This window comes from Strongylocentrotus purpuratus, unplaced genomic scaffold, assembly GCF_000002235.5.
Source record: "Strongylocentrotus purpuratus isolate Spur 01 unplaced genomic scaffold, Spur_5.0 spur5_scaffold_2, whole genome shotgun sequence".
Taxonomy (NCBI): Eukaryota; Metazoa; Echinodermata; class Echinoidea; order Camarodonta; family Strongylocentrotidae; genus Strongylocentrotus; species Strongylocentrotus purpuratus.
Genome location: NW_022145605.1, coordinates 26,051,938 through 26,340,295, shown reverse-complemented (window position 1 = coordinate 26,340,295; position 288,358 = coordinate 26,051,938). Strand labels below are relative to the sequence as shown.

General features: G+C 37.3%; 14 protein-coding genes across 19 annotated transcripts in view; 7 read left to right on the top strand and 7 right to left on the bottom strand.

Moving 5' to 3' along the window:
* LOC578071 (solute carrier family 15 member 4) overlaps positions 1-2,478 on the top strand; it is a 13,546-nt gene extending 11,068 nt beyond the window's left edge. For both annotated transcript variants that reach the window (XM_030992104.1, XM_030992105.1), the window contains 2 exons: positions 188-533; positions 1,270-2,478. In XM_030992104.1, coding sequence (XP_030847964.1) covers positions 188-533; positions 1,270-1,634 — 711 coding nt within the window. In that variant the 3' untranslated portion in view covers positions 1,635-2,478. The remainder of the gene's footprint in view (positions 1-187; positions 534-1,269) is intronic.
* Positions 2,479-11,480: 9,002 nt separating this feature from the next.
* On the top strand, positions 11,481-30,118 carry LOC593847 (aromatic-L-amino-acid decarboxylase). Its single transcript, XM_030992103.1, is given in 15 exon segments — positions 11,481-11,850; positions 14,611-14,853; positions 18,275-18,293; positions 18,296-18,375; positions 18,377-18,388; positions 19,545-19,664; positions 20,796-20,880; positions 20,883-20,929; positions 22,255-22,398; positions 23,033-23,099; positions 24,068-24,162; positions 26,324-26,482; positions 27,051-27,149; positions 28,022-28,123; positions 29,751-30,118. Coding segments are annotated over 14 exon segments (1,455 nt in total). The 5' UTR covers positions 11,481-11,850; positions 14,611-14,649; the 3' UTR covers positions 29,973-30,118.
* A 5,842-nt stretch (positions 30,119-35,960) lies between these two features.
* LOC757080 (aromatic-L-amino-acid decarboxylase) lies at positions 35,961-52,382 on the top strand. 2 transcript variants are annotated; one of them, XM_030992102.1, is made up of 12 exons: positions 35,961-36,199; positions 39,510-39,748; positions 43,437-43,550; positions 44,776-44,895; positions 46,197-46,331; positions 46,775-46,918; positions 47,158-47,224; positions 47,675-47,769; positions 48,489-48,647; positions 50,196-50,294; positions 51,028-51,129; positions 51,793-52,382. In XM_030992102.1, exons 2-12 carry the CDS (start codon positions 39,545-39,547, stop codon positions 51,991-51,993), a joined length of 1,440 nt encoding a protein of 479 aa, XP_030847962.1. In that variant the 5' UTR covers positions 35,961-36,199; positions 39,510-39,544; the 3' UTR covers positions 51,994-52,382. The 2 variants fall into 2 exon arrangements, with proteins under 2 accessions (XP_030847962.1, XP_030847961.1); XM_030992101.1 differs by having other exon boundaries at positions 39,506-39,748.
* Positions 52,383-54,563: 2,181 nt separating this feature from the next.
* Positions 54,564-67,198, bottom strand: LOC590906 (probable thiopurine S-methyltransferase). Its single transcript, XM_030992099.1, has 9 exons — positions 67,048-67,198; positions 65,822-65,915; positions 65,053-65,145; positions 61,302-61,434; positions 60,604-60,656; positions 58,918-58,992; positions 56,431-56,522; positions 55,780-55,827; positions 54,564-54,769 (listed from the first exon to the last, which is right to left on the bottom strand). Exons 2-9 carry the CDS (start codon positions 65,902-65,904, stop codon positions 54,657-54,659), a joined length of 690 nt encoding a protein of 229 aa, XP_030847959.1. The 5' UTR covers positions 65,905-65,915; positions 67,048-67,198; the 3' UTR covers positions 54,564-54,656.
* A 3,961-nt stretch (positions 67,199-71,159) lies between these two features.
* On the bottom strand, positions 71,160-82,099 carry LOC578832 (coiled-coil domain-containing protein 42 homolog). Its single transcript, XM_778978.5, has 9 exons — positions 81,916-82,099; positions 80,049-80,154; positions 79,231-79,335; positions 78,316-78,401; positions 77,298-77,469; positions 75,529-75,692; positions 74,295-74,363; positions 73,068-73,152; positions 71,160-72,363 (listed from the first exon to the last, which is right to left on the bottom strand). The coding sequence occupies exons 1-9, from the start codon at positions 81,969-81,971 to the stop codon at positions 72,268-72,270; spliced, it is 939 nt and encodes a 312-aa protein (XP_784071.3). The 5' UTR covers positions 81,972-82,099; the 3' UTR covers positions 71,160-72,267.
* An 8,023-nt stretch (positions 82,100-90,122) lies between these two features.
* LOC581752 (aromatic-L-amino-acid decarboxylase-like) lies at positions 90,123-106,773 on the top strand. The gene is made up of 11 exons (XM_030992098.1): positions 90,123-90,463; positions 94,158-94,271; positions 99,284-99,406; positions 101,458-101,592; positions 102,106-102,249; positions 102,865-102,931; positions 103,752-103,846; positions 104,600-104,758; positions 105,610-105,708; positions 106,024-106,125; positions 106,275-106,773. The coding sequence occupies exons 1-11, from the start codon at positions 90,260-90,262 to the stop codon at positions 106,470-106,472; spliced, it is 1,440 nt and encodes a 479-aa protein (XP_030847958.1). The 5' UTR covers positions 90,123-90,259; the 3' UTR covers positions 106,473-106,773.
* A 10,431-nt stretch (positions 106,774-117,204) lies between these two features.
* On the bottom strand, positions 117,205-150,974 carry LOC581811 (ubiquitin-protein ligase E3B). The gene is made up of 28 exons (XM_030992097.1): positions 150,782-150,974; positions 149,084-149,210; positions 147,820-147,884; positions 146,617-146,676; positions 145,837-145,941; positions 143,458-143,557; positions 142,529-142,697; positions 141,500-141,605; positions 140,634-140,754; positions 138,099-138,133; positions 137,513-137,542; positions 136,500-136,612; positions 135,198-135,343; positions 133,380-133,544; positions 132,617-132,788; positions 131,515-131,633; positions 131,053-131,164; positions 130,462-130,561; positions 129,361-129,480; positions 128,381-128,458; positions 127,801-127,899; positions 125,984-126,091; positions 124,861-124,998; positions 123,727-123,851; positions 122,803-122,985; positions 121,630-121,741; positions 119,749-119,841; positions 117,205-117,615 (listed from the first exon to the last, which is right to left on the bottom strand). Exons 1-28 carry the CDS (start codon positions 150,893-150,895, stop codon positions 117,424-117,426), a joined length of 3,207 nt encoding a protein of 1,068 aa, XP_030847957.1. The 5' UTR covers positions 150,896-150,974; the 3' UTR covers positions 117,205-117,423.
* Positions 150,975-156,817: 5,843 nt separating this feature from the next.
* LOC583491 (oligosaccharyltransferase complex subunit ostc-B) lies at positions 156,818-160,641 on the bottom strand. Its single transcript, XM_783397.5, has 4 exons — positions 160,428-160,641; positions 158,888-158,961; positions 157,951-158,168; positions 156,818-157,189 (listed from the first exon to the last, which is right to left on the bottom strand). Exons 1-4 carry the CDS (start codon positions 160,564-160,566, stop codon positions 157,171-157,173), a joined length of 450 nt encoding a protein of 149 aa, XP_788490.1. The 5' UTR covers positions 160,567-160,641; the 3' UTR covers positions 156,818-157,170.
* Positions 160,642-166,196: 5,555 nt separating this feature from the next.
* LOC577474 (splicing factor, suppressor of white-apricot homolog) lies at positions 166,197-221,090 on the top strand. Its single transcript, XM_030992096.1, has 16 exons — positions 166,197-166,701; positions 175,455-175,618; positions 188,810-188,932; positions 190,356-190,486; positions 196,433-196,667; positions 202,756-202,895; positions 203,596-203,827; positions 204,297-204,513; positions 207,813-208,084; positions 209,244-209,621; positions 211,476-211,649; positions 212,040-212,226; positions 212,598-212,711; positions 214,010-214,099; positions 214,721-214,781; positions 216,690-221,090. The coding sequence occupies exons 1-16, from the start codon at positions 166,487-166,489 to the stop codon at positions 216,756-216,758; spliced, it is 2,802 nt and encodes a 933-aa protein (XP_030847956.1). The 5' UTR covers positions 166,197-166,486; the 3' UTR covers positions 216,759-221,090.
* Positions 221,091-225,029: 3,939 nt separating this feature from the next.
* LOC105447613 (solute carrier family 35 member E4) lies at positions 225,030-227,813 on the bottom strand. Its single transcript, XM_030992095.1, has 3 exons — positions 227,152-227,813; positions 226,365-226,603; positions 225,030-225,556 (listed from the first exon to the last, which is right to left on the bottom strand). Exons 1-3 carry the CDS (start codon positions 227,711-227,713, stop codon positions 225,392-225,394), a joined length of 966 nt encoding a protein of 321 aa, XP_030847955.1. The 5' UTR covers positions 227,714-227,813; the 3' UTR covers positions 225,030-225,391.
* Positions 227,814-232,595: 4,782 nt separating this feature from the next.
* LOC577347 (prostaglandin reductase 2) lies at positions 232,596-240,730 on the bottom strand. The gene is made up of 7 exons (XM_030992094.1): positions 240,626-240,730; positions 239,582-239,700; positions 238,657-238,851; positions 237,337-237,507; positions 236,704-236,913; positions 235,204-235,416; positions 232,596-234,373 (listed from the first exon to the last, which is right to left on the bottom strand). The coding sequence occupies exons 1-7, from the start codon at positions 240,672-240,674 to the stop codon at positions 234,266-234,268; spliced, it is 1,065 nt and encodes a 354-aa protein (XP_030847954.1). The 5' UTR covers positions 240,675-240,730; the 3' UTR covers positions 232,596-234,265.
* A 50-nt stretch (positions 240,731-240,780) lies between these two features.
* LOC105446953 lies at positions 240,781-247,274 on the top strand. Of its 4 annotated transcripts, XM_030992093.1 has the most exons (7): positions 240,781-240,969; positions 241,686-241,782; positions 242,091-242,204; positions 244,162-244,232; positions 245,069-245,204; positions 246,355-246,634; positions 246,794-247,274. In XM_030992093.1, the coding sequence occupies exons 1-7, from the start codon at positions 240,873-240,875 to the stop codon at positions 246,989-246,991; spliced, it is 993 nt and encodes a 330-aa protein (XP_030847953.1). In that variant the 5' UTR covers positions 240,781-240,872; the 3' UTR covers positions 246,992-247,274. The 4 variants fall into 4 exon arrangements, with proteins under 4 accessions (XP_030847953.1, XP_030847952.1, XP_030847951.1 ...); XM_030992092.1 differs by having other exon boundaries at positions 241,692-241,782; positions 246,355-247,274; XM_030992091.1 differs by having other exon boundaries at positions 246,358-247,274.
* A 6,388-nt stretch (positions 247,275-253,662) lies between these two features.
* Positions 253,663-262,205, bottom strand: LOC115926781. Its single transcript, XM_030992088.1, has 2 exons — positions 262,135-262,205; positions 253,663-256,861 (listed from the first exon to the last, which is right to left on the bottom strand). The coding sequence occupies exon 2, from the start codon at positions 256,432-256,434 to the stop codon at positions 253,819-253,821; it is 2,616 nt and encodes an 871-aa protein (XP_030847948.1). The 5' UTR covers positions 256,435-256,861; positions 262,135-262,205; the 3' UTR covers positions 253,663-253,818.
* Positions 262,206-265,252: 3,047 nt separating this feature from the next.
* On the top strand, positions 265,253-274,536 carry LOC585654 (MAP kinase-activated protein kinase 5). The gene is made up of 5 exons (XM_030992087.1): positions 265,253-265,473; positions 270,308-270,502; positions 271,351-271,512; positions 272,811-272,900; positions 274,018-274,536. The coding sequence occupies exons 1-5, from the start codon at positions 265,447-265,449 to the stop codon at positions 274,165-274,167; spliced, it is 624 nt and encodes a 207-aa protein (XP_030847947.1). The 5' UTR covers positions 265,253-265,446; the 3' UTR covers positions 274,168-274,536.
* The last annotated feature ends 13,822 nt before the right edge of the window (positions 274,537-288,358 follow it).

Genomic DNA, 288,358 nt, shown 5'->3' with positions numbered 1-288,358 from the left:
CAACCCAGGTGATGTAAATGGGTACCTGGCAGGAATTAATTCCTTGAAATGCTAGAGCGCCGCAATGGCATCACAGCTAAAGCCTGGGTAATAATTTCCAAGTTTGGAAGCGCTTAGTGATTTTAATAAGCACCATATAAAAAACTTAGTATTATTATTATTAAAGTACATTTTCTCTTTCCTACAGTTTCCCGTTGCCTGGCTGAGCCTCTTCGATGTGGTCGTCGTCATCATCCTCTTACCCATCCTGGACAGATGCATCTATCCATGTCTGATCCGCAGGGGATACAACGTCTCCCTCTTCTATCGCATCTTCTTCGGAATGCTCTTCAGTATGCTGTCCGTGCTGACAGCGGGAGGCTTGGAGCTGGCCCGCAAGGACTGCTACTATAACACCCCAAACTGCACCCTGAATGAGACTGTTGGGAACGAGGGAAACGTTGCCACGTATACGGCAGCGAATATGTGGATTTTCTACCAGATTCCTCAGTATGTACTGATTGGGATCAGTGAGGTGCTAGCCAGTGTGGCAGGTAGGTCTCTGAGCTAGGTGGTAATAGTTATATTGATGATGATGATGATGATGATTTTGCTCTCCCCATGCTTATGCTGAACGTGCACAAAATCAGCGTAGCCTGGAAGTGGCCTTCAAAATTTGTAGTGGGAACGCCATTGTCGTACAAGTAGCGTGCCGTGGTAGCATTGTGGTGAGATATTTGTGGTTTTCATAAAAACGCAGCACCGTCAGAAACTATTTTGAGCATCACGTCCGTTCATCCTCAAAGTTAGGAAAGAACTAAAGAAATACTTAAACACCCCTGATTTATATAGACATCCCCACAAATCGTACTAGAAGCGTAATATGGTCAGCAACAGCGGAGCGACATTGTCCTACAGGCTTGTAGGTCTGTGAAACAGAGTAGTATGGTCCTCAAGTCGTAGTGAAAACGACCGCTTGGTTGGCAGCGTAGTAGCAGCGAGCCTGCAGCGCTTTTGACGTAGAGGCATCGCAGCCAGTCCAGTCGTGACAGTCTTGAATTTGCCAAATAGATGGATTTTGACGGCGATAATGGCCCAAATTGATATCTTTTTCAGATTGGGGTGATGGGCATGGTCTTCGTAGGGTCGCAGAGCTGTGTAAATGGGGTATTACTGATCATTTCAATGTGACCACAATTCACCTAACATTCCTTTTTTTTGTTCCTCATGTTAAACACTTTCTGGTTAAAATATATGTCTGATTTTTGTTTTAAATACTTTTTCGTATAGGTTTGGAGTTTGCCTATACCCACGCACCTAAATCCATGCAGGGTCTGATCATGGGTCTGTTCTGTCTCTCCAATGGCATTGGTTCTCTGTGTGGGAGTGCTCTAGTGGCTCTGTTATCCATCGATTCAATTGGATGGTTCGTCTCCAAGGACCAGGGCAACATCAACGACGGGAAGCTCGCCTACTATTTCTTCCTGCTTGCCGGAATTCAACTCGTAGCGACGGTGATCTTCTTCATGTACAACCGTGGAAACGTGATGAACAGTCATCCCGGGTCGCAGTCGGGGCCGAGCAGCCTCAAATCCTCGGCAAGAACTGTTCACGTGCAGCGGAAAAACTCCACATCTGCTGGTTCAGGGGACTGACCAAAGCTGTCAAGGTGAAGAGTTACACCTATATTTGGATGAAAACAGTGAGAATATTCTGTTCCTGCATAGCCCAGATGCCATTATGATACAACGTCCCTGCGCACTTCCAAAGAAATTTCAAAGAGAAATAATAATAGAGGCTTTAGCTCTGGCAGCCATTCAGAGTCCATTTTTGATACACATGTTTACATCTGGGTCGAGAGTGGCAATTATAGATTAATGCCTCGCCAAAGGACGTACCTTGCCACGGTTGAAACCTAATCTGTGAAGCAGGATTGTAATCACATTTGGATATAGCACTTGCAGCATGTATGGCTGTTTGCCATGGTTGTGAAAGAGGCTCATGCGATTTATCGAGTTCATAAGAGTAGATTTCTGGTTACCAAACCAAATTTATCAACTTTATGAGACCTTTATGATTGCAGACTTTATCACACAAAAAACTTTTGAGTCCTGTGGCTGCTAATTTAAATGTCAGACATTGGAAACATTCCTGAAATATTACACAGGATTTATGCACAACAACGCAAACAAGTTTAGACATTGAGGTGCATTTTCTTATGTTTTTGTACGTTTTGTTTATAAAAGCAATCTGCGGTACATATTCTACTATCTTTTTAATTTGTTTTGTTCATATTGTTTAGTAGAAAAAAAATCTCTGAAATAAGATTGTGAAAAACTGTGAAGCTCCCAAATGTGGAATCTTCATGGGTGCTGTGGTCATAGTGGTATAACACTCTTAAAGTGACTTGGTAACATTGTTGGAAGATTGAGGAAAAAAACTGAGTAATTTTTGTATGAAATATTACTTATTATATTCCTTCTGCTGTACTAACCCTCTTACATGCAAAATATCCTGAAAAAATACGAAGATATTTATGGTTTTCTTTGAAGGCGTCACTGTGCGACACCTCTAACAGTAAATTCTCCCAACCATTTTTTGAAAAAAAGACATAAGACAGGCTTTTAAAAACCTTTCAACACTTAGATGTCTGGAATGGTATATAGAGCCAATTCATTGCTTTGTGACGATTTACATTCACCTAACATGTAATTAGATTGTTTTGATATACATGTAGTTGGGAGAATTAAGGAATCGATCAGACCAGTTTTCCCTATTTTTATCATTAATAATGGTCCGTTCTCACTCAAACTCTCAGATAATCTTTAATTGTACATCTAGCATTGAATTCACTACCTTAATACTATCTTCTCTCATCTGAGCAATGTTACCAAGACCCTTTAAAGGTAGAAAATTGTAAATTTCAACTGTATTGAATGAGTTGGTGACTCTTTTTTGTATAAATAATGTATATTTGGTAAATAATACTATAAGCAAGAACCAAAGCATTTCCTTAGTCTTATATATATATATATATGTGTATATATATTGGTGCTCAAATTATTATTCAGCAATGGATAAAGAAATTTAACATATATTATAGACTTTTTTCTAATTTTTTCTATGCAGTTATTCTTTTGTTGACATACATGAATTTTATTGGTGCATCATGGTTATACAAAGAAACTTGAATTTGTAATTGAATCATTTTTTAGGTACTGGTATATATGATTAACAATTCTGTATTTGATCTCAGAATGGGTTGGATATCTATTTCTTTCATTTTCTCAATATCGTACAAGTAGTTTTGTTCGATTGGATTTTTGTGTCAAAATTTAAAGTTGAGTTCTGGTCATGTGAGTGCTTTGTAAAAGAAACTGTCGAGAACTTAACAGGAAACTATCAGCGTGTTTCTACTAGAAGCCATTATCTGGTTAATGGCGGATAAGGGATAAATTTTGCCTAATAGAAACTGACCTTCTCCGCTATTATCCGGATAATGGCCGTGAGAGCTGTGACGCGTTCACGGGCAAAATTATTCTTCTTTTAGAAGGATAATTCAGGGGAAGCTAACCGGATAACGTAAGTAGAAACTCACGCCGTTCCGATGGAGTGCACATAACGGAGAGAAACAGGAAATGGGGAGTGATCACTAGATCAGAATATTTCACCCGACACTAAAATCCCAGGTTGACCTAGCAGTCCCACAATACTTTGCGGTGACCTTAGCCAAAGTCCGATGAACTTTTATCCACGGCATTTTAACCCACTATTTAAAATAGGAGCAGTGTATTTATCCGGATAATACACATAGATAGAAACTGTTCATTCCCTTGTATTATACGCTATTTTCCAAAAACAAATTAACCAGATAATTACAGTATAACTATTAGAAACTCGCCGTATGATTATGAAGTATATTGAAAAAATTATGTGTATTGTGAGGTTTTTGAATCACTAAAATGATAACGGATTAACCCCAAATTTGCTGAAAATCCCCACCCGTAAGAGCAATGCACACAAGTATATATACTCTTCGGTTGGAGACTGTATTTAGTGTATTACAGTATATGATATTATCATAGGGCCTCAAATAAAGAAGAGAACCTCTCGAGTACTACATATTGAACAAAAATTATGTTTTAGTAACTTTGTGTGTTGGAACAAGGAGAGAGAGAGAGAGGCCCTATATCATAGTGACATCACAGTGGCATCACAATGACATCATAGTGACATCACAGTGACATTACCAAGTCAGCCAGTTTGACATTCCCATGTGTGTACTTATTGCATTGTAAAGAAATTCTTAGGTTTCTATTCGTTTATCTTGTTTTGTTCAAACTTTCATGGACTTGGTTCTCCGATATTGCACTTTCTATTTAGAGCACTTTGCTGTTAAGTTTGGAATTTTCCCTTTAAACTTGGAGTCCCTTTGGTTATAAATTTAGTCAAGGCATATAAGTGGGTCTCTATGATAAACTTTTCCACTTTTCTTCAGAAATCCATGTTTCTTTTTCTTTCAGGTCAATGTACCTGTCATTAGCTAGTTTTATATTCAGTGCTCAGACATTCTCTCCAGCAACAATTGCTCAGGCTTTTATCTCGTCAAAGGTGTATAATTAGAGTCGGCGTTGTAATTGGGTTGTAGGTTAGGTGTAGTGTTTGATCTAGGATTGCAGTTAAGAAATTGGTTTAGTGTAGGAAATTGACACAGAGCAATTGTCAGTCACAGGAACATGTGTTCTCGTAAAACTGTATATTCTTGTAGATAGTTTGTTTATTTTTCAGTACAAAAACTTCTTGGGGACTATGCACATCTGTTTGTTTATTTTTGTTCATAGCCAAGACTATTTCTAATTGCACATGTCACATAAACCAGTACATGTATCTTACATTCTTCAAGTGATGTATTAATGTAACTTGGCAAAAATATCTTCCTCTTAGCTTTAGTATGAACTGAAAAGAAGAACATATTGCAAGTTGACTACTAGCTACATATCACTAATCTCAGATGTCTTCGTCTCAAATTTCAATATCTTAAAACTGTTATGAACATATCTTTAGAATGCTTTATTTTTTGTTGAAGCAAGATATTTTCAGAAATCTTGCAGATTCACTTGAAATCATATTTTTCGTAAGCTAAAAAAATGCAGGACATTATATTTTCTGGCACAAGGAAGATATTATATTTGTATTATGAATAACTCAAGGTAATGTGTGAATTATTGCAAAGTGCTATATTGTGGTTCTTCTTTATCACGATTTGGCATTGTTTTTGTCATTTATTGTATTGATATATGAATATGTCAACAGTGTAATCTTCGTGTTTTGATTTATTACATAAAGTATTATTTGTTGTTTATGAGATAAATCTTTATTATAATGGTTATTAGTTTCATCTGTATCAATGATCATGTATTTTTTGCCATTTCCTTTCAAATTATTTAAGATCAAAATATTACTATTTCTGTTGATTTATTATCATTTCACTGTTACATAACAAAAAGATAACATTCTTGTGGTGGGCAGAATTATATTGAATCATGATAAAGAGAGAATTATATTTTCAATAATTTTAGTAAAATAAAAAAAAAAATATATATATATATACATATTTTATTATCTTGTATCATTAATCTAAAAGCCACTTCGGGGATACTGTCTGCGCATGGGCAGATAAAGGGCATTTGTACAAAACTAAAAACTAATAAAAATGACTGCTGGATACGTGTTCATGAAAGTTATGTAATCATTCATTTATGCACAATTGTCCAGTGGTACATTATAATGCACAGGTGGAAAAATCCTTTTTGTCAAGAGTGCAAGCAAAATGTATTTATAAAGCACCTCCATTTAATATCTGGCAGTGTTTATTCTAAAATGCACAAAGTGGGACGTCTCCATGTTCATAAGGATCTGTGGATATTTGGGGGTCGTTTGTACAAATGCTATCTCCGTAGTGGCTTATTGTTGAGTAACACTGAATCGGGTGCTCTGGAAGGCATGCCGGGAAAAAGGGGGTAGATATTATGAAAGAGAGGGAGATAAATGTGGGGGGGGGGGGGCTAAGGATGGAAAGAAAGTGAAGGATAGAAAAAGAATGAGAAAAAGTATAATATAGAGAGGGAGAGAAAAGTGGGGAGGGGAGGGTTGAGAGAGACATGATCCTTATGATAACGTGCTCTATTTTATAAAAGAGCACAACTTCGGCCTTTGCCCGAAGTTGAAGACTTTATACTTCCCAGTGCGAAAGCATTTCAAAGAACATGATAATGGAAATAAAACGCACGTTATGATCCCAGGTCGAAAAACCAGTTGAAACCAGTAGGCAACTGGTCAACTGGTACCAGTTAAAACCAGTAGTCGACTGATATTGTGATAGTCAATAATCAATATTGGCATGATCTGGCCACCAACGAGACCATAATTAATGAACTCTTGCAATTACCCCATAACAAAGATAATTTGAAGTGGATTACAGATAAGTATCATACTAAATGAGTACTGTAGAACTCGTACGTATATATATACAAATTATACATGTTGTTTTCTGGTTAGTAATTACATATATCAGTATATCTATTTTTACGTCTTAAATTAGATGAAAAACATGATCAAACAATATATATATATAAATATATATATACATATATATATATATATATATATATATATATATATATATATATATAATTATATAGATTATATATTTGGCAATAATTGACTAAAAAAATGTAAATCACAAAATTGATGTACATTGCCACATTTGCTTGACAGATCATGATAATTATATTTTCTATGAAAACATGCAAATTAATCATGAATATGCATGAGATACATTGAACTGGTTTTCAACTGGTAAATCTACTGGTCTTCAACTGGTAAATCAACTGGTATTCTACTGGTTTTCAACTGGTAAATCAACTGGTAGTCATCTACTGGTTTTCAACTGGTAAATCAACTGGTAATCATCTAGTGGTTTTCAACTGGTAATCATCTACTGGTAAATCAACTGGTAATCATCTACTGGTTTTCAATTGGTAAATCAACTGGTAATATCAACTGGTCTCAGATGTCAACTGGCATTTCTACTGGTTTACAAATTGTATCAACTGGCATCAACTGATACCAGTTGAGACCCGTTCAAACCAGTAGATACCAGTTGGAAATCCTCACTGGTTTCAACTGGTATCAACTGGAATTTCGACCTGGGACATGCAATCTCTGCAGCCTTAATTTAATAAACATCCTACGTAAAGCTTGCAACTGGTAATCAGCTCCTGGTTTTCAACTGGTAAATCAACTCGTAATGATCTACTGGTTTTCAACTGGTAAATCAACTGGTAATCATCTACTGGTTTTCAACTGGTAAATCAACTGGTAATATCAACTGGTCTCAGATGTTAACTGGCATTTCTACTGGGTTACAAATTGTATCAACTGGCATCAACTGATACCAGTTGAGACCCGTTCAAACCAGTAGATACCAGTTGGAAATCCTCACTGGTTTCAACTGGTATCGACTGGAATTTCGACCTGGGACATGCAATCTCTGCAGCCTTAATTTAATAAACATCCTACGTAAAGCTTGCAACTGGTAATCAGCTCCTGGTTTTCAACTGGTAAATCAACTGGTAATCATCTACTGGGTTTCAACTGGTAAATCAACTGGTAATCATCTACTGGGTTTCAACTGGTAAATCAACTGGTAATCATCTACTGGTTTCAACTGGTAAATCAACTAGTAATATCAACTGGTCTCAGATGTCAACTGATATTTCTACTGTTTACAAATTGTATCAACTGGTACCAGTTGAGACCAGTTCAAACCAGTAAATACCAGTTGGGAATCCTTACTGGTTTCAACTAGTATCAACTGGAATTTCGACCTGGGATGCAATCTCTGCAGCCTTAATTACATAAGAGAAAATGAGGAGGAAAGGTCGGAAACGTCCTACGTACAGCTGGTGAAACACTTTCTTTTCCTCTACACAATCATACAGTTCAAAACGTTTGTTATTTAGATACTAGTGAATAAAGACATTTTTGTTCTATTTGTCATCACAGTTTTACATTTTGACCACCGTAATAATCCCTGGTTAATCTTGTGGTATTCGACTTGAAGTCGCATTTGATGCAAAAGAAATAATACCCCCTCTCGCGGTTATGCCATATTGTTAACGGATTTTCTGTTTTGTTCGCTCACAACGGCACTAATACAATGACCTCACTCTTCTATCTGAGCGAAATTCTAAAACGATATTTCAGTGCTCTCCTATACAGGGGGGGGGGGGGGGGGGGGGGAGGTGGGGACAGAGAAGTCTGACAAATCACTAATTAATAAATAATTCATGTCAGCAGCAATACAATATATGCACAAAAGAAAGTTTAGCACTTTTCCTGGCCTATTTGAAGAAGTCATGATTATCGACTAGGCAAGCATGGCAATAAGCAAATATATTTCAATTGAAGCACATTTTTCTTCAACACGATAATTTTGTGCAGATTTTTTCCCTCTGTGAATATGTGCAATTGCTAGTTTGATGTTATCTTCAACTTTCATGGCAGATTGGTAAGTGGTAACACCTTAAAAGTAGTGGGGATGGGATCATAACGTTTGTTAAATCACACATTAATTACCAGGAAGTTATCATGACAATACTTTGGCATGCTGGATTAAAAGATGTTGCTAAGTTGGCCCATACAAATGACTTTCCAGAGTTTAGCAACATGTTTATCTTTCAAAAGAACTCACAGATTTATAATGCAGAGTTACGAGGCTGTTTTCATGCGCTTAATTCATTCCTTTCTAGGACACATGCAGACACGGTAAAGAAGTTACAGTTACCAATACAATGAACATTTTATGCAACATATAACAAAATAGTTTCTTGTATCAAGTTTGATGAAGGGAAACATACAGACCTGGGGGTGTTTCACAAAGATCCCAAGTCAAACTTAACTCTAAGTCGGACTTAAATATTATGGAGAGCCATGTGTAGCCTTAAAATAAAATATATTCCAAAGCAAAATTTCAAGTATTTTAGACTTTTTATAAATTCCACATTAAGAACATGAAATCTCCCGAGATAATAGAAAATATGAATAACTGGAATCAACATTTTATGCCTTTTAAAATAATTTTTACAAAATATTTTCAATGATGCTAACGGCATTCCATAATATCTAAGTCCAACTTAGAGATAAGTTCAACTTAGGATCTTTGTGAAACACCCCCCTGGATAAGTTGAGAGTTGCAGAACGACAACTTTCTATGTCACTTTGTATCTGTTTCACGAGCAATGTGTGCATCAAATGGGTTGCCATAATGAGGGAGCCAAATCTGTAATATATAACTATTTTGATAAAAGATATAGTTCACAATATGAAATAATTAAGTCTACCTTCCATGTGCAACCTAATTCATGTATCACAATTGAATGCATGAATATTATATATACATCACCATTGAAACATTTCCAGGTGTTCATGGAATATGACAATATTGTCATGTTATTGTCATGAGATGGGTTTCATCGAACTTTATAACGGTGTTTAAAGAAAGACGTATTTTGCTCGATCAGGCAAATACCCAAGGGTTATCGCTAAACGGTATGGAGCGATCCCGTAGAGATGAAGCATATGTGAGGAAGAAGAAGAGTTTGAGGATGTAGATGATGATGTCCCCCTTCCAAAAAAAACTGGATGAAATTCTTTAAAAGGCGTTCACAGAAGTATACGTTGTGCACATGGGTGTCGATCCTTACGTAATACCTATTCATCAGGGGGGGGGGGTGAATGAATAGATCATCCCCCTGATGAATAGGTATCAGTTACGTATCGACACCCATGGTTGTGCATGGTATTTATTCATAAATGTCTTTATGTTGTTCCATCTCATTTCAGGAATTCAGAGCAAGTATTTATAACCTCTGGTGGATTCCATGTTGAATTGCAAATTTGCAATCATCTCATGATTGATCTGGAAAATTAGTTACTATTGATGAAAGGCAAAATCATCATCTAGTACATAACCACGAAGACTCAAATACCCAGATTGGCTTCATGCCTTAGAGTCTCAGTGCAGCAATATGAAGTTTTGAAGTTTATTAACAACAACAAAATGAATGTACTGTACATCATAAAACAAAGTATGCAAGGCAAAACTATAAAATACAAACTGTACATAGTGTACAAACCAATGAATTACTGCAAAAACTTAATTAATGCTTAATCATAAAACACATTTATACAAGAGTTCAAGTTGTTGCTAAAAGAAAAAAAAGTTAGCACAAATGCTAGTCGACATCGGTTTTCTCTATAGGTATCTCTTCATTACTATATCATCATACTAGTTCTTACAAGTATATTGTATACTTTCAAAATACAAAACATTACTAACTACTAACATAACAGACAATTTATTTGTTCATCAAATAAATTGTGAGGGTATTATAAAATGAGTATCTTGTTTTTTGTTCTCTAATCTTCTGAGGTAAGCTATTCCAAAGCTTCGGTCCAACAAAAGAAATAATGAGTGTACCTTGTGTCGTACTACAAATTGGCAAGGGTAGCGTTGCATTTTCTTTTCCTCTTGTTTCATAAGTATGGTGTACAATCCTACAATAATCTAATTAATGTGTGTGGCAAATTTATGTTATACAAATCATATACTCATGTTAAAAACTGCCAGTTCATGGAAACCAAAAACATCCAATATTCAAGATTCAATTGTTTAAACAGTGGTCCAGAGGATATTCTCAATAATGAAAACGTAATAGCTTGCACCGCCATCTTCTGAGCTAAATGAATAATTCAAGCGAGATTTATAACCGCTTCCCAATACCTCGATTCCATAGAGTATGTGGGGCTGTATAAACGATTTATACAAGAGCACAAGGGTATACTGAGGAACGAAATATCTCAATTTGAATAGCAAACCCACTTTTCTACGAACGCACTTATTAACACAATCAATGTGATTGTGATGCTTCCAAGACAATGTACTATAAATTTTGAACTCCTACAAAAGATGCCACGCTCACATCATTAATGTCCGTATTAGACAGTCTAAGGACACCATTTACATCAATTGCCCGTCGTTTGCTATCAATAAACATATTATTAGTTTTCTTAAATTGATAGTGAGTTTATTAGCATCGCACCAGTTTTTAATTGCAACTAGTTGCTCTTTACCCTCATTTACATCACTTTCAATTTGATTATCATCAAAAGTGTGAAAAATATTTGAATCGTCTGCAAACAATCTAAAATTAAAATATTTAGTACAACAAGGTAAAGAATTAATATAAACTAAAAATAATGTAGGTCCCAGAACTGACCCCTGCGACACGTCGCACGTTATATTGTCTTTCCGGTAGATGTGATCCTTGGTGATATCCGTACCTTTTCTATTGACCGAGTTATAGCTATGACTGAACTTCCCGTACTACAGTGGTCACCCAGTTTGATGCCAAAGTAGGTCAGGAGAAGGTCTGATTTTCCACTTGTTATCATAAACAGGATCAAGTCGTATATAGTGTCTCCTGTTTGACTTGTAATTCTGTGTTTGTCGACATTTTCCAGCGTCTTTGAACATTTTTCCTCGCATGCATTGACCATGTATGTTGGAAGAAATAATTGGTGACAAAAATCTCCTGCGAGGATTGAGGAAAGAAGGATAATATCTACACTGGACATTTAAAGCAAAAATCATGGGCCATTCCTTGTTTTCTCACGCACTGGATCAAAGTAGACTACATTGATTATCATTCTCACACTGTTGCTTTGCTCTATACCAAACCGAATTGTGGATATCAGTCAGCTGTTCTTCTAAAAGCATCATTAGTATAGGATTTCTCGGTCAATTTCGTAAGTTGGCCACACAAATTAATTTTATGTTCATTCAATTTCGCCGATTCTGTCACCGCAGCTGTTATTTTTCGTTCAAATTCGTTTTTTAGCATTTAAATTCATAAAACGATCATTCAAAAACATTTTATTTTCGTTTGAATTAAAACGTGTTTCTTTTTCGTAAAATGTTCATTCAATTTAAAGCGAGACGATTCGCGATTACGTTATAGCGTCTTCCGTGAATTCAAATTCGTTTCTTTGCATACAATTTCAGTACACGTTTTGCAGACAAATCAAACATGTAAAGCTTGCAGTAAGCTTAGTTCCATGCTAAATCCATTTCAAATTGTATGGGGTAAGCAACAAATTTAGCAACTGAACGATCATGTGCTAAGTAGATATAACCTAGCCACATCAATATAGAATTAGCATGGAACTAAGCAAGAGTGTCTTTTTATGAATATGCAATGATATAAGTGCATGCAAAGTGTGTGTTTTACAGACTACAGTTCTATTTATTGGAGTGGCGGACCATAATGGTGGGGGGGGGGGGTATCGATACTCTATACATTGATTTATTTTTTTATGTTTTGTTTTGTTTTGTTTTTGATAATTTATTCGATGTTCATAATCTCTTTGAAGCGATTTATATTTGCGTAAATTATATTTAGTCTGTATTGAACATGTTAAGAACAATCTATGAGTATCATCAGTTTAATCACAATCATAATCACATCAAAATCTGAATCACCATCACACCATCACACTGACTATATCTATACGTATATTCGCTGTGTGTATGTTATACACCGCGTGTCGCTTTCTTGATGACATTACGTAATATCGTTAATTAAGTCTAAGATACGAAAGCGACGTTCTTGTTTGATCAACCTAACTATAGATGTCAAGGTTTACTTTATTCAGGTTGTAAGTAAGTATAGGCGTCCGGGCGCATCTTTGCTAGGGAGCTGATATGCCACTTTAATAAAATACGACATTATTTTGATATATTATTAAGGTTCGCATGAAACTTACATTTGGTCATCTCGCTGCCCCAATTTGAACATATTTTTTCAGCGACGATGATCGTGCTCCCTCTCCATGAATTTCTGTATACGCCAGTTAACGCCATGCCATTGTAGCAAAACTCTTGGTATAATTATAAATCGGAGTAATAATGATAACAATTACAATGCGAAGTGCGTGAATAGCAGTGCAAAGTTTGCGTTAAAAATCTTGAAGAAAGAAAAAAATCAAGTAATTTGAAATCTAAAAAATTCGTAATGATGATGATGATGAATCATTATTATTATCATTATCATTCTTACTTTAATATAGGATTTCTCGGTCACTTTCGTAAGTTGGCCACACAAATTCATTTTATGTTCATTCAATTTCGCCGATTCTGTCACCGCAGCTGTTATTTTTCGTTCAAATTCGTTTTTTTAGCATTTAAATTCCTAAAACGATCATTCAAAAACATTTCATTTTCATTCGAATTAAACGTGTTTCTTTTTCGTAAAATTGTCATTCAATTTAAAGCGAGACGATTCGCGATTACGTAATAGCGTCTTCCGTGAATTCAAATTCGTTTCTTTGCATACATTTTCATACGTTTTGCAGACAAATTAAACATGTAAATCTTACCCAGTATGATCATATATAGAACCCCGCAAGCTTAGTTCCATGCTAAATCCATTTCAAATTGTATGGGTTGGTAAGCAACAAACATGTTATTTGTCCTCACAATGGTGTATAAGTATACCTACTAAATCATCACTATTTAGCAACTGAACGAACGAAACCTAGCCAAATCAATATAGAATTAGCATGGAACTAAGCAAGAGTGTCTTTTTATGAATATGCAATGATATAAGTGCATGCAAAGTGTGTGTTTACAGACTACGGTTGTCTTTATTGGAGTGGCGTACCATAATGTGGGGGGGGGGGGGGGGGGGGGTTATCAATACTCTATACATTGATTTATTATTAATGTTTGGTTTTGTTTTGTTTTTGATAATTTGTTCGATGTTCGTAATCTCTTTGAAGCCATTTATATTTTGGGTAAATTATATTTAGTCTGTATTGAACATGTTAAGAACAATCTATGAGTACCAGTTCAATCACAATCACATCAAAATCTGAATCACCATCACACGGAATCACAATCACGATCGTGATCACAGTCACAATTACCATCTCAGTCACATCGTAATCACCATCTCAATTACAATCACGATCACGATCACATACAGTAACAAGCACAATCACGCTACACAATCATTAATGAGTTTGATACATTGTTTTCTCACTGCGCGCACATCTCAATAACTCATGCATGTGGACATAACCTAAAGAATGACATGTTATATAACTCATTTGTTTAATTAAGATGAGAAACATGTGCATATACCATGTATACCATAGGTTTGTAAAGATAGGCGAATATGAATGAAAACTTTGTTATTTAGAATGACCCAAAGTGAAATTGAATGGTACGGACGTCCGATTTGCCATTGTTGACGAAAATGAATGCAAACTGCGCATTTGTAAGGGATTGTTAAAATGAATGAAACAAGTGCTCAATCCATTGACCGAATAAGTAAATCAAATGAAAAAGTGTTATTTTGAATGAAATTTACACGCCGGCAGCATTATTTTGCGAATTTGAATAAACTTTGTATCAAAAAGAATGAAAAGCTTACGAAAGTGACCGAGAAATCCTATATTATTACTATTATTATAAGTTCTATAATACTGTGTTTTTCGTTCCTGCAGAAAGAGAAATAAGCAACCTCCTCTTATACGACCGTTACCATGACAACCTCCGATGATTTCCGTGTCTGGGGCAAGGAGATGGTGGACTACATCTCACGTTACCAGGACGGTATCGAGGACCGACCAGCCCTTGCCCAAGTAGCCCCGGGCTACCTGCTGGATCAGATGCCCGCCGATGCCCCTCAGAAGCCCGATGAGTGGAATGACGTGATGGCTGATGTGGAGAGGCTGATTATGCCAGGGGTAAGGAAAAGCCCTTGTACAAAGTTTTGACCCCCCCCCCCCCCGAAAAAAAAGAAGGCTCAGATCGAAGTGATTACTGAGTTGTTGGGAAAATGCGTGAGCTGTTGTGAAAAGGCTTATTTTGTAGGGGGTAAGGAATAGCGTTTTGCAATCATGTTCTGCCCTTCATAGGAAAAAATAAGGACCCCCCCCTCCCCTTTACTATTCAAACGTGTTTGAAAAGATGTGTTAGCTGATTAGGAATGCCAGAGGTAAGGAACTATCGTTTCCACGTTTTAACCCACCCCCCCCCCCAAAAAAACAACAACAACAACAACAAACAAACAAACAACAACAACAACAACAACAACAACACAAAAACAACAAAAACAAATTATTAGATAAGGAAATAAAAGAACCAAGGCCCGTATTCATTAAACTTCTAGGACATTTTAACACCTTTTGCTAACTTCACATCTCTGCTTTAAAATAAGATGAGAAAAGACATTGCCAAATATACTTATAAATAAAAAAACTAAAACTTTTTTTGAGTCGCAGAAGAAGACGATTACTGATAATTTGACCGAAACGCGAACCCATATTCGGGGTCCGATAATTTAGCCTCCAGGGGGGCTATTATTAGTCGAAAGGTGTCGGGTATTTAATTCAGCGCGCGCCAAAATTAGGGTCGTCTGATCTGCACGCGTTCACACATAGAAGTATAATTTACATCATTCATCGTCTGATTGTAGCCAGAAGGGCATTTACTGGGCATATAATTTAACACACAGTTGATAGTACATCTATCTGCAAACAAAAGATATGTTTTTCTTTTTTGTATAGGGTAGGTGTGGGGAATCGGAGACCCTTAAGCACATTTGCATAATTCACATAAACATGAAAAGTGTTACACATACAGAAAGTTTCGTATTCTCTTCAGTAACTTCTTCTCTTTATTTGGTAACAAAATTGTGGTCATGACGTAACTGATTAATAAGATAACAATGATCAATGATGTCATCACCAAATGTCTCTCATTACCTACATGTGTATGTAATATGCGACAGTTACAAATCAAGACATTTTAAATACAATTTGAATGAAAATGGGATTTTTATAGTTAGTTCACACGCAAGAGATACATGCAGCCAATGAACTTACTGTAATTTTGAAACGATTTCAAAACATAGGGCCTAAAATATTTCTGTAGTTTTTTTTTTACAGTAATAAAGGTGCTTTAAATTATGTTGAAATACTTTCAGAATAATGTTCTGGCAATGTGACTTTTACATTGATCAAACTCACAGCATAAAAACAACTTTTTAAAATGAAATGCATTCAAATTAGAATGGTGACACGAACAACCAAATATGTTTCATGATAGGGCCTTTCAACATGAAATGAACAACCGGGGAAAGTAGGCCCCCATCTTGGACCTGGTGTCCCCCTTTGCCTACACACATTTCTGATCAGACACCATTCATAATGTGCATTGCAACACCCATTCACAACACACAATGGCCATACGTTTTCTGCGATGGTTGGCACACTTCATAAACTTCCTTTTAAAACTACTTTTTAAGAGCCACCCCGGCCTAAATATCTGCATACACCACAACATTCAGTGAAAATTGTGTTTTATATCAGAGCACAAGTTTAACATCAAATTGCTTATCTTGGTCAATTTTGCCAATTTTCTCGGAGAAAAACGCATTGTAGTCTTCGAAATGAATTGGATTTATGTAGTAGTGTTGTTAAAGGCCACATTTAGCGCTATAGCAATATTAGAGCCAACATGGACAGACAGTGATGGGTTCAAGCTTGGTGGTCTCCAATTCCCTACGGTCTCCAATTCCCTACACCTACCCTAGATTTAAAAAAATCTGTTTACATAGTTGTATTACGAATTCATTCATGAATAAAGAATTTAACAACATTTTCTTTTTGTTTCAGACCGCACCGTATATTTTAGATAATTAAAGAGAAGGTTGAGTTCTGGGAAGAGGTGAAAAATAATGTGTGAGCATTACTCATTCTTATTATGCAAGTGTGGAAGAACATCAGTTAAGACATGTTCCCTGTAAAGCTTGGCTCTTCAATGCCTTCATATTTTAATATGCATGTAACATCGTAAAAATCGGGCCGGCTTTTTACGCCACGTGTTCGTGTAGTCCCATATACATCTTTCTGTGCAAGTGTTTGTAACTTAACCAAGACTTGGCCAAATTTCTTATCATTTTGATGATTCCAGAACCTTGCAATACACACAAATTCTTATATGCTAGATGATCAACCTTTTCTGTCGGTCCACACCGTTTCTTTCACAATGCAATCGCATGACCAGAACTCAACTTCATCGTTAAGTTGTTTAACAATGAGATTTATATCATCAAGTGTAATCAGTCCATGCATAATAATGATCTAATTGAGGTTATATCCAGTACAAATCGGAATTCCTCGGATTTTAAAACTATGACGTAAAAGTAAATTTGGCGAGCGACATCACTAAAAAAAAACCAGAATAAAGAAATTACCATCTCGTTGTGTTGCCCCAATATGAGATGACGGTTGCCCGAAAGTTCCTCTTTATTGATTTTACCCCTCTTTCTGAAAAAATAAGATATGGAATCAATATAATCGCTCCAGATACCTTTCATTCAATCGTCCAGAGGCTCTTTTTGACCATATCATCCATGGATAAGGCGCCATGAGGTACAACTCTTGATAATATAATTCTTCAAGATGAATTGCATGTGCACCCTGTTGATTCTACTCGCATTAATTACTAAGAACCTGATCACGGGGGCAGCTGTTGGCATAATTAATTAGCTCGTTAAAAATATGATGTTACTGAAACATACTGGTACCTTAGTTAGCTTGTACTGTAGCGATGTAAATATTACGTAATCCCGATACACACACAATGCCGACACTGAGCGAATTTGTTTGTGTGGACAAGTCGGTAATAATGATTTGACGAGGGCGCCGTGCATCAATTATCATAAGAGAATCAATAAATGTGATGTATGATAGCAAACGTGTGACAATCGTCGACTCGTCGTTCCTAAATATAAGATCCTCACATCTTCTTCATTTATCTACAATATTATATAGGCCCCATTGTAATTGACAATTTTTTCGTAATTTCAGTTCCATATCTTAAATTCTTTCTATTTGCATTGTTAGGACCCTGTACTTTCAAGAGTCAAAGAGTAGTTTATTGATATAATTCTCATTAAAAAAAAAGTGTGCAATATTATTCTGTCAGGACAACCATAATCTATGAACATATTGAGAATTATTATTGTCGAGAAGGATATTAATTACAATTGTTGATTAAAAAATTATAATAAATTGTAACCATCATTATGAAATTCCATTCCGTATGTATTTGTTTGAATAATATCTGTTTTATCATCATCATCATCACTCTCGTTGCTAGGTAACGCAGTGGAATCATCCCATTTCCACGCCTACTTCCCCACAGCAAACTCCTTCGCTTCTCTATTAGGTGATATGTTATCAGGTGCTATCGCCTGTGTCGGGTTTTTCATGGGTGAGTACACATTACTTTTATATATCTACACAATCTTTCTTTTGTTTGGGGGGATACGAATATTATTCTATGTACATTTATTTTTTCATTTTTTTCTTCTCCGATTTGGAGGGGTGGGCACATGCCCCCTTGACCCAGTCACCAATCCACCATTGCATATCAAAATTGCTATTCACTTCTTTTTTTCTTTTTTTTTTGGGGGGGGGGGGACAGGACATCTAGAAAGCAATATTGATGATAGGACAGGTGCTGTTTAATCTACACTGTCGCTCATATAGTTGGAATTTTTTTTTTTACCCCAATTTATGGAATTATTTTGACAATAATTTATTCCTAATAGATCTAGATAATAGTATACATTCTAAAATGTTTTTGAATAATAATAAGCCAGTGTTGTTTTGCGTGACTGCTAAAGCATGTGTGTGCTACTATGTTTGTCAACTAGGGTAACTACGCCCTTAAGTCATAAATGACAGTAAAGGCCGTAAGTCATAAATGACAGTAATGAGGATTAATGCCTCACAAAAGGACACTAATATGGCACTAATATGGCACATCGACACGGTTTTGACACTGGGGCTTCACAGTTACGAGGCCATTGTTTTGCCACTGAACCATGACTGTACGTAGCGGGGCTAGGGTAGGGGGGCAGTTCCCACAAATAAAAAAAAAACAAAGAAAATGCAATAAATTATCAATAATTCATTGAATTCCCCCCCCCCGGTCCCCAACATTAAAAAATCCTCTGTACTTCCATGCATTATGGCTCAAGGCATGGGCACACAGAAGATTTTTTTTTTTTGTAACTGTGAGGCCCCAGGACCAAAACTGCGTCGATGTGCTATGTTAGTGCCCTTTTGTGGGGCATTTATCTTCATTACTGTCATTTATGACTTAAGGGCGTAAGTCCCCTAGCTGATAAGCATAGTAGCATACACATGCTTTAGCAGTCACGCAAAACAAACACTGGCAAATTATTATTCAATAAAATCTGAGAATGTATACTATTATCTAGATCTATTAGAATTAAATCATTGTCAAAATAATTCCATAAATTGGGTCAAAAAAAGAAATTCCAACTATATGAACGACAATGTATATGAATGAGTTACATAAATTATTTTCTCGTGTTTTTTATTGTTGTTGTCTTCATTAGATAACCAGTCCAGCATGTACGGAGCTCGAGATGGCTATGATGAATTGGTTGGGAAGGATGTTGAATCTTCCTGAATCATTTTTATTCAATGAAACAAGGCAGGGAGGAGGAGTCATTCAGGTAGGAAGTCTCAGAATAAAAGTTAAATAGAGAAAAGGAAGTGGTGAGGAAAATTGTGAATAGATGGTGAAGAAAGTGCTATTAAGTACATGTAGTTAAAGTAGAAGAAAGGGAGAAAAGAAGTTAAAGGTAAAGACCAGTTATGGTCATGCGATTGCATTGTGAAAGAAACGTTGTGGATCGATCAGAAAAGGTTGATCATCTAGCATCAAGCATCTGCAAGGTTCTGGAATCATCAAAATGATAAGAAATTTGGCCCATTCTTCGTAAAGTTACAAGCACTATACACAGAAAGATGTATATGGGACTACCCTATATCTCTCACAGACCATGAGAGAAAACAAATTTACCAAATATATGAATTAGTAGGCGGTTTCCCAGCAAATTTTTTATCAATTGGGGCGTTTCCAATACTGGTCTTTACCTTTAAGAAAGAAGAAATCAAGGATATAATGAAGAGGAATCAGAAGTAGAACGAGAATAAAATATATAACCCTACATGTTGTGTTAACAAGACATCTATATATTACCCTAATATACATTAACAGGACATTAAACAACTGGCATATTACCCTATCCGTAACCCTAACCCTCAATTCAAACAATATACCTATTAAACTGATGACTTTTTATTAATTATATTGTTTCTTGGGAGGCCTTTAATTTTCCTCTGCCTGCAAACGTACGCAAAGGACAGTAATTATATTGTTCAATCGTTAACAGGACACGAAATGTGCTGCTTAATGACTCATTTCGTCACTACATGTCCGTCTAATGACGCTGTAAGATGTATAAATGAGTGATACAAGAAGATAAGGTATAAAACATGCCGAAAATGAATAAGTAGAAATAAGAAGTAGAATGGAGAAAATAGATAAGAAGAATGTGGAGAAGGTTATGCGTAGAGAGAGAGAGAGAGAGAGAAAAGATGAATTATAGATGTATAAAGAAAAGTATCCTTGGAAAATGATTAGGTAGAGTTTTAGTAAACGGAGATCTACCAAACAACAATAACAACAAAATAATGAAAGGGATAGAAAATATAAAGGCATTGAGGCAGGAAGCAATATTCGTAGCGTTATCCATAATAATTAAAGATACACTCATATGAATATTGCTTTCTTCAAACAGGGTTCAGCAAGTGAAGCAACTCTAGTAGCCTTGCTGGCAGCTAAGATGAAGACAATAAGACAGAAGATAGAGAGGATCCGAGTCTTGATCAGTATGACGTCATGTCAAAACTAGTCGTTTACACATCAGACCAGGTATATCTCCATCCCAGTATAGCTTCCTAAGAAAGCTGCTAAAGGGATTACTCCATCAAGTATCGAGCATCCAGATTTTTAGTCTGTTTTAAGGGTGTCGATGTTGTGAGGGGGGGGGGGGGGGGGAAAGGGCAATAGCCTTTAGATTTCTCATGATAATATTGTGTTATTTTGGAGTATATGCCTTACGAAAATTCAAGCATAAATCTACCAAAAAAGCAACTCTTTACTATTTCCATATCTGTGACGTCAGAGGATATTAGAGATATCGACTGCTTCGAGAGGCCTGCCTGTTTTATATGGTCAAGAGAATGCACGCACATCTTGACATGACCCAGAGGCGCGCCTGGGTGGGCGGCGCGCGTCATTTTTTAACCTAACCTTGCCATCCTATCGCTGCATTTGATTGGCTCAACAGGAACCATACGTCATGCGCTAGTCATAAATATTCACGATACGCACGCATGTACAGAATCTGATGCGATAATTTATCAAATAATGAGATTTCATACAAAACTTACAAGTGCAAAGCTATGTTTACTTAAAATGATGACATTGTGAGAAAATTGGGTGGCTTACCATTAACGAATGACTGCCCAGGTCATAAGTTGTCCATAATCATTGCGACATACTGGTTAAGTCCAGAATATGGCCGATTTATTTTTTTATCTCAATCACAATTGCAAGATGGCAAGTTCTCGAGAGCCTATAAATCAACCAGACATGAATATTAAAGCAGTCTATATGTCTTTTATATTCCGAATTCAAACAGAAATCTACCAAGAGTTCTTACCTTATATCCTTTTATTGAGAATATGGCTGTTTATCTTTGCTGGAAAAAGACTGAAATTTTCGATCAGTTGGGAATCGCAGACAAAAAGCACTGTATGGTGTCCGCGCTCGCTCAAAGAACATTTTAACACGCAAACCAATGGGTATCGCAGCAAAATGGAACTATTTGCATGAACCAGAATTTTGAGGGATCTCACTCTTGGACTATTAACCGGTTTTGGCACTTTTCGTTTCTTTACGGGAATGGTTAAAATCACGACTTCAATTTCGACCAATCAGATGGCTGGATTTCTTAAGTAAGGTGTATCGTTTCTATTATTTCCCGCTCTAGTTGCAGAGATCATCGATTCTTGGTTATTATACTGAATGGAACCGTGCCCCCGTAACAATGCCCAAAGTTGAAAAGGAGTAAAGGAATTCACTATTTAAATTATTCCATTCAGACACGGTGATTTTGATCATGATGATCTTGAATTAAGTTTCATATATATATATATATATATCCCTCTCTCTCTCTCTCTCTCCCTCCAAAGAGCCATTCATCAGTCGAACGAGCAGCTTTGATTGCTAGTCTTCGCATCAGACAGCTGGCCACCGATGACAAAGGTTCTCTGAGAGGGGATGTACTCCAGAAAGCCATAGAAGAAGACAAAGCCAAAGGGAGAATCCCTGTTTACGTAAGATACGATGTTACGTTGCGGTGATTCAAAAATTAGGAATATTGAGGTTATTCTAAGTAGTCTAGGATTGTTTGAACGAACAAATACGCAACATAATTATAAATAGACAACAAACGAACAAAATATAAAGAAGAAGGAGAGGAGGAGGAGGGGGAGGATCGAGGAAGAGAAGAACAAGAACAAGAACAAGTAGAAGGAGGATGATGAGAAGGAGGAGGAGGAGAAGAAGAAAAGCAAAACTAGAACTATGTACCGAAATTGTTATTTCCACCTTTTTTTTTTGAGGGGTAGGGGGTAACACAATGAATTTTAGTTTAGTTTAAGCTTGCGAAATGATTTTTTTTTTAGAACCGATCAGCTTTTTGCGTGATAGATTTCTTCAATTGAGTAGAACTTGAAGCTTATAAATGTCACGGTTATACATGTTATGTTAAGATTCAATGACAGATAAGAAAAGTAATTCATGCCAAATTTCCTATAACAAAAAAAAAAAAAAAATTTATCTTTTGAAAGAGGACAGTTGTTTGTTTGTTTGGTAACTTGATGGTATCACATATACTTGCTAGCTATTCTTCCATTTTTTTTATTTTTATTCATCTTTAGTTATCTTTTACACTCTTTTTTTGTTTAGCTCTGTGCTACACTCGGGACAATCACGTCATGTGCGTTCGATAATCTCAAGGAGCTGGGTCCAATATGTGAGTATCACTGAGGGGGGGGGGGCACAATAATTAAAGGCATCGTTTAACAATGTTAAATCGGAGATGCACGGCCCTACGTGTAATCAGTGTCTGTGATATGATGTAATATTGAAGCCCTAAAACAAAACGCGCTTCAAAATGATCAAGAAGTGCCTCAAAAAAGTAAAAATCGTTGAGTGACCGGTTTTACCATACTCATATTCCCCAGTAGACTGTAGTGTTATGAAAACCGTTAGGCAAACGCAAAATTTGGTTTTGATTTCCAATCTTTAATATCTTGATAATCAGACAGGCGATCGGCTTGTAAAAATCATGGGGTTCCTGACTGACCTAAAGGTTTATACTTATCATTGCAGCATGAGCTAAATCCAGGATTTTGTTTCAGAATCTGAGAGCAAGTTACCGGATCCCTTTAAGAGACGCGCCATCAACTCCCTTTGTATTTTCCAATGCTATTGGCATGCATGCCAGACATGTTTTAAACATGAAAAGTGTTAAATTTATGCCACTCTTTAAAATAAAAAAAATATTTTTTAAACAAATTAAAGAAGAAAAACGGCTATAAGGATAAAAAATATCGGTCCTGCCACTGAATGGGCATGGCAGGTCCTATTATAAATTGATAAATGCTTATAAAAATTAAATCGTTAAGCCAGAGTGTACAGTAGGGGCAACTATCATTAAAGTAGGAATAATTTTGTTTTCCTCCGCCCCCTTCAACTCCCCTTTCTTTCACTATTCGATTAGGAAAGGGGGAGTCTGCCCTTCCTGGTAGCTATACGCAACTGGTCGTCATATTAATTTTTTCAGCCTGTGATCATTATTTTTTTTTGTTTAAAATCCATATTTACAGAGTTTGATTATTGTCCATTCTTACAATGACACGAATTAGAGCCTATATTTGAACGAGAAGTAATAAGCCTTATTACGCTTTTTCATTTTTTTAAATATTTCTACATGGGCAGGTAGAGAAGAGGGCTTGTGGTTTCACATTGATGCTGCATACGCCGGTAGTGCTTTTATATGCCCAGAATACAGACATCTATTAGACGGTGTCGAGGTAAGTTTCTAATTTATATTGGTCATCCCCTTATACAGGGTGAGTCAGAAAAATGTCCCACTTTTAAAAAGTTGTATTGTTTAAAGTTTGACTATTTAATCAGGGGTTTCATGATATGTCTTGATAGAGTTTATCCTCCCAGTACATGTACATTTAGGTACCATTTTCATTTGAGTCCCTTCACGCATGACTGAACATCAGACAATCTTTTCAAGACTGCCAGATTTCACTTGCGCTAACTTACTGGGTGAGGAAAAAACAGTGCATTGAACAAAGACGTCAGGCAGACAGACAGACACACACACACACGCACACACAAAAAAAAACAGGCGCACATACTCACACACACACACGTACGCGCACGCACCCACACACACACACCACACACACACACACACAACACAGACAACACACACGGTTACAATTGTCTGATTATTTTCCCTTTTCTGATTAAGCATTGATTTTTTTCAAGATCCCTTAATGTTTAAGTGGCATTTCCCTGACAATGTCTCTTTAGTACACATTCACTACCACCATCATATCATCATCATTGTCATCATCTTAATCTTAATTATCATCATCATCATGAAGTGCACATGAATCCTCTCGACTTCTTCTTGTGGGGCCACTTGAAGTCAAGGATCTTCAGCAGCCCACCATGTGAACATCGAGGAGCTTCGGAGAGAATCATGGACGAGACAGACGTGGTACACCAAGATGGGGACATAATCCGGCGAGCTTTTCAAGAATGCTTCACCATGCACAACTGTGCTCGAGAGGAATGGCGGCCATGTCGAGGATTGAGTACGGAGGATGGAGAACTTTGGGGAACAGATTCAATGTTGTACCACAATAAGATCCTGTAAAGATTGTCTGATGTTCAGTCATGCATGAAGATTCAAATGAAAATGGTACCTAAATGTACTGGGAGGATAACTCTATCAAGACATATCATGAAACCCATAATTAAATATTCATACTTCAAACAATACAACTTTTAAAAAGTGGACATTTTATCTGACTCACCCTGTACAACGATGCTTTTCTGCCCTTTCTGATGCTTTCTAAAAACTAACTGTTGAATTCAAATGAAAGAAATGGGGAGTGACAGAGTTTTGAAAAGGGTAGATGTACACATTACACTTTAATCTAGAATTTGCTTAGTGTTCACCCATAATAATACGCAATTCATGCAGAAATGACAAACACCGTCACATTTTGGCAGTTTTAAATTTTAATGACAGTTCAGGTTTCAGACTGTGCTGTAGATGATCGATATTTTGTTTCTACCCATTATAGGTGGTGGTAATTTACTGACTGCTAGGAAAGCATAAATGCTTGTAAGTAAGCAACCAGACGGCCGACGGCTTTAGGTCCTCTCCGAGGACCTGGTAATGAGGATTAATGCCTTACCAAGGGCACTAGCGCATCGACTTGGTTTCGAACCCGGGTCACCGGGCGGGAGTGGAAGTTGATGTGGGCCTACAATCAGGCGCGTACACAGAGGGGGGGGGGGTTGGGGGTTAACCCCCCCCCTTTGGTAATTTTGTGTGTGTAAACCCCCCCTAAACCCCCCCCCCCCCCCCACTGAGCGACTTTTTCGGTTGGCTGAGTCGTTGCGATTTTTTTTGGACTACCAAAAAAAAAAAAAAAAGTGTCCGCTTACCCCCCCCCCCCCCCCCCCCCCCCCCCCCCCCCCCCCCCCCTTTGAAAAATCCTGCGTACGCCCCTGCCTACAATTCTAGTCACCGATCACGAGACCACTGCTCTACCGACTGAGCTATCGCGCCTCCTCCTAGTCCAGAATCTGGCCTATTTAATTTGATATCCACCACACCAACGCTTACCTCTCCCTACTTACTTGCTACCAGCCGATGATGGCGTAATCATTAAATTAAGACGCCCGGCAAAAAAAAAGGCTGGGCTGGTGAGCATAATTATAAGTTTGTTGATAACGCCATCTTCGACGGCTTGAATCAAGTGTAGTGAAATTATAAAGGACCGTTGAGAAAGGTGTAATTGTAGGCCGTTTTAGGGCGGGAGTGGAAGTTGATGTGGGCCTACAAGTTCAATATTGCTATTATTATTTACTGGTGTGTTTCAATAACATGGATCCTTAGATATGATTCGAAAAGTTTACGTTCATCTTTTTCATCTTTAGCTTGCAGATTCATTCAACTTCAACCCTCCCAAGTTTCTGCGAGTGACCTTTGACTGCTCTGCCCTGTGGGTCAAAGACAGGTCAGCGTTAATAGGCGCATTCCATCTTGATCGAGCCTACTTCAAGCACCACCATCAAGACACGGTCATCGACTACAGGTTAATGTAATTTGTCATAATTATATACATCTCTAATAAGGGGGGTAAGGGGCACTATTTTTTTTTTTGTGCTCCCGAAAATTTGAAAATCGCGCCGGCTGATATTTCGCTAAGTGTGTGTGTGTGGCGGGGGGGGGGGTTAGTGAGCACTAATGTTTTTATTTTTTTGTTGGCTCTCGAAAATTTGAAAAATCGCAATTGGCCCACATCCCCAGTAATTCAACGGAGATTTTGAACTGCTAATTGTGAATTCACTTTGTGTACCATGTCACTCTCATATCACCGCATCAAAGGCGGCGCTAGGTGCCAAGACAGCCCTATATAATTATCAGAAAAAGACGCGAAGTATTTAATTGACCAATATAGTGATTTTAGGAGCAGTTAGAAGCAATTGGTTGTTTCGACCAAAGTACATCATTGGAATAGATCAATTAATTAAGTTGTATTTAACATCACAACTAAACTAATGTTCTAGCAGGCGTCACTTCATATTCAGATTGACGGATCAGTATCATACTCATTCGTATTCAGTCCCATCTTACTTTCCCTCAATCTTCCATTTTCTACAGCACTGGCAAATCCCAGTAGGTCGTCGATTCAGATCTCTCAAACTTTGGTTCGTGTTCCGACTGTTTGGAGTTGAGAAACTTCAAGAATTCATCAGAAAGGTAAAAGGAAAAGACTCTTCGAGCATCTATCACTCCCGAGGCGAAGAACTGGTGTTCTTACTGTCAGCAAGAACTAATCAAGTCTTGCAATTGATCATCATCGAGAAGTTGAAATCTAGGAAGATTTTCTTCAGCCATTTTTGCCTTGTTTGGAAACTATCAGTAGAATCTAGGCCGATTTAGTACTACGGTCGACATTTAAAATATATAAAAAAAATAAGCTAGCGACCAATTCGCACGCACGCAATGTAAAGTATCCGCGCTCGCTCAAACCAGATTTAACATGTAACCAATGGGTATTTCAGCAAGACTGAACTATTTTCCCCGTAAGGAATTTTGCCGGGCTTTTACCGATTTACTCTGGAACTATTACATGGGTTTGGCATTTTTCGTTTATTTACGGGAATGGCTAAAACCACGACTGCAATTTTGACCAATCAAATGGCTGGATTTCTTAAGTGAGGTATATAAAACCAATCATTACCTCTCATATATTCATATGTTTCATGATATGTGTTCTAAAAGTTAACTTTCTCTACTTTCTATATAAGTTGTCCAATAAATCTGTTGTGAAGCAAATTATAATCACACAAACAATTAAATAGAATTAATGGATATAATTGTTGTGTTTAAGGCAAGATACATTTTAAACACTATGCATTTTTATGCAATTTGCTTCTTAAACAGAAAAAAAACATCTTCCTAGAAGTCTTCTAACGAAATAATTCAATACAAATTGGTATTAACAATAAAAATCAGTAGTCACAGAACCAAAAATATTTCTCATGAAAGAACGATGAATATGATTAGGTATTTTAAATCATTTCCTTCAATTCTGGTTTATCTATTTGTTTTCACACATCTTCTAATAGCAAGTGTCTCTTGCAAAGGAATTCGAAGCCCTCGTGGTCGATGACAACCGATTCGAAATCGTTGCCGAGGTTGTGCTAGGTCTGGTATGCTTCAGATTGAAGGTAGGACAAACAAATACAAGTTTTTCAATTAATTTTGATCGTACACTTTTCTTAAAGAAAAGAGAGAGAGAGAGAGAGAGGGAGACACAAAATAGATATTTTATGTGTACTTTCGTTTCGTTTCCCATTACTGTTGTCAAAATGGACCAAATATCCAAAATAATGTACAGCTAAAATTTGAAATGTTTTTCTGGGTTCTAGGACAATTACTTCCCTGGGCAATCACCCCCTCTCGGAAAATTACCCCCTAGGATAACCATGCACCCCCAAGGACAATAACCCCCGAAAATTACCCTCTAGGACAATTACCCCCCGTGGACAACCCCCCCCCCCCTCCCCCGAGGACAATTACCCCTCGAAAAAAAATCTTCTTTTATTAAACCAACTTATTATCAGGGTGGACTCCCCCTTAATGACAAGGGGGGGCTAATTCTTTTTTTTGGGGGGGGGATAATTTTCCTCGGGATATTGTCCTTGGTTGTTCTGGAGGGGGTGTTGTCCTTGGGGGTAATTTCCCGGGGGTTATTGTCCTCGGGAGGTAGTTTTCCGTGGGATTATTTTCCGGGGTAGCGGGTAATTGTCCTGATACGGGTGTCTGATTTAATTCCGCAACACTTTTTTATGGATTTCTCTATTCCTTCACCTATTTCCATTTGCGATTTTAATTCAAGGCGATTAAGTGATTCACCAGGGTTATCTCAGGACGGTTTTTGTGTAATCATGCCTGTAGTCAGGATATGATCTGAAGTCACCAAACTTTTATCCATCTCATTTCTGCCCATGATATCCAATCTATGCCATAATGCATGGCCGTCCAGAGGATTTTTTTTATGTTGGGGACCGGGGTAAAACGCAATAAATTATTGACAAATAAATCGTCCCTATTTTCACGAAGTGACGGTAGTGAGAAAATCGTAACGCAAAGTGAATGCAATTTTTTTCACTACCGTCACTTCGTGAAAACAGCGACGAATTATTGAATTTTCTTTGTTGTTTTTTTTTTATTTATGGAAACTGCCCCTACCCTAGCCCCCGCTGCGTACAGTCATGGTTCAGTGACAAAGAAATGGCCTCGTAACTGTGAGGCCCCAGGATCATAACCGTTTTGATGTGCTATATTAGTGCCCTTTTTGTGGGCATTAATCCTAATTACTGTCATTTATGACTTAAGGGCGAAGGTTCCCTAGTTGATAAGCATAGTAGCATACAAATGCTTAAGCAGTCACGCAAAACACACATTGTCCAATTATTATTCAATAAAATCTGAGAATGTATACTATTGTCTAGATCTATTATTTTGAAATTATTTTTTTAATAATTCCATAAATTGGGGTAAAACAAAAATATTCCAACTATATGAGCGACAGTTTAGGTCCTACACATTTCTCCGCCTTACACTATTTCTTGACTGTTCCTATACTTGTAATAATTTTACTGTTCCTATTATTGTAATAATTGTAATAATTTGATTATGTGCAAAGTTTATTTGTATAGTTTCCTGAAAAATGAATTATGTATGAAAACAAATGTTATATCTTTGTTTACCTTTCTGTCGGAAATGAAATAAATATGAATATGGATGTGATTATGAATATGAATACTCATATGCTATCCTTTTCTTATTCAGGGTTCGGACGATTTGAATAGAACTTTGCTGGATCGCATCAACGCCAATGGTAAGATATACATGATCGGGTCGGTGCTAAAAGGTCGATACATCCTTAGAATGGTCGTGTGCAGTTCCCAAACCGAGTCAAGACACATGACGTATGCCTGGGAGGTCATCTCAGAACTCGCCACTAAACTCCTGGCCGATGAGACTAATAGACATGCTGCAGACACGGCCTAACTCTAGTTCAAGATCAAGTTCATTTATCCTTCTTTACTGACATGAATGTATACAATTTAACAAATTTATAACATGTAGAGTATATAAAAGGAACAATTATAAGGAACAAGTTCATATAACGCATTTAAGTGGGGAAAAGGGGGAGGAGACCAGTGGCGGATCCAGGGGGGGGGCCCCCCCCCCCCCTTGAGAAAAAATCATGTAAAATCACGTGATTTTTACCTTTTTTGGGGGTTGGGCCCCCCCCCCCCTGGCGCTCAAGGGGGGGGGGGGGTGCAAATTGAATTTTTTTTGAGGATCAAAAAAAAAAAATGTGGCTCACTACCACCCCCCCCCCCCCCCCCCCCCCCCCCCCCCACTGAGCGAATTTTTGGCCGGCGCGTTTTTCAAATTTTCGGGAGCAAAAAAAAAAAAAAAAAAAAAAAAAAAAAAAAAATTATGCTCTGCTCTGTACCCCCCCCCCCCCCCCCACTGAGCGACTTTTCGGCCGGCGCGATTTTCAAATTTTCGGGAGCAAAAAAAAAAAAAAGTTGGGCCCCCTCCCCTAAGAAATCCTGGATCCGCGCCTGGAGGAGACCTTAGGAAGCTTAGCTTGTCGAGGTCATGGCCCCGTCTTACAAAGACTTGATATATCAATCGCAACTTATTTGCAATTAAATATTTCCAAAAGCAAAGATTTAAGTATTTTTAGACTTTTTATTAAAGTCCACATCAAAAACATGAAAATCTTCTTGATAAAAGAAAATATGAATGATTTGAATCAACATTTTATGCCTTTTCAAATAACTTTTACAAAATGTTTTCAAAGATGCTAATGGCACCCCTGACCCCGTTATGGGATAATGTACATAACAAAATGTAATGATCTACCGTATCAATACATACATACATACATATTGATATTTTTATAGCGCCTTTACATAAACATGCTCAAAGCGCTTTACATTAGTTAATAAACAGAATAATTATTTTGCTCTCGAAGTGCATGAACTGTAACAATTTGTAGTGTAAAGCTGTGTAAGGTTATTCAAAAAGCTGTGCACCACATGAACCAAGCCTTTTTATACAGTACACAGCCTCGTTCGCATCCCACACAACTCCACACAACGCCTCGTCAAAAAACAATCTCAGAGAAACAGATTAGTTAATTTAATTACTCATTATTCCTAAGTTTCATTTGAGGTGTTCACACTTGTATAAGCATTGCTTTTTAGTGGACCCCTCTGTTTCCAACATGTATTTCTTAAATTTTGTTTTAAATGCTTATAATTGATTTGTAATGTTTTGTTGGAAACATGAATAAATTTTAAATTTGAATTTGAATTTGAAACAAGTCTTGATATTTCTCTTACATGATTCGACTGAGGTGCAGGAACACATGTTTAATGGGAGACTATTGCAAATAGTGGACCAGAAAAAGTTATATTTTGTTGACCCTTCTTCGAATAGATGCGGAGAATTTGCAGAAGAAGAGGATCTGACCTTGAGCGTAATGAATATCTTGATTGCTGGATGGGACAAACAGACTAGAAATATAGGATGGGATAAGGTTATACATGGATTTATAAACAATTAGTGCAACTTATACATTATACATTTTGCCTTAGAGTAATCCAAGAATATTCCAAGTATGTGCATGTGATTGTCCATAGCATTTGAAACTTTATTGATAAAGTGCAGTATGGCATGGGTGGTGGTATGTTTCTCACGGAAGCCAAATTGAAAGTTGGAAACCAATTTACTTGTTTTGAGAAAGTTTACAGTTCTCACGTAGATGACTTTTTCAAGAATTTTAAAGAAAGATGTTAATAGGGAAATGGGTCGGTAGTTCGTCAATAGTTATGGGTCACCTTTCTTAAAAGTTGGGACAACCTTTGCAAGTTTAATATTCCTGGGTACAATGCCATTTTGTCATTGACTAATGGCTGTACAATTCCTGCTGCTTTGACTAGCTACATAACACTAATCTGAGATTTCTTAGTTTCAAATTTCAATGTCTTTGGTATTTTCTAAAAATATCTTTAGAGTGCTATACTTATTGTTGGAGTAAGATATTTTCAGAAATCTTGCAGACGGCCATGCATTATGGCTCAAGGCAAATGCACACAGAGGATTTTTTTATGTTGGGGACCGGGGTAAAATGCAATAAATTATTGAACATTTTTTGTGTTTTTTATATTTATGGAAACTGCCCCTACCCTAGCCCCCGCTGCGTACAGTCATGGTTCAGTGACAAAGCAATGGCCTCGTAACTGTGAGGCCCCCTGATCAAAACCGTTTCGATGTGCTATATTATAGTGCTATTTTGTGGGGCATTAATCCTCATTACTGTCATTTATGACTTAAGGGCGTAGGTCCCCTAGTTGATAAGCATAGTAGCATACACATGCTTTAGCAGTCACGCAAAACACGCATTGTCAAATTATTATTCAATAAAATCTGAGAATGTATACTATTATCTAGATCTATTATTTTTAAATTATTTTAAAAATAATTCCATAAATATTGGGGTAAAACAAAAATATTCCACCTATATGAGCGACAGTGTAACTGTATAGAGAGAGATACGTGGGGGTGAGGGTAGAGAGAGAAATGACCCTTATAATAAGCATGAGAGAGAGAGAGAGAGAGAGAGAGAGGGGGGGAGAGAGAGAGAGAGAGAGAGAGAGGGGGGGAGAGAGAGAGAGAGAGAGAGAGAGAGGGTGAAAAACTCTAATTGATATATAGATTTTACAAGGCTTGAAAGTCTGAGTTGCAGTCCTAGTACCGAAGAAAAACAATGTTATGGGTCTTGACGTACGTCCCTGTCCTCAATAACGTATATTATTGGCTGATTCGGGGGAGTGGGCAAAACCTGCCCAAATCACAATGACATACGTTAATTAAACGAGACAAAAGATGTACCCCTATAAAATATGTTATTTTGTCCCCCCCCCCCCCCCCCGATATTTTTGTTTATTTATTTATAATCTTTTGTCAGTGTAGCCCATTCACCAATAAGTAGTGTTCTTCCATGGGACCCTGATTAAAATGAACATCAAATTCAAGATTCAAGATAATTTATTGTCTGATTTAAAAAAAACAGAAATTCGTCCTCCACTGGCGAGTGACGTACATATACAAACAACATAAACAATATGTAAATACATTCGAGGATACAAAGAAAATACAACAATAATAATTACAATAATAATAATAGCAAAATAGCAGTAACAAAACTAACACGTAAACTTGAAAACTGGCATTAAAAATTGAATGCACAGAATGCATGATATAAATGAATTAAAAGTGCTCTGAAACATTCACCCCTTCTCTCCCAGAAAAGGGGTATGAGGAAAGAACAGAGAAAAGAACAAATGAGAGAGAGAGAGAGAGAGAGAGAGAGATAATAATAATAATAGTCATTTTTATATAGCGCATAATAGTAAATTCTCTATGCGCTTTACAACAATCAATTATACAATGAATTACATGATTAATCTAAAGAGAGATAGAGAGAGAGAGAGAGAGAGAGAGAGAGAAAGGGGGAGTCGCATGGAGTAGAACAGAAAGGAAATGTGAGGGAGAAGAGAAGGTGACAGAAAACGAGGAGTTTTGGGAGGGAAGAGATGAGGTAGAGGTAGAGTATAGGATATCAAGAACAGTGACTGCCCGTGGTTAAAAAGACAAATGAGTCGTCAACATTCGAAATTCAAAATTGCAAGCTAGATGTTGAAGTTAAAATAAAAATGTGTCCAGTAAGGAACCTAGCCTTAGCCATTTCACATTTACATATTCATATACATATACATGTGTCATGGGACAGCGGCCATAACATACTAAAAATGTAAGAGGGCATGCATGAAGTCTGGTACATGTATACAATAGAGATACAGTGTAGAAGAGAGGGGAGAAATAAGAAAAAGTGGTAGAAAAGGGAGAGATGCACACCTAAAACAAAGCTTCAAGTGAAAGGAGGGAAGAGGGAAGGAGAAAGAACATAGCAGCTGACATTCATGCATGCACTCAAAATACATTATTCATCGATTAAAAGATTACTGTTTTCATCATTATGGACAGAGTGAAAGGCATTTAAACACTATAAAGAGAGTTCTTCTCAAATATACATATTTACATAAAAAAGCATAACGTTTATCAGAACAGTTAAAATAAAATTCCATAGTGCATTTAGAAAGATATTATGACACAGCAATAATAGACGTACGTGGCACAAACGAATACTCGTTTCCAAAATAATCACATGTCAGTAACCTAGTTCGACTGTAATGCCAATAGGAAAATATTGATTAAGTCAATATTTATTGATTCAAATTTGGAACCACAGGGGACCTGATTATCTAATTTTTCTAAAGTTTTTTTTTAAATAATTCGTTTGTGGTTTATAATGTTTCGTTTTGTTTGTATTTTATCTGAAAGTATGCTCTGGAAATAATTGTGTTAACAGTTAAATAATCGCTTACGTGTTAAAGATTTCTCGGAATCGTTAACCCCCCCCCCCCCGCCGTTTACAGACTCCTTGATCTACCCCTGCAGCACTACACGATGACGTCATCCATGCGTCGGGCATCCCACATGACACTCATCTATTCCCTGTTTTGTTCTTAACAATGCTAATGAGTTGTAAGCTAGGCTCATTTGATATGTAGTGTATTGATTGAGGGTCGCTGGAGACGTTTCTTGTATGGGTTCAATTCAGAGCGAGTGTTTTGGCCTACCGAGGAAACCATATACAGCAAGGGATTTAACTGTGGAGATCTCTTGCACATGTATATAGGCAGAGGCGTAGCCTTGCGGGGCACAAGTGGCACACCCCCCCCCCCCCCTCATCGAATGAAGAGGGAAATAAGAAAGAAAGGGAGCAATTAGAAGAGAGAATCAGAGACAGAGATAGGGATAAAGAATAAAAGGAAGTGGACGGGATGAGAGAAAGACATGATAATAGAATCCCTTTATGCACCTCCCTATCAATTAGCATTTCATTAAACCCAGGAAAATCAGTGCCCCCCCCCCCCCCATGATGCCAATCAATGCACCCTCAATGTCTGAACTCCCGCTACACCGGTGCTTGTTATAGGTTAAGTCCATCATTATCATGATCTTGTGTGGTAATATCTAGTCGACATTGCGGTTTCAATTCGTCATCCCTCCCACATTCTGTTTCATCTTCGCTAATCTTCTTTTTTGTTTTCTTCTCTTTCTTCTTAAATCTCCCAACCTCCATTTCTTGGTATCTGCCATAACCGATGAAGATGTTTCATTTCCGGAACACTGTGAAGATTAGCCCTTTACTTTCCTTTCTCAGTTTCTTTATTTCTGTCTGTCTTTCTTTATTTATTTCTTTATTTCTAATAGAGAAAATTTGTGTTTCTTTATTCTTGTGTCGTCGTTGTTGTCGTTCATGTTGAATATTATTATCCCTCCCTTTTCTATTCAAAATCAAGTAGACATACGCTCACATTCTATTTCCCAATTTTGATTTCACTTCAAAAGCAAAGGAACAATATATGTATTCCTCCTCGACTATCACCACCTTACTCCTTTAATTAAGATACAAGCAATGTTGTTATAAATGACCTTTAAGACTTAAATGCTTCATTAAGAGAAAAAACGGTTATGAAGTGTATGATTATCAGAGTTATTGCTTGGTTTACAAAATTGAAGCCATGACGTCATCTTGCCGATTAAAAACATTTTCAACTATATATTATGCAATAATTCAAGATCTAAACATTCTTGTTTAAAAAAACAATGATTTTAATGCTTCATAAAGCGAAAAGCAGTTAGCCCCATGACGCAGATCATTTCCCCCTCTAATGATGACTATTACTGACGAAACATCAATTCCTCAGAGCCGATTTTCCTTCTATTATTCCTTCCAAAATCCCTTTGTGTATTTTTGTTCCAGAATCAATTCAGACTTACCAATTCAGACTTACGATCTGAACGCGCCCAACCGAGGTTAATCAAATGTCTTTGAGAAGCAAGACGGATTGGGCCCTCGTATTGACACAAGTAGATGGGTGCAACCGTAGCACGCGCGCTCTCATACCACGCACTCGTGTGGAAGGCAATACATAATAAGCAGCATCTTATCTTCTGGCGTTCAACAGGTTGGTTGTCCATTCCGGTGTATAGGTAAAAGCGAAGCACGGACTCGGATTTCTTATTTGTTTCAAAGATAAAGGTAGATAGAAAACACTGGAATCACCGGACTCATAGTGCATAAGGTAAGTTTATTCAGTTTCGTGATTGTATTTTCTTGATGTTTATTATTTTCTCTGTCACTCTCAGGCTCTCTCCCTCTCTCCTCATTTCTCCCTCGTCCTTATTAGTATTTCTAAAGCATCTCATTTCAGGAAGAAAAAACTTGAATCTTTTATTTTAAAACAAATTATTGATCTACATGTATCTCGGAGGGGGAAGTCATAAATTGAGATAATTTTTTGAGCTGCATGTGGTCGTTTCAAAGAGTTTAACCCCCCCCCCCCCCCCTCCCACGAGAAATAAGAAAAGGAAACTAATGATAACGAAAAAATAAGAAAAGAGAACAATTCCTTATTTGTATTATTCTTTCAGTGTTTTATCTCTATATGGGTCGGAAATTGATATACTAAATGTGTGATCATAATCATATAAGGTGATTTTATTAATTTCGGAAGTTTACATATCATTTTTATTCAAACTAATATGATGATGAAAGAATTGATGGTGATGGTGATTATGATGATGCTGTTGATGATGACGATAATGACGATGATAATGATGATAATGATGATGATGATGATAATGATGATGATGATGATGATGATGATGATGATGATAATGATGATGATGATGATGATGATGATTATACTACTGATGATAATGATGATAACAATTATGATGAGATGATGAGGATGAAAATGATAATATTGGTATGAATGAGAGGGATTGTGATGATGATGAAATACAGATGCATTGTATACTAAAGTATCGTAGTTAATTTTACCCTGGCTTAGTCGAGCTACCGTGATGGGCCCCACAACATTTTGCTATCTGGGTACTTATGTTTTCGTACGTTGTAGAAATTCTACAAATTCATCATTATTTTCCTCTTCTTCCTCCTCCTCTTTTTCTTCTTCTCCTTCTTCTTTTTCTTCTTGTACTTAATATCATTTCTATCATCAGTTTAATGTTGTTATTATTATTATTATTATTATCTTTAATAAGTAGTTCTTTTAATTTTCTTATCTGTCTGTAAATATTACTATTTTAACTTATTAATTTTATACATGTCTGTAAGGGACCCCACTGGAAATAAGCTCGAGAGCTTTCGTGGGTTATCCTGTTCAAGCTGACTTATTTTTGATCTGTTATTATTGTATATTGTTGTATGTTGGAAGCTTGTCGAATAAAATCAGTCAATAAAATCAATCAATCAATCAATATGCACGATAGGCCTACACGAGTATTCAGGAAATGTCTTTCCATCGAGTAACCATTCACCTCTCCTGGGAGGGGAGAGGCAGATTGAGATGAATGCCTTATCACTGGAATGGCAGTGCCGTGACATGGATTCGAACCTCGTACCGTGTGGCCCTCTGACATACACACGATTGCCTATATCATATACATGTTATCATTATATGTAATTAATATCATATTCATTGCAACTTTTTAGGCCTGAACGAACCTGATGAACAATTTGCAGTCGTTGTAGTCTCACGTGATCAAATTCATGTTACCTTGGCCACATAATAGCTTGGCAAATGACCAATTGAAAGATTTAATTACTGAATACTAGGAGTCTGAATCAATACTATTTAGAATTGCAGCGCATGATTTATCTATTTGCCTATTTGATTATCAGACATTTTGAAAACGTGTAAAGATGCAAAAGGAAAATATAACTTTGTTTATGCATATCACAGATATTTAGCGGTTTGAAAATTATCAAGCTGACAGACAAAAAAAAATAGTTTTCATATTTCCCTGAATAAACCCATAATTATTCTGGTATCACCACCTGATTCATTCCTCATTAATATGCCAATCTTCCAAATATTTGAGCAATATTGTAGGCTATGGCAGGCGCGGATCCAGGGGGCGAGGGGGAAACGGGAACGGGAAAGGGGAGAGAAAGGAAAGAAAGAAAAGGAAGAAGAAAAGAAGGAGATGGGGGCGAAAGGGCCTTGCCTCCCCCTCCCCAAAAATAAAATATAGAAGAGAGGAAAGGGAAAAGAAAAAGGAAAATAGGAGATTAAGTTAAGGAAAATAAAATGAAGAAGAAAAGTAAAGAAGGGGGGTATCATTTGCGATTTTCCCACCAAAAATTTGTTGATCGGGCGGGGGTATATGGGGATTGCCGTAGGGTTTGTACACGATTTTTTCGTACTTATACTATTTCTAATTGGCTCGTGTACAAAAGTTTTGACGTTTCGTTATAGAGTTTCGGGATAAATTCTTTTATGTGTGGACACGCTGCATGTTTGGCGGGAGGTTTTTTTTCATAAACCGGGAGATTCTACATCGAAGCGGGAGGAAGGGCATGGTGGCGTGGGGCTCCCTCCAAATGCGGGGGGTTGACAGCCCTGTTTACTGTCCCATCCTATTTTCTACACAAATTTATTCCATGTCTGATGTATGTGTTCATCAAACCATGGACCTACTGTTAGGTCAAAGCCCGATCCAGGCCATGCTCCGAGATTCGGGTCATTTTCCAGGTCAGAACTAGCCCTATAAATTCGTGTTTTAGGCCCATATGATCATTTAACAACAATTACATTTTCAGACGCCCCCTGTCCGCTCATGCGCGGAACGCGCCATTAAATATTTTCTCACAAATGGCACCCCCCCCCCCCCCCACTCGCCACTTGCTTGATCCGCACTTGGTCTATGGTATTGTTTTTCTCCGTGCATATGCAAAAAGAGTGACTATATATATACGCATATTGTTGTGCATATGTTATACTCCGCGTGTCGCTTTCTTGATGGCATTACGTAATATCGTTAATTAAGTCTATACGAAAGCGACGTTCTTGTTTGATCAACCTAACTATAGATGTCAAGGTTTACTTTATTCAGGTTGTAAGTAAGTATAGGCTTCCGGGCGCATTTTTGCCAGGGAGCTGAAATGCCACTTTAATAAAATACGACATTATTTTAATATATTATTAAGGTTTACTACATTTGATAATCTCGCTGCCCAAATTTGAACATATTTATTCAGAGATGATGATCGTGCTCCCTCTCCATGAATTTCTGTATACGCCAGTTAATGCCATGCCATTGTAGCAAAACTCTTGGTAAAATTAAAAATCGGAGTAATAATGATAAAAATGACAATGGGATGTGCGTGGAGAGCAGGGCAAAGTTTGCGTTACAAATCTTGAAGAAAAAAAGATAAAATCCAGTAATTTGACATCTAAAAATTTCGAAATGATGATGATGATGATGATGATGAATCATCATTATTATTATCATTTTAATTCTTACTTTTAATATTATTACTCTTTATAATCATTTCTCTAATACTTTGATTTTCGTTCCTGCAGAAAGAGAAATAAGCAACCTCCTCTCATACGACCGTTACCATGACTACCTCCGATGATTTCCGTGTCTGGGGCAAGGAGATGGTGGACTACATCTCACGTTACCAGGACGGTATCGAGGACCGGCCAGCCCTTGCCCAAGTAGCCCCGGGCTACCTGCTGGATCAGATGCCCGCCGATGCCCCGCAGAAGCCCGATGAGTGGAATGACGTGCTGGCTGATGTGGAGAGGCTGATTATGCCAGGGGTAAGGATAAGGCTTTTTACAAGGTTTTTGACCCCCATCCCAAGATTTAAAAAAGGCTTATTTTGTAGGGGGTAAAGAATAGCGTTTGTAATCCCCCCCCCCCCCCCCCGCATAGGAAAGAATATACCCGCCCCCCACCCACCGCCCGCCCCCTCCCAAACATATGTCTCAGAATTTACTATTCAAACGCGTTTGAACAGATGTGTTAGCTGATTAGGAATTCCAGAGGTATAGAACTGTCGTTTTCATGTTTTAACCGTCCCCCCCCCCCCCAACTGAAAAAAGTCAAATTATTAAATAAATAATAAAAGAACTAAGGCCCGTATTCAATCAAGTTATAATATATTTTGATACATCTTGTTATTTTTATATCTCTACTTTAAAATAAGATGAGAATAGACATTGCCAAAAGAAAATTAAAGCCCGTCTGTACTACTAGTTTGGTCATGGGGATTATACCTCCCTGCAAGGTCACTGACAGGTGGTTATCTCATCAAATCAGCTCTTAATTAACATATGAAAACGAGGATCATGGGGACCAACAGGCACCGATAAAGCATTGTTTGCTATATAGAGGGCGCAAGTAGTGCAGTGGGCATTCAACATAATTCCATCTTTGTGTACGTTGAATATCCCCACTTTAAATAAATAAATAAATAAATAAACAAATAGATAAATAAATAAATTTAAAACTAATTGATAAATACATACATAAATAAATAAATGATTCATAGGACCCCCCTCCCATCCTTTTTTCAAATTATATTTAATTTCTCCTTTCGTATGAACCGGCAAAAATCACTATGTGGGGCACACTACCGTCAGACGACCACTCAAGTATTGTGTCCACAGCGTTCGCGCGCTAATTTCCTGTCGGCTGATGGAAGAAAATGTATGGTCATAAAGTTGAAGGCAGTGTCAACGAAAAGGGAGATTTGACAAATATTTGGTTAGGACAACAGCCGAAGAAGAAATAGTAATATAACCCCGTATGTCTGTCTCTCTCTACCGGTGATGTCACTGGAATATGACGGGATGGAGTGACTGCTGGACCTAACAGTAATTATAATAGTGATAAAGTTCAAACAATAACGCAGGCCTTCATCCAAAGGTGAAAAAACAGACTACAATATGATTGATATCACATATTGTTGTGTTGTTATATCGGTCATAATGTCCCCAAAAGTGGATAATTATTACAAGAACATAGTGCATTTCGGAAACTGTTGATTATCATAAATGACCCTTTAAACTATGATGCAGCAGGATTTATTGCTTACTTTTTTCTTCGACGGTTATCACTTCAGACAGGTCGATTCGTCTTTAACCCGCTGAATACTGAATTATCTAATTCCCATAGACTTAACACAGGGACCACCAGCTCCCGGTAAGCAATGGGTTAAAGTGTAACATATTGATGCATTATACGAAATACGAGATAGTAAAATTATAGATGTTTGTTAAACAATTGACTATAAAATAATTCTCTCATTCCCATAGATTTAAGACAGGAACTACCGTGTTCCAGTGGTGCATTTCGGAAACTGTTGATTATCATAAATGACCCTTTAAACTATGATACAGCAGGGTTTTCGCTTACTTATCGTTTTATTTGTGTCGACGTTTGTCGCTTCTTCAAACAGGTCGATTCGTTTTTGAATTTACAATACTCTTGGGTAGCAATCGGTGCATTAGTATTACTAGAAAACGGTTAAGAATCATCTAAGAGAGGTTCATTGTATAACGAATTGAAAATACACTAATTTGGCAGGATATCTTGGTTACTAGAGAAACACTTTAAAAGAAATGGTGACGGACTAATGTTTATCTACAGGGAATTCATTGCATAATGAGTTGGAATAGATGTGTTTCAATTGGGATTAATCAGTCATATACAAGAGTAGCGGGTTAAGTACATGTCACGGGGGAATGAAAGAGAGAAAGAAAAAAGTGTTTCAATTATACGTAATTGCTCCTAGATAAGCGATCCAACATGCTCGTCAAATCCATGCTTCGCTCGCAGAAGAAGACGATTACTAATAATTTGACCGAAACGCGAGCCCATATTCGGGGTCCTGATCGATAATTTAGCCTCCAGGGGGCTATTATTAGTCGAAAGGTGTCGGGTACTTAATTCAGCGCGCGCCAAAATTAGGGTCGTCCGATCTGCACGCGTTCACACATAGAAGTATATTGTAATGTACATCATTCATCGTCTGTTTGGGCATTAACTCACACAATTTAACACAGTCATATTTAATAACGCTCTTCTATCTCTAAAAAAACGATATAATTAATATTTTATTTTTCAAAATATATAGTTTAAGTGCAAATTCCATTTTTTATCAAGACTTTAACAGTATTCCTTATATTGTTTCAGACTGCGCCGTATGTTCTAGAATCTAGATGCTTGTCATCATGATAAAGCTTAGCCAATGTTGTGTAACAATAAGCTTTATATCATTTGTTATAATGAGTATACTATACTAATTGATTTTTTTTCTTCAGGTTATATCCATAACAAATCGAAAGTCCTAGACCCAAAAGGCGTATGGGACTATGACATAATCTTAAATCAAACATCCACTTTTAAGTTTCTAAATTTGGCGAGCGACATCAAACGACAACAACTCTCAATCATAAAAACGTTTTAAGGCCATCTAGTGATGTTGCCCAATACGAGTTGACGGTTGCCCGAACGGATATTAACAGTTTCTCTCCATTGATTTTACCCCTCTTTCTGAAAAAAATACAATATTGAATCAATATAATCGCGCCAGATACATTTCATGAAATCGCCTAGAGGCTGTTTCTTGAAGATGTAAACCGTGGATAAGGCGCTTGATAATGTCTTCCAGATGCATGTGCACCCTGTTGATTCTACTCGCATTGATTACTATAAGAAGCTGCTTACGGGCAGCTGTTGGCATAATTAATTAGCTCGTTAATAAAATGTGATGTAACCGAAACATAATTGTACCTATGCAGTTAGACAATGTAGCGATGTAAATATTACGTAACCCCGCTAAACACACAGGGCAGCGGTCACTGAGCGAATTTGTTAATTATTCGGTAATAGGGACTTTTAGATTTACACGACGAGAGCGTAGACTGCCGCGTGTGCCGCGTGTGACTGCCGTGTGTTAAGGCACTGGGCCGTGCCCGGCAGTGCCTTAAAAGGACGTCGCATTACCTTAAAAGAATGTCACACGTGGCGGTCCACGTTCTCGTCGTGTAAATCTAAAAGTCCCTAATAATGATTTGACGAGGGCGCCTAGCATTAATTATCATAAGGAATCAATAGATGCGATGTATGATAGCAAACATGTGGCCGTCGTCGACTCGATCGTCGTTCCAAGTATAAGATCTTCACATCTTCTTCATTAAATTTCCTCTTTACAATTTAACAAAGGCCTCCTTGTACTTGACGATTTTGTTCACAATTTCAGTTCCTTATCATAGTACATTCCACCTGTTTGCATCGTTAGGGCCATGTAAATTAAAGTAGTTTATTGGTATTATTCTCATTGTAAGAACGTGCAATTCTGTGAGGGTAATCATAATATACGAATATTGAAAAATATAAATTGTAACCCTCAATATGAAATTCCATGCCGTATTTATTTTGTATGAATAACATCTCTGTCCTCCTCCTCCTCCTCATCATCATCACTACTCCCGTTGCTAGGTCACGAACTGGAATCATCCCAACTTCCACGCCTACTTCCCGACTGCAAACTCCTTCGCTGCTGTATTAGGTGACATGCTATCAGATGCTATCGCCTGTGTCGGATTTTCTTGGGTGAGTACCCTTTATTTCTACACAATCGCAAAGATTTAGGAGAAATCAACTCAAGTGCAGTTTCAATACCCTATTGTATGCCCCATAAAAAATAATTGACATAATATTTAAGAATAAAAAATAAAAAAATCAATCAATTTCTGTATTACGCAATACACCGCTGTAATAGTAACATATTTTAATAGGGGATGGACAAGGCTATTAAAAATTCCGAAGGTTTATTTTTTTCGAAATCTTCTGCGATCGGGTTTCAGCTTAATATATCATGTTAGATTATGATATTGATACTGTTCTCACATTTCTCATGTGTGTAATTTTCATCCAAATACCTATATCAAGCTCAAATAAGACTATCATATTTTCAGTTTCCTGTGTAGTCTAAACAAATATATGGAAAGAAAAAGAAAAGCACATATCTATCATAATTTTCGGGAGCCTCCCCCCCCCCCCCCCCCACATTTTGTTTTGGGGTGGAGGTGAATAAGGGAGTTTACAGATAGCACATGGTACAAAATGACCCTAAATATCCACAGATCTTTTACACATGGAGAAGTTCCACTTTGAGCATCTATGAATAATAACTGCCAAAGTCCTAGATGTGCCTCATGAATACCTTTTGTTTGCCCTCTTGAAAAGAATACTTCCACCTGCGTATCTTAGAATGTACCGTTGGTGCATAAATGAATAATGTTACATAACTTTCATGAGCGCATATTCAGTATTCATCTCTGATGTGTATTACCTTTTTGGTACAAATGACTTTTATCTGCCCATGCGCAGATTGTATCTGTAAACTCCCTTATAATTATGAACACTATGCACATTTTATTTTTCATGTTGTGTACTTGACATTATTTTCCCCGATTGAGATGGTAGGGCGCATGTGCCCACGTGACTCAGTCCTCAATCCACCATTCATTGCATATCAAAATTGCTGTACACTTTTCTTTTGGTAACAGAGCATCTAGGACATTAGGGACTTTTAGATTTACACGACGAGAACGTGGACCGCCACGTGTGACATCCTTTTAAGGTAATGTGACGTCCTTTTAAGGCACTGCCGGGCACGGCCCAGTGCCTTAACACAATGTCACACGCGGCAGTCCCCGCTCTCGTCGTGTAAATCTAAAAGTCCCTAATATTGCTGATAGGACAGGTTGTGCTTAGTCTATATGAATGAGATAAAAAGAAATCACTTATTTGTGTTGTTGTTTTTCTTCATAAGATGGCCAGTCCAGCATGTACGGAGCTTGAGATGGCTATGATGAATTGGTTGGGAAGGATGTTGAATCTTCCTGAATCATTTTTATTCAATGAAACAAGGCAGGGAGGAGGAGTCATTCAGGTAGGAAGTCTAAGAAAGAAAGTAAAATAAAGAAAAGGTAAGTGGTGAGGAAAACTGTGAATAGATGAAGAAAAAAGTGCATGTTAAGTAGTTAAAGTAAAAGAAGGAGAAAAGAGGTAAGGAAGGAAGAATCAGAAGAACAAGGAGGAAAAATACAAAAAATACAAAAAATAAATAAAGAAGAAATAGAAGATGGGGCGCGATGGCTCAGTGGTGGAGGAGTGGTCTCGTGACCGGGAGTTCCCGGGTTCGAAACCAAGTCAATGCGCTAGTTCCCTTTGGTAAGGCATTAATCCTCATTATCAAGTCTTTCATAGAGGACAAGCCGTGGGTCCATTGGTTGCTTACTTAAAAACATACACATGCTTTCTTTTATGGCAGTCACGGAAAGAAAAAAAATCAATCGATAAAGATAAAATATATCAACATGTCGAAATTGAAAAAGTAGAAGAAAAGTAAAAAAGGAGAAGTAGAATGGAGAAAATTTAATAAGAAGATGGAAAAGGGGCAACGGAGAGAAAGAACGAGAGGAAGAATTGTACGTGTATAAAGAAAAGTCTCCTTGTAAAAAGATTAGGTAGAGTTTTAATAAACGGAGATATATCAAACAACAACAACAACAACAACAACACCACCAACAACAACAAAATGAAAGGGATAGAAAATATAGGCATTGAGGCAGGAAACAATATTCGTAGCATTATCCATATCGTTTAAAGATACTATGTCCCTTTTGCAGCCAACATCAAATTCTGTAGAACTTTGCAGGAATTACAAATATGTCATGTATATCCTATCTGTAAAATTTAAACGTTAGCAGTGTCCTAATATTCAAATTATGTAAGGAAACCCGTTTACTTGCTAGACCTCACTGTCAGACACTATTGAGTGACTGACTGGCTTTTTTTTTCTTTGATAAGAAGATACATAAAATGAGCTGTAAAGGGTACATGAGCATTTGTCTACATCAATAACCCACTTCTTGCAATGGCCAAAATTAAACTGATTGAATCTTTGCGCAGCATAAAACGTAAGACCATTGATTCGGTACAATGGTCTGAAAATCAGACTATTCCTTATTGGCTCTATAGCTCCTAAGTCTATTCGACAACTAAAAGTCATTACTTTCCCACTTAAAGACATTTTGAAGCCCCCTTTTTCAGGGGTTCTAAATTTCTAAAGTTCTAAATTGGTATTATCTTTCAAATGCCGTTGGAATTTAACCTTTTAATTTTTTGGGCCTGGAAATGGGACATTATAGTACCTTATACACTCATATTAATATTGCTTTCTTCAAACAGGGTACAGCAAGTGAAGCAACTCTAGTAGCCTTGCTGGCAGCTAAGATGAAGACAATAAGACAGAAGATAGAAGAGGATCCGAGTCTTGATCAGTATGACGTCATGTCAAAACTAGTCGTTTACACATCAGACCAGGTAAATCTCAATCAGGATATTAAGTCTCTTTTTAAGGGTGTCGATGTTGGGGGAGGGGGAGAGGGGCTAGGGCAATAGCCCTTAGATTTATCATCATTGTGTTGTGTTGGATTATATCCCTCACTGAAATTTCAAGCATTATTCTCCCAGAAGAGCAGCCTTTTACTATTAATACATCTGTTACGTCAGAGGATATTAATTTCTATTATTTCCCGCTCTATTTGCAGAGATCATCGATCCTTGGTTATTAATATATTGAATGGAACCGTGTCCCTCGTAACAATGCCCAAAGTTGAAAAGGAGTAAAGGAATCCACTCTTTAAATTAATCCATTCACAATGATTATGATCATGCTTATCTTGAATTGAGTTTCATATTTAATCAATTTTTCCTCCCCCCCCCCCCCCCTCTCTCTCTCTCTCTCTCTCTCTCTCTCTCCAAAGAGCCATTCATCAGTCGAACGAGCAGCTTTAATTGCTAGTCTTCGCATCAGACAGCTGGCCACCGATGACAAAGGTTCTCTGAGAGGGGATGTACTCCAGAAAGCCATAGAAGAAGACAAAGCCAAAGGGAGAATCCCTGTTTACGTAAGATATGATGTTACTTGGTAACACAATTAAACGAACAAAATATAAAGAAGAAGAAGAAGAAGAAGAAGGAGAAGGAGAAGGAGAAGGAGAAGGAGAAGGAGAAGGAGAAGGAGAAGAAGAAGAAGAAGAAGAAAAGAAGAAGAAAAAGAAGAAGAAGAAGAAGAAGAAGAAGAAGAAGAAGATGGTGATATGGTCTTTTGATTTATCTTCAGTTATCTTTTTAATTCCCTTTTCAGCTGTGTGCTACGCTTGGAACAACCACGTCATGTGCGTTCGATAATGTCAAGGAGCTGGGTCCAATATGTGAGTATTACTGGGGGCGAAACCAGAACAGTGAAGGTCGGGGGCGCAGGACACGCGCCCCTCCCCCTCCCATGTTATTTGCAAACATTATGGGGGGTTAGACACCTGCCTTATTCAATTAATAAAATGGAAATTAGAAATGCCATCGGTCGGCCAGAGTGTACAGGATAATGTTCTTTTCTCCTTCTTTTCTCCCGCCACCTTTAAAACCACCCTTTATCTCACCCTTCGATCGGGAGGGGTGTATTCTCCGGTAGCTACGCAACTGGTCGTCATGTTTTTTTTTGTTCAGCCTGTGATCAAGAGATTCGTTTTAAAATCCGTATTTACATATTTTAATAATTGTCCATTCTTGCAATAAATACGAATTCGAGCCTATCTTTTTGGACGAGAAGTTATTTAGGCTAACAATGCTTTTTCTTTCTTTTTTCTTTCTACGTGCCTGGACAGGTAAAGAAGAGGGCTTGTGGTTTCACATTGATGCTGCATATGCCGGTAGTGCATTTATATGCCCAGAATACAGACATCTATTAGACGGTGTCGAGGTAAGTTTTTAAGTTCTAGTGCCCCTTACACAACGATGCTTTCTAAAAACTAAACCGTTGAATTGAGAGAAACGGGGAGTGACAGAGTTTTGAAAACGGTAGATGTACACGTATACACCTTGATCTAGAATTCGTTTACTGTTCAATCCAGTATTACAAACAATTTTTAATATTAAAACAACAAAAATAGTGTATAAAATAATTGATTTACATAAAATTTGACAACTGAATTTCAAAATAAATGCATAGATATTATTGAAAACTTGAAAGTATGGAGTTAAATTAAATAATCAAGTTAAATGCAGAGGCCAACCATCATAAGCATGAATGCTTAGAAGGGGGTACATGACCTGTTATACTAGAAGGTAGGAGAATGGAGTGTCACGTATAAAGATTTAGTGTCCTCATAAAGTTTCTAAATAAAAAGTTGGAAGAAAGAAAAGAAAATCGCAAGTGTGTGAATATGTGTGTGTGTGTGTGTGTGCACGTGAGGTAGGTGTTTCATCCATGCAGATATGACAAACACTGTTACGCCTCTGTTTATTGAACAGTTATATTTTTCAGACTGGGATAAAGATAATCGACATTTTGAGGGAGATGATCTAAGCCTACAAGTACAATATTGGTATTATTTTCCACTGGCCTGTTTTAGCCTTCTAACAATCTTTTTTTTTCGCGGCACTGTTTAATTTATATCTCTTTTTTTCTTTCAACATTAGCTTGCAGATTCATTCAACTTCAACCCTCACAAGTTTCTCCGAGTGACCTTTGACTGCTCTGCCCTGTGGGTCAAAGACAGGTCAGCGCTAGAGGGCGCATTCCATGTTGATCCAGCCTACCTCAAGCACAACCATCAAGACACAGTCATCGATTACAGGGTAATGTAATTTGTAAAAATTATATACATCCCTTTTGTGTCTTTAAAAAAAAATTGCCCCAGCATCCTCATCGACTGTATCTGACTTTGGCTTCCGATCTCCCCTCCCCCCCCCCCCCCCCCCCCCAATCCCACCTTCCAGGGTCTGTCCTATTTCTCACACTCTTTCCTTGCATCTCATACTCCTTTCTATACTATATTTGTATCTCTCTCCTTCCTCTCTCTCTCTCTCTCTCTCTCTCTCCCCCTTCCCATCCTTTATCTCTCGATCTCTCCTACCCACCCCTCACCCCTCCACTCCTTCCTTCCCCTAGCTCCCCTATTATCATGGTCCTAAAAAGACCAGCTGCTTATCAATGCTCACAAAAAAGTCTTATACAACTTCGCTAGTTAAAAATTCTAATAATGAACATCCATATATACTAATGTTTCATATTCTCTTCTATTCAAAGTTGTGAAACCATATAGTTGATGACGCATATCAGAGATTATGTGTGAAAATCTTCGTGTTACAAATACCCCAAATTAGTATCATTTTCTGAATTTAGCATTAAAACAGTGATTCACAAGTTCATACCGAGTTCAGACCCACGTCATCACTTTTATATGAATTCATAATAAAATAAATTGGAAGAATTAATCATAAATCGTGTACGGCTTCTAACATAAAGAAGAGATTATTTTTGTAATCAATCGTGATGACGTATTTATAATGAGTATAATATCCGTCACGTAAAACACGAGGCGTTATCAAAATTGCGTCAATACTTGCGCTAATACTTGCGCTAATACTTGCTGTCACTTTCATGTCGCAGCGTCAAAGGAGGCGCTTAGGTGCCGACGCAGTCCGTCATAATATCAGTAAAGGACGCCTCTAGTGTAATGAGCATATTACGTTTGAAGATGTGTTTAAGCCCCTCTTAAAGTGTTGGGAGTCTCAAATATTTGATGGTAAAATTTCATTTAAATTGTATAAAGATGTGAAAGAGGACGTCATTTAACACACACATCCGAAAGGATTTTCAAAATATATACATTTTAAGGCCAATATTTGATGAACGACTACAAACTTTTAGTTTTCTGTTATATACGCAGAAAACCCAAATACTGTCTTGTATTCTTTCATCAATATATTCGTCTTCAGACACATTTATTTCAAAAAATCCTTGCAGATGTGTGTATTAAATGACATCCTTTTCGCATTATTATATAATTTGTCGTTGACGAAACTGTTCATGATGATCATGGCCCGATTGCATTATTGAGGCTCCCTACACTTAGAGGGGCTATAAGCAAAGACAACAGAGTTTGTATACGAGAAGTATATAATTGATCAATAGTCATTGTAGGCCGGAGCGATTAGGAGCAATTGTTGTTTTGTAACCGATGACATCGTTGGAATAGATTAATCATTTAAGTTGTATTTTACATCACAAATAAACTATTACTCTAACAGGCGTCACCTCATATTCCGATTGACAGATTATTATCCTGCTTCATTCGTATTCAGTCCCATCTTACGTTTCCCTCAATCTTCCATTTTCTACAGCACTGGCAAATCCCATTAGGTCGTCGGTTCAGATCTCTCAAACTTTGGTTCGTGTTTCGACTGTTTGGAGTTGAGAAACTTCAAGAATACATCAGAAAGGTAAAGGGGAAAAGAACCTTCAAACACTATCATATCTTTGATTCTTTAGATAATTATGATGAACTCTGTCAATGGAAGACTGAACTGAACAAACAAAACTGTACTGAAGCTTCGATCGTCTTGGAACTTTTCATCATATTTAACCACAAGAGTAAACAGTAAACCTAAATCGACCATTCTAAAGGTTTTTTTAAAATAGTTTTCAAGAGCGATTATAAATTTGTGCCTAATCGTTTTGCTCACTTTTCCCTTCATTTCGTTTGATATCACCAATTCACCATGGTAACATGTGACACGTAACTGACGCACAGCAATACAAAACACGAAATAAAACCAATTATTACCATTTATGTATTCATAGGTTTCATGGTATTTGTGTTCTAGAAATTGACTATAAGTTTTCGAATGAATTTGTTGAGAAACAAAATATAATAAAAAACAAATAAAATACGATCACATAAATATTATTGTTGTGTGTGAGGCGAGATACATTTTATAATTATGCATTTTATGTAACTTGCTTCTGAAACAGAAGAAATGCATCTTCTACAGTCTAGACATACAAAATATTGCAATACAATGACATATTGGTAATCTAACGATTTCAAATCAGGAGTAAAAGAATTATGCATGGGAAAGATTTCTTATGAAAGAACGATGAATATAATTATGTATTATATATTCTTTCCTTCAAACTCTGGTTTATTATTTTTGTCATCCCCTCCCTTTTTAGAATGTGTCTCTTGCAAAGGAATTTGAAGCCCTCGTGGTCGATGACAACCGATTCGAAATCGTTGCAGAGGTCGTGCTAGGTCTAGTCTGCTTCAGATTAAAGGTAAGACAATAAAATACAACTTTTTCCATTAATTTTGATTGTTCACTTTCTTAAAGAAAGAGAAAGAGAGAGAGAGAGAGAGAGAGAGAGAGAGAGAGAGAGAGGGAAGGGGAAAATGGATATGCATGTACTGTGCTTTGGTTTGGGAATATATAAATTGTTTCAAAAATGAAATAAGACTTGTACAGCTAAAATTTGAAATGATTTTCTGATTTAATTCCTCAAAAACGTTTTAATGGATTTCTCTATTCCTTCATCGATTATAATACTAAAGCACCAACAATGTAATTATTTGCCATTTCAATGTAAGGCAATTAACTGGTTCACCAGGGTAACCTCAGGACGATTGTGTGTAGTCATGCAGGTACATGTAGTTAGGATGTGATCTGAAGTCACAAACTTGTTTCCATCTTATTTCTGTCCATGGTATTCTATAGCTGTCATTTTTTACTCTTCTGTATATGTTACACAAAACATTTTCATTTAGCTAATGAATCAAGCTTATACTGTATAAGAAAGTGAATATAGAATAAAAAAGAAATAAACACATGGAAAAATGAACAGTGCTTCATTTTTATTGTTTGATGATAGGTGCTACATATTCCCTCGCCTTATAATATTTTTTGACTGTTCCTATTCCTTATCTATCCTTTTTTAAATTAGGGTTCAGATGACTTGAACAGAACTTTGTTGGATCGCATCAACGCCAACGGTAAGATACACATGGTCGGTTCGGTGCTAAAAGGTCGTTACATCCTTAGAATGGCCGTCTGCAGTTCACAAACCGAGTCGAGACACATGACACATGCCTGGAATGTCATCTCAGAACTCGCCACTAAACTCCTGGCTGACGAGACTAATTGACATGCTGCATACACGGACAAACCCCTGGCCGAGGAAACTAATAGACATGCTGCAGACAAGACCAAACTAATGGAAATGTCCAAACTTCTGCAGTGTAACTTCTCAATGTCTCAAGAAAATAAATTGTACACATAAAACAATATTGAGTTTCATCTGCTTTGAAATATTTCTGTTCTGTTAAAAATTTCTTGCATGATGAACATTAGTAGAATATAATTCATTTTGAAAAGCATTGGTTTATCAATTAAAGGGAAAATATGCAGAGGGAAAAAGAAAGGGGAGACAGAGAGAGAAAGAGAGAGAGAGAGAGAGGGAGAAAAGAAAGAAAGAAAGAAAGAAAAGATAGAGAGAGACCAACATAAAGTGGGAGGGCAATACCCCACCCCAAACACTTGCATCTCAATCGATCTCGCCAGAAGGCCTCACCAGTAGGACATGATATGGGATATCTGGAACAAAATAACTTAAGATTGTGCAGAAGTAACATCATTAGAAATTCTATTTATTCATCACCTATAAAATTTGCTCATAAATTACAAAGTATTTTTGCATAGCCCTGATGCCTTTCTTATAATAGGATTTTGTTATGGGTAATTAATTATTTTGTTTATCACAATTTTGTTTCCCGTCTTGTGTTTCCTTAAAAACCTATTAGCAGCTAAAGGCCAATTAACTTGCATACATGTATGTACTGTCTGTAGTTTGCATTAAAAAAAATGAAGTGTATTAAAACTTTATCAAATATTTATTGTAGGTGTACAAAGGTTTGAGATGTGTCTGGTAAAAGATCTGCAAACTACAACAAATATGAAAGAGCTAAGTTTTTTTTAAAGATTTATCCTTAGGCCCCATCCCCCTCACCAGGGGCGGATCCAGCCGGGGCAGGGGAGGGGGCCCAATTCGTGAAATTTGAAATTTGAATAGATTGAAGTAGACTAATTTTGTGTCATACAAAAAATATGTATCGTCTTCCCATTTGAAACACAAAAAGTTCATCATCTTCTGTATTAGAACATCACTGTTCATTAAACTCATATTTGCTAAGTCTCTTGTATTATGTCATCCTTAATTCAAATCAGATTAGCTAATTGTTGTCTCATTATCAAACGTCTGTCTATTTTAAAGTTAGAGTGAATATAAATGTTTTCTTTTATTTGTATTTGTTCACATAATCTGGTCAGTGTAATTTACTTGATAGCTGAATTTGTATATTTCTATGTAAAGAGTTATTGTCTATTATGTTTATTGTTCAACCATCCATACTACTTAATGCATTCCATTGTAATACTACTCTGAGAATCAATGATTCAAGGCACTCTGAAACTGTCCGTATTGAAGAGAATGTTGTTTTGGGGGAATATGAAGAATATTTTGTGATAATTTCTCATTCTTTTCACTCCCATGAGGTAGAAAATCATTGAAACAATGTCCCACAGAAAGGATTGTTCATAAAATGCTCTCATATTCTAAAAAGTTTTGAAGCACATTCATAAGGCCTCACTTTCATTGAGTCCAATTTACCCATATCTCTGTGTGCTTTTCAGCGATTGTGATTCTTGGCAAGATTTAGTCAAAATGTTATAATTTTGAGGATTCTAAAATCTCACCATACAAAATTGTCCACATTTACTACCTCTCCTCCATTCAGTATACACATCTTTCACAACCAATGGCATTACCAGTACTTACATGTAATTTTGGGGTAAATTCTTTAAGTTTTATGTTATTGTAATGCATATTCAAGTACAATTTCCATAGAATGATTATAATAATGATGTTCAATGCATATTTATTAAACATATCCACCTTTACTCCAATTCATTTGTATGATTTGTATTTTCATTTGAAAATGAATACACATGTAGGAGTATAATGTTTGTCAAATGAAGAAATAAAAACGTCTCCATGTCAGCAAGATGCAGTGGAAATTTTCTAATTTCTTCATTAATGATTTTATGCACACTAGCTGAACACATTATAACTTTGGGTGAGTTGTTCCTTTTAAAGCCCCACTGTACTACTTGTACCTACTTGCTCTCTCTATATAGAAAACAATGCCTAATCGGTGACCATTGGTCCCCCATGATCCTCTTTTTCTTATGTTAATTGAGAGCTGAGTTGATGAGAAAGCCACCTGTCAGTGATCTCCATGGGTGGTCTAATCCCTCCTGGCCAAACTAGTACAGACGGCCTTTAAAGGGAAATCCAACCTTAATAGCAAAGTTTGAATGATATCGGACAACAAACAGTTCCTCCATATGTATATTGTTTTCAGAGACATTACATTTTATTAGAACCACATTGCATTAAAGAAAAACATTTATTGCTGCCAATTTGATGGACAGCATGTGATCAATTTTGCCCTTTAAAAAAAAAATCCGGTCCTGAATGGGTTATTGATACTTCCCTGGGTAAACAAGATACAGTCAAACCTGCTTTAGTGACCACCTGTCTACAAAGACCACATTTTTTGTTTCCCTTGAAAATGGTTTCTCATTGAAACAAGTACTGAAGGAACCTATCTACAAAGACCACTTTTTGTGTTTCCCTTGGGCGGTTGCTATAGACAGGTTTGACTGTATTATTATCATTATTATAATTATTAACGGTGATTACCTCCATGTTGCCCCTTATCATTCCCTCTGCCGATATCTTTACTTCGTTCAGTCAAATTTAAGTAGTAACATGATCGCAGACATCCATTCTAAACCAGCCTCTCTGAACACATCGTAGAGAACATCGCGGGTATGTAGTAATTGCACCTTGGCTTTGGGCTCTGTAGCAGTATCAAGAAGAAGATTAAAATAGAACAAGAATGATTTTCAGTATGATAATTATAAAAGAATCATAGTATATAGTGCACTAGCTAGCTACAAAGCATACAAGGGTAAATCAGTGTGGTGCGTCTTGTATAAAGCCAGGCGCATACTACACGATCTGATTCTTGAAGAAATGGCAATTACATTTAGTTATGGAAATCTAAACAAAGAACGCTTAACTGTTTAAGATTGTAAATAATGATAAGAATACTAAAAAAAATAGAATTTTAGTGCATTTAAGTTTTCTAGACAGACTAGATGAAACCCTTCAGTGCTTTCTTGCAAGGCTCCACAGTCCAATTCTGATATGGCACTGTCGAAGCCACATATATTGCAAGTACGAGGTTTGTTGTCAAGAAATGTATTAGGACAGCAGGGGGCGTTTCACAAAGGCTAAGATCAACTTTAAGTAAGACTTAACTATGGCAGGCCATTCATGCCATTGGTTGCTCCCACCACTGGTCTCTCAATCATTGTGATCTTTAGAAAACATCTTTTCACTGACTTCAATAATGAACTATACAAAAATGTAAATTCTGTAGATTTGTGACCACGCTTGGTTTTTGTCCCTTGAGAAACCAATGCCAGTAAATGATGAGAGCACACAGTGGCATGAGTTGCCTGCCATAGCTAAGTCCAACTTAAAGTCAATCTTAGTCTTTGTGAAACACCCCCTTGGAAGCTCTCATGCTCTCAGCAGCTTGAGGGCGCCCTATTTCTGCCATACTGATTACAGCAATTAATAGTTACAATATAATTATGAAGTCTCCGCACTAACTTTTCACAGGGATCCGGATTAAAATTGTAGGGTCTGTAGGTCACGGGTCCCTACCATTTTGCAATTTGGGGGTAAGAGTTTTGAAACCCATGTGTTTTAGTGTTAAGCACTGGAAAGATGATCATCAAGTATAGAAATAATACAGCTTTGAGGATAAAACTTTACATCGACTACAAGAAAATCACTTACCATATAATGCTTTGACTTCAGCTTCAGTAAGAGAGAATGGAGAATGATCTGCAACATAGAAAAAGAGAAAATTATATTTACTATCAACTGCCAACATTTACAATTAATATGGTAAGTGTTCTTTCGAACAAAATTCGTTCAGCAGATACATCTAGTATTGATATATTTTGTTTCATGACCAGAACTTAGTTACAATTACCTTCAAAGTCTAAATTATCTTGGTTACCTGTAACTCATGTTCATGAGGGATATAAAGTCATAAACAACATTTATTAAGTTGCTGCTTGTAAGTGTCGGCTTGCATGGTGATGTAGATATACAGAAGGCTTGCGGGTGTACCATGTGAGACAACGGATAGTCAACCTGTTTGAAACGTCGAGCCACTCATCCTCTCCAAGCGCTATAGTTCTCCTTAGAACTATAAGCTAAGAAAGATAACAAACAGTCCTTTTCAGGACTACACACCCCCAAGAAAGATTACAGAGTCAGAGCCCTTTTCAGGACTCCTCAATTCTCTCTCTCTCTCTCTCTCACATGGTGCACCCGCAAGCCTACTGTATATTTATTAACCCATTGCATACTGGAACTGGGTGGCTCCTGCATTGAAGCCTATAGGAATGACAAAATTCAATAGCTGATGGGTTAACTCACTTTTCCACTTGAACTGTTCCTTGTCATAGAGGTATGACTCTAATAAGATCCTTCCTCCTTTCCCCAACAATGAAGACATCAATTCAGAATACCTACAAATGAGAAAAGGACGAGAATAAATAACACTTTGAAAACTGAATTGTATCGATTTTGTTTTTCTGACAGCATGCATAAAATTGCATTCATGATAAAATATGGACATACAGTAGTTCTGATACAATTCAGCACAATTAAAGGTAAAGACCAGTATTGGAAACGCCCCAATTTCAAAAAATGAAATGGAAGCTCTTATTACCAATCATGTGAAAGAATACGTTTAGAATAATACATGGTGATAACAATTTTGCCGGGAAACCGCCTACTAATTGATATATTTGGTAAATTAGTTTATCTACATGGTCTGTGAGAGATAAACGCATGTGTCGCGCACATGTGCGTATAGTCCCATATACATCTTTCTGTGTACTACAGTGCTTGTAACTTTACAAAGACTGGGCCATATTTCTTATCATTTTGATGATTCCAGAACCTTGCAGTACACACCAATACTTATATGCTAGATGATCAACCTTTTCTGATCGATTCCACAACGTTTCTTTCACAATACAATCGCATGACCATAACTGGTCTTTACCTTTAAATATGATACAATTGGAGTCTGCGCTTTACAAGGAAACTTATATCAGCCTAAAGGTGGTACCTCTGTGCATAAGTATATGAGTTCATGACCTACTGGCTCTCCGGCAACAAATGACATATTCTAAATTGCCCGTGCTCATTTTTTGTGTTGAAACGTTAGACAAACTTGCAGAGGTGCGCCTACTCTGACCTTAAGCATGTCTAGGCTTTCATTCACCTAAACATACATTATTCACACATAGGAGCATCACTATCCTGGCTGTGTAGTAAAAGCTGTGCTTTTGATTCTCAACATTTCAAACACTACTGTACAAAACTCAACTGATGTCACTCAAAATCGGTACTTTAGTGACAATTGATGACAACTAAATAGCAGTAAAATACATCCTTTTCAATTTACTGATGTTAAAAAGAATAATCTAAAAATTCAAATTGTAAGTCTACTGTCAAACTTTGCTTACAGCCGCATCGGCATGATTGTATGCAGTCTATGCAATATTGTGTGGTGTGTATATTTGTGTATGGGTCTAAAAATACCTGCCTCACAGCACGTATGCAGTGCTAGAGGTCAATATGCATTAGCATTGACTCTCTTATGCTTTGCTGGAGTGACATTATTAGTGCATATAGAATGATCATCTGTTACGAGCCAGAAGGGCATTTACTCTGTGTTAAAGGCTATATTGCAGAGCTGCCAAGTTGTATTTTGCATTTTGAGTATTCTTATCCCCCCAAATCAGTATTTTGACCCCAAATTCCGTATTTTTTCCGCATGAAAAATATATGCATGCATATCGGCAATGTTCGATCACTTATTACATTTCCGTCCCACACGTAAACAATTGTGTTTTAGATCTACACTAAGCACTGCACAATGGACTAACGTTAATTTGTCCTTCAAAAGTAGCTTATCAAATGAACATTCATTACCGTCATTGACTGGACAATTCCTTCAGTCTTTTCTGCAATTGTCCTTCATTTCAGTTCTAACTCTTAAGTGTCTCTAATGTACATGTTGCTAATTCCAAAGCAACGACGCTGTTAGCATGCACTCGACTCGTAGTCACATCGCATACAGTAAACATACAAACAGATATCCAAAGTCGACACACGTCTTTCAGTGCACAGAGTGCGTACCAGACTAATACAGAATTGACACGGCGCGCACTGCCCATAGACTTACCGTAATTAACGGTGTATAAACCACACCTTTTTACCGCCGAAAAAAATTCAAAGTCTGGGATGCCGTTTATACACGGTACACCCAAAAACAAAAAACAAAAAAACAAAATTTAAGTTTTGATTTATGCCCCTCCACCTGGCGCTATGTCTGGCAATGTCTCCCAGCTCAGCAATCGGTGTGTTGACTCACCACTAGGAAACTAGAACAACACTCAAATTTGTCTGTCATCTTGGTTTGAAAGTAATCTTTCTGATAGATCTCAATATGTAGTTTATAATAATAATTCCTACACACGGTGTATCACAAGGTTCTATCCTAGGTCCACTACTGTTTTTTAATTTACAAATGATCTTACACATTCAGCTGCACCTCGCAGTTAAATGAAAGGCCTTCCCGCATGGATTTTTTTTAACACGGACCTGGCTTGCTTTTTTTTTTGCTTTTTTTTTTAAGGCGAAAAAGAGGGGATGCAGTTAATACGCGAGGGCGGTTTATACAACATCAATTACGGTATACACAACTGATTTTTTCTTCTTCCGTATTTCAACATGAAAAAACGTACGTCCGTATTTTGAGTTGATTTCCGTACAGAATACGGCAAATCCGTACTACTTGGCAGTTCTGATATTATTGGCTCCAAAGAGACAACATGATAATTAACTTACTTTATTCTATCACATGGACCAATGGCTACGAGTGATCCTCTGTCGTAGATAGCATCAAAATCACCTAGAATAGTCCTGAAACAAAATAAACAAACAAAAATACATGCAGTATGTTCTTTAAAATATATATATAGATGCCTGTATCGAGGCATATACTGCAGTAGATCTGTGACATTAAAGATGAGGGGGGGGGGGGAGATGAGGGGGGGAGGGGGGCATGCGCAATTTAAAATTATAAATATTGGGGGGAGAAAGTAAATGTACCACATATGTTGGGTGCCTTTTTGGGTGCCTTTTGAAAGGACCACAATTCATAACAATAAGGGGGCACAATTCATCATAATAAGGGGCATAGTTCATGATGATTAGGAGGTATACCGGTATGCCAAAAAAATTATTTTGCCACATGGCTCTTGTGCCCCCACCCCTATCTACCACTTGCTATACAGGCAAAATGGAAGAACCCATCGCCTGTTGCCTAACATATCATCATTTCAGCAAGCGAGAAAAGATTTCATCTTTCCCTCATATACAACATATATCCCAAGGGTATTAAAGGTATTACAAGTTTTGGTATGGGGTCATGAATTTGGTTCAAATGAACATATAGGAACCATATGCGATTTTACAATATTCAATGATCGTTGTCGCGGTTGAAATTGAGATTAAAGTGATGAAATGGTAAATATTAAACTCTTTATGTTTTATAGTGCCCTCTCAAGACTGGTATTACTTTAGCTTGAAAACAACGTTTCTTGACTACAATCAACTGATTTGCTATTTGCGTTTGGAAATTATATACCAGAACTGCATATTCTGAGATTTTCAGGGTCGCAGCTACCATGGAATGGCCTTAGGAGCTTTTCGAAATATTTGAAATTTACCAGGAGCACCGGTAAATTTTTTATCACGCAATTTCTCGAAAGCAAAAGTGTTTTAGGGGCTAAATTTTCTAGTGCTTATAATGCATCCACAGGGGCATCCAAATATGTCAACATTTTAAAGAATTACTATCCTCCCAATTTTCAAAATCTCCCAAAACTTTGCGTTACCTTTTACCTAATTGACTTGCTTTCCATCCAGGGGCGTACGCAGGGGGGGTGTTTTGGGGGTTCAAACCCTCCCCTTTGGTATTTTCATGTATGTAAACCCCCCTAAAAAAACCTAAAACCCCCCCCCCTTTGGCTTTTTTTTTTTTTTTTTTTTATTAAAAAAAAAAAAAAAAAAAAAAAAAAAAATTATACCCACGGCTAACCTAAATAAGGTGACCTTACCCCCCCCCACCATACGTAAAAAAATGTCAAATTTTGAAATTTTGAGACCAAAAAAAAAAAAAAAAGTGTCCCCCCCCCCCCCCCCCCCCCCCCACTGAGCGAATTTTCTGCCGGCTGAGTCGTTGCGATTTTTTTTGGCCTCCAAAAAAAAAAAAAAAAGTGTCCGCTTACCCCCCCCCCCCCCCCCCCCCACTGAGCGACTTTTCGGCCGACGCGATTTTCAAATTTTCAGGAGCAATGTTGCGTAAAATCCTGCGTACGCCCCTGTTTCCATCTAAAATAAATATGAATCAAATCCATCTCATTTTTATTCATCACTATGGAGTCCTTGATTAAGTTCTCTGGACTCGCTCTGAAGTGAAGAATCACTACGGTTACTTGTGATCTCAGGAAATGAATTGGTAGAACTCACCTGTTTAATTCAAACAGATTACATCTGTAGATCTTAATCCTGCCATCCTCATTCTGTATGGGGAATTTCAAGATATATTACAAACAATAGTGAGTTTTTGATAAAGAATATATATTTCCTTCTTTTCCTTTTTAACCTTAGCTTTCATGTGTATTAGTAAACCTGAGGTAGATCTAGCTTTTAACAGATTTACAATTTTTTGACATATTTTTCCTATTAATAAGGGAATTTGCATTTGTTTCGGTATCAATAATATTTTATAAAACAAATTTTTCTTCTCAGAACTCATTGGCATCATAATTTTTGTAAGCTAATTAGGATTATTGTATCAAATCACTTTGCTACAATTACAAAGCTTAGTTACACTGGAACTTTATTCTGAAACTAAAAGTGTAGAATGAAGTTTCAATGATTCATATTTTAAAAAAATGTATATATTTTTCTTCTCAAAATAATGTAAATTACTAACTTTCATTCAATAAATCAATCCATTAATTAATAATCATTTGTTCATTCAATTATCCATTCATACATCTATTCTTACCTTTTCAACTATAATCAAATAAAGGCCATTCATACATGTATATATTAGATAGATAGATTCTTTTATTGTGTATCGTTCCTTCCTCAGATTAAAAAATCTTATCTTGATGACTGAGGTGAGTTAGCATTTGCCAACCATCAAGAAATGCATGTACCTGATAGAGTTTAGCACCTGGCATTCCTGGTACGTCTGTAACTGTGTATTTTATACTCTGCTCCTGGAAGAAGGCTAACACAGCATCTTCGACAGCCTCCACTCCAACAATCTCATGACCGCGTTCCCATAACCTGGGACAGAAGATTACCATGCCTTATTTTGACATTGAAAACATATGGATCGAAGTTAAATTAGTACACAGTAGCCCATTGATGGTCGGTGTGTTTTATCGTCCCCCAAACTCCAACACTTCCTATTCCGAATTGATGGACACATCAATATCCAAGATTGTGAATGGTGGCATGGAATGTTATATTCTCGGCGACTTTAACTATAACATGTATAATAAGAGAGAATCAAGAAATGTTAAAACTTGGTGTAATCAGTATAACCTGAAACAGATAATTGACGATCCTACCCGAGTTACTGAGAGTAGTTCTACATTGTTAGATTTAATTCTAACTAATCGACCAAACAATGTACTTGATAAAAATGTTGTCATTCATGGTCTGAGTGATCATAGACTAGTGTATGTTGTTAGCAAACATGTTAAACCGAAAACTCCAGCTAGGATTATACATACAAGAGCTTATAGACGGTTAAACGTAACGTTATTTTGTGAAGCATTATTAAATGCTAGAATGGAATTTATGGAAGGAAATGATATTGAAATTGAATGGAATAACTGGAAGACTAAGTTTGTTGGTATTTGTGATGAACATTGCCCTAAGATTTCTCTGAGGGTTAGGGGTATGAAGACAAAATGGGTCACGCCTGAGTACACTCGATTGTGCTATGATAGAGATGCACTCAGGAAGAAAGCTGAAAATTCAAAGGACCGACGGGATTGGAGTCTTTTCAGATCCTGCCGTAACCATGTCAATAATCTAAGAGTTACTTTGAAAAAGTCTTTTTGTCATGAACAAATAGTTCAAAACAAGAGGAACCCTTCAGAACTTTGGAAGATGCTTAAACATATTGCCCCTACTTCCACCAAAAGCGTTCCCAATACTTTGAACCTTGATGTAAATTGTGTTAATAAGTATTTTACATCTATTGGTAGTCTGCTTGCTGCCAGTCATTCCTATGTTGAACCTGTGATCTTGTCATTATCTCAGGACTCTATTCGATCTGTCTTTGAATTTGATTTGATTTCTGAGGATTTTGTACGAAAAGAATTGCACTCTATTCAGATTAATAAGGCAACTGGCCTAGAAGGGCTTAGTGCACGTCTCCTGAAGTTGGCCACACCCGTTATTTGTACACCTATTACTCACCTGTTTAATCTTTCTCTGCAAACCAGCCAAATTCCAGCTGACTGGAAGCAGGCACAAGTTACCCCAATTCACAAGGGTGGGGATAGGGACGATGTTAGCAACTATCGTCCCATATCTGTTATACCGTCGATTATGAAAATATTGGAAAAGGCAGTTAACGTGCAACTTCGAGACTATCTGTCAGATAATAATCTCCTAACCCCTCACCAATCTGGATTTAGGAAAGGTTATTCAACAAACACCGTACTTGCATTTTTGAGCAATTATTTGTTGACTAACATGGATAAAGGTAGAATAACTGGAATAGTCTTTCTTGACATACGAAAGGCATTCGACTCTGTTAATCATAGATTATTACTAGATAAGTTAAAACTGTATGGCATTACGGGACAAGCATTATCATGGTTCGAATCATATCTTGTACACCGGGCGCAGTGTACCTCCTTGCTAGGTAAAAAATCTGACGTGCTAAAGTTAAAGTCTGGAGTCCCCCAGGGATCTATATTGGGGCCCCTCCTTTTCACTCTTTTCATGAACGATCTTCCATCAGTCATCGAGCACGGTAAAGTGATTATGTATGCAGATGACACTGCCCTTATGTACAGTTCTTCAAATCCAAGGGAAATCGAAACATGTCTTAATCATGATTTGGATTGTGTGAGAAAGTGGTTAGAAAGAAACCAACTTACCCTGAATACGGACAAGACATGCTTCATGATTTTTGGAACACCGCAGAAATTGCTGAACTTGCAATACACACCAATCGCAATAAAAGTTTCTAATGTACCAATCAAGCAAGTTCAAAGTGTAAAATATCTGGGAGTTTGTCTAGACCAGCACATGACGTGGCAGGATCATGTGAAATACACTTCAAATAAAATTGCCTCTAGGTTGGCCCTACTTCGTAGAGTCAGGAAATATCTCACAATCGATAGTGCCAAACTACTTGCCAATTCCCTTATCCTTCCTTACTATGACTATTGTAGTGTTTCATGGAGTACTTGTAATAAAAGAACAAAAGATATCTTGATTAAGCAACACAAGCAGATGGCAAGAATTGTCCTGAAAATAAATACTTTGATTCCCACATCTGAAATGTTTAGTACCCTGAGATGGATTGACATGGAAAAAAGATGGGAGTTCAATAAAAGTAAATTAATGTATGATGTTATGAATAATAGTGCCCCATCATATTTATATGATATGTTCACCCTGTCCGCCCATACTCATAGATACTCAACAAGGAATGCTGACAATTTGGGCGTCATTATTCCAAGAATTAAAACAGAATGTGGAAAACGTGCCTTCTCAGTTGATGGTGCTCTTCAGTGGAATAGCCTACCCCACTCAGTTCGAAATGCCCCGACCAAGAATAATTTTTGTTCTCTCTATTTTAAGCAGCGATCTTAAAGATAAATCTGCCTTTCTTTCTTTATTTATTTCTTTCATGAATATTGACATAAATTTCTCAATATAATAATTTGTTAAAATCTAAATAGATCATTGATAATAATCAGAGTATATTGTTATCGATTTGAAATTGCTCATTGAAATTTATCATTCTTACTACGGCTTTGTTTCATTATTCACTCTTACTCTTTACTCACTTTCTGTTATATGTTGCTATGTATTGATGTTTTCCATGATGTTTATATTGTTCAAGTAGTTTGTTTCTTCATATATGTTCATTTATGTACAGGGCCCCCTGGAAAACAGTACTTTGAATACTGACGAGGCTACCCTGTTAAAATAAAACGGAATAAATAAATAAATAAATAAATAAACCTAAACATGAAGGATTCAGAGGATTGAAAATGTTTTTAAAAGGATAAAATTAGACGTAATTGTGTCAATTAGGCTCGGATAAGATGCAGCAAAATCGTGGTGCTTTTTTATGATCACTTGAAGCGTAATATTTTTAAATCTTACAATCCAGAGCTCAGTAAATATGTGCTAGTCCTTTGTTGCGCGAAGTTGCCATTCAAGCACCACATTAAAAAAAATTGAAAATTGCTGTGGATTACCACGTTGTTTCTGAACCACTCAGCCTTTAGAGAGAGCGGGAGAGCGTGATGGGTAAAATAAGATTGATAAGATTAACCATTGATAAAACAAGCTTTCTAGGTGCATTTCAGGAAGCAAGGAAAAGGCATGTGAATCATTAAGATAAGTATTCAATCAAAACCTCATCACAAAAATAATAATGATAATAGGTCCATTTATATAGGTCAGCTAGTATGTGAATGTATTATACTGCGCTTAATACAAAGTATACTATTATTACCCCAGCTGTAGCTGAGCTGCCATAACAAGGCGCTAAAGCATTCAAGTAATTTCTTCACTACCAGGTACCCATTTACTTCACCTAGATGGAGAGTGGCAAATATAGATTAAAGTCTTGCCAAGGACATTAGTGCCGCAGCAGGACTCAAACCACGAACCAATACAGAATCGTTTGCTTGAACTTCTTACCACACTATATCAATTGTCTTGCCACACAGTGGAATGAAGATCCTGCATCTTTCCTTGCCGTCTGTCAGCTGATCTACATAGGCAGACAGCATCCTGTAAAAAGAAATCAAAAACGATAACAACATTATCCCTAATTCTAACCAAGGATTACAGAGCTAAATAAACTTCAGATATTGCTTTAATACATCCCATACTCTACCCAAAATGGCAACTACATTTGAACACATAATTTGAATTTAAGTTCAAAATCAGATAGGAAAGGTACCAGTAGGTACTTATTTTTCATATTCACATTCATGCATGGAGGATAACTTAAATTTCAAAAAACAATGTTTTGAAAATGTTGCAAAAAGTGATGTGGTCTTATTTTGAAAGACTTTACCTCATTGATCTTGATTGATTAATGAAAGTTGAATTTTCCTCAAAACAAAGTAAAAATTAAAAAAAACTTTCACTTCATTACTTGATTCAAATTCAACTGCAATCACACCGATATCAAATAATCAAGAATTATTAATCAAATAAAAAAGATCCATACCATGGTATTTTCTTCAACTTTCTTTCTTTATAAGCTAAGCACATGCCATGGCAGATTCAGATAAATGCAATATAAATACTCTTTTGAGCTTGTTATATCATATACTACCGGTACACCTTTCTTGCTGCTCTTCTTCTCAGTGATTAAAGTTATATAAATGCAAATTATTTTCAGAAGCTGTCATGGGTTTTAATTGTTTAATTTATCAAACTTTAATTTGTCCTTACTCACTCATGAACTTTTCCTTTGTGAAATCCAATATGTCCCTCCTCCCATCTCTTCTGCCATTTGTCTATACTTTCACCTTTTTCCATGCTTGGATGATCTGAATCAATCGAGAGAAAAAAACATTATACAAAATGTAGACTGATAATTCTAATGATAAAGATATAGTGATAAAGTAATATACCGGTAGCAGAAATTAAAATGAAAGGGGAAAAGGACACATACATAATTAGATAAATATACACGTATATGCCACAAAATATGATCATCCACACTGACAAAATGAAAGGCAGGAAATTGTGTGACTTTTTTGTTTTAACTTACCCTAATTCATAAATCATAAATGTAGTTTAAAGGGAAAGTCCACCCTGAAATTAAGTTAGTTTTAATAGGAGTAGAAAAATGAGAGAAACAAGTCAGTGAAAGTTTGAGCAAATTCCGATTAAAAATAAGGAAGTTAGGATTTTTGAAGTTGTGATATCAATCAAACACAAATTGGCAACTCTATGACGTATCATGCGAGCTCAACTTCCATTTGCTCAGTACTAAAAAAAATCTAAAATTTTCATTTTCCCTCAAGAAAAATTTCAACCATACATGCACCCTAAATATAATAATTGCAAATATGTTTCTATACTCCCCCTGCAAGGAACAAATATATATTCCGTCATCAATAACGAAGAAAACATGATTTTATGGAATATTATGCACAAAGCAAATGAAGGAGAGCTCGTATAATAAGTCACAGAGTTGCCAATTTGTATTTGATTGATCACAACTTCAATAATTCATAACTTTCTTATTTTCATTCAGAATTTGCTCAAACTTTCAATCACCTGATTTTCTTATTATTCTGCCTCTATCGAAACAAAATTATTTTTGGGGTGGACTTTCCCTTTAATGATTCGAGGATCATGACTATAATTCATCTTCTTTGTGGAACTCTAAACGCCCCTGCATGCATGGTCATAGTCGTGGTGCCTAACTGCCTATATCCCACGTTCTTTACAAAATCCGATCTCCCTACTCCTCCACCCGGTACCAACCGTTGACAGCATGCATCACCATCATCAATGTTTCAATCATCATTCAATGCCCACCCTGTGTACGAGTGTTGGAAGGGATCTTATCAATATCAATCTAAACTCGCAAGTATGATCTCTTAAAGTAATCTAGACTTCAGTAGTTAGTCTAAAGAGCCTTACGTACAATCAAAATACATCCATATTTACCACAATAAACTGCCACCTGGAATCTAATGGTAGCCTTCAAATATGACGATAAAAGCTGAGAAGAGCAGATAATGTGTCGCTTTTCCCAGGCCAGAGCAGAGAGTTCCACCTGCCTTATATGTGTGCAAACTTTGACTGCAAGCTCACAGCACTGGACTTAACGGTGACCTCACCGTAGCGGTGACTGTATATGAACTGTACTGGCATGGCGCGCACGTCACGCACGCGTACGGAGGGAATCGGGGACTTTCCCTTCCCCATATATGGCATGACATCACACCATTGTTATTATTGATACGAAAGATCCGAATCGAGGCAGAAAATAAACAGAAACAGGAAGGTGAAGCTTCGTTAGACAATAGAAGATCATGGACCACTGTCTTCCAAAATATTCATAAGGGAAACTAAACTTGATTTAGATGTTGTCAACTACTTATGTCGATTAATGATGATTTCACCATAGAATTGAATCCAATAGAGACCATTCAAACCATCAGAAACCAATAGAAACCAATAGAAATAGAAACCAGCAGGACCAATAGAAACCAATAGGACCAATAGAAACCAATAAGACCAATAGAAACCAATAGGACCAATAGGACCAATAGAAACCAATAGGACCAATATAAACCAATAAGACCAATAGAACCGGTAGGACCAATAGGACCAATGAGACCAATAGAATCCAATGGGACCAATAGAAACCAGTAGGTCCAATAGAAACCATTAGAAACCAACAGCTAAATCTATCTCATGCATATTCATGATTACTTTATACGTGTTCAAAGAAAATTACATTTATCATAATTTAAGCAACTTATGACAATGTACGTCAATTTTGTGATTTTTATTTTCTTTCGGCAACTAATGACCAATAGATTATTTGTTTAATCATGTTACAATTACATTCACGTTTTAGCAATAGATATATTGATTATAATGATTACTAACCAATAAACAATTCATGTATGTTTATTATATAGAATAGTACAAGCCCTCAGTTAGAATAAAGAATATTCTTAAACTCGATTCAAGTGATCTATGTGATGGAATTAATGCAATTGAGATTAGAATATACTTCTTTTTGGTGGACAGTTGCTAAAATTGATTTTGATTTATCATTATTGATTTACCAATAGAAGCCATAGGACTATTGGTTTCAATAGGGAATTCAGAATATGTGACCAGTAGAAACCCATAGAAATATCTCTAATGGACCAACAGAAACCCATAGAAGACATGGGTGGATGCTTGTCCAATAGAAGCTTTCTGTTGGTCCATCAGCATTTTTTTCTGTGGGTTTGTGTTGGTCCAATAGATATTTTCTAATGGTTTCTGTGGGTCCATCATTTCACTTTCCCTATTGAAACCATTAGACACCAATAGCTCTAATGGTTTCTGATGGTCCAATAGGATCGGATTCTAATGGAATTTCGACCTGGGCAAAATTCAGAAATGTTCATATTACATTATCTTCAAGTCCTGTCTGATTTATGTTAACTCAAAACCTGGTTCACTAGTTTGCTACTTTTCATTTCCACTTGGTTTTGCACTCATGCAGGATAAATGTTATGAGGGTTAATATGAATAATAAAATGAAATACTTTTTGTTTCCTTTGCCCTAATCATTTTTAACGAAGGCTCCATGATAATGCCAATACTAAATTGTTTTTTAAACAAACCAATATTGAATAGGAAATGTATCTCTTCTAGCTGTACTAGTATTTCCTCAACATGCATAATCTCATATTCTCTCATCCTCTCTCTTTCCTCCTTTATAATACCCTCTCTCCTACCCCTATCTTTCTCACTCTCTCTCTCTCCCTCTGTCTCGATCTTCCTGTCTCAGGCTCTGCGTCTCTCGCTCTGTCTCTCTTTCTCTTCCTCTGTTTCTCTCTTCTCTCTGTCTGTGTCTCTCCCACTGCCTATCTTTCTCTGCCTCTAGCTCTCTTCTCTCTCTGTGTCTGTGTCTCTCCCTCTGTCTCTCTTTCTCTGCCTATATGTCTGTCTCTGTGTCTGTGTCTCTCCCTCTGTCTCTCTTTCTCTGCCTGTATGTCTGTCTGTCTGTCTGTCTCTCTCTCTCTCTCTCTCTCTCTCTCTCTGTCTGTGTCCCTCCCTCTGTCTCTTTATCTCTGCCTCTGTCTTTCTCTCTTCTCTTTGTCTGTCTGTCTCTCTCTCTCCCTCTTTCTATCTCTCTCTCTCTCTCCTTTTTCATATGAACATTTCTTGTGCTGATATATCTCCTAACAAAAGAGGAGCTATTCAGTTTCCCAGCACAATCCAACATTTCAAATAAATAAATGGAGTATACACTGAGGTTTGACGATTAAGAATTGTTTATTTATTTTTTATTTCATCTAGAGATAATGTGAACATTTTCCTCACCAGATACATTGATGGTAAGACATCTATATAGTTTTCAGGTTAATGTCTACACTTTGGTATAACATCAGTAATGTTGTACACATATATTCACAATGGACGGCTCATACATTTCAGCAGTAATGATTATTCAATAAAATCTCTGTTATCCTGAATACAATATGGTATGGTAGGATTTTAACTGGCACCTTTATTTCATAAAAATGACTAATATTTTGTTTCAAATATCAAAACATTTAACCATGGAAAACCAGCCTATGCTAATGTAAATGCCTAATGTCTTTGATTGTTATAAGCAGATAAAAAAATTTAGCCAAAGGCTTTTATGGACACTAATACCCCCGCCTCCATTTCCCTCCCCTCCCCCTCCCCCCCCCCCCCCCCTCCACATCTTCCTTCTTATATTTCCATCTAGCTAATAATCATTGAGTTTAAAAGAGCAACTAGATAATACGATATTGGGTGTAGCATATAATGATGTGGCAGTATCACTGTACATCATCAGAAAATAGCAATGTAATGTTCTTTATGATAAACATGTTTTCATACTGGGCTAAAAAACTATATTGTAACAATTGAATTCAAAGTTTCAGACGAATTCGCTCTCAGGAATGGGAACTAAGCCAGAATGCGTTGGAACTAAATCATCATGCTCCTGAAATACAGAAATGGCAGAGAGAATAGAGGAGGGTGAAGGAAAAGATGACAAGAGAAGGTGATTTGTAAAAAGCATCAGAGGAGAAATATTATATGCAATATAATGTAAACATTGATCTACATTTGCCACACTCCACCCAGGTGAAGTAAATGGGTACCTGGTAGGAATTTATTCCTTGAAATGCTAGAGCGCCGTATGGCAGCCGTGCTAAAGCCAGGGTAATAATCAGGAGCACCAGGAGGGTCAAATCTGACAGACATGAGCGCTATACAAGAACCCACTATTATTATTATTATTATTATTATTATTACACCGTAGTATAAAGTGAGAGTAATAAACAAACTACCAGTTACACTTTAGATGAGAAAAAGAAAAAACTTGATGATAAAGATATTGAATGATGACTTATCGGATAACATCCTTTTCAGGTGTTTAGTAAGCACCATCATGGGTTATTTGAAACTTGCAAGGCTATGGTTTACCATTTTCAAAAACTATATCTATTACCAGTAGGAATAAATCAGTATAAAACATAAATTGATAAAATTGCTTATCAACCACAGATCTATGCCGTACATTCTATTAATGTGACTTAATGGCATTTACGCAAAGGATATAGCCAATTATTTTACATCTTCTTCAGATAACTCAATGGCATAACTGCAAACTTTGATAAAAAAGTGTAGCTTTAGTTTTGAATAAAAAATTATCAAAAGCACATTCATACATAATTCCCAACTTACTTCGAAACTGAATACTACTATTAAACTGCATTGGTACTACATGCAAGTTGGAAAATTACATTCCATTAGTAACATCATTCTAAGCATTCCTATTTATATTATTAATTAAAACATTTTATAGTACCTGATATGAGACAATCCCTCACATTGTTACAATACACTAATAGCCATTGGTATCAATTATATAAGATATTTGGTGAATCAAAATATATTTCAAACGTACCATAAAGTGCCTAAAATAAGAAAGATTTGGTAAAAACAGTTCAATACTGGACAATTTCATTGAGACAAGTCATTCTTGTTTTTTTTTTTTTTTTTTTTTTTTTTTCTTTTTTTAAATATTTCATATATTGTATTCGTATTTCTTGTTGTAATTTTAGTTACTTTGTATATCGGTTTTATTTGTATGTATACCATATTAATGTGCAATGTTTTACATGTTTTTAATTGTATAGACAGGGCCCCTTGGAAGAGCAATACTCGTTATTGAAAGGGCCACCCTGTATAAAGAAGACTTGAATAAATAAATAAATAAATAAATTCAAAAGAGACACATGCAATGGACAAGTACGGGAAGACTTAACCTGAGAGGTACTATAAAATCAAGGTGTCTTTTAGATACTTGAAAAATATCAGTGGTATTCAGAATTACGAGGCACCATATAGATACGATCATTACGAAGTATTGTTTGTACTACAATGCTAGCTCACAGAGCGACATTTTGTGATTAAAAATTCTACTGCGGTGGTAATTAAAAATGAATTTAAAAAAAAAGGACATTCATTTGATACAGGCAGAAAGAGCAACTCAGTTGATTGATCACAATAAGCCTGTCCTCATCAGACCGAAGTTGCAAAATAACCCGCTATTTTCAGACTCTGAATATTTTCCTGAAGCCAGACCGATACGCTCATCACAAATTAGCCAAATAGAAGACTATTCTGGAAACAAGATCAAGATTTCTTGGGATATGTTCTTGACCAAATGGCCCGCTAATTGCAACGGCGGGCTGATGCGGACGCAAATCAGTTGGCAAATTTGAGATCGGCTTAGTTGAAATAGCGGGTTATTTTGCAACTTTCGGTCTGAGGAAAACAGGCTTATTTGGATCATTCCACACAAAACAATGATACACCAAACTTAGAAATGAGAGAATACACCAGGTTTTTAAACAAAAGTGATGACATTGAATAAAAAAACCAACCCCCTATCAAAAGGGTAAAATAAATGCTTCATGATTAATTGAAAGTAATCATATTTGTAGTTCAAAACAAAAAAAGATACTTTTCAGACTGCCTATAAAGTAACAAAATATAAATCAAATAAATAAATATATATACACTCAATATGGTACACTATAACCTAGTTACATGTTTACACTTTCAATGTACATAATACCCTGTACATATTTGCAGAAAAATAAAAATAGAATTGTTTTATGGATTGGAGGATACTGCTCCAGACGTAGCGGCCACTTCTGCTCTCTTGATCTCTGTCGTGATCTGAGTTAAGTCCATGATGAACATCTGGATCTGTAGGAAGCAAAAACAACAAAAAATACAGTGAGACATTGCTCAACAGTTTCATCTGGATGGAAGAGGTCTATGACAGATCCAACTAATTTACGGCCACGGCAGCCATCGGGCGATGAAAGAACTTAATTCAATTTAATTCAATTTAGGAACTTTATACTAATCTTGATCTAAAGAGACACGAACGAACGGATGAACCTGAGTGACAATTTCAGGTTTTAAGTCCAGACACCAGTTTTCAGACATTTAAGACAAGGTGATCGCCAAAACGACATTCTTCAGCGACCAGAAGACTAGCAGCTACTTTCAGTCTGCCAAGCAGACTGGAAGCAATTGGTAAAACTTGATTATGAATTACATAAGAATTGGGTACCGTATATTGTGAGGTTTCGATATCATCAAAATGATACAAAATTAAGTCAATCTTTTTGAAAACCACATACAATGCACACATAAAGGTTAAAATGGGACTACACGGACAAGTGGCATTAATGTTTAGTCCACACTTTTCAGCTATTTCTCGTAATATTTTGCTGACAGTTGAGAAGCTATCTCACTTTTCAAGCCGGCAGTATAATGATACTCATTCATACTGCCGTCAAAAGAATTAAAAAGCACATAACTTTACTAGAACTCAACTTTCTTGTTTACAGACAATCAGATCGAATACCGGTACAATATCTCATGGAGTAACAATAGTTTACCTTTGTTAGCTGTTCTAACGTGTTCTCTGTTCCCAATGAGGTTTTGGCATGCCTTTCGACTAGCTGGAATAGATTGTGGGTTGCCCTGGAAAGTAAAACAGTACGGTAACCATATTAAATTCATATCACAAACATGAAATCGTAATGAATATAAAAATAGTAATGCTGTAATAGCTTTTCATATTGCTCTACATACATGTATATTACAGCTCTTATAATGTAGGATATTATAAAAGCAAATAGTTTTTGCCGGAAAGGGTTGTGCTCAATTGTCTATTAAAAATAATGCAAACCATAATAGCTAACAGTATCACTTTCATACAAACTAAATATACCCCCCCCCACCCAAAAAATAAGAAATAATAATGAATAAATACATCAATAAAATTGAATACACATTCAAGTGATACAGAATATATATTCAAGTTACAATATGAAAAGCCTATTATTTTGTTATTGCTAATAAAATCATTTTTAATTCAGATTTATCTATGATTTCATGTCATTTTACCATTAATTCAATTTTAATATTTTATAATACTTTTTAATATTTATTACACCATCTGAATGAAATTTGTATTGCATTTTATCACAGTTTTCCCTGTTACAGTTAATTGAATTCCCCTATCTGTATACATTTTATTTTATTTGTTTTGATTTAAACATTTACTCAATTTTGCTAGCAATACTTTATATCATGTAATTTTTTTTCCTTTAATACCGCTTTGATGTTTTGATGTAAACATTTATTCATTTATATATATATATATATATATATATATATATTTCTTTTTCTTCTCCCATTTGCTATGTTTTCTTTATATATATATATATATATATATATATAAATATGGATTTGGATGTAAACTTGCATTTTTAGTCTTTGGACTTTTTGACAAGTCATGAATAAAACCTAATTTGAATCTTGAATCTTGAAATAAGCCAATTACATTGATATAAAATGTAATACATTTTTTGGCCATTGATATGCTACATGCATTTATATGTATATTACACACATTGCTGTTGCTTTCCAGCTGTCAAATATTACTTGTAAATCTGATATATGAAGAAACACATATTGAAAGGGCATATCATTCCCCACTGCCTCTTTTCATCCAAGTAAATCAAATTCTTACTTGACAGAAATGTTCTTGGATAGAATGAGCATAAAATCAAATTGGTATCACTCTCATACACTAATCTGTTTTAAACTTCTATACTTACATCTTTATTCTTCCAAGCAGAAGTGTCTTCTTGGCAGCTGTGTTTTTGATGTGGGTCCAGACGGATTCCCTGTGAAGACAGATAAAATGGGTACATTAAAGGTATAGGCCAGTTTGTGGAAACGCCCCCCCCCCCCCCCTCTCAAAAAATGAAATGGCAGCTTATTACTAATCATGTGAAAGAATATGTTTTGATTAAAACGTGATACAAATTTTGCCGGGAAACCGCCTACTAATTGATATATTTGGTAAATATACATGTACATCTTTCTGTGTACAGTGCTTGTAGCTTTACTCAGATTGGGCCAAATTTCTTATCATGTTGATGATTCCAGAACCTTGCAGTACACACCAATACTTACATGTATATGCTAGATGATCAACCTTTTGATTGATTCCAGGTTTCTTTCACGATGCAATCGTTAACTGGTCTATACCTTTAATCAGGGCCTTATTTCATTAAACCTGTTATCAATCACAAGTTGCTATAACTGTTATAAGCTATACTGAAATCATGGTATTTGATTGGCTGAGAGCTAATTTGTCATTGAATTTAAGCATTTGTTATTGATATCAGGTTTCATGAGACAGGGCCCAGATAGCCAAAGGCTATGAAATCATTACAAAGTACATGACACATGCAATCATTTGCTTTTGATACCAAGTTCATACAGCACACTGCATTTGACCCTAGTACCTTCTCATCTCATTATAGCCATTCCACATTAGCTATCATTTCAAACAATCAAAATGACTCTAGGACAACTACTTCCAACCTTCCTGTGGACATCCCCTCCCCCCCCCCCCCCCACCCCCACCCCAGGAAAACTACCACATATAACAACTACTCCCCTTACAGGACTATTCCCAACCCGTCTAAGACATTACCCCCAGGATGACTACATAGACCACCCTCTTATAAATTATCCCTAATGTCTTTGTCTGAATTAAGTGGTTAATATTAAAAGAGGTTAGTTGTTTGAGAGGGTAGCAGTCTCAGTATGGAACACAACCATAAACCTCTTCATTTTTAAGGATTTTTGTTAAGAAAGCAACACCTCTCATTCCATGGTTGTCTGAAGAACTTCACAGTTTATAAAAATTCAAATATACTTGTATTTTCGCTTTTGAATATATTTATTTTAAGATTACAAATGGCTCTCCATAATGTTTAAGTCTTACCTAGAGTTAAGTTCGACTTAGGATATTTGTGAAACACCCCCCAGAACTCTTACCATTTGACAGCTTCACTCTGTGCCCTGTCTAATCGGGTTTGCAATGTTGCTAGCTGATTGTTGTAATGTAGAATGTCGTTGTTCTTCTCCTCCGTAAACTTCCCCAGTCTGGCCTTCTCTTTCTCCACTGCGTCCTGAGTGCTGTTAGCTTTCTCTACAAGATCCTGCAAGAGATTATACAAATGTCAGAGCTGTGAAAGACTAAGGAAATACAGCCAAACATACTTTTTAGTGATCACCTGCATAAAAAAGACCACCTGTATAGCAACCATGTTGTTTGTTTCCCTTGATATGAACAGCATTTCTCATAAAAACAGACATAAAAGAAACCATGCAGGGGGGTGTTTCACAAAGCTCTTAAGTCTGACCTAACTCTAAGTTAGACTTAAACATTATGGAGAGCCATTTGCAGCCTTAGAATAAAATATATTCAAAAGAAAAAATTCAAGTATTTTAGACTTTTATAAATTCCACATCAAGAACATAAAATCTCCTTGATCAAATAAAATATGAATGATTTGAATCAACATGTTATGCCTTTAAAAAAACTTTTACAAAATATTTTCATAGATGCTAACAGCTTTCCATAATTGTCAGACTTAGAGATAAGTTCAACTCTTTGTGAAACACCCCCCTGTTCCCAAAGACAACCTTCCTAGGTTTGGCATCACCTGCTCCTATGACAATTGCTCCGTGTCAATTTTCTTCAATAACCAAATTCTTAACTTTGACCCTGGATCCAACACTATACCTTACCCTAACCTGAAACCTAACCTAAAACTCAACTGTAACCCTAACCCTATGCTTCTGACAAAATAAATCAGGGAGAGATTGTCACCGGAGCAAATGTCAGGTCACCCCTACCCACATACTGTACAGGCCATATGTTGTATTTCCCATATATGCCTTTTTTTAAACAGGTTTCACTGTAACATATAGTTCATATCAGATTGATCAATATACCAGCTTTATCAGAAGATGAATAATTCATGGTAAATAATCAATCTTGCAAAAATGCCAAATCTATAATTATGAGTCTATCTGATGCAGCACTACAGGGTATGTCTATAGCGACCGCCCAAAGGAAACACAAAAAGTGGCCTTTGTAGACAGTTGGTCTTTGTAGACAGGTTTCTTTAGTACATGTTTCAATGAGAAACCATTTTCAAGGGAAACAACAAATGTGACCTTTGTAGACAGGTGGTCTTTGTAGACAGGTGGTCACTAAAGCAGGTTTGACTGTATATATGCAAGAATATCATGTACATGTACTTCCTCCTTTAAATAATGAAATAAAATTATGTAAATACAGTACTGCAGGGGTGATAGTGAGCACTAAAAAAAATAGGTTTTTTGTTTTCCCCTCAACTACGCCCCCCTTGAGTAAAAAAAAAGAGGATTCGCGGGGGAAAAATGGCATCTAACATTATTCCCCCCTTTCGAGTAAGAAAATTGGGAAAAAAATATGGCAAAATAGAGAAAATAAGAGGGAAATCGGGAAAATCAGGATAAAATGGGAAAGAAAAAAAAAATTGGTAAAAAAAAAAAATCAGTTTTTTTTTCTTTTTCTATTAAATCGGGAAGAAGAAAAAAATCGGGAAAAATTAAAAAAAAACGAGAAACCGATTTAAATCGGGTTTTTATCAGGCCTGGTACTGTGATTAAAACAAAGTAAATGAAAAATATAATCACTATTCACATTGGCAACCTATAAAAGGAAGATGAGTTGAAAACAAGACAGGGTAACTACTATTATTTGATCTCCTTACTCTGTGTGTTGCAACTAGAGTCTCGTGTCTGGCGATGACTTCCCTGATCTCGTGAAACTCGTCGGCTGATTCCAGAGTTCTTTCCAGGAAGCGATGAAAGAGTTTGTGTTTGTTGAGACGCTGCATGAGTTTATCCTTCTGACCCTGGAGATCACCCTTCTCGTCCATTAATCTGTCAAGTGGAAGTGAATTCGAGGAAGCCTTATTTACAAGTGACACAGTAAAAAAAAAAGAAGCCTGTAATAGTTCCAAAATGTGACTCATCCTTTCACACATCAATTAGACAAGTAAAATAAGGGAGGGTAACCCCCCCCCCCAAAAAACAAAAAAAAAAAAAAAAAATTCAATCAGGCAGCTAAAGGGGAGGGGTAGGTGGGAGAGAGAGGGGGAGGGAGAGAGAGGAGGGGAGGGAGAGAGAGGAGGGAAGGGGGAGGGAGGAGGGCAGGGGGGGAGAAGGGGAGGTGTAGGGAGAGAGAGAGGGGAGGAGAGAGGGCTAGAGAGAGGTAGACGTACAGAGACAAAGAGAAATATCAGAGACAGATAAGGGGGAGGGGTTGAAATAGATCATGCAAGAGATGAAAACTGGAGCAAGATGGATACAGATGGAAAGGAAGACAATAAGAAGGGGCACAAAGGAAATACAGATAAAGCAAAGAAGAAAAAAAGGGAATTCTAAGGATTCTAAGGAGTATATAGGGGAGAGAAAAAGACATTAAACATAAAAACTGACTAATACCATCACAAGAAAGTTGTATATGGGACTACATGGTGTTAGCCTGCTTACCTTGATTTTCTTGTCTTTCTATGATCATTACTCAGCCATTATACTACCAAAATTGTTTGGCAAATGACATTTATTTGTAATCTTGAACATTCAGTGTAAGTTTTCATTTGATTCTGTGAGAATTCATTTTCATCTTACCAGAACTCAAGTTTATCTTTAAGCTCAAAAACATTCCAGCAGTCATAAAACTAAATTCCACTAGCTTTAGTGATTATAATGGGAGTGCTGGTTTACCTTGAGATTTCCTTGTCTTTGGTTTTCTTCAAATCTCTTTCATCATGTGCCTTCTTCACTGCTCTTCCTCGCTTTGAATCGTTTTCCTAAAATCAAATATATATAGCAATCATCATGTTAATAAGATGAATTAATTAAGCAAAATAGAATCATGCATGCACGATACAAGTGCAGAAATGGATAAATGCTTTGGGGTAATGATATCAATATTACATTATTGGTGAAAATTAATAATTAACGACCTCCACAACTATAAATCCTAGATCTACAGGTGGACAATTTCATAATCATACAAATATATACATTCGATTGTATCTTGTATCGATTTGCAAAAAATACACAGCTAATGTCAACCTGGACAGAAAGATTATTTCAATGGATAAAAGCAGTCTTTATACAGATAGTTGTTACAGGCCTTATTAATTTAATATTTTTAGGGCAAGGACACTTTTCTGTAGGGCACATTCCTATATTACAGCACAAATAGGAAGAATTGGAAAGGGCACACAAAATCTCCAAGGCCAATGAGAGGGGCATTGAGGCCAGTCAAAAAGGGCATCCACGGCCATGGCCTTGGTGGCCTTGGATTAATTTAAGCCCTGTTGTTAGACTATGTGTGTGTGGTGGTTATTTTACCTGACTGCTAAGAAAGCATGAATGCTTGTTAGTAAGCAACCAGAGGACCGACTGCTTTACATGTAGGTCCTCTCGAGGGACCTGGTAATGAGGATTAATGCCTTACCAAAGGGCACTAGCACATCAAATTGGTTCCGAACCCGGGTCGCCGGAATACGAGACCACTGCTCTTCCAACTGAGCTATCGGATTTATATATATATATATATATATATATGATGGTCAGGACAGTAGATTACCCTTTAGCATGATGGTAAAGTTGCTTACAGATGAAACTTACTTTTAAGAACTTGTCAAACTTGAGTAGTGACTCTTTGAGTTGATATTCCTTTCTTTCCAGCTCTTCTCTTCTCTGTTGCAGACTCTCCATTTTCATTTGAAATTCCTTGATTGAAACGTAGAACATAGTTAAATATATGTATTGCTACAGGTTCTCTGGATCTCTAACATAAACTCTTTTCCAGCCCCTGGAAACAATATCCTTTCTACTTCTGAACAAACAACCATCATTTTTTTACCATTCTCATCATCAGTTTTAGCAAATACCAAACTACTGATATTGACTACCCCATTGCCAACTGGAACTTGTTAGTTCCTGTATTAGGGCATATGAGAATAACAGAATTCAGTATTGGATGGATTCATTCTTCGAATGTGAATGTTGTAAATCTAAAAATCACCTTGTCTATGTTCAAGCATACACTCCTGCTCCTTTTTTTCATTCATGAACTGAAATACATTGTAGATACACATACATGTATCATATGGGACATACATGTCATATGGGACATACAGGACAGAATCGGGTTAAAGCACTGATACCATAGCCAGCAGAGCCAGGGTAATATTAGAGTGCTTTGAGCACCTTATGTGGCGGATATGTCTGCTGCTTGACAATTTCCAATATATTCATTAATATTGATTATTATTATTATTATTATCATTATCATTATTATTATATTATTGTCTGTTGTCTCATGTTAGCACACAATCTCCTCCCTCCCCAAATAGCAGTAATCAATCATGGAAGAATCCTGAATCGATGAACAGGCTTAGACCTACAACATCGTAAGGTACATGTAAGTATTAAAAACTGACCTCTTTCTGTGCTGCCAATGCCTGTTCCACCTCAGACATTTCTCTCCTCTTCTCAAGAAGTCTGGTAGCGGGAGTAAGATGGTCATCCTCCCTCTCAGGCATCTTCCTGTTATGGACAATTCAAATTAAAGAATAATATTAAAAGGGTTATAATTATAAACATACATTTTGTCAAAGATATAGTCTAGGGTAAGGGTTTGGGATACACATGGGCTTTAAGTTAGGTGTATGGTCCTTGTTAGTGTTAGGCTCAGGGTTAAAGTTTAAAAAAAATCGCTAGTGTTAGAAACTGACTAGAACTTAATTAGAAGCCATTATCATCAGAGCATTCTTCTTTTTCTTCTTCTTCAGGTTACATCTGCCTCCTTTAGCTTTGAATATTCTTGCAAACGTTAACAGAGATGCCAACCTCTAGACACAAAAAAACAGACTGAGTATCCTAAAAAAATCAGATTTTGGAGAGAAAAATCAGATTTTCATGAAAACTCGACACTACCAATGGCCGTTTGGCCCCGGGCCAGTAAAATGTGATACTGGTACGTACAGTCAAGTGAAATGTTTGCTCTTTCATTAAAATTTTAAAAGAAAATTGTAAAGCAAAGTTTTTGTTGGGGCTGCGGGGTTTACTTGTTCATGTTTTAATGCGATTCTGAGGTTTTTATGGGAATTTTTTAAAAAAAATTAAAAAATTTTAAAAAAAATTTTTAAAAAAAATGAAAAATCATATTTTAAGAGTTGATATCGTATTATCGTATTCCACTCTTATTATCGTACTAAATACGATTAAATCGTACTGGTTGGCGCCTCTGGGTTAAGCCTTTTGTCATACAACTTCTTCTTTTTTTCTCAACAAGTTGTCCACCCATCCCCTACATTATTTTTCATGAAATTTGAGTGAGCAAGATGAAGATCTGCTTTACAGAGCTTTCATTACTCAATCCCTAAAATAGCACAATTCTTTATTTCTATAAATATTGTATTACACATTCTATTACAAGGGCATCTGTACCAGGCCTTGACTGTCTTCTCTAGAATTAGAGTTTGGAGTAAAAGTATTACCACACATGCTGCAATGTGTGTCTAGAGACTAGACAATTTGGTTGTCCGGGTAGGTCCTAGATGATTTCAAACAAGAGACTAAATAAATTGAACAAGTCGCAGGCCATATTTTCATGAATCTTTCATTTCAAAAGGAATCCAGAGTCAAAATCATCAGAATCATGTGGACACAATCAAGATTTGGTTTAGAACTCAACATGATAAAGTGCTGTAGAACTTAGTTAGAAGGCATGTTTTTAAAATGTATTTGAAGTCATCATTAACATGATTGATTGACCAAGCATTGACTCAATCTAGACTCTAGTCTGTCTCTAGATCTCATGATCTAGACTTTAAGTTTAAGTTAACACAGTTTATCTGTTCCAACAAAACATCAACAAATCTCATTTCTCATAAACAAAGTCTTCACATTTGACTGAACTTTTGAAGACTAGACTCTGAAGGAGTGAAGGAGTGAAAAGTGGACCTGGTGAAGGAGTGAATGTGAATTTGAAAACAGTCGCACTTAATTGCACTGACAAGCAGTGAATTCAATTCATTTGCACTCTCTAAAAGCAAGATTAACAAAGATCTACAATTGTAACAATTGATATATTATGAGTGTTCATATCAATCAAGAAAAGACATGAAGTTGCTTCGCAATCGATGAGTTTACGAGTACGAGTCTGACTCAGCTCAGCTCAGTGACACAGCCAGGCCAGGCCCTGGCCCTGGCCCGGCACAGGCGCAGGAGCAGGCAGCAGAGCGGAGAACCAGAGGCAGAAGCAGAGCAGAATTCGCTATTCAATCATAAAATAGGACTACTTACACGAGGAGTTTGTCCTCAAACGTCGTCCTAAAGTATTCTTCCAAGCTTACTGCCATGATGCCCTTTCTTCTGTTTTACAACCGATAAGAAAATGTAATATTTGACATGGATAAATCCAACGTTTCAGCAAAAGACAAGGCGCCACAATACTCGGGTCAGCTCAGTGCTAGCTATGCATGCATAGACAATACGTTGTGTGTGCATGTGCAATTTGCATGCATAACGTACATACAGCTAGCTGTTCGTAGCGCTAGTTGTTGCCTGGGTTACGTTTGAAGATCCGAGAGAGGGCGCAGCTTCAAAACTTTATTCTTGATCATTGAAAAAAAGATCTCCCATAAAAGATAAGATAAGATATATTTATTCGTCTTTCTTTCAATTTTCACATAGAGCATAGCATTAGATCATTACACATTTACTATGCAAAAAAAAAGTTATGGCAATGATAAAAACTAAATAAGATCTGGCTATTTGTTTTTAGTCGATCAGTAGACTTCAACAATGATCACGGTCTGTAAACAAATAAGATAAAAGAAGATACCCTTAATAATTAAGATCTAACTATAACAAAATCCTCTAAAAACAAAGTGAACTGAAAGAAGGACGAGGAGACCCTGGAGCCTGGTCCCCTCTGGACCAAATAATTGGTTGGTATACATAAATAGGCAACGAGATAAACATGATAGGAGTACATATTTGTAACTACCTAAGGATACGTTAGTAAAAAAGGTGGTATAAGAAACAAGAATTGTACACACACAACAACAACCAAAATCGAGACTAGACAAGACGGGAGAAAAGAGAAATATGAGAAATATTAAAAGACTACAGCACATCGACAATAGGCACAGCACACAACGGGCACAAGACAACGGAGGGAGGGAATAAAAGGTTGACAATCTGAAAATATTCAGTTAGACACATAATATATCAAGAAGAAATTGTACAATTACTCTACAATTACAACTACTCCATGTAATATCGAGATTATGAAATATGAAATTACGATTCGGTATTTCTTACTGTTAAACTTTGTAAAATTATGTTATTGGAGTTTCTCCATTGATGAATGCAGGGGCAGCGATCGGGGGGGGGGGGTCGACCCCCCGAAAATTTGAAAATGTTCCCCCAAAATTTATAGCAAATACTGACTAGGGAATGATTGAACACGCTATGTAGCCCCACCCCCCCCCCCTATCTACTCACCAGGTGTGTATGTTCCGTATACTCATTTCTATGTGCGGCGCATTTAATCTTCAGCAATACTTAGTTATGATATTTTCTTTATGTACTACAATAATACATAGGCGCTATATTTAACATTTCCCATTCATTTATCCCAAACATTTCTTTAATAATTCAATTGCAAGACCGGTACTTAAATTTATATAAGAAAAAACGCATAGAACAGTCATTTTTTTTTTGTCAAGTTGACCCCATCAATTGGCCGCAATCAAACAATTCTTTGAATTGTATTTTTTGTTAACGTCTATTTCCCATAATATATATCTATTTTGTATTAAGTGCTTAAAAATGATTTGTTAATATCTCAAATAATAATAATAGCTCGTTCTTATATAGCACTTTTCAGGACCGGAGGCCCTCTAAAGGCGCTTTACAGATAACTTTATTATGTGGTTATATATTTTACTGTAATATTTAATTATTTATATTACGTTATTGCAGCAGAAATAAAATTCAGACAAACAAACAAAACCTTGAAGTAGGCAAAGACATAAATGAAGCAATGAAGCCTGGTCCAAACTAAAGCGTTGCGTCATAATGAAGTAGTAAGTTGGTATTCAAATTCCTTTCGTCTTATTGTCAATTCAATTGTTTAAATATTTCTACTACAATAGCAGCCAGCACCGTTCGTGTTTTTCTCACCTTTTTACAGATTCCGAACACGTTATAGGCCAACAGTTTGTTAACGCGTGATCATAATAGAGCGTCTTACCTCTTTGTAGGCCTATATCATGCGTTTAGAAAGTCATATCCGGTCACACCTAATGTGTTGAATAATAATACCAAAGAGTCCTTAGAGCCCCACTGGAGTACTTATAGCTACTTGCGCCCTCTATATAGCAAACAATGCCTAATCGGTGCCTGTTGGTCCCCCGTGATCCTCTTTTTCTTAATTGACGGCTGATTTGATGAGATAACCATCTGTCAGTGACCTTGCAGGGAGGTATACCCCCCCCCCTGACCAAACTAGTGTAGACGGGCTTTAAGGACTACCCCCATGGTTTTACCTCTAATCTACTCTCTAAGTTATCTTCTCGCCATTCAGACCATCACACCCAGCTGCAAAGTATGTTGCTTATACAATATCTTCTATCAATGGTGTATAGTATAGTATAGTATAGTATTTATTTTCCGTTTTAAAAACAAACATATAATACAAGTATATACATAGTGTAAATAAAACGGCTGGATAGCCCATATTCAGCTGTGCCAGGCACGTCACTGCTGGTCTTCCATGGGGTCCAGGAATCATATACATAAATATAAAATATGACGTACAATTATTTACTAAATTAAAGGGTATAAGAAAAGGTACAATACACAGTTATAAATGCTTAAACTCTACAAAATGGTAGTTGTGTGAAAGGACTACGAATGTCCACCCCCCCCCCCCTCCCGAGTCTGGAATAGGTCAATTTATTATCAAGGTCTGGGTGATTGGGCATGTGAGTAGAACAACGTTAATTCGCGCTTAAAACTATTCAGAGTTGAGGCATTTCTTACAATTAAAGGGAGATTATCATAAGCAATAGCTCCTCTATACTTAAAAGTTCTTTTCAAAAATCCATTATTAGGCTTAGGCGTATATAGTCTTCCGCCAAAGCGTAAGTGGTATTCGTGCACAGAGATACTAAAAAGGTCTGAAATGTAAACAGGGGTCATCTCATTAAGTGATTTAAACATATAAGTTAGCAAATGCTGATTTCTCCTGTCGTGTAACGATTCCCAGTTAAGGGCATTGTGAATTTCTAAATTGGGTATATGAGAGTCACGATTGATATGTAAAATCAAACGCCCAGCACGATTTTGGAGCTTTTGTAATCATTCAGTTAAATATTTGCAGGCCGAACCATATACAACATCTCCATAGTCGAAGTGGGGAAGAACAACTGCATTATATATTAGTTTTAATATAGATTCATTCAAGGTGCTTCTTAATCTACCAAGAAAGCTTACCATTTGTCCTATTTTTTTTACCATCTTATCAGTGTGAATATTCCATTTAATTTGCTCATCACAAATGACACCTAAGTACTTGACATTTTCCACTTGTTTAATTTTGGTCTGACAGAGGGTGACATTTAAGTTCTTTTCTTTTGACAACATGTATCGACTACCAATAAGCATACAAACTGTTTTTTCAAAATTTACACTAAGTCTATTTTCCTTCATCCACTGGTGTAAAATAAGTAGGTTACTGTTCAGAGTTGACTCAATTTGCGTACTGAGGTATCGGAGGAATATATCACTGTGTCGTCTGCATATAACTTTAGACTGCTTGATTTAATGTATTTGGCAAGATCATTAACGTATATTATGAATAAGAGGGGCCCTAAAAGCGACCCTTGCGGGACCCCGCATGATATAAATTTGGAAGATGAAAGAGAATGATTTACAAGGGTTTTACATGTTCTTCCATTCAAATAGCTATAAAACCAGTCACTCGACATATTTTTTATACCAATGTTATGCATTTTCTTCATAAGAATTTGATGGTCGACAGTGTCGAAAGCTTTTCGCAGGTCGATAAATATAGTACCTGTGTATTTAGACTCGTCCATGGCCTGAAGCCAATCATCTGTGACCTTTATTAGGGTAGATGTTGTCGAATGCTTAGGTCTGAATCCAGACTGTTCTCTACATAAAATATCATTTTTATGCAAGTAATCTAATAAACTGGTGTTGTACAATTCGTTCCAAAAAAAAAATTTCTTTTTCTGGGATCAGTATTTACATTTGAAAATTTATCAGTAAAATATTTGCGTTTCGCCTTTCGAATTTCAAATGTAACTATATTACGAAGATTTCTGTACTGTGACATCATATCACCATTCTTAGTCCTGAAAGCTTTATGCTTCATTTTGTCTCGATCTTTCATCAGCTTAAATATGTTCGAATTCATCAAGGGAGTATTACGTTGTTTTGACCTTTTCGTTCGAATAGGCATATGTTTATCAATTACATCGATTAAAAGTTTTTCCCATTTTCTAACAGCATCATCAATATTTTCGATGTCTTTAATTATTTCCCAAGGTTGATTTCTAAGGTCTGATTTGAATTTGTCGGTATCAAAGTTTTTGCAATTTCTAAATTGAATTGTACGTGAAAATGAAGTCGATTCGGATTTCAGAACCAGAAAGCTGATGGAATGATCGCTTAATCCATTATGAATGACACCGTGTGATTTAACTCTATGTGAATAATTGCTTAACATGTGGTCTACTAGAGTTGCGGACTGGTTAGTTACTCTTGTTGGTTCAGTCGTATTTATCTGCTCAAAAGCAAAGATATCGTTAATATCACCGTACATTCTGGTATGCGAGGAAGGTACCTGCAATAATATATCACAATTTACATCACCAACCAATATGCTATCTTTCTTCAAACTATCAATATATTGCAGAAATATTTCATACGCCTTCAGTACATCAATTGTAGAACTTGGTGGCCTATACCATGTAGTAACTAAGAGCGGTTTACAAATCTTTGAATGAACAACAACAGCGACGATTTCTAAATCGTTGAGAGAGTCATGATGTAAGATCTCCACTTTTAAGGATTTATGAACATAGAGGGCGACACCTCCACCTTGACGATTCCGGTCTTTTCGAATCGTGACATAATTTTCAATTGCTATCTCGTGGTCACTTACAGAGTTGTCAATCTTGGTCTCATTCATAGCAAATATATCAATACTATTATAAAATAACAGTGACTTTAATTCATCTAAATGCCTAATGAAACTGTTTACATTCAGCTGGGTTATCTTTAAACCCCTGCAATTAAGTTCTTCATATTTTAGATTACCCTGATTTATATCACTTGGTAAATTATTGAACTCTGGATTGGTCGTAGTTGTTAATGATTTCGAAGGTAGTTGTTCCACATTAGAAAAAGGCAGCTCTTGAAATAAGCATTTTGGACAATGCCAATTCTCAAAGGAGGTTGATAAGTTGTCGTAAACTTGAGGGGTTATTCCAACACAGCTAATGTGCAACCAGTTTGTACATACAATACAACGGAGACCTTTCTGATTCTTTTTTACGGTTTTCTTTTACAGCAGACACATGGGTATTTATACTTAACATTGACAAAGGACATCGTTATAAAAACAGTATGAAAACAAAAAAAACATAAACAAATCAAAAACGTCTTAATTCAAAAATTCAACAAAAAAAAAGAAGATAATTTATAAAGAAGACGAAGCTTGGGGTCGTGGGCTCGATGAGGTATAACGGTCGCCATCAACTCTTTGTAAAAATCTAGTGAAGGCTGCACAGTATACACAGTATACACAGTATACTGTCTTGTATAAAGTATAAAGTGAAACAAAATATTGAAATCATCTCCGATAATGTAATCACAATGTAGGGGTATATACCAATGTCTAAAAAAATTTGTATATTTTCGCTTTGAGATTTCCCTTTGTAGGTGCCCTTTTCCCTCCAAAAAGTGCCCTTTTTTATTGGTGCCCCCCCCCCCCCACACTTTGGAAGTCGCTCGGCCGCCCCTGTCTTTAATGTATGCCAGATGAGGGTACCTGTACATTTTTAATCCCCATTCTAAAACTATTATTAATCTTCAAACATAAGGGTACGCATCCATCTCTTATTTCCAAGCCATAGATGTGGAAGCTCGAATAATTATGAATCAAATTTCATTTAGTCTTGTTTTCTGTTGTGTTTTTATTGATTTTCTAATAATTCATTATAACTTGGCACTTGGGAGGTTCGTGCGGTTCCTAACAGTTACTGATCGATCCCTCACACTTTGAATATTGTGTTAGTTCATAGTTCATTTTATCTCTTCTTTCACAAACATTTATACATAAGATTTCGAAAAAGTAACAGGAACTGCAGATTATCAATATAACAAACATGATTGTAAGTGCAATATAAATATTCAACATTCAACTCTTGTCATTAACAAAAGAAGTTCTATAAAAAGTTACTTCTGTCAGATCGTGTTCTGTACATGAAAGAAAGAAACGACCTTATATAAAAGCTCTGACGTTTCATTAGATTATTAAAGACAGAAGACGATTCGATGTACCATTCTCAACTCTTAATCCTTAATGTTTGAATCAAGTTCCCCTTCCCCTTTTGACGTTTCACTAGATTATTAGAGAAAGAAGACGATCCTATGTACCATTCTCGTCTCTTAATCCTTGTCTGAATTCATTTTCCTGCGCAAAGGGCGAAAGCTTTCACATTAGAGAAAGAAGACGATTTGTTGTATCGTGTCCTTCATGAATTCAGTTTCTTCATTACCGCGCAAAGCGCGGAAGCTTTGACGTTTCACTAAATTATTAGAGAAAGAAGACGATTCGTTGGACCGTTCTCGACTCTTAATCCTTGTTTGAATCAAGTTCCCCTTCTTCCGCGCGTAGCGCGGAAGCTCTGACGTTTCATCAGATTATTAAAGAAAGAAGACGATTCGATGTACAATTCTCGACTCTTAATCCTTAATGTTTGAATCAAATCCCCCCCCCCTTCCCCGCGCATAGCGCGGAAGCTCTGATGTTTCATTAGATGATTAAAGAAAGAAGACGATCCTACCATTCTCGACTCTTAATCCTTGTCTGAATTCATTTTCGCCCATTCCTGCGCGAAGCGCGGAAGCTTTCACATTAGTGAAAGAAGACGATTTGTTGTATCGTGTCCTTTGTTGTATCGTGTCCTTCATGAAGCGCGGAAGCTTTAACGTTTCAATAAATTATTACTCTTAATCCTTGTCTGTATTCATTTTCGCCCATTCCGCGCTTAGCGCGGAAGCTTTCACGTTTCATTAAATTATTCGTAAAAGAAGACGCTTCGTTCTATCGTGTACTTTGACGTTTCATTTGATTATTACGCTTAATCCACGTCTGAATTCAGTTGCCCTCAACAGCTTTGCCCTTTTCACTGAATTATTAGAGAAAGAAGACGATTCGTTGTACTGTTCTCTATATTAATCCTTGTCTGAATTCAGTTTCCCCACTGAAAATAATTCGTGTTACAAATAAGTTGTGACATAATAATCTTTCTCCAAAAATGAAAAATCTCATAGGAAATATCAGGAAATAAAATGAGTGAAAAAAACAAAAATAAAGATACAATGACGTGAATTTTAAACAGGGTGAACTATTTTATAAGGCATACTAATGTCCGAAAATCTTTCTCCTTGTCTCCGATCTCATTACGAAATCGTCACAGAGTTCATCTATGTTTACACTGTCCAGGATTGTCTGATGTGCATTGCAGATTGCTATTTTTGCGCTTCGCGCTTAACATTTAGCTTGTTGCTTTTTGACGCTGCTTCTTTGCATTTGGCGCACGGCATTTCTATGATGCTGTTGATTGAACAAATTGAATAAATTCATCAATTCCTGATGAAGCCGTATGAGCGAGAATTCAATTTATTCTTGTCTCATATACGGTTGTCTTATTTACTTCGTATATATGTATGTATTATGAAAATGAGATAGCAAAATGTGTATATTGATGGTCATCTTGCTAGTAATAACCATTAACTACTCTCATCGGGCTCTCATCCTTAATTTTTCTCTTCATTTTTTTTTTTTTTTTTTTTTGATGGTGAATTATTGGAGGGGGGGGGGATGATTGTACAGGCCATCCCCCCCCCCCACCTGAAATATGGGGGGGGGGATATATCCCCCTATCCCCCGGGATCGACACCCATGTCTGCACTAGTTTGGCCAGGAGGGGTTAGACCTCCCTGCGTGGTCACTGGCAGCTCTCAGCTCTCAATTAACATTATAAAAAAGGGAACCATGAGGGATCATGACGGGTAGCGTCTTATTCAGCTCAATCTGGGCTCGCTGTGGAACGAAAAAATAAGACGCAAACGGGTACCGCTTATTGTTGGCCTTATAGAGGGCGCAAGTAGCTACAATCGACCAGAGCCATCTATATACATATAGATATATATATATACTATATAACTCTGTGTATAAGATGGCTCTGCAATCGACTCGATATAATCACTACGGCGTACCCAAAGTTTACACATTCATTTCATCTGTGGTACGTTCAAGCTAGACGTTTCCCCTCCTCTCTATCAATAGGGTATATGGTTGAGGAAACACATAGTTCATGAGATGGGTAGTCCTGGACAGCTTCGCGAGTATGGGAGAGATATGTTGGAGTTTATTGAGCAACTCTGGGGTGATTTGGAACAATATCCACCAGTCCCTAAAGTGGAGCCAGGGTTCCTTCTCGAAAGGCTACCCAAGGAAGCCCCGAAGGAACCACAACCCTGGGGTGATATCATGGTGGACGTCAAAGAGTTATTTATACCTGGGGTAAGAGTTGAGTTATTTTGAAATTAAGCTCCCGTTTTGTTTTTGGTATGGCTTTATCGACATTGTGAGATAATCATAATAATAATGATTGAATTGAATTGATTTATTTGATTCCAATCACAATAAAAAGTGACATTATACACTGTTGTAAAACATAGGCAAAAAATACATTGAAATATATATATATATAATCCATTGGAAAAAGAAAAAAGAAAAAGAAAAAGAAGACATGGTTAAATCTACGAAAAATATAGGATGGGAAAAGGTGCATCCGTAAAAGCCACAGGGGCTTGATGAATGGGCGCACACTGAGCCCGTCACAATATAATGACAATAAAAAGCTCAGTCAGCTGGAAATCAAGAAGAGTAAAGAAGGGATAAACTACGCTAACAATATATCATTTAAGAAGAACTCTATACAATGACAAGAAGTGCTGCTAAGTTTACGTTTAATTGGTTTGGTGAATTAAATCGATTGTAATGAATGTGGTGGTGTGTTCCAAACTTCAGGGCCATTATGGCGTAGAGAAATTGCAACAGTGCTGGAAGATACTTTCCATGCACTGGTGAAACTTAGATACATTCCTTGTATTGTATTGTAGCATTCGTACAGAACATTTCTTTCAAAACATCAGGTAATGTGTTAGTAGTAAATCGGTGCATTATACCAAAGAAGTTTGTAAATTATGTATATTGTAACGAAATTTATTACAAGTGTTTAATACAGACTGCTCTCGTTCTCGAACTCTTAATTGTCTCTTCTTATTAGTTCTCGCTCAATATCTCTCACACTCATGCGTGTATACAAAACAAATGCGACAGAAGAAATCGAGTAGGTCGATCGTGAATTTCAGTTCTATTCGTCGTTTATTACTTTCAATAATGACAACTCGGTAGAAATTGTGCTCTCTAAACTGGCACTAAATACAGTCAGGTACAGTGAATTATCAGAACGCCTGCATATTTGGAAAGCGGCAGAAAGGAGTCTGAGCCCCCCCCCCCCCCCCCCACTCAGTGTTATTTAAGGTACGCATATGCTTGTTCCCTCTTTTTGAAAGCACCCCTATCTGAGGACTGCCAACATTTCCGAACCCCCCTTTTGCGGGCTTTTCACGCGCTTCTCCTGCCTTGGAGACCCCCCTAAATCTTGAAAAATGCTCAATGTACCCCCCCCCCTAAATTCGGAATAATTTCTCAGGAGTCCGAAGAGATTAAAGAAAAAAAAGAAAAAACACCCCCTTTTTAAAGAAATCTCTGGGTGAAAAGTTAATACACCCCTCTCGGGCCGCACTTTGTCGCACGAAAAGTACCCCTTTACCGGACATTTTGGTAACACGCCGGCGCGTACGCAGGGGGGGGGGGGTTAACCCTCCCCCCTTGAGTTTTTTTTTATGTGTATGTTTTGTGTACGTTTTTTGCCAACCCCCCCCCCCCCCCTTTTGAATTTTTTTTTGATTTTTTTTTTATTTTTTTTATACAAAAAGAAGCCAATGGCTGACCTAAAAAAGGTGACCTTACTCCCCCCCCCCCCTCAACGGAACAAAATGTCAAATTTTCAAATTTCGAGACCGAAAAAAGTGTCCTCTCCCCCCCCCCCCCCCCCTTGAAAAATCCTGCGTACGCCACTGGTAACACGCATGGGGTCCGTCCGTTCTCGGTCCGAGGAGAAGTCTCAAGAAGAAGTCTCTCTATTTTAGATTTCCCTGGCTTTATATAGGGAGCTATCAGGGGCGGATCCACGTAGCGATTTTTCCGGCCCGCCCCGCCCCCCCCCAACCCCCCAAAACGATAAAAAAATAGGATAATAACGTAAAGTTAACCTTTATAAAACAAAAAAAAAGCGCCCCCCCCCCCGCTTATTCGCCGGCCGGCTGAGACGGCACTAAATTTTGTATTAAGATTTGGCTATTCCCCCCCCCCCCCCTTGACGCCGGCTGGATCCTCTGCAGAAAAGAATTTAAAAAAAAAAAATCTCACGAATTAGGTCCCAAAAAAAAATAGTGGTCTCACCCCCCCCCCCCCCCCTCCGGCTGACTGAGTCGGCGCAAAATATTTCCTGAAAAATTGGACCCCCAAAAAGTGCCTCCTACCCCCTACCCCCCCCCCCCCCGCTTATTCATCGACGGCTGAGTCGCAACTAATATTTTCTCACGGATTGGGCCCCCCCCCCCCCCCCCCCCCCTCTTCCCGCCGGCTGGATCCGCCACTGGGAGCTATATTTGTACTATTTTCTAGCAGGCCAACTAAGGACTAAGGACACTAAGGACACAACCCGACCTCGAGCTAAAGGGTAGAGTCTGTCCTCAAACTGAGGACAAAGTCCAACCTCCGCTCGGGCTCAGTCTATAGGGTCGCATAAGATATAAGTATTTGTCCTTTATGTAAGACGAGGGCAGATTCTCTAGACGAGCGTGGCCCTGGGCATACGCAATAGAAATTCCAGGATTGCTCGAGGACGAAAAAGAACAACGGAGGACGCGCAGGCACTGCCGAAAAACATGTCGTAAATCTACTCAAGGACTAAAGAGTTTGACTTGCACAACAAACAACAATATATACCGAAATAATAATGAACTATGCACATGATACAGAATTCGTTACAATATCGTAAACATTGAGGCCCGAATTCACCAAGGAGGTTGGTCGACAAAACCTAGGCTTAATATTTTATGTGCGTCAAAAATAATTTATGACGCGTTTCGATGCGTTTCAGACTAAGGTTCAAACAAACCTTGGTCTGAAACGCGCCAAAACGCGTCGTATGATGTCGACAAACCTCCTTTGTGAATTCAGGCCATATTGTTTGATATCTGTTGTGACGGGGCACGGTAATCAGAATCAGAATTGCATCAGGGCCGGTAAATTTGTGCTCTGAAGGCCGGTTAATTCCCCAAGGTAAAATCTAAAACTGAGAGTCATGAAAAGTAGAGTTTCCACAAAGCACAATCATTGCAATGCCCAAGTGACGATTCGGGGTGGGGTAGGGGGCATAGTGGCACGTCCCCCGGGGGCATGCACGAAACAAGTAAAAGGGAGAAAGAGAAAGGGACGAAAAAGAAGGATTAAGATACTTACAAAGAATGTAATTATGCTGTCCAAATCAGGATAAAGTGCATAAGAAATAGCGTTTTAACAAAAGATTGAAATGCTAGTTTCCCCTAAAGCTTATTATATTTCTTCAAGATCTCTTAATAATCCATTCCGAAAAGCATATTTAAAGGATACAAATTGAGAACAAAAATCCTGACTATTGTTAGTGTTTTGCCCTCCAGCATACATAAATGAAGATAACTTTCATAGGGATCATTGATAGCTTTATCCTCCAAATTTAGGATAACAAAAGAAGACTCCCCCCCCCCCCCCAAAAAAAAAAAAAAAAAAAAAAAAATTCTTGAATACATATTTTTCTACAGATGTCTTTTCTTTTGCGCTCAGACAAATGATTTTGTGTGTGTACAGAATAAGGTTCTAAAATAGACTAATTCACAAGAAACCCTAACAATAGGGTGTTGTGCTCCATCGTGTCTCGTGAAGTTGCTAAACGACGACATGGAATATAAATCGCTTTTTGAGGGATGAGTGACAATGTATACATGATGTAACATTACCAGGAACATTCAAAGTGCACTGGTATGCATTTAAAAATCGTTTGTTTTACTTTTTTTTTAAATATGAAAACTTTGTCTCTTTACAGGTGACACAGTGGCATAATCCAAACTTTCACGCCTACGTTGAGGCAGGGACTTCTGCAGCTTCAGTGGCCGGTGATTTACTTGCTAATGCACTAGCTTTTCCAACATTTAGCTGGGTGAGTCAGAGTAATCCATAACCCTGCTAAGTAAACACGCCCTCCCTCAATATCTTACAGACCATGACCCCAGTTCACAAAACTTGTCATCAGTGACAAATTACCGTTTTTGTTATAAGCAATTGAAATCCTTGCTTCTGATTGGTTATCAGCAGATTTTTCACTGATTTTTGTCATTGAAAAAAGTCTTTGTGAAACGGGTCCCAGGGCATCGTCTTATAAACAGGGGCGTCGCTAGACCTTTTTCAGTGGGGGGTGTAGAGGCCAACGATTACCGACAAAAATAGCCACCAATTACCGACAAAAATTAAATGTCCCAATATCTACAAATTCAGGCGCGGATCCAGGGGGGGGGGGGCCGAGCGGGCCTTGGCCCCCCCCCCCCCGCAAAAAAAAAAAAAAAAATAGAGAGAAGAAAGGAAAAGAAGGGAAAGGGAAAGAGGAGAGAAAGGGAAAGAAAGAAGAAGAAGAAGAAGAAGAATAAGAAAAGAAAAGGGGGAAGAAGGAAATCGGGGGGGGGGACCGAAAGGGCCTTGCCTCCCAGGCTGTTAACCCCCCCCCCCCCCCAATCAAAAAAATAAGAGAGAAGGAAGGAAAGGGAAAGAAAAAAGGAAAAGAGGAGATACTGGCGTACTAATGGGGGGAGGGGGGGGCTTAGGGGGAATCAAATTCAAACGTGGTTTATTTCTAATTCCACAACGGTGGATTACAATTAATGCTGAAATGACATAATTTCCGAGATTTGTCCTCATTTTTTAGTAAATTATACGTTTGTATATGTGTTTGTTGGAAAATGACAAATTCCTAAATTTACAGCCAGGCACGAAATATGATTCTTGAGATTCCTACATGTCAGGGCCCGAGGTACGGCAGGGATCGGGAGCCTCGAGCTCCCTCCCCCCCCCCCCCACTTTATTTGAAAAAGTATATTAAAGAGAAAAAAAATAGAATGAGAGCAAGAAAGAAAGAATAGTTAAATGCCAGTGCAGTGTTAAAAAATGAGGCATCAAAATATGCTCATCTGACCGTGATTAAATGCCTAAAACCCCTAAGCTTCCGGGGGCTCTGCCCCCTGGATTCCACCTAGGGCGCTACGGCTGGCCCTTAGATGCTCATCTGACGGTAATTTATTGCCTAATACCCCTCTTTTTGGGGGGGATCCGCCCCCTGGACCCCACGCCAAATAGTGAACTACCAGTGTCACAAAATAATGGGTATTAAAAAAAAATGATCATCTGACCTTAATTAAATGCCTAAAACCCTGAGCTTCCGGGGCCGGACAAGTTATCAAAATGTGTTTATCTGACCGCAGGCGCGTAGCCAGGGGGGGGGGGGGGGCGGTCCCCCCAAAACGGAAGAAGACGTAGGAAGTAAAAGGAGCAGACAAAGAACATCTTTGAAATTCGGACAAGGATTAAGAGTATAGAGAACGGTACAACGCATCGTCTTCTTTCTCTAATAATTTAATGAAACGTCAAAGCTTCGCGCAGGAGGGGAGGGGGGGGGATGGGGGACTGAATTCAGACAAGGGTTAAGAATTGAGGACGGTACAGTGAATCGTCTTCTTTCTCTCATAATCTTATAATACGTCAAAGCTTCCGCGCGGGGGGGAACCTGAATTCAGACGAGGATTAAGAGTCGAGAACTGTACAGCCAATCGTCTTCTTTCTCTCATAATGTTATGAAACTTAAAAGCTTCCGCGCTTCGCGCGGGAGGGGGGGGAAACTGAATTAAGACGAGGATTAAGAGTCGAGAACGGTACAACGAGTCGTCTTCTTTCTCTAATGATTTAATGAAACGTAAAAGCTTCCGCGCTTCGCCTGGGATGGGGGAACCCGAATTCAGACGAGGATTAAGAGTCGAGGACTCTCCAACGAATTGTCTTCTTTCTCTAACAATTTAATAAAACGTAAAATTTTCCGCGCTTCGCGCGGGAGGGGAAAAACTAAATTTAGACGAGGATTAAGAGTCCGAACGGTACAACAAATCGTCTTCTTTCTTTAATAGTTTAATGAAACGTCAAAGCTTCCGCGCTTCGCGCAGGAGGGTAGGGGGAACCTGAATTCAGACAAGGATTAAGAGTTGAGAACTCTACAATGAATCGTCTTCTTTCTCTAATATTTTAATAAAACGTAAAATTTTCCGCGCTTCGCGCGGCAGGGGAAAAACTAAATTCAGACGAGGATTAAGAGTCGAGAACGGTACAACAAATCGTCTTCTTTCTTTAATAGTTTAATGAAACGTCAAAGCTTCCGCGCTTCGCGCAGGAGGGTGGGGGGAACCTGAATTCAGACAAGGATTAAGAGTCGAGAACGGTACAACAAATCGTCTTCTTTCTATAATAGTTTAATGAAACGTCAAAGCTTCCGCGCTTCGCGCAGGAGGGGGGCGGGCTGAATTTAGACAAGGATTAAGAGTCGAGAACTCTACAATGAATCGTCTTCTTTCTCTAATAATTTAATAAAACGTAAAATTTTCCGCGCTTCGCGCGGAAGGGGCAAAACTAAATTCAGACGAAGATTTTGAGTCGAGAACGGTACAACGAATCGTCTTCTTTCTTTAATAATTTAATGAAACGTCAAAGATTCCGCGTTTCGTGGAGGAGGGTGGGGAAAACTCGTCCCTCCCTGCACCGAACCCCCCCCCCCCGCATTACATCACCGTTGGTCACCATTACGTACCAATATTTGGCTAGCATAATTTAAAACTTGGGCCCCCCCCCTAAGAAATCCTGGATCCGCGCCTGTACAAATTTAACCTATAAACCCGGGGCCGAAGGCTAAATTGTTTTTCCTATGGACTATCTATAGTACTTGCGTATGAGCAAATAGTAATTTTCCTCGACGACATAAATATACGAATTATTTCGTCAACTTAGTCAGCATCATATATTTTAATGCAGGTGCGGAGCTACGATCTTATTTTAGGGAGGGGCGGTAGTGAGCAAGTGAATCTTTTTATTGTACCGTTCTCGACTGTTAATCCTTGTCTGAATGAAGTTTTCCCCCTCCCGCGCGAAGCGCAAAAGCTTTGACGTTTCATTAAATTATTATTAAAAAAAAGACGATTTGCTTTCCGTTCTCGACTGTTAATCCTTGTCTGAATTCAGTTTCTCCCCCTCCCGCGTAAATTTAGCGCGGAAGCTTTGACGTTTCATTAATTTATGAGAAAAGGCAGACGATTCGGTGTACTGTTCTCGACTTTTAATCCTTATCTAAATTCAGTTCTCCCTCTCCTGCGCGAAACGCCGAAGTTTTGGCTTTTCATTAAATTATTAGAGAAAGTAGAAGATTAGTTGAACCGTGCTCGACTCTTAATCCTTATCTGAATTCAGTTCTCCCTCTCCCGTTGAAGCGCTGAAGTTTGACGTTTCATTAAATTATTAGAGAAAGCAGATGATTCGTTTACTGTTTTCGACTCTCAATCCTTGTTTGAATTCAGTTCCCCCCCCCCCCCTGCCCGCGCAAAGCGCTGAAAGCTAATTAGACGTTTCCTTAAATTATTAGAGAAAGCAGACGATTCGTTGTACCGTTCGCGACTCTTAACCCTAATTTGTCTGAATTCAGTTTTCCCCTCCCGCGCAGAGCGCGGAATTTTTGGCGTTTCATCAAAATAAAGTGGAAAAAAAGAAGACGATTCGTCGTACCGTTGTTGACTCTTATTCATTGTTTGAATTTAATTTCCCCGAAAATTTTAAACCTCTGATTTCTTTAGCTGATATTATAGGAAAGTGAAACTTCGAGAAAATACAAGTATTGTAGTTGTAGTCATTCTCGAAGTCGTCACAGCGGATAAAAAGTCACAGTTCGTAGGGAAAAAACTTGTCGGCCGACCGACAATACATCTCACCGACTTCAAACTCCTGCATTGATAGTACACGAGGATCGAGCAAGAATACCGACACAGCTGATCTGATACAGCAACATATTTACGTGTATATGCGTGTCTTTCTTGCTCCATCGACGAGACGACTCCACCCAACAACCCCCTCTTTCTTTTAACCCTACTACTCCTCTCTCAGGCTCTTACCTCCCCTCTCTCTCCTCTCTTTCACTCTCGTTTCTTTTGTTTCCCTTTTCTCTTTTTTCTTCTTTTTTTCCTTTTTTTTTCTTTTCCTTTCTTTCCTCTCCTCCCTCTTTTTCTTTTTTTCTCTTTCTTTCTTTTCCTTTCTTTTCCTTTCTTTTCCTTTCTTTTCCTTTCTTTTTCCTTTTTTTTCCTTTCTTTTCCTTTCTTTCTTTTCTTCTCCTTTTCTTTTTTTTCTTTTCTTTCCCTTTCTTTTTTCCCCTCCACCTTTTCTCTGTTTTCCCGACGGCAGCGCAATTTTACCGACAATATCCTGACAGGTGGGGGTGTCGCACCCCACACCCCCTCCCCTTTAGAGACGCCCCTCCTTATAAACAGTTGATATCAATCGCAACTTATATTTGCAATTGGTATCAATCGCAACTATGAACATAAGAGATAGGATACTGCAAACTTGCGATTGATTTGAGGACTTGCGATTAATTTGGATCAAGCGCAACTCTCTATAAGAAGAATGGGCCCTATTCAAACCATCATACCCTACCGGTTAATTAACTCAAATAAAGAAGAAAAAAAAGCAATGATGATAACTGAATTTTACACGATATGTGGAAACATTCTCTTTGTTTGATTAATACTACAAATATTTTTGTTCTCTCATTGAAAGTCTGATATGTTAATATGACTGTATCTATATATCATTTCCTGATGAAGCCCTGCATGTGGACGAACATTCAAAGTTCAAACGTTTCACGGATCATTTATTTATTTTGGACTTGTTTTATATAATCTGATTGTATAGCGTGCTCTATTTGCTGAGGAGATATATATTTATAATTATATAATATCTTTCATCTACTCTCATACTGTTATGAGCGTGGACAAATGGCATAAATTACATCATTTCACTTTTTACCCCCAATTACTCGACCATCCGCTATTTATTAAAAAAAAAGTTACATGTTTAGTATATGATCCTTTTTTTAAGCAATCTGGACCAGCCTCCACGGAACTAGAGATGAGGATGATGGATTGGTTTGGAAGGATGCTGAATCTACCAGAAGAATTCCTCTTTAGCTCAGACAAGAACACCGGTGGGGGTGTCATCCAGGTGGGTATTATGCCATGTAAAAAATATACATGTTTAGCGTCCCCGCCCGCTTCTTTTTGGAGGGGCCGCCTCTTATTTATTTAATTTTTTTTTTGTTTTTGATTTTTTGATTTTTTGTTGTTTTTTTTTTGATTTTTTTTTATAAAAGAAAAAAAACATGAAAAACACTGCTAAAATGGATCTATTTCTGATTTGAAAAAAATTTCGGCGGCCATCTTGAAAATTAGCCCGACTATGAGGGAAAATGTACCGAGCGGCCATATTGAGCGGCCATTCCGAAAGAAAGAAAAAAAAATAAGGGCCTCCTCCTTCCTATTTTTCGAAAAAACAGGACGCTAAACATTTTTTTCTTTTATTTGGCCTTATAGTGACAAATTTAGCTGTTGTCCGCACAGGATATTCCACCAGGGCCAGCAAAATGGTCCGCGGTTAATATGCGCTTACACTAACCGTATTCTTAACTTAAACACTGGTTCCATAGAACATATTAACCGAAGCACAACTGTATATACCTTATTAAAAAAAACTCACTTGAAACCCTACCTTTGGCATAAAATGCCCCAAACATGTTATCGCCCCCTCCCCCTCTCCCCTTTCCCCCTCTCTATCTTTCTCTCTCTCTCTCCCTCCCCCTCTCTCTCTCCTTTTTTTACTCACTCTGATCTCTCAACCCCAATCTCTGAATCATCACTCTCTCTCCCTCCCTCCTTACATACATGTACATAAACACACACACACACACACACACACCCACACGCGTGCTCTCTTTCTCCCCCCCCCCCCTCTCTCTCTCTTTTATTATTAGGGGGGGGGGGCTTTCCCAACCCCTCTCCCCGTCCTCTCTATTCCTATTTTCCTGTCAACATTCCGTTACAAAGGTAAGCCCTACTAGAATAAAAATAATATAGAGGTATTGTGATGCGATGGATATGTCAACAGGCCGTGAACTACAAGTTACGGGGTTCGAATCCCTGGAATTGGTTACTTGAAAAGCTAAAGCGCGGTAGTATCAGCCAAATGTTGTAACGCCGGATTAACAAAATAATGTTGAGCGCCAGGAATGTTAGCATACTCAGTGTGATACCATCATCATCATCACCACCATCATCACCATCATCATCATCATCATCATCACCATCATCATCATCATCATCACCATCATCATCATCATCATCATCACCATCATCATCACCATCACCATTATCATCATCATCATCACCATCATCATCATCATCATCACCATCATCATCATCATCACCATCATCATCATCATCACCATCATCATCATCATCATCACCATCATCATCATCATCACCATCATCATCATCATCATCACCATCATCATCATCATCATCACCATCATCATCACCATCATTATCATCATCATCATCATCATCATCTTCATTTGTTTTACTACTTTTATTATAATCATTAAAGTGGTATCTCACTGAGCGGCGAATGTTTACGCACGTTGCGAAGTTGGATTCGCCAACTTTTCTGACGAACGTTGGCGAAAATTAGGGTGTTTAATTAGCATCAATTAGCAACATTAAATGTTGAGCGAATGTTTGCGAAAGGCAGTTGGTGACTATTAGCGACTATTTGCCAAGCCTTTGCCACTTTTTGTGAATGTTTGGGACCTTTTGCTAACTCCCGGTACTCAATGGGTCGATTTTACATATAAACCATATAGTCACGTGGTCGCTAGCATTGGCGAATCAAAAAGAACTTCAGCTACGCCGTCTTACAATCGTTTCACGTTTGCAAAGGCTTACGACTGTTTTGCAAACGCTTACGACTCTTTTGCAACTGTTTGCAGAAAACTAAATTCGCAAAGAAATACTGTTTGCAACGATGAAAACAGTTTGCGAACTTTCTTGCAACCTTTCCGAACCTTTTTGCAACCTTTGACGAACCCTGGCGAAACCCATAATTCGCTAAACGTTCGCAAGCATTCGCCGGTCAGTGGGAAAGGGCCTTTACATCACATAAACGTGGAATCTGAAAGACTTGAAATTAAAAGCAATGCTCTGTTGATGTATCCACCACAGGAGAGTAATACGGGTGCATTAACACTGATGGTTACAACAGCCAAGATGAGATTGCTCCGTCAGCTCCGTGAGAACAATCAGGACATCAAACCCCATGACGTCATTAGCAAGCTCGTTATATTTACAAGCGATCAGGTGAATATTACTCCTATTAAATATACACTGCTCTGAAGGACATACTTACCTGGAGGTGCGTGTGAATAACCCTCATTTTATTTCGGATATTGTCTTTTAAGTAAAATATTGCTGGTATGGGATCTTTAATGTGTTTTTTTTAGTTCCAATAATAAAAGTTAAATTCTCCATTGTTATATAGGTGATCTTAATTTTGTTATGGAAATTAGCCTGAGCTAAATTTGTTCTCTACAACACTACGCTGTATTATATTACATCATAATATATTACATTATCTTATTATATATTATATTATATTATAATATATCAAATTATATTATAATATATCAAATTATATTATATCACATCATATCATATTATATTATATATATTATATTTTAATATATTACGTTATATTTTTGTTTGTGCTGTTTCGTCGCTTGACTTTATCATTATTTGACACCGTTTAAGTTAGAAAGTACCTTTTTTTGAAATAATACAAATAGAAATAAAGGTTTTTGAATTTCCTGATAGGCTCACGTATCGGTCCAGCGTGTGGGCATCGTCACCGGGATTCGGGTACGGAGCTTGGAGACAGATGAGAAGGGGTCGCTGCGAGGTGAAACATTAGAGAAGGCCATAAAACAGGCGGGAAATGAAGGTCTCATTCCTCTGCTGGTATGTTTCCATTAATACAGCTTAGACGTTTAAGGTCAAGTTTATGCTCAAATTCATTTCTTCTTTCTCAGATTACATATATAATATATTATAATAAAGTGGTCTTCATTTTTATGACTTGGGATTGTTGTTATCATATTTCAGGATGTCCTTTGGCGACGCATCAATAAATTAAAAACCCGATTTAAATCGGTTTCATGATTATTTTTTTTTTTGTTTTTCCCGATTTTTTCCCGATTTTTTCTTCTTCCTCCCGATTAAAAAAAAAATTTAAAAAAAGTTTTTGTTTTTCTTTTTTGTCTTCTTCCCTCTTTTATCCTGATTTTACAGATTTTCCTGTTTTTTTCTCTAATTTTCCCTATTTTGCCCTTTTTTCCCCTAATTTTCTTACTCGAAAGGGGGGAATGTTGTTAGATGCCATTTTTTCCCCACGAATCCTCTTTTTTTTACTCAAGGGGGGCGTGGTTGAGGGGAAAACAAAAAACCTATTTTTTTTTATACTGCTCACTATCACCCCTGTTAATGCTTCCTCTCCTTCTCTGTCCTCTTCTTTTTATTATATTATCATTATTATCCAATATCCATTATCACTACTATTATTACCTCATCACACAGGTCTTCGCAACAAGCGGTACTACTTCAACGTGTGCTTTCGACAACTTGCAAGAAATTGGAGAAATATGTAAGGATTTATAAGTGCCTTTGACTTTAGCGACCCCCCCCCCCGCGTTTTTTCCGTTTCGTTACATCTCTGTTTCTTTCCACTATAGCATGTTTAGTTAGCACATGATTACTAATAAGGTTTCTGAATTCATGTTTCATTAATTGTGTAGTTCCTTTTTTTAAAGAATGTCACAAAATGATACACTAATTGTTAAAAAAAAAAAAACACATCATGCAGTATTTAAAATTGGGAACACAGGAAAAAATTTCCAATTTATTCAATAAAAGTTTATTTATCAAGTAAATAAATGTGCCTTGGTGTATTAAACATTAGTATAGTTTATGCATATTGTAAGAAAAATCACATTTTGTGTTTTGATTAAACTTGGCGAAAATTTAAATCTACAAATCGATATGATGATCCTGCAATCGGACCTATTTAACATGACCACCATTAAAAAAATGTCGAGGGTATTAGATAAGGAAATAGTATAAGATAATCCTTTCAAAAGTTAAAAATTGTTTCATTATTCTGTTACAAATAATTGTCTCCAAAAAATAGTCAGATATGCGAATTGTATAGATTAATTGTTGCTAGGTAGGACAGGCATTACTGTTTGTATTCCGTACAATCTCTATATGGGAGCGAGTGAACTCTTTGGAGATCAAAGGTCATGAATCGACCTTTAACCTCGTACGTGTGCTTGTGTCAGAACTATCTCTCTCGATGCGCTTTGGACAAGGCTGATGAAATTGATTTTTGGAAAATCTTTACCATCGTGCTAACTATACTTTATTCCTAAAAAAAATAACTTCTTGATTTGTTTCATATCAATCAGGTCAGAGCGAGAGCATCTGGTTGCATGTGGACGCAGCTTATGCGGGTAGCTATTGCATTTGTCCAGAGTTTAGGCCTCTTATCGACGGGATGCAGGTAGATAGAACACAAACTCACTGATAATAATAATAACAAATATTTATAAAGTTGTTTTTCTTCTAATAAATATTACTTACCCAAGGCGCTATACAAAACAAAATACACAAAATACAAAAATATCTCTCCAGAATTTTAACAATATAATATCATTTGTAACTCTGAGTTAATAAAAACCGTTTTAACATGTTTCTGAAAGGTTTCTAGGCATTCGTTTCATGCAGTGGCGTATCCTGAATCCATGCACCATTGCATTGAGGGGGAACTGGCTTGATGGGGTTGGGGGCGGCACCTTGTTGTGTCACTTCATATTCAAAGGGGGGTGGGGGTAACGAATAATCGTTACCTTCTCTCTTCTCTCTCCTTCTTTCTCCCCTCTCTCTCTCTCCCACTTTCTCTCTCTCTCTCTCTCTCTCTCTCTCTCTCTCTCACCTTTTCTCTCTTCTCTCTCTCGCTCTCTCTCTCTCATTTTATCTCTCATTTTCTCTCTTCTCTCTCTCTCTCTCTCTCTCTGTGACAGTGTGAGTGTGTTCGCTATATTATCATTAGGCCTATAAAACGTCACTTTTTATTTAGGTTTTGAATAGGCAGATCATTTATCCTGTTAACGGTGAAAATATGTATTAATAATGATTTATTATAAAAATATTAAACAATCTGTTATAGGTATATACAATGGAAATCATCTCTCTATCTCTCTCTCTCTCTCTCTCTCTTTCTCTCCCTTTCTCTCCTTTCTCTCCCTCTCTTTAGTACGTTGATTCTATATGCATAGGACCACAGAAGGCCATGAGGATTCATCTGCCGTACTGTGGACTCTGGGTTCGAGACCGTTATGCAATGGAACGTACCTTCGATGATGATCCTATGTACATCAAACACAACTACCAGGACAAGTCTGTCGATTTCAAGGTAACCATCAACTTTGTCGGGAGTATTTAAATTTGAAGAAAAAAAAAGCCAGGGCAGAATGTTTAGAGTATACTTGCTTAAGAATAACTAAGACCAAACTAAATTCATTCCTAATCTCTCATCATCTCATTCTTTTTTTCTTCTTTTTCGTTCTTTGATATTTTTGTTTTGGAATTAAATAAATAAAATGCCGAGGACAAATAGAAAACGAACTTCACAAAACTTATCAATAAATGATGTGGCAATATCAACTAGAGGTTTGTTTTGAGCATTTGTCGTGCGTGTTCAAAATTAGATTGAATTAATGAACTATAAAATATCAAATAAAACATGGTATTCCCTCCTAATTAAAGAAAAAAATCCGTACGTTAAATAATAGGAATTAATTTTACTTGGCTAAACGTATGTTCTGATTTTAGTCTGTAAGTACGGATTCAAATTATTTAAAGAAACAACTTTACTGCAACAAGATGAGGCGTCGATTCTATTTCAACATTCAAGGACTTTCAGGCACAGGAAAGTATCGAGGCATAGATTGAAGCAGGGGTGCGTTGACTGACGCAGGAGTGTATTGACTGACGCAGGGGTGTATTGACTGACGCAGGGATGTGTTGACTGACGTAGGACCGCGTCAGCAACTGCCGCTGCCTCTGACGCACCATGTGTGAGCGAGGCATACAAAGAGTGAATGGAAAATGAGCGGTTGAAATATGTGTTGAATAATCGACGTATCAATAACGTATTGTCTTCACAGCTTTATTGGCGCATGCAATGACGCAAGCGAAATGACGCATCGTGTGGAACGGGAATAGAACTTATATTTATGTTTTTGTCTTGATTATGTTCTTTAGAATTGGTCCCTATACATGACTCGCCCCTGTAGACCTCTCAAGATGTGGTTTGTCCTTAGGCTGTTAGGTGTTGAGGAACTTCAAAAGCACATGAGAAAGGTACGTTCGACGTAGCACCTTGAAATATAGAGGGTTTAAAGATATACCACTTTGCAGTTTAAAGATGGGGAAATGAATCGCTAGTGAATCTTAAAAGTGATTAATTTGCTCTTTTTGTTTAAATTTACGAGAGTAGCAACTTCTTCTTCTCCTTCTCATCCTCCTTCTCCTCCTCCTCCTCCTCCTCCTCCTTCTGCTTCTTCTACTTCTTTTCTGTCTTCCTATTCTGCCCCCTCCTCTCTTACATTTACCTCCTTTTCATTTTGTCTCCCATTTTGTTCTCTTTGTATTGATCCTATTTTCTCATATTTTCAGCAAGTTTGTCTCGCCCATGAGTTCGAGGCTCTGGTCAGAGGCGATGATCGTTTCGAGATCGTGGCCGACGTCGTCCTAGGATTGGTGTGTTTCCGAATGAAGGTGAGAACAATTTCACTCAAATGAAGTCGGTTTATTCATATATTTATATATACTCATCATCATCGTCATCATCACCAGCATCATCATTCTAATTCTTATTCAAGATATATGACTATAACGTGTCTCTACTTAATTTGTTTTGGAATCAGGGGCCGGACGAACTTACCAAACGTCTTTTAGAGGCGGTCAATGACCAGGGCAAGATCTTCATCAATTTCACGGAGTACAAGGGCCGATTTATCATTCGCTTTCCCATTTGCAGCGCCGCGGCCGAATCGAGGCACATGACATTTGCTTGGAGTATCATCGCCGATGCTGCAGCGAAGGTGAGAGCGAGTGGTCGATGATGATCAAAGATGTTTTTCAGGAATACAGGGAAAATGGAAAATGTGTTCAAAGAACAAGGTTCAGCATTTGTCTATTTGAAAATGGTCGTACTCGATATTATACATAATGTGTTCAAAGAACAATATTTAATAGTTGAAAATGTTTGTACTCGATTATATATGATGTGTTCAAAGAACAATATTCAATAGTTGAAAATGGTCGTATGTATATATTCGATAACAGTTTGTTTTTAGTAAATCATCAAGGGTGTCGATTTGTATCCGTTGTTGGGGGGTATGATAGGTGCCAAAATATTTTCGGCAATGGATCAAAGCAATCAAGAGGTAGAAGCGTGTGGCAAGTTGCACCCCTCCCAAGCGCGTAGCCAGGATTTCATTTTAGGGGACGGCAGTGAGCACGCGAAGCGCGGTTCCTAGGGGGTTGCGTGCAGGGAGGGGGAGTTCCCCATCCCCCGCGAAGCGCGGAAGCTTTGACGTTTCACTAAATTATTAGACAAAGAAGACGATTCGTTGGACCGTTCTCGACTCTTAATCCTTGTTTGAATCAAGTTCCCCTTCCTCCGCGCGTAGCGCGGAAGCTCTGACGTTTCATTAGATTATTAAAGACAGAAGACGATTCGATGTACCATTTTCAACTCTTAATCCTTGCTTGAATCAAGTTCCCCTTCCTCCGCGCATAGCGTGGAAGCTCTGACGTTACATCAGATTATTAAAGAAAGAAGACGATTCGATGTACCTTTCTCGACTCTTAATCCTTAATGTTTGAATCAAGTTCCCTTTCCCCTTCTGACGTTTTATTAGATTATTAAAGAAAGAAGACGATCCTATGTACCATTCACGTCTCTTAATCCTTGTCTGAATTCATTTTCGCCCATTACTGCGCGAAGCTCGGAAGCTTTCACATTAGAGAAAGAAGACGATTTGTTGTATCGTGTCCTTCATGAATTCAGTTTCTCCCGTACCGCGCAAAGCGCGGAAGCTTTGACATTTCACGAAATTATAAGAGAAAAAAGACGATTCGTTGGACCGTTCTCGACTTTTAATCCTTGTTTGAATCAAGTTCCCCTTCCTCCGCGCGTAGCGTGGAAGCTCTGACGTTTCATCAGATTATTAAAGAAAGAAGACGATTCGATGTACCATTCTCGACTTTTAATCCTAAATGTTTGAATCAAATTCCTTCTTCCCCGCGCGTAGCGCGGAAGCTCTGATGTTTCATTAGATGATTAAAGAAAGAAGACGATCCTGTGTACCATTCTCGACTCTTAATCCTTGTCTGAATTCATTTTCGCCCATTCCTGCGCGAAGCGCGAAAGCTTTCACCTTAGTGAAAGAAGATGATTTGTTGTATCGTGTCCTTCATAAACTCAGTTTCTCCCCTACCGCGCGAAGCGCGGAAGCTTTAACGTTTCAATAAATTATTACTCTTAATCCTTGTCTGTATTCATTTTCGCCCATTCCGCGCTTAGCGCGGAAGCTTTCATGTTTCATTAAAATTATTCGTAAAAGAAGACGCTTCGTTGTATCGTGTACTTTGACGTTTCATTTGATTATTACGCTTAATCCACGTCTGAATTCAGTTGCCCTCAACAGCTTTGCCCTTTTCACTGAATTATTAGAGAAAGAAGACGATTCGTTTTACTGTTCTCTATATTAATCCTTGTCTGAATTTTGTTTCCCCACTGAAAATAATATGTGTTACAAATAAGTTGTGACATAATAATCTTTCTCCAAAAATGAAAAAAAATTTAGGAAATATCAGGAAATAAAATGAGTGAAAAAAACAAAAATAAAGATACAATGACGTGAATTTTAAAAAGGGTGAACGGAAACAACATAACAACTATACAACTATTTTATAAGTCATACTAATGTCCGAAAATCTTCCTCCTTGTCTCCGATCTCATCACGAAATCGTCACAGAGTTCATCTATGTTTACACTGTCCAGGATTGTCTGATGTGCATTGCAGATTGCTATTTTTGCGCTTCGCTTAACATTTAGCTCGTTGCTTTTTGACGTTGCGTCTTTGCATTTGGCGCACTGCATTTCTATGATGCTGTTGATTGAACAATTCCTGATGAAGCCGTATGAGCGAGAATTCAATTTATTCTTGTCTCATATACGGTTGTCTTATTCACTTCGTATATAATTATGTATGTATTGTGAAAATGAGATAGCAAAATGTGTATATTGATGGTCATCTTGCGAGTAATAACCATTAACTACTCTCATCGGGCTCTCATCCTTAATTTTTCTCTTCATTTTTAAATTGTTTTTTTATGATGAATTATTGGGGGGATGATGATTGTACAGGCCATCCCCCCACCTAAAATATTGGGGGGGGGGGATATATCCCCCATCCCCCCCCCCCCGGATCGACACCCATGTAAATCATTATTATGTATGTTTCCCGGCTCAACTGTACGCACTTGATGCATCGGCCGCAAATTTGAAATAAAGACGATAGCTACTACTTTCGAATCAGCCAAAGGCAAATTCAATAGTATTTTGTGTCACCTATTAAAATGTGTGATAATTGCAATAATGGCAATAACGTATTACGTAATTTGAACATGATTTGTATGGGATGTTCAATAGGGTATTGAATTGCCTTTTATTTATTTTATTTTAAGTAGTTGGGATCGTATTAATGAAATCACTCAAATTTGGTCAGTGACGTATGCGTCACGCATTGATGGCCAACTCTCCCGTTGGTCGTATAAAATACCATGAATTGCTCTTTTTCTCCTAAGTGCCTCATCCTAGCTTGGGACACTAGCTATTCAGAATATATCAGGAATACCATATTAGTGTATAGGTCCTCGAAAAAGAAAAGGTCATCGTCAGTAATACATTGGGAGGGGGTGGCGGCATTGAAGTCTGTTGTGTGTTTCTTAGAGTGATCATTATTTTGAAGCACATAAGTAAGCCAATTTTTCGAAATATTGGCATATTATAATGAAATTCATACCTATCCCACAAGACAAGCGAGTAATATACATCTATAAAATCATCGTACGGTGCTGGCTCATAAATCGATATATTAGACATGGTGGCCCAAATTCACAAAGGAGGTTTGTCGACAAACTTTGGTTTTCGTGCGTCACAATTATGACGCGTTTCGACGCAAAAACGCGTAAATACGCGTCATTATGACGTACGAAAAACAAAGGTTTGTCGACAAACCTCTTTTGTGAATTCGGGCCAATGGCTCTGATGTTTGGAATTATCTCTACTGACATTCGAAATTTATTGACCGTGCATTCCTTCAAAAGAGCAGTTAAGCACTTGATTATCTAAGACGTAATTACGTACTGTATCACATTCATTATTGTATTTTGTTTTTATCACTATAAGATTATATTCTTAATTTCTGATAATAAAGCTTTTTCATTTGTTACCATATTTTTGTTACATGTATGTTTTGTATTGTATTTATTAAACTTCATTGATGTAAATCAATAATCTGTTTATAAACATATAAATCAATTTACAATCCAATGTAACAAATCAATATTCTGTTTGTAAACATATATATCATAAAAATCCATTTTCAGTGCAGTGTATATCATGATTGCAAAACAGAAGGAAATTATATACAGCAGAAAAGGTCTTTTTTTCCTTCTTGTAATAAATATAATGTACCATAATACATCCGAAGATTTAGATACATAAAACTTAATATAGCAATGTTCTAAATAAATTATAACTCATGCTATACAAAATAGGTCAATAAAGTACACGGAATGCCTGAAAGAAATGACGTGATAATTATAAGATCATAATCATAAGATTGTACATTTTTACTCTGTCATTACAAAGTATGTAAAAGTTAACCCTCAGTGCAATTACATATTTACGTTAACTTTGGGAGATTAAATAGCAGGGATATTCTATTCTTTTTTCTGACATTGTATGAATTGTTTATAGTTCTTTGTATGAAATATATTTTTTTAAATATATTTCTAATATAATATATATTTCATAAATGTTATGAGGGGTAGTACGAATGCTGTTATAGATGCATGATGGGGCAGTAACCAATAAATATGTCTCCTATCACGAAAGTACATCTTTTTTTATTTATATGTTTTATTGATACGAAAGTACATCTTACTCATCCATACCCCATGTCTTCAATTTGTTCTATTTGTATGCATAGATACTAACAAAAAGCCCACTTTAATGTGTGCTTACAAATAGTGATTAATGTGATAAGATGTGTACAACAATTTACTTGAATGGATTGGAAATTCGGTTTCAGGAGCGCCTCTGTACGATGTGTCTCAATTTAGTGTTTCTGTGTTTCTGAGTGGTCTAGGCCACGGGTGGCCAACCCGCGGCCCGCGGAGCAGTGAAAAAATACTTTATAAATGAAATGCAGCCACATATAGCAGCGATGAAGTAGGGTAAAACATTTACACGCAGCTATCTCTAATATTTCCATAATTTGATTTCATCTTTCACAACGCATTGACTCGTTACTTGGTGATACACTGACTCCTCAAATTCCCTCTCATTACATAATATTAACGACATTAATACCCGCATTAATATCACTCGCCGTGTTAATTTCAGTTTCTATTTCCCGCACGCAACTGTTGTGATACACTGACTCAAGGGTGTCGATTTGTATCCGTGGTTGGGGGGGATGATAGGTGCCAACATATTTTCGGCAATGGATCTAAGCAACCAAGAAGTGGAAGCGTGTGGCAAGTTGCACCCCTCCCAAGCGCGTAGCCAGGATTTCATTTTAGGGGGGCGGTAGTGAGCACGCGAAGCGTGCGAAGCGCGGAAGCTTTGACGTTTCACTAGCAGAGAGAGAAGACGATTCGTTGGACCGTTTTCGACTCTTAATCCTTGTGTGAATCAAGTTCCCCTTCCTCCGCGCGTAGCGCGGAAGCTCTAACATTTCATTAGATTATTGAAGAAAGAAGACGATTCGATGTACCATTCTCAACTGTTAATCCTTGTTTGAATCAAGTTCCCCTTCCCCCGCGCGTAGCGCGGAAGCTCTGATGATTCATTAGTTTATTAAAGAAAGAAGACGATTCGATGTACCATTCTCGACTCTTAATCCTTGTCTGAATTCATTTTCGCCCATTCCTGCGCGAAGCGCGGAAGCTTTCACATTTGATTACATTATTAGAGAAAGAAGACGATTTGTTGTATCGTGTCCTTCATGAATTCAGTTTCCCCCTACCGCGCGAAGCGCGGAAGCTTTAACGTTTTACTAAATTAGTACTCTTAATCCTTGTCTGTGTCATTTTCGCCCATTCCGCGCATAGCGCGGAAGTTTTTACGTTTCATTAAATTATTAGTAAAAGAAGACGATTCGTTGTATCGTGTAGTTTGACGTTTCATTTGATTATTTCTCTTAATCCACGTCTGAATTCAGTTGCTCCCCTAACAGCTTTGCCCTTTTCGCTAAATTATTAGAGAAAGAAGACGATTCGTTGTACTGTTCTTTATATTAATCCTTGTCTGAATTCAGTTTCCCCTCTGAAAATAAGTTGTGTCACAAATAAGTTGAGACATAATAATCTTTCTCCAAAAATTAAAAATGTTTTAGGAAATATCAGGAAATAAAATGAGTGAAAAAATAATAATTAAGATACAATGACGTGAATTTAAAAAAAGTTGAATGGAAACAATTAACATAACAACTAGTGAACTATTTTATAAGTCATACTAATGTCCGAAAATCTTCCTCCTTGTCTCCGATCTCATCACGAAATCGTCACAGAGTTCATCTATGTTTACACTGTCCAGGATTGGCTGATGTGCATTGCAGATTGCTACTTTTGCGCTTCGCGCTTAACATTTAGCTCGTTGCTTTTTGACGCTGCGTCTTTGCATTTGGCGCACTGCATTTCTATGATGCTGTTGGTTGAACAAATTGAATAAATTCATCAATTCCTGATGAAGCCGTAAGCGCGAGAATTAAATTTATTCTCGTCTCATATACGGTTGTCTTATTTACTTCGTATATATGTATGTATTATGAAAATGAGATAGCAAAATGTGTATATTGATGGTCATCTTGCGAGTAATAACCATTAACTACTCTCATCGGGCTCTCATCATTAATTTTTCTCTTCATTTTTTTTTCTTTGATGGTGAATTATTGGGGGGGGGGGATGATTGTACAGGCCATCCCCCCACCTGAAATATTGGGGGGATATATCCCCCCATCCCCCCGGGATCGACACCCATGCACTGACTCCTCAAATTCCCTCTCATTATATTATATTAATGACATTAATACCCGCATTAATATCACTCGCCGTGTAAATTTCATTTTGTAATTTCCGCACGCAGTAACAACTGTTGTGAATCGAGAAATAATGTTTGAAATGCCATACTTGTTTTCAAACTTACAACTCTTTTCTCCCGCCGTACAATTTTCTCATGAATCTTAATCGTAAACTTTATAGTCAGTCCCCTTCCCTCTACACCGCGTTCAATTAGATGTACAGTGTACAAGTAATACATTTAGGATATTCTTTCTGCTGTGTCCTTGATTTTAACAACCAACATGGCAACGACCTCGAGACCTGCGAAGAAAAGGAGAGTTTCTGATGAAGGCAGAAACTTTAAATCAGATTGGTCTCTAAAGTAATTCTTCATAGAAGAGAAAGGTGGACCACTTTACCTCATTTTCACCAGAGTATGTAATGGAGGTTAACAACATAATAGAAAAGTGCAAGCCACAGAAATCACACTAAATATAAGCCTGATTTGTTTTTCTCACTGATCTTGTTGTTTGCTTGTTTGTTTTTGCAGAATTTCAGGTGTGTACACGTATTGCATGAGTGTGTGTGTAGGGGAGGGGGGAGACTAGCTACGGCCCGCAAAGTTATGCCAATCGTTAGCTGTGGCCCGCGAGCTTTAAAAGGTTGGCCATCCGTGGTCTAGGCAACGTGCGTTACAACATAAAAAGATCACTGCGCACGCACGCCGAGTAGCCGAGAAGCCTGTTTCAAATCGGGCAAAGCTAGTTTTCCATGCAATCGAAACCGGGCTGACCAGATTAAACTTATACAAAAGCAGAAACACGAAGTTGCAAACCATCCAGAGACTCCTAATAAATTGCGTTACTAACTAATTAATTATATCATTACACATTTTTATTCTCAGTTTTCTTATGTATAACTGATTTTCTTATAAAACTGAAGATATGGAGTATTCAATACTGAATGAACGCCATTAAACTATTACCAACAACAACAACAACAACATCCCATGTCTCGTTTATTAGAAATGAGAGTGAGATATAATTAAAATGATACTATACCGATCTCCGGTGCTTTCGTTATTTTTTGTCAAGAATATTGTACAACATAGCTGTCATCCCCTCATAGTTATAACATAACAAGTAATATATCAGTTCACCTTAATTGTATTTTATTTTGTAATTTATTAATTTGTTGTTGGGAGTGGGTGTTTTTTTTTGGGGGGGGGGGGTGGGGCACTGGAAGATTCAGGCGGGCAAAATATATATTTTGTGTAATTATATGTTGTTATTAAAGAGGGTTTAACAAAGGTATTTATGAAGGACCTCCATCCCTTTGATAGAAATTTAAGGACAGAGCGATGCACAGAGTGGGACTTCTCCATTTTTATAAGGTCTGTGGATATCTCGGGGTCATTTTTGTAGTCCTACATCTCCGAGTTGATTTGTTTTGAACAGATCCTTTCGTGACATCATTGCGACTTTTATTGATTCTTCGAGTGCTCCTCAACCATATTTCTAGTGCTTACCCAGTCTGACGTTGCTATGGCGATGATCAAATACACGTTGCGAGAAAGAAGAATCACTTAAAGATAAAGTTTGTAACTAATTAAAAAAAAATACTGTCTAGAATTGTTTGAAGAAGGTTGATGCAGTAAATAAGAGTAATTGCATATTGCCGGGTTTGGAACGATCAAACTGATTACAAGTTTACTAATTAAAATCTTGCTCAAAATTATCATATACTCCAAGTGAAAAGGACTGCACAGCGGTATAAATTGAGGGACTAAAATAGCACACAAAATAAGTTGGTCCGAAATTTTAACTATTTCTAGTCATATATATATGTATAATAAGGGCATTACAAGAATAGTCCTTATGTGACGTTGCTTCTACGATATATTTCCACATGCAAATAATGAGAAAGCGCACACATTATTTCATCTTTAAAGTCAATCATCTCTGTACGTCGACGATCAGACGACGGTTATCTGGTAATCTACAGCTTGTACTTTATCGACAAATAAAACCTTCCAGTATTTACAGAAAGCTAATATATTGATTAGCAAATATAGAACAATATTTCCAAGGTTAGTTTGAGTAAATCTGCAGTTTGAAAGATCAAATAATGGCGTATTCATACGAGCGATTGACAGATTTTGTCTTTCCTATATACGTTACTGGCGATGTTGATCCTTCACGCATTCTTATGATTATTTGTTCTGAGATTAAACATTAATCAGGCAAACTTCTTTTATGTGATTTCACACGCGATAAAAGAAGTGTCATGTAAGGAATCATATCTTTTAAAAAAAATATTTCCGTGTTCAGAGAAGGAGAGAGAGAGCCTAGAGAGAAAAGGTGATGGGCGAGGGCTGATTCACCCCCCCCCCCCTAGATCCGCCACTAGGATATGTCAGGTTGTTCTTTACTGGAATGGGAGGGGCATGTGCCCTCATAATTATGCAACACAATGACTAAACCAATTAAGATAATCATAAAGTTAATGTTTGAAAGAAAGTGGATAAATAAATCTTTTATGCATTCCTTTTTCTCTGGATGACCTATATGGAATATAATTTTTTTTTTAATGTTCACGTAATAATAATAATAATATTTAGCTTTTATATGGCGCTTAATACAAATGTCTCTAAGCGCTTTACAAATATGGATGTTCCTATCAAAATACTTCCAATGCCAATGTAGTCTACAGATGGAAAACGGTGCACTCTCAAAAATGACAGAACAACAAAGTGATATATCCTCTTATAAATCTTTATATTTTAATCGTTCAACATATATTTATGAGTATGAGTACATTGTATATACAAAATAATAAAAAACAATGACAATTATTTATACATTTTTACGTTTGCTAATTCATGCTTTCTCAAAATAAATACATCTGTTAGTCGTATCCAGTCAGATATTTCTATAATTCAGAGTTTGTCACAACATATCTAAATAGATATACAAGTACAACTGGAAATCAAAATGGTGCACATTTTTTTTTCTCCACATATTCAGATACTCAAATTTTAGGCAAAGTTCTCTCACAAATTCAAATACACAATCGGGCATATTTTTTCCACAAGTTCATTATCATTTTTTGCACACTTTTCTTTCACATATTCACAAATACTCAAAATTTGAGCACAGTTCTCTCACAAATTCACAAATGAATTTGGGCGTATTTTCCCCGAAAATTCACAATCATTTTCTGCACGCTTCATTCACAGTCACCGTTTCATACTACATAAAGGCTATGTAGTTCACTAAACAACGTTATTGTGTATCTGAATAATTTAAACACAATCTTCTTACTAACACCAGGGGTGATAGCGAGCAATAAAACAAAAAAAGAGAAGTTTTTTTTAGCCCCTCAACCATGCTTCCCTTGAGTAAAAAAAAAATTAAAGAGGATTCAGGGGGGGGGGGGGAGATGGCATGTAATAACATCCCCCCCCCCCTCCTTTGATTAAAAAAATTGGGAAAGATAGGGGGGAAAGGGAACAATAGAGAAAAAAGGGATAAAAATCGGGAAGAAAAAAACTGGAAAAAAATTGGGTTAAAAAAAAGAGAATATAACAAATAAGCACTGAATCACTTGTAATCTAAGAGCAATGCAAACACTTTTATCTTTAAAAGGACATATAAAGGATTATCATTATTACTGAACTGTGCAGAGGCACTTTAGAAAGGTCTGCTTATCAGACTAAGTCAATCAACAATGTTTTCAAAAGTTATATATGACTCTATACAATTTATTTAACAATGTGATATTAATATACGGATCAATAACTGTGACTTTCACTATCTTACAGGGTGCAGTGCATGGATTATACATTATAAATATCTATACACATTTACATCTTTGTAGGGATGAAACTTCACTACCACTTTGCAGCGGCATGAACCCCGTTGTATTACAAGGAACCTTTCTTTTTCATTAACTGCTTCTCAGAAATGAGTTGTGTTACAAAACATTGATCACAATAGAAATATTCTATCACGCATGAACCAGCACAGAGAAAATCATTATTGCACTTTTTGTTACTGATTTCAGCCTCCTCTTAAGGATAAAATACCTCTTCTCTCTCGAATGTGTCACTTGAGGTTATAGTTGGGTGAGGTGGGGGAGAGGAAGGGGCTACTCTTTTTTTTTTATATAAGCTTGTAAGGGATTTAATGGGTACAAAAATATCACTAAATTCTGTTTTTCTTCAAAATGTCTTCTCCCTGGGGGCGCTACATATTTGGGGGTCATTTGAACATCTGTGATTTTCGTTATAGGCCTGTTTTCATCAGCTCGAGATTGCCAAATATCTGCTATTTTAACTATCCCGATCGCAAATCATCCAGTTAATTTGCGTCTTCATCAGCCCAAAGTTGCAATTAGCGGGAAATTTGGTCGAGATAATCATCCCAAGATATCTTGGGCTAGTTTGCAAAATATCCCGCTATTTGTCCTGTGCGTCTTCACCAGACCGAAGACTCACGCTATGCGTGAACGCTGAGCAAAATATCTCAAGCTAATTTCTCAAGCTCGAGTTTCAAGCTCCAAGGTCGAGTCTCAAGCTGATGAAGACGCGATTTTTAACTTCAGGATTATTTCCCAAATTAGAAATAGCAGGCTATTTGGCAATCTGGAGCTGATGAGAACATACCTAATTGCACAACACACATGTACATGTAATTCCAAGCAAACCAAACCCCGCTATGACAGCTCGAATCCCGTGTTACTAGTGATTGCATAACGTAGCTTCTCCTTCAGTGTACTCTTCTTCTGGTAGTTGGGCAGCTTGAGAAGATTGAAGCAGGTCGACGAGGTCGGGAGGCGGCTGACTGGGTCGCGACGCTGGATACGTAGAAAGCCACGCAGCACGCTACCAACCGTATCCCCAGTATCCTAGGACAAGTAGACGATGAACAAAAAAATAAAATGATTCTACATGAAAGGGAAAATCCACACTGATTTTTATATAACTGAATCAGTTATTATTATTGTTGTTTTTTCTCATAAAATAATAATTTATAATAATTACTTTCACAGGGGGGCCTACACCCTACAAGCTCTGCATTTTAATCAGCCCTCCTTCCCTTCAATTCCATATTTTGTTAATGTGTTGTATTATGCAAATTGATCGGTATGTATATTAATATGTGAATTTATAAAAATGTACCATGTAGCTTTTTACGCCACGTGTTCGTGTAGTCCCATATACATCTTTCTGTGTACAGTGTTTGTAACTTTACCAAGACTTGGCCAAATTTCTCATCATTTTGATGATTCCAGAACCTTGCAATACACACAAATTCTTATATGCTAGATGATCAACCTTTTCTGATCGATTCCACACCGTTTCTTTCACAATGCAATCGCATGACCAGAACTCAACTTCATCTTTAACCATGTAAAATCTGAGATGCATGGCCCCTCCATTAATCCATTTAAATGAAAGCTCAGGTGTTTCCTTTGGAATAAGTATGTATAAAAGTAATGTTGATGTCACGCTGGATCGTACAGGTGGTTATACAGACTTTTTTTGGGTTATTTTACAATGCCATTGATTTCGTCAATTTGCTTTCTCTTCTTCTTCTTCTTCTTCTGTCTCTTCTTCTTCCACTTCTTTTTTGTCTTCCTCTTCTTCTTCTTTCTTCCCTTCTTTACCTTATCATTATTATATTATTCTCTTTACTCTTTATTCTATTTTTCTTTTCTTCTCAAATTCACTCTCCTTGTACGTCTCTAGAATCTCATACTATACTACTCCGTTTTCGCCCCTATCATACCTTTGAAAATCCAGACCTACTATATTGTGTCACTCAGTATGGGATTCACGTACAAGCTATGCTTTTTATTTAGGCTCCCCACATTTTACACTGTTTTACCTTGCCTGTTATATCTACATATTTTGAAATTTCATACTTATTTTCCGTACATTATACTTGATTTGAAATCTTTAATTTTTTTAATTTTTTTTTTCTTGTGTGAAATCTACTCTTATATAATATATGCCTGCATAAAAAAAGAAAAAAAAAGAAAATAAACTGTTTTTTTATGTAAAATGTGGAATAAATAAACTTCAAACTTCAAATGTGTTGTCAGTGTCTGTGATATGGTGTAATATAAAAACCGTAAGGAAAAAGCAAAATTTGACTTCAATTTTCAATCATAAATATCTTGATAATCAGACATGCGATTGGCTTGTGAAAGTTTTGGGATTCATGTATGACCCACAGGTTCATAATTATGATTGCAGCATGAGCTAAATCAATTTTTTTAAGGATATGAGACAAAGTTACCGGATCCCTTTAAAGCTTACATCTAACAGTATTTAACAAAGGTCTAATTCAACTGGGTATTGTCGCTATTCATAAGGACCGCTTTTCATAATTTGAGAAAAGGGTCATTATTCAAAAGGACCGCTGTCCATAATCAAAGAGGAGAGTCACTATTCATAATAAAGAATCAGGGCCTGATTCGTAAGGGTCCCTATTCATTATATTAGAAAAGGGTCCCTATTCATAATATTAGAAAAGGGTTGCTATTCATAATAGAGTAGAAGAGGGTCACTATTCATAATAGGAGAAAAGGGTCACTATTCATAATGCGAAATGAGGGTCACTATTCTTAAGGGTCATTATTCATAAGGATCGCTGTTCATAATCAAAGAAGAGGGTCGGTACTCATAATATGAGAAGATGGTCGCTATTTATAATACAAAATCGGGGTCGTTATTCATAAGGGTCCCCCCTTGAGTAAAAAAAAAAAGAAGAGGATTCGGGGGGGGGGGGGAATGGCATCTAACAACATTTTGAGTAAGAAAATTTGAAAAAAATATAGGGAAGAATAGAGAAAATAAGGGAAAAATCTGGAAATCAGGATAAAATAGGAAAAAAACAAATTGGGGAAGAAAAACAAATCTGCAAACAAAAAAGGATAATCGGGAAACCGATTTAAATTGGGTAATTATCAGGCCTGCGCTATTCATAATAGGAGGAGAGGGTCGCTATTCATAATACGGGATGGTAATATTACCTGATCATCGCTGACTTCCACACATCTGATAGAGAATGGAGGTTCCAGGTGAGCAAAGCCAAGCAGAGGAGGTTTGGAACAGCTCGTCACAAACTAGGAGAGGAGAGGACAAAATACAAGGAACATGAGTCTCATTCATCGTACAGCTGGAGAAAAAATTTAACAAAATGGTGAAGGCTATAATCAATTAATACAAAATGCCAAAATTTCTATAATAAATAAATACATAATATGGCGCCGGTATCCATCAGGTTCTGACGATCATGGCGCTTTACACATATTACCCTGGTGGTAGTCGAGCTGCCAAAGTAACTAGCGCTCAAGCATATCAGGTACCCATATAAATCCTTACGCAGGTTCTGATTATACTGGAAAAAACAAGACAATGTACAAAATAATATACCGGTAACAGAAGAGAGTGTATGGTGGAGCTATAGATAAACAAATTATATAGCCACAGAAAACTCAGGGATGAAACCATTTTCCTTCCATCAACATTTGTATATATATATTAGGGATCTGAGTCTAACAGAAAATTGTGAGATTATTCGAGGGATAGATTACTTTATCAATTCTTTGACTCTCTTTCTGCCACATGATAATCTCCCGGTGTCACATTGTTGGTTATTAGTGATTATTTTACCTGCCTGCTATTAAAGAAAGCATAAATGCTTGTAAGTAAGAGTAAGCAGCCAGATGGCCGATAGCTTAAGCTCTTCTCCGAACACTAGCGCATCGACTTGGTTTCGAATCCGGGTGACCAGATTACGAGACCACTGCTCTACTGACTGAGCTATCGCGCCTCCTTGTATTTATGGATGGACATACCAAAGGCTTCAAGATGATTTTAATTGTTTCCAGTGCAAGATTAATGAAGACCGGTGTTGTTCGGGTGATCATTGAGTTAAAGATAAAGACCAGTTCTGGTCATGCGATTGTGTTGTGAAAGAAACGTTGTGGAATCGATCAGAAAAGGTTGATCATCTAGCATATAAGTATTGGTGTGTACTGCAAGGTTCTGGAATCATCAAAATGATAAGAAATTTGGCTCAGTCTTCGTAAAGTTACAAGCACTGTACACAGAAAGATGTATATGGGACTACGCACACGTGCGCGACACATGCGTTTATCTCTCACAGTCCAATAGATAAACTAATTTACCAAATATATCAATTAGTAGGCGGTTTACCGGCAAAATTTTATCATCATGTATTAGTCAAAACATATTCTTTCACATGATTGGTAATGAGAGCTTCCATTTCATTTTTTGAAATTGGGGCGTTTCCAATACTACATCTTTAAAGAAATCCTTGATTTAGCTCATGCTGCAATGATAATTATATACCCTATCGTCTGTCTGATTATCAAGATATTTATGATTGAAAATCAAATTTTGCGTTTGCCAAACGTTTTTTTTTTCTTCAAAGGCAACGTTTACCAATGTTAAATCTGAGATGCAAGGCCTTACGTGATATCAGTGTCTTTGATATGGTGTAATATTGAAGCCCTAAAAAAATTGCACTTCAAAATGACCATGAAGTGCCTCAAAACAGTAAAAATCTTTGAGTGACTGGTTTTACCATACTCATCTTTCCCAATAGACTGTAGTGTTATAAAAAACGTTAGGAAAACAAATTCTGAAATTTCTATTTTCAATCATAGATATCTTGATATTCAGACAGGTGATTGGCATGTAAAAGTCACGGGATTCCTGACTGACCTAAAGGTTTATAATTATGATTGCAGCATGAGCTAAATCCAGGATTTTTTTAGAATCTGAGGCAAAGTTACCGGATCGCTTTAAGTGGAAATAAAATAAGAGTTGTAAGGCAAAATTGACTTTACAACAAGCCGTAGAAGACAAACGGAAAGCTATCGTACCTTGAGGAAGAGCCCCCTCTCTTCGAAGGTGAAGTCATTGCTGAGGATATCAAACAGCCAGTTGATTACCCGATGGGAGTTGTGAAACCCTCCGTAGTACTGCGTGTGTTTCCTGAAACAGATCAAATGGACAAATTATATGGGCTGTGTATGCATTGGAGGATGACAGCTACCTTACTATTCACATCAAGAAGACTTTGCGAGATGAAATACAGCTTTTTAGCATTTCTGAATCGGTGCATTGCGTGAACCAGTCATTGAAGGGATCTTTATCATTTCCATGTTTTCAAAAGAATTTAAAATATCATTATGAAGTTGATTAAACAATCAATATGTATCAAGATAGGTTTATTTAATTTCTAGATAGATGGATGCATGTCCAAGATACTAGAATCTTATTTTTCATTGTTCCTTTGTATGTATCCATCATTTTGTACATTTGCTTTATACTGTGTTATGCTTTGAGAAAAATTAAATAAAGACTATTTGAAGAAAAAAATGAAAACTAGATGGAACTTCGACTGCGCGCAGTCGAAAATGATGCCTCCGTCATAGAGCAAGTTTACAAATTAAAACAGAAGAAATTTTTCAAATTCAAGTTTCATTGTAATCTATTGACAGGTTCTCAGAATATTGTGATAACAAGCAATTTCTCATATACATATATGACCCTTTGATCTTTGATCTCATGACCCTAACATCTACTCAGTTCATTGGCTCTGCAAGATGTCCCGAGTTAAATAGTAATCCATCTGTCAGTTCTAATGAGAATGCGTTCACAAGCTATTTTTGCATACATAATGAGCCCATGACATTTGACCTTTGACCTCATGACCAAAGAATCTACTCAGTTTATTGGCTCTGCAAGATACATACATGATCTAAGTTTGGCAGGAATCCATCAATCTGTTCTAATGATAATGCGATCACAAGCTATTTTTGCATACATAATGAGGCGCATGACCTTTGACCTTGACCTCATGACCCCAAAATCTACTCAGTTCATCGGCTCTGCAAGTAACATACATGATCTAAGTTTGGCAGGAATCCATCAATCGGTTCTTCAGATAACGTGATCACGAGAACGGGACGTACGTACGGACGGACGGACAACCCGAAAACATAATGCCTCCAGCTACTTCGTAAAGGAGGCATAAAAAGGGTCTTACAAACCTGAGATCATTCAAGTCCAGAGCGTTGACATCCCCTGAGATGAGCCTCTGGAGTTCTGGTCCAGAGAACCATGCCAACCATAGGGGGTTGACGAGGGAGAGGAAGCCTCGCTTGAAGGCACGGGTCTGGTCGCGGATCTGCTGGCACATGCGGAAGTGGGCCATCAGATGGATGTACTTGATCCTGGGCGGGCAAAGGGATTAGTACAAAATCACAATCATTGTCTTAATCGTAATCATCATAAAATTATAAAAATTGTCTTCTTCTTTTTCTTCTTCTCCTCATTGTTCTTCTTTTTTTTAATCTTTTTCTCCTCCTCCTCTTTTTATCTTATCTTCTTCTTCTTCTTCTTCTTCTCCTCATTGTTCTTCTTCTTTATCTTTTTCTCCTCCTCCTCCTCCTCTTTTTCTCTTCTTCTTCTTCTCCTTCTTTTTCTTCTTCTTCTCCTTCTTTTTCTTCTTCTTCTTCTTCTTCTTCTTCTCCTTCTTCTTCTCCTCATTTTTCTTCTTTTTCATCTTTTTCTCCTCCTCTTTTTATCTTGGCTTCTTCTTCTTCTTCTCCTCAATTTTCTTCTTTTTCATCTTTTTCTCCTCGTCTTTTTATCTTATCTTCTTCTTCTTCTTCTCCTCATTTTTCTTCTTTTTCATCTTTTTCATCTTGGCTTCTTCTTCTTCTCCTCATTGTTCTTCTTCTTCTCCTCATTTTCTCCTCCTCCTCCTCCTCTTTTAATCTTCTCCATATTGTTCTTCTTCTTTATCCTTTTCTACTCCTCCTCCTCCTCCTTCTCTTGTTATCTTCTCATCATATTCTCATCTTCTTCTTCTCCTTTTTCTTTATCTTTATTATGATTTCAAGGAAGAGAGTAAGCTCAGGGGATAACTTTATTTTCCTGTGAATAGGAGGAATACGTGACTGGTATCTCACTTGTTTTGGTTGTTGACTGTTATAGCTTTGCCGCCGGGTATGAGTTCGTGAGTGATGAGCTTCCCCATGAAGTCTTCATCCAGAGAAAACCCCAGGTCTAAATCGGCAACATCACCATCATAATGCTGAAATCAAGACAAATAAACAAAAACAATGTAAGAATTCCACTATAACAACATGGTCTGATTTGATTGGAAATGTGAATAATTCATGAAAACTAAGCTACATTTTCAGCTGAACATTATTTTGGAAAGAGGACTGATCAGACTATTTCCTATGTTTTCGTTCATGCGTATCCCTCGAATTACAACCTATATAGCATATGTAGGCTTATCTCTACATTCATGAGTTATTATATCATTATAGGGGGTTTATCAATGCCAGCAAAATTCATTCAAATACAATTTTTTCTCCATACTGTAAAATTTCTGCCACTTTTATTTTCTAGAGTGAGACAACTCCAAATACGCCATTTTATTCTTTGTTGTTGTGGTATAGTCGTCAGACTGTGGATCACACGGTCCGTGGCTCAAGTCCCGTAGCGGCACTATTAAATGTCCTTTGGCAAGACATTAATCTACATCTGCATGCGCCGAAATTGGCAGCCAAGCAAAGCCGGGTAATATTCAGAGCGCCTTGAGCACCATGCATGGTGGATATAAATATCCGATATTATTATTATATCCTCCAGAACTACATGTCTTTCACCCAGATATGGTTTCTACTAGCTTTAACATGCTGAATACTGATTCTAAGATTTTTACCTCATGCATTTTTTGTGAATCAGCATCTTTATTTTTAATTCAAGCAAATCTAACATTGTGGAAGTGTCATGGTGTAGTGGTTCTGACTCTCGTATTTCAATCAATAGGTTGCGAGTTCGAATCCTACTCCAGGACGCTAATTTCCTTCAGCAAGAAATTCATCCACATTGTGCTGCGCTCCACCCAGGTGAAGTAAATTGGGACCTGGTAGGAATGTAAGCAGAGTGCGTGACAGCTGCTCTGATAAAGACAGGGTAATCATGCCGCATCATTGTAGAGCGCTTAGAGACTTCTGATAGAGTAAGTGTTAGGCGCTATATAAGCTCATATAATTATTATAAAATATAAGGACTTGATGAGAAGCGCTTACTTTGACAAATGTGAGATTCTTGTAGAGTTCTTTGTCCAGTGAGGGCAGTTCGTCAATCGGACTGTAGAGGGTGCTGTGAGTGTGATCCAAGATCTGACTCAGAAAGAAATGAGCGAATGGCACTTCCACTACGATTCCCTGGATGCAGTGAAGAAAAGTGTTGCAATGTGGTGTTTGTTATATTGAATTTAACAGGGATGCCAATTAGAATTGATCAGAGGGCCTGAAAATCACCTAGAATGAGCTATTTTGTACTAAAAAAAAGCCTAAACTATGGTCTGAAAATAACTTGCCAGGGCCTGAATTCAGGCTATTGCCTAAAAATTGGCATCCCTGCTATTATAAACAATATTACAATAATGACAGAAGTGAGTGAAGCATGCTCTACTATAAGACCCTGGATAAAGACAAATAATGTATCAATATGGTTTGTTAATCTGAATTACAGCATTCCAAGAGTATCTATTTTCATGAGACATTCTAATTTAATATTTTTTCACATAGGAAGGAACAAAAGGTGGGAAAGCTCATTTTCGCCCTCACCTTTACCGGCATCAACCATGGCTTTTTTTAAAGTGACTCAGTAACATTGTTGAAGGTTGATGAAAAAATTGCTTAATTTTTGTATAAAATGTTACTTACTATATTCCTTCTACTGTACTAACCCTCTTGACATGCAAAAAATCCTGAAATAATTCTCAAACCTCAAAGATATCTATGGTTTTCTTTGAAGGCGTTGATGTACGACACCCTCTAACAGCAAATTCTCCCAACCATTTTTTCGTGAAAAAAAGACATAAAACAGGCTATAAAAAAATCTGTCAACACTTAAAAGTCTGGAATAGAATGTACAGCCATTTTATTGCTTTGTGAGGTTTTCATTCACCTAAAATGTAATTAAATTGTAACAATATAGTTGGGAGAATTAAGGAATTGATCAGATCAGTTTTTCCCAATTTGTTCCATGAATAATGGTCCATTTTCACTCAAATTTTCAGATTATCTTTAATTGTACATCTAGCGTTGAAGTCACTACCTTAGCACCACTATCTCTCATCTGAACAATGTTACCAAGTCCCTTTAACACTATTGTCCTGTGTAAATGTATATATTTCACACCTACCTCATAGACAGCTTTGCCGAGCATCTTGCCCACAAACTCAAAGAGAGGAAGATGATTCTCATTGATGTAAGATGTAGGGCTTGGGTATAATCTCTGTTCTTCTGTGGTCTAAGGTACAAAGATACAGTGCAAAAAAAACTTGGTAAAATATATAAATTGTTGGTTAGAAGAAAAGATTTAAGTGAGAAAAAAACAAAAAAAAAACATGATTTGTAGCCAAATAAAAATATATTGACACACCGTTTTGCTTCATAAATTTTGATTGACAAAGATTTTGACCTTTAATCCTCCAATTAGCTTACTAATACAATGATTAAAGTACCTTTTACATTGAGAAAAAGAGTCCCTTTGTACCTCTACAATTAAACAAAAACTCTACCCTGGAAGAAGGATACCCCCTCCCAACCCAACCCTACCCCACCCCTTTAGGCTCAAAAGAGTCTCACTGTTAATTCCTAATTTTCATTCTCCAAGGTTTGCAGGTGAGTAAGGCCTAAAATAAAAACTTGTTGTATTGCCCTTTGGGTGCCAAAACATGGGTCGGTCGGTCAGAATTTTTTTTTTGTCACCCTCTTTGGGCCGATATTTTTCAGTTTTTAATTTTTAATTTATTTTTTTCCCGCCCTCTTTTGGCTGATATTTCTCAGTTTTTAATGCTGTAATACATGTGTTTCAGCGTCATCATACCATTCATATCTTTTTCACCTCACAATAATCCATGGTTTGCAATGTTGTGTTGATCGAGATGTTTACGCTAGTAGGGTTTTGAAACTAGGGCAGAAGACGAGTGAGCATTTGGGAATGATTTGATTCTATGCATTTATATCCCATTTATCCCAACAAACAAAATACATATTTTTTTATTCATTAATAATAAAACAAACCCAAAAAACGGTCTACAAAAGAAAACCTTTTAAAAAATGCAGACCATAGATTTTCAGATTTTGGGGTCGGTCTCAAAGGGCAATACAACAAGTTTTTATTTTAGGCCTAATAAGTATCTCTTCCAAGCAATCTCTATTTGTTATGAGAATTAACCCATTTCCTACGGGAACCGAGTGGTCCCTGTATTAAGACTATGGGAATGCGAGAATCCAGTAGTGAACGAATTAAATACTCTTCACTAACATGCAAGCAAAAGTGACACAGTCTTCAGAATACAGTTCAAGGGATGCAGTGTCCAAGATATAAAAATTTATTATTTATTTATTCATTTTAAATGGTTTATTTCATTAAAAAATATTTGCGGCCCGAGAGCTAAATTGCAGTTTCTTTTACAAAGTATATATACATCAGTGACAAAGTAAAATTACACGTAAAACATTATGCATGGTAGCATTATGGTAGAAAAATTGGATAAAAGCCACCATTGGATATTCAACGCATTATTCACATTTTCAAGCGAATCTGTATTGGAAGAGTGGGTCTTTGAAAGTTTAAAACAGATCATCATCATCATCATTATTCCAGTTATCAGCCTCCAAGTAAAAAGTCTTTCTATCCAGGGGAGTGTCTCACGAATACTAAGATTTACTTTAAGTTGGACTAAACTATGGCAAGCCATTCATGCCACTGGTTGTTCTCACTATTGGTCTCTCAATTATGATCTTTATATATTTTTTCACAAAATTTCAATTCTGTAGATTTGTGACCATGATTTGTATGTCCCTTAAGAAATCAATTCCAGGAATGCTTAGAGGAACTAGTGGCATGAATGGCCTGCCATAGTTAAGTCCAACTTAAAGGCAATCTTAGTCTTTGTGAGACACCCCCTGGTGGCTTTTATCAAACGTTTGAATCTATCACAAGCTATTTACCTTGAACAGGTTGAGTGAAGGGTTGAAGACAGTCTTGATAATCTCTTCCAGGAATTCTTTGAAGACTCCATCTTGATCGATACCTGCTTCATCGAGACCCTGACAAAAAGATGAAAATAGAATAAAGATGACAGTAAATCGGTGAAACATGTAAACAAGACAAAGACCGCTCAAAAGAGACGAGAGAAGTGGGCTTAAAAGGCAGTTGGTGTTTTTTTTGACAGATTACTTTAGTACAGGCTTCAGTAGAAAACAATATTCAAAGGAAAAAGAATACATATGAATACATAATTTGGCATATTTTACCAAATTATCTGGTAATTTCAGGCTTTAAATCAAACCTAATAAGAAGATCAAACTTATGGAAATAACAGAACTTACGCTTGTTTTCTGTTTGACTTGTTATTACAAAATATTTATAAAAGCTTGGATAGCACTGTATCTGTACTATTAACAATAGTTTGGAGTTATGGATTATTTTCTTTTATCTTCTTTTATTTTTATTGGAGGTATTCTCTGTTCCAATCCCCTGTTCTTTAGACATTACTTTATGTTTCATTTAGTCTCCTAATCTTTATACCTGTTCATTGATGAAGTTCACTCTGATACATCCTTTCAGAGCCTGGGATGCCACGGATGCAAGCTGCTGATATCCATCCTAATGAGAGACAAAGGTCAAAGTTCATTGACATCGTAGAATTGGAAAATTGGAAACAAAAACAAATATTAAGTTGTACGGAGGGTGGTTGCCTAAGAGGTTGTTTCCCTATTAGCTAGTTGTCCAAGGGCGTAGTTATCAGGGGGTAGTAGTCTCTGGGTTATTTAAAAAGGGGCAGATTGTCCTGAGGGAGGGGGGAATTGTCCAAAGGGAGTATTTGTGTCAGGGCTGCTGTCCTAGGGGGGCAGTTGTCTGAAGATAGTTTGTCCTTGGGGTACGGCAGTTGTCAGGGGGGGGGGCACTTTCTTGAGAGTAGTTCCGGGCCCGTCTTATAAAGAGTTGATATTATTTGCTACTTATTATAGGAGACTGCAAACTTGTGATTGATTGGAGGACTTGCGATTGATTTGGATCAATCACAACTCTTTATAAGACGGGGCTTTGATATGCGTAATTGTTTGGAGTATTGGTCTTAGGGGTGTAATTCTCTTGAGGGAGGGGTCGTTAGGAGTCGTTAGGGGTCGTTTTCAAGGGGTAAATGTCCAACGGTACATTGATGGCGTCTAGGGGCAAGGAATAGCTTTCCTAGAAGTATTTCAAAAGGCTAGTTGAGAAGTGAATTTAAAACTATGTAAATCATGTGAGGATGTGTTCAAAGATAATTGACCAATGGAACTAAAGATGTATAAAAGTACTTGGATGTACTTAGGCCTTGTGGGGTGCGCCTGTAATCCAGCTAACAATGGAAGTTACAGACTGATTCAGCCGAGGACGCAGGTTCGAAATTGAGTCACGTCTTTCGGATGGTGACGTTTAAAGTTCGGTCCCCAGACGTAAATAATCATATCCGATTGATACACATCTGTAAAAATCCGAAACACACACACACATTTGAAACTCACCTCTACAAGCCTAGATCTATGTACTGTGATGTACGTTGAGTGCGGCTGGGACATAGGAGACTCGGTATAACCCAACGATTTCTTCTCATCGCTTACTCGTTTCCTGAATAGAATCACTCTCTGGAAGAACAAATTCAACAAAAGTGTAAATGATAACTACTGTCAAGAGTTAAACATGTAAGTAGTTCATCTAGTAGTACGACTAGTAGTAGACTGCTTTTACATACATATGCATCATGTAAATCATGCACAAGATATACCTACATAATATATTTCTAAATAATCAAGACATGCAATAATTCAAGGTTTAAGTGCTTAATCAAAGGGCATACACTTTTCATAAGCATGTGTATGCAATGTAACAAAATGTATTACCACGTGTATATGTAATCAAATCGAATTTCCCCACCACATTTAAGAATAAGGTTAGACTACAATGACATTCATTTTAACAAACTTGTAAATCATGTTAACGCACTGACTACTGAATTCATTCAATACCATAGGCTCAGTACAGGGGCCACTCAATTCCATTAGGCAATATGGGTTAACTGTCTAAATGAGAGTACGTGCATGAAGATTTGTAATATCATTGGCTGAGAGCTAGGGAAAAGCCCTAAATACCCTGTTGGCTCTCAGGAAATGAAATATTGACTTTTATAAACATGAATTGATATTCATCGCGTACGTTGATCTTCCCAGAACTGAGGGAAATGCGTCCATTTACAAAATATTCAATTTGTGCGGAAGTCATAGAAAATTTGACATCAAGTCTGGAATACAGGGTCGATGGCGTATAGTGATACAAAATTGGTGCATGGCGCATGCTTTGACAGTGATTGATTTCGTCCAACTTTGGCGATTTTAATTTAGTGTATTTTTGTTGGAAAGGTCCTGGGAATTTGATCAACTTAGGCGAATATTTGACTTACAAAATTTGACTAATACAAAGATTTAACACACGTTAGTCTATGATGAAAAATTTAGACTTTTTTTTTCTCCATCAACTTACGCAGTTATTCGACATATATGAAGTTGACTTTAGTGAGGTTATCTGTAGTCATACTTTCTCACTAGTTCTATCTTTCATGAATAACTCACCTCTCTATGTGGAATGATATGAGGTATCTTCTGGAGGATCAGATCTGCTCGCTTGGAGCTCTTCTCCAACTCGGACTTGAAGGTGCTCATCTTCAGGTCCCTGAAAGTCAATACCAAGACAAAAACACTTTCTTTAGATTGATTAAAAGTTGCTCGGTCATACATAGTTAGAATAAAATAGCGGGAAGATGTGATATTCATGAATCAATATTATTGATAGTGTCTGTGAAAAATATGAGTCACATATATCCAAATCACATAGTATCCTGGAAATGAAGAGAGGGAAGGCATCTTCATAAAGATAGAGATAGAAAGAGGAAGAGAGAGAGAGAGAGAGAGAGAGCGGGATAGGGAGGGAGAGAGAAAGAAAGAGAGAGAGAGAGAGAGAGAGAGAGAAAGAGACCTCAGGCATACTGCCAAACTGACATTAGAATGACTCCAAACCGACCAATTCTTGGCCATAGACATTTAATGTAACACTTTCGTTGGGTCTGTCGTCAGTCTTGTCTGTGTGACTAAGGTAAGAGAGAGAGATAGAAGGAGGGAGGAGAGGATGGAAGGGGGTGGGACTGAATCTTTCTTATTGCTTACTTGACAAGCCAATGGGCAGGAGTAGCAAACTGTCTCCTACAATCTTTATCAAAGAGCAGCATCAGTAAGGTATGCGTGGAGTTGAACAGACTCTGTAGCTTAGGATTCTCATCTGCAAAGACAAACAAAAGAAAGGAATATATGCATTACCAAAATGAGACAGGTAAAGGATTTAAGATTACAATAGTTCTGTCATTTGAAAAAACTTTGATTTAAAAAAAAAAAATATCCTACATGTACATCTATGTCATTATCAACCTTTAGGCAAGGTTTTAAACAGCTCATTACCATTCAAACATAATAACATATTGAAGTACATGTATGTTTGTAATTACCTATATTCTCCCTTTTCATTAGATAAAGCAGAGGTTTCATTGCCACAATACAAAAATATACTCATGAATAAATTCATTAATGAAAACTGTAAAGAAATTAAAAAAAATAATTTTGAGCTTTATTTACCCAAGTTGTGCTCCCATATCACCTTGAAGACAAAGAGGTTGAGAAACGAAGACACGGCCAGAAGATCATCAGGATGAAACGGAATCTGCTGATCGTAAAACTCTCCATCATCTAAAATTCTATAGTCAAATGCAAGAAAAAGTTTGAAATCTTGAATTACTATCAGAGCAGCTAGGCAATTTTCAAAATGTCTTGCTCTTAAAACAACTTTATAAGTGTTTTAGTGTTTACTAGTGTCTTACAAGTACAATTTAGAGGAGCAACAGATTCAATAAAATTTTGTCTGTTTTAAAGATCTAATGTCTTTAAGATCCTGAAAATGTAATACAGGTGTCTTGAACATTAAATGGTATGCAGATCTATGTCTAAATATCATTGTAAAGCCATTAATATTCAATCAACATTACTCCATATTTATGTATTCATATATCATTATTATTATTTTTTGGATTGTATGATTGCTCATATACTGTCATTACTGTGGTGTGTTGTTGTTAATAAATTCAATTTAGTTCAATCCAATTCAATCAACTGTTCACTGAATATCTATTAGTCTATTGTATTACAGGGAGTGTGTTAATGGCACGATTGATTCTAGTGTTGTATAGTGTATGCTCCAGTCCTATATTTTGACACTTCTCTTCTAGCGATGAGTAGCTAGCAATGGCAATATCAGATAAACTTGATTTCAAAGGGAATTAATTGCATGCATTAGGGCTTAGGCACAGCACTCGGTGGGCACAAGGGTTAAAGGGGAAGTCCACCCTGATATGAAACTGGTTTAAGTACTAGCAGAAAAATGACATGAATAGGTCAGTGAAAGTTTGAGCAAATTCTGATTAAAAATAAGAAAGTTATACATTTTGAAAGTTCTGATCAATCAAACACAAATTTGTAACACTGTGACATTGATACCTTCAATTCCTCTCCAATTTGCTCTGCACACAACATTTCAAATCGACGGAATCCTTTTTTTCCCTCCTCCATACAGGGGTTGAATAGAAACATATTTGCAATAATTATATTTAGGGTGCATGTTTGATTGAAAATTGATATCAGGGGTGGACTTCCCCTTCCTACTAGTCATGAAAGGTTGACTTACGCAATGAGATAGCTAGCACTGTCACAGAACAGCATGAGCACGGAGAGTATTGATTGCTGGTCGGAGGGACTGTTAGCCAAACAGTCCTGGAACACTCTAAGACCACCATGAGGACCAAGCTCTGCAATGAACTTCCACAGTCTGGGCAGGAGCAGGTCCCGGTAACTTAGTCCTAAAAGTAGTAGGAACAACAAAGCACAATAATGCTTCAGACATAACATCTAAATGCCCCTCTTCACTACTTGTAGCTACTTGTGCCCCCTTTATAGCAAACAATGCAGAAGCGGTACCTGTTGGTCCCCATTGATCCCCTTTTTCTTATGTTGAGAGCTGATTTGATGAGATAACCACCTGTCAGTGACCATGCAGAGAGGTCTAATCCCTCCTGGCTAAACTAGTGCAGACAGGCTTTAAGCCCATGGCACAATATATGCTATCCTTCTGCGATCTGATTTTCAAAGATATCACAGTTGTATTTGATATGGAAATTTCAACAAATATCATCTCCATACCGGTAATTGAGTCTCTGAAGAATGATAAGAATACTACTAATCAAACTATTTTTTTTTCTTTCTTTCTTTCTAAATCACACCTCTTTCTTTGTGTCTTCCATTTTCCTTCCATAAACTTTCCTTATTTCTTCCTTCCATCCTTCTTCCATCCCTTCATCCATCCATCCGTCCTTCCTTACCCACGTCCATCCTCCTTTTCTGACCACCCCCCCCCCCCCCTTCTAACCACTCCCTCCTTGTTTGTAATTTACCTGTGAGTATATCTCTCCTCAGCTCTGTCAATGTACTGAGTGCAGTCTGATACATGGAACATAGAGAACACACTAAGATGACTTCTTGTGAGTTGAGGCTCTTGCATGACTTGTGGTTTCCAAGCTTCGATGTCATACGTTGCAGCTTCTTCAGTAAGTTTCCACCTGTACAGAAAATGATGCCAAAGAAGTATTGATAAAACAACATTTTTATTAAAGCAATGTGATTAACATGTATTGTCTCAACTATCACAAGCATTGCTGTGATCATCCTCCTCCTCTTCCTCCTCCTCCTCATATCACTATTACTAACACCATCATCATTACCACCACTTTGATCATTATAAATAAAAAAAATAATGATCACCATCCTCTTCAATCATCAACATTGTAATCGTCATCATCATCTTTATAATCAAAATTATCATCCTAGTCATCACCTACAGCATCATCACTGTTTCCATCATCATCATCATCATCATCATCATCATCATCATCATCATCATCATCATCACCATCAGTCATCATTATCATCATCATCATCACCATCATCATCAGTCATCATTATCATCATCATCATCATCATCATCATCATAATCATCATCATCATCATCATCATCATCATCATCATCATCATCAGTCATCATCATCATCACCATCATCATCAGTCATCATATCATCATCATCATCATCATCATCATCATCATCATCATCATCATCATCATCATCATCATCATCATCATCATCATCATCATCATCATCATCATCATCATCATCATCATCATCATCATCATCATCATCATCATCATCATCATCATCAGTATTACCATCCTCCTCTCTTTTCTCCTCCTATTTTTCATCATAGATTTTATTTTAAAAAATGAATTCTATTTTTACATGGTTTAATATATGAGTTTGTAAGTGATATACACAATAATTTGACAAAAACATAGGACATTCATTCATGGGTAATAGTATTGACATCAAGTATAAGCCACTACACTTTCATCATCACAATCTCCTTTAGTATATCAATATCATCATCATTTAAATACATGCAACCATCATTTTCATCTTTGTAGAGATGTTGGGATCTAGTGGATACGTCATTGGACTATGGATCGCATGGTTCATGGTTCAAGTCCCACTGCAGTACCAATGTTCTTTGGCAAGACACTACATTTGCCGCTCTCCACCCAGGTGTTGAATGGTTCCTGGTAGGAGGTGAACAATAATGTGATTGGCATGTGTGCACTTGGAAAACGGCGCCTGGCCGGAATACTCCCCAGGGAGCAAAGCAGGTACACTATCTTGATTGGCAATTGAATCCGATAACTGGGGTAATTATAACTAAAATATTATAAATGCTTAGAAACATAGTAGTAAGCACTATAAAATGTGACTAATATTATATTAAAGATTAAGGCGAGTTCTGGTAATGCGAGGCATTGTGAAAGAAAAGTTGTGGAATGGATCAGAAACAGTTGATCATGTAGCATGTAAGTATTGGTGTGCACTGCAAGGTTCTGGAGTGATCAAAATCATAATAAATTTGGCCGAGTCTTGGTAAAGTAACAAGCACTGTACACAGAAAGCTATATATGGGACAACACACATGGTGTCGGGGCTAGTACTACCTTGATTTCCTTGTCTTTCTATGCCCATTACTCAGCCAATATACATTTCTTCCAAAAATTGTTTGGCAAATGTCATTTATTTGTAATCTTGAACATTCAGTGTAAGTTTCGTTTGATTCTGTGAGAATTAATTTTCTTTTTTTTACCAGAACTGGAGTTTATCTTTAATGCATAGCTCTACCTCTAGTTGGAGTCTTTCCCTCTGTATGATTGGAGACCTCCTCTGGTTGCAGTCCTTTCAACACCCCTAGAACACAGGTAGGAAGTATGGTCTGGCCCCAAAGATGCTGTAATTGCTGTTGCACAAATCCCATGGCCTCTTGTAACCTGCAATGACAAATAATAATAATAATAACAATAATAATATGCTGTCCTTTATATCACATTATGTACAACGTCCCTATGCGCTCACAAAGGACTTTGGATATCATTACCCCGGCCTTAGCTACGGTAACCATACCACATAGAGAATTCCATGAATGAATCCGACCAGGTACCCATTTATTACACTTGGGTCAGACAGATCACTGAGATCAGGGTAATACCTATTCCATTCTGTGCCACTAGTTTACCAATAATCGCCAATCAGATTGCACACCAATTTCCTTTCAATTTCTATTCTTTGCATAATCAGGGAATGGGGCATAAACTGCCTTCCTGGGGAACACATGTATATATGCACCTGCACAACAAGAACAAAAAGTTAAAATGTTGAATAACAGGATATGTGAAAGTCTCCACGTATACACACACAATCAGTACGTTTATCTTCATCACCTTGAAGCAGCACTTACACTGGAAGAAGAAGAACGATCTTCAATAAAAAGGGTCATCATTGAAACTTTTAGGCAGGGTTGCCACTCACAGGATGCAAAATAAATAACAGTTTAGATATCCGGTATAGCTAGAGGATTACCAGTACCCAATATAAATCTATCAATAGAGGGAAAACATACATACTGTAAGGCTTTAAAAAAATTTATGTCAGCTTGGGTACATTATAGCGACATATTATGAAAGTCTAGCTATGCCATACCTGCCAACATTTGAAAATGAGAATTTTTAGCAGGGTACGTCTTCGAAAATAAGAAATCTGGACCCTTAACAGGCGTTTGCGCATGCAGCGGCAGTGTAACTGGCAATACGCGGTAAATCTGTGCAAAAAGCGAATACAAATTCGCTGTTCAATCATGCAGCCCTTCAACGCACGCAATACGTGAACTCTCACATCGCGGCATATGATAAAACAAGCTTAATTTGGCTTAATAAGCAACACAAAAACAAACAAAAATAAATAAATAAAAAATAAAATCGAAATTTTGAAAAAACAGAATATTCCGGATTTTGGGGTCCTAAAAATCCAGAAAAACTGAATATTCCGGATTATTCGGAAGGGTTGGCAGGTATGCTATGCCAGTCCTTGGACACAACATGTATATCTCATAATTATAAACTTGTACTGATTTGCAACATTATGACTGACCTGTTATCAAAGGGCTGTGAGAACCAGCCTAATACAGGATGCCATGATGTAGTGTTGGATTTCTTCTTTCCAACAAATGCCTGGCAGTGGTTCAACAATGTAGTTGTCACATTCTACAAAGAAAATGTACAAAGAAAATATTAAACATCTCATTATCCATATTTAAAAGGATACAAATGGGTGATACCGAAATGGCAGTTGTATGTTTTGACACATCCATTTACAGGAATGGAAGAGATAGATGAAAATAAAGAAAAGGGAGAAATTGGCAACACACAAATACAAACGAAAATTACCTTTTATCCTGCATTTCATTTGATCATGAAATATGAACAATAAAACATCCATCAGTTACATTCCCCCTCCCCCCCCCCCCACATATATCAGTTACGTTCCCCTGCACAATCCCAATCAGTTTTAAATAAAATAATAATCTTTTAGTCCACTCCAAATTTTATTAAACCGAAAAGAAAATTCTTTTTGCCCAATTGATCGACATTGCTCTATCCCTTATTGCTGAACGCTAAACAAGGTAGCAGCAACTCCCATCTTTTAACGTCTTTTGGTATGACGCGGCCGGGGATCGAACCCACGACCTCCTGGTTGTGAGGTGGATGCTCTACTGACTGAGCCAACACTCCGGTTATACCGGGAGGAGAGACCCATAGGTTACAGTGATTCAATTGATTTTTCTCTCCCAAGCACAAGCGACACCTAAAAATTATAATAATATGCCTTTTTAATGATTCAAACAATTACTATTGAACTCTCCGGAAATGCTTCTTTTTATTCATACTAAAAAACACATTTCCTGTACCATAATATAATCACCACTTCATACATACTTTGTTGGAGATTGAACAAAGGCATGTGTAAAATTAAAATGGGAGCTGATAATTAAATCTAAACAATTCTTCTGGCTCATGCCATTAAACAAAGGTATTAGCAATTAATTCTATGAAATTACAGCAATCTTACATAAAATCATCAGATTGCCTATTAATGAAACTTACCATGAACAGTTGTAGATTACTTTTGAGACTCTGTACACACAATGAAACCAAAAAGTAAGCAGGTCTAAATGAGTATAGCATTCATAAAACCAGCTCAACAAAATTGAAAGAATAAAAATAATGTAGTAGTCCAAATCAGTGAGTACTTTGTAAATGAATTGGAATCGATGGAAAATGTATATAGATTTGTTTTTCCTTTTTAGTATCCAATAAAAAATGATTCAGATACTTAACAATGTAATTCATTTTAACACATGTGAATTTTAGATTTTAAAGGAATTCTTTTTCTATTATTCTATTTTCAGGCCATGGAATTATCTATAAATGATATGTAAACCAAGATAATAGTCTCTGTTTTAGGAACGTTTCTTGGCATGTTCATGGATAATCTATTCATCATATTCCCTGGAATCCAAGCATTCGAATTGAAACTAGATACATATTAGATATATTACAAATAGAAATAAAATTCTTGTCCTAAAATTGTTACGATTTGCAAACTACTTGTTGGAAGCTGTAAACCAAAGTACCAAACTACATGTGAATAACAAACTACATGTATATGTGAATACATTAAAATACTTACTTCGTTATCCAGATGAGCTAAGTGAACCATGTTGGCTAAATGAAGACAAAATAGAAAAGACTTTATTAGGAAAACATTATAACAAATTAGTTAATAAAATCTAAACTTTATATGAAACATGAACCTTGAAACTATGAGAAGGGATGAAATGATAAGCATACCTGGCAGGCTAGCAGTGTCCATATAGTATGGAGCACATGTTCTTCCTAATCTTGTAAATTAACTACAGAAGGACATTAACTCTGTGTTAAAGTATACAAGTTAATGCCTTTCTAGCTCCAAACAAATAACATGTAAGTTTGGACCTTCGTTTTCATAACCTTCAAAAGAATTGAGATTGAGTTTTCCTTTTTCACAACTTTCAAAATGTTGGAATTCTTAACCTGTAACTACTGAATTGTATAGGTCCCATAGGCTTAACACAGGGACCACCAGGTTCCCGTAAGCAAAGGGTTAATTATGATACAGGCTCCTCAACAGCTAGCACATGTATGACATATAAAACCCTTGACAAAGATGGTTAGATTGGTTTATGTTTTGTTTTTTAATCAGGCAAGGACCATCAAACTTGCAGAACTGAACCTGTTCTATTTACAAAGTGAATATAAATAATATGTAGAGGTGTTGTAACGGGTTGCTGTTTGGAATGCCTGATTCTCTGATATTAAAGTTACAAAGAGTCCAAAATGCATGTGCAAGACTTGTCTATCGTCGGTCGAAATTCACTTCAAACGCACCTCTTCTGAGAGAGCTCCACTGGTTGCCAGTCTGTCAAAATTTTGTTAATATTTTATAAATCATTGAGTGGTCAAGCTCCTAGTTACATAACAGAACTACTTCAACTCAAAGTCCAGTCACACAGTCGTAGCCTGCGCAGTTCCACCGATAAATTATTGTTCCAGATTCCCCATGGCAAAACTAAAGCAACTCTCGGGGACCGTGCTTTTGCTATTGCTGCCCCCAAACAATGGAATAGCTTGCCAATAGAAATATGAAGCACTCCATCTCTCAATGTCTTCAAATCAAAATTAAAAACATATTTGTTCAATTGAGAGATCCTATTTTGTAGAATTTAGTAAAAAGGAGCTCTGAACCAGCGCAGCTGAATATATTTTGTATAAAAGCTGCGCTATATAAGTTTATTATTATTATTATTATAATTATTGTGGTAGGGTGGAATAGTCTCCAGACTTGTAACCACAAGGTAAGGGGTTCAAATTATAGTTCAAATCCCTGTTGCAGCACTAATTCCCTTCGGCAAGACATTACTCTACATTTGACATACTAGACCCAGGTGAGGTCATTTGGTACCTGGCAGGAATAAATTCCTTGAAATGCCTGAGCACTGTAATGGCAGCCATGCTAAAGCTGGAGAGTGATAAGGGAGTGCAAGGAATGGCAATGTGTAAGACAGTGCAAGACAGTGGCGTACGCACGACTCAGCCTACCGCTGAATAAGTGGGGGGGGGGACGGGGGGTAAGAGGACACTTTTTTTTCTTTTTTTTTTTTAGGTCAAAAAAAAAAAATTGCAACGACTTAGCCAGCCGCTGAATAAGTGGGGGGGGGGGGGATAAGAGGACATTTATTTTTTTTTTTGTCCCAAAATCTGAAATTTTGACCCTTCGACATTCCGTTCCGTTGGGGAGGGGGGGTAAGGTCATCTTTTTTAGGTCATCAATAAGATTTTTTTTAAATTTATTTTTTAAAAAAATAAATAAAAAAAAAAAATCTAAAGAGGGGGGGGGGGGGGGGGTTTCCAAAAACATACATAAAAAACTCATGTCTTGCACCAGGCGTTTAACCACCCCCCCCCCCCCTGCGTAAGCGCCTGGTGCAAGACATGAGTGCTATACAAGACTCCACGATCATTACATTAGTTTTCCATTCCTTGCATGGCTCTGCTCCTTCCTACAATATGAAGTTGATTGTTAAGTATAAGCCTACAAGACATCTTCGTTCATCTAAATCCTCCTTATTAGTTGACCCTAAGATGGGCAGTTCCTGGGGGGATAGAGCCTTTTCTCATTCTGGTCCGTCCCTTTGGAATAATCTACCACTTAGTATTCGTAGCTTAACAGCCCTCCACGACTTCAAAGTTGCTCTAAAAACTCATCTCTTTTTAAACAGTTCTATTCAATAATAATGACAATTATAATTGCGGCATAATCATTTGTGTTATTTTAGTTTACCTTTATTTTTAGTAAATCCATATTATTATTATCATTACAAAGTTCGGTCAAAGTTCCGTCAATAGAATAATCAACTTCTTCTTCCTTTTCTTCTTCCTTTTTGAGTACAGACCTCTTTACAGAGTATTATCGTACTATACTGGGGGTGTGTGCAGGTGGACCACTACACCGGGGTTTCCCCCTAGTCTTATACGAATAGTGCAGTGGGTTCTTAACATGCAAAGGTAGTGACTATTCTCTACACGGGGCCTCCATTTAACGTCCTATCCGAGGGACGGAGTGTTTTCCACTTGACATTACCTGCATCTATGAACAAGGGAAGGGGCACGTTAACACACAAATTACCAAGAAGGCAGAGGGAGTAGGTAGCATCTACCATGGAGAGGATGGTCCTGCAACCTCCTTCGGTGCTAAGGTACTTCAGGCAATGAGGCAAGAGGGCGTTGTTTTTCATCGCTGTCAGCGTCTGGCAAAAAAAGACATACAATCATTTTCAAGCTCTGGCCCTGAACTGTGGAACTCACTCCCTCCTCACCTCCGAAATGAGAATTCCTACTCACTGTTCAAGTCTTTGTTAAAAACGTTTCTGTTCTCAACATATTAGTTTGTTTAATTATGTCTTACATTGTACTACCCTTATATAACTTGTATTACTGTAATATGCTTTGTATTGTATTGCATTATTGCAAATTATGTCCTGAAGTATGTTAAACTGTAGCTTATATGTATTTTACTTTCTTTCTTGAATTACTTGCCCACAATCATACAACTTCCACACAACTGTGCCAGGAGTGTCATTTTTGACAGACATGGCGCATTATAAATGTTCACTATTATTATTATTATTATTACAAAGAGGCCTACATATCAGCTTTGAGTTCAGAATCTCACAATAAAATTGTGTCATATAACATACAAGATGGCTTACGATGGCCTCTGAGAGGGGACCTATAGCCGTTGATCTCTAGCTGCTTACTAACAAGCATTAATGCTTTCTTGGCAGTCAGTTAAAATAACCACCAACACAAAAATATATAAAGATACCTTTCTGCGAATCGGATGATCCAGTATTAAGAGCTCGGAACCAATTCATAAATAACTAGCTAAATTCACATGTCTTATAAATAGTGGTGTTGAATATATTATGAATGCTATTAAAAGGACACCTTTTTTCTCTTTATTTCTGTCTTTATTATTTGATTTTCTCTTACTTCTGCTTTGGCTGTTGAGAGATGGCTGACCAAGCCTGGTACAGGGAGTATGTGAGAGATGAAGATGCACAGGAGATTGGACGAGAAGCTACCGGCTACAAGAGGCCTGCAAACAAATGAACAGACAGACAGACAGACAGACAAAGAAATGAACAAACAGACAAATTAACACATCTGGGGGGTGTTTCACAAAGATCCCAAGTCGAACTTAACTCTAAGTTGGACTTAAAAATTATGGACAGCCATTGGAGTCTTAAAATGAAATATATTCAAAAGCAGAAATTCAAGTATTTTAGATTTTTTTATAAATTCCACATCAAGAGCATGAAATCTCCTTGATAATAGAAAATTATGATTGATTTGAATCAACATTTTATGCCTTATAAAAAAACTTTTAAAAAATATTTTCAAAGATGCTAATGGCTTTCCATAATTGTTAAGCCCAACTTAGAGATAAGTTCAACTTAGGATCTTTGTGAAACACCCCCCAGGTGATCAACCATTCGCCAAGAGACAATGAGCTAAACATTTCATAGTGGACATGCTTCAGCTGTTCTTCATTTCCCACAAGAACAGGTATCAAAACTTACATAGACCAAATTTCTACTTCTCATGAAATTGTAGGCATCTGAAATTGTAACGTATAAACTGGGTTAATATTGTATAGAGGGGCGACTGTCAAGTGGATAATTCTCCTGTTGCGGGCACAGGTTTAGGGCACAGAAAATGTATGACCGACAACAACTAGATTGAGAGATTCATGTATGTCATTGCATAAATAACGTTAAAAATATCATGAAGAGACAAATATATCATCTGACCTACATTGCAAGGATTGTAAGCAATGTCTTGCATGGAGCTCCATTATGGTTGGGAACAAGTTCAGTAAGACTTTCATGAGAAAATAATTATTACTTAAATCAGTGATAACTAAATAATGTCCAAAAATACAATTGCTTCAACCCCAATGGAAATGCACACAAATTGCATCAGAAACAAACTTGATAAGGTTTGAAGGATCATACATACCGCCATGCTACAACCATGGTGGCATTGAGGACGGTTGGTGATAGAGCTGGCTGTCGCTTTGTCAGGCCTTCCTTGAGCAAGGTATGGATGACAGGATACAGCCCTTTGGTGACGAGGTGGCCCATGACATTGGAACAGATCTGCCCCATGCTGGCTCGTAAAGCATCAGCTAAAATAGAACATCATTAAAATAAATGAAGGAATGTGAAAATAATTTAAAAAATAATGCCTCCGATATAAAAAAAAAAATAATGCCTCTGACATATGCCACAGGCATTAAACTGTTAGTATAGACCACTTCTGAATTATAATCATAACTGAAAAACTGCATAATCATTTTTTATGGCAGGGTGATCTTAATTTGCAGAGCTGCCAACCTTGTGCGACCAAAAAAAGGAATCATGATGGCAAAAAAAAAGAAATTTCAAGCAACAAAAAGGAATTCATAAAAACAAAACTTACAACCACGCGTGACACACTTCCAATGCAGAAATGTTCATTCATCATGCTGTTTTTTCCATACAAGGAGGAAATTTTTTGGGTGGTTATTTTGGTATCGACATTTCATTCTTTTTGAGAATATTTTTCTTTTCAAGTATGTTTTAAATTTAGTTCTCTATTGAACTTGTGACCAAATCACCATTTTAAGGCAATTGTTTGATGTGTGGTATGTAAAAAATAAAAAAAATATATAAAAAATATTTTAAAAAATTAAAAAACTTAATACCGTAATTTGGAGGGAAAAACGGAATGGTTGGCAGCTCTGAATTTGCAAATCACTTTTCTTCAATTTGTCATTTGTTGTTTCACAAACTGATATGTATGTTACCTGGCTGAAGAGAAAATATTACAGACAAAGCATGTAGCTTATTGGTACACAACATTTACAACACTGCAAAAATAATTTCAATACTATGAAGAAACTTTACCTTTTGGTATCTGGAATATTTTCCATGTTGCAGTGTCCGTGAAAGTGATGAGCATGTGTAGATGAAGGGCAATGCTTTTGGCAGCTATTGGCAAGTCCGGCTGTATAACAATTCAACAACAAAAATCACATTATACATACATGTACAAGTACAACAATAGTTTTTTGTAATTTCATTCAATAAAGCAAATTATATACCTCACTTAAGAAATCCAGCCATCTGATTGGTCGAATTGCATTCATAAACTTCAACTGTTCCTGTAAAATTCTCGGTAACCATGCATAAAACATTTCAATATTTTTAATAACCATGGTTATTAAAAAAAGTTGGTCAGCCTCCATGGTTACCCCATAGGTTTACATGTTAAAAATGGTTTGAGCGATGGAGGATGCCGTATGTGTGCGAAGGATTGGTCGGTAATTTCAATACAATTGAATCTCGATCGATCTTACCGACAATTTTATCTTGCATTGTTGACATGAAGACGAAAATAAACTTCCAAAAACAAAAAAACAACATCTGCCGATAGATCTTGATCTAAGTTCGTGCCAATATGCATTGCAAAAGTAAAAGAAGAGTCCGTATATGGAGCTTTTGCGAAGCATTCATCACACGCGAAGCCGGTTTCAATCCATTTTAATGTATATATTGGAGAAAACTGCCAAGCATGTTAACGGCGGGCCATAGCCGAGTGGTCTAAGCGTTGGTTTTCGGTACTCTTGTTGTACGCAAGAGTTCGAATCCCGTCTTCGACAAAAATGATGAATATCTTTAATTTTTCATTTTTTAGTCTATTTTTTTTTGGCATATAAAAGTATTAATGACTGCTATTATTAAAAACAACATCTGCCGATAGATCTTGATCTAAGTTCGTGCCAATATGCATTGCAAAAGTAAAAGAAGAGTCCGTATATGGAGCTTTTGCGAAGCATTCATCACACGCGAAGCCGGTTTCAATCTATTTTAATGTATATATTGGAGAAAACTGCCAAGCATGTTAACGGCGGGCCATAGCCGAGTGGTCTAAGCGTTGGTTTTCGGTACACCTCTTGTTGTACGCAAGGGTTCGAATCCCGTCTTCGACAAAATTGATAAATATTTTTCATTTTTCATTTTTTAGTTTATTTTTTTTCGGCATATAAAAGTATTAATGACTGCTTTAATATTCGAGAAATAGTTGTTTTCATACGCTCTCGGGAAGGTTAGAATTGGGCTATTCCCCTCGGCAAGCCTCGGGGAATAGCACAATTCTAACCTTCCCTTGAGCGTAATAAAACAACTATTTCTCTCAAAGCAGTCATTAATACTATAGTATGGCAAGAACATTCAAATGTGAAGGCCCCTCCAATGAAGTCTGTATTTCACATTTGCTGAAACAGCGAGGTTTTGAGACATGATTAGAAGTATTCCAGAATCTAGACTGTCAAGCTCATCGAGATGGGAATGGAGGGAGTTCCACAAATGACCAATGGATGAGCTGTTTCCATTATCCTTTATATACATGTTAATTTGATACAGGTATCAATAAGAGACACTGTTTCTAGATGAAATGAAAATATGGTCTTTCTAGACGGTTGATCATTTCATACAGGTGGCAGGTTAGTTTAATTGTATTAATAATAATAATAATATTTAGCTTTATATAGCGCTTAATACAAATGTCTCTAAGCGCTTTACAAATAAACTATTACCCAGGTCATTGGATTCAGTGCTTGCCCGCACACACTGTGTGCACAATCTCCACTCCTTGGGGAGCATTCCAGCCAGGCGTTACTTGACGCTCAAAAACTGTTTGACCAACAACGACGGTCGCATCCTACCAGGTACTCATTTAACACCTGGGTGGAGAGTAGCAAGTGCAGGTTAATATCTTGCCAAAGGATATTAGTGCCGTGTCGGGATTTGAACCCTCCACCTTCGCATCTCCAGTCAAGCGCCTTGTATTCCACTCAGGAAGATTATGACTCACATGATATAAATATTGAAGCCACACAGTTGTAAATTTCCATGTGTCCATTGTGTCAGAATTCGCTGACACCAAAATTTGTTGTATTATCAACTAATGTGTGGCACTGAGCAAAACTGAGACCCATCAGAAGATTACTCCAGCTGGCCTTTAAATCTCAAGGGTGGGGGAAATTTATTACAACAATATTTAATTATGCAGTGATTGGTGAAGTCGCAGTGCATTGCATTTTTAAAAGTACCTGTTGTTCATAAAAGTGAAGTCCACTCTTCGTGACTTACAACAAATCTGTTATTCGGTTGACGACCCAATGGTGGCAAATTATCCATGAGAACCAACGACCATGGGTCTTGAATATCTGCACCCTGGATCCTAAACAACCTTTCTAACAAACATATTCTACATGTTATTACCTTGAGTTTTTTTAGTTGTGATGCACAGAGCCACAGTATCTGTTTGAGTTGTTGTATCCATGGCAACACATATTCTTTGGTGAGAGCTAGTGAAACATACCAAACCTTGAATGACAAAAAACAAAATGGAATTGCTTTCGATGAGTATATAAATTTTCTTCTTAAAATACTTATAATATGGTTTCTTCTAATATACCTAGAAATTAATATGTTCCTCTCTTTCATTCTATTCATTTAAAAATTGAAATTTCTCTATCTATTCAGGATGAGTACTGGTGGATAAACTGTGTGCTATCTTGATGACGTATTACTTTATAATTGATTAATAATTCTTGCATATAAATTCAGGATCTGGGTATTATAACAATATCTCACTTAACTCACTTGATTGAGTACATCAAATTAATTCAACTAAATATCATGGATGACTTCAGACGCATTTTCATTCTTTGTTTGCAAGTTTGGTGATTTTAGAGTGAACTTGATATGTTACCACAATTAAATTATGATTCACATTTACGATGCAAAATCACATATCCTTCTTTTATTCCTAATAAATTGTTGGTATAGTATTGTAATGTATTATCATATATGCAATTCGTTTTTATTTGTAAAAAACAAATGTACACTTCAGCCTAGGCCTAGGCTGCAAGACAGACTTTGAATAAATATATACCATTAAATTAGTGAAATTTAAACATCAGTAGAAAATGATCCGTGCTAACTCTAATTAAAAAACTATCATGTCAAAACAAAAAATAAAACATTGAACATATTTACCTTTGCATCTTTACTGGATTCCATACTAGCAGTCAGATATCTGCATATCTTTTCAAACCTCTGTGATACATTAAAAAAGAAGCATAAAGAATCTCGTCTATTATTGCTAATTCCAAATAACAATAAACAGAACACTGAATATAACAAGCCTAAAAATTATAAGGAATTTGTAAGAAACATAAAACTGAACTCTCCCAACGTTAGCATCAGGAAATTGCATATATTTTGATAATTTTGAATTGCATTTTGCTTGATAATTAATCAAAGCCTCGGAAGGGATAATGAGGATGCAGCTCCTGTGTATCTTTATCTCTTACAAAATCCCTATCCTAAGCTTTTTCAGCTATCTCTCCTCATCTCGGAGAAGGGCTTATGACCACAGTTCACCCTTCGACGTTGTCAAACCCAGTATCATCAAAGTTTCCTCCTGCCACCCACCATCTAGCAGTGGAATAGACTCCCCCAGGACATCATTGAGGCCGATACAATTGACATCTTTGTATCTAGCGTCTCAAGACGGGAGAATCACCCAACTAGAAACAATTTTTTTTCTTTTTTTAAACTCACTAAGATAAGTCAGTTAATTCAACAAGAAAACAAATTTCTGCAATGTGTAATGTCTACCTCCTATAAAGAATAATCAACTTGTATATTGCGGTCACTCATCAGGAAGAAGAAGAAAAATTACAACACTTAAAAATATAACCAAAATTTACCCAAATAAGTCTGATATTGCTTTCACTTTGTCATTGTTACCACGACTAGTCCACTACACTATTTAAACCAAGTAATTAGATTGTTTACAAAAAATTATATACATAGTGCTGTAACACCAATTTCAGGTTTTTTTGTTTAAGCTGTTGATATACTGTTTTGGAGCAGAAATATGACTATTCTTCTTGATTTGAAAGCTGAATATGAAACAATTGCATTTCCATCAATGATTACAATCTCATGTATTTCTGCTCCATATTTCTATTAACTTTTCAAATATTCTGTTGGGTGAGATTGTAACTTCAGAAAAACGTACCTAAGCATATAGATGCTAACATTTCAGGAGAAAAAATGGTTTCATCAAGATCACTGTATGAAAGTTACCTGAAAAGCTTCTGTCTCTATTTTGGTCCGATGGTTTTAGAAATAACAGGCATGAAATGATGATACAACACTAAACAGACACACCAGATTAGAAGATCAAATTACCTTTAAATCCTTCTTCTCATCATAGATATAGAGGAATCTCTTGATAGCAATGTATACTTCAGCAGCTGGGAAAAAGCAGAAATACAGACATTGTCATCTTTAAATGTCAAAACTGATGTTTGCAATAGCTTCAGAAGGCCTTTCTTTACAGGTGGTTGCTAAAGCAAATACAGGAGACTTACCATTAGTGTTACTTCACTTTTCACTAAAGCTTTCCTTACACATCTCCCTGAAAAGCTAATAGTAATGCAGGATACATGTACCGGTATGTTGTTTTGTGTCCAGCAGAGGGGCACACAATTTCGTGTCCAATATCTTAACTTTTATTTTTGATAGCTGAACAGATAATACCATTATCAGGTTTGATGACATCTAGATTGAAATGTCCAAGAATGATCACAGATTTGCCATGAGATGGACCTTGTCCTCCCAGACTTCCATTATAATAATATACAGTCGAACCTGCTTTAGAGACCACCTGTATAGAAAGACCACATTTTTTGTTTCCCTTGAAAATGGTTTCTCATTGAAACATGTACTAAAGACCACATGCCTTTAAAGACCACTTTTCTTTTCTCCCTTGGTTCCACTTGAAATCAAATGCTCAAGTAACACTTGTGAAACAAAAAATAAATCAAATAAAAGCATCATTACGATGACCTCTTTGCCCAGGACAATATTTTTCTCACAATAATGATACATGTACAATACAAAATTAAAATATGCATTTCCCTGAAATCATGTAAAGTTGGTTGTACGACACCGTGACAACTGCTCCTAGGGAATCTCCCAAACTGACTTAAATCTGAACTTCAATCCAATACTCATGAGTGTCCCTAACCCTCACCATGACAATAAACCCAAACCCTAACCCAGGGCAACCTTAACCCTAATGGGAGCAACTTTAGAATACCCCATCCCCCCCCCCCCCCCCAACAAAAAAAAAAAAAATAATAATAAATAAATAAATAAATAAATATATAAATAAATAAATAAATAAATAAATACAAAAAAATTTAAAAAAATCTTCAGGTTAACCAATGCTTTACCAATGTACCAGTGGCTAGATCTGAAGAGTAGACTGAAGTTTTGTAGGTGACACTTACCCTAATCCTAACCCTGGGTGTTGGATGTACATCAACCATATTGGGGGGGGGGGGGGTATTTTAAAGCTCCCCTAATGTTTGAAGAACAAATGCCTGGAGCAATTGTCAACGGAGGATTTGTTGGAGCACCATGGAAGCAAGAGCAAAATATAATTTACCTGGAAAAAAATGTGTGATAGCATCAGGATTGTCTGGGATGCCAGGGTTTGCTTGGAGGATCTTGTCCACATTCTGCAGCATGGCTCTCCTGTACCTTCTTCTACAGATGAAACTGCGAACAAGAGACTGGATCAGAAAAAGAGATGAAGAAGAGGAAGAAGGATGAAGAAGGAGGAGGACAGGGAAGAAAGAGGAGGAAGGAGAAGAGGAAGGAGAGAGGATTGTGAAGAAGAGGAAGAAGGATGAAGAAGAAGAAGGAGGACAGGGAAGAAAGAGGAGGATCGAGAAGAGGAAGGAGAGAGGACGGTGAAGAAGAGTAGAGGAATAAGAATTGTTATATATAAAGACCCATGCAATGAACTGTATAAGCTGAAATTTTCGCGAATGACAGGCTAAGAGACACGAGTCATTACTTTCACAAATAGCATACAGCAGAATTAACAAATGGGCATGAAGTATTCATGTAAACACACAAATTTGAACAGCCTATCGTACCACATACAGTATCGTATTGGCATAGAGCGAGAAGGCTGATGGATTTTAAGACAGGGGTGCAAGCATAATAATGCAGTGTGATTAAAATACCAAGTACGTACATGTACTAGTTTTCAAATTGTTGACAGGGATTACAAAAGAGTAGAGTAAAGGAGCCCGTAATCGGCCAGCTCCTGTTTTCGGCCGATTGGTTGGATGCAAGGTAAAATCACTCTAAAATACATCGCATAATAGCATAACACATATCCCACACATACCATACCATGCCAGTGTCACTGAAGAACCACATTTGCAATGGAAAATATATCCTAAAATATCACATTTTAGCGATGTAATCGCCGGTCCCGCTACCCAAATCTGAAAAATCAAGTATCTTACGCGTGTCTGTAAGAAATATGGGTACCATAAAATGAGCTTTATTTCGAGTATTTTTCAGATTTAGAGCCCGATTTTGTGCTAGTCGCAAGCTCAAAAGTATGTCATCGCATGTATTAAATCAATGCAGCCGCACACCGCGACGCACACACGATATCTCTGTCTAATTCAGATTCCAACTTCCGATCACCGCTGTGCCTGTCTTCGGCCAGGCAAGCATCAGGGAGCTCCGGCATGGGATACCTGCTCCGCCCGCTTGTGCTGTACATCAGCGCGGAAACGCACGGCGCGCGCGAGCGCTTCCTATTGACTTTGTACATGCGGCCGTAAACTGAAACGCTCGGCCGATAACGGGCTCCAAAACAGTGAAAATTGAAATGAATATTGTCATGGCAATTCGTGATTTTTTTCTGGGATTCTTTTTTTGTTTAAATAATAATAATATTTGCTTCATGATTTGAACAAGAAATGATAATAAATAGGAAGTAAAGAGTCCTAAAAATAGGATTTTGTCTTAAGTGGCCGAAAACGGGCTCCTTTACTCTAAGAGACTTTTGAAAAATGAGAACTTCACTTCTCGCTGTCGCGGAAAGTGGAATCACCAAGGTCAAAGGTCAAAGTATGGATATGATTCTAAAATTAGCGCCGAAGACGTAGATGGCGTTTACCAGTATTTACCAAGCTACACCCCCTTTATTAAAATTCTATGTGCGGCGGAGCTGAGCTTTCAGCTACAGCCGTAGTCTACACTAACACAGAAAGTAATACACGGGACTGCCCTTTAAAAAAAGCCTTGCCCAAAAAGAAAAATATCTCGATCTAATTACCTGTATCCTGACCACAGATTGTTCTTTCTTCCGAAGGAGAGCACGCTCAGTACGAGAAGATTTTGCCTTGTCCAGAAGTTCGGACTTCTTGGAAGTATCTTTCTGGCTGAACATTGTAACAAAATTAAATTTTTAGTTTTGTTTACAAATTACAATTCAGAAAATTTCCGGAAGAAAATGTTGTGTGAGCTGTCCAACGCGCCATCTACCGTACCGGTGTGTATATCGAGCCATATCATCGAAACTGATTGATAGATTGATTGATTTTTATTCGCTAAGCCTCCAAGTTCAACCAGGCGCTGTTCCAGGGGGGCCGAGGGGGCCTTGACCAAAAAAAAAAAGAGAGAGAGAGAGAGAGAGAAAAGGAAAAGAAGGTATAGGGAAAGAGGAGAGAAAAGGAAAGAAAGAAGAGGAAGAAGAAAAGAAAAGGGGGAAAGAAGGAGCTGGGGGTACGTGGGCGAAAAGGCCTTGCCTCCGCATGCTGTTGCCTCCCCGCCCCCACACCCCCCCCCCCCGAGCCCCCCCCCCCCCCCCCCCAAAAAAAAAGAGAGAAGGAAGGAAAGGGAGGAAAAAAAGTAAAAGAGGAGATGAAGGGAAGGAAAAAGAAAAGAAAGAAAAGAAGGGGAATATCAATCGATTTTCCCGCCAACACCAACAAGTGTAGATCGGGGGGGGGGGGGGAGGCCCTTGCCTCCGGCTTACCCCCCCCCCCCGCCAAAAAAAAAAGGAAGAGAAAAGAAAAGGGTGAAAAGAAGGGAAGATCAGTTGCGATTAATCCCGCCAACAGCGTGTGGATCGGCGGGGGGGGCGGCGAAAGACTCCTGCCCCCTCCCCCCCCCCCCCCTCCAAGCAAAGAGAGAAGAAAGGGAAGGAAAAGGGAAAAAGGAGAGAAAGGGAAAGAAAATAGAAAGAAGAAATGTAGGGGAGATCAGTTGCGATTTTTCCCGCCAACGTTGTGTACCGGGGGGCCCAAAAGGCTCTTGCCTCTCCCACCCCCCCCCCCCCCCGCAAGAAAAGAGAGAGCCAGAGAAGAAAGGAAAGGGAAAGGGAGAGAGGAGAGAAAGGGAAAGAAAATAAAGAGGAAGAAGACAGGAGGGGGGAAAGAAGGGAAAAGCAGTTGCGATTTTTATCGCTTTTTCTATCATCAATGTGCAAATATCATTGTACAAATGTATTAATTTATTCCTGTTTGATAACAATAATATTTAAATATAAACTCATAACAGCAACAAAACAGAATGCAGAAGAGAACCATTTTGGAGGCAGAAAGAAACGCAAAATGATCATGCGTTTGCAGTGGCGTACGCAGGATTTTTTCAAGGGGGGGGGGGGGGGTTTAACATTTTGAAATCGGGCCAAAAATTTCGCAACTACTCGGCCAGCCGCTAAATAAGCGGGGTGGGGGGGGGGGGGAGGGGGTAAGAGGACATATGTATTTTGTTTTTGGTCCCGAAATTTGAAGAGTTATTTCAACTTTCAAGACATTTTAACTGGCTCACAATGTTTAGCTATCGGCTGAAGTATGTTGGGTTTCATTTTCCTGAGTAGCGGTAGCGGTACGCACAGTCTCTCAATATGGCGCATTGTCATCCCAGCCATTGAAAGGGCCAGGCGCGGATCCAGGATTTCTTAGGGGGGGGGGGGGGGGGGGCCCAAATGTGAAATTATGCGAGCCAAATATTGGTACGTAATGGTGACCAGCAGTGACGTAATGCGGGGAGGGGGGGGTGGGTGCAGGGAGGGGCGAGTTCCCCCTCCCTCTTGACGTTTCATTGAATTATTAGAGAAAGAAGACGTTTCGTTATACCGTTTTCGAAAATAATCCTCGTCTAAATTCAGTTTTTCCCCGCCCGCGCTAAGCGCGGGAGCTTTTACGATTCATTAAACCATTAGAGAAAAAAGACGATTCGTCGTACAGTTCTCGACTCCAAATCCTCGTCTGAATTCAGGTCCCCCCCCCCACCACTCCCGCGCAAAGCGCGGAAGCTTTTGCGATTCATTAAACCATTAGAGAAAAAAAAACGATTCGTCGTACAGTTCTCGACTCTAAATCCTCGTCTGAATTCAGGCCCCCCCCCCTCCCGCGCGAAGCTTTTAAGTTTCATTAAAAGCATTAGAGAAAGAAGACGATTCGTTGTACCGTTCTCGAAAATAATCCTCGTCTGAATTTAGTTCCCCCCCCCCCCCAGCTCCAGCGCGAAGCGCGGAAACTTTTACATTTCATTAAATCATTAGAGAAACAAGACGATTCGTATTACCTTTCTCGACTCTGAATCCTAGTCTGAATTCAGTTTTTCCCCTACCGCGCGAAGCGCTGAATTTTTGACGTTTCATAAGATTATGAGAGAAAGAAGATGATTCGCTGTACCGTTCTCGACTCTTAATCCTTGTCTGAATTTAGTTCCCCCCTCCCCTCGTGCGCGAAGCGCGGAAGCTTTAACGTTTCATTAAATCATTAGAGAAACAAGACGATTCGCTGTAGAGTTCTCGACTCTTAATCCTCGTCTGAATTCAGGCTCCCTCCTCCCGCGCGAAGCGCGGATGCTTTAAGTTTCATTTAAATCATTAGAGAAAGAAGACGATTCGTTGTACCGTTCTCGAAAAATATTTCTCGTCTGAATTTAGTTTCCCCCCCCCTCCCGCGCGAAGCGCGGAAGCTTTTAGGTTTTATTAAAATCATTAGAGAAAGAAGATGATCCGTTATACTGTTCTCGATAATAATCCTCGTCTGAATTCAGTTTTTCCCCTACCGCGCAAAGCGCGGAATTTTGGACGTTTCATAAGATTGTGAGAGAAAGAAGACGATTCGCTGTACCGTTCTCGACTCTTAATCCTTGTCTGAATTCAGTCCCCCCCCCCCCCCCCCCCTCCTGCGCGAAGCGCGGAAGCTTTGACGTTTTATTAAATCATTAGAGAAAGAAGACGATGCGTTGTACCGTTCTCTACTCTTAATCCTTGTCTGAATTTCAAAGATGTTCTTTGTCTGCTCCTTTTTATTCCTACGCCCTCTTTCTTTTCTCTCCTCTCTTTTTTATTTTGACGGCGATTTTCGGGGACCGCCCCCACAGCCCCCCCCCCCCCCCTGGCTACGCGCCTGCGGTCAGATAAACATATTTTGATAACTTGTCCGACCCCAGAAGCTCAGGGGCTATAAATTACGGTCAGGTAAGCATTCAGGGGCCCGCCTTAGGGCCCTAGTTGGAATCCAGGGGCCATCAGAGCCCCCGGAAGCTTGGGGGCTTTAGGCATTTAATCACGGTCAGATGAGCATATTTTGATGCCTCATTATTTTTTGACACTGGCAGTTAACTCTTTTTTCTTTCTTGCTCTCTTTCTTTTTTCTTTTTCTTTAATATACCTTTTCAAAAAAAGTGGGGGGGGGGGGGGGGGGGGGCTCGAGGCTCTCGATCCCCGCCATTCCTCGGGCCCTGACATGTAGGAATCTCATGAGTCACATTTCTTGCCTGGCTGTAAATTTAGGAATTTGTCACATAAAAACGTATAATTTACTAAAAAGTGAGGAAAAATCTCTGAAAATTATGCCATTTCAGCATTATTTGTAATCTACCGTTATGGAATTAGAAATAAACCACGTTTAAATTTGATTTCCCACTAGCCCCCTACCCCTATCAGTTCGCCAGTATCTCCCCTTTTTCTTTTTTCTTTCCCTTTCCTTCCTTCTCTCTTATTTTTGTGATGGGGGAGGGGGGCAACAGCCTGGGAGGCAAGGCCCTTTCGGCCCCCCGATCTTTTTCTTATCCCTTTACTTTTCTTCTTCCTCTTCTCTCTTTCCCTTTCTCTCCTCTTTCCTTTCCCTTCTTTTCCTTTCTTCTCTCTCTCTCTTTTTTTTTTTTTTTTTTTTTGCGGGGGGGGGGGGGGCAAGGCACGCTCGGTCCCCCCCCCCCCCCTGGATCCGCGCCTGGAAAGGGCAATGCCATCTTGGGGAAACAATCGCTGCGAGAGAGTAAAGTCCCGTCATCATAGAGAGGGCCGGGGCACTGGTTCTAGTTACTTTGTGAAATAATAATTAATAATGCAAATGAATAGGAGAAAGGTGCGGGAAAGGGATCGTTCTTCTTTTGAGGTTCATGCAGTTTCTCAGATCAATTCTTTCTCAAGTTGTTTCTTTTCTGTTCCTCTTTCTAGCCTTCTTCGACGTAGGGAGATAAAAGTAAAGAAGAGGAAAAGAAGTAGAAGAAAGAGAATACGAAAAGAAAAAAGACAGTGAATATGAATAAGGAGAGGAAGGAGAAGACGAAGGAGAGGAAGGAGAAGAAGGTGAAGAAGGAGAGTAAGGAGAATAAGAAGGAGGAGAAGAAGGAGAGTAAGGGGAATAAGAAGGAGAAAAAGGGACTGCAGCCCCCCTCCGATGTCCCATATGATGATGCGTGTATAAAATGTTTGTGAAAAAAAGTAATGTGTGTTTTGTTCACGAATTGTTTTGAAACAGAACTGTTAACTATACTTTTTACACTTTTATATAACATTTATTTTTTTTTAATTATATAACTGATATCACCATTTTTCTGGTTCAATGTCAGCTGTCACAATTTATCCTCTCGATGCCTTAAAATGACTATATTTAGCCCCTTCTCTCTCCCATCTCACAGACTCATTTGCTCTGTTGTATTCTTCTATTTCCCATTGATTCATTTTCCTTGACCTATACAGATTTCATTTCCTCCTGGCATTTCCGAAATCACCCACTCAAATAATTTCAACACAAATCCATCTCTCTCTCTCTCTCTCTCAGGTGTTTTGCCAAGGGCAGGTCTGCACACCAGAGCCTTCCGATTAGTGCTAAACATCTTGAGCCAGTGTCACGTTTTTTGTGTTTCACACCCAGGCGCGGATCCAGGATTTCTTAGGGGGGGGGGGGGCCCAAATTTGAAATCAATTTGAAATTTAGTGTGCTGAAATTTGGGTAGTGAGCACTAATTATTTTTTTTGGCCCTTGAAAATTTGAAAAATCGCACCCCCCTCTCGGGTAAGATGTGTACTATCCAGTTTATCTTTCATCTTCAGATTTTCTTCTCCAAGTTCATTTGTTCATTCACTCTATATCTTCATAGGTGACCATGTCCCTCTCCAACTAATTCTTCTCCATGACCAAAGTGTCAATCAACCTTTCATCAGATATCTTGATTGGCGGATTTCAGAGCCATACAATGATGAACTTCCACAAAGCAGACATTTGACAAATCCCACAAATGTAAATTATAAAAGTTTTTTATTGATGTTACCACATAATACATATGAACATGATAACAAAGAATAAAATGAAACTTTCCATTGTGACATTAGCAAAACTACCGAATGGCAGGGTTTTTGTGCCTTAATTAATGTATTTCTTTGGAATCTAAACATACACACACATGTAAATAGATCTGGTATGGCAAACAGCAGGGTTGACACAAAAAGCCCCAAAATGTCAGAGGGGAAGTTCACCCTGCATATGAAGTTTGTTTTAATAGTATAAGAAAGATGAGAGAAACCCGTCAGTGAAAGTTTGAGAAAATTACGATAGTTGCGATCATTCAAACGCAAATAGTGGTCAGTACGCACGATAACATACATGTAATAAAAAATGTGTAGTGTCTTTTTCATACTGCACAAAAAAACATATGACTAATTATGACCTCTTGAAGGCTCATCATATTGGTAACTTATCAATCGGAAATGGTGCATTTCATCTTAGAAAGTGTGACACCAATTACCTCTTTGCAATGCATATAGACGAGACTCACAATGTGCACAATTTAAAGCCCAATTCGTTCCTACTTTCACTAAGTGACGGTAGTGAGGAAAACCGCACGCAAATTGTATGCGATTTTTCATTCACTACCGTCACTTCGTGAAAATAGGGACGAATTGTGTAAGCTTTTATATATGTGGCATTGTGATGACCTAGCTAACATCCTAATGAAATCATTAGTCAATATAGTTTAAAATGTTTTCATTTGTTGACCTTGGGAGGACTTCCATAAAGCAAGGACAATGACAAGAAAGATCTTTAAGCAATGTGATGTGTTTTACAAAAAAGTTCCTAATATTGCTTGAAGACTGGGAAAACATGTATATTACAGACGGGACAAAACTAAAAAGAAATAAGGCACGGACAAAGACTAATCCTGAAAAGCTCAACAAGACTGGTATAAACTTGTAAGTCAGTAATATAACTACTATAATCTGATCAAAATATAACCTTTTACTGACTTTAAATAGCGTGTCCCACTGCTCTTGCTATTAGCATTGTCCCAAATTATTTTTAAATTGTTATATCTGAAAAGCTACTAAAATCTAAACTAAGAGTGATTCCATATATATTTTCTACATTGTTCTACGATGGACCCGGCTGAACTACGGAATGATGACGTCAGAGAAGATGACTACCCTTGGAGATAACCCCTGAAACAAGAATAGAGACGAGCAAAGAACAATGATATTTAACTACTTAGGTTTAAAAAAATCATCCTTCCTTAAGTTTGTGTAAAACAATATTTTTGAGTTCAAAATGACATAACTTGAATGGCAAAAACATAGTCATCATATCTACATGGCCAAGTCCAAGCTAGACCACATCTTTAATGGATCTTCAGTGTTTTGTAATCATTTTGTGACATTTAACTACTTAGGTTTTAAAAAATCATCCTGCTTAAGTTTGGGTAAAACAATTTTTTGGAGTTCAAAATGACATAACTTGAATGGCAAAAACATAGTCATCATATCTACATGGCCAAGTCCAAGCTAGACCACATCTTTAATGGATTTTGAGTATTTTGTAATCGTAATTACTAGCTCGACTAGGGATTGGATGAGACCAGATACAGTTAACAACTAAATTATTCATAACCCTTGTAAATTTGATGATTTTTGTGTTTTGCATAACTCAAGAATGAAAGATGGACTGGTTGAATTAGAGCCTTTGTTAAATACTTTTAGATACAAGCTTTAATACGTCACATTCTCATGAAACATAAATCAAGACAAATCTATTTTTCACATTCATAAAACCTTATAAAGTTTGGTAAGGGTATGAATAATTTAGTTGTTAACTTTATGTTGTGAAAATTGTACCCTATGGTATATTTCTGCAAAGATTAACTTGGGTCTTATTAGAGCTTTAAAAAAAATCACTGTAAATATCATTCCAACTTGAGAATACTTACGGAAGCTTCATCCTCATGAACACTCTACACATGAAGAAAGAGGTGAGGATACAGAGGAAGCCTACTAGCAGGAGAAGGAAACGGTTGAGTTTGGGCATCACGTTGGAGTTGGATTTATCAAGCACAACAAAACCTAGCCCTCCAATAGTAAAGAGAAAGCTGGATGCTAAGCCCTCCATGATGTACTGCCCATTCACTCGGTATGGCATGAAAGCAACCTAGTTGGGAAATGGGATAATAAATAAAAATACCATTTATCAGTTTGTTTCAAGTTTTCAAAATGTCACACATTTTAAAACAGATTTGTAACGATTCAGCTTACATTAAAGGGATCGTTTAACAATGGTAAATCTGAGATACACGGCCCTACATGTTACCAATGTCTGTGATATGGTGTAATATTGAAGCCCTAAAAAAAAATCGTGCTTCAAAATGATCAAGAAATGCCTCAAAAAAGTAAAAATCTTTGAGTGACCGGTTTTACCATACTCGTTTTCCCCAATACAGTGTAGTGTTATGAAAAGCGTTCGGCGAATGGTTTTCAAAATTTGTAATTCCAATCATTGATATCTTGATAATAAGACAGGCGATCGGCTTGTAAAAGTTATGGAGTTCCTGACTGACCTAAGGGTTTATAATTATCATTGCAGCATGAGCTAAATCAAGGATTATTTCTAAAGGATCTAAGACATTTACCGGATCCCTTTAAGATGATCACATTTGCAAGCAAATTGTTATAATACCTATGAAAGCACTAGATGACAAATGGATATTGTTGGCCTTAAATGCATGTGCATGTATGAAAAACAAAAGTCTCTCATTTTTTATATTTATGTACATACTGTGTGTGAAAAAACAATTTTTGTTGAAGTTATAGACAAGCTCTTCAAATCATAATTAGAGAATGTATGACTTTTAAACAGACAAGTTTACTTACTGGTTTTTGATGTCCATTTTCATCTGTTGTAGATCCTACACTTGGAGGCTCAACAATAACATCATAGATAACACCTGGAAAAGGTTGATAAGAATGACAACATGGCTTGAATACTTCTTTACTCATTCCAAAGACCGCAACTTTTAATGAAATTTGTCAAAACGAATACTCACATGAAATGTGTTATAGTAAATGCTCTATCACTTCCAAACTTCATCTCTGTCACTCACACGTAACCCTAGCCTGTAACAAACGCTACATGGCATTCCATATTCATTGAACATTAATCAAATTTCAAATAACTTTGTACATAATAAATAAATGCATTGCTTCAAATTGATTTAAGAGTTCTGTTTTCGAACTCGAATGATGCAACAACTAAAACACCAGCCCATAAATAATGACATTGACACTGCTCATCTAATGCTGAACACCATATAGACAAAAATAATGCTGTATAAATGTAAATTATTATCATTATTATTAAAAGTAGTAAGTAGAAAAAATTTCATTCTGATATTTGTGAATGGCGTGAAACAGAACTTGAACACCAAGTTTTTTGTTGATGATTTTTTGTTGTTGATTATCAGTAGGGGCGCTGGTCCGAGAATAAGGATCGTCTTCATAAACAAGGATCGTCTTCGTAAACATGGTCCGATGCGTCCTCAAAAGTAAGGACCGTCTCCATTTTTGCAGACGTTTGATATTTTTGATCGGCGCATTGGCGATGCAAAAAACAGATTCTGCAATGATTTTCTTGATGCATTTTACATTGACTTCGTACAGAGACCTTCACATTATGAGCAATAAATCTTTGGGAAGACGGACAACCCATAAAAGTAGACAGTGAACAAGAGTTATTTTCTCCCGGGGAATCCATTTTTGGTATCGCTCGCGGGTGGTTCTGTAACATGAAAACCCCAGAGCGGCGATGAAAAAAACGTCCTCGAAAATGCAGACAACTCTGATTTTTGAGGATGCATTTGGTCTGAGTTTATGAGGACGATCCTCATTCTCTGATCAGCGTCCCTACTGATTATTAGCTGAAAACTAGACAAATCGCAGACGGTAGCAAAACGGGACACGAAGGAGGCAAACATGGCGAAGAGAAAGTGCGCAGCACATTCCGTGCATGCATACTTTCTCTTCGCCATGTTGAATCAATGATATACAACATATTGGGATTAATTGGGTTAACCGTTAGTTACTCGTTAGGATGAGGAGTCACCCTTTTTTCCATCAAAAACTTATTCAAATTATGATTTCAAGTAGTTGAACGGATGCCCAGAGGTATTCAAAAAACAGGTCAGGTATGTCAAAATTGTAATCACTACTTCTTTACATTTCGTAAAAATGTGACCCGACCTACTGTTTGAATTGTTTTCCTATGCAGGCTTAGCTTTGGAGCTCCGTCGCCGGAGCGGAGAAAGGTATACTATTGGATGCATTTAAGCATCATCCATGAAGGTAACACGTTTTTAAGTATATGGGACAACGTAAAACTACATTAAAATTAAAAATAAATGCTGCATTCATTTACCTCCCGTCACTAAGAAGTATGAAGCTAAAACGAAGAAGTAAACTGTCATTGCAGATGGCGCATGGAACCATGATGGTTTTTTGAGCTTCAAATGTGGACATTCCAAAACAGTAAAAGGCATTGCATAAACTCGTTCCATTTTTATAGAATTTGTGTCTTTAGTCGCACGGAAACCCAAAGCTGCAAAAGAAAATTGTAGCCACGTCCACTAGTTTAGTCGCATGTTCAGACGTTAAGTATTATATTATAATTTTTTTTTTTGGTGGGAAGGAGATCAAGTACATTTAGTATGAAAAATGGAGAGGGTGTTTTCCCGGTGTTTGAGGCGGATTGTAAAAATTAAAAAATCAGGATGGGAAGGATGGGGGAAAGGAGTGACCCTCTCCCGTTATCGGGGTGGGAAATAGGCTATACCAGGGGCGGCGATCCCGGGGGGGGGGGGGCGGGGGGACACGTCCCACTCATTTTTTTTTTTTTAGGGCGGATCATCCCCCCCCCCCTCAAAATTTGGAAAAGTGCAAAAAAAAAAGTGTATAGCAAATACTGACTAAAGACTGCAAAAATCTTTAAGGTTCTGTACGGCCCAAGAGTGAAGCGTTTAGACGAATGAAAGTTGAAAATCTTCTCGCTCGGGAGCTACGCTCCCTCGCATAATATTCTTCAAACTGTACAAGTGTATATTGTAGAAAAGTGAAGTGTGTAAAAGGTACATTACTTGTTTTTATATTATTGTTTTGCTAAGGAATGTAAATTTTTAATACAACAAAACTTCAAAAACCTGTGAGGGTAGTCACTTTCGTCATCTTCACCCCTCGCGATCACTATGCTCCCTCGCGCTGGCGTAATAACGGGGGGGGGGGGAGGGGTGGACTTGGTGGCAGTTTCACCCTGGTTTATTTCTAATTCGATACCAGTGATTTACAAATGTTGCTGAAAATGGCATGTTTTTTCCCTGAGCTTCCGGGGTTCTGCCCCCTGTACCCCACTAAGGGCCCTAAGGCGGCCCTGGTTGCTCATCTGACCGTAATTAAATGCCTAAAAACCTAGAGCTTCCGGGGCTCCGCCCTAAGTCGGGCCCCTGGATACTCATCTGACTGTTATTAAATGCCTAAAATCACTGAGCTTCCGGGGGTTCCGCCCCTAAAAGGTAACCTGGGATCCTAAAGCGGGCCCCTAGATGCTCATCTGACCGATATTTAATGCCTAAAACCCATGTGCTTCATGGTGCTACGCCCCTGGACCCCTCGCCAATATACACTCCACGTGCTTCACTCGCTTTGCTCTACTTGATTATGGAAAACGTTCCACGGGGCCTGCATGTACCATGTAAGAGTGGGGGTGCGGATTCCCCCCCCCCCCCCTAAAAAAAAAAAGGTTTTTGCTCATTACGCCACTGCTCCCTCGTCCCTCGGATTTCGACCCCCCCCCCCCCCGGTCATGAAGAGAAATCGCCGCCCCTGGGCTATACATTAATAAAGCAGTCAAAGATTGTGCCACTGCTGGAATTCCAGTTCAGTGGGGTATGCGGCTGAACACGGCAGGGGCGGTGATCCCGGGGGACGGGGGGGTACAAGTGCCCCCAGAAAATTGAAAAAGTGCCCCCCCCCCCAAAAAAAAAAAAAAAAAAAAAAATGTATGGCAAATACTGACCAAAGACTGCATTACACGTTTAGGCTCTGGAAGGCCGAAGAGTGCGGCGTTTAGACTAATAAAAATGCAAAAATCCTCTCGCTCGGTCGCTAATTACCTCCCTCGCATAATATCCTTCAAAATATGAAAGAGGCCTAGAGTGGGAAATAGAAATCCCATCCATGCCCAAGCAGATACTAACTAAAATTGATTTACTCAAGTGATATTTACAACCCTTCGGTCTGCACACTAATTACCAGCAAAATAACAGTGAAGTGTGAAAAAGGGGTATATTGCTAAGTAATTTCAAAAAAACCTATGAGGGGGTAGTCACTGCCGTCACCTTTGCCCTTCTCGTTTGCTGTGCTCCTGCGCCCCTCGCACTGGCGTACTGATGGGGGGTGGGGGGGGGGGGGCTTGGTTAATTTTTCTCCTTTGAAAGAGTAGGGGCCTGTACACCTTGATGCTATGGTCAATATTGCCCAGTTATTTAAGGGCGCCAGCAGGGCGAAGCTGGCGGAGGGGGGGGGGGAGGGGATGTCCCCCTTTACTCGTAAGGGTGAGGGTTATGACTTTTGTCCCAATTTTTTTAAGACAAAAAAAAAAAATCGATGCACGACGATCAAAATGTTAAAGTCCTTTCTCTGCTGGGTTGGAGGGGGGGGGGGGTATGGACAATTTTAAGAACATTGGCACAATATCTTTTTATTTATTTTCATTCTTATTCATTTCCAGAAACACAAAGGTGACAAGGATTATAACAATAACAAAGAATACATCAATACAAGAAAACTAAGTACATTATTAATTAATAACAGACTGAAGAAAAAAAAAGTCTACTAATGGCTGGGGATTTATATAGTGATTCAAAATAGGCCATGCCTGCGACATATCTCATCGCGGTAACAATGGTAACGTCGACATGCATGACATACATGAATCACCATGGGTGTCGATCCCGGGGGGATGGGGGGGGGGATATATCCCCCCTAATATTTCAGGTGGGGTGGCCTGTACAATCATCCCCCCCCCCAATAATTCACCATAAAATTTTAAAAAAATGAAGAGAAAAATTAAGGATGAGAGCCCGATGAGAGTAGTTAATGGTTATTACTCGCAAGATGACCATCAATATACACATTTTGCTATCTCATTTTCATAATACATACATATATACGAAGTAAATAAGACATCCGTATATGAGACAAGAATAAATTGAATTCTCGCTCATACGGCTTCTTCAGGAATTGATGAATTTATTCAATTTGTTCAATCAACAGCATCATAGAAATGCAGTGCGCCAAATGCAAAGACGCAGCGTCAAAAAGCAACGAGCTAAATGTTAAGCGCGAAGCGCAAAAGTAGCAATCTGCAATGCACATCAGACAATCCTGGACAGTGTAAACATATGAACTCTGTGACGATTTCGTGATGAGATCGGAGACAAGGAGAAAGATTTTCGGACATTAGTATGCCTTATAAAATAGTTCACCCTGTTTAAAATTCACGTCATTGTATCTTTATTTTTGTTTTTTTCACTCATTTTATTTCCTGATATTTCCTATGAGATTTTTCATTTTTGGAGAAAGATTATTATGTCACAACTTATTTGTAACACGAATTATTTTCAGTGGGGAAACTGAATTCAGACAAGGATTAATATAGAGAACAGTACAACGAATCGTCTTCTTTCTCTAATAATTCAGTGAAAAGGGCAAAGCTGTTGAGGGCAACTGAATTCAGACGTGGATTAAGCGTAATAATCAAATGAAACGTCAAAGTACACGATACAACGAAGCGTCTTCTTTTACGAATAATTTAATGAAACGTGAAAGCTTCCGCGCTAAGCGCGGAATGGGCGAAAATGAATACAGACAAGGATTAAGAGTAATAATTTATTGAAACGTTAAAGCTTCCGCGCTTCGCGCGGTAGGGGTGAAACTGAGTTCATGAAGGACACGATACAACAAATCGTCTTCTTTCACTAATGTGAAAGCTTCCGCGCTTCGCGCAGGAATGGGCGAAAATGAATTCAGACAAGGATTAAGAGTCGAGAATGGTTCATAGGATCGTCTTCTTTCTTTAATAATCTAATGAAACGTCAGAAGGGGAAGGGGAACTTGATTCAAAGTTTCAAACATTAAGGATTAAGAGTCGAGAATGGTACATCGACTCGTCTTCTTTCTTTAATAATCTGATGTAACGTCAGAGCTTCCGCGCTATGCGCGGAGGAAGTGGAACTTGATTCAAGCAAGGATTAAGAGTTGAGAATGGTACATCGAATCGTCTTCTGTCTTTAATAATCTAATGAAACGTCAGAGCTTCCGCGCTACGCGTGTAGGAAGGGGAACTTGATTCCAACAAGGATTAAGAGTCGAGAACGGTCCAACGAATCGTCTTCTTTCTCTAATAATTTAGTGAAACGTCAAAGCTTCCGCACTTCGCGGGGGGGGGGGGGGAACTCCCCCTCCCTACACGCAACCCCCTAGGGACCGCGCTTCGCGTGTTCACTACCGCCCCCTAAAATGAAATCATGGCTACGCGCTTGGGAGGGGTGCAACTTGCCACACGCTTCTACCTCTTGATTGCTTTGATCCATTGCCGAAAATATTTTGGCACCTATCATCCCCCCCAACCACGGATACAAATCGACACCCTTGTGAATCACCAACAGTGCATGCCTTTGTGGTGTAGAACCTGTGGCATCATTTTTCTGTTTATTTCTAATTATTGAGTAACCTTAAAGGTATTACAAAGTTTTGGGAAATTTTGAAAAATGGGTGGATAGTGATTCTTTACAATTTTGATATATTTGGATGCCCATGTGGATGAATTAAAAACACCTGAAATTTTAGCCCCTAAAACGTTTCTGCTTTCGAGAAAAATCGAATATAAAGATTTACCGGTGCTCCCGGTAAATTTTGATAAATTTCAAATAGCTCCTACGGCCGTACAATGGTAGCTACGACCATGAAAATCTCAGAGTGTGTAGTTGTGATATATAATTTCCGAACGAGAATAGCTTATCGGTCGATTTTAGTCAATAAACATTGTTTTATAACTTAATTTATATCTTGACCTTGAGAGGGAGCTATTCAACATAAAGTGTTTATTATTTAAAATTTTATAACTTTAGAGTCGATTTCGACCGCGACAACGATCACTGAATATTGTAGGATCGTATATGCTTCCAATATGTTCATTTGAACCAAATTCATGACCCAATACCAAAACTTTGTATTACCTTTAATAAACAGCCTCTGTAGTCTTAAGTTTTCTATTATGGCAACTGAGAAAACTAATGAGATAATCTACATAGATCTGTTCTTAGATATGCCTAGTATAATTATAATAGGTCCTATATCCTATAGCTCACAGTTAGTGACAAAGTCAGGTTTCTTGCAGGGGGTTATTACCGGTCCTCTTCATGGGGTGGGCACAGAATGATTTATTTTCTAATGAAATGACATGCTAAATGATGATTATATTTGGATAGGCAAGAGACCATTAAGGACTGAGCAAATCCACACTTTTGAAAGTAGGATTGGAACTGGACGATTCCTCAGGGCATTGATCACATTGATGTATATTTCATATGTATTGTAATTCGTAGGTTTATTTGCATTTTCTTTTTGTTTCGTTTAATATGTAGTTGTTTATCATTGTATTTTGTTTGTTATAGCGCTTAGAGACTTCGATGCCTAAGCGCTTTATAAGCACCGTGAGCACTATTTTTGTTTGGCCCTCGCAAATTTAAAAAATCACACCCCCACCCCTTGAGCGCCAGGGGGGGGGGACATCTCAAAAAAAAGGTAAAATTAACGTGTTTTACACGTTTTTTCCCAGGGGGGGGGGGCGGCCCCGGCAGCCCCTGGATCCGCCAATGACCTGGTGGTGATGCTGATTTTGTTCTGACCCCAAAAAAGGTTTTTGCTCATTACAGTGGGAAGACCTTTGGAATGATTTAGGTTTTGTTGACAGCCTAAAAGGTCTACAAAGAAATCGTGTTACACATGTATTAATACTATCTCGTAAAACGGTTACAGCTGAAATAGAGACTAAATGAGACGCTAGGCGCGCGTGCGTGAAATTATTAGATTTTTAGCCAGAGTGCCAGCTGACTGTTTTTTTCTTACTCGGGTACGTACTGAGCCTACGCCAGCGAGGCAGGCAGGGCGCTTCTCGAATCGTACGACAATATTCGAACCTAGTATACGTAATAACAACACAGTGAATCGAATGCATGCTGTCATACATTGCGCGCGTGTTATATCGTGTAAATGGCGGTGCTGTCGGCAACAAAAACATCACGGCGGTGAAACACAAAATTGCTCGGACTCTGCAAAAATTTGTATTTTACATGGCAGGCGACGGTGGAATCACCATGAGGTCTTTTAAGATCATTTGACAGAACTGAAAATGGGTGAAAAATGGCCCTTATCACCAATAAATCACGGTTAAAACCGAAATTCTCGGTGGGAAAGAGACAGGAGGAGGAGAAGAAATCGCGCCAGGATGAACTGGACGACCTGTGTGTCAGAGGCTATGCATGCAAGTTGTTTCGCGACGATACTCGGGCAAGGGAGGTACACAAAGGCAGTCATCTCATTCCATGGATGGGAGATAACACACTCATGATTGACAGGTCAGTGCAAAGTTATAAAATATCTGGTCAGGAAAAAAAATCGGTAAGATAAACTGCAATCTAATGTTATCTTGATAAAATTGATTTGATTACTGCGTCAGTGCCGTGTAACGTGTGTGTGCAGCATGCAGCATGCAAAGGGAGTCGGGCCTGGCTAACTCTAGACCGAATTTTCCGTCTCTTTCGTTCGTTAGCCTCTTATTGGGGTAGGGTCGGCTCTCTCTTTAGAGACGGAAGCCGTTTATACACATGTCCTTGCTAACGCCACGGCCAGTTCTGGTCGTAGCGTTTTGCCCCCAAAATCCCCCAAAATGTCATTTTACCTCGAGCATGTTATATTGTAAATTAGGCCTAGGCTATAATAAATCAGTTCCACTTACCAACTTGACTGAAATAATCAGTTTAATAGTCCCTTTTTAGGAAATTATGGGTCAAAATCGGAATCCATGTTGAAAAAGATTTTCAACATGGATTCCGATTTTGACCCATAATTTCCTAAAAAGGGACTATTAAACTGATTATTTCAGTCAAGTTGGTAAGTGGAACTGATTTATTATAGCCTAGGCCTAATTTACAATATAACATGCTCGAGGTAAAATGACATTTTGGGGGATTTTGGGGGCAAAACGCTACGACCAGAACTGGCCGTGGCGTTAGCAAGGACATGTGTATAAACGGCTTCCGTCTCTAAAGAGAGAGCCGACCCTACCCCAATAAGAGGCTAACGAACGAAAGAGACGGAAAATTCGGTCTAGGCTAACTCGAACCAAAGACAAGCTCGGCCCAGCTGCAAAAAAGGTCAGTTTTGCAGGTTTATGGTTAGGCTAAAGGGTTTAAGGTTTAGGGTTAGGGTAAAATGACAAAAACTGATCGTTCTTGCAGCTGGGCCGAGTTGTCTTTGGTCAGAGTAAGCCTGGATTTGTGCAGAGTCACTGAGGGTGCGTTGACCCTTTTTTGCTTAGAATCTGCGTTTTCAAACGTATTTCATGCAAATTTTCATCATGGTGATAAATGCAAGCCTGTTTTCAAACGTCTTTAGATATGGGTGATTCCATAAATTAGGGACCCACTTTGAGAATACACCCGACGGTGGCCTGTACTTATAGCGAAGAAGAAGAAGAAGAAGGAACCAAACCCACACGTATTTGTGGCACTGAGTAAATAAAGACTTAAACTTAAAGGCCAAGTCCACTCCAAAAAAAACTTACTTTCAATTGAACTTAGAAGCAGAAAAATCAGACAAACCAATCAAAAAAGTTTTGAGCAAAAATCTGATAACTAATAAGAAAGTTATGAATTTTTGATGACATGAATGATGAATCACAAGACAAATTAGACTAATCATGAGTCTGTGACGTCATTGCCTCACTATCCACTCATTGTTTTCTTTATCAATAGGCCTAACAATATCCTATTTTCCCCTTAAGAATCTTACCGGTATTTCTTCACACCAGCATCCGATTCCAAGTTAGATTGATAGTAATTTGTTTTTGTGTAACTTCGGCAGACTCACAGTGCCGACGATCTCCGACCTGAGCAGAGGAAGGATACAAGAGAGAGATGCACTAATATTAAAAGAGTAATTTTTTTTCCAATACTAGATTCTAAATCATGAAAAATGTGAATTTTGATTAACTAGACTATAAAAATCAATAATTATGAAAATACAATATTCACAGAAATAGTATCGATTCTTCAAAGTTCATAAAAGATTTTGTGAAATGTCATGCACGCAATATGATACAAATCATATAACTTGGGAAAGGCATGGGGAAATCAAGATTTTGGGGATAAAAATGGAAATTAATGGGATTAAAATATATAAAGCAATTGATAAATAGTGAGGACATGACGTCACAAACTGATAACCAAATTGGCAATTTGTGTGGTGATTTCTGTTGTTCCGTGATTTAACATACTTTTTCAAAAATTCATAACTTTCTTATTGGCCATCCGATTTTGCTCTAAACTTTTTGATTGGTTTGTCTGATTTTTCTGCTTCTGTAAGTACATGTATCGGTACAATAATTTTTTTTTGGAGTGAACTTGCCCTTTAAGATGTAAATAAGTCGCAAGATATTAACACTGGTTTCTTCTCCAGTGCTTTGTTCAATAGATTCAGATTATTTTAGATGATGCATCCCCAAAAGGCCAAAAGACATGTATTGGAAAGTAATTTTTCATGCAGTGTGTGTGTGTGTGTTTGAGTGTGATAATGTTTCAACCGTGAACTCTATGTGCCCTTTTCTCAAGGAGCAGAGGAAATCTTTGAGGTCAAATGACTTGACAAGAAAGTGAGCGGAGAGCGATGGCACTGCATGCACAGCTATACCAACTCCCTGGCTATACTAAGCTCTATAGCTTTTCTTGTGCTGTGCACGTGGTGTTTGCTTGTAGTTGCAAACACTGCCATGGAGTCTTTACCATTTTTAGACCTACATGTAGGTATTTCTTTTTACATTTCTCAGAAAATCAGTTCACTCTTCTTCAACTCCAGAATAATGTCTGATAAATGGGTTTCAAGTTTAACCGTTTCATACAGTATGTTCCTACACATGTATAAATAAAATGGTGGACCCATTTTTGAATGGGTTATTTTTATGCACTTCTTTTTCTACTTGCAACATTTCATATCAGAATATTTCAGTTTCTCAAAGGCAAAAAGAAGGGAAAGAAAGGTCACCTTGATATGATTTTCAAAGGAAAACCAGGAATTATGAGAAATATAAGACACTGAAATAAGTAAATAACAATGTTTGAGATTTTGACAAGTTGAATTGTATTGTTTCCCAATTAACACGTTTATGAATCATACTGTGCACTGGTGTCAGTTTTGCCACATTATAGCTTGTTTACATTTACATCCATATAGTTCTTTAGGTGCATGCAACCTTTTTTATAGTACAAATGTAGTTCTGACTCGTGAATGTATCTTGTATGATGTGGAAACTTTTTCTTCCTTCAACTTCAAGGAAAATTATTGTGGAAAAGAAAAGAGCAGCTTTGTAGATCAATGCTCCTGCCTAACAATGACAAAACAGCTGGGTGAATGCCTGAATGGTATTTTCCATCAGCTGATGACCTTCTCTTTGCCAGGTCGCTGCTCCGCTAGACTGGGCCCACTGTTTTGAGAGCTCAGCTGGTGATGTACGGTCGTGGGGTAGTTGACATACTGTATTGTATGATATGGAGCTATCAAGACTACAGGTAGCAAACTCTATTTATTTAGCCCCTTCCGTGAATGAGCGTGCTAGTCTGGGTACATGTAGCTTTACACTTCACAAAACACATTTTAATGTGGATGAAAAACTCATGTTAAAGTGACTACCTGTAGGTAACATTGCCTCAGATTCTGAAACAAAATCCTGGATTTAGCTCATGCTGCAATCATAGTTATAAAGCTGACTTTTACAAGCCTGTATCATACCTGCCAACCACCCCGATTTAGGCGGAGTTCCTCCGCATTTTTCATACCAACTCCGAATTCCGAGTGCATGCCTCAAAACTTCGATTTTTTTAAATTTTAAAATATTTTTAAAACAAACGACTGTTGCATAAGACTAAAGCATAACACAGCACTGATAACCAGATCACGCCGACATCCGCGCTCGCGCTCATAGAAGATATACACAGCGCAGCCCGAACATGATCGTTAGTTCCGCAGTCATTATCCATGTACTGCAGTCATTATCCATGTACTGCAGTCATTATCCATGTACTGCATGTACTAGTACATGGAAGCACGTGCGCAAGCTATATCGATAAAGTGTGTGCGGACGTTGTACTAATACATACACTACATGCAGCGTTGTTGCATAGTAACTGCATGCGTATAGCCCACGTGTATTTATATTACATGTGCAGTTGATACACCGTGCATAAACACTGTATACATTGGCGTGTTTTCTTCAATGCTTGTGCGATGACTGCGATCGTGGAAGCTTGTTATTTACCGGACTTCCTCGGATTTATTTTGGATTACTACTACTATATTCTTCTTCTTCGTTGATTTCTCCATTTTTGAAGGACACTTTGCAAAATAGGGCTCCTAACTGAGGTGGGTAGTGAAACATGTAGTTTTGTGAGTGTTCACATTTTGATATTTCAAAAATTGTTTATGTGTGGGGCGAAAAGGTTGAAGGAAAAGGCCCATTTGCACCATTAAAATGGAGAGAAAAAAAAATAGACCCTAAAGTCCTGTGTACCCCCCCCCCCCCTAATCTACGGGCTACTACCCCAATCCTTCGGTGGTTCGCGACCTCGTAGTCCATCCAGAAAAATTTACTCCTAATTTCTCTTGTCTCAGGTTGGCAGGTATGCTGTATGATTATCAAGATATTTATGATTGGTAATCAAATTTTCATTTTTTGTTTTCCTAGCGTTTTTTATAACACTACAGTCTACTGGGGGGAAATGAGTATGGTAAAACCGGTCACTCAAAGATTTATAATTTTATGAGGCACTGTGTAATGTACCAGTTTGGTGTACATTTACACACACGTACATGTGTATATTATTATTTGTAGCGTGTGCCTTTTTATGGGAAGTAATTTTCCACTTCCATTATTCATCATATCAAAGGCAGACTTTGGAATTTGGATCTTTGAAATTGCGTTTAAAAACATTTGAGAACATTTTGGGTAGATGCAAAGCCCAGAAGTTGTTTGGCTATTAAACCTGACCATGCTCACCAGTCGTGCAGGAGCTTCAACGTTGTTCATCATTTATAGTTACATGTATGGTAGCATAAACTTATGTACATTGATTTAAAGGTAATACAAAGTTTTGGGAAATTTTGAAAATTGGGTGGATAGTGAATCTTTACAATTTTGATATATTTAGATGCCCCTGTGGATGTATTATAAGCACTAAAAAATTTAGCCCTTAAAAGACTTCTGCTTTCGAGAAAAATTGAATATAAAAATTTACCGGTTTTCACTCAAATTTTCAGATTATCTCTAATTGTACATCTAGCATTGAAGTCACTACCTTAGCACCACTATCTCTCATCTGAACAATGTTACAAAGTCCCTTTAAAATCCCCTGTGAGATTTCGTGTACATGTAGTTAAGAACCTGTACACAACGACCACCTGCCTAACGCGACCTGTGGCCACTCATTTTGCTTCCGCTGGCCATCGAAAAAATGCCCACTCAACGACCGCCAGCGCCAGCCGTGTACCGACCAACAACGGTAGTGTAGCGACCAGCAACAGCAGCGCTTGAGCAATTTCGTACGAGAAATCGTACTCGAGTAGTTATCAACAGTGCGAGTACTCGAGTATTCGAGCACTCATCGCAGCCTTACAATGTATTGTATGTTTTGGTAAATTGTAAATGTCACATAGAACTTAACAGCCTTTTCACACACAGCTAAAATTCATTGTATCTTACAATGTATTGTATGTTTTGGTAAATTGTAAATGTCACATAGAACTTAACAGCCTTTTCACACACAGCTAAAATTCATTGTATCTAGAGCTTATTAGTTTAAAGCTGTTTAACTCAACAGTTTTAAACAGCTTTAAAGAAAATTTTCCCTGTGTGAACGTCGTTTATACGATGTTCGGATAGATATGAAGTCGCGATTCATCCGCCGTTCAAAGCAGGCTGCAGATACAAAGTCTGTATCTAGAGAGCTTGACATTTTGTGTGTGAACGGTTATACATGTTTAAACTGGATGTAGAGCGCGCTTTGTTTGATTTAACCTAACCTTCAATGCGCAATGGCACTACTGCGCATTTTAAGAGCAGTTAATCACGAACGATCGCACCGAAATTTGTGTGTGTGAAAGATGTCATATGTAAACCTGATTAGTTTAAAGCCCTTTAAACTAATCAGCTTTAAAGAATTTTACCCGTGTGTGAAAAGGCTGTATGTACATGTACATGTACATGTATAAAAATGATGATGCTACAATGTACATTACATGTCTTAAAAGTTCTTAAACTTTTGTAGGCCTGCATGTTACTACTGCATGTATTCTTTTATGTTCTTTGTTCAATTGCATTTTTCCGAAGGAAAGAATACCGGTAATCTCTTCACTATGGAATGAAAACCCCATAAAGGGCCATATTAAAGTATCCAGAACGTGGAATGAAATGTCCTACATGTAAACTGTACTTGCCCTTATCCACACCATTCACATACACAATACCATTCTACTTTTTTGTTCTGTTGAGTTTAGACTGCAAAGGTGGACTATCAACACAGCATGCACTTGTTGTGCAAAGCGGTATTTAACTGGGTCAAATGCAGGCAGGATGTTATTGTGATTTCTCAAAGATAACTTTCTTCAGAAATCATGAGCTGGGATTGTATGACCTGTGTTTCGGACGAACCTGGATTTGGCCTTGAAGCCGGTCTGTAAATTTCCATATTCCAAGGAAGAAGTCTGCCTTGTTATGCTGGAAATGCTTTATATTTTTGTTCACCACCCTTTCTTAGATTTAGTTTGGGGAAACTCAGGTGTCTGTCAGCAGTATTTGTACCTTGTGTAATGTGTATGCATTTATATCAAAACCAATATTGGCTATTATGTAGACCCAAGTTTGCTCAGAAATGTTCCAATGATGTTTTTTTTCTTCTTCATACAAATGATTGTGAGTAGAGTGACTCTGCAAATCGTCATCTAAGACACTATTCGTCCCTATTTTCACGAAGTGACGGTAGTGAGGAAAATCGTAATGCAAAGTGAATGCAATTTTGTTTCACTACCGTCACTTCGTGAAAACAGCGACGTATTTTTTTAAGCTTGTAGGACTGCCCTTGAGTTGAACAGGTTCCAAGATCCTATCCGATGAAAATGCACTTTTATATAAATTAGGGCTGCGACGAGTAGTCGAATGCTTGTGTACCCGCACTGTTGACAACTACTCGACTACGATTTCTCGTACTCGAATATTCGGCCACAAAAAAAAAAAAAAAAAAATCCCGGTCACCCGGCACTGTCCAGGCTCACGCTTACCCATACCAGGAGAGCGGCGGCCGCTGGCATGGTTCCGTCGGTAATTTTTTTTCCCAACTCAAGCTCTGTCAAACTCACCACTTAGAAAATGGGACCAAATGTCCGGATTTCTGTTTGGACTTGGAGGAAAATGGATTATTCTGCCATCTTTGTTTTTTAAAACAGCATTGTTTACTGTTATTATTATTATTAAATCGGCGCCTTCAACTGCAACTCAATTTAAAATTGCATGCGTTTTCGGCGACGGACCTGGGATACTGTTCCAGTGGTATGGTGGTGGCAAAAAAAAAAAAATCAAAAATTCAAAAAAATTATTATAAAACATGGCGTCCGAATATTCGAGTATTTGCTTGTAAGCCTGGGAGTGTACTCAGGTACCTCATTACACTGTTGTGCACAGCCTTAATATAAATGGAAAGCTGAATGAACATAGAATACAAATATAAAGGATACAAAATATTTTCTCTTTCCATTATTGTGCAAAAGCAAATTAAAACCTCATTTTCCGCACCCCTCCAAATTATGGGTCAACGGGGTCAAACTTACCCCAGTGACAGAGACGACATACATGTCACATGTGGACCCGATAGTTTCGCCTACCGGTATATACATTACCGTATTTGCCGGCGTAAAGGCCGCAGTATTTTTGGAAGAAAAAATATCAAAAAGTTGGGGTGCGACCTTTACGACGAAAGAGTAAAAAAAAAAAAAACGAAAGTCAAAACTAACACGAATTTGCACGTATGGGACTAGAAACGGTAAAATAACAATACCACTATGGTACAGGACATTTCCAAACATCTTACCGACAATGTTATCTTGCATTGTTGACATGAAGATGAAAATAACGTCCTAACACAACATTTGCCGATAGATCTTGATCTAAGTTCGTGCCAATGCATTGCAAAGGTAAAGGAAGGGACAGTCTAACGGAGCTGCCGCGAACATTCATCCAAAGTCGCCATTTTGTTTTTCCATTTCATGCACCGTACATTGTGGTAGGGATATATCGGACACCAAATCTGCCTGCGATCACTTTTTTTGCTAAACTTCCGGTAAATTATAAGAATATGGATGATTTTGGTATCAGTTTGTAAAAAAAAAAAAATAGTGTTTTCGAGACAATTATGATTATTTTGTTTTGTCCGTTTGTTTTTATTTTCCTTTTTTTATTTTTTTTCCCTCTTTGAAATGTCAAAGTTGGGGGTGTGGCCTATGCGGCGGTGCGGCCTTATCGCCGGCAAATACGGTAGATGAGGTGATGAGCTGTGCTTAATTAAATGTAAAGTCATTGTAAATACATGTATGCATACTTTGCATAAGATGAAGTCATCAAGTTGATAGCTGTCGTCAACTTCTGACTTTCAAAGCTTTATATTTTTAGTTTTCAGAGAGCTGTTACACTTCGTACAGGCACTAAAATAGCATGTAAGGGTACATGTAATTGATATTATTGTAATTTATGGCTTTTAAGCTTTCTGTTGATATATATATATATATATATATGATTCCATCTATTTTATTTTTCACTGCCTACAGGGTCTTCAAGGGTCATAGATTGAATATTGTCTGCTACTGGCAAGACACACACTCTTAAAAGAGTTAGAAGGCATCAATGCAACATTTATAAAAAAAAATTGCAATGAAAACAGTCATCCTTAAGAATTAATGCAGGTTTCATGCCACAAAAGTTTCTGGTTTAACAGTAAGTAATTACATTGTAGAAAGGTCCTTTATATCTAAATCTTAATTTCATTTGTAATTTTTTGTTTTTATGTGTGCTTAGGTACGATGGAAGAGGTCATCTGCATGATCTAAGAGACTTTGAACAGTCAGGATGGAACGAAGATAACCAACTCTCTAAAGAGGCAGCACGCATAGAGGCCATCTGTGATGAAGAGCGTTACATGGCATTGCATACAGATCTCTTAGAGGAACAGCATAGACATGGTATGGACTTCATTTTTAGTATGTTAACTGAAAGGGGTTTAAGGATTTTGTAAAAAAAAGAGGGGGCACAATATACCTACAAATTCTGACAAGCAAGAACAACAGGAAAAAAAAAGGGGGGGGGGGGTCATCAGATTTGTTCTGGTTTTGCTAAGAGTTCTCTGACAGGCCAGATAAAAGAGGGTGACTGCTATTAAAGAAAGCAAGTTTATGCTTGTACAGGTATTAGTAGGAAGTAGACCAATGGTTTAATCTGCTTTAAGGAACTTTGTTGAGGATTAGTTCCTTAGCAGAGGACTTTAGCTTCTCAATTTGGTTATGCATGAACCCTGGACCTCCTTACCAGATTACTGCTCTTTACTGATCCATCACTGATCCATCATGCATCCAATGCTGTATTGCACAAGTACATTGGTGGACTTTGTGAAAAGAGTACCCATAAATTGGAAAGCAATGTACTGGTAGAGCTAGACAGCACCGACAGAGCTTTAGCAAAGGAGCTCTGAGAAATTCATGTAAAAAACTGTATAACCTGTACTTCATGATATCTCAAAGTGTATGCAGACACTCACTCTATTTGAAAACAATAAAAAAAGGTACAGGAAAAATATAAGAATTATTATCCATGGCAACCAAAATGAAACCATCAGTTTAGGGATTGATTATGTGGCAGACATGGTCATTTTTAATCCACTTTGTAAATTTGTTGATGATAAAAATACTGACTACTGGTATATTTTTGGAACAAGCTTGATTTGCCGGTACATTTATAAATCATGCTCTTTTATTTTACTTTGTAAATTTGTTGATGATAAAAATACTGACTACTGGTATATTTTTGGAACAAGCTTGATTTGCCGGTACATTTTAATATAAATCATGCTCTTTTATTTTACAGCTGTTCATTAGGAAATGAATATGCATACTGTAAGATTAGAAGATTAAAAGAATGTTTTGGTTTGTTTTCCACACCCGTGAATTGAGGGGTGCAAAGTGCAAACAGGAGGCCATGCACATCTAAGATACTGTCGTAAGTGTAAAGTTGGCATCATGATACATAATGAGCATAATTATGTGTAGCGAGATGTCTTGCTTTGGGGCAGGGAGACATTTCTCCTGGCATTGGCTAGCTAGCTGTCTCCACCAACGAAAAAAATACACGGTGGCGACGGGCGATTCGCCCCCTAAACCTCTGAAATCGCCACGGTAAAAATCAAGACGAGGGCGAAAAAAAATCAATATATCTTGAAAAATCGCCCCCGCCATAAATTGATATTCCCTATGAATTAATAGACCCTAAACCAATTTATTGATGTGTCTGAGTGAAATCTCCGTTCCAACTACCAACTCCAAAACTAGAAACTTCCATCAACATTTTAAAAGTTTTGTGAGTTGCAGCGGATCGGCGGTCGTACCTACTGTAGCTAGATCTACAGCGGTATATCCGCCTGCCTGCGCCTAAGCTCCCGGCGGCCGGACAGGCCATCGGCCCCGATGTAGTTTCGTGCACAGCATGAATGCATACGCAGTTCGCACACGTTCACAATACACAGAAACGTACTAGCTCAGCTCCAGCGCGCGCCCGCACGCTCCTTGTATGAAGCAAATAAGTATTTGCGAGTGACGAGAGCTCATCTGCTAGCGACCAAATTGGTACGTAATATGTTTATTTAGTCTTTTTTCTGGCCCTAATTTTTATCATGGACAATGCAATCCCATTAAAAAAAATGTTATTCCGTCTAAAATTGTGTTATTTATAAGTTAAAACCATTAAATGCGAGTATATTTTTACTGTTGTCCCACATACTGATATATTTGTAATAACGAAACGTGCAAAATCAATGCCGGATTTTTTTCCTGTAAAATCGGTATAAAGCAAGTTTCGTACACAGAAATTGAATTTTGTTATAAAAAAACCGTAAATAAATATATAAAGGATGTTCCTACTCCTCAGAATCTTTCTTACAACTGTTAAATTAAATTAAATTATTTATATACGATCGATGCCAGGCCAATTGTCATGAGTGATGATGACATCAATTTATGTCTACGAAATGAAACTAGCTTTGGCTTGGCCTTTAGAATTAGAGTCTATAAAAAAAAATAAGGTCATGATTTTGCATGTTTCGGCATAACAAATAGACCCTACATCGGTATGTGGGACAACAGTAAACATATTTACTCACATTTAATGGTTATAAATGGTCTAAATAACACAATTTTAAAGGGAGTTGGTCTACATTTTTTTTTAATGGGATTGCATTGTCCATGATAACAATTAAATTTGGGACAGAAAAAAAGACTAAATAACATATTACCTACCAATTTGGTTGCTAGTAGTATGATGGCTAAGGAAAAACACAACTTATTGTTACAGCTTACAATATGGCTTTAAGGAAGTAGCCCCTTGGTTTTTTTTAGGCAATGGGGAAAAGTAGCCCCCATAAAAAATTAATTCCTAGCCCGCGTGTCAGTGATAATATTTTCTTAGGATATGAAAAACGAACAGTTAAACAAAACACTCCTTTTGACAAGTTTTAGTTACATGTATATGTAAATCATAAAGCCACACGTTTAACACAAAGTGAATAAATCATGGGTATCTGAATGTCTGCAATACTCTACGTGACATATGTACGCTACAATTATATCTATATTTGCCTTTGCTTGGAATTTAATTAGGTAAAACCGCGTTTGAAAAAAATACAACCTTTAAAAAAAAAAAGCCCCCCTGAGCTCCAAAATAGCCACCGCAAAATAATTAAGGGGGGCTATTTTTTTAAGGGAAAATCTGAAAAGAGCCCTCGTAAAAAAAAAAGTAATTTTTTGGTTGGTCTCCACACTTCTGGGTATCACACAGACTTTACTCTATTTATAATCACAATTATCTTTGCACTATACAGTAGATGTTTTAGCTCGACCCTCCTTCAGTAGGGAAGAGGAGCATATAATGGAAGTGAAACATGGTCTGGTATAATCAAGGTCTCTGCATTGAGGTTGCTTGATGAAATTAGGAGTGACATGTAAAAACCTCTTGCAAAGCAATGATGTATGTCTTCCTCATTATGCCATTCACCCAGCTTGACATTTCGGTAGCTTTAGCTTTGCCTCTCACTACCTCTATGTTGATCAGGCCCTCCCTGGCCAGACCGTGCTGTAAGGCGCCGGCCCAGTCATCCTTGACATCGATTTCGAGACGATGTGCTAGATTTTAATTAGTCTGTCATGTACAGACTTCATGTGCAAGCCAGTCTAACCATTACAAGATCAAACAGACACAATCATGTAAAGAAGGGGTATCATCTGGAATATTTTATTTATCTATGTCTAAATATTGAGGCAAACTATTCATGGATATAGGTATTCATCAGCTTCATGTGATCACTAGGTTAATAATAATTAATAATAAGAATATAGGCATTTTTATAGCAGCGTCTTATTTAGAAATTCTATTCCGAGGCGCATTAATTATTACCCCGGCTTTAGCCTAGCTGCCATTACAGCGCTCCAGCATTTCAAGGAATTAATTCCTGCCAGGTACCCATTTACCTCACCTGGGTCGAGTGTGGCAAACATAGATTAATGCCTTGCCAAAGGACATTAGTGCTGTATCGGGGATCGAACCACGACCTTTGAACTTCAAGTCAAGTGCTTAAACCACTCGACTATGACACTTCCATTAGGTATATCTTTGAATTGCAGTTAAATGATCAAAATATGTACATGTACATGTAGACCATATGACTTTGCACTAAATTGCGTCTGTGCCATGAGACCTCTTTTCTTCATTGTCACACCATTGTTGTGATGAACGTGCCCTCTTCAACCTGTGGGATGTTGACCCTGTCTGTATGTATGCAAGGTATGTATGTCCCTGAGGCGTGTACCAGTCAAATAATAACACAGAGGAGTGGCAAGCAATTTAGCTCTTTAAAGATAAAGACCAGTTCTGGTCATGCGATTGCATTGTGAAAGAAACGTTGTGGAATCGATCAGAAAAGGTTGATCATGTAGCATATAAGTATTGGTGTGTACTGCAAGGTTGTGGAATCATCAAAATAATATAAATTTGGCCCAGTCTTCGTAAAGTTACAGTACAAGCACTGTACACAGAAAGATGTATATGGGACTATGCACACGTGCGCGACACATGTGTTTATCTCTCACATACCTATAGATAAACTAATTTACCAAATATATCAATTAGTAGGCGGTTTCCGGCAAAAATGTTATCATCATGACAATTGTACTAGTCTAAACATATTCTTTCACATGATTAGTAATAAGAGCTTCCATTTAATTTTTTGAAATTGGGGCGTTTCCAATACTGGCCTTTGCCTTTAAAGCTCCAAAAGAGCTCTCGTAGTTAACTAAAGAGCTCTGGTAAAAAAAAAATCTTTTATCACTGTGAGAAAATAAATCACACTTATTCAACACCAAATCCTAAAGGAGCTCCAGTAAACAGAATTTTTTGAAATTACGATTGCGTGTACTGTGTTAGGGCAGATAAAAAAACAAACTAGCGTCCTGTTTTTTCAAAAGATAGGAAGGAGGCCCCTTTTTCTTTTCTTTTTTTCCTTTTTTTTTCTTTCAAAATGGCTGCTCAAAATGGCTGCTCGGTACAGTTTCCCTGACATTCGGCTATTTTTCAAGATGGCGGCCGAATGGCCTTACATAATGTTTAGTGCTGCTATCATATTTGTTTGTTTCATTAGGCCCATTTACGCATCCCAAGCACCATTTTTGAAAAATCAATGATTTTTTTTTAGAGTGCTATTTTACGACTGGAAAAACCCATTAAAAACTGTTAGCGTTTGCTCATTCCGATTTGGTGAGGAGTGTGCATGCGTTGCGCACGAAAGTGAGGAGAATCACGGGACCAAAAGCGTAATCTCACCACAGAGCGAGCAAAAATCAGTGAAATTTTGGCAGGTGTTTAAAAAACACCGCCCTCGAAACTCAAAAGGTGGATTTTTTTTATTTCAAATTTTCGTTTTGTTTACCTGTAGTTGCTATGCAACTACTGACGAAACAAACACCGTAATGTGAGAAAAATTGAAGAATTTTGCTTGCAACTTGTATGGAGCAACTGAAAATAGCAAGTCATGGTGAGGAGGCGCATTTTGAAATGACTTTCATTTCAGTGTACATTCTCTATTCAGTAGGTTAAACACATTTAAAGTTCTGTACTATACACTGTATGTATGAAAGGGCCATGTAGCACAGTTACATTAAAGTAGAGGTCTACATCACCATGAGATATAAATGTAATCTTTTGGTCGTGCAGACCTATAGTTGGGGGTACAGAAGCTCCATGAGTTTGAAGATTCATTATTTACTAAAACACTGAAAAGCAAACATTGAATTTCAGTCGTGCAAGCGTTGTTCCGATAGAGCTGTGTCTCTTTATGGTATGCCGATGCTACTCTTTTACGCACAGCACCATGCAAATATGAAGCGCGAGGTCAGAGTTAATAGAATTTAGACTACTGGTAGAAAACGCTGACCTGGGAAGTTTTCCTCCCAGTAATATTGATTTTCTGTCCAGAATTGTACAATAAGGGATGTGGTTCTTGGATATGGAAGATATCTAATCTTAACTACATTTGCAGTTTATATAATAGAGGAGGCTCATGGCATTAAAAAAAGAGAAAATGACCTATTCATATTCACTATTAAATGTAGATACAGAGAAGAAGGAGAGGAGAAGAAGGAGGGAAAAGAGGAGGAGGGAAACAGGGAAAAAATACTTAAACAAATTTGGGGGCTACTTTTCAAGCTTGCTTGCATGAAAATAACACTCTTTAATTTGTTTTGCATTGAACTTTGGGCATTTCGGGGGCTAATTCGCCCAGAGCCCCCGTGTATTTTTTTCACTGGAGGGAAAAGAGGAGAAGGAGAAGAAGCAAAAGGAATTCAATATTGCAAGTAGTTACAGTGTATATGAAATCATATTATCTTTACTACATTTCATGTTGTTTGTTCAGAGGCAGAAGGGTATTAAATCGTTGTTACTTCTAAATTAATATGATTTAATGCCCTCCTTGTTCCAAACAGTTAATGTGTAGTAATAATGGTTGTATAAACTGCCCTCGTGTATTAACCGCACCCCTCTTTTTCGCCCTAAAAAAAAATACCTTGTGGCCGATTTTTTTTTTGCCGACTTAAAAAACAGTAGAGGACCTAGGATAGAACCTTGTGGTACGCCGTGTAATAGAAGAAAAATTGGAGGAATTATTATTATCAACTACATATTGAAATCTATCAGAAAGATTACTTTCAAACCAACATGACAGACAAATTTGAGTGTTGTTCTAGTTTCCGAATGGTGAGTCATCACACGGATTACTGAGCTGGGAGACATTGCCAGGCATAGCGCCAGGTGGAGGGGCATAAATCGAAACTTTAATTTTTTTTTTTTTGTGTGTGTACCGTGTATAAACCGCAACCCCGACTTTGAATTTTTTCGGCGGCAAAAAGGTGCGGTTAATACACCGTTAATTACGGTAGTAATAATGTGTATGACATGACATTTTATTAGTGCATAAGATTTCAAACAGAATAAAATGATACTGCAACTCCACCCAAACTGCAAACACAGAATGTTGACCAAATTGCCATTCCCCGTATTTGACTTCCTTGAATTCATATTTGGTCAGGTACAATGTACAAACCTGGGTAATTATATTTAGCTAACATTGCCATGTTGTATAACAAAAGAGATAAGACGTTCAAACTTCAATATTTTCTCATGTTGTTTACATGCACATGTCCATTGTACATCTTTGGTAGGTCAAAGTACAGGTATGATTGAAGGTCATGCGATGTACCCCCTCTACATAATAATGTACATGATACTACATTCTATACATGCTTTTAAATGATTGTGGCTCCATGCTGCGTTCGTTTAATCAGCAGGGAAAATTAATTAGCTGTAAAGTTAATGCGAGTTTGAATACCAAATGTACATGTACATGTAAAAGCAACAAATGTTCAGTGAACTCACATAACACTTTTAACGAGATAATATCTGAATAAACCTCAACATGTACTTTTGTTGTTGTTAGTATTTGGATGTCTCGCAGTAACTTTTTTCAGGGGAAATAATTTGTTATTAAATAAAAAAGATGACTGGTCCCTCAATAACATCTGGCAATTGTAGTGGAATACAGGAAGAGGAGAAAAGTGAGTAGCGAGGAGATTTAGGAACTAGCCTTGAATGAAAGGAAACAGTTTTTCGTGGAAGCTACATGGAACTCGGGCTACCGTATCAACAGGTGAGTTGTCATGGTCAGACAGACAGGTCACTGTACTTTTACATATGACCTGTTGATGAATGATTACAAGGTACATGTACTTATAGTTGTATCCTGTATACAATTAAGTCTGTTCCGCCTTTACCTACATGTAGGCTATGAGAGGACTCGTTTTATGATAGTACATGTCCCACACCGAAGAATACAACATAATACAGTGTTGTACAAAATATATAGCGAGTATTAAAAGCAAGTGAGCAAAATTTTGAGAAATCTTTTCATGAAGCCATCATCCAATCCATACAGTGCATCGAACTGGAATTATCTTTGTTTTTATTAAGACATCTTGATCTACAAGAAACCCAACATGGATTGCAAGTTACTATCACTGGAGTGGAAGAAGAAAAAATAAAGAAACTTTATTATTGTGAATATTTGGGGGAAAATGGAGCCACCCCCCCCCCCCAAAAAAAAAAAAATGTATAAAAAGATGTATCATTGGGATGAACCCATGTGGGTTGACATACCTGCCAACCCTACCGAATAATGCGGGAGATTTTCAAAATTTCGATTTTTTTTTTTTTTTTTTTTTTTTTTTTTTTTTTTTTTTTTTTTTTTTTTTTTCGGTGTTGCTGAAGCTAAATTAAGCTTGTTTTATCGTATGCCGCGATGTGAGAGTTCAAGTATTGCATGCGTTGAAGGGCTGCATGATTGAGCAGCGAATTTGTATTAGCTTTTTTGCACAGATTTACCGCGTATTGCCAGTTACACTGCCGCTGCATGTGCGAACGCCTGTTAAGGGTACAGATTTCTCATTGTCGAAGACATACCGTGCTAAAAGTTCTTAATTCTCATTTTCAAATGTTGGCAGGTATGGGTTAATATCAAAAGGGTATTGAACTTTACCCTGTATACATTCGTTTATGACAAGCATGCCCTGATAAAAGTCAGAAATCAATCAACCGCAATACAAAAGTCCTGTACAAACAGAGAGTCAAGTGACATTTCATTGTGTGACAAAACACATAGGAGAATGGGTTTTTTCTTCTCCTGACTTTTCATAACAATTCCTTCAGGGAGCAAGTGGCAATTAATAACTCCAAAGTATTGTTTGTTTTTGTCTTCCTCACATGAGCTGCGTTTAGACTGCAACAAAAAACATCAATTTTTCTCACATTCTGGTGTTTTACTTGTACTTGCAACTACCGGCAAACATGACCCAAACATGTATTTTAAAAAATAATTATTTAAATTTTTTTTTTTTTTTTTTTTTTAAAGAATCCACCTCGGGAATGTGTTTTTTTTTAAACGCCTGCCAAATTTTCACAGAGTTTTTTCACCGTTTAAGCAAACTTTGGTAAGATAACGATTTCTGCTCACGTGACTCTTCGCTTCCATGCTAACACACTCAGGGCACTGCATGTCACCCATGCGCAGAACTCACACAAAAAAACAGTATGAGCAAACTTTGACGTTTTTTTAATGTGTTTTTCCAGAAGTGTAAAAGTAGTCCAAAATAATCAATGATTTTTTAATTGTCAGTTTGCCTGCAAGAAGGCTGTGAGAGCAAAGTATTGTCACGGCGGTAATCGCCTTCTTGCGAGAAGGTGATGAATTTGAGTGACTGTATGCAGCATTTAGAGATAATAGAAAGAGAAAAAAAAATGTACTGAGAATTCAGGAATGACGAATACGATGGAGAGAGAGAGAGTAGAGTAACAGCGTGTCCACACACAAATTTTTTTATCACGAAACACTATTAAAAAAAGTTGTATAAAGAATCATTGTATAATTTCAAGGGCATCCAAGAAAGAAAGTAATCCTGAAACTCTACAGCGAAACGTTGTATACATGCGAAGTTTGCTACTGCGGTCATGAAACGGAAGCGGAAATGAGAGGTCAGGTCTCCTTTCGCGCGCGGTCATGTTAAGCCCTGCCCAGTTATTCTAGTTACATGTACGTCTACACACAACACATTCCGCGATTCTTTATCGAATTCTAGTTCGAAACAATGCCCAGACCCGCATTTCGTTATACAACGTATCGTTAGTATTAGCGTACACACACACAATGTTATCGTATAACTATCCCAAAACGGTATAACTAAACCATTTTGGGATAGTTATACAATGAATTTGTTGTGTGTGGACACGGGGTAGGAGAGAATAAATAGAATGAAAACATGGCAAGGAAAACTGGGAGCACCTGGATTGAGTTCTCAGTTTTGAGGAGAAATGTAAATATTTTTACCACCTTTACATTCCGATCTGTCAGAGATAGAATGTTGATATCAAACAAGATGTCATCGGCTGCCCACAAGAAGGTCTTGAGACATGACACATTTTGACAGCAGTGAATGCACCAATAGTAAACAGGTTGCAAACCCCTGAAGATTCAGATGAATTCAGTACAGATCCGAGAAAGGAATTTGTCAGAAAAAGAAAAAAATGAATTCATAGTGAAGCCTTCCAACTTCAAGTCCTTTATTTACTTCTATTAAAAATAAAACACAAATTACTCTAGTTGTAAACTTTCTCCTTCAGCCTGAGCTGGTGGTCAGTTCTAACAGATCAATAAATAAATAAAAGTAAAAATAAACAAATATACACACATACTGTAAATCTCTGTGTATAAGACACACTTTTTTCCCACCAAAAAAAATCGAAAGTTGGGAGTGAGTCCTATACATAGGTACAAAAAACACAATTATTTTATTTTTTAAGTGTTGATTTATGCCCCTCCATCTGCACTGTGCCTAGCAATGTCTCCCAGCTCAGTCATACAAGGTGTGTTGACTCACCACTCGGAAACTAGAACAACACTACCTGAGGCTGTATGGCCAGATTTCTGTTTGGACTTGGAGGAAAATTTGTCTGTGATCTGTAGTTCTAAAAACGACATTGTTACTATTATTTGTGACAAGTTCACAAGCACAAATCGGCACATACACTGTAAAGATCCTTCTCTTCATGTGGGTTTTTGAACCTACATGTAAGTGTAGCTTGCTGCCTACAGAGTCGGCAAAAAAAAAAAAGTTTTTTAATTTTTTAATTTTTAATTTTGCTCCCAAAATAGGGGTGAGTCTTATACACAGAGATTTACGGTAACATGAATACAATGTTACAAACAGTTACATGTAAATATAAACATTTTATTCCTTTATTTCCATTAAAAATAACACACAAATGCACATTAAACAGGCATGTTAATTCCACGCCGCAAGTCTTTTTGCACAAAATTTAATATTTACTTTCATCTTGTAATGACACTTTTGACATTACATCACAGACTTGTTGAGCTCATTCTTAATTCATTAAATATGGATGTTCCTTCTCAGCAATGTTTGTTCAAGAAGGGACTGATGGAAAATTTACTAGAAATGTCGTCATTAGTTGTATATATTTGTATACATAACACCGGGCTATTATCCTAGTCACCCAATACAATGCCCATTGACACTACAGGAAGGGAAGAGTGATAGTTATACTGATTACTGATAGAGTGGAAACAATTTCCGGATACGGGTAAACGCCTATGCTGTACAAAGGTGGAAGAGTTGTGGCGTCATAACTCTAGTCATAACAACCAGTCCTATGAGAAGTTGATGATCTTGGAGAGACAATGAATGAACATGTAGATCATGTCTTGACTTACTTTTCATAAACCACTTTCGTATTTACTATGAGTATGACAGAGGTTAGAGTCTAGACTTGGACCAGACACAGAGCTATAATAGCGTCGTCCAATGCAATGTCCATTTGAGTGGCCTGCGTACCGGCCATGATTGTTACATGTATGCCACCCGCAGTTTTACTTTTGGATGTATACTTTTGGACCTATGAAAATACCTTTAAATTCCCCTTTTCTGATGCAGAAATAATTTAAAATCTTTTACAACAGTGATGTGCATGTTCATCATTATGGAAAATGTTAAAGGAATATATGATCGAAACAACAGCACAGTACGCACTCGCAGACCTCGGCTTTAGCCTTCTAAAGCCATAGTGGACGTGCATGTGTGCAGTTACGAAAAAGTGGTATTCGAGCTTGAATATTGGACATTAATCCCTTGTCTAATTGTCAGTAAACATTACAGCTACTTTCTCATGGTCTTGTCTAAATTACAAATTATAGAAACTGTATTTAAAGGTCATTATGATCATTTCATTATGATACTAATTACAAATGATATCTACATGTTTATGCAGTTTTTTTTAGTGGGAAATCAAGGGGAAATCAAGGGGAAATATTTTATTTTCATTTCCTTTTTCATTATAGCCTGAAGATTTCTGTGGTATTTGATACTAATTTATATGTTGAAGAAAGAGCAAGAAAGGAAATGAATGTACTGTGCTTCACCAAATTTCATACTGTGTGTTTTCAAGGTTACTAAGTACGTACATGTGCTTGTTGCATCATGACTCTTGGATATATATGTGGTTCAATACTATGTGACAACTGTTATAGATACGTAGAGTAGAGGTAGAATTTATATCACTTCTTGTAACTTGTTACAGATTTGTAAAAATGATAAGTGGAGGTATATCTTCAGTTGTCAATCTTTTGTGGTATAGATTTCACTTTTACTGGTTTGAGAAAGATATTAGAAGGATTCACCAGTCACACAGACAGCAAAGACATCAGATTAAAACCAGGCCAAACAAAAAATACATTTTCAAGCCCTTTTGTTTTAAAGGAAATTCTAAAATAGTATTATCTTTCAAATGCCATTGGAATCTAACCCTTTCTTTTGGCCTGCAAATAGGACATAGTACCTTTAAAGCACTCTGAAAAGGCAGTAAAGAGGTACTCATATACATGTAGCTAGAACCAGGCAGAAAACGTAAAAGGGCAAGAAGAAGATATTTTAGAGGCAAGTAGACTAGTAGGGGTGTTAATAGCTCAGGCTGCAAAATCCAAGATGCATGGTAGGACATCAAAACCCCATGGGAATCTTCCCCATGAGAATCCTCCTCCAATTTTATGAGACCATTGGGGCATTTATACTACGAGCAAAAACCCAGGTATTTTCTCAATTTCCAGAGAATTGTTGGGACTACCCAGAAACATGACAACAAATCTGAATCAAATAACCACCCCTGGAGAGTGGTTTTTCAACAATTTCAGACTTCAGCACTTTTTTGCAATGCCCGCTCCAACCTACCAACGAGTTACTCAGGTTTTTGCCGACGTGGCTCTCCTCATTTCTGTGCTATTACGTTCGGAGCAGCGAGTGGTCAGGCGTGCACAGAACTCACCAAAAACCAGACTTAGCAAACACTAATGGCTTTTTTCCTCTAGTGTAAAATTATAGTTTTAAATACTGATGGTTTTTCAATTCATGTTTTGTAGTGTGAAAGAGCCTACTGTACTACATGTAAGGGCACTGTTGAGGGGTATTGGAGTCAGGTATCATCAGGGAATTGAATTGGATTAATTAAACACCTATGGGTCTGAGAGGTTTAGGCCTATAGATCATGATGGGTTCTGGGAGGACCTAGGGGTTGCGTGACATAATAAAAAACACCATAGGTGCCTGATGAGTTTCTTTAGATGGATGAGTGTTCAGCTTGGGCCAGGCTGGGATGCAGAAATCTCTAGTATGATGTTATGGTAGTTTGACAATAGGGGGGATGGGGAGAGGGGGGGGGGGGGTTGGTCAGATCACTCCCTGAGAATTAAAGAGAGACAATAGCAGGGTTCCATAGGCGCAAAGACCTTACATACTTTAATTATTCCATTATTGCCACAATGTTCTTGGCTTGATATTATCATTTAATGTAAAAGGTAGTAGACTTATAGAATTGAACATACATGTAGATCATGCTGTCATATCCAGTGGTTAATTGTGAAATCTCTTTCATGTTTTTTTCCTTTTGAGGATAATTTCCTCTTAACCAATTTCCATTCTTTGTTTTGTGTATCTGTTTGACAGAAGAGGAACTGAAACGTTTGAATGAAGCCATTACATCAGACCAGGGTTACAACTGCATGGAGTTTGGCTATGGGGCTGGAAATGAAGACTATGATCCTATGCAACCAACTGAAGATGAAGCAGGTATGATAAATTACTGAACCTAGAACGATAGAAGAGAGATTGAAGGGTGAAAGAGAGATCAAAAGATATTGAAAGGACAACATAACGTACATGTAGGAAGAAATGGGCTTTCAGACATCCACTTTCACTTTTTATTTTTTTAAAGAAATTTAAAGTTTATACTAGTGCTGTAGTCAAACGTTTAACCGTCCGGTATCCGACCGCCCATGGCGGATTCCGTTTTCAATTGGACGGTTTCGTTTTCCCGAATTTTTTTTTTTTTTTTTTTTTTTTTTATATATTTTTTTTTTAAATTTTTTTTTTATAATTTTTTTTTTATTTTTTTATTTTTTTAAGTTTCGATTTAAGCCCCTCCACCTGGCACTATGCCTGGCAATGTCTCCCAGCTCAGTAATCTGTGTGTTGACTCACCACTCCAAAACTAGAACAACACTCCAATTTGTCTGTCATCTTGGTTTGAAAGTAATCTTTGTAATAGATCTCATCATCTCAATATGTAGTTTATAATAATAATTCATCCAACTTTTACACAAGGTTCTGTCCTAGGTCCTCTACTGTTTTTAATTTACATTAATGATCTTACACATTCTTCTAAAAACAACATTGTTACTATTATTTGTGACAAGTTCACAAGCACAAATCGGCCCAAATGCACCTCGCAGTTAAATGAAAGTTGCCGACAGAGTCGGTAAAAAAAAATAAAAAAAAATAAAAAATAAAAAAACGATTTTTTTTTTTTTTTTTTTTTAATTTTTTTTTTTTTTTTTTTTTTTTTAAATTTTTTTTAAATTTTTTTTTTTATTAAATAAATCGTTTAACCGAAAACCGTCCGGTTTTGACAGGCGGTTAAACGGAATTGGAGATATCCGTGATGTTACAGCACTAGTTTATACTTTTTTATGGGGGATTATTTGGGGAAATTTTAAAAGAAATTTAAAGTTTATACATTTTTATGGGGGATTATTTGGGGAAATTTTAAAACAGTTGGTCTTCATATGGCCGGTCTTCATATGGCCTTTCTTCATCAGCTCGAGATTGCTAAATAACCCGCTATTTAAACTATCCTGATCGCACATTATCCAGCCAATTTGCGTCTTCATCAGCCCGCAATTGCAATTATCGAGATAGTTGGTCGAGATAATCACCCCAAGATATCTTGGGCTAGTCTGCAAAGTATCCCGCTGTTTGTCCGGTGCGTCTTCACCAGCCCGAAGACTCGCACTATGTGTGAACGCTGAGCAAAATATCTTTAGCTAATTTCTTGAGCTCAAGTTTTGGGTTGAATCTCAAGCTGATGAAGACGCGATTTGTGACTTCAGGTTTATTCCCCAAATCAGAAATAGCGGGCTATTTGGCAATCTCAAGCTGATGAAGACATACCTACATGTATAGATAACCTACATTTTCTTTGTGATTTGTTTAGAATCCGGAGAGAAGCAGAAGAAGCTTGTATCCTGTGACTACGAGCCAACCTCATATAAAGAAGAAGAAACGGAACTGGAGGAACCCTTCATAGCACCTCCAGAGTTAAAACTACCATCAGGAATGGAACAGGTAATCATTGAGAAATTATTGAAAACAAATACAGTGAAGCCTATTTATTAAAAAAACCACTTACTACTCTTTTTGCAAGCTGTTTTGTTTGTGATGATAAACAATCACGTATGCATTTTCTGATCATTTTCACATATTGATAGACAGTAGATGTCACAGTTGACCCAATCTACAGATAATGATAGCCATAGAGGATGGTAGGCACATGTACATGTAGATCTTACATGAATGTATGGCATGTGTAGGATCTACATTGATTTATGCTTAAAATGCTTTATCTGTTATGCGGGACATTTTTGTTCCCTTCTGTGTGAAAGGGCTCTCAAGATCAGAAATAGCGGGCTATTTGGCCAACTCGGGCTGATGAAAACAGGCCTACAGAGATTTTTATTCGCCTCAATCACTTTCAGATACAGTGCATGTTGCGGTAAACATGACAGGTTTTTATGATGACTTAATCAAGTGTAATAGACTTCACATTTCTGTATCTTATGACACAGAGTTCAGGGAATGTGCTTAGGACCTTTGTTGCGCTCAGTTACCATTTATTTGCGCATTAGGCTAAAAAAACAAAAAAAAAACATGTTTAGCGTCCTGTTTTTTTGAAAAATAGGAAGGAGGAGACCCTTTTTTTTTTTCCCCTTTCAAAATGGACGCTCAAAATGGCCGCTCGGTACATTTTCCCTGACAGTTGGGCTATTTTTCAAGATGGCCGCCGACATTTTTTTTTTTTTTTTTAAATCAGAAATACCGGTAGATCCATTTTACCAGTGTTTTTCATGTTATTTTTCTTTAAAAAAATTATTAACAAATATTAACAAAATTATAAAAAAAAAAAAAATAGGAGGCGGCCCCCTAAAAGGAAGCAGACGGGGACGCTAAATATGTATATTTTTTCAAATGGACTTAGAAAATTGTTGTTTTATTTGCTGCAGTTTACGGCATCATATCTGAATGAGCCTTTACATCACTAGATAGTACCGGTATGTCATAGCAGGCCTGTCTTCACTATCTTGAGATTGCCAAATATCCAGCTATTTGAACTATCCTGATCGCAAACTATCCAACTACTTTGCATTTTCATTGGACCGAAGTAGCAATTAGCGGGATATTCGGTCGGGATTGTCATCCCAAGGTATCTTGGGATAGTTTGCAAAATATCCCGCTATTTGGCAAAATATCCAGCAATTTGTCCTCTGCGTCTTCACCAGACCGAAGACTCGCACTATGCGCTAACGCTGAGCAAAATATCTCGAGCTAATTTCTCAAGGTCAAGTTTTAAGTTTCGAGGTCGAATCTCGAGAAGACGCGGTTTGTAACTTCGGGATTATTTCCCAAATCAGAAATAGCGGGCCATTTGGCAATCTCGAGCTGATGAAGACGCGCCTAGGGAGAACACAACCTGAACATTAATAAAAGCAATTGTGTTCTACTAGAGTGACACGGAGGTCCCAAGACCTTTCCTAGTAACTATGATCAATAGCCTCGCATCTGATGCCCATGCCATTAACCTTGGGTAGACATAGGCACATGAGGGTACTATCAGCCTCACATGCTCTTTGGTTTCACACAACAGACCGACCAGGGTGAACCAAATGTCAAGACATGGCTACATTTCTTTTACTGTTAAAAGGGTAGAGAAATATGTCGGCTCACATTTGTGTGGATCGTGTTTGTGTGATATATTGACAGATGGCCAGAATCCCACTCTTAATCTGCATACATCATTACAGACGGGAAAGTCATCTTCGTCTCTCTGACGCCTTAGGGAAGAGATGGGATGGGATGGGGTAGATTGTAACAATCACACCAAATCATACATGGTCAATTATATATGCATGATGTGTAAAGGCAGTCAGGTTGTGCACAAAGTAAAGATTTCAATAGTCCATAAATAGCATCTTAAGAATTAAAATTCAACCTCCTGCACCCCTAAGATGTAAAGAAGATTACAAAATCAGACAGGTTTATGAATAGAGTGAAATAAAAAAGAATGGATAACATGAAAACCGTGAAGTTAGGTATCAAAAGAGGCAATAGCCCCTGACTAATAGAATTTGGATGTGGACATAAAGGCCCGAATTCACAAAGCAAGGTTTGAGCTCAGACCAAGGTTTGACCTCAAACCTCCTTTTGTTTCGCCAAACCTCCTTTTGTTATTTACAAACCTGGTTTGTAAATAACAAAGGGAGGTTTGGCGAAACAAAAGGAGGTTTGAGCTCAAACCTTGGTCTGAGCTCAAACCTTGCTTTGTGAATTCGGGCCACAGTGATTAGAATTCACACACAAATGCAGACAATCACATGTAAAAGATGTAACTCCCTTCCCCCCTAGGCCCCAACCACATATGAATATATGGATTAATTGTATAGGTTTCTATTGATATGATTTACGGCTTTAGGAGTGTTACAGTTGGTCCATATACTATGCTTCAAGGTTTAATGCCGTCTTAAAGCCCCACTGTCCTACTTGTAGCTACTTGCTCCCTCTATATAGAAAACTTCCCCAATAGGTGCCTGTTGGTCCCCCATGATCCTCTTTTTCTTATGTTAGTTGAAAGCTGAGTTAATGAGATAGCCACCTGTCAGTGACCTCGCTGTGTGGTCTAATCCCTTCTGGGGGGTGTTTCACAAAGATCCTAAGTTGAACTTATCTCTAAGTTGGACTTAAAAAATATGGAAAGCCATTAGCATCTTTGAAAATATTTTGTAAAAGTTATTTTGAAAGGCATTCATTGTTTATTGAAATCATTCATATTTTCTATCATCAAGGAGATTTCATGTTCTGGATGTGGAATTAATAAAAAGTCTAAAATACTTGAATTTCTGCTTTTGAATATATTTCATTTAAAAACTCCAATGGCTGTCCATAATTTTTAAGTCCAACTTAGAGTTAAGTTCTACTTAGGATCTTTGTGAAACACCCCCCAGGCCCAGTAGTATTGACAGTCTTTAAAGGGAAATCTAACCTTCATAGCAAACTAATCTATAGGAGTGCAGAAAAATCAGAGAAGTAGCTGGCGAAAGTTTTAATGAAATCGGACAAAAAAATTGGAAAGGTATGAATTTTTAAAAGTTTTAATCACTATAATGTAAGTACGGGCTTATCAAATTGGCTGAATCGGTGATGTCTCTTTGATGTATTGGTGGACAACTTTCCCATTTGTTCCAACCTCTCCCCCACCACACCCCACCCCCCCCCCCCAAAAAAAAGATCCTGCCCTACAATCATTAGGGCGAGGAGAATATGTACAACATGTAGTTTATTCTACCTGTGCCAATGTAGAGTAACCACTCAAGGAGATGACATCATAATGAAAATGTTAAAGATGAAGTTGAGTTCTGGTCATGTGATTGCATTGTGAAAGAAACGGTGTGGAATCGACCAGAAAAGGTTGATCATCTAGCATACATGTACAGTATTGCAAGGTTCTGGAATCATCAAAATGATAAGAAATTTGGCCAAGTCTTGGTAAAGTTACAAACATTGTACACATAAGATGTATATGGGACTACACGAACATGTGGCGTTAAAATCCGTCCTGATTTTTTATGATGTTACATGACATATTTAGAATATGAAGGCATTTGAAGAGCCATGCTTTTCAGTGAACATGTTGTATCTGATGTTCTTCCACACTTGCATAATAACAATGGTAATGCTCACAAATTATTTTCACCTCTTCCCAGAACTCAACCTTCTCTTTAAGATACTGTTTCCATGTGTATGGCTTGCCTTGCAGGTTGCATGTGAAATAGGAGTAACTTTATCCTCAGATATTGCCCAAAGATGGCTCATGTTCATCAAGGTAACATGCGGCACTGCATTACTACGTTGTTATTTTGATATGTACCACAGCTGTTAGTAAAGTACAGAAATTATTAAGTGCTATTGAAATATGATGCTAGTTTTAATACATATATAGTACAAAAAGCAGGTACATGTGCGGTACATCTTGGAAATGTATCGGTAGAAATAATGATCCCATAAATCATATGCATAATTTCATCTGTAGATATTTTGCCCCTTGTATGTACCAGATTTAAATTATATTGTGTCTATTTTTCGATATGAATACAGGGAATAATTTTCCTGGTATCGCATCGCAATTTGCTATGCATTTTTGCATGACTGCTATACAAAATATCTTTTGTGTAGCAGTTTTCTTCCATAGAAATGTACAGAATTTCATTTTAAATATTCATCCATCGGCTGAAATTGCTAATCAAAAAATTTGAGGAAAATTATTCCCTGGAATATGCAGTACATATGGAACTGAGAATTGTTTTTTTACAATTTAAGGTTGACAGTCATGAATTAGATACCATTAAATTGATTTAATATTAGGATCTTAGCTCCTGTATGAAGGAACATTGATAGTCCACTACAAATGTGTAGGTTTTCATGTACATGTACATGTATGTCCTTAGCACTAGCAGTCATTTATAGACAAATTAGTAATATTCAAAATTAGGATTAACCACAATACTATTGTTGTTATAGATCCAGTATAACCCAAACGATATTGTTGCATTGATAAATATCACCTATGATGACCCATAAGTTATTGTCTTGTCAAAATCACACAATTTTGCCAATTCTCTCAGACATGTCCTCACGACAATGTACAAATTGATTCCTGCAGCAATTCACCTTTAATACACCCATTATGTGGCACATGTACATGTATGTATGCTGCCATGACTGGCGTAAATATTTACTTGGTATGAACATGCAGTAATGTGCCACTGACTTGCTGTCCCATTAACACCTAGCAAGCGATTGGTTATCATCCAGGGGTCAAATGAATGTCAGATTCGCATTGCTAGAGGCACCACTGCAGTAAAGTGATAGCTCTATGTGATCACCCATATCATTAGGAAGGAATAAAAATGGGAATCTTCTTCATGCACGCTGCTTCAAAAGAACGATCTCTGTTTGTCTATGATAGCATCCCCATATATTTCAACCTGCTCCGAGCGGGAAATTTAAAGCTTATGAATATTAAAGTGTACTGTCTTGAAACTCTTGTTATAAAGTAAACCTGTTTGTTTGTGACAAACCTTTATCAAACATTGAATGCAAGCATTCGATTACAGCAATGAATTGAAAGCCAATAATTTGACATGTGTGATGTACATGTACATGTATGTAATGAATAACTAGTAATGAATTCTCTTCTTTTAAAGTAGTCCTATATTACATGTATACATTCTCTTTTTGTCGTACATTATGATAAAGATGCATCATATGAAGTTTTTCTGCTAGCGGAATATTGAATGTATAAGAATTTAACAAAAATTATTCACATTAATCATACTATGCGATCAACTTGTTTACAATCTATAGGCAGATGTGTCGTATATGAAGACAAATCTTATTGATAGCCTTAATTTGGGGGGCTTGTGTCACAGATTTATTGTAAAATTCATCAGAGATCATGGCTGGTACATGAAATTATCATCTTAGATAACTTTTGATGCAAAAAGAATAGTGTGAGGCTATACTTCACACGTTTCTTTCCAATTATTTGTTGTTGTTGTTATCATTACTGAATGCTGTCTTTGAGTAAATTAAACCGAAGGCACTCTCAAAGCGCTTTACAGATATATATATATATTATTACCCCGGTTATCGGATTCAGGCTTACCCGCACACAATGTATGCACATTCTCCACTCCTTGGGGAGCATTCCAGCCAGGTTTCATTTTTACAAGCGCACACTTGCTAATCTAAGCACATTAGCTTTTGCATCCTACCGGGTACCAATTTAACACCTGGGTGGAGAGTGGCAAATGTAGATCAATGTCTTGCCAAAGGACATTAGTGCCGCGCTGGGACTTGAACCGCAGACCATTACCTTTCATTCAGCTAACTACTTTCCTGATATAGTTTTGTTAATATTGATTTTCTGTTTCCTTCTTTCTACTTTGATGTTTGACACAGCCGATGACCTTAAAGTTGCACGTGTTCATGGAGAAGACAGCTATGTTTGTGATCAACCATGGACCACAGATGGAAATCATCGTCAAGACCAAACAGGCCAACAATCCACAGTTTGATTTCCTCCAGTTTGACCATTTTCTCAACCCTTACTACAAACACATACTGGCGGCCATTAAATCAAAGATGTACATTCCCCTCATGCTCCGAGCACCTGAACCAGACAAGAAAAAACAAGGTGAGCTCACTCAAATTTGTTTCTGTTTTTTTCCTTCTATTTCAGAAAAAGTCTGACATTTGGCCCCAAACTTAACTTGTTCCAATTGGTCATGTTTATGAATAGTGATTTCTTGCAGTGAGTCCCGTACGACAAATACCGGTCTTGTATTCTCAAAATGAAAATATCTTGATATGACCATAGCTTAATGGTTATTCTTAATGTCAAGGGACTGTTCAGTATTTTATGAAATAGATGGATAAAGGTCATGTAACGTGTAGTATGGAACACATTGCAGAGAATTACCAAAGAGAGAATTAATTTAAGCTCACCTATAGCATAAATTAAAACGTATAATAGAGCTTGGATGTGCTCAAACATCAACTAAAATTTTCACCTCAAAATCAAATGTTGCATTCAGTTTTGAAATAGATCATTATCTGTTGAGGAAGTTGTTGTACTGAACAGCATGTATGTGGGTCACAAGAGGAACAGGTTCCCTGGACTCGCAGGTCTTTCCTCTGAAACAGGAAGGTGTGCAAGTGGAATTAAATTAACTGCCTACTATCATTTGTTTGTGTTTTATTAGAGTACAACACCATACCACCGGTAGTTTACTAGGCAACTGCAATCTTTTCATGATTCATGGGAAAGTAGATTGAACCATATTTGTAGTTTGGCATTAAAGATAAAGTTGAGTTCTGGGGGGTGTTTCCACAAAGATCCTAAGTTGAACTTATCTCTAAGTTGGACTTAAAAATCATGGAAAGCCATTAGCTTCCTTGAAAACATTTTGTAAAAGTTATTTTAAAAGACATAAAATGTTGATTCAAATCATTCATATTTTCTATTATCATGGAAGATTCTATGTTCTTGATGTGGAATTTATAAAAAGTCTAAAATACTTGAATTTCTGCTTTTGAATATATTTCATTTTAAGGCTCCAATGACTGTCCATAATGTTTAAGTCCAACTTAGTGTTAAGTTCTACTTAGGATCTTTGTGAAACACCCCCCTGGTCGTGCTATCGGATTGTGAAAGAAACGGTGTGGAATCGATCAGAAAAGGTTGATCATCTAGCATATAAGTATTGGTGTGTACTGCAAGGTTCTGGAATCATCAAAGTGATAAAAATTTTGGCCCAGTCTTGGTAAAAGCAACAAGCAAGTTGTATATAGAAAGATGTATAGGACTACATGTGGCATAAAATGTCATCATTTTTAAGCTGCTGCATGACATATTTAGAATATGAGGGCATGTGAAGAGCCATGCTTTTCAGGGAACATTTTTTCTCTGATGTTCTTCCACACTTGCAAACAACAAAAAAACGCTCACAAATTATTTTTCTCTCCCCAGAATTCAACCTTCTCTTTAATCTTAATGGTTTCCAACTTGGAAGTTTACCTGGTAGTAGTTAATGCAAATATTCACGAGTTCACACAAATGCTGTTACTTTATGTAGCCAGGGCTTGACACTAACAGGTGCCCGGGACACATGAACGCCCAAAATTCAAAATAGGACCCCCAAATGTTTGAAGTTTTTACAAGGGGCTCAAGCATACAGATAGTAAAAAGTACAATCTGGACCCCCTCCTAAAAAGTTAGTGTGTAGCCCTGATGTAGCAATTGTCATAGATGAACTGGCCTCCATCATCTAGGCAAAACAGATTTAGTTAGTAAAATATGGTTCACAGATATTTATCAATAATGAAGAAAAAAACTTGTAAATTGCATGAAATGGTATCTGGCAGCCTTCAATTAAAAATACACTCAATTCACGTACAATATACGGTATTCAGATCTACATGTACAGTCACTGCTGCCTACAGAATAGAAATGTAATCCTTCTTCCATGAGCACTGTCTGATATAAAAAAAAATCAAACTGTTTCCACATACATGTAATTCATTTTGTTCACCCTTTAGCACAATTTTTTTTTTTTTTTTTTTTTTTTTTTTTTTTTAAACTTGAAAAAAGTGAGGGGGAGGGGGGGGGGTTAACCCCCAAATCATCCCCTGTGTACGTGCCTGCATGTACCAGTAAGGTTCATTGACAATAGGGACTTTTAGATTTGCGTGGACTGATACGTGTGATTCAAGGCAGTGCATTAAAAGGACGTGACGCTCGAAAGCAAACAGAACAATTACATAAAGTGTATGGTTCCTTGTCCATGCATTTAACGATGCTTGATTTGTTTAATAGACATGATTGCCTTGTCTGCCCTTGATTCAAGCTGAACTTTGGATTATCTTTTGACATGTGTGGGTGGCATACATGTATACAACTTTGGTTGTTTTGTTGTTGCATTTTTTTGATTTTGCAAGGAACATTTGTAGGAAAAAAGAGAAGAAGAAACTATGAACATGTATGAAACATTAAAAATAAACTTGAGTTCTGGTAAAAAAAGAAAAATGAATTCTCACAGAATCAAATGAAACTTACACTGAATGTTCAAGATTACAAATAAATGTCATGTGCCAAACAATTTTGGAAGAAAATTTATACTGGCTGAGTAATGAACATAGAAAGGTAAGGAAATCAAGGTATAGTAGCCCCGACACCATTTGTCTAGTCCCATATTTTCTGTGTACAGTGCTTGTTACTTTACCATGACTGGGCCAAATTTATTATGATTTTGATGACTCCAGAACCTTGCAGTACACACCAAAACATCATGCTACATGATTAACTTTTCTGATCCATTCCACACCTTTTCTTTCACAATGCAATCGCATTACCAAAACTTTAATTATTAAATAAAGTGTCGGTTTATTGCCACGCATTGTTGTATAATGAAACACATCGATGCATTTGACCATGCATGGTTTCTTTGATAGACATGATTGCCTTGTCTGCCCTTGATTCAAGCTGAACTTTGGATTCATTGGAACAGCTATATTTTGACGTGTGTGGCATATTAAAATTACTTCAATTTTTATAGTTCTGATGCAGAATTTGTTTAATTTTAATTTTTTGGAACGATAGTGATTTGCTTTTTCATCGATATGGAAAATATCAAAGGATTGCCATAGAAATAGAAGTCAATGTGTGTTATAAAATTACTGCATCTAATGGATGTCAGGTAACTTTGAACTACATATATGGCTTCATGAGATGCTGCCTTCCATTCCATTTCATACAGTAAAGTCCTTTCTTGAAGAGATTCAATAGGTACTCTGGACAGAGTTATAGACCTCTATATTAATTCGAGACACAATACATGTGCCTGGAAGCAAGCCAACAAATGGCATATCATTACGAGGTCTCTCCTGTTAAATGTTGGATGCAAAGGTAAACATTGGCCTTCCTTTCTGACGTATGTTTAGATGGCAATGTCTCATTATTCAAGACTGCTTATTTGGGTTTATCATTAAAGGGGCCATTCCATGAGAAGAAGGACATGACATCAAAAAAAGAAATGTACCTCTTATGTTAATTCTTTGATTTATCACTAACCTTATGCCATGGATGTTCATAAAACATTAGGACCTTTCAAATTCAATACAATTTATTTTTCATTTTTGTTGATTTCCTAAGATCTCAAACCATCATCAAAAACGTACATGTGGGACTGTAGATGAAAAAAAAAAAAATTATTGCAGATTACACAGGATTCTTGTAATATTTTTTCCTGAAATTTTCGCTAAATTGAAAAAGATGAATATATTTCCATATTTTAAGCCTTTTCTAAGGGGTCCTGGGATATTTAATCTATTACATACGGGTGAAAATGGCCTCCGGACAAAATGTAACGCGAGTTACCGTAACGTGAGTTACCGACATATTTGCTTCCTGCATTTTACTAGTCCATTGTTTCTTATCTTTAATATTGTGATCTTATACTAGTAAGTCACAACCTACTATCAACGTAGGAAAGATTTTGTCAAGATTGTCTAGTATGAGGAGACTTTGCCAAAAGAGGGTCTCATAGAATTGACCATGTCCTTTTTTTGTAACGCGAGTTACCAAAATTCAATAATCCAAGAATCTAAAAATGTTTGTTCTTCAATTTTCTTTTTTGTTTCATTCAGTTGTTCTATATCTACCCTGTCCATGTTTGAAAAAAGTATCTTGTAGATCCTAGCAGTTCTAAAGATATAGGCACATTATCGTGTCAATGTACCCATTAAGTGTAACGCGAGTTACCATGGAATGGCCCAAAGGGAGCTTCTTCATTTATGTTCTACAACCTTTCCCTCTCACAAGCTTTCATGTTATAATATCAAGAGTTCTTTGGTAGTTCCTATACATGAATATGGATAGACATTAAACAAGTAGATTCATTGCCAAGTTAAAGACAAAGTTGAGTTCTGGTCATGCGATTGCATTGTGAAAGAAACGTTGTGTAATCGATCAGAAAAGGTCGATCATCTAGCATATTAGTATTAATGTGTACTGCAAGGTTCTGGAATCATCAAAAATGATAAGAAATTTGGCCCAGTCTTTTCCAGATTTTTTTTTTTCTTCCCGATTTAAAAAAAAAGGAAAAAAATCCAGATTTTTTTTTCCTTTTCCCTATGTTATTCTGATTTTCCCAATTTCCCCCTTATTTTCTCTATTCCTCCCTATTTTGCCTTATTTTTTTTTTTACTCGAAAGGGGGGAAATGTTGTTAGATGCCATTTTTTCCCCCCGCGAATCCTCTTTTTTTTTTTTTTTTTTTACTGAAAGGGGGCGTGGTTGAGGGGAAAACAAAAAGTGCTCACTATCACCCCTGATATAGGCAAATTTTTTATTTGAAAAATGGGTACCTCCAACTTATTTGCATAACTTTTGGGCCTGGAAAATTGAATTTGGCAAAAACATATGGGGGAAAAAAAATCTATGAGGGTGCCATTATTTTCAAATGGGCACAATGAGCCTCAGGGGCTACATTTGAGGTGATTCAACATCCAGGTGTGCTAAGACCATGTTAAACTAACTGTGTGTCATATTTGGTGCTTTTATTACAAAACGCACAATTTGATGCTATGCCACCCCACTAATAGCACCTTTCAAGGATGATGTTGCAGCTAATTAGCCTACAGCTAATATATCTATACAGTAGGCTTACGGTCGCACCATGTGAGCGAGTGAGGGGGGAGGATTGGGGAGTCCTGAAAGGAACTGTCGTTAATCTTTCTATCTTGAGCGTGTGTGTAGTCCTGAAAAGGACTGTTGGTAGGTTTGAAAAAGACCGTTTGTAATCTTTCTTGAGCTTATAGTTCCAAGGAGAACTATAGCGCCGGTTGGAGAGGATAGGTAGTAGTAGTGGCTGGACAGATATATTAAGGTCTTCTGCTACATGTACATCACAACCTGTGGGCAAAACCATGCAAGCCGATACCTATAAGCAGCATCTAATATAGATCTAGTTTGACATACTTATGGTGAACCTGTCTTTATAGGATTTGAATACAATGATACGAGTACCGGTATCTATTCAGACACCCTTTGAATGTTATTCTTCATGGTTGGATGCAGCTCTTAGCAAGCGAGGTCAGAGATTGAATTATAATTTATGGCAGATATTTCTCCCACATTATGCGCTTATACTCCCAACAAAACATTTCATGATTTCTTTGTGTTTTTGTGTGTTTTATAGCCATTGGTATTTTAGTGTTGTTTATAGAGGCAGTGAGGCATTTTAAACATATTACCTGTAATCATTTACGAGACCTTTTCCTAATAGAGTCCTTGAAAAATTAAAGCGATATATGTGACTGTGTTATTGCAATAAAGATATCAGATGCTTTTGATAACACAAAAAAACAAAGATAGCAACAACAAGAATAACAACAAAACAAATACAGAAATCTATCATTGGATAGATACATGTACATAACATTTTTACCAGGCCTCTGAGATCTACTGTACTGTATGTATTTTATGTTTTTTTTATTTTGTATAATGAGCCTAGGATTTTATTCACATCATGCAATTCTCAAGATTATTGTGTAAATGATTGATGAAACCTATGATTTTCTTCCTATGTTAAAGGGAAACTATACAGAGAAAGCAGTAATAAAGGCATTGTTAATTTGTTATGGCAATGATGGAAATCACATCTAGAGGCTTGAACTGTTGACATCTTTGTTATAAAAGAATTTATTTCATATTTTGTTGCACAGGGGAGATTGGTAGCAGGCGTAGCAGTAACAGTAACAGCATACAGAGTGACGATGAAGATGATGATTTAGAAGGGAGTGGCTATCTTCACCCTAGTCTCTTTGCCCCGCCCAGGCCCAAACCAGCTGCCTCATCAGTACAGGTATGCAATAGGGAAGTCGAAGAAGAGATTATTATCTTGATAGCTTCCCACTATATGGAATGAATAAACTGCTCCGAGAAAAATTGAATATACAAATTTACCGGTAAATTTTGATAAATTTCAAATAGTGCCTAAGACCATACGATGGTAGCTGCGACCATAAAAATCTCAGAATATGTAGTTGTGATATATATATTCCAAAGGGTTATGGCAAATCGGTCGATTTTATTCAAAGAACATTGTTTAATAGCTAAATTGATATATTGACCTTGAGAGGGGGCTATACAACATAAATAGTTATTATTTACATTTTCATCACTTTAGACTTGAATTCAACCGCGACACCGATCACTGAAAATTGTAGGATCGCCTATGCTTCCAACTGTTCATTTGAACCAAATTCATGACCCCATACCAAAATTTGTATTACCTTTAAAAGAAAAGACCATCCAGAGTTGTACATTATAGAAGAAAAAAAAAAAGACATTTTAGTCATTTTGTGTCTGGGAACAAATGGGAAAGTTGTCCGTCCGCCACTATATCAAAGAGACATTACCGACTGAGCCAATTTGAAGAGCCCATACCTATAAAGATTGTAAATTCAAAAATTCATAGCTTTCTAATTTTTTTTGATATTATTTGTCTCAAGTTTGTCATGTGATATTTAGTGTATTAATACTCTTGTATTTGTTTTGGTTAGCATCCTCCTCCCAGTGCGCCTCACCCTGACAACATTCCAGCTCAGCTTGGTATCCAGCATGGGGAACCCCCCTTTCACATGATGGATCCACAACAACAACAACAACAGCAACCACAGCAACCACAGCAACTCATGGCATACTATGAGGGGGAACCAGTCACCACCCGTGCACACTTCCATCTACCCCCTATGCTGGCCCCTCCTCCCCCACCCTTAGAGCACACCAACTCAGGTCAGTGTCTATGCCCTGGAGCTAATCTCAACTCCTATGATGTATGTGCATAATACTTTGGGGTTATTTGCTGATTTTGGCGCAGGGGCAGGGGGGAGAAGTAGCAGGTTTTGATTTACCAGCATATTTCAGATGACATTGTCAGGGGTTTTGATAGGCTACCTTTCTTTTCATGAAATAATGTTGAGAGATGATATGTTGTTTTGCATTCTGTTAGAGGGGCATTAAAACTTTTGGGAAATGATATTTCCTTGTATTCGTAGAATATCTTGACTATATTTCAGTGTGGGTGGGTACAACCCTCTCAGCTGAATGTGACAGCAGTAATGATTGCAGAGAAAGTACTGATAGATGGGAGAAAGAACAAACACAAAAATGCAATTAATATCTTAGCACAGATTAAATTTAGTTTCAGAAGGATTGATAATGAACTAATCACCTAGTTTTCTGTCTTTTTACTGAAAATTAGGTGCCCCCGTTCAGCTGAGCCACCCAATTGGACAGCTACCCCCTCCAGGCTTCCTACCCGGGGTCGGGGAGCCGGGTCCCCTACCAGGCCAAGTCATACCCCATCACCACCCTGCCTTATCTATACATGATAGCGCTCATCCTCTTCCACCTGCTTCTATGCTGGGACCTCCTCTCATAAGCCAGGAATTAACCATTCCACATGCTTCGGATGAAAGGTAGGTAATGCACACATTGAAGGATATCTCACTTGTAACTCACTTGATCCAGGATTATTCAGTCTTTAGACTGTTGTTTCTATCAATGGTTTCGTTTGGTTGGGGTTGTCATCATATTTATCTGGGGCATCTTTCCACCATTTCTCAAGCCCAGATTTGAAACTATTGATAGTGGTACTCTCCACAACATCACCTGGAAGACCATTCCACACATTGATTATTCTCTGGCTGAATGAGGTTTTCCTCAGTGTCTTCCGGCATTTTAGCTTGTAAAGCTTAAGTGAGTGACCACGTGTGCGACTGCACTTTGTTTTGCTAATAGAAATTTAATTTCAATGGAACAATATTTTGCATTCGGTGAAAGATGAGACACTCCATTCTACTCGGCTGCGCCTCGTTGAATATAGCGTCTCTTATCTTTCACCTCGTGCAAAATCTTGTACCATTGCACTCATGGCCACTCACTATTTGTATACCATTGAATCACCAATCACCATACAATTCCACCATTGAAACACCATTCACCTTACAGACGTCACCATTGAAACACCATTCACCATACAGACGCCACCATTGAAACACCATTCACCATACAGACGCCACCATTGGCACACCATTGAAATACCATTTACCATTGACGCTACCATTCAAACACCATTCATTTACCATTAGGGTTTTTTGTAAGGGAAGAATTGCCTGAATTCTGTAGCCTTCCAGTGTGAAAGCTCATCAAGTCCCCGTGGTTTTCTTGCAAAGAGGCTTCGGTATGTGTGTCCGCAATGCCACCAAGTTCTGTGAAATCAGTGCTACTCTTCTGGCCTGCAGGGGCTTAAACACCCTGGATTTCTTCCGAGTCTGCGTCTCATAAGTACCCTCTGTCCATATGTCCAATAATTTCTTCATCACCCCAGGACACAGCAGGTGCATATAAAGTTCAAAGTTCAAAGTTCAATTTATTTCTCCACAAATGCAAAACAAAGGGAACTACATAAAATAAAATACATACATACAATACAATAATAGAACATGTACAATATATTATATAGAACATCTCCAGTTGGAGCAATGTATGTTTTAAAAAGAAACAAATCAGCAAATGTGGAAGGGGAAGTCAAAAATCAAAAATGATTTGTTGAGGACTACCCCCATATAGTCGTGAGGAAAGGCAGATATCGTATTGATTGGGAGGTCACAAAAGATTGAGACTTCATTGTGGTGTTCTTTGCTTTCTTGGTTCCTAAAAGATTCGTCAGAACGCAATGGCCATTCTGTGTATAGGCCATTTTCGTAATGTAACCAAATTTAATGCATAAGTCTTTGTGAAGTGCCTCAATACAAATTATTTCATTTTCATGCCACATGTGTGTAATCTCATATACCCGTTTCTGTGTGTGGTGCATGTCATTTTCAATTCAATTCAATTCAATTCAAAAGACTTTATTTCCGTTAAAAAACATATATACATGTGATAAAGTACAGACAGTTTAAAATATACAAATTATGAGCATTGTGTTAAATTAATTTAAACAAACTGTGAAAATGAATAGAAGGAAAAGGGAGCACCTGTAGGAAGCTTATGTTAGCTTGTTGATTCAGGCGTCCAAATGAATAAAATAATTACACAGATATAATAACATAATACTGAGTATTGTGCATGTATTTGTTCTACCCCTCCCTCCCCATCCCACCCCCCCCCCCCCCATCACCACCTCCCCCCTCCCCCTTCTTTCTCTCTTATGGTAATTTACAAATTATATTTTCTTTTAATATAGGTATTAAACTAAAACAAATTATAGGGATAATAGATATATTTTAAGATTTTTCTTGAATGAGTTTAAGTAAACATATTGAGTGAGAGAGGATGGAAGAGAATTCCATACTGTGGGCCCTGCATATCTTACCGATTGTTGCATGTACTGTTTATCAATATTCCAAATGTGTAACTTTAGACTATTTCGAGTATTATATTTATGAATTTTAGAGTTATGTTGGTTGAGATGATGGTGCATTACCTTTAATACATTTGAATACAAACACAGCATTTTGATATTTATTTAGGCTATAAATATTGAGGGTATTTAACTGTCTAAATAAAGGTTTAGAATGGGCCAAATAATGAGAGTTTGTACAATATCGTAGACAATGCTTCTGAAGTAAAAATAAGGGTTTCAACTTAGAATGACTTGTATTTGCCCACACGATGTTACCATATGACAAATAAGAGAGAATGAGTGAATTATAAATCATAAACAATACATTTCCTGGTAAATAATACTTAAGCTTTGACAATAATCCTGTAGTTTTACTAATCTTTGTAGATATCATGGCAATATGGGATTTCCAAGACAATGTTTCATCTATGAGAATACCTAAAAATTGAATACTTGAGACTTTTTCAATAATTGTTTGATCAATATATAATGATGGAACTTGATTTTTCAATTCTCTTTTGTTGCACTGAGCTGTTTTAAAAAGAATACATTTGGTTTTGTCTAAATTAAGCGATAGTTTATTTACCTTTAACCACAGAGATACATTCTTCTTTCTTGGTTCCTAAAAGATTCATCAGAACTAAGCCAGACTAAGTGAATTTCTTTTCATGATGATCAGTCATTGCCAAACCTCACAATATACATCAACTCTTCATAATAAACCTTTCTAATTCATTCCTGACAGTTTCTTTTACAATGTCATGACATAACCAGTTCTCAACTTTATCTTTCAATGTTGTGAGATTTACAAAGCACTAAGCACTGGAGTGCACTTGGTATTATATTGTCTGCTTGAGGGCCAGGTGGACTGGCCACTCCAGTGCATCCCTTATGTATCCAAAAGGAATTTTAGAACAGTTTCATGTATTTTCTAGGGATTTTCCTTTTTAGACTTTGCTCAAGAGGTGAGGAATATAATAAAATTAATAAAACTAATAAAATTCTTATTTTTTGTAGACATCACATCAATACTATCATATCATTTTGAAAGAGGGTCCACATTAGTGAGCTGTTTCTTTATTACATAGTGCTGCAATACTGATGTTGGTCTCCTGTTCATGTTTCTTTTTAAAATCTGAATTTGATACCATTATATGATTAGCCGATTGCACGCTAAGCATGTTTTTCACTTTTTTCCCCCAGCAATGTAGGGATGACTATATAAAGAAGTTTCTACGTTATGGTTATGCATGTATTTAAACTTCAAATGAACATTACACTTCTGACGCTATACGTAGCTTTTATGAATGGCAGTTTTCAGTATGTACACAAGCAATTTATTATTCTGTTTTTATTTGACCACTGCAGTGCAATCGAGCCCCAGCCACTCCCCATCGTCCCACCCCCTCCAGACATTCAGCCAGTCATAGACAAGCTGGCCAAGTACGTGGCCAAGAACGGAGATGAGTTTGAAGCCAGTGTCCGTGCTAAGTGCGACCCTCGCTTTGAGTTCCTTGTGCCATGGCACAGCTACAACGCTTACTACCTCGCTAAGAAGAAAATGTTTATCCAGGAATTCAATCAGGGTGTAGAGAGCGGCAGTGGAGAGCAGAAGAATGTAACCGATAAATCTAAGAAAGGTATGACAAGCTTGGCTAGTTTTCATGTGGTCCTGAGTCATACAGGTTTGAAAAATTGATTTTTTTTTTTTTTTTTTTTTTTTTTTTTATTTTTTTTTTTATTTTTTTTTAATTTTTTTTTTTTTTTTTTTTTTAGACACTTTGTATGTTCGTACAAATGGGAAAGTTATCCGCCACTACATCTCAGAGACATTACCAATCCAGCCACTTTGAAGAGCCTATACATGTAGTGGTTACAACTTTCAAAAAATCATAACTTTCTCATGTTTTGTCCGTTTTAATTCAAACTTTCATCAGTCTACTTTTCTGATTTTTCTAAGAGTTTCTTCCTTGAAATGCTAGAGCGTCGTAAAGGTAGCCGTGCTAAAGCCAGGGTAATAATCTCCCTCTACACCTCAGAATAGTTTACTAGATCGATGGCGCATAATAAATGCTGTAGTATTATTACTATCAAGGTTGGATTTCCCTTTAAAGGGATAGTTGAGTTCTGTTTTAAGACCGCAAATGTCTTCAAAGTGCATGTTTTTTGCTCTTATTCTTATCTGTGACATTTCTAGTGTCCTTTTAGAACCTAAAATTGCTAAGAAGGTAATTTTAGACCCCAAAATGTGTGAAATTTAGCCTATACGAGCATACCAATTCAGCTCCACCTTAAAAAAAATCACGGTGACCGATGATTGATTATTTAATTAAAAATAACAATACATGAGCCGGCTGGTTGTGCGTAATATAAGCAACACAAAAATATCAACAAAAAAACCTACATCGGCATTGGCTGACATACGATGTAAAAGGCGTTAATTACGTTTTTTCAACGGTTTTTTTCAAATTTTTCAAAATATCTGATATTTGTGGTGGTACACAAGTATTAGAAATCGTTATATTTCAGCCGTCTCTGAACCGATTTTGATCAAACAAAGATGATTTTGTCATTTAAATATTATGTTCTTTCAAATTTGACACTCAGTATTTCATTATCTCACACAAAAATTATTTTGTGTAGCGCCCTCTGCAACAGAACTCAACTATCCCTTTAAGCTCATCCCTATATTGTATAGTGGTGTAATTGTAGGGCATAAACAATTTTCAGATGAGCCTTGCTGATTGATTGATAAGATTCTCTTGTAAGGTTTCTGTCTGTTGATATCCAACCATACAGTGCCTGTGCGGTTTCCTATCAAGCCAAAGAAAGCTGAAGAGCGAACGCTAGAAAGAAAGAGCGCCCTCCCTGTTGAGAGCAGCAGCAGTGACTCTGACGGAGACCAGGAGGACTCCAATCAAACTACCTCAGCAACCTATCCTCAAGGCCAAGGCCCAGGCCGCAAGCTCTCAATGCATGATGTACAGTACAAGGATATGATGGACTATGATGATAGCGAGCAACAGTACAGTGGGATGCAGTATGGTCCTCAGGGAGCGGGGAGTCAGTACGCCACCGGGGAAGGGGATGCTTTGTATCCTAATCAGGAGTATGAACAAGATGAAGCTGATGATAGAGGGATGGCCGAATATAGCAGGGAGCATCAGAGAACTGGGGGTGAGTAATATAATTCTCTTTCTGTTGCTTTATGAATCAGGCATTTTTTTATTAATATAAGATACTCCATAAATTGATCCAAAATAGTGCTTACTGTAGTTGGAGTGTCATGGTCGAGTGGTTTAAGGCGCTTGACTGTAGATGCGAAGGTCGAGGGTTCGAATCCCGACACGGCACTAATATCCTTTGGCAAGATATTAACCTACACTTGCTACTCTCCACCAAGGTGTTAAATGGGTACCCGGTAGGATGCGAATGTTCATGTGGTTGGACGAGCAAGTGTGCGCTTGTAAAATGGCGACTGGCTGGAATGCTCCCCAGGGAGTGGAAAATGTGCACATATTGTGTGCGGGTAAGCCTGAATCCGATGACCGGGGTAATAATATATCTGTAAAGCGCACATCGTTGGATCGGTGTATTGAGCGCTATATAAAAAACGGATTATTATTATATATTATTAGATTTCTTGGCATTATACTCAATGTATGTAGGGAAAATGTTCTAATGTGTGAAGTTTCTATAGCAGGGCATTTGAAGACTCTTTAGCATAAGCGAGAAAAAAAATAATGAAACAGGTTCAGCACAAATCTATGCAAATGTGTGGAAAACTGTGTGTTAAAGGGGAAACCCACCCTGAAATATGAATGGAATAGGTCAGCAAAAGTTTCAGCAAGTTCCAATTTGAAATAAGAAATTGTGACCTTTTAAAGTTGGGATCAATCAAACTCTAATTGGCAACTCTATGACATATCGTCCCTGTTTTCACGAAGTGACGGTAGTGAGGAAAATCATAACGCAAAGTGAACGCGATTTTTATTCACTACCGTTACTTTGTGAAAATAGGGACGATATCTTGCGAGGTTCCCTCCCATTTGCTCTGTACAAAAAAAAAAAAAAAAAAAAAAATTAAAATCAAAAATATATTTTCCCTAAAAAAACAAATCTTACTTTTACCCTTAATATAATTGCAATTATGTTCCCAAATAAACCCTATGTGAACAAATCTGTTCCGTCATCAATAACTAAGAAAATGAAACTTTATGAAATTTCTGTACAGAGCAAATTGATGAGGACCTCGCAAGATACGTCACAGTCTTGCCAATTTGTGTTTCACTGATGGCAACTTGATAGTGAGAATTTTGCAACCCCCTTCTTCCAACCCTGCCTGATTCTCTCAGACAGTAAGCAAATAATTACCGTTGATGAAGGTGAGGGACAAACTATCACTTCCGAGGCGATCTGGATGTAGCTATAAGGTGTACATTCAGATGTACTTCGAGGAAGTGATAGTTTTCCATGGCCTGAACCCAAAAGGTGATTATTTGCTTTATATTCCACATCAGAAACATTTCACTTCTTTCGTCATTTAAGAGCAACAAGTCATCAATTAACAGCTACATGTAGCAAACGGTGTACGATACGTACAGTGCATGCATCACTTAGGTACGTACGTATACAACAATGTATACAACCTTCAGTGAGAGTGCGTTGCACTGTGTAGATAGTACTTCTATCTAAACAGTGCAACAAACTTTTCTTCTCCCATCAATGATGGGCAAACTTTATTTCATCACATGATTTACTTTTGACCAATCGTAGCGCAAGATTCTTAGTATGTGGAATATAATAGCTCTTAAAGGCCCACTGCACTACTTGCAGCTACTTACGCCCGCTATATAACAAACAATGCCTAATCGGTGACCATTGCTCCCCCATGATCCTCTTTTTCTTATGTTAACTGAGAGCTGAGTTGATGAGATAACCACCTGTCCAGTGACCTTGCAGGGCAGTCTAATCCCTCCTATAAACTACGGCAGATGAGCTTTAACACCTATCCTTTGTTAATTTGAACAGGTAACCACCAGCGATTGGAAGACAGACTTGCCATGGCAGCTAGGAAGAAACTTGCCAGTGCTTCACAGGAGAGAAGTGTGCAGGTTGAGAGACGGAAAAAGCTAGCTCTCTTCCTCAGTCAAGTCAAGGATAGACCACAGGCTGCTGCTGCTGCTCAGGAGGGGGGCATGTCAGGTAAATATTATGCTGGTGGTGGGGATGATAGTGATGGTAATGGTAATAACCATGAGGCCCAAAACAAAAAGATGTTGTATTGCCCTTTAGGTGCCAAAACATGGGTCGGTCAGTCAGAAATCTTTCTTTTCTTTTTTTGACCTCTAAAAAAAAAAATTTGTACTCCCACTTTGGGCTGATATTTCTTAGTTTTGAATGCCATAATGTTTTTTTTCTTTCTAAAAAACAGAGAATTTTTTTTGTTGTTGTTTGTGTTTAAAGCCGACAGTAGATTTTTTTTTTTTAGGACTAATGGCGATAATGGCGATGATAATGATGATCATAAAAAAAAAGTATGTGCCGATACAAGTATATTTGATGAATGATGCTGATTTGTGCACTACCTTTCAGATCCAGAAAGGAGCTACAGGGAGGATTCAGAACGAAGCCACTTGCCCAGCAGACGGAGGTCACCCGTGAGGTCAAATCGTAGAGAGAGAACAGCAAGCCCGCCGTATACTGAGAGTAGAAGCAGTCGGAAAGCCCCCTCTGTGCCCAAATCTTATCAGACAGCTGTCAACAGAGAGCAAATGGAAAGGTGAGAGATCATTCATTTCAAGTATGGAAAGGATAGTGAGGAACCGTGTGTTTCAAGTGCAATTCAAAATAATATGATTGTATGATAATGGTAGGAATTTATAAATTGATGCTTTCAATGTTTAGGGCAGCTGCACTAAAGCCGGGCTAAAGTCAGGTTAATGATAGTATTTTGTAAGCGCTTTGAGAATCCTATGGGGTGGAATCCATGTGCGCATTATTAATGTAGCTATTATTATTATGTTGCTTATCAATGAAAAAACTATACTTGCTTTCTTAGCAGTCAGGTTATCAAATGCCAACATTTAATATGGTTATCATGATATTCATGTAGATAACAAACTCATGAACTCGTCACCTTTTACTATGCAGGGAGAGGAGAAGAAAGCGTCATTCCAAGTCTCGGTCTCCCTCCCCCAGGAAGATGAAGAGAAAGTCCCCTCCCCCACTCGGTGTGGGCACTTCAGCAGTAACTGGCAGGTCCAGGTAAGTGGGAGGGTGTTGGTATGATGTATTGCTCAAACTGATTTCATGCTCATTACTAATAAGATTGTTTTCAGATAAGGGTTTATGAAATATACAACGTAATGTCATATCATAAGTGATAAAAAAATAGATTTTTCATGGTAGCCATATCAAGTTTGATTCCTTACACCACAATTGTATGAATAAAGTAGTTTTCAATTATTCTACATGTGATGTACATTTATTAGATGAAATACATAAATTAACCCGATGAAAAGCATTATATTCAATTTTTGAAGCTCATTTACCATGATGAAAATAGAACATCCATCACATTATGACTCATTTCCTGCATGTAGACGTTTGGTAGTCAAGTGGTTTGAACTTGAGATGCAGAGGTGATGGGTTCAAGCCCCAGCACGACACTAGTGGCCTTTGGAGAGACAATGATCTACATTTGCCAGTCACCACCCAGGTGTTAAGTAAGGGTGTGGTTGGATTTGCAGGTGTGCATTTGTAGAGTGGTGCCTGGAATACTACCTTAGGGAGTGGAGCATGTGATCTAAGTGGTGCCTGGAATGCTCCCTTAGGGAGTGGAGCATGTGCACTATATGTAGATTAGGAAGTGTATCCAATGACAGGGTAATAATATTAATAATAATGTGAAGCACTCAGAAGCTTATTATTAACCGTTATACAAATGAATCTAGTATTAGTATTACTATATACTTATATACAGAGTTGACAAAAGACTTGACTCCGTTTCGTTGACGATCAGCCCTGCTCAAAGAAGACAAAAGACTTGATGCATGGCTGATCGTCAACGAAATGGAGTTAATTCCTTTGTCAACTTTGTTTGTTGCTACAGCAGGCAGCAAGTGAAAACGAATTTGTTTAATCAAATTATAGAAATGCAAGCATTAATTTAAACCAACAGAACTTTGTTATTCCGGGCTCATTTTTCCTGATTGAGGTGTCATATGAAAGGGCAGAAAATGAACTTTCTAGAAATTTGATTTTCTCTTTGAAATTCAGATACCGCCCCAAAAATGACTTTTCAGTTTCCTCTCTTCAAGTTTTTTTTAATCACTCACGCGTGGAATATGCATCATGCGAGTTGCATCAAAAGAAAGAGGAGGATCTAAGCTTTACAAATATGTGTCATTTATTAATTATAATTGTGATTAAGTTATGATAAACAATCGATAATTCTTGGTTTTGTTTTTTTCAGGGACGTATTGTTTAACATGATTAACATTGCCTCACATAAAGAGCCCTGCTTGTTTAATTGGTATTGTTGGATTCTTGTTATGTTTTAGTCCTACATCATCTCCCACATTGGAGCCATTCCAAGACAGAGAGGCATCGGTATCTTCACCCGGCAGTGATTCAAGCTCAAAGATGGGCAGGTATGAACATTCTCTCTCACTGAGTCAATGTATACCATGAATAACATGGTCTCATTAGAATAGCCATACAATCAAAACATAGAGGTGTCGTGGTCGAGTAGATATGTCACCAGACTGTGGATCACAAGGTCGGCGGTTCAAGTCCCGCCGTGGCACTAATGTCCTTTGGCAAGACATTGATCTACATTTGCCACTCTCCACCCAGGTGTTAAATGGGTACCCGATAGGATGCGAAAGCGAAGGTGGTTAGATTAGCAAGTGTATGCTTGTAAATATGGCGCCTGGGTGGAATGCTCCCCAGGGAGTGGAGAATATGCATACATTGTGTGCGGGTAAGCCTGAATCCGACGACCGGGGTAATAATGTATTTCTGTAAAGCGCTTTGAGAGGGCCTGCGGTCCTGAAAAGCGCTATATAAGAACAAAATATAATTTTAATTAAAACGCCTTACCCAAAATTGTTTTCAACTTACCCGGGGAAATAACTTTCTACATAGTAAAACAAAAAAAAAAAACATTTTGTCAACGTGTCATTGTAATCACGATCTCAGCTGTTGTATTCTTTTTGGCCACCAATAAAAATTGATCTTATTATTATGATGTACCTTTGTTTTGTTTTCAGTCAACTGAACACCCAACCAAGTGGATCAGAAACCAAAGCAGATACTAAAGGAGGTGCTAGTGTGAGTATTGTATTGTTTTGTATTTATTTTTCGTCAATTAAAAAAACATCAACAAATATACATTTACAATCATAAAGACACACTTATAAAAAGGAAGACAGAGGGATGGCCCTACTCAGCGTTATTAGAATAACAATATTGTTTTACATATAAATAAATAGTACAGGAGTAAGGAAAAACTTACAACAAAAATAAGAACTTACAATAATGACAAGAGTGCTTGGAGTAAAACAAGGAAAAGGAGAGAAATATTTATGATATAAACAAGAGAAAAAGTTAAACAAGTAAATGAAAAAGTAAAAAAATAGCTCACATAATATTAAGATACCTAAACAGCTGTAAGAAGTCTGGAATAATATTGTTTAAATACTTTCTGAATGTGTTAACAGTTTGAAGTAATTTTGTGGTATAAGGAAGAGCATTATATTGAATTGAGCTTCTATATTGAGTAGTTCGTCGATAATATTCAGTTCTAGGCTTAGGGAGAACAAAGTTACCGGAATTGTGGAGGGAATAAATATGAGAAGGGGGTTGAAACATTTCATTCATACTAGAAGATAACATATTATGGACTGATGTACAGACAAATACATTACATTTTTTCATACCTCTGGATTCAAGAGATGACCATTTTAAAAGTGAATGAATTTGTGCATTAGAGATGTGTTCATAGGTATTAACTTTCATTATTATTCTGCCTGCGCTTTAAAGATCAATCACTTTAAAGATCAAGTTACAAAATTGATCAATATGGACATCCCACTTAGTCTGCTGTCGATAATAAATCCAAGATATTTATACACTGTCAGACTGTTGTATTGCAATATCATTAATATATATATTTAATTTATTACATTTACTTAGCATATGTCTCGCACCTATGAGTAAAGATACAGTTTTATCAAAATTCAGTGTTAACTTATTATAGCACATCCAATTATAAGTATATGACAAGTTATGATTTAGTTTATTTTGAACACTTTCCACATCAAAATCTGAAAAATAAAGAACATTGTCGTCTGCGTAAAGTTGAAATGAACAATAATGTGTATACTGAGTCAAATCATTGACAAAAATAATTAAAAGCAAAGGCCCCAAAAATGGAACCCTGCAGTACACCAAATAAACGGGCAAATGAGTTGAAAGAGTTGAACCAAAATAAGTGGAAATAAACCTGTTATGTAAATAATCATTAAACCATGGCAAACATTCTTCAGTATACCAATATTGCATAGCTTTTTTTGAGGAGCAAGTCAGGATCAACGCAATTGAATGCTTTTTTAAGATCAATAAACACTGCTCCTGTATATTTTTCCTGATCAACAGCGTTCATCCATCTATCTGTAATTCTAACCAAAGATGTTAATGATGAGTGTTTACTCCTAAACCCAAATTGTTCTACTGATAAAAGTTTATTTTCTTCTAAAAACGATACTAATTGCCGCTGAACAAATCTTTCTAGCAATTTTGATACCGTAGGTAATATTGAAATAGGACAAAAGTTATTTGGGGAATTTTTGTTGCCATATTCATGAATAGGAATGACTTTTGACCTTTTGAAAGCTGTATGGACTGCAAAGTTGTATAGACTACAAAGCTGTATTGATGACAAGAATTGTATCCATCAAGGTGTTGAATGACAGTTAATCACTTAGAATTAGTCCCCTCTAACATTTTCAGCAGAATGCTTTTTGGGGTATTGAAATTGTCTTTTTTATTTTTTTAGTCACTTCAAGGTACATTGATATATTTGACAAATGATTCAGTGAAAATGAACATTTGATTACATAATGCATTGAAAATTATTCAACTTATTAACATATCAAATATATTTCTTCACTTATCTGACAATGCTTCTTGGCTTATACTTTTGCATTAAATGACTCATAATGATTATTTTTCTTGCAGGATTTGCGAGCCAAGATACGTGCAATGCTGGCAGCGACCATGAATATGAACAAAGAAGACATTGGATGATATTGGTTCAGTCAGCAAAGAAACGTTTGTGGAAAGAGCTGCAAATGGAACTAACGTTTGAATGATATGGAGGAAGAAATCTCTTTGAATGCTAGGATGCAGAAGACAGTGTGAAAGGAGTCCACTTTTCATTTCCATAGGATGACTGAGGCAGTGCTTTGCCCTTGATAATCCTATGGATCATAAACCAAGCCGAAATATCAAGCCCTTCAGTGTAATAGAAAGAGGAAATGACTATGTGAGTTGTGCTATCTGAATGCCATGAGGAGAGACACCAAAGGATGGCTCTAATACTGAGATGTAATATTTAAACTATTGAGGACTCTTTTGGTTAAACTCTCCTATTTATTCACATTGTTTTATCTTTCTTTCAAAGATCTTCCTTCTCTTTAACTTTTATTTAAAAAATCAAAACAACAAAGAGAAAAGAAAAAAACTCAGGGACTTTCTTTGATTATTTTCAGTGTGTGAATAACAAACAAACAAAAAAGTAAGAAAAGAAAAAAAATGTAGGAACATCCCTTTTACTGTGTGTGTGGATGGTCGTGTGTTAATTCCTGATGTGAAACAGGGTTGTTCTGACGTAGTTCGAAATATCCCGATGTGTTCCGCGAGATTGTTTCAATGTTACTGTTATCACCTATTGAAGAAAAGGAAGATCTGTGAAAGCTTTACACTTGAAGAAGTATCTTCAAGCTTTTAAACCCTTTCACTGCTGCCATTAACATTTTGAGATTGAGTTGTGTGTTATAAGAAACAGTTGTTGTATTGAGTAAGTTAAGGAGTGCATGTTTGTTAGGACAAATCTGCATTGGATATGTTATTTTCAATGTATATCTTTTAGAGTCAAATGCCATGATAACATTCATGTATTTCTCCATATTTGTGCTTATTGAAGTAGTTATTGTAAGATAGTCTGTATTTGAAATTCTGCAGGTATTGTACAAAAGAAAAATACTCTTTTGATTGAAATCTACTCGTAATGTCAGGGAATGTGCATGTCAGCCATCTTTTTTCTTCATTCTTTTTGTGAGGTACGTGTACTTACCACATTCCTGAAATTGAATCGAAGACATCATTTCCGTTGGCAAATATTATGATATATTCATCTGTACCCAGTTATACATTACTAATACAGCCGTGAAAGTACCAGAAATGTGATGCTTACAATTTTGAAAAGCCATTTTGAAATATTTATTTTTGAAGCATATTTAAGATTGTTAAATTATTTAATCAAGCTGAATAGCAATATGAAATCCATCTCGTCATGAACTGAAAATACTTGTAAAGAGGCCCAGGGTTTCATGAGTAAGAATTATTGTTCGAGGAACATTGAAGTAATTAGCAAATGTATTTTCTTGCGTTGGAAATGATTGAGTGTTGGGTGTATTGTGAACAGAAAACAAATATGCATTTGATTGAATAAGAACTGAAAATATATATGCATTTCATTGAATTTTGGCATAATCATCATTTATGTGAAACTAATGTACCATGTATTTGTGTAAATGAACATGTCATTTAAAGGAGTTTGAAACAAAAATCATTAAAGTGTGTCTAAGATCATCTAATTTTCAGATTGTATATATATGTGTGTATATAATGATTTCAAAGAAAAAAATTGAAATAGATCGGAATCAAAGAAATTTGATTCTTGCATTGTACGTAATACATCTGCAGGAGTTGTTGGTGGTACATGGAAAACGAACATGAATAAAACTTTCTTTGTTGTTTGTCAAATAAACCATGTACCATGACAAAAGACAAGAAATGCTTGTAATTCGAAGATAATCCACTGAATACTCTTTCTTTTATTTTGAAATGTATGCTGCTGTGTTTGTGCCATCAACCTGGATCGACCAAATCAATTGATTCATAATATATGTAATGTATTTTCCCCGTGACATGAGAATTCATTCTGTTAATTAAATGTAATGTTAATTGTTATTTTATTATTGAGTAAAGTGGGGGCACGCTACAAGAGTTCTATCTCGCACCCCGGGGCAACATGTCTCACACGGCCGGTTGTAGCAACTACTCCGAAGATCAAGATACATTAATCTGATCTAAGGAGACACGAACGAACGCTGCTGTTATGTTATATCCATACAGGGTTAATCCATGCTGAAGAATATTGTGGGGTTTTCCCCTTCTTTCAAAAGACAATCTTGAATGGGTAATACTAATCTGCTGATGTGATCAGTTAATCCCCACATTATTGTTCAGTGCGAGGGAAGAGTTTGCCAGGATTTACCATACTACTATTACTACTTTTTCTTTTGTATGCATAGACATGTAGTATTTTGTGCATACGTGTTTTCACCTCATAGGCCGTGTTATTTCATGTGCTTTTTGCTTTTGCTGTGTATTCTGCTAGTAAGTTTTTACAAGCTTAGCAAAGAAACAGTATACTTTAGTGTATGTAGTTTTTTATTATTATCTTTTTGTTCTCATCTATATATTCATTTGTTATTTCTTTTTTAATTGTTAAATTTATTCTTTCTTTTTTTCTCAGGGGGAGGGGGATCTTATTTGAATTCACCAACATTTGTTCCTGAAACATTTACTTCAAGCTTTGTATTGCCAAAGATAAAGGGTTAGGCCTTTGGGGTTAGTTTAACCATAGTGTTAGGTTAGGTTTGAATATTTTGTAAGTGTAAAAATTTGACCATAGAGCAACTGTTCCTGAAGCATGTATTGTATAATAAGTCTTACAAATTCATCATGTGGCAGGGTTTGAATGACATTAACTCCCACGCCTGTTTTGTATATGGCATTCCTGTTATTCTACTTCTTGAATTTATTTCTTTGATGTTCTGTAAGGGCTTTCCATAGATTTATAAACTTGATTGATTGTCCCCCACATATATATGTACACTACCTAACCTTCAGAATGTCTTTCTGTAATGCATTCCGATGGTTCCTAACAATTTAACTGATAGAGATGGGTTTGATACAATAACAGTATTTTCAGACATATTCTGCAGCACACGTTACAAGCATGCTGAAAAAATCCCAAGTCTTTCACAAAGAAAAGTTGAAGTAAAAACATCCCAAGACGTACATGTAATAATACTACCGCACTTAAAAACATTGGTGTTAAACTCTGTAAAAATATAACGCGAGAACATTTGGCTGTTGAGAGCCAGAAGGATGGCGTTTAAAAATATGACTCAACACCCTTCTGGCTCGTGGTAGACAATAGAGGGCAGTCTCATATCTTACACTACAGCTTTGCTAATGCAAGTGTTGGTTATTATTTTGTTGTATTGCGTGTTATAGTAAGGATTTTGCGATGGGTTTTTCATCAATTCCTGCCCAGATTTATGTATTTCCCAAAAGTAGCAGTTTGTTTTTATAGATCAACAATGATGGCAATGTAAATATTTGTATGATGCAATAAGAGTTATCATGCAAATATTTTGGTCAATAGTATCAGTGGTTTCTATAGGTTTAAACAGCATCTTAGAAATTTTACATACCGGTAGATTGTTCCGTGTGCATTTTTTGTTATGGTTAGTATATGTGTACATGAATATCAGTCACTTACCTTAACAAAAGAAAGAGTATTCAGAATGTACATTGGCAAAATATTTTCATTGTCGATACATACATTGATCATCTTTTTTTTATGATAAAAAACAAGCAAACTGAGTGCATATTTTGATTACTTACTCAAGATGTTTGTGGATGTAGCCTTCCAGCATTTATTGACAATATCTATATGCAAAGATGATTAAGGAGAGGAAAATAGACTCGTCTTTGAAATACAAATGAACTTGATTTTTGCTTGCTTAATGTATTTGAGAGTTTATACAATGTATAAACTAATTGTGTGTTAGTATTCAGTTGAGAGGGAGCTACCTCTCATGAAATATCAGCCTTTGCAGTGTAGTAGATTTGTAGGTACCAAAGAATTTTGTTTTGTTTTTTTGTACAAAATAATTACAAATTGTTATTTGCCATTACCGAGATTCACATTTTAAGGAACATGTGTGATTTCCCAAAGAAGGTGAATTCTATTTCACTTTGTTGTATTGCTAGTATATGGCTTACTTGTGACACTACATATTTGTTATTGTTGACATTTTGGTATGTTCGTTCACGGAAGCTGGAGATGTGTAAATTGTACATTTATTTTATTGAATTGGTCTTGATGCCCAACAAAAAGGTGATTTGTTGCACATCTATTTAGTTGTTTCTACTCTTATGCCATTTCTATAAAATTAAGAAAAGGGGCCTACTCACCCGACACTTTGTAAATAGTCAATATGTAAAAAGTGAGAGAAAGATGAGAGAGAATAAACTGTTTTATCATTCTTTTCAAGATAATGCTGCAAGATATGTTTGCTTTGTGTGTCCATTGTATATTTCTACATGTACTATAAAACTGAGTGAATATTGGAGGTGTGAGTTAAAAATAGATCCAGGATGATGCAACTTTTGTTACTCTAGGTTAAGAAACACTGTTTTAAATCTCATCAAAATTGGAATGAAGGGAAATTGATGACTCGGGGAAATACTGCGCTATCAGCACGATTCTTAAACAAACCATATTTTATTGCACAAGGAGCACAGAAGAAACATTCAAGATAGAAAGCATCGTTTATAACAACCCTAATAAACAACTATAAATATGGGGGAGAGAATAACCTATGAAATTGGGTTTAATATTAAAGACAATGACATAATTATGCAGGATGAGGGCGAGATGGAACCCCCCCCCCCCCCCCCACAAAAAAAAAAAAAAAAAATATATATATATATATATATATATATATAATAAATAAAATACATATGGAATAGATAATACATCCATGATGCTTATCCACTTCATATCAATCCTTCAAATACTAGTATATGAAAGTATATGTTTTAAAACCTGCAAAGATTATTTTGAATAAATAAAGACTTAAAATGTTTGCAGACTCCAATTTATACCCGTATTGGAGAAGAATATTCCACACCACATATATGTACCAACTTTAAGGGAATACATAGTAATTGAACAAATATGAGGGCCATGTAACTTGAACATTTCTCTTTTACTTGAATCCCCAAGTAATAATTCAAGATTCTGCAAATGAAATATACAAGGTAAAACATCTTCAAACTTTATTACACATATCAAGCCTTTTCTGAATACCAAATACTAGGTTGCAACCTGACCTGCAGAGTGCTGTTTGAATGAACATTTCTGCTTTTATCTAGGACAGCTTAGAGCTAATCTTGAGCTCTGGTATGGGCATCGTATGCCAAGAGAACATGGCTATAATATAATTCATTCTGGATTGTTTATCCTGCAGTAGATTGATTGTTTGAACCAGCAGAATAAAAACAACTTCACAAAAACTTGCTGAAAATCATCTTCAATTAAAACCACAACCCTCATTTGCACTTAGTGACCCCTGTTCCTGATCTTTCTATGCTCATTACTCAGCCCCTATACACTTTCTACCAAAATCGTTGAGCACATGTCATTTATTTATAATTTTGAACATTCATTGTAAGTTTTTTTGGATTCTGTGAGAATTTATTATCTATCAATACCAGAACTCGAGCTTGTCTTCAACTCCAAAGCCTATGAATTATTAGCATAATCACGACCTAAAAGTGTCATTATTTTTGTTCCATGAAAATTGGTGGAAGGAAGCATTTTTTAGCTGACATTTTGTTTGTTCAAATAATCCAACCAAAATACCATGAGCCCTTTAAATAAAGAATGCACTTGTACTTGACCTCATTTTGAATGAAGCTGCATCAAGTTTCATAATCAATCTTCCAAACCATGTACTTTGCTTTTATTAAAGGGATAGTAGAGTTTTGTTGCAGAGGGCGCAACACAAGATAATTTTTTTGTGAGATAATGAAGAATTGAGTGTTAAATTTCAAAGAACATACAATTTAAATGACACTATCATCTTTGTTTTATCAATATCGGTTCAGAGACGGCTGAAATATCCATAAATATAACCATTTCTAAAATTTGTGGGGCCCCACAAATATCCAATAATTTTGAACCAGCCATTGAAAAACCCAGAAAAAGCGCCTTATAAGTTTTATTCCAGCCAATGCCAATGCTGGCTTTTTGTTGGCTATGATACGCACATCCAGTCGACCCGTGTATTGTTATTATTAATTAATTAATTAACGGTCACCGTATTGTTTTGGAAGTGGAGCTGAATTGGTATGATCGTGTTTAATCTTAATTTCACACATTTTGGGGTCTAAAATTACCTGCATAGCAAGTTTAGGTCCTAAAAGAGCATTAGAAATGTCATAAATATGAATAAGAACAATAACCATAAGTATTTGCGATCTTAAACAATAAGTCAACTATCCCTTTAAGGCTATTGAGAGTACCTTTTGGTACACAAGTGTTAACAGAAACAAGCAAAATATGTAGACTACTGAAGAAAAAAGTTTGCTCCATAATGTTGAGACACAAGTATGGAATCAACGGTTATCATAGTTTCTGAATGCCTCGGAGTACAATAATATTTGTATGAGTATAACATTCACTGGCATATAAATCTTGGGATGCTGTAATGCAAAATTAAAGCTTTATGTTAAGTAACGAAGTCATGAGAAACTCAAAGAAACTTTCCTCACTTGCATCCAATATCATTTCTTACCATCTATGTTTATATTTGCAGAACAGATTTTGGAAACAAAAAAAATTGTGACAAAATTAAATGAGAGAGCAAAATTTCAAATTAGCAAATCATGAAGAAAATTTTGTTAACCTTAAAATATATAATATATTTTTTTTGAAATCAATTATAAAACAGTATTGAGTTACCTTTGGTTTAAAGTGATGTGTTGGGTCTTTAACACAACAAAAGTATATTTTAGATTTTCTCATCAAATACTGATAATATCCATCCAATACCTGCCCTGAAAATGGTTGAACAATGTATACATCTAGATGATAGCACCTCTAATTTATACACTTAGAATTATTTCTCCCAAAATTACACAATGTACATTGTAGCTATAGAGTCAAGGTTTCACAGTAAAAACTCTGCATGTATATGTACATAAACAATAAGCATGCTTAACGATGTACTGGCCTCTCAAAATATGTTTTGACCTTTATATGTACTAAAGTATATACCAGCCACTTTCATTATTATAGAAAATGATACCTTGTATGCCTTGAGTACAATATGTTTAATGATGTATAAGAGGATTTATTTGATACTTGTGACAAGGGCACCTTTAAAGGCCATATCGTTTTGAAGACTGCACCAATAACCTTTGCCTGAGCCACATGAATTGTATGTAGGTCCTGTCTGTCAAATTTGAAATCAAACAGTGATCTAGATTTCAAATAAAACATGGAAAACCATTTCATAGGCTTCCTGTCAGACCCAGTTCTTGTATTTTGTTTTCAATATGACATACCATGGACTATCAATTGTATATCTTGTTTAGAATAGCTTTAAATCCAACTGTTTTGTTTTCAAATAATATTTTAGGTAAGGTTCATATGGATATTTTGATCTTAACTGTGAAAGAGATCAAACCCATGCAGTAAAAGGGTTTCAAACCTGATGTATTTTTCTACGGTCAGATGAAAAATCTCATATCAGAAACAAATTGAATGATTTATTCACAAAGACTGCTTCAATTGGCCTAGGCCTACTGGTACTTTCATTTTATAGGTTCTTCAAAACTGCATTTTCCAGACAATAGTCAAGTATTTGGGGGCAATTCCAGACTTTCTCAAGCAAAAGGGACACACTGTCTTCAAGAAAGCATACCAACACGTACTAATAAATACAAGTCAATGCACCTTGGTAGTACATGAACATTTCTTGTGTCTGATAAGTGACTTGGTAGATTTCTTTACAATGGAAATGCTCATAACTTAGGCTTTCAGCCGAGAAAGAAAGGAATAGAAAAAAATAGCACAACCAGGATTTGTTGATTTTCCCCAAGAGCTAAATCTCCCGCTTGGTATTTGGAACACAATGTTATTTTTTATGTGAGTGAAAGGCATACAGTCAATTTAGATTTTTTTCTGATATCAAAATGGAATTACACAGCCAGTTATGGGCACAACTTCAACACTGCATAGTTCTCTGATGTGCTATGACAAATATCATATATCTCATTAGCATAGAAGATCATTCATTTTTTTGGAAAGCATCCCACACATCACTTTTCATAAATGGGTACTAGCTTAATGAAAATACAAAAACTTTTCAGAAATACAATACCCAACAAAAGTGAGTTCATCCCTTATAAAATCTTTTTTTTTCAGTAAAAAATAAAAAATAAAAAGCAGCTTAATGTAATTTTAAACAAATGAGGCTTGTGCTTTTCAAAGATGTTAGTAAGAAGTTACATAATATATAACTTCTTACTAACATCTTTGAAAAGCGCAAGCCTTACAGAAATGGTCAGGTAGACATTCGATGACATGTGTGTTGGAACAAAATATTATTCCAAAACAAAACTGTAGCCTATAAAAGATAGTGTTTAAATTAGGGTCAACAAAATCACACACACAAGATTTGTGGGGGTATACTTCCTTTTTTGGGATACGTACTGTACAGTGTATACTAGCTAAAGTTAATTACAAATCTGATCAAGAAATGGTACTAAATGATGGGCAGCAATGATCGTTACATGATGCGATGGAAGAATCGTCTGGCTACATCAGCTTCCTGGTACATCAGGCTTCCAAGAACAATGCTAGCAATACCAACAATGCTGAGGAGTGAGACCTCATTCTGGAAGATGAGTAGGGAGAGGCCTACAGTCAGTACAATACTGATGTTACCTAGTACCTAGATATAAGAATAAAGGAGGGAGAAAAATGTATAGAGAGGTAGAGAAGGAGATAGAGATATGAACATATGTGTAGAGAGAGAGAGAGAGAGGGGGGGGGAGGGGTATATGAAGGAAAGAGAATTATATATTGAAATTAAGTAACAATTTATATCATTTATAACTATATGAGTGAAAAATTAATAATTATTAAATTAGAAATGGAGGAAGAGAAAGACAAAAAACAGACAAATTATAATAGAAATAGAGAAAGAGAAAGGGAGAGAGAGAGAGAGAGAGAGAGAGAGAGGGGCTTAGACTGATGGACAGAATATAAAGATACAAACACACATCAAAAGTTAAGAGCATTCTACAAAAGTAAGAAGGAAGAGACAAAAAGAAAGACGGAAAATATACACATAAACAGAATATACATGGAAAATAAAAAATAAACATGATAATTATGTAAACGATGAGAATGAAAGTAAAATACAAACTGTAAACACGCTACCTTTGAACATAACTTCAATCCAAATTTTATTCTGGCTAATCAGGGACGAAGTATGCTGTGAAGTTGAATGAATTCACTAGCAGATTTAGAGGAGGGAAGGGGGAGGTCAAAGCTAGTCCATACCCTCTTCTTGAAACCAATGTGGTATGTCTTTAGTTTACAACTCAAATAATGTGCCCCTCCTAATTATTTCATATTTTCAAACCAAAAGGCATCTGAAAAGTGTGATGTATATTCATTTTCAGGTGCTAGCCTGCTTGCCACATAATTTTATGATTTGCACATCCGCTTTAAAAAAATTCCTGAATTGCCCATACCTGAAGTGTGACTGGTGAAGTATAGTAGGTGACTAGGAAGGTCATGATGTTATATCCCACAGCACATATACAGCTAAGAATAATGAGGGTCCACAGTTCAATACTTGTACTCAGCCTTGGGTCCCAGAGTGCACCTCCTTCGAAGAGGAGAGAAGCTACGCCTAGTTGGAGGAAGCTCGGTATGCATATATGGTAGAGGAGGCGGACCGAGTCAATTCGCTCATCCTTGAGTAACACACCTAGAATATGCCATGAAATATAAACAATATGCTTACCGGTACTCATATAATTATGATTTTGCAAAATGAATCAATATGATTTAGGCGCAATATCAAAACATACTTCATTACACTCAATAACATATTAAAAAAGTATACCGATAGTATATTCTTTATTATTTTCTTTCTTTTATGAAATTACATTACATTACATGTATCTGTGTAAAGAATATCCAAAGTTAAAAGATCAGATTTATGAGAAAACTGTATTTCATACAATCAACCATATATTTCTTGACAGTAATTAATTATGAACATTGTCTACCTGTAATGAATTTAGTGCAGTTACAATGTCATATATGTCTTCTTCTTTTTTTTTTTCAAGTCTCTTTCTTTTTTTGGGGGAGCTAGGGGGTGAAAATGTGATAAAACAATCTTATAGAGTCAGCATTGTTTTATAAGTAAACAGGAATATGAAATTATATGAAAGACACAGTTGAATAACAATTTTTGGTGAAGATTCATGGTTTTCAAATCTACAAAAACTCTTTTTGTAGAGCAGAACATACCTTGAAGAACAGATCTACCGGCTCTTAATAACGTAGCAGTAAAGGCAGCAATGAATCCAAATACACTGAAATTAACTTCACCAATGGTACATAAAAGAGATCCAAAGCACAGAGGTAGCATGGACAAATATACAAACTGATCAAACTCTCTTCCAAACAGTACTTTTGATATGACGACAGTGGCAAGAGGAGTCACTGCCATAATCATCTTCACGAACGACACGTATAAATGTTTTAAGGCGATATTTCCGCAAGCAATACTGACGGTTGATACCACGCTCAAAATGAAGATCTTTGGACTGAGATGAGGAGCGAATTTCAAACGGGCGTTGCCTTCCCCGTAAGCAGCCCCGAAAGGTGTGAAGCGGATGACGACAAAACCGAAAATGGCCGTGGAGAGCATATGAAGTGCCGTGACGAAAAGTGGGTATGGGAAGCCATAACTCATGAAGAGCCATTTATTGATGTTTGTGAGGCAAATGTTTAGAGTTAACCAGCCTGCCATAGAGAGGTACGTCCAGAGGTGAATGCGACCTGATAAGCTAACGATCATCTGCTCCATGGTGTGCAAATTTTCTTTCCAATCTTCACCATGAAATAACACAATTGTGATCAGGAAACAACTGGTTGGCAAATCCTGTATCACTGTTCAAGTCCTCCTATGTGCAGTAAGTAAGAGTAAAAAAAAAAAAAAATTGTGAAAGGAGCATGGGATATGATGTATGGAAATATGACTGTACCAATTCTGTATTATCTTAGCTAATCATAGTTTGTAGTTGCATTTAGGCCTACACGCATATATAGCTCATTTAAATTGAAGATTTACAACTTTGTTTGAATTACAATTAAAGTATCCCAGGACTTAATTCATCAGCCGAAATATCTTCATCTTTAATGTACAAATTATCAGTAAGGAATTCATGAGGATAAAGAGCTGATGAATTTGGGGGGGGGGGGGAGCAGGAAACTGGCTAGAACAATTGCTTCAGTCTACGTCTGGCTGCACTGGAAGGTTAACAAATGTCAGTTAATTTTATCAAAGAATTGCCCATTCCAGACAGTTAATTTTGTGTAGAAACTGCCCTAAAATAATTGTCAAGAATATTCATTGACCATTCACACTTATATTAAAGGGGCCCGTTCCTGCCAGTGTAGTTATCGCTGTTCTAGTCATCGCCATCTTGGTTCTGAAGGTCGACTTCTAATATGCATAAAGCTGTCAATCAAAGTACGTGCGGCCTGGCCTGCCTTCGCCAAGCCAGCTGATCGCTGACGATCGCGACGTCATGAAAGTGGGCGGAAACAGCAGCCGAATCTTAGAGCCGAACTGCGATTGGCATTACTTCGGCACATGTATGCGATAATCGGTATTGTCCGGGCATTCGGAACATGCCATCTGCGTAAGAGCCGTAATCTGTTGGTGTCAATAGGCAGCGCTAGCACCGTCCGCCAGCGGGTACGTATTTTGAACGCCCTCTGGAATACGGGGAACATGCCTCTTTAACATAAGTGTGAATGGTCAATGAATATTCTTGACAATTATTTTAGGGCAGTTTCTACACAAAATTAAATGTCAGGAAAAATAATAATAATATATTTACCACTATCATCTAGAATCTATAACACTGATGCTTCCGACAGATCTGATCTTGCTTATTATTTCAATAAGACCAGCGAGTAGAGTGTTAAACAGTACTTTAAATACCCCTGCATATACAGGCCGAGTCATATCCATCACTACTGCCTACTGGTACATAAATGTTGAGGGTCAATACCGATCATTGCTTCATTCACTGATCAGTCTTGACAATATGACAGCTATGATATGAAGGCCTTGTATTAATTATGTGCAGTAATGATTGCTCGATCATGTAGGCCTTTACTATTGTAGTACATGCCACGTTATATATTACAGGACAAACCGCGCACATCTACGGTAGATTTGGACTCACTATACTGTACGTACCGATATGCTACTTGATGAATAACATAATGGAACACGCCCACCCGCTCTGCAAGTCGTCAAGAAATCAATAGACAAATAAATACTCACGTACGGTACATGATGTTTTGGCTTGTCAAAATCAAAGTGTATTATGAAGCTAACTATTCACTACTCGGTACAAAAAACACTGGTAGTCAAATGTATGAATATTGCATGTATACACGGCACGCAATAAGCAATTTAGACAGCGTCGACGGTGAAAGTCTGCCTCTGATCGGAGCGTCGCGGCAGAGTGCATGATTGGTGCAGGTGCCGGTGGCGCGCGTCGCGACGACATTGGATCGCACTCTTATCTAGCATGCATGCAGCATAATGCATGATGCGGGGTGTGGGGCCTACTCTCTGGTTACCCTTGCGATTGCGCGGTTGAATTTAAATGGCGCCACTCCAAGCTAGCTCTTAATGCTCGAGCGTATACCCGGGCGTATACCCTGTCGATTGTGCAAATTGTTTGCATAAATCTCTGGTTATCATGTTGTTGTTGATGTTGTTTGTTGTTGTTGTTGTTGTTTGTTTGTTGCTGTTGTTGTTGTTGTTGTTGTTATTGTTATTATTATTATTATTTTTTTTTTTTGGGGGGGGGGGGAGTAGCTGCGATGTCATTCCCGCCGTCCGTATATGTAGATGGACATGCCAATAACAATATTTTGACTCGGTAAATATTTGACTAATTTTTGTCAAATTTTGAGAGAATGTTACTGAAACATTGCTTAAAATCTTAAGAAAAATGATTTCCATGCAAGCCTACATATAGAAATGTTTTTCTCATTTTAATTAAAAACTTACTTTATACTGCTGAGGAATAACCTGGAAATATCCATACAATTATATCTTTTGTAATACTCAATAGCAGTTCTAGTGGGAGGGGAAGGGGGTGAGGGGATGGAGCCCCCCCCCCCCTCCTCCACAACAAAATCTTAAAGCTCCCAAAGTTGTATCGGTTATAAATCATTTTAAATGAGGGTGAATGTAAAACCTAAGCTAAGTAAAAGCTGCCCCATTAATCTTCTAGAACCAGGCCTGAGAATAGTTTGGAAAGGAATTCCATCCTATTTTATGCACCCTTATTATTTTGCTTTCCATTACCTTTTGCACTTCTTTGCAATGATGTCATTCCAAAAGTGAACACCTGAACTATGTAAAAATGAAGTGGTAGAACGTCATACTGGGAACAATATTTTCTATATTTGAGTCAAATATTGATAAATATATATTTATCATTAATATTACTATTATTATCATCATTGTGAAAGTGCACAAACTCGCTGATACAAGTCTCATCAGTATACTATCATTGTGCCCATTATGGTAAGTTACACTCTCATCCTCAGCATTATCTTAAATATATATCTCTCTATCTCTCACTTTATCTCTCCCTTTCTCTCCCTGTCTTTCTCTCTCTGATACTTTTCCTGGATCTCCTGTGCTGTCTGCACTATTTACCCTCCTTACCGCTCTTCTATATTTTCCTCCAGCCCTTTTGTTCTCTCTTCTCTATTAATTTTGAACGATCTTTTCATTTATGTCATATATGACGATTGTGGAATAGACTTAAGCAATTTATTTTAAAATTCATTCACTGTGTGATATGTCTTAATATGACTTGCTGGATAATTTTAGTGTAGTTCATTTATGATTGTATAAATATTTATGTTTTTACGCAATGTACAAAATTCTGCAATTCAGCCATCTGGCTGCAAATGAATTTTCAACAAAATCATTACCATTACCACGTTTGAATATAATGGAAAATCAGTCCTGGCATAAAAAGTGTTGGTGTTTGAAAGTCATTTACTATTTCGTTAGGAACAGCACTTGCTTGTGGATTATGTCATGTTCTTCATTCGTTACAAAATTTCTTTTTTTAATTATAAAGGGAAAACGACAAAATTAAAACAAAAATAGCTATAGCCAAAGAAATTAGTTCTTAAATGTTGTGAAACACAATTGGATAATGATGTACCGGTACATTTTTAAGCTTAAAAACTTTCCGCCAGGACATCTCAAAATTGCTTTCTTTCTTCCTTTGTTTCAATATCTCTCTTGGATATTTGGATATGTACAAAAGGCAGGCTATGTGTGCATGCTCAGTCTTTGTACATTGAGAAACTTTGTACGTATGTATGTGGACGAGTGGATATGTCACCATACTGTGGATCACAAGGTCCGCGGTTAAGTCCTACCGCGGCACTAATGTCCTTTGGCAAGACATTGATCTACATTTGCCACTCTCCACCCAGGTGTTAAATGGGTACCCGGTAGGATGCAAAAGCTAATGTGCTTAGATTAGCAAGTGTGCGCTTGTAAAAATGACGCCTGGCTGGAATGCTCCCCAAGGAGGGGAGAATGTGCATACATTGTGTGCGGACAAGCCTGAATCCGATGACCGGGGTAATAATATATATCCTTTGAGAGGGCCTTCAGTCCTGAAAAGCGCTATATAAGAACTAGCTATTATTATTATTGTATTGAAAAATACTTGTAAAAATTAAAAAGGTATTAAAGTACAATTTCACCAATTTAATAATTTGGTTAAAATTAATATTCAATAAGTAAACACAATAATAAGATATTATCAAATGAATATATGAGACTGTATTTATTTCATACACATCTGGTTCATTATCATAGATTTTGGTCATTTAGGCTCACGCACGCCAGCTATTCTCCACTCCCGACGACGGATAGTCAACCTGTTTGAAACGTCGAGCCACTCATCCTCTCCAAGCGCTATAGTTCTCCTTAGAATCATATGCTAAGAAAGATAACAGTCTTTTTCAGGACTACCACACCCCCAAGAAAGATTACCGAGTCAGAGTCCTTTTTAGGACTCCTCAACCCTCTCTCTCTCTCTCTCTCTCTCACATGGTGCAACGGCAAACCTACTGTATATTTAATTGTAGTCTTAATAACTCAATAACTAATTATAGTTATCTTTGCCATGATGGATAAATCTTGAAGTAATTTTGTTTCTTTAAGTGCCTATATATTAAAACATGCATATGTGTGTGGGTGTTTGAGCGTGTGTGTGTGTGTGAATTCCACAGTTTAAAGTAAACAAAGAGCACAAAGACACACAAGTATTATTACGATTATCACACTGATTTTACTAGTTCAATCAAAATAAATATAAAAATTTCAGTTTGGTATATATGTTTCTTTTAAAATAATCATAAATCTATAATCATTTACTATTATTATACATATTATACATTAACAATTATAATAAAGACCTGGGGTATTGCAGTACAAATCAGCATAATTCTAAATCTTATTACAGGGTTTTAAAAGTACTTGATAAGGTTGCAACCTTATTCAATTTATAGTCTGTATATAAATTTGAAGCATTACCAAAATCATATTTAACTCATATGAACATGGTCACTACACTCTTGAGTGATTGTCATTATTGATAATGATAATAATAATAAATTGATTCTTTTATAGCGCTATATCCAATTTAGAACTGATCAAAGTGCTTTACAAAACAAATAATATGATAGAAAATGTAATGCACTCAATTACAATGTAAATAGGTGTGTTTTAAGATGCTTCTTAAATAATTCAACTGACATACTACAGCGTCATGCACAAGGTAACCTATTGATTTCATTGTCTGAAGAGACTATATTCAAATCATTCAGGAAGGCATATTCTCATGAATATTCATGAATTATATTGCTATGTGACGTTGGCACTTTTAAAAACTGTAACTGATCCAGACTTTGTATTTCACGATTGACAGGTCTCCGGAGATGCTTATGAGAACCGGTATGTTCATGGCATTTCAAGGCATTCCTGTGAGAATTATTTATAATCTTTTCCCCATCGTTAGTATATCAACATGCAAGTTGACATTTAAACCAATCATAAAATTAACTCTTTTCTTCGGCAAGAAAATATAAATAAAGATATACAGTGTATCATCAAGAGTGGTAAAATCAAGCAGTTGGTGTTTAACTGGTGCAGATTAACTACAAACGTTTCCAGATATTCTTCAAAATTATTACAAAGTACATAGAAGTAATTGGGACATCTTTTAGCTGCCAACTACCAATAAATCATAAATTCATCAACAAAAGTTTATTGGGGCAAAAAATGTGTTATTGATTAATCTCATATAACATTATATTGGGGCGAGTACTGCTTTAGTAAATTACATGTGTTATATAAATGTATGACTGAAGAGCTTGGGACCTCTAAGTGTCAGTAAATATGCCTACACAAACTAAAAATAAGTTGAGGCAATTTTTTCACATAATCCATTACAAATACTTTATAAAAATTGTGAGAAGGAAGACATCATTATACATATATATATATATATATATATATATATATATATATATACAGTATATACACACATCTATGAGTGAAAATGAGAGAATAATGGTTGTGTAACTTACATCAACGTTCCCTTTTTGGAAATGTTTGCAATATATATGTGGGTATGTGTTTGTGTGTGCGTTTGCTGACAATAATCCAGCCCATTGGGAAGATACATTTTTTTTAAACGGGGGGTATATAACAAATCTTCACAAGGATCAGAATTACAAAACTAATAATAAGCACTGAAGCCTTAATGTAGTCAACCTCAATGTGCAGATTTCAATGCCTTTGTCTCTACCCAAGATAAGACTACTAAAAAACCACAAACTTTCATGACGTGGAAATTTCACAATTTGTAAAAGACAACAATTTCCACAGCAAGGAACTTTGTGAATCGCAACAAAATTAAAAAAGGCAAATCTGGACCAATCACAAATTTTCAAAAATTTTAGGCATGTAAAATTTCAGATTTTACAGTAATTAATAATTGTCATAGATTATTAGTTGGATAAAATAAACAGTAAAATACAAGATACGGAGCCTTATATTTCAAAAGCCTTGGTCCCCATAAATCATTTAATTTTACTACATGAAGAATGCATGATGATCAAACGTAGACACATTACTAAATAAAGATTTTATTGCAAATAATTTACATCACATATGAGAAATCAAAATTTCTTGTATTGAGGTAGTCCATGTAAAATTGAAAGGTGTCAGGGCCTGAAAGGTGGCACCCCCGATACCCTGATGACATAGTATCCCCACTGATGTGCATCTCTATGGGTCTGCTACATGGACGATCTGTTTACCTACATTGCCACCTGACATCATAGATACAAATGCTGCTCCTGTATTCTCTAGTCCTTCAGTCACTGTCTCTTTCACCTATTAAACAAGAAGTAAAACAGATATATTAATTTTTTACTGAAGAAAAGTAGTATTCCTGTTTTAAGTATTCAAGAATTTCTAGAAAAGCTAATCTTTGCTCAAGCTGGTTGAATGGGCTAGTGCGTCTGAGAGTACATTGTTTCTCACCTGCTCTACCTTTAAGTGTTCAAGATTCTCTGGAAAACACAATCTTTGCTCAAGTTAGATGAACAGGCTAATGGTGCTTCTCATGGTACTTTAATCTCAACCGATGTTGTAATATTCTTAACTTCAAGTGTTCAAGAATCTCTGTAAAAAATAATATTTGCTCAAGCTAGATGAATGGGCTTATAGTGGTTCTCAGAGGACTTTGAACCTCAACTGCTTAACAAAAGCAGAACTGTTTGATTTTACACACCAAATGCAAACACTGAAGCCTTTAAATCTGCTATGTTTACTTTTGTAGAATAGAAATATATATGAGGAAACCAACAGCGTAGATTTTTTTTCTTCATTTTGAAAGTTTTAAAAAGGTTAACTGTGCAAATCTTTTATTGAATTATATGAAAGACATAAATTTCAACAATATGAAATAACACAATTGTTGTTTTTGTCTGTTACAGGAGAGATTCCTTTTGTTTATTTTACATTGTTCACCAAATTCATTTGGCAAGCACATACACAAAACATGTGACTAATTTTGCTTTTGATTGTTTACAATGCAAACAACAATAATTTGAAATGATCTATCAACAACTGTATCCTATTACCTTAAAGTTGGAATCATACCTTAAAAAATCCAAGATTCAAAGCAAACTTGGAAGAAATTGTTCGAATGAGTCACAAACCTTAAATTTTCCTTCCCGAATCCATGTTGCAAGTTGAACCAATCCCTCTGGAAATTCCTCTGCATAGGTCAGGACCACGAATCGCTCCCTTTTAATGTTGAAATCTTTGACTCTCTGGGCTATATTATCCGCTAACAGAGGTGGATAGTCACGGTGTAGGTTGTTGTACATTGAAATCTGCCCACACAGAATGATATTGCTGTCTTTATTCATCTGCAGAAAATGAAAGCAATCATTGGTTGTTATTTTTTTTTACATGACTGCTAAGAAAGCATAAACGCTTGTAAGTAAGCAACCAGACAGTTGACGGCTTTAGGTCCTCTCCGAGGGACCTGGTAATAAGGATTAATGCCTTACCAAAGGGCACTAGTGCATCGACTTGGTTTCAAACCCGGGTCACCGGATTACGAGGCCACTGCTCTACCGACAGAGCTATTGCGCCTCCTCTGAGCTTTCGCGCCTCATGCATATAGTTGTTGCTGATTTATTTTTGGCGTTCAGTCGAATTTGACTTCCGGTATTCATGCCTAGTCTAGTTCTTTAGCTTAATCAGTCGAGGTGGTTGAGTCGGAAAAGTTCCTAGCTTGGAAAATCTGTGAGCATGTGCTTTGCTGGTCTCCTGCTCAGGATGTATCGTCCCAGCAAACCCTGCTAGGTACATTGAGCATGCTTATCAATCCTTCGGATCTAGGCCACTCAGATACACAGTGTACTGCTATAGCAAATCAAGCATAGACGATCACAGTGGCCTTTCAATGATCTCTATGTATCATTGTCAGGACACTCTGCTCTTCTTATTTTATTTCAAACATCAGACTCTTTCAGTAGGCCTCCTGACCTGTCTGTACCACTAAATTAAACTTCAGAAAAATCTTGAAAATAGGAAACGTCCATTAATTGATCCTCACTAAACTTTTGAACAGTTGTTGGACCCTGAATATGACAAATACTGATCCTTTTTGCTAAAAAAGTGACCAATACAATAAAAACGTTGTCATTGAGGTCTGTGAGACTGATCATTTTGGAATCAGCGCAAAATCTTAGCAAGGATCCATCTATTAAATCTTTCCAATCATAAATTATGACTGAATTAAATAGAGTCAAAATCTTTAGCAACGCTAAAATTACATTTTTTTGCACAGAATCACGCAAATGTTGAAAATGGCCAAAATGGCAGGAGTGGTCAAAATGGTGTAAATTCACTGAATGGGATGGATTTTCCGGAATCAGCATTTATGTCTACACAGAATTTCGGTGTCAAATCGATATATCCATTAATCTTTGGAAATAAGAACCCTATTTCGATTTTGCAATTATGAACCCCCTGGTATGGGAAATTTGTGTTTCTGAATTACAAAATCTTTGGAAATATGAACCTTCGGATAATAATTCTTTGGCAAAACCAGTGCCTCGATCCCTTACGATTGGGTGTATAGTTCTACGTGGGTTCTTTAGCAAGCAGAACAGTCCAAAGCATGAGATAGCTTGCTATCATCTCACCTTCATGATAACTGTATCACTGATCTCTCCTCCCACATTATCAAAGTAGATATCTACTCCAGCAGGGCATGCAGCCTTGAGTCGCTCCTCCACGTTCTGGGTCTTGTAGTTGATAGCGACATCAAACCCCAACTCCTCCGTCAGCATACTGCACTTCGCATCGGTACCACAGATCCCAACAACATGGCCACATCCCAAGATCCTTGCTATCTAAAAGAAAATAGTAACATGGTAATGATTTCATGAAAAGGATCGACTTCTTCACTAATTTGGTTCAGAATGCAAGAAAGAAAAATGTCCCTGAAACTTTAAAGGAAAATACCCAGTTAGTAAATAAAATGAATAGTATTAGTTTCAACATTAAAATATTCACAATTTTACTGTTGTCATCAAATTTTCTGACATTATGGAACTTGAGATAATTGTTTATAAATACTTGAGCTTTTCTTTTAACAAATACTTCTGGTTCTAAATTTAACCTCAGGTACCACTTTTAACCCTGGTTTGATTATCAAAACAGATAGTCTAACTTTACTGACCTGCCCAGCTAAGGATTCAAATACTCGACCTGCATAGCTAAATACAAAGATTCAATTAGTTCCAGGAACCACATGAAATGGTCTTACTACTGACCTGTCCAGCTAAGGATCCACATGCTCCAGCAGCACCACTAATGACCATAGTTTGATTGGTTCCAGGAACTACACCACCTTTATGCTTGATGCCTAGGAGTGATGTAAGACCTGGCATTCCAATGGCTCCTACAGCCAAAGAGTAATGGTCTCCAACCAAAGATTTCTCCACCTGTGAAAAACAAAACAAAAAACAATAATATTATTTTTATGAGAACTTGTTGTTGGGTGACCAGTAATATGACATAATGAAAAAGAAGGCTAAAGATAGAGAGGGACAGATAAAGAACAAAAGATGGCTCTCCTCCACCTCTTCCTCCTCCTCCTCCTCTTCCCCTAGTTCTTCTAATTCTTCTTTTTCTTCTCTATCTTCTTCTGCTGCTGCTACCACTACCACCGCCACCAATATCACTACTTCTACTATTAAAAAAAACACATTAATCATAATAATAACAATGATAATAATAATGATAATAATAACAATAACAATAACAATAACAATAACAATAACAATAACAATAATAATAATAATAACAATAACAATAATAATAATGATAATACTACTAATAATAAAATTAACAATAATAATAATAATGATGATAATAATAATAAAAATAATGAAACAAGTGCTATTTAAATGGTACTTATTCAGTTTCAACTGGACACTTGCAGCAAAACAGCCTTGTACTAAAAAAATTATCCAATAATGTCTTCTACTTCTACCATGCACCACTGCTACTCTTACAACTTATCATGGATTGAGATCTGCTAATTATGCCAGGGTAATAAGGGACATTATATTAAGTACAGCCTATCATCTGTTTGGAGCCAGAAGTGCATTAACTCCTATACTTAACACAGAGTTAATGCCCTCCTGGCTCCAAACAGACGATGTTTGTAGCATAGCTGTATTTTATACACACAGTCAAATCTGTCTTAGTGGCTACCTCTCTAAAAAGCAGGCAAACAAATATTTAAACAATTTCGGGGGCTATACTTTTCAAGCTTGCTTGCATGAAAATGACACTATTTAATTTGTTTTGCACTGAACTCTATGCAATTTTTTGGGGGCTCTTTTATGACTTTCGGGGGCTCTTTTTGGTATTTCGGGGGCTACTTCGCCCCGAGCCCCCATCTATTTTTGTCCATGCTATAAAGGCCACCTGTCTGTAGTGGCCCAGCATTTTGTCTTCCTTGAAAAAGAAATGTGTGTTGTAGAACCTGTCTAGAAAGGTTACCTGTCGGGGGCCACTTTTTTCTGTTTCCCTTAAAGGTGGCCTTTATAGAGAGGTTGAGTATAAGTGAATGAATCTGTTTTTACCTTTGAGAAGTATTGATTGACTTCAACTTGACTGTAGAGTTGCCATGGTAGATTGAATGATTGGATGATGTCACCAGGTTGATAACAATCATGTTTACTCTCGAGTACCAGTGCTACCCCGCCCCCATCTACGGTGTGACCAACCTTCCATGGCAGCATGTAAGCAGCTCTTGTCTTTTCATTCAACCGACTTCTCTGTCATAATAAATAAAATAACATGGGGCTGTATTATGAAAACTACCGGTACATCATTTTTTTTTTATACTTAAGTTAGTAAAATTATGTAAACTGTCATGACGAATTGAAATTGTGAAAATAAACACTTAAAGATAAACTCCAGTACTGGTAAAAAAAAAAAATTAATTCTCACAGAATCAAACGAAACTTACACTGAATGTTCAAGAATACAAATAAATGACATGTGCCAAACAATGTTGGAAGAAAATGTATACTGGCTGAGTAATGAGCATAGAAAGACAAGGAAATCAAGGTAGTACCAGCCCCGACACCATGTGTGTTGTCCCATATATAGCTTTCTATGTGAGTGCTTGTTACTTTACCAAGACTCGGTCAAATTTATTATGATTTTGATGACTCCAGAACCTTGCAGTGCACACCAATACTTACATGCTACATGATCAACTGTTTCTGATCCTTTCACACCTTTTCTTTCACAATGCAATCACATTACCAGTACTAAAGTTTATCTTTAAGTTACAGCAGTATGATCTTATATAGTAAAATATACGTCAAGTGTCATAAATAGATTGAAATTGGGGAGGGGTGATTTTCAAGGGGGTAATCGTCCATGTGGGGAAATCGTCCTCCGGGTTGGTTGTCCTCGGGGGGGGGGGGGGGGGGGGGGGGTGGGGGCTAATTGCCCGGGGAGTAATTGTCCTAGAACCCATTGGAGCGTGTGTCCTACCATGTATGGGTCCACTGAAAGGCACAGAGTTTTCACCAAGAGTTTGCCATCTGGAAGATCAGTCGGGTATGGACATTCTTCTGTCGCAAAGTTCTCTACTGCTGTCACACCACTGTCCCCTGTAGTAGGAAGAGAAGGACAAGAAAAGGAGAATGAACAGTCTTTATAATCCTAGCAAAAAACTATGTAAAAACATACATGTACATATATCATCAGACTCAAGACAGGGATTCCATGAGCCACCGCTACTCTGCTTTGTGCACCCTAGCATAAGTAATAACAGTTATTGTTCATGCCCATTGCACCGTGCTGAGTGCTTTGGCAGCGCGTGCATCAGATTATCGGCTTTGGATTACGTGTCTTTGTATACAACAGTCAGATTGGATTTTCTTGAGTAGACCTAGATCTAATTCAGCAATTTATTTTTTGTAAAGATTTAAATAACACGCACTTAAACCAACCCTAAAATTAGCTTGGCACACAGGAGATTTGTGGCTGGCACAATAGGGATTAGCACTGTACGTGGCATTGTTGGTATGCAGCTTAAAGTCACTGAGTAGTCGGCTCTCATGGGGAATTCGACACCGTTCGGGTGTTTACCCAATAACAGGTGTTGTCAATCACCAGGGTTAGCCTTGAGTTTTATGACCATTGGACCTTATGTAATGCCTTGATTTGCCCGAAGACTCTCGAGCTCTCCGAGAGATTAGGGGGTAATTCTTGACTGGACTATGGGTTTGCTGTGTGCAAATTTGTACCCCCATTAATGGTATTTCCACCAAGTCTGGTGTCAGCGAATTATGGCCTTCTGCACATGGAAACTGGCGATCCACTCCCTTTAAGAGTTGATCCGCAGCCAATTTTGAAAAAGTCCCCCCAAAATGGAATCTCAGAATCTCAGAATTGGTGTCCAGACATCGCTTAAGCACTAGATCTACGTCTAGAAATAAATATTAATGGCAAATAAAACTAGGTCTAAATCACTCTTTGACTTTAGAAGCTCTTAGATTTAGACAAGTTAACAGCTCGTTTTAGACTACTTACCTGGACGTGAACGAAGAGTAACCCTTTTATTTGACTTTGAGACCTGCATGACTGGATTCCCCAATATATCTATCTAAAGTTCGAGCTGTAGAAAAGTAATCGAAATTGCCTGGCGCTCCACAGGTAACAGCGTACCAATATGCTGGCCAACGTGCAACGCCAGCGAAGCTCAGCTAGCTGGCCTCGCTCGCGGGGCGCCCGCGGCGGAGCTAGCTAGCTAGCTGACGGAGACTTGTGCCAATCCAAGATGTCAGCCCACATGGACCACAAGACTTCGTCATCTTCGGAAGATGGTATTGAAAAGCAGCGCTTAGTGGATGCTGATTGGAACCATAATAGTAGAGGTGAGAGGTGATATGTATTGGAAGCTATTAGACTTCAATTTTAAGTACGTTCCTCAAGAGAACAGCTCTTATTAAAACCGAAATTTTAACCTATAATTTGTGTGTGGTCCCAGTCGTTGAAATTTGTGTCGGCTAGCTAGTTAATCATTCAATAGACCCTATTTCCCCAAAAAACAAAGAAATAATACACTTTTTCACAGGTTTCACGACAAACCGCTGCACAATACAGTTGCATATCATGTAGAGTACCGATGGCGCGCTTGTGTGAAGTTAGCGACTGTAATCCTAGATCCTCATTAAATTCATGTGAGTATTCATCATGACGGTCGCTAACTTCACGTGCGCCTGCACCCCACTGTCGGTACATTGCCGTGAATTCTGTGAGAAGGTGTATATTATGACTTATGAGTCTTCTTTTTAAGGAAAAATACTCAAATAAAGATAAGAAAATTGACACGAAACAGCTAGGTAACAAACATAACAACTTTAAAATCATGACCATTATTTGAACAAAGATTCAGTTGATTTTTGGTTTGTTTAGTCTAAGTAGAATATCTCCACGCCGGAGTTACGGGTCAAAGTCTGGATATGATTCTGAATTAGAAAAAAAGGAGAATACCGGTAATTAATGCTGCTACACTCTACCTTTATTGGTCTGTTTAACAGCCTGACCATGATTCATGTTGACACAAGCATATTTAATTATTTTTCTTCAGATGCAGTTAAAGGCAGAGCAACTCAGACAGACAAGTCAGACAAAAATAGCAGGACAAGGCATTTGATCATGTCTGAGGTCAAGAAACCAAGTATCAGGTACATCTAGTATTTTAGTTGTATGTAGTACCATAGACCTACTAAGGAGAATAATTGTCTGATTATAGGCAGAGACTTGTGTGTCCAAATTTTGTAGATGTAGAAAGATGTCAGCTATTTGTTAATGTAGTGGCTTTTACTGAACATGGCTCGCTGTTGACCACTGTACATACATTAACTCTAACTGCCTGAATATTTGTACATATTAAACCTCTCTCTCTCTTTTCTCATTCATTTGTAAATGTTCTCAAAGTTTATACTGAGGTTAATAACTAATATACTCATTTGATTTCTTTGGTATTCTGTAGGGAGATGATATATCAAGAGTCATATGACCAGTTGAATGAGGATCACAAGAATATGAAAGCTACACCAGAATTCAAGAGTTTTTTGGCCAAGAAACTTTCAAGTGCATTAGATGGGTAAGTACTATTTGACATCAGACCAATTTACATTTCAGTCCAAACATTGTTATGTCACGGTGGAAGTACCAGAGTACCGGAGTGTTGGCTCAGTCAGTAGAGCGTCTGCCTCACAACCGGGAGGTTGTGGGTTCGAACCCCGGTCGCGTCATACCAGAAGACGTTAAAAGACGGGAGTTGCTGCTACCTTGTTTGGCGTTCAACAATATGGGATAGAGCAATGTCGATCTAGCGCTGCTCAGTGGCTGCCGGGCTCACGATCAATTAGGCAAAAATAATTTCCGTTTCGGTTTAATAAAATTTGGAGTAGACTATTAGGCTATTATTATTATTATTATTATTAAGTAGACAAAACAGTTGCATATTGCAAAATGATAAATTGTGCTTGCATGAAATGTTCATGAATTTCGCGAGTGGTTGAGGTTCATGCCAAAGTTCATGCCACGAAAATGGCAATACACACATGACACAACAGCAGATTTTTGCAATTTGCGAAAGTTTCTTGGCAGATATGGCTGTTGTTAACATGTCGTGAAGGTTTCTGATTTAAAGTAATTTCTAATCAAAGTCCAGTTTGAAACAAAGAATTATTTTAAAATTACTCTTGTTTGTCTTCAAAATAATCAATAATCAAGCTCCACAATATTTAGAAACCTGTTTGAATTTATATACACCGGCCTGCATTAAGGTCAGCCAGTGATCCTCTCCGTCTCACATATTCAGTTACCCGCAAATTAGCCCGCGATAGGACATTTACTGTATCTGCTTCAAAATACTGGAATGATCTACCAATTAGAATTAGGCAGTCTACATCAGTTATTACCTTCAGAAAGGCCTTAAAAACACATCTTTTTTGCAGTTTGTAGTTGTTAGACTGTTTTCTTGTTCATGTATTTATGTAATTTTCATTTTCATTTACTGTATAAGCGCATTGGGCCTTATAGGAAAAGCGTGGTATAAGTAAACATGATAATGATAATTTTGATGTAGTGATGTCAGTGATAATGCGATGTTTGTATCGTAATGAACAGGCCCGAGAAAAAGACGTATTAGAGAAACCAACAAGTACACATACAAATGTGCGTTAAGCGTAGAAATATGAAATGTGTTTAATGGTGAGTATTGGGTGCATAATACATATTTTAAAAAATTGAAAATACTTGTTTCAAATCACCCCGATGACCCGAAACTTGCTTGAAATTTGTCCAGTTTAGCAACCATTAAAGGTAATACAAAGTTTTGGTATGGGATCATAAATTTGGTTCAAATGAATATATTGGAAGCATATGCGATCCAACAAAATCCTGTGATCATTGTCGCGGTTGAAATAGAGTCTTAAGTTATGAAATTGTAAATAATAAACTCTTTATGTTGTATAGCTCCCTCTCATGGTCAAGATATTAAATAAGCTATAAAACAATGTTTCTTGACTAAAATCAACCGATTAGCTATTCCCGTTTTTACATTATGTATCACAACTACATATTCTGAAATTTTCATGGTCGCAGCTACCATAGTACGGCCGTAGGCGCTATTTAAAATTTATCAAAATTTACCAGGAGCACCGGTAAATATTTATATTAAATTTTTCTCGAAAGCAGTAGTGTTTTAGGGGCAAAATTTTCTAGTGCTTATAATACATTCCCAGGGGCATCCAAATATATCAAAATTGTAAAGAATCACTATCCACCCAATTTTCGAAATTTCCCAAAACTTTGTATTACCTTTAATGCAAGTTTGTTTGTATTTATGGAGAAGACTTCATACATGTACAGTATATGTTGGATAGAATTCCTATACCTTTTTGCCATGTAGTGGTCTGCCAGGATAGTTTGCTTCTATTCTACCTTCGTCTTTTCTAACAGGAATGTGTAGATGCAAAGTCTTGACAGGTGACATTATGAAATCTGTTTGATTGGTCTTTTTCTTCTTTTTATCTTACTCAATTTACATACAGAAAACTTAAGATGACTGTGCCAGAAAAGGAAAAGACATTTAATGATGAAAACTCCAAAAAGAATGAGGAAGGTAAACATATCCTGATATGTTTCTTTGTTTAGATTTTAAAGAAAGCAGTTTTTCTCTTTTGAGCCATTTTTACAAAATTAATTCAATTTGATTACATGCTTGTTCTATGTTACCCCTGCATAACAGCTAGTATTTATTCTATTTTGTCTTCATCTTGAATTGTTATATGAAATAGCTTTTTCATCATCATGTGCTAGGGAAGGGCAAGGAGGTAAAATACAAAAGTTTGGAAAAGTGAATGGTATTCCTACTTTATTGCTCTGGTTAAAAAAAATGCTGGGGTTACATTTTTAAAGTGAGATTACTAATTTTTATATATTTTTATCCGGGACACCCCCCCCCCCACAAAAAAAAATGATAGAAAAAATGAATAAGAACAGGGCACTAATTTTAACAAAGGGAGCCAATGGATAGGGAGTACCTGTAAATTACATGTTTACCAAACTACCATCAATATGTAAACTTTTTGGTTTGTGTATTTTGGCAAAAGTTGTGCTTGAGCATTTCCAGTCCCACACTGCTGTCATTCTCATGAGCATCTAAATATGAGCATCTAAATATGATATTGAATGTATTATTATCTAAGTATTGCCAACTTTGTAAAGCGCTTAGAAACATTGTAATAAGCGCTATAGAAATATAATGTATTATTATTATTATTACTATCTGTGTCTTTATTTCTATTCCTTTTAATAGTAAAGATATTGCACACTCAAATATTCATTGAAAGTTCCACAGTTGGATAATACAGTTCAAGCAGGTTTTATAACATTCAGACATTCTTTATGTGATAGCACACAAGTTAATCCAAACTCTTCCTCTGTTTTTTCGCCCAGATACTTTCAGGTTGTTTTCCTCTTCCTGCTGTGCTCCTAATCTCAATACTCCTGAATCAGCACCTCATGTGAAGAGGAAGAGACCTCGTATCAGACGGAACACAAAGAAGCTTTCCCAAGACAACTATGATGACAGGTGATTTAATAACTCTCTACCTTCATTTCTGTATTGTTTTGTGCAGCCTGTTAGCCATTATAGGTGGTCATTATATCACAAATTTAAAATCTAAAGTAATTTTTTTACAGATCCAATTATTATCATTACTCTTTATTACTGTTACAGGCCTGATAAAAACCCGATTTAAATCGGTTTCCCGATTTTTTCCTGATTTTTTTTTCTTCTTCACGATTTAAAAAAAAAAAAAAATCCAGATTTTTTTAAATTTAAAAAAAAAATTTTACCAATTTTTTTTCTTCCCTATTTTGTCCTGATTTTCCTGATTTCCCTCTTATTTTCTCTATTCTTCCCTATTTTCTTACACGAAAGGGGGGAATGTTAGATGTCATTTTTTTCCCCGCGAATCCTCTTTTTTTTTTACTCAAGGGGGGCGTGGTTGAGGGGAAAACGAAAAACCTTTTTTTTTTTAGTGCTCACTATCACCCCTGTGTTATTATCATTATTATAATAAGTCGGTGGGGATATAGTAACGCTGCCGACTGTCCGTGCTTCCTTCCGTCCGTTCGTAACAAATTTGGTTTCCAATCGATAACTTCAGTAATGTTTGATGGACTTTAATGAAATTTGATATGATGGTACATGATATCAAAATACAGGGTAAGTTCGATTTCGGAGTATGTAGGTCAAACGTCATAGCTCATTAAATAAGCGAAGCTGGTTTCTGTTAGATAACTTTCGTAAGGTTTGACAGATTTTAATGAAATTTGATATGAAGGTTCATGGTATCAAAACACAGCATAAGTTCGATTTCAGAGTATGTAGGTCAGTGGTGAGAGGTCATAGCTCATTGAATATGCAAAAAAACCTAGTTATATATGTGAAAATATGGTTTATAACTTCCTTGCCTAGTAATATAATATTATAGTCTAATGGAGGTAACTTGTTCTAGCTTATATAGGCCATTTGTACCCTGCAAGGGGATGCTACACTTTGCGTTGACTTGTTATAAGTATTATTATTATTAATAGTAGTAGTAGTATTTGTACTAGTACATAAACTATTCATGTTTGGAAGTGCTTTATTTGCCAGACATGTGCTGTCCAAGAAATCATTGATAATTATTATTACCGGTATTAAATATATTTTTTCTCTTTTTCTCTCTCTACAGCAGTGATTCAGATGTTATAGATCAAAGACTAGCCGAAGCAGCTATTTCAGGAAATGAGATCCTAAGCTTCTCTGCATTATCAACTCCCACTGGTCACAATGCTGAAGAAGTACAATATAGCAGTAGTGATGACAGTGCTTCCCATCTGCAATCTAAGAGAACTAGAACAGTTGATGATGCTCTCATTAAAAAGGAAATTGGATTCAAGCATACGGAGGTTGGAGATGATGAGTTTTTGCAGGAGAATGTTAAAAAGAAGAACAAGAAAAAGAAGAAGAAGAAGAAGGAGGATACAAACGCAATTCATGATGATGGTCATGAGCAAGTGCAAGCAGAAAACTGTCTGACCCAAATAGTTAGCTCATCAGAGCTTCTAAAAGAGAATGAGCAAGATGATTTATCTGAGAAAAACATTCAAAAGAAGAAAAAGAAGAGGAAAAAGATGGATACAAATGCAATTGATGGTAATGATTATGAGCAGTTGAAAGGAGAGAGTTGTCTTACTCAAATGGTTAGCTCCACAGACGTTTTAAAGGGGAAAGATCGAGCCGATTCATCTGAGGAGATTGTTAAGAAGAATAAAAAGAAGATGAAAAAGAGAGTGGATACAAATGCAAGTAATGGAGATGATCATTAGCATGTCTAACTCGAAAACTGCCTGACCTAATCAGCTATCTGTAAAGAATGTTCGGATGAGAAAGATCAAGATAAATTATCTGAGGAGAATTTAAAGTAAATGAAAATAATAAAATGGATACAAATTCAATCATTCAAGATGATGAGCAAAGTGTCGTAGTCGAGTGGCTTAAGCACTAAACTTGAAATGCGAAGGTCGTGGTTCAATCCCCGACATGGCACTAATGTCCTTTGGCAAGGCATTAATCTTCATTTGCCACACTCGACCCAGGTGAGGCAAATGGGTACCTGGCAGGAATCAATTCCTTGAAATGCTGGAGCGCTGTAATGGCAGCTAGGCTAGAGCCGGGGTAATAATAAATGCGCCTCGGAATAGAATTTCTAGATAGACAGTGCTATAGAAATGCTTATTATTATTACTATTAAAATGAGCAAATCAAAGAAGAAACCTGTCCAGATTCAACTGATACTTCCTCTCCGCTCTCTCTCACATAGTGAATAATTAACAGGTTGACTTGCATTCTGTCTGCAGCCCTATAGAAAAGAATATAAAGAACAGGAAAAAGAAATGCAAGCCAGGGGGGTGTTTCACAAAGATTCTAAGTCAAACTTAACTCTAAGTTGGACTTAGATATTATGGAGAGCATGGGTGTCGATCCGTAACTGATACCTATTCATCAGGGGGGGATGATCTATTCATTCATCCCCCCCTGATGAATAGGTATTACGTAAGAATCGACACCCATGATGGAGAGCCATTTGTAGCCTTAAAATTAAATATATTCAAAAGCGAAAATTCAAGCATTTTAGACTTTTTATAAATTCCACATCAAGAACATGAAATCTCTTTGATAATAGGAAATATGAATGACTCGAATCAACATTTGATGCCTTTTAAAATAACTTTTACAAAATATTTTCATAGATGATAATGGCTTTCCATAAATTTTGAGTCCAACTTAGAGATAAGTTCAACTTAGGATCTTTGTGAAACACCCCCAAGGAGAAACCTTTGAGCAGAGTGTTGAGTAGAATCATTCAGCAGCTGGATCAAGTTTCATGAAACACTACCTCTCTGAAAAGTTAATTAACGTTTAGAAGAAGCATTAGGGATTGACAGAAAGATGAGGAGGTAGAATGAAAAGGAGAGGAGGAAAGAAGAGTTGAGACAAGGTTATATGAAGAAAGATTAAGAAGGATTGCTGCAATAGACCAGTTCACGGTTAGCGCATGTCCACAATGACCCCGATTATCCACACATCTTCAAAACATGAAGAGGTCCCACTTTGTACATTTTGAAATAATCACTCCTACAGCAATGGAGGTGCTACATAAAAAGCCTTCATTTCCCCTTTTCAAAGAATACTTCCACCTGTGTATCATGGAGTGCACTGCTTGTGCATAAATGAATAATGATTACATAACTTTCATTAGCATGTATCCATTATTTTGTCTCTGTGTATTTCACAATTTGGTCTGCAATGACCTTTATCTGCTCATGCTCAGACTACTATGAACTGGCTTATTGGTAGGTAACAAAATATGAAATGTATTCTGAAGATTTTGTATTAATTAATTTCTTTGTAAAAGAACAAGTACCGGTACATGTACACAAAAAAGGAACCTCTTTGTTTTCTAAAGTCACATGATGTTTGTTGTCTTAAGGATTTATATTGTCATAATTCTATATTCATTTCAAGGAACAAGGCGTGACTTATTGCTACAAATAAAGTATTAATGATTATCATGATGAAAATGATATAAAATGTATATGAACAGAACTTTGTTTGATTTATTTTCTTGTTTTTTTATAAAGTTGTCATTCTTACATTTTATCTCGTCGGGAAGAGAAAGGGAAGGCAATGATGAGATAGAAGGCTTGAGAGATAACCAACAAAGTGGATTAAGAAAAGATCAACACAAATTGTGAGAGCTACTGAGAGAGTGAGAGAGAGAGAGAGAGAGAGAGGGAGAAAAAGGGGGGGGGGGGTTGAGAGAAAGTGTGAAATGAGAGAGCATAAGACAAAAAAAGGGTCAGGTTATGAAGATGACAGAGAGCAACAGAGGAAAAGTCAAAACATAGAGATAAGGGAAAATGGCGAGTCAGCACATAGAAAAGGAGCGTGATTGAAACCCAGAAATTCATAAGCGAAATACGTGTACAAGCTTGTACACATGAAAAGAAGAGAAGAGATGGGGGAAAGTAGTGAGGAACAGAAAACGAGAAATAGTTGGTGGCGAAAGGTAGTGGAAACAAGGAATAAAACATAAGAGAAAATAATTTCATGTCAATTCAGTCTGAAAACTGTGACTAAGGAATTATTTCAATAATAGATGTACTTTTGATCAATAGGGCCTAAATCTATTATTTCATTTCATAGGATACAAAAGAAAAAAGTAATTTTCTCAACTTGTTTTGTATTTCTTGTTTGAAATTTTGTAATAAATTTTGATAAATGCCCCTTTCGTCAAAGCAAAACCATTTTCAATCGGTTTCTTCTTCCTTTCCATCTCGCACCTTTTATTCCAATCCCTCTTTCTTTCATCCCCACTCTCTTTCCCCACCATCTCTATCTCTCTCAATTGATCACTTTCCCTTTGTTTCAACAATCGGTCCTTTTCTCTCAGCAATTTCCCATCATCTCTCTGGTCAAACAATGTTCATAAAATATTCTTTATAACAGCTTCTCTCTCATGACAAAATGCACACAAACAAATCATACAAACATCAATGTATAAAAAAAAACTTTCTTTGAAGTAGATATGTATTTGTCTGTACAGTATGTACATAACCCATCAAATAGCAATTAGTAAAAATAGGATATAGGTCATTATCAAATATGTTATTTATAGTTTATAGCCAAAAGTATACAAAGATTCAGAGAACTGAACATGGAAGTGTCGGCCGCCATTACTAGGGGCCATCAATTATGCTAAAAAAATAGTTTTAAAGGTAAAGACCGGTAGTGGTAAAATTGCGGATCAAGGGTTTCGGGTGCAAAATATGCATTCAGTATTGTTTGTATATTGTCTTCAGAGATTTAGATGGCAATACTTAAAAATAAATTCGCAAAAAAACAGAAATATATGCTCAAATGTTCAATGTTGATATGCATTCACGATATCTATCCAGGCAGGATCGATATGATAATTTACCAATATATCAGTTAGTAGGAGGTTCTCAGCAAAATTTGTATCATCACATATTAGTCAAAACGTATTCTTTCACATGATTGGTGATAAGAGCTTCCATTTCATTTTTTGAGAGGGAGGTGTTTCCAAAACTGGTCTATACCTTTAATGTACCCACTTTAGTTCAGGGACAGCACTTGTCTGATTACATAAAACATTGAATCGTCTCTTGTTATGGCCTTGGATGGCCCCCAGTTATGGTGGACGAAGCGCTACAGAAAAATGGACACCCTATTCATTGGCCAGTATTTTCCCTTATGTTTCTGTCTTTTTTTCCTTGGGGTGAGGGTGGCTGACTGCATAATTCAATTTAAAAGGTGACATGTAAACAAACTGGGTATAATCCTGGGCCTAAGTAAATAATAATAATAATAATAATAGCTCACATTTATAATGCGCCTAATACTTTGTTTCTAGGCGCGGAACATATTATTATCGGATTCAGGCTTACCCGCAACACAATGTATGCACATTTTCCACTCCCTGGGGAGCATTCAAGCCAGTCACCATTTGAAGTTGTAGGTTTCTGTGTGTTTCAACAGGGCCATATCTAAATAACGGTACTTCTCGCAAAGAATATCTGCACAAAAACGGTGCACGTACATTTATCTGTAATACTGTTTTCCCCCCCAAAAAATAACAGAACTCCACATGAGCTGAGAGCAAATACATGTATACACAATTATGGAGCTCTTGGGAAAATGCAAATTTTTTACACAAGCAGTATGTACACATCAAATGAAATAAATCTTTTCTGAGAATTTGCTAGATGTTCACTACGACATTTCACAACAATCAAACTACTCTGCATATTGTGCTCATCCAAATAAAAATGAAAATAAAAATTTAAAAAAGAAGAGACGAGGAAACATAATTTGCTATATTCATTACTTAACATTCACAAATTCCATACCATGTTCTATATACATGTACATGTATATAGAACATGGTGTATATGGAATGATCAAATTGTCTTTCTTGATCAACTCAACTAAAAGAATCAATGACAATTGTAAATTAGACTCATATATTGATACTGAAATGTTTAAATCTGTGCTTGGCATTGCCAGGTTATTGTCTGCAGTATATCCCTGGAACACACTTCTCATGTCACTTTGATAATAACAAAGCACAAGTGAATATGTTTCTGTTATAATTCAATGTTCACATTGTAATCAGAAGAAAGAAAGAAAGAAAAGAGACCCCCCAAAAAGTCACAATCAATGAATTGAGATAATGTTCCAAAGAACTTTAAGGAAGACCAAGGGGGTGTTTTAAAAAGACTAAGATCAACTTTAAGTTGGACTCGAACTCAGTATGCCAGGCCAGTCGTGCCACTGGTTGCTCTCACCATTGGTCTATCAAGGGACGCCACAATTCTACAGAATTTTTGATAGTTCGTTGTTGAAGAATTTTGTTTACTTACATCGTAAATTTGAGTTATATTTATTCTATGGTATGCGATTTATGCCCTAAAACAGTATTGAACCAGATGTAAAAATAGAGGGGAAAAACCTAAAAAAAATCATGATTTTTAGATATTTTTTCCTTCAATAAAGTACTGCTAAAGCCAGGGTAATTATGCTGCATTATTGTAGAGCGCTTAGGGACTTCTGATAAAGTAAGTGTTAGGCGCTATATAAGCAAATATAATTATTATTATACAAAATGTAAATTCTGTAGATTTGTACGTCCCTTGAGAAACCAGTGCCAGGAATGGTTAGAGGAACTAGTGGCATGAACGGCCTGCCATAGTTCAAGTCCAACTTGAGTCGATCTTAGTCCTTGTGAAACACTCCCCAGCTGTAATATATCTTTTAAAATATATCAATCGCCTGAAAAATAATTTGTATAAACATGTACATGTAAGTACATGTGGAATGTATAAAATCAACCTTTAAAAAAACTCCCCCAAAATATGGCATTCTATAGGTAAATGATTAAGGAGTATGGAGAAAATAAATGATAACCCAAAAACCTGTGTATAGGGTTCACACAGAACCCAAGTTGGACTAGGGTTCCTTCCGTGAACTACTCTATTTAAGTGTGAACACATACATGCAGTGGCGTACGCAGGATTTTTTCAAGGGGGGGGGTGGGGTTTTTTTTTAAAATCGGGTCCAAAATTTTGCAACGGCCAAAAAGTCGCTCAGTGGGGGGGAGGGGGGGGGGGGGGGGGGGGGGGGGGGGGGTAAGCGGACACTTTTTTTTTTTTTTTTTTGGTAGTCCAAAAAAAATCGCAACGACTCAGCCAGCCGAAAAGTCGCTCAGTGGGGGGGGGGTAAGAGGACACTTTTTTTTTTTTTGGTCTCGAAATTTGAAAATTTGACATTTTGTTCCGTTGGGGGGGGGGGGGGTAAGGTCACCTTTCTTAGGTGAGTCATGGGGGTAATTTTTTTTTTTTTTTTTTTAATAATTAAAAAAAACAATTAAAAAAAAAAAAAAAAAAAATTACAAAGGGGGGGGGGGGGGGGGGGTTTTAGGGATTCTTTATGGGGTTTACACACATAAAAATACCAAAGGGGGGGGGTTTAACCCCCAAACACCCCCCCCCCCCCCCCCCTGCGTACGCGCCTGCATACATGTGTCAACTACTCAACTAGTCTACTGAACAAGACGTTTTCCTGTTGTTCATTGGCAATGTATTTAAATAACAACATCTCTTTATAAAAGAAATATTTGAAGCTCAGTGTTTGACTTTAGTGTAGCTACATTAAACCCCTTACATCAAGAGCAAAACAGGTTTAGGTGATTGGTACACTTCAAATTCATGCAGTATGCAGCTGGTTGTATGCATGAAAGGTACCAAAAACATTTTGACATGGTATTGAAAATACTTGGATTAAAATATAAATTATAAAATCACCCAAATTTGAGAAAATTATCAAAGTTTAGTATGAGGAATGTCAATAACAATTAGAATGGTTAGAAACAGAGTTAGAATTAGAAATTATCTGATCATAAATATCACCATGATTAGAGGAGTAATTCCAAGAGAATTCCCTAACAAAGTCTGTAATCATGTTATCTTGGTTCACATCAAGTTTTTCATCCTTGAGATATCCCGAAGAGAGAGTGGGACCGGCACCACCTTCAATAGAAAAAACTAGTCTTTTGATCTGTAACTTTGCCTTATTTCATAAACTCATCTTCCTGCTACATATAAGTTTGAGAAAAGTTTTTTGAGAGCTTGATAGTCCCTGATACTAGTTTCTACTCAAAAACTGTATAGAGATAGGACTTTTACTACATGCATTGTTATGCCTCTGCCCACCAAAGGTGGTGCCGGAGGCATGTGTTCAGGGTGAAACTGAGTGAAACTTGAAGCCCTCATTCTATGCACAACAAATAGGGTGAATAACACACTACCGGTTCCAAAATTCAAAATTTGAAAAGAAAAATGACAGTAATTTTGCTAATAAGGAATATTTTGCCACAATACTTTCAGGAAGTTTTCAATTATGTTTTTTAGGCTTTGGTTCTAATGAAAATTTCTTACAGAAAGCAGCACACATGTTTGATCTGACTATTACATAAGAATAGAGAAAAATGCATGTTCTGCACAAGGCATTCAGTGTTAAAGAGGCCATTTTAGTTGAGAAAGGTTTTCAGGTAAGCGCATTGTTTTTAAATATTCTATGGTGATGGGTCATCCAGATTAGATAGTCTTATATCAAGCTTCCAGCTCCTCTCTACCTTACTACTTAAAACTCTCTCTACTTGTTTTCCCTTTTTAACTTTCCTGCCCTTTGTTCTTCCAGTTCTTCCCAGCCATGGGGTCTCGGTAAAAGCAACAGTGCGTTTCATCTTTCTCGCTCCAAGCAGATTCACAGGAGTGCCCGTTGCCCTTCTCTTTGGACTCTCAAAGATTGTCTCTAAGTGATGCTTCTTCAAAGCTGCTCCTTTTTTGAGATACATCAATTTTATCTTATTTGAGATCTGCAAGTTTCTGTTGACTGATCCCTCAGTCCCTTTATCTTTGGCTTGTCGTGCACCGGCCCCTGGCTCAGCATCACCAACTTTCTCTGCAGGAGTCTTTTTCTTTCGTTTCCTGCCCACACTAGAAGTGTTCTTTAGATGACGTTGCTCTTGTGCTTGCAGAGCATCATCATTTTCTTTGTCCTTCTCTGAAATCCTGGAGACTCTTTTCTTCTTACCCATGAAAGGTGTGTCTTTAGAGAGGCTAGTTGCCTTAGCCGCTGATTCTTGGAAGTCGATGACCTCTGAAGACTCTCCATAGTCATGACAACCATTTAGATCCATTGGAGAATCCTCTACATGTGGTTTCAGAGCTGTGAATAACTCCCCATCCATCTGTGACTCCTGGGAGGTATTATCGCATTTCATAATGTTCACTTCTTGCAAAACATTATCTTGCAGATATCCAGGTACAATTTTTGTTCTCTTGTAACTTTTAGTAGCCTTGCTGGGTTCTACTTCTCTGTTTTCTTGCCCGGAATCTGTATCACATTTTGGCTGTTCTCCTAGCTTCTTCACTAGACGTATAGATCTTCTCCTTTTAGAGCACCGCTCCTTCTTCTTTTCAGATGGCTGGAATGCATCTTGTCTTTCAAAAGGAAATTCAGTCTCGCTTTCAATCATGTTGTAACCAGAATCATGAACATCTTTGGATACATTGATCATGGAAGTAGTTTCGGCTAAGACAGCCAATGCATTGTCGTGATTGTCTGGCATATGCGTATCCTCAATCAAAACATTTGGTCCATCCATGTAAGTAGCTTCTTCCATTCCTCCACAGACCTTCACCTCTGACTTATCTGTAAGTTCCAAAAGTGGGATATGGACCCCACTCAACCGTGCTGATTTTCTCCTACCAGATCTTTCCTTAGGGGTCTTGGCAAACTGACTTTCACCAAACATATCCCCTGGCATCCAGTTGTCGCCCAATCCAAAGTCAGCAAAATCTGCCAAGAAACCAGTGTCACACATATTTCCTTTCTCATCTGCTTCAGGCTTTTGGACAACAGCGTGATTGCCTTCATCTAACTGTATATTTTGTTCCAATAACCTGACAGATCTCCTTCTTCCATTCTTGGTTTTCTTCTTTTTTTGAGCCATGGGAAGGTCAATGTTTACATGTACTAACTCTGTAGCATCATTAGGTACCCTCATCATCAGTGACATCATAGTGGGACCCTCTATCGGCCCAGACTCCACAGTTTTGAGCTTGTTACAATCCAATGTACATTTCTTGGGGCTGCTCTCTCCTAATTCTGGCAATGGATGAAGGACATGTTCAGATTCATGCTGGAAACTAGCAATTACATGTTCCTGAGTAATGTTCTGATCATAGGTTGGTAATGTATCATTGGCTACCTCTATATGTAAATGTTCATGGCCAATATCACAGGGTGTATTGAACAGAGACTCCCTTCTGGCGATCCTGACAGATCTTCGTCTTTCACCAACTGTATTAACTTTCCTCCCCCTCTTTTTCTTCTCGGGTGGTGCTGATGGATTAGCACTCTTCTCTTCAACCATGGGAATACTCTCCGGCTCTTCAAAACCAATGTCCTTGGATTGAGATGTATCTGGATTCGTATTGTTCTGAGATTCCACAGATTTGTTGAAGGGGTCTTCCATGTTAAGGAAGTCTGCAAGTTGATCCAGTTCATGGGCATCCTGAGGAGCCCCCATTGACATTAGAGAAGAATTCATGTTCTCTGAAACAAAAGATGTTGAAGGAGATGTTTGTGGTTGTACTTCTGGTTCCCCTTGGTATTCAGCCCTCTCATCTTTCGACTCTTTGCCAGCATACATAGGTGAAGTATTCAGGTAATCTGCACAGTGTCCAGTCTTGTCCTCATATGTACAGCAAACCTCATCTGCTGTTTGGCCTTCTGTGACAGCTAGAGATGTATTCTCAAAATACAGCTCTGAGTCCTGTGGTGTTTCAATTTTAGGGGACGTAAGATGCTCATTGTCTAAAGGTTGATGGTACGATGCAGACGCTGCTATGGGAGCGATCTGTTCAAGTTTGTCCTCTTCAGGATACTTCTGTTGGTCTAATCGTTCCAGAATACATTCCTCAACTTCATGTTGTATGCAGGGTGTATGTTGCCGACTGTCTGTTTCACTGGCATCAAAGGATCTCTGAAAGCAACTGTCCCCAAACTTGTTACACTTGTCAGCACTTTCTTCAATATAATAATGACCGTTTTGAACTTCAGCATCTAATGCAACCTCATCATGATTCTGCGCTTCTTTTTGCAAAGATGATTCCTTGTTCATAGCATCGTTCCTTCCTTATTAGCTTCAAGAGGACCTTCAGGGAGCTGAATAATGTCACAGGTTATTCTATCTGGGGAACTATCTTTAGGAGAATCGCTTTCTGCTTTGCCTGGAGTATCCATGTCTTGAAAGGACATATCAAAGTTGTCATAAGCACATTGATCTCTGTACAGGTGGGCCCCTGGCGGTGTTTCATACATGTCATAGTCCATAAACCCATTGAAGGAAGATGAAATGCCATCATTTCCAAAATGGGGTGTTGTCTCTTCCTGATCATGAGTGGTCAAAGTTGGACGATGCTGGGCAGGAGTCTGGGCTTCTGGCCGCATTTCCCAACTCTCTGGTGTAGCACAGTCGCCTGGCCCCTCGGCAGGCATTCGGGGTGTTGAAATCAGTTCCTCTGCCATGGTGTAATATCATCACAGATCTATGTTTAAAAAAAGAAGAAAGACAGTCATAGAAATATTATATTGGTTTGTTTTTGGGGGGAATAAGGATTATTCTAGAATACATGTTGAGGCTTAACTCTTTGTTTGCTTTGTTCGCCGATTTGCACGGACGTAGGCGTGCCAACTTCGCATTTTTGCACAGATGTATACGAGTCAATTAGACATTCATAATACCGCTCGCAGTGTGTAGCCACGCGTTGCGTTTACTATTGTTTACATTGTATACATCGCACACTTTCCGGTAAACTGTTTTTCTTCATAGTGTTACATTCGAAATTACCGTGTATTTAGCGGTTTTCTTTGGATTTTTTTTACTGATGTTACGATGGCACCTGCTGGAAAACGTCAACGTGTGTTTAGTGTAGAGGAGGCTCGAGATCTTGTTACTATGGAAGCATGGAGCATGGACTCTGATTCCGACGAATCGAGCAGTGACGAAGACTCTAGTGATAAAAGTGTTCCCTGAGAGTAGACTGATAGAATAAGAATGAATAAAAATTAATGAAAGAGCTAGAGATGACAGGAAGAAAGAGAGTAGACTGATAGAATAAGAATGAATAAAAAAAATGAAAGAAGGAGATAGAGATGACAGCAAGAAAGAGAGTAGACAGTGATAGAATAAGAATGAATAAAAATAATGAAAGAAAGAGATAGAGATGACAGCAAGAAAGAGAGTAGACTGATAGAATAAGAATGAATAAAAATTAATGAAAGAGCTAGAGATGACAGCAAGAAAGAGAGTAGACAGTGATAGAATAAGAATGAATAAAACTAATGAAAGAAAGATGTATCCTGTCTTGCCGTCATCTTTATATCTTTCTTTTATTATCTTTATTCATTCTTATGCTATCAGTGTTTACTCTCTTTCTTTCCGTCATCTCTATCTTATTATTATTATCATTTTCCTATCTATATGTACCCTATGTCTTGCCGTCATCTGTATATCTTTTTCTTATTATCTTTATTCATTATTATGCTATGAGTGTAATACTCTCTTTCTTGCCGTCATCTCTATCTCATTATTATTATCATTTTCCTATCTATATGTACCCTATGTCTTGCCGTCATCTCTATATCTTTCTCTTATTATCTTTATTCATTCTTATGCTATCAGTGTTTACTCTCTTTCTTTCCGTCATCTCTATCTTATTATTATTATCATTTTCCTATCTATAATTATGTACCCTATGTCTTGCCGTCATCTCTATATCTTTCTCTTATTATCTTTATTCATTCTTATGCTATCAGTGTTTACTCTCTTTCTTGCCGTCATCTCTATCTTATTATTATTATCATTTTCCTATCTATATGTACCCTATGTCTTGCCGTCATCTGTATATCTTTCTCTTATTATCTTTATTCATTCTTATGCTATCAGTGTTTACTCTCTTTCTTGCCGTCATCTCTATCTTATTATTATTATTATTTTCCTATCAATATGTATCCTATGTCTTGCCGTCATCTCTATATATTTCTCTTATTATCTTTATTCATTCTTGTGCTATCAGTGTTTACTCTCTTTCTTTCCGTCATCTCTATCTTTTTATTATTATCATTTTCCTATCTATATGTACCCTATGTCTTGCCGTCATCTCTATATCTTTCTCTTATTATCTTTATTCATTCTTATGCTATCAGTGTTTACTCTCTTTCTTTCCGTCATCTCTATCTTATTATTATTATCATTTTCCTATCTATATGTACCCTATGTCTTGCCGTCATCTCTATATCTTTCTCTTATTATCTTTATTCATTCTTATGCTATCAGTGTTTACTCTCTTTCTTTCCGTCATCTCTATCTCATTATTATTGTTATTTTCGTATCAATATGTATCCTGTCTTGCCGTCATCTTTATCTCTTTCTCTTATAATCTTTATTCACAGTAAAGTCCTTTCATTTCATATCACTATTTCTCTCTCATAATGTCTCTCACGTCCGTTCTCCATATTTTATTCATTGCATACTCCACTCGTCAATCATTTCTGATAATAAGCTCTCTCACAATAAAGTAAATGGAAAACAATGCAATATAGTTTATATTTTAAGATTGATTCATTCTTTCTTTGTATATCTATGGCTGTGATAAATGTACTTGAAATCAATTTTATTGAGGGGTAAAGAAGGTGAGAGAACAGATGCGGTGAACATTCATAATGAGACATTTCAATAAGATGCTGATTATGTCATGTATATCACATATAATATATTATGCCTATACCATTTTTACATGCTCATACCAGTGGGCAAAATCAATAACATTCTCTTATTTCTTATTGACTTATCATGGCACAACAAAGAAAAACATCCCCACGACGTCCCTTTTCATGCCCCGCTAAACCGGACATTGACAATAACCTGGGGTAATAGGGATTTCAATGGGCAGATTAGCCCATTGTCAAGGGTGGCTGAGCGGGGTACTTTCAAGTCTCTCCCTATTGAACTTCTTTTCTTCAACAACCTAAATACTAACCTTCTGAATTGTTAGAATACTTGAGCAAGGTATGTAAAGAAAGGTAAGAAGTCCACCTTTCTAATAGATTCGATTTGAAGATGTCTTATCATTGCTAAATAAGAAATTCTAGAGGGATAAAAAACTGCCGTAAATAAGAAAAATTAAACATTATATAATTATGATTATTATAAAAATGATAATTCAAAATATAACAAATGACGATTCATCGAAAAGCACGTTTTCCGGTCTACAACTTTGCTGCACAATATTTTTCATCATGATCATCCAGTGAAGAGTTATAGCCTCTTGATTCAGCAGAGTCAATAAAGATTCCCTCGAAATGTGTGACCCTAAAAGAATGTGGCACAGGGGGGTTTTTTAAGTGGCGCATAAAGAGTTAAAGGGATCCGGTAACTTTGTCTCAGATTCTGAAACAAAATTCTGGATTTAGCTCATGATGCAATGATAATTATAAACCTTTAGGTCAGTCAGGAACCCCATGACTTTTACAAGCCGATCGCCCGTCTGATTATTAAGATATTTATGATTGGAATTACAAATTTTGAAAACCGTTCGCCTGACGGTTTTCATAACACTACAGTCTATTGGGGAAAACGAGTATGGTAAAACCGGTCACTCAAAGATTTTTACTTTTTTGAGGCACTTCTTGATCATTTTGAAGCGCAATTTTTTTAGGGATTCAATATTACACCATATCACAGACACTTATAACACGTAGGGCCGTGTATCTCAGATTTAACATTGTTAAACGATCCCTTTAAGAATTGTCAGTGCATTTGAAGGCAAAGCTCAAAAGAATGTAAGAAAAGACTTTGTTTTTACTTGGACTCAGTTAACTGTTCCTTTTATCATACAATATACACAAATCTGCCTTGCACCTAAACAGTACAACTTTACATGTACACCTGACGGTAGCCTGTACTGCAACTGAAGAAGAAGTGTTTCCCTTCTCAAACCGGCAGTAACGTTTGTGATCTCATAGACTTTCTCGGATTAATCATTAATTTCAGATCTAAATGAGCAAGCTATCGTAGATTTAAGACAAAGTAAATATTTCTGTGTTATTTTTTATCTTAAAGCTTATCTGCCATAGTTTACAGGAGGGATTACACCACCCTGCAAGGTCACTGGACAGGTGGTTATCTCATCAACTCAGCTCTCAGTTAACATAAGAAAAAGAGGATCATGGGGGACCAATGGTCACCGATAAGGCATTGTTTGTTATATAGAGGGCGCAAGTAGCTTCAAGTAGTGCAGTGGGCCTTTAAATAAAAATCAGTGTAATATTGCAGCCAAAGGAGATAGACCCTATATGAAGACGTAAAGAGTGAAAACTTGTTGCATATCTCATTCATCGCGGTCCGGCCGATCCGAACCATTCCTCCCGTACAGTCCCCCATAGGACGATCTTCAGTCTATGTATAGATCTATAGGCGGTCAGAGCTAGGAGCCAGATGCAATCTCAGCGGAACCGTCGATATCAGAGAACAGAGACTAGACTGAAGCTTTCGGTCTATGACTCTCTAGAGCCTATGCTTTGCTGGAGTGGTATGAAGGGGTGACCAAAGTTCGCGGACAATTTAGAAAATATACATGTAGGCCAGGATCTATTACAAAATGTGATATTTGATCTAGAGTCTAGACCTATGATTTCTCATTCTACACAAATTTATTTAGATCTAGACCTAGATCTATTTCAATTATTACCAAATGGACGGCAAAGTTTTTTTTACTTCAAATTGGTTCAACTAGAAAAATTTATCGTCAAAGGATTTTGAAGATCCTTCTTCTTCTTCAAGATAATCTGCCTCCTTCAATACTGAAGATTCTTGCAGATGCCGTATACTTGGCCTGATTGGGGTGTGCAGGTTGATCATTACACCAGGGTTTCCTCCTACTATACAAATAGTGCAATGGGTTCTTAACGTGCAAGGGTGGTGACTCTCCTGTACACGCTGTACACAGGGCCTCCATTTAACGTCCTCCTATCTGAGGGACGGAGTGTTTTCCATTTGACATAACCTGCGTCTATGAACAAGGGAAGGGGCATTTAACACACAACGCAGACTTCAGTCATCCGTCTGGGTGGGAGTCGCACCCGGGATCTTTGGTTCGACAGGCAGACGCTTTACCAACTGAGCCAACTCCCCTCGCGCCTCCTCGAGATATCGCGATTTAAAAATTTGATGTCCGATTGTGCATGCCGCGCTGCATCAAAAAAAGTCTTTAAAAAAAAAAAACGAGACCTAACTTCAGGGCACAGGGGTTTAGATCTAGACCTAGGATATCTGGTCTCAAAATGATGATTTCCAGACCCTAAAAGTGATAACTTTTCAGAACGGACGCAAAAGTCAGACTGCAAAATTTGCCGATCTTCTCGACTTCTGTTCTGACGTTCTGTCAATAATTTTCACAATTTCAAACCCAACTCAAAAGAAAATTTCGTTTCTGGTTAATTTTATGATCCTCTTTCCATTGGTGGTATCAGATATTCGAAATCTTACCGATTTTTTTGAGAAAGCGAACTTTCGTCACACCACCATACTAGTATACTAGCAAGCACATAAGTCTACATTACATAGTCTACATAGACGGCCACGCGAGACGAAATTGGTGGGACTGAGGCAAAGATTGTTTGGCTTCTTGAAATCAAGTCGAAGAGCAAGAGGTAGACCTAACATTAGAAAAACTCTTTGTCTACAAATTAAATATATAAATCAAGCATTTTCTTCATTAAGCTTTACATGTAGAAAAGAATCGAGAAACTAGCGTTTTACCTCTTTTTCCGGCAGAAATCCGATAGTCACGGTCCATTTTTTTCAAATTTTGAGCGTATTATATTTCCTAGGCACAAAAGTAATTTAAATGATTCTCATATTTTATTCAAAATTAATAAAAGTTGTGAGTTTTAAATAATATGTATTTAATTTTTTATATATTTACATATTTTTTAAATGATTTATTTATCAAATCAAAATTTGATTGGAGAATCATTTAAATGATTGAATATCTATCAACTGTTGATATTGAAATAACAGTAGTTTGCAAATTGACAACAGAAGAGGGCGCGTTAAAACTTTTGCAAATCTATCGAATTACTTGAACCCCACGTATGCTCTTTCCCCCTTTCTTTCTGTCTTTCGTTTTTTCTTTCTTTCTGTCATCGTTGTATCGATGTATTGGGCGCTATTTAAAAACGGAATATCATAATAAATTATTATTAATACTTCTTCATTTTCTTTCTGTTCTTATCTTTCTTTTCTTTTCTGTTATGTCTATTTTACTGTGAAGTGCTTATATAGAGACATCGTCAATGGGTGATATATTATTTGATTGTGAATGTGATTATAAATATTTTAATAATTTGTTTTAATGATAGGGCATATACTTTTTCTTTAACGTAATGACCTAATTAATGGACAGCTCTTTGTAATGATTACAATTTATGAGCATTTTCATCTCGCTCCCGCCTATAGCATATGTTTGGGCAATAATTTACCAGTCATTTTCTCCTTCGCTTTCTCTCTCTCTCTCTCTCTCTCTCCCTCCCTCTCTCTTCTCTCTCTTCTCTCTCTCTCTCTCTCTCTCTCTCTCTCTCTCTCTCTCTCTCTATCTCTTTTCTCCTTTCGCTCTCTTCCCACTCTCTCTCTATTCATCTATGTAATCTATAATTATATCTACCAATCTATCTATTTATCTATCTATATCTGTCTATTTTTCTCTCTCCTCTCTTTCATTTCATTCTACTCGATAGATTTGCGACCGCTCTCGCTTCAATCTTCGATATTAATTATGGGCCAAGATACTTCAACAACATATTTTGCGGAAGTTGGTCTGGAGATTGAAGATTCATTCATGAGCGAGTGAAATTTCTAAGATTTGCATGTATGAGCTAATGAGCTATAATAAGTCGCATTGCGACCAATTAGATCGTATCATTAAATAAATTAACCATTCCTGATTGCCGGGTTTTAGCATAGACCTACCATGGTTTTAGCCACAAACTGAAAATGATTGAATGGTTAAGACTTTAAAAAGTTACATAATGAGATTAACTACAAAATGCAGCGAGCGAGTTTCATAGGAAAATCATTTAAAGCTTATCTGCCATAGTTTACAGGAGGAATTAGACCGCCCTACAAGGTCACTAGACAGGTGGTTATCTCATCAACTCAGCTCTCAGTTAACATAAGAAAAAGAGGATCATGGGGGACCAATGGTCACGGATTAGGCATTGTTTGTTATATAGAGGGCGCAAGTAGCTACAAGTAGTGCAGTGGGCCTTTCAGGAAAAAAAAATGCTCTCAGTCGCCATAAATTAGGGCACATGTATATAAATCCATTGTTTCGTGGGAGATGAGGGGTGGTGACAACATGTTGTCATAGCACGTATGTGGTAATTACATGGTTGTCTCTTTATTAAAAAAAATAAATAAAAAAAAATTGGTAATATAAATGCGCAGTTGCCTGGAGTTTGAAACTCTCAAGGGCGTATAGGTTAAAAGGATGATAAGTTGGAAGATGCCTCTTTTAGTAGTACAGTAGAATATATCAGGGAATAAAAGTGCAAATGTTTTAGTGTAAAAATGACACGAGTCTGATTTTAAATGGCTTATCTATAAGGGAGGGACATTAATAACGTTGACAACGAGCACGACTGTATTTCTATAAAGGGGCACAGTTCGTCCTTCCGTTGTGAAATTCAGGGCCGCTTTGCCCCCTAGCTGCCCCGCCTCCACTGCCCTGTCCTTTCTGAGTGTTAGAAATATCTGTAGCTAAACGTTCTGCTCTGATTCTTTGAAACTAGATAGGCTCTTGAGATGACCGCAAAACTAAGGGCATTTTTGTAATAGACAAAGGAATACAATATTATAGTAAAAATCGGCACTCATCAATAGACAATTATTTGAAAGGGAAAGGGTCACTATATCGGAAGGAAAACTAGGCATTTTTTACAAAGGAAATTGGGCACCATATGTCTTGTCAAAGGGGCACTTATGAGACGTGAAAACACTATGAGAATCAAGGAGGAAGACCGGCTTCTTAGAAATAAAATTAGGGGCACCTTTGAGGTACTTAAGAACTGGGGGCACTGTGCCCTCTAAGGCTTGCCCCCGGGAGTGCCATATACCTCTAAACTTTCCATCGGCTTTCTGACGGATCCATAGTTATGGATGAGCATTTTAAGTGCATCAAAATATTGTTGGATTCATGCATGCACTTAGCTTTCTCTTGATATAGGAGCAGCAGGTCCCAACGCCACTAAACATTTTCAACCATCGCATACTGGACAAACGTACCTTCAGTGGCGGATCCAGGGAGGATTGCTCACTACCCCCCCCCCCCCCCGCTTATTCACCGGTTGGCTGTTTCGCCGCTAAAAATATTTCTAAAAGATTTGGGCCCCCTCTTTGGCCCCCTCCCCTGCCGCCGGCTGGATCCGCCCCATGCACACCTTGAATATGGTGGGGGGGGGGGGGGGGGGGGCTGAGAGGGGATGAACCAGAATTGGGCAAAGAGGCAAACTATACCCAGACGATTGAGTGCCGGGCAGTTTATTTAAAAAAAAACCCAGCAATTTGAAGAAGTTTACAAGCATTAGACTCTATTTTCAAAAATATTCTAATTAAAGACCGCGTATGTTGGACAATTATTATAAAGAACAAAATTCATGATGGTAAGTGCTATTTGATGAATATTTTCCTTTTAATCTAACGTCAAAGGAGAAGTCTTCCCCCCCCCCTCACCCCCAAATCATAATTTATAGAAATAACGAAGGCTAAGATGATGACGTATCTGTTCTACCGTATAAATTAACGGTATAGCATGCAATAAGGGGAACTTCCCGAGGTGTTTGCTCACAGTACAGGTATACGATCCTGCGCGGCCGAAACGCGAAAAACGTAGCCTACAGCTACACCGTGTATTGTGCGTGTTGATTTTACTCGATTGAAGCAAAGAGATACTGTCTGTTTTAGTTACTCGGGAGCAGGCTGAAGCTGAAGCCAGGTCTAAGAATACGAGCTACATATCAGACGAAGTCCAAGATCTGATTCCACCCTGGTCGGTAATACATAAGATTTAGGACAATGAGTGCCCAGCCGGTAAAGATAAAGGTAAACAGTTCATGTAAAATATTTTGGGAGTTGCCTAAATCCAGGAAGCTCCGACCCCGATGCATCGGCGTCGGAGCTTCCTGGAATTAGGAGTTGCCTTGCGTGCATGGTGGCCTGCGCCTGAGCTCTTGACTCGAGTAACAAAATAATGTTACATTGGATCTATAGTCATCATTGGTCATGATAGTCACTAGATCTAGACCTAGATCTATAGATCTATAATTAGTATTTTCGCATCACCCCAACTAAATAATTCATGTTGTTGTTGTTGTTTTAGTTTATAGGCGTTTCTCATTCAGAAGTGAATAGGTCTAGTCTACTTTAAGGTTTCATTATTTAGATGTAGAACTTAGAAGATTGATTCCCCGGGGAAAGTGGAATTTGTCAAGATGCCATGTAGACGTAGACTACACAAAATACAAATAATAGCCTACAAGTTCAACTTCAAGGCTATAGATGTAGATCTAGCCTAGTTTAATGTAAATATTCATAAATGAATGATACACGCCAATAAAAACTTATAAAACAACAACAACTTACAGGTATATGAATCTTCATACATATGATCTGTTTTTTTATTGGTTTTCGTACAAAATTTGGTAGAAATGCGGTGGATCGAGGCGACTTGAATTATTGGTGGATGTCAAAGGGCCGCTCACCATTTGGCTGAGTTAGACTTAGAGAACCTTCTCACAATGTACCGTGTCCGGGTTGGTCCGTCCAAATATAGCCAATAGGCCTTTTACTCGGCAGCCACTGACCTCTTCAACATTAAATAAAAAGTTTAACTTTTAAGAATCCAATTTATCCAAATTTATATTTAAAAGAGTAAATCTAATTTGAAAGGGAAAAAAATCCTAACAGAAGAGGCTCCTGAATGATAAACGTCTATAAACCTAAACAACAACAACATATAGTTACAGGCACCAAAAAAAAGGGCACCTTCAAAGGGAAATCTTGAAGCGAAAATATACAATATTTTAGACATTGGTATATACCCCTATATTTTGATTACATTATCAGGGATGATTTCAATATTTGTTTCTCTTTATAAGATATTGCTTATGCATCATACTTTGCAATTGGGTGTGACAGTCTGAAAAAAGGAGTAATTATCAGAGGTGAAAAAGGGCACTTATCGCATCTGAAAAGGGGCACTAACCATATTTGAAAAGAGGCACTCATGAGAATGAAAAGGGGCACTAATAATAAAGGGAAATGTGCATTTGTTGAACGAAAAGGGGTACCGATCACATCTTAATAGGGGCATTTATCGGAGGTGAAAGAGAGCTTTTATGAGAAGGGAGAAGTGGCTCTTATTAAAAAGAAAAAGAGGCATGTTAAAATAAACATGTCACTTATCAGAGATGAAAATAGGTAATTATGAGAAGGGGAAGGGACACTTATAAGAAGGGAAAAGAGCATTTATTAGGAAGGAAAAGGGGAAATGTCAAAATAAAAGGGGCATTTATTAAAGATGAAAAGACCACTCATCAGAAGGGGAAGGGGCACTTGTCAAAGTAAATCGCGTATCTCTCAGAATTGAATAAGGTCATTTAGAAAAGATGAAAAGGGGCTCTTATGAAAATAAAAAGGAACTATCATCATAGGTGAAAAGGAGTATTTATGAGAAGGGGAAGGGGCTCTTTTTAATGGGGGCACTTATTAGAAAGGAAAGGGGGCACATGTGAAAATATAAGGTTCGCTTATCTGAGTTAAAAATGGGTAGTTATCAAAAGGGGAAGGAGCATTTCTTACAAAGGAAAAGGGGCACTTGTCAAAGCAAAAGGGGCACCTCTCAGATTTGAATAAGGCAATTATCAGAGGTGAAGGGTGCGCTTTTTAAAAGTGAAAGGGACACTTACTAGAGATTAAAAAAAGCACTTATGAGAATGGAAAATGCACACTTATTGCAAAGGAAATGGGAATGGGAAATTAATAGGGGCACTTGTCAAAGTAAAGCGGCACTTCCTACAAAGTTAAAGGGGCACTTCCTACAAATTTAAGGAGGCACTTTTCCTATGTAAAACGGGGCACTTTTTGGGTACTCCAAAAAGTCGGGGGGGGGGGGGGGGGGGGGGGGCACTGTGCCCCCGTCCCCCGGGAGCGCCGCCTCTGTATACATGTACCAAATGAGGTCGAAAGGTGATCAGTTTTCTACAGGTGTCAATAATGTATTGTTACTATTGTAAGCTGTTATAATTCTTATTACTACTACTACTACTACTACTACTACTACAACTTACTCCTGCTACTACTACTACTTGCTACTGCTACTACTTCTACTACTACTACTACTACTACTACTACTACTTCTACTACTACTACTACTACTACTATTACTTCTACTACTCCTTACTACTTCTACCACTCCTTACTACTTCTACTACTTCTACTACTTCTACTACTTCCACTACTACTCAGGGTTGTGCGGTAAATACCGGTGGCGGTAATTACCGGCGGTAAATACCGGTAAATACCGTCCGGTAAATAAGATGCACGTCCGGTAAATATGTAAAAAACGGGAAATTTGATTTCAATTCTCTATTTATTAATAATTCTACTTGTTTTTAGCCTCATAACTGAAAATATTGTTCTGAAATAATTAGCAGCACAATACTCATAGTAGGAACACACAAACAGATTTATAAAATCCTCACTGCATACATGTACACACCCAAACAAATGGCATTTTGTTCATATGCTAATTATTAGGTATTCATGAATATGGTAATTAGCAACTGGGAACCAAAACCTTCATACAAGTTACTTTTATTGTAAAGTTTAAGATATTTGAAGAAAATCAGTGAACATTTGAACAAAATCGAGCAAGGAATAAGGAAGCTAAAGCTTTTTGAAATGACTAGTCACTAGAGGGCGATATTCAATTTGATGACATCATTTGTGGACAACTCTCCATGCCTTTTGTACATCAAATTTCATGTTTTTCCTTCTTTCTTGTGATTGAGATAATAGAATGCAAAATGATATTCTACTTCACATGTTATGAAATCCGATCAAGAACACAAATAAATAGGAAAAAAACGAAAGAATTGTGAAATTTGATGTACAAAAGGCATGGAGAGTTGTCCACAAATGATGTCATCAAATTGAATATCGCCCTCTAGTGACTAGTCATTTTAAAAAGCTTTAACTTCCTGGTTGGTTGGTTAACTTCCTTATTCCTTGCCCGATTTTGTTCAATTTTTCACTGATTTTATTCAAATATGTTAAACTTTACAATAAAAGTAACTTAGTATGAAGGTTTTGGTTCCCTTTAATGAAGAACATCATATCTAGATTAGGTGTACATGTATATTTGGTATCTTTTTCCTGAATTTTTTTTCCAGCATTACATAATTACAGACATACACGTAGACAAACACACAAACAAACACACCACTACACGTTTATGGCGTCAAACGAGGACCAAGTTTAGTACTTGTGTGTGTGTGCATGGGTAATTGCCTTCAACCGCGGACCACTCCATAGAAAACTACATTCAACCGCGGACGTACCTGCTATGGGATGATAGCAGGTAGCGCGCCTTTCCCGCGCAGTCATCGAAGGGGGCGCTGTGACATTTCGCGATACACATAGGATTGATCCACTCGATGTTTGCTACACGCTGTGACATCTAATATTCAAACGCCCCCTACGTCGTAAATTTTATACGGCGAAAACCAGGATCGCAACCGTGGACGGTAGGGTAGTTTTCCATGGAGTGGTCAGCGGTTGATGGCGTTTACCAACGCACACACACACACACAAAAAGTACACACAAGAGCAACCATACTCACCACCATTGTTATTATGTTCAAAATTGAAATATCCCTATGAACAAGTGAGTGGAAAAATATATTTCCCGGTATTTCCCAGTAAAAAGTGGTAAATACCGGTAAAAAGCGGTAAATACCGGTAAAAAGCGGTAAATACCGGTAAATACTGCTTATTTCCCGGCGTCTGGGAAATAAGCCTCCAAAGCGGGAAATATGCCAACCCTGCTACTACTTCTACTACTACTTCTACTACTACTTTCTACTTGCTACTGCTACTACTACTACTACTACTACGAATAAATGTTACTAAATATTACTAAGTACTACTACTACTACTACTACTACTACTACGACTACTACTATTACTACTACTACTACTACTACTAAATACTACTTAATACTACTACTACTACTTCTACTACTACTACTACTACTTCTACTGCTACTGCTACTGCTAGAGGAGTCATAGTCTAGTGAATATGTCCAAAGATTGTAGATCATATGGTTCATGGTTATAGTCCGACCGCAGCACTAATGTCCTTTGGCAAGACATCAATCTGCATTTGCCAAACTCGACCCAGGTGAGGCAAATGGGTCCCTGGCAGGAATCCTAGGGTGCCATAATGGCATCCATGCCAAAACAGCGGGGTAACAATTGTGGAGTGTCAAGTCTGACAGACATGAGCGCTATACAAGAACCCACTATTATTATTATAATTCTCCAGCGGACCATCGGTTGAGACGAATTTGAATGAATTCTGATGAAAATGAAATGAACAGGTGTTGGCATTCATTGACCATTGACCAACGTGAATGACAAAACTAACTTTGAGATGTTCATGTTGCCGGATTCTCAGGATTAAATTAAAGTTCATATTGATGACATGGAATACAAAAAAGTGTTAAAGTGGAAAGGAAATCCTATAGGAAATGATAATGTTAAATTAAAAAGTGCCTTTTCTTGAAGATGATTAGAAAGGGAAAGAGTAGTAGTTTAGAAAGACTGATATACTGAAAGTAAACTTGGTTTGTATTTGATCTTTCATCCTGTACAGACTGTCTCTATCTTAGAGGACTACACGATAGATTGGACTCAAAAACTTGGGACAGGAATCAATGGTCCTGTAAGACCATGCCAACATAAGAGAAGTGAGGACAGATTTGCTCTGAAGCTTCTTCTTGACAAACCCGGTGCAAGGGCAGAGGTCAACCTTCACTCTCGCTGCAGTGGACATGCTAACATTGTTAAAGTAGATATTCATTGATTTTAAAAACTAACTTCATTTTCATTAAAGCTAAAGACCAGTTATGGTCATGCGATTGCATTGTGAAAGAAACATTGTAATCGATCAGAAAAGGTTGATCATCTAGCATAGATGTACTGCAAGGTTCTGGAATCATCAAAATGATAAGAAATTTGGCCAAGTCTTCATAAAGTTAGAATCACTGTACACAGAAAGATGTATATGGGACTACACACATGTGCGCGACACGTGCATTTGTATCTCTCAACAGGCAAGAGATACACTAATTTACCAAATATATCAATTAGTAGGCGGTTTCCCGTCAACATTTTTATCATCATGCATTATTCAAAACATATTCTTTCACATGATTGGTAATAAGAGCTTCCATTTCATTTTTTTAAATTGGGGCGTTTCCAATACTGGTCTTTACCTTTAATGCAAAGTCGAAACTTTGATTCGACAAGGTTATCAAAATTCAATGCTTGAAAACATTCAAAGTAATGATTATTATAAATTACAAACCGCTTAAATACAGCCCAGGCATAGCACCCGAAGAGCTCTCTGAACGCTGCAGAGATGTGTGAGATCACGGTATGGATATGATTTGCACAAGCAGACGATGTCCCATGACATCTCACACATTTTCAGTGCCTGTGTTTTCATCTTCTCTTGAGTTCTTTCTCTTACTTCACTCCCGTCACAAATGCCGTCCTTAATATCATACCGGGGGGTTTTCAATTTGAAAGTCTGGTTTGACCTAAAACTTGTACGATGGCCATCTGTTAGCTTACCAGTTTCTAGTGATACATTAGTTGACATATTCATGATTTTCTTTGAATTTCACCTTTAAGATCATTGAGGTCTTCTCCAACGAGGTCCAGTTCCCGGGAGAACCTGCTCCCAAAAGTCGTCTTCTTGTTGTCATGGAGCTGATGGACGGTGGCGAATTATTTGATCGGATCAGTAAACAGAAACGATTCACTGAAAGGCAGGCAGTCATTCTTACTAAACAGGTAAACCTTTGGAATGACATTCTTTCTCATAGCACTAATAAAGACATATCCGAGAAATGCTGTCTTGTTTCCAAATACATTAGGCTATCAAAAACAATTCTGAAATATGGAATTTGATCAGTTTTTACTTGTAACAAATGTTATTGTTTATTTCATTTAGTTTATACTTGAGCTTTCATGAGCTTTCTCTTCTTTTCCAGTGAGAAAGAGAAATAATCAAGTGACTGAGTTTACATTATGACTCGCTTGCTATATGAAGCAGCATTTTCTATAGGACTTTGATTTAAAAGATAGGTGTTGTAGCTTCAGTCAGTTGTATTGAGGTGTGGAGCATGTCAAGGTGCTGGCTCTTCTCAGTAACCAAATTCATCTGTTGCCTGTTACATCTGTTGAATGGAGAATTGGAGGGACTCATTTTTATAAAGGATAATAATTCTGAAGGTTTGTAACTCTGGAACACATATTTCACATACCAGGGCTTTATAATTCTGAACCAGGCCTGATTTTTTTTAAGATTGTGATTTAGTTCTTTTGATTTAAAAAAAAATTTATCATGATTTTTTTCCCTCCAAAAATGGATAGTCCATAAGATCGATGTAAATCTGCTTTTCATGACTTGCTTGAACGCCTCGCTTTGCTCAAATTTCTAAAAACCTCTTTCTTTTTAAAACTCTCACTATCACCCCTGCTGAACATATGTTGTGTTATTCCAAAGTTTGGTTTATCCAAAGTTTTCATGATTACGAAAGTGAAATAGGGTTCATTATTCTGAAGGTTCGTAATTCAAAAAAAGAAATAGAGTACGTTATTTCAAAGGTGTTTCACTATAAAACAACAACACAGGGTTCTAGGACATGTACAGAATTATGAGCCCAATTTCATTTTCAGAAATCGAAACCTTCAGATTTCTGAATCTTGGGAGTAACAGACCTTAAAAGAAAAATCTGGAGAACTATGATTTGACCTGTCCTTCCCACAATGCAATAAGATGCAATGTTCTCACACATATACAGTGCAGGCCTTAAATTTCAATATTTTTAGGGCAAGGCCACTTTTCTGTAGGGCACATCCCTATATAGTATATTACAGCACAAATAGGAAGAATTGGAAAGGGCACAAAAAATCTCTAAGGCCAATGAGAGGGGCAGTAAGGCCAATCAAAGGGGCATCCACGGCCTTGGTGGCCTTGGATTAATTTAAGCCTTGACAGTGTATGTGACATAATTATGTTATCTTGCACTCATTGAATTGTGAATTAGTAGGTGATTTTTTATTTTTTCTGTTTGTACTTGGTTTAGATAGCATCAGCTGTGTTACAGTGTCACAGTCTAAACATAGCTCACAGGGACTTGAAACCTGAGAACCTATTACTCAAAGACAACTCGGAGGTAAACCAACTCTTTTTAAAACTTTTAATTCAATGCAATTTCGGTTTATTAATATCAACATGTACTATGTACAATGCAGTAGTCTGAGGACCAATAATGCAATGTTTACATTAAATGTGCATAAAAACAGGAATGATCATATATTATACATGTACAATTAAAATGATAACAATTAAAGTTATAATACTTGTTCATACCTCAAGATACATATTTTGCTAAATGATAGTAGAGGGATGACTTACTGTAAAAGTAACTTGAAATGTTTAACTTTTGGGACAAGCATACCACATTTTATGTTGGCTCAGTAACTCCTTGATTCACAGCCTTGACCCTAAACTAAAGTATGCACCAGATGCATGAAGGACCCCAAGGAAGAACAGTAGTGTTTACAGAACTTCTGTAAACACTGCTGACTTGGACTTTCCGCCGATTTTTGTCTATGTACATGTATAAATATTTTACTTTGTATATTTTACTATGTTTAATATTTTTATCTGATTTCGGAAATAAAAACAACAACAACAACAACCTAAAACTGATATGATTGTCATCTGCAAGCTTCCTGGGACCCGTTTCACAAAACTTGTCATCAGTAACAAATGACAGTCTTTGTTATAAGCTACTGAAATCCTTGCTTCTGATTGGTTATCAGCAGATTTATCACTGATTTTTGTCATTTGTCATTAAAAAAAGGCTTTGTGAATCGGGTCCCTGGTTTCTAGTGATACATGTCAGGCCATAATAGTGATTTTAATTGAATGTGTACTTTAACATCCTCAGTAGTCCATCACCAAATCCAGTCTCATGACAAAAATTGGGATTGGATCTGACTCCCATGGCTTGTTTACTAGCCTGGGGAAAAGATCACATAACACAGAGCCCACTGAAAAATAGGGAATTAACTGGTACAAATGTTGCTTACTTTTAATGCTATCGGAATATAACATGGAACCTAAAATGTAATCCTCCTCATTTTATGAAAAATAAGTACATAATTGGTAGCTACGTTTTCATCCTGTTGGCATTTAATTGTATCAGCATATCTATTTGGCATCTGTGTTTCCATCTTAAGTTAGGCCACTGTCTCATTGTAAAATCCTTGTTGACTAATTTGCAGGATTCACCGGTCAAGCTATCAGACTTTGGATTTGCTAAGGTGGACGATGGAACATTGATGACCCCTCACTTTACTCCATACTATGTAGCACCTCAGGTCAGTACCAGTCTTACTCCTATTGCACAATTGGAATACAAACTTCATTTTTGATTTTAAAGAGCAAGCCAACATTTGTCATACGTTCATGTGTATGAAAGCAGAGGAACATATTGCAAAACTCAAATTGGCAATGTTATCAGTGGATTTTGACGTCTTCATGGACAGTTCTCCTGTATGTCGTGTGCAAAACTATTGATAATTTCTGTTTTTCTGCAAAACACCATCTCCCTTTGGCAAGTGTTTTTCAAAATATATCATAGATATCACATTATTACAGGGGAGTGTTTCACAAAGACTAAGATCAACTTACACTTGGACTTAACTATGGCAGGCTGTTCATGCCACTATTTGCTCTCACCATTTACTGCCATTGGTCTCTCGAGGGACTTACAAATCATGGTCACAAATCTACAGAATTTACAATTTGTTAATAATTCATTATTAAAAGAAAAGATATTACCTAAAGATCACAATGGTGAGAGCAAACACTGGCATGAATGGCCTGTCATAGTTAAGTCCAACTTACAGTCGATCTTAGTCTTTGTGAAACACTCCCCAGGTCCTCTAGAAGGAAAAGACCCTCCTGTGTCTTATATTTTGAAGAAAAGAAATACACATTTTAGTTAGTTTGTGTATAAGAACAAATGGGATAGCTGTCCAGCACTACATCACAGTGAAATTACTGATTCAGTCAATTTGAAGTATTACAACTTTAAAACATTCATAACTTTCTTACTTTTTGTCTGATTTCGTTCAAACTTTCACTGAATTTTCTGCTTTCTTTTAGATTAGTTTGCTATGAAGGTTGTATTTTACTTAAAGAGGGAAATGTGTTTGTTATATCAATATATCAATAAGTGATGCATGGAGTTTACATGTTTTTATGCCTCCGCCACCGAAGGTGGTGCCGGAGGCATCATGTTTTCGGGTTGTCCGTCCGTACATGTACGTCCGTACGTCCGTCCCGTTTGACCGTTATCACAATATCTCAAGAACCATTTAAGATTTAAACTTAAGACTCGGGAATAGTATTTATCACCATAGGAAGACGATCTGATTAGATTTTGGAGAACGTAGGTCAAAGGTCACAGGTCACAGAGGTCAACTTATGAAATTCCTTGTATTGAGTTTGTTAGCGCGATATATCAAGAACCATTTGAGATTTAAACTTCAAACTTAAGGATAGTATGTATCACCATAGGAAAACGATCTGATTAGATTTTGGAGCACGTATGTCAAAGGTCAAGGGTCACAGAGGTCAACTTATGAAATTCCATACATTGAGATTGTTATCATGATATCTCAAGAACCACTGGAGATTTAAACTTCAAACTTAGTGATAGTGTGTATCACTATAGGAAAACAATCTGATTACATTTTGGAGCACGTAGGTCAAAGGTCAAGGGTCATAGAGGTCAACTTATGAAATTCCATACATTGAGATTGTTATCATGATATCTCAAGAACCACTGGAGATGTAAAAACTTCAAACTTAAGGATAGTATGTATCACCATAGGAAGACGATCTGATTAGATTTTGGAGCACGTAGGTCAAAGGTCAAGGGTCACAGAGGTCAACTTATGAAATTCCATACATTGAGATTGTTATCATAATATCTCAAGAACCACTGGAGATTTAAACTTCAAACTTAATGATAGTGTGTATCACCATAGGAAGACAATCTGATTAGATTTTGGAGCACGTAGGTCAAAGGTCAAGGGTCACAGAGGTCAACTTATGAAAGATTGATGGATTCCTGCCAAACTTAGATCATTTATGTATCTTGCAGAGCCAATGAATGGTTCATAAGATCAAAGGTCATGGGCTCATTATGTATGCAAAAATAGCTTGTTGACGCATTCTCATTAGAACTGACAGATGGATTACTATTTAACTCAGGAAATCTTGCAGAGCCAATGAACTGAGTAGATTTTATGGTCATGAGGTCAAAGATCAAAGGGTCATATATGTATACGAGAAATTGCTTGTAATCACGATATTCTGAGAACATGTTAATGGATTACAATTGAACTTGAATTTGAAAAATTTCTTCCGTTTCGGTTTGTAAAAATGCTCTATGACGGAGGCATCATTTTCGACTGCGCGCAGTCGAATTCCATCTAGTTTTTTTTAATTGGCTAGTTTCCCCATAATGAATGTACATACATGCGATTAGATTGATCCTGAACCCTATACCCCTTTGAAAGGAGCGTAGGGGCAAATATTGTAAAAATTTGAATTATCACAACTTTCGGGCCGAAATTATAAGGGCCAGGTTGGTTCAGTATTTTGGAGGAAAAAATTATATTTTTTGAATAGGCTAGTTTTCCCACAATGAATGTATATACATGCCATTAGATGGATCCTGACCCCCACATCCCTTTGAAAGGGGCGTAGTGGCAAATATTAAAAAAATTTGAGTTATCACAACTTTTGGGCCGAAATGGTAAGGGCCGGGGTGGTTCAGCATTTTGGAGGAAAATATTGTGTTTTTTGAAGAGGCTAGTTTCCCCACATTGAATGTATATACATGCCATTAGATGGATCCTGACCCCCATATCCCTTTGAAAGGGGGGTAGGGGCAAATATTGTAAAAAGTTGAATTATCACAACTTTCGGGCCGAAATGGTAAGGGCCGGGGTGGTTCAGCATTTTGGAGGAAAATATTAAATATTTTTATAATGCTAGTTTCCCCACTATGAATGTACATACATGCCATTAGATGGATCCTGACCCCCATATCCCTTTGACAGGGGGGTAGGGGCAAATATTGTAAAAATTTGAATTATCACAACTTTTCGGGCCGAAGTTGTAAGGGCCGGGGTGGTTCAGCATTTTGGAGGAAAATATATATTTTTTTAATAGGCTAGTTTCCCCACATTAAATGTATATACATGCCATTAGATGGATCCTGACCCCCATATCCCTTTGAAAGGGGCGTAGTGGCAAATATTGTAAAAATTTTGAATTATCACACCTTTCGGGCCGAAATTGTAAGGGCCGGGGTGGTTCAGCATTTTGGAGGAAAAAATTATTTTTTTTTAATTATGCTAGTTTCCCCACAATGAATGTACATACATGCCATTAGATGGATCCTGACCCCCATATCCCTTTGAAAGGGGTGTAGGGGCAAATATTGTAAAAATTTGAGTTATCACAACTTTCGGGCCGAAATGGTAAGGGCCGGGGTGGTTCAGCATTTTGGAGGAAAATATTATTTTTTTTAAATTGGCTAGTTTCCCCACAGTGAATGTACATACATGCAATTAGATGGATCCTGACCCCCACATCCCTTTGAAAGGGGCGTAGTGGCAAATATTGAAAAATTTGAGTTATCACAACTTTCGGGCCGAAATGGTAAGGGCCGGGGTGGTTCAGCATTTTGGAGGAAAATATTAATTTTTTTTATTATGCTAGTTTCCCCACAATGAATGTATATACATGCCATTAGATGGATCCTGACCCCCATATCCCTTTGAAAGGGGCGTTGTAGCAAATGTTGAAAAATTTGAGTTATCACAACTTTCGGGCCGAAATGGTAAGGGCCGGGGTGGTTCAGCATTTTGGAGGAAAATATTGTGTTTTTTTAATAGGCTAGTTTCCCCACATTGAATGTATATACATGCCATTAGATGGATCCTGACCCCCATATCCCTTTGAAAGGGGCGTAGTGGTAAATATTGTAAAAATTTGAATTATCACACCTTTCGGGCCGAAATGGTAGGGCTGGGGTGGTTCAGCATTTTGGAGGAAAATATTAAATATTTTTATAATGCTAGTTTCCCCACAATGAATGTACGTACATGCCATTAGATGGATCCTGACCCCCATATCCCTTTGACAGGGGGGGTAGGGGCAAATATTGTAAAAATTTGAATTATCACAACTTTTCGGGCCGAAGTTATAAGGGCCGGGGTGGTTCAGCATTTTGGAGGAAAATATTATATTTTTTTAATTGGCTAGTTTCCCCATAATGAATATACATACATGCGATTAGATGGATCCTGAACCCTATATCCCTTTGAAAGGGGCATAGGGGCAAATATTGTAAAAATTTGAATTATCACAACTTTCGGGCCGAAATTGTAAGGGCCGGGGTGGTTCAGCATTTTGGAGGAAAAAAATATATTTTTGAAAAGGCTAGTTTCCCCACAATGAATGTACATACATGCCATTAGATGGATCCTGACCCCCATATCCCTTTGATAGGGGCGTAGTGGTAAATATTGTAAAAATTTGAATTATCACACCTTTCGGGCCGAAATGGTAAGGGCCGGGGTGGTTCAGCATTTTGGAGGAAAATATTAAATATTTTTATAATGCTAGTTTCCCCACAATGAATGTACATACATGCCATTAGATGGATCCTGACCCCCATATCCCTTTGAATGGGGCGTATTGGTAAATATTGTAAAAATTTGAATTATCACACCTTTCGGGCCGAAATGGTAAGGGCCGGGGTGATTCTGCATTTAGGAGGAAAAAATTATATATTTTGAAAAGGCTAGTTTCCCCACAATGAATGTACATACATGCCATTAGATGGATCCTGACCCCCATATCCCTTTGAATGGGGCGTAATTGTAAATATTGTAAAAATTTGAATTATCACACCTTTCGGGCCGAAATGGTAAGGCCGGGGTGGTTCAGCATTTTGGAGGAAAAAATTAATTTTATTTAATTATGCTAGTTTCCCCACAATGAATGTACATACATGCCATTAGATGGATCCTGACCCCCATATCCCTTTGAAAGGGGTGTAGGGGCAAATATTGTAAAAATTTGAGTTATCACAACTTACGGGCCGAAATGGTAAGGGCCGGGGTGGTTCAGCATTTTGGAGGAATATATTAATTTTTTTTATTATGCTAGTTTCCCCACAATGAATGTATATACATGCCATTAGATGGATCCTGACCCCCATATCCCTTTGAAAGGGGCGTAGTGGTAAATATTGTAAAAATTTGAATTATCACACCTTTCGGGCCGAAATGGTAAGGGCCGGGGTGGTTCAGCATTTTGGAGGAAAATATTAAATATTTTTATAATGCTAGTTTCCCCACAATGAATGTACATACATGCCATGAGATGGATCCTGACCCCCATATCCCTTTGACAGGGGGGTAGGGGCAAATATTGTAAAAATTTGAATTATCACAACTTTTCAGGCCGAAGTTGTAAGGGCCGGGGTGGTTCAGCATTTTGGAGGAAAATATTATTTTTTTTAAATTGGCTAGTTTCCCCACAGTGAATGTACATACATGCAATTAGATGGATCCTGACCCCCACATCCCTTTGAAAGGGGCGTAGTGGCAAATATTGAAAAATTTGAGTTATCACAACTTTCGGGCCGAAATGGTAAGGGCCGGGGTGGTTCAGCATTTTGGAGGAAAATATTAATTTTTTTTATTATGCTAGTTTCCCCACAATGAATGTATATACATGCCATTAGATGGATCCTGACCCCCATATCCCTTTGAAAGGGGCGTTGTAGCAAATGTTGAAAAATTTGAGTTATCACAACTTTCGGGCCGAAATGGTAAGGGCCGGGGTGGTTCAGCATTTTGGAGGAAAATATTGTGTTTTTTAATAGGCTAGTTTCCCCACATTGAATGTATATACATGCCATTAGATGGATCCTGACCCCCATATCCCTTTGAAAGGGGCGTAGTGGTAAATATTGTAAAAATTTGAATTATCACACCTTTCGGGCCGAAATGGTAGGGCTGGGGTGGTTCAGCATTTTGGAGGAAAATATTAAATATTTTTATAATGCTAGTTTCCCCACAATGAATGTACGTACATGCCATTAGATGGATCCTGACCCCCATATCCCTTTGACAGGGGGGGTAGGGGCAAATATTGTAAAAATTTGAATTATCACACCTTTTCGGGCCGAAGTTATAAGGGCCGGGGTGGTTCAGCATTTTGGAGGAAAATATTATATTTTTTTAATTGGCTAGTTTCCCCATAATGAATATACATACATGCGATTAGATGGATCCTGAACCCTATATCCCTTTGAAAGGGGCATAGGGGCAAATATTGTAAAAATTTGAATTATCACAACTTTCGGGCCGAAATTGTAAGGGCCGGGGTGGTTCAGCATTTTGGAGGAAAAAATATATTTTTTGAAAAGGCTAGTTTCCCCACAATGAATGTACATACATGCCATTAGATGGATCCTGACCCCCATATCCCTTTGATAGGGGCGTAGTGGTAAATATTGTAAAAATTTGAATTATCACACCTTTCGGGCCGAAATGGTAAGGGCCGGGGTGGTTCAGCATTTTGGAGGAAAATATTAAATATTTTTATAATGCTAGTTTCCCCACAATGAATGTACATACATGCCATTAGATGGATCCTGACCCCCATATCCCTTTGAATGGGGCGTATTGGTAAATATTGTAAAAATTTGAATTACCACACCTTTCGGGCCGAAATGGTAAGGGCCGGGGTGATTCTGCATTTAGGAGGAAAAAATTATATTTTTTGAAAAGGCTAGTTTCCCCACAATGAATGTACATACATGCCATTAGATGGATCCTGACCCCCATATCCCTTTGAATGGGGCGTAATTGTAAATATTGTAAAAATTTGAATTATCACACCTTTCGGGCCGAAATGGTAAGGCCGGGGTGGTTCAGCATTTTGGAGGAAAATATTATTTTTTTAAATTGGCTAGTTTCCCCACAGTGAATGTACATACATGCCATTAGATGGATCCTGACCCCCACATCCCTTTGAAAGGGGCGTAGTGGCAAATATTGAAAAATTTGCGTTATCACAACTTTCGGGCCGAAATGGTAAGGGCCGGGGTGGTTCAGCATTTTGGAGGAATATATTAATTTTTTTTATTATGCTAGTTTCCCCACAATGAATGTATATACATGCCATTAGATGGATCCTGACCCCCATATCCCTTTGAAAGGGGCGTAGTGGTAAATAATTTAAAAATTTGAATTATCACACCTTTCGGGCCGAAATGGTAAGGGCCGGGGTGGTTCAGCATTTTGGAGGAAAATATTAAATATTTTTATAATGCTAGTTTCCCCACAATGAATGTACATACATGCCATGAGATGGATCCTGACCCCCATATCCCTTTGACAGGGGGGTAGGGGCAAATATTGTAAAAATTTGAATTATCACAACTTTTCAGGCCGAAGTTGTAAGGGCCGGGGTGGTTCAGCATTTTGGAGGAAAATATTAATTTTTTTTATTATGCTAGTTTCCCCACAATGAATGTATATACATGCCATTAGATGGATCCTGACCCCCATATCCCTTTGAAAGGGGCGTAGTGGTAAATAATTTAAAAATTTGAATTATCACACCTTTCGGGCCGAAATGGTAAGGGCCGGGGTGGTTCAGCATTTTGGAGGAAAATATTAAATATTTTTATAATGCTAGTTTCCCCACAATGAATGTACATACATGCCATGAGATGGATCCTGACCCCCATATCCCTTTGACAGGGGGGTAGGGGCAAATATTGTAAAAATTTGAATTATCACAACTTTTCAGGCCGAAGTTGTAAGGGCCGGGGTGGTTCAGCATTTTGGAGGAAAATATTATTTTTTTTAAATTGGCTAGTTTCCCCACAGTGAATGTACATACATGCCATTAGATGGATCCTGACCCCCACATCCCTTTGAAAGGGGCGTAGTGGCAAATATTGAAAAATTTGAGTTATCACAACTTTCGGGCCGAAATGGTAAGGGCCGGGGTGGTTCAGCATTTTGGAGGAAAATATTAATTTTTTTTTTATGCTAGTTTCCCCACAATGAATGTATATACATGCCATTAGATGGATCCTGACCCCCATATCCCTTTGAAAGGAGATAGTGGTAAATATTGTAAAAATTTGAATTATCACACCTTTCGGGCCGAAATGGTAAGGGCCGGGGTGGTTCAGCATTTTGGAGGAAAATATTAAATATTTTTATAATGCTAGTTTCCCCACAATGAATGTACATACATGCAATTAGATGGATCCTGACCCCCATATCCCTTTGACAGGGGGGTAGGGGCAAATATTGTAAAAATTTGAATTATCACAACTTTTCGGGCCGAAGTTGTAAGGGCCGGGGTGGTTCAGCATTTTGGAGGAAAATATTTTTTTTTTAAATTGGCTAGTTTCCCCACAGTGAATGTACATACATGCCATTAGATGGATCCTGACCCCCATATCCCTTTGAATGGGGCGTATTGGTAAATATTATAAAAATTTGAATTATCACACCTTTCGGGCCGAAATGGTAAGGGCCGGGGTGGTTCAGCATTTTGGAGGAAAATATTAATTTTTTTTATAATGCTAGTTTCCCCACAGTGAATGTACATACATGCCATTAGATGGATCCTGACCCCCATATCCCTTTGAAAGGGGTGTAGGGGCAAATATTGAAAAATTTGAGTTATCACAACTTTCGGGCCGAAGTTGTAAGGGCCGGGGTGGTTCAGCATTTTGGAGGAAAATATTATTTTTTTTAATTGGCTTGTTTCCCCATAATGAATATACATACATGCGATTAGATGGATCCTGACCCCTATATCCCTTTGAAATGGGCATAGGGGCAAATATTGTAAAAATTTGAATTATCACAACTTTCGGGCCGAAATTGTAAGGGCTGGGGTGGTTCAGCATTTTGGAGGAAAATATTATTTTTTTTAAATTGGCTAGTTTCCCCACAGTGAATGTACATACATGCCATTAGATGTATCCTGACCCCCACATCCCTTTGAAAGGGGCGTAGTGGCAAATATTGAAAAATTTGAGTTATCACAACTTTCGGGCCGAAATGGTAAGGGCCGGGGTGGTTCAGCATTTTGGAGGAAAATATTAATTTTTTTTATTATGCTAGTTTCCCCACAATGAATGTACATACATGCCATTAGATGGATCCTGACCCCCATATCCCTTTGAAAGGGGCGTTGTAGCAAATGTTGAAAAATTTGAGTTATCACAACTTTCGGGCCGAAATGGTAAGGGCCGGGGTGGTTCAGCATTTTGGAGGAAAAAATTATATTTTTTGAAAAGGCTAGTTTCCCCACAATGAATGAACATACATGCCATTAGATGGATCCTGACCCCCATATCCCTTTGAATGGGGCGTATTTATAAATTGTAAAAATTTGAATTATCACACCTTTCGGGCCGAAATGGTAAGGGCCGGGGTGGTTCAGCATTTTGGAGGAAAATATTAATTTTTTTTAATTGGCTAGTTTCCCCATAATGAATATACATACATGCCATTAGATGGATCCTGACCCCCATATCCCTTTTAAAGGGGTGTAGGGGCAAATATTGTAAAAATTTAAGTTATCACAACTTTCGGGCCGAAATGGTTAGGGCCAGGGTGGTTCAGCATTTTGGAGGAAAATATTATATTTTTTTAATAGGCTAGTTTCCCCACAATGAATGTATATACATGCCATTAGATGGATCTTGACCCCCATATCCCTTTGAAAGGGGCGTAGTAGCAAATATTGAAAAATTTGAGTTATCACAACTTTCGGGCCGAAATGGTAAGGGTCGGGGTGGTTCAGCATTTTGGAGGAAAATATTGTGTTTTTTTTATAGGCTAGTTTCCCCACATTGAACGTATATACATGCCATTAGATGGATCCTGACCCCCATATCCCTTTGAAAGGGGTGTAGGGGCAAATATTGTAAAAATTTGAATTATCACAACTTTCGGGCCAAAATTGTAAGGGCCGGGGTGGTTCAGCATTTTGGAGGAAAAAATTATATTTTTTGAAAAGGCTAGTTTCCCCATAATGAATGTACATACATGCCATTAGATGGATCCTGACCCCCATATATCCCTTTGAAAGGGGCGTAGTAGCAAATATTGAAAAATTTGAGTTATCACAACTTACGGGCCGAAATGGTAAGGGCCGGGGTGGTTCAGCATTTTGGAGGAAAATATTGTGTTCTTTTAATAGGCTAGTTTCCCCACCTTGAATGTATATACATGCCATTAGATGGATCCTGACCCCCATATCCCTTTGAAAGGGGCGTAGTGGCAAATATTGTAAAAATTTTGAATTATCACAACTTTCGGGCCGAAATTGTAAGGGCCGGGGTGGTTCAGCATTTTGGAGGAAAAAATTTAATTTTTTTATAATGCTAGTTTCCCCACAATGAATGTACATACATGCCATTAGATGGATCCTGACCCCCATATCCCTTTGAAAGGGGTGTAGGGGCAAATATTGAAAAATTTGAGTTATCACAACTGACGGGCCAAAATGGTAAGGGCCGGGGTGGTTCAGCATTTTGGAGGAAAATTTTGTGTTCTTTTAATAGGCTAGTTTCCCCACCTTGAATGTATATACATGCCATTAGATGGATCCTGACCCCCATATCCCTTTGAAAGGGGCATAGGGGCAAATATTGTAAAAATTTTGAATTATCACAACTTTCGGGCCGAAATTGTAAGGGCCGGGGTGGTTCAGCATTTTGGAGGAAAAAAATTTATTTTTTGAAAAGGCTAGTTTCCCCACAATGAATGTACATACATGCCATCAGATGGATCCTGACCCCCATATCCCTTTGAATGGGGCGTAGTGGTAAATATTGTAATAATTTGAATTATAACACCTTTCGGGCCGAAATGGTAAGGGCCGGGGTGGTTCAGCATTTGGAGGAAAATATTAATTTTTTTTATAATGCTAGTTTCCCCACAATGAATGTACATACATGCCATTAGATGGATCCTGACCCCCATATCCCTTTGAAAGGGGTGTAGGGGCAAATATTGAAAAATTTGAGTTATCACAACTTTCGGGCCGAAGTTGTAAGGGCCGGGGTGGTTCAGCATTTTGGAGGAAAATATTTAATTTTTTTTATAATGCTAGTTTCCCCACAATGAATGTACATACATGCCATTAGATGGATCCTGACCCCCATATCCCTTTGAAAGGGGTGTAGGGGCAAATATTGACAAATTTGAGTTATCACAACTTTCGGGCTGAAGTTGTAAGGGCCGGGGTGGTTCAGCATTTTGGAGGAAAATATTAATTTTTTTTAATTGGCCAGTTTCCCCATAATGAATATACATACATGCGATTAGATGGATCCTAAACCCTATATCGTTTTGAAAGGGGCATAGGAGCAAATATTGTAAAAATTTGAATTATCACAACTTTCGGGCCAAAATTGTAAGGGCCGGGGTGGTTCAGCATTTTGGAGGAAAAAATTATATTTTTTGAAAAGGCTAGTTTCCCCACAATGAATGTATATACATACCATTAGATGGATCCTGACCCCCATATCCCTTTGAATGGGGCGTAGTGGTAAATATTGTAAAAATTTGAATTATCACACCTTTCGGGCCGAAATGGTAAGGGCCGGGGTGGTTCAGCATTTTGGAGGAAAATATTTAATTTTTTTTATAATGCTAGTTTCCCCACAATGAATGTACATACATGCCATTAGATGGATCCTGACCCCCATATCCCTTTGAAAGGGGTGTAGGGGCAAATATTGACAAATTTGAGTTATCACAACTTTCGGGCTGAAGTTGTAAGGGCCGGGGTGGTTCAGCATTTTGGAGGAAAATATTAATTTTTTTTAATTGGCCAGTTTCCCCATAATGAATATACATACATGCGATTAGATGGATCCTAAACCCTATATCCCTTTGAAAGGGGCATAGGAGCAAATATTGTAAAAATTTGAATTATCACAACTTTCGGGCCAAAATTGTAAGGGCCGGGGTGGTTCAGCATTTTGGAGGAAAAAATTATATTTTTTGAAAAGGCTAGTTTCCCCACAATGAATGTATATACATACCATTAGATGGATCCTGACCCCCATATCCCTTTGAATGGGGCGTAGTGGTAAATATTGTAAAAATTTGAATTATCACACCTTTCGGGCCGAAATGGTAAGGGCCGGGGTGGTTCAGCATTTTGGAGGAAAATATTTAATTTTTTTATAATGCTAGTTTCCCCACAATGAATGTACATACATGCCATTAGATGGATCCTGACCCCCATATCCCTTTGAAAGGGGTGTAGGGGCAAATATTGACAAATTTGAGTTATCACAACTTTCGGGCTGAAGTTGTAAGGGCCGGGGTGGTTCAGCATTTTGGAGGAAAATATTAATTTTTTTTAATTGGCCAGTTTCCCCATAATGAATATACATACATGCGATTAGATGGATCCTAAACCCTATATCCCTTTGAAAGGGGCATAGGAGCAAATATTGTAAAAATTTGAATTATCACAACTTTCGGGCCAAAATTGTAAGGGCCGGGGTGGTTCAGCATTTTGGAGGAAAAAATTATATTTTTTGAAAAGGCTAGTTTCCCCACAATGAATGTATATACATACCATTAGATGGATCCTGACCCCCATATCCCTTTGAATGGGGCGTAGTGGTAAATATTGTAAAAATTTGAATTATCACACCTTTCGGGCCGAAATGGTAAGGGCCGGGGTGGTTCAGCATTTTGGAGGAAAATATTTAATTTTTTTTATAATGCTAGTTTCCCCACAATGAATGTACATACATGCCATTAGATGGATCCTGACCCCCATATCCCTTTGAAAGGGGTGTAGGGGCAAATATTGACAAATTTGAGTTATCACAACTTTCGGGCTGAAGTTGTAAGGGCCGGGGTGGTTCAGCATTTTGGAGGAAAATATTAATTTTTTTTAATTGGCCAGTTTCCCCATAATGAATATACATTAGGCTTGAGTCGGTACGGTCGATCACACCGGGACCCGACCGTTGCCGTCGGGTCCCGGTTTCGTTTTTTGAGAACCGACGCTCCGAAAAAAATAATGAAATATGTAAGAAATTGCAGTTTTGCAAATTTGCACACCACTAAAATCATTCCACCTTGAAACTTAAGTATTTAATTGTTACCAATCATATTCTAGCTCATCCTGAATCAATCCGAACTGCTGATATAAATATGGGTTGCAAAGCAGTCCGCCCTATGGGGTTGTTGTTGCCAGCTGCTAGCTAGCTACTATACTGGCCGGGTCTCTCGGCAGGATTAATAAATCAGGTTGAAAGAAACATTAATGTTTGAATAATAAAACGGCTTTCTAAAAAGTACTTCTTTACAACATACCGATCGAATAATTTTTAAAAGACAAAATGGATATTATTTCTTTGATTTTGAACACCGCATGCTCCTTTTAAAAGCTGAAAATTACTTGGTAATCACAAGAAGTTTCGATACGGATAGCTGTTGCAAGGCAAGTTCAGACTAGTCTCGGAAAAATGCGCAGTGCTCGTAGTTAGCTGTAATCCGTGCCAGAACGAACCCAAACAAAGACGTGATCGTAACGAGAAAAAATCATTAAAAACTACGAGAGCACAATTGGAAAGACAACTACTCAAAATTATCGTAAGCAGATACATAACTTGGAGGAATAATACAATAGTTGTCCAAGAAAAGCCACAGAAATAGTGATATTTAAGGAGTTACTATAGGTACAATCATTATCGGAATGGGCCTGCTGATATGTCCGAATTACACGTTATTTGGTTTCTAGCCTCGTGTTCGAACACGAGGCTAGAAATCAAATAACGCCCTCTACGGTAAAAAGCAGTATAACAAAGGATTCGAGTAATTGCCATCGAAATCCAAGTGGTTTGAGTTCGTTGGTAATTACAGCAAGCCCCTTGCGATAAAAATGTACCCAGTTACTCCTCGATTATCACAATTTCTTTGGCATTTCTTGGGCGATTATTGAATTCTTTGTCCAAGTTATTTATCTGATTATCGTAATTCTGAGCAGTAGTTGTCTTTCCAATTGTGCTCTCGTAGTTTTTAATGATTTTTCCTCGTTACGATCACGTCTTTGTTTGGGTTCGTTCTGGCACGCATTACAGCTAACAAGGAGCACTGCGCATTTTTCCGAGACTAGTCTGAACTTGCCTTGCAACAGCTATCCGTATCGAAACTTCTTGTGATTACCAAGTAATTTTCAGCTTTCAAAAGGAGCATGCGGTGTTCAAAATCAAAGAAAAAATATCTATTTTGTTTTTAAAAATTATTCGATCGGTATGTTGTAAAGGAGTACTTTTTAGAAAGCCGTTTTATTATTCAAACATTAATGTTTTTTGACCCGATTTATTCAACCTGCATGAACCACAATGGCGGCTCGATCGTTGTCTTTCTATTTTTGCTCCAGTTTTTTACTTTTAGAGGCACGATAATGGCACTAAACATCGCCAATCATGGATAAAAAATAATGTCAAATGGAAGA

What these genes read in the sequence shown, in the direction of transcription:
- LOC757080 (XM_030992102.1), top strand. Translation starts at nt 39,545, where the DNA reads ATGACTACCTCCGATGATTTCCGTGTCTGGGGCAAGGAGATGGTGGAC. An exon ending in AGAGGCTGATTATGCCAGGG is followed by an intron (nt 39,749 to 43,436) that starts GTAAGGATAAGG and finishes TCCCGTTGCTAG; the next exon opens with GTCACGAACTGGAATCATCC. An exon ending in CAAGGAGCTGGGTCCAATAT is followed by an intron (nt 47,225 to 47,674) that starts GTGAGTATTACT and finishes GTGCCTGGACAG; the next exon opens with GTAAAGAAGAGGGCTTGTGG.
- LOC590906 (XM_030992099.1), bottom strand. Translation starts at nt 65,904, where the DNA reads ATGGAAAAAGGTGAAAGTATAGACAAATGGCAGAAGAGATGGGAGGAG. An exon ending in CACAAAGGAAAAGTTCATGA is followed by an intron (nt 65,146 to 65,821) that starts GTGAGTAAGGAC and finishes TTCTTTTTACAG; the next exon opens with GATGCTGTCTGCCTATGTAG. An exon ending in AAGACAATTGATATAGTGTG is followed by an intron (nt 61,435 to 65,052) that starts GTAAGAAGTTCA and finishes CTTCTGTCCCAG; the next exon opens with GTTATGGGAACGCGGTCATG.
- LOC578832 (XM_778978.5), bottom strand. Translation starts at nt 81,971, where the DNA reads ATGGCAGTAAGCTTGGAAGAATACTTTAGGACGACGTTTGAGGACAAA. An exon ending in CATTGGCAGCACAGAAAGAG is followed by an intron (nt 79,336 to 80,048) that starts GTCAGTTTTTAA and finishes GTTTCAATCAAG; the next exon opens with GAATTTCAAATGAAAATGGA. An exon ending in AAAGACAAGGAAATCTCAAG is followed by an intron (nt 77,470 to 78,315) that starts GTAAACCAGCAC and finishes TCCACTTGACAG; the next exon opens with ATTAATGGACGAGAAGGGTG.
- LOC581752 (XM_030992098.1), top strand. Translation starts at nt 90,260, where the DNA reads ATGGGTAGTCCTGGACAGCTTCGCGAGTATGGGAGAGATATGTTGGAG. An exon ending in GCAAGAAATTGGAGAAATAT is followed by an intron (nt 102,932 to 103,751) that starts GTAAGGATTTAT and finishes CATATCAATCAG; the next exon opens with GTCAGAGCGAGAGCATCTGG. An exon ending in TTCAAAAGCACATGAGAAAG is followed by an intron (nt 105,709 to 106,023) that starts GTACGTTCGACG and finishes TCATATTTTCAG; the next exon opens with CAAGTTTGTCTCGCCCATGA.
- LOC581811 (XM_030992097.1), bottom strand. Translation starts at nt 150,895, where the DNA reads ATGTTCAGCCAGAAAGATACTTCCAAGAAGTCCGAACTTCTGGACAAG. An exon ending in TAGCTCATCTGGATAACGAA is followed by an intron (nt 137,543 to 138,098) that starts GTAAGTATTTTA and finishes TTGTGTGTACAG; the next exon opens with AGTCTCAAAAGTAATCTACA. An exon ending in ATATCATTCCACATAGAGAG is followed by an intron (nt 129,481 to 130,461) that starts GTGAGTTATTCA and finishes TTGTTCTTCCAG; the next exon opens with AGAGTGATTCTATTCAGGAA.
- LOC583491 (XM_783397.5), bottom strand. Translation starts at nt 160,566, where the DNA reads ATGGAACGAGTTTATGCAATGCCTTTTACTGTTTTGGAATGTCCACAT. An exon ending in ATACTTCTTAGTGACGGGAG is followed by an intron (nt 158,962 to 160,427) that starts GTAAATGAATGC and finishes AACCTTTTCCAG; the next exon opens with GTGTTATCTATGATGTTATT. An exon ending in AAAATGGACATCAAAAACCA is followed by an intron (nt 158,169 to 158,887) that starts GTAAGTAAACTT and finishes TTTCCCAACTAG; the next exon opens with GTTGCTTTCATGCCATACCG.
- LOC577474 (XM_030992096.1), top strand. Translation starts at nt 166,487, where the DNA reads ATGGCCCTTATCACCAATAAATCACGGTTAAAACCGAAATTCTCGGTG. An exon ending in ACCAGACAAGAAAAAACAAG is followed by an intron (nt 196,668 to 202,755) that starts GTGAGCTCACTC and finishes TTTGTTGCACAG; the next exon opens with GGGAGATTGGTAGCAGGCGT. An exon ending in CAGCTGCCTCATCAGTACAG is followed by an intron (nt 202,896 to 203,595) that starts GTATGCAATAGG and finishes TGTTTTGGTTAG; the next exon opens with CATCCTCCTCCCAGTGCGCC.
- LOC105447613 (XM_030992095.1), bottom strand. Translation starts at nt 227,713, where the DNA reads ATGGAGCAGATGATCGTTAGCTTATCAGGTCGCATTCACCTCTGGACG. An exon ending in CGGTAGATCTGTTCTTCAAG is followed by an intron (nt 226,604 to 227,151) that starts GTATGTTCTGCT and finishes GGCATATTCTAG; the next exon opens with GTGTGTTACTCAAGGATGAG. An exon ending in CTTCACCAGTCACACTTCAG is followed by an intron (nt 225,557 to 226,364) that starts GTATGGGCAATT and finishes TCTTATATCTAG; the next exon opens with GTACTAGGTAACATCAGTAT.
- LOC577347 (XM_030992094.1), bottom strand. Translation starts at nt 240,674, where the DNA reads ATGCAGGTCTCAAAGTCAAATAAAAGGGTTACTCTTCGTTCACGTCCA. An exon ending in TACTCTTCGTTCACGTCCAG is followed by an intron (nt 239,701 to 240,625) that starts GTAAGTAGTCTA and finishes TTCCTACTACAG; the next exon opens with GGGACAGTGGTGTGACAGCA. An exon ending in GTGATACAGTTATCATGAAG is followed by an intron (nt 235,417 to 236,703) that starts GTGAGATGATAG and finishes CATTTTCTGCAG; the next exon opens with ATGAATAAAGACAGCAATAT.
- LOC105446953 (XM_030992089.1), top strand. Translation starts at nt 240,873, where the DNA reads ATGTCAGCCCACATGGACCACAAGACTTCGTCATCTTCGGAAGATGGT. An exon ending in TTGGAACCATAATAGTAGAG is followed by an intron (nt 240,970 to 241,685) that starts GTGAGAGGTGAT and finishes ATTTTTCTTCAG; the next exon opens with ATGCAGTTAAAGGCAGAGCA. An exon ending in GTCAAGAAACCAAGTATCAG is followed by an intron (nt 241,783 to 242,090) that starts GTACATCTAGTA and finishes GGTATTCTGTAG; the next exon opens with GGAGATGATATATCAAGAGT.
- LOC115926781 (XM_030992088.1), bottom strand. Translation starts at nt 256,434, where the DNA reads ATGAACAAGGAATCATCTTTGCAAAAAGAAGCGCAGAATCATGATGAG.
- LOC585654 (XM_030992087.1), top strand. Translation starts at nt 265,447, where the DNA reads ATGAGTGCCCAGCCGGTAAAGATAAAG. An exon ending in GACATGCTAACATTGTTAAA is followed by an intron (nt 270,503 to 271,350) that starts GTAGATATTCAT and finishes TTCACCTTTAAG; the next exon opens with ATCATTGAGGTCTTCTCCAA. An exon ending in TACTCAAAGACAACTCGGAG is followed by an intron (nt 272,901 to 274,017) that starts GTAAACCAACTC and finishes ACTAATTTGCAG; the next exon opens with GATTCACCGGTCAAGCTATC.